Source organism: Chelmon rostratus, chromosome 10 (genome assembly GCF_017976325.1).
Source record: "Chelmon rostratus isolate fCheRos1 chromosome 10, fCheRos1.pri, whole genome shotgun sequence".
Lineage (NCBI taxonomy): Eukaryota > Metazoa > Chordata > Actinopteri > Chaetodontiformes > Chaetodontidae > Chelmon > Chelmon rostratus.
The window spans coordinates 26,886,613-27,127,366 of NC_055667.1; the positions used below are offsets into that span (position 1 = coordinate 26,886,613).

The window sequence follows — 240,754 nt, forward strand, 5'->3', positions numbered from 1 at the left end:
ATGTCTGCTATGTGGGATGTATCCTAGACTGTGTGAAGGAGGGAAAAGTCATTCAGTTGCTTAAGCAACAACAAGTTACCTTTCAGTGGGCCTAATAGTAGACATAAAGTACTCTTCCTGTGCTTAGCAAGGTTATAGAAAGCAGTATTCATGTTCAGATCCAAGACTACTTTAACAATAACAGCTTGATTACCACATATCAACATGCAAAGAGACGATAATTCAGGGTCAGCCTTCGTCTACCTGGACAGTAAAACTGTGAACAGGAAGCTCAGATCCTTTGATATCAGCAAGAAGCCCGTAGTCTGTGGAATGAACTGATCTGAAGTCAGTTTGTTGTTAACCTGTCAGTCAGTCTGGACTTCAGTTTGCTCTGTAATCTGATTATTCTGCAGTTTTTGTTTGTTTATTCTCAGAGTCTGTCCACGTGTTTCTACTGTTTCCATGGTTTCCATCGTTTGTACTGTTTGCATTGTTTGCAGTGATCAGTCTGCAGAGAGATGGAGAGAAGCGAGGATGAGGAGAGGAAGGCTACAGCTCAGAGAGAAGAGGAGGAGGAAGACGAGGAGGAGGAGGAGGAGGATGAAGACGAGGAGGAGGAGGAGGATGAAGACGAGGAGGAGGATGGAACTGCTGCAGTGAAAGGAAGTGATGATGAAGACGAAGAGCAGAAAAACAAAGATGGAGGTGATGATGATGAAGGAAACTTGTCCTTATATACAGACAAATAGAAGCACACAAATGTCCACAAGAGAATAATGTGACATAAACAGAACAAAGATCTGCGAGTTGTACAACAGAACACTCTCATATTGAACTTTGCTGTAGTTTGTTGACCATGTTAATCGGGATGAAGGAGCCGTCCTGGATGGTTTCTTTGCCGCGTTGCTCTGTAGCGTAATACGTAAACAACTTCTTCATACCAGATCAGGCATATCAGACCTAGACCAGACCTTTATCAATTTATTTATATAGCACCATTCATGCAGATGGAGCCAGGCAGGAAGTCAGACACTCGGAATCCACTCAATTTTCAAAATAAAACACCCATGACTTTGTAGCTCAGTAACCCACGAGCAGGCAAAACGATCCAGTTCTGAGACGCTCCAGGTGGGGTATGAAGCTGTGCAGAATGTGTTGCCACAATGTGACAAAGGTGGAGTCTGTAGTTTAAAGTCTCCCAGGATGAACCCTGGTTGGTCAGCTGATCATGCAAACACACTGTTACAGCAGTCTGATATACGTCAAGCTGCTTCTTTGTTAGTGGGTCCTGGTGCTTACAGCAGCATCATGTGAGCTGCCCAGATTCACGGCTTACATGAAAATGGCTGAATGATAACAGCAGGATCTCTTAGTTACATATGCTGCTCACTTTTTCTCAAGCAGGAGTGAAGAAGACCAAACAGAAAGGTGCCGGAGTGACTTCCTGTACGGACCGGAAGTGCGTTCCAGGTATCATCTACCTGGGTCACATTCCTCCGAGGCTCCGCCCCAAACACCTGAGGAACCTGTTGTCAGTGTTTGGAGAGATCGGACGTATCTTCCTGCAGCCTGAAGGTAGATTATATGCAACTATTGCACCCTTTATATCTGTGTAACATACCTTGTGCAATATTATGTATTTTTACTGCACAATATTACAAAGACACTATATTTTGTTACTCATATTTTACTTACATGCAATTCAGATTCACAAAAATTCTGAATTTATTTTGTATCTGTTTTATTGTCTATTTGTTCCTTTCTATTCTTGCTGTTACAAGTGATTTTTAATAAAGTTTTTTCATAAATATAAATCAGACCTGAGACCTCAGACAGAGAAGAAAACATGTGAAGACAAATTGCGATGAGTCAGATGCAAGCATTAAATATAGAGTCATATATTTAACATATACAACACTAGTGTTAATAAATTACTACGATGGACAAAATGTCTGAAATTAACAGACAACAGGGGAACAGTTGAGCAGCTGTTAGCTCAGTTTGTTGCTGCTATGATAGTGATTTCACACAGATATAGTTAAAATACCGTCAGAGTGAAACCATGTGAGCTCAGTCTGGAGGGTCAATTTTCATGGCAACTGAGGCCAGACTGATTTAAACCTCCTTTATGACTTAATTAAATAAACCAGACTTAATGAATTAAACCAGACTTAATGAATTAAACCAGACTTAATGAATTAAACCAGACTTGAAGAAATAAACCAGACTTAATGAATTAAACCAGACTTAATGAATTAAACCAGACTTGAAGAAATAAACCAGACTTAATGAATTAAACCAGACTTAATGAAATAAACCAGACTTAATGAATTAAACCAGACTTGAAGAAATAAACCCGACTCTCCTGGTGGTTACTGAAAAGTGAAGCTTTTCTGGATGATATAATCATCAGACGGGTTCATTTTCTCACCACCAGGCTGAAATATTTGCTGCTGTTGCTATGGAGATGAAGACAGAGGTGTGAAGGTTTTGGGGTTTTTTTTGGTTTGCTGTTTTTTTTCACTTTGTAACATGTCTGCTGTTTACCTGTCCTACTGTCCTTGTCTCCTCTATCCTCAGATCATCAGGTGAGGAGGAGGAAGAAACAGTCTGGGTTGAGGAGGTGTGATTTTACTGAAGGATGGGTGGAGTTCAGAGATAAACGAGTGGCGAAGAGAGTGGCAGCGTCTCTTAACAACACACCAATGGGAACCAGGAAACGCCAACGATTCTTCTCGGACCTCTGGTCCATCAAGGTACAGTCTGCCCGGTAACAGCTGACATCACGGGAACACATGACATCGCAGGCATTAGCGCATATTTATCTTTTCCTCAGAGGGGAGTAGTTAAGCTGGTTGTGACAGTAGTCGAGTACAGACAGACTGCAGTTAATCATCAGAAGGGTTTCATCATCTCACAGCATCACAAAGCAAGTTCTGGTTCTGACTCAGCTGACCGAGCTGAGCTGTGAACCAGACTCGTAAACATTGACTAATCTAACTCAGAAAGGTTGATTTCATGATCCAGGATCAGCGTCGCATCATTACAGCAGCCAGTTAGTATAACAACAGATTCCTCCACCGTTCATTCTGCTGGAAGGCTCTGTGTCCCGGCTCAGCCCCCGATTCCACCATCAGAGACCTGACAGTCTGTGTTTGAATCAGACTGAGACCTTCACAACAAACTGATCTCTGTCCTGGGGTTCACTTGTCTGTCCCTGTAGTACCTGCACAGGTTCCAGTGGACTCACCTGAGCGAGCGGCTTGCGTATGAACAGACGGTCCTGCAGCAGAGACTCAGGACTGAAGTCTCTCAGGCAAAGAGAGAAACAAACTTCTACCTGAACAACGTGGACAAAAGCGCTCACCTGAACAACCTGAGGAAGAAGAGACAGAGAGACGGGCAACAGGTGAAAGTTAAACCACACACTCACTCACCTGAATCTAGCTGCAGCCACAATCACTTTCAAGTTTGTTTGTTAAACTTTGTCTCCACATGTTCATCGCTGTCAGGTGGACGAGAGGACGTGGGACTTCACTCAGCGTCAGACAGAGGACGAGATCCAGATGAAGAAAAAGAAGAAACACTCTGTTTCCCAGAAGCACCTGGACAAGGCCCGCCTCATACAGCAGAAGAGCCAATCAAACGTCTCTCTGCTGGCCAAGATTTTCAACTCCAGCAAATCAGAGTGACAACAGAGAGACAGCTGATTGGCTGCTGGACAAGACTGTTTTCATGGAATTCTGTAACCACGTCAACAAGCTCGTTAATTCTTCTGGGAAAAAAAAGACGTGAACTCAATTTTTTTTATTTCACTTTTGTCTTTTGTAAACATTTCTAAGATGCTTTAATGAAGATCATTTAATGTTAAGAAGCTTGACCTTTTCACCTCTGTCTCTTCTCACTCAACGATCATCAGTCTCACAGTATTTAACGTTCTTATCACTACGAGTGGTTCTCCTGCCATGATGTCACCACTCATCATCTTCATCTCTCATCATAATATTGTAAATAAATCTACATTCATGGTGCAGAAGTTATAATGCCAAGTCTTGTTTTTATTGGTTTATGGTATGTGTTTTTTCAGTCCATCCCCCGCCTCTTCTCTACCTGTGTCTACCTCTGTCACACAGGTGTTTTCCATTCAGCTAATGTGGCTCTCTTATGACTCTGAAGCCTTGACCACATGTACACGGATATTTTCCTCTCGTTAACACAGAAATGGTGTCTTTGGTCACTAAAACTGAGGTTTTCTTTTGCAGATTTTTCAGAGCTCTGCTTTCTGTGTATCCATGTGCACATGTTAAAGGGAGCATCTGGGAACTTGTAGTTTTTGTTTGGTTCGCACTGCTAGACCATGTGCCAGAAAGGTGTTCAATAACTAACTACATAAATAATTAGCTAGTATTGTTTGTGTGATTGTAAGTTGCCACCTAAAATAAGCTCACACCACATGCTCACAGTGTTCTTCTCTGGTATTTGGTGTAAACTTTATCACAACCTAAAGGCTCGACAGGCTTGTCTGAGTGTTTTTGCGTTCGCGTGTTTAGAGATATTTTGTTCGCAGGTTTTTTGTTTGTTTGTTTGTTTTAAGGATGTGGAAAACATCCATTTTTAAAAATATCTGTCAAGGCCTGATTGGTGTCTCGGCTCCTCACTGGTGAAACAAGAACGTCTTCACTGCTCATGACTCACAGAATCTCACCTGTCACATGTGAGAAAATAACTCGGTAACAGTTTGAACACACTGCTGCTGCAGCGGTGAGCACAGACACATACTGAGTCATCGAGGTACGAGTGACTGACGGACAGAATCTGTTTATTCCTGGAGGGAGAAATAAAAACAACCGTGAATACTGTGAATAGAAGCTGTAGTTTGTGGATCTCTGCGTCCGGCTGACATGTCTCAGTTCATGTCTGTCCTTCCAGTGAAGTCGTCTCCCGTCCACGACGTCTGCATTGACCGTGACAATCAGTGGTGTCCTCAAAAAGACACGGCTGTCCTTCGCTGTCAACAGTGCTGCTCCTGCAGACTCAACAGGAGGATTTTTTTTGTTTTTTACTGAGCAGTAACCTGAGGACACTTTGTATATAATGTACACGGCCTTCTGTTGTTGATTTTATTTCGTGTATATTTGTTCTAATCTGTCTGATTTCTACCTCTCCTTTTTCTTCTGCAGTTCTAGCAAGTGAATTTCCCCGGCGTAGGATAAATAAAGTCTTATCTGTTACTTGCCAGATAATTAAGGACCAATGCTGACAGGTGTGTCTGTTGTAATCAGATTGAATTACAGGTAACAGGAAGTGTTTGTTTTAATATCAGAGTTACGGTTTTTTCAAATACATTCGATATATTTATATGCTGATGTTTACAACAACATGGTTAATGCCAACGGCCAGAACACCTACTTAAAGGATAACTTTGGTTTTTTACAACCTGGACCTTATTTGTAGCATTAAATACGACCATTTACTCACCCAGACAACTTTGGTGGCATTTAGAGTCGTTTTGAAGAAATTAGCCCCAGAGGAGCGGCGCGTATATCCGTATAATGCGAGTACTCGGGGCATCCATGCGCAGCCTCTATATAACGCATAATCTGCGGCGAAACTCGTTCATATTCCAATATTTAGTTCTGATATGCTGGTGCTATTCCCCTCTGAGCCCGTGGTGGCATGTTATCAACATCCGGCATCTCTAGACAACTACCTCTGACGTGGATGATGTCATTACCGAACGCCGGGCGCTGCGAGCAGCCAGCCACAACACGGCTGTCTCTGCGGCGGTCGGCTACGAATACGCAATAACAAACCATAGCTGTGCCAAACTACAGCTAAACTAGCCGACCGCCTGCTCAGAGGGGAATAGCACCAGCATATCAGAACTAAATATTGGAATATGAACGAGTTTCGCAGCAGATTATGCGTTATATAGAGGCTGCGCATGGATGCCCCGAGTACTCGCATTATACGGATAAACGCGCCGCTCCTCTGGGGCTAATTTCTTCAAAACGACTCCAAATGCCACCAAAGTTGTCTGGGTGAGTAAATGGTCGTATTTAATGCTAGAAATAAGGACCAGGTTGTAAAAAAACAAAGTTATCCTTTAAAATGTCGACGAGACCATGGTTAGGATACAAAAGGAAATCAAAGACTGTGAGGCTGTTTGTGTTCAGGAACCACAGGTGTTAATGTGACATCACGAGAGCAGCTCGATTGTTCCCACAGACCATGTTAATGACTCACAGCTGAAAGGCTGCCCCTGCCTCACACCCAGAGAATATGATCTGTAGGTCAGGGCTTCTCTGTGCCACCACGAGGCTTCATTTATAAAGGTACAGTATGGTGTGAGACACTTTAACTTTAGCAAACAATTACAGCGCCTGCATTTTGGATGTTGCACGAGGTCATATTGCAGTTTCAGCAACACTTTATTAGTTCCTGAGTTTAGTAACATTCAGGAGATCCACTGAAGAAAACAATTGAAATGTGAACACAGAATGGAGAAAAACACATCAGGAAGCAGCATCCTCTCACACTTCCATGACATTATAGTAATCAGAAGCTTTGGTCCAAACAGATACACAGAACATTCAGCCAGACTGCACACGACCAACAGGAGGACATCCTTCACAAACAGAGTTCAGACCTGCAGTGAAACAGTTTTCAGCTCTTTGTCTTAAAGGAAATGACACGTAAGTCTGTGTTAACATGGAGTCTAAGACCATCAGCATACAGACATCTGCCTGCAGCCTGATATAATCTAATGATGTCAACATCATACAGTCGTCTGCATGAGGGAACAATCTGCCGCCTTTGACATATTTAAGAGAAACGTTTGTTACCTCATCCAGCATTTTATAGATGATTCAGTCTGTCTGTCTGTCTGTCTGTCTGTCTGTCTGTCTGTCTGTCCCTCTGTCTCGCTACCTCTCAGTGTCCCTGGTACTCAGACCTCTCCAACCCGTCCAGGACTCTGGTGTACTCCAGGTGAGCCTGGTAGAACCTGCTGCTGTACTTCAGGTTGGATCTGACATAATTCAGGTAGTCTGGAGCTCCGGGGCAGACCACGTTATCAGCCAGGACCACCGAGCCCCGAGCCAGCAGACCACAATCCTGTGGGGAGGGTCAGAGATCAGAACATACCGCAGGTGCATAGATCGAGGGTTAAAGGTCAGGGCTCATTACCTCCAGCAGTTTGATGTCAGGCAGGTAGCGTTCCTTCCAGTGGTCGAGGAAAACAAAGTCAAACGACTGGATTCCGAACATGTCGGACATCTTGGGAATCAGGTCGGCCGACTCACCTACCAGCACGCACACCTGACAGAGTGACAGCGGCCATCAATGATCAGATCAATGACCATTCGATAACTATGTTAATCCTCACAGTAAAACCTAACTCAAACCCACATGTGTCTCTATTCGCTGTCTTTACCTGAACTCAGGTGTGACAGATGTTCTCTGTCCACCTGTCGGGTCTGCAGAGATGATGTACATGTACAGCTGAGCTTCACAGTGAGCTTCAAACCTCTCACCTGTAGGGACCACACTGCCAACACCTGGCTACATAAACACCACACATGCTGCCTATCACATTCTCTGACTGGCTTCCACAGCCAGTCAGACAGGTGTGTGTGTGTGTGTGTGTGTGTGTGTGTGTGTGTGTGTGTGTGTGTGTGTGTGTGTGTTTGCTTAATTAAAGTAAGATCTAGTGTCTTCAAAAAAGGGTCTTTTATAGATAATTTCTTGTCTAATTTACAAAAAAAACATCAGTCCATTCTAAGGTTTGCATGGCAGTGAGATTTGGGGGCTGACTTTGACGGCAGAGCTGTGGAGAAAAGCCCTGGAAGGGACGCACACAGCCTCAGTCTATGCCCGACATGGCCTCATTCAGTTCAAGGCTTCAAGGTGTTGCATCGCCCTCTACTCTCTACAGTTTAGGACAGTTGTAGCTGATCTTCAACATAGAGATAAAGGATCCTGCATGGACATGCATGTGATAGCATGACCTCTGACCTTGTCCTGCAGTCCTGCGTGTTGGATGACCTGTCGCGCCACATGAGCATACTCTGGGTTCATCTCCACAGTGATCAGCTTTGTTGCCGGGGGCAACAACCTGGTGATGCGGACAGTAGAGTACCCACAGTATGTCCCCAACTCCAGCACTGTGGAGGGAGAGGTTTCCATGACAACCATGTCCAAAATGGCTCCTGGGAGACGGACGAAGAGACAGATTAATGAGAACACCCCCATCAATATACACTTGTGTGTGTATATACTGTGTGTATCGGCATGTGTGTGTATTAGCATACATACCTTTCTCGTCCCCCACATTCATGGCCCATTCCGAGTGTTTACAGAAGTGATCGATGGCCTTGATGACGCTATCTGGGTCACCTCTGACTGCATTTATGCTGACGGCCTGAAGTAAGCGCTGAGAGACAGACAGGCAGTCAAACAGATGGACAGGTGGACAGACGGACAGGCAGTTAAAAAGACAGACAGGTAGTCAGAGGTCACCTGAGGTCGTGTTGTTCCAGTCAGGAGGTTGAGCATCATCTCCAGCACGACGTCATACCACAACAGGGCCAGAGTGGAGTTGGACTGAACCAACCAGGGAATCAAAGAACGACACAAAACACACAGAACAACCAGGACCACTGACACGATGAACAGAGACATACTAAGAGACAGACAGGAGAGAGAGACAGACAGAGAGAGACATCAGTACTATCAGGTGTGTCATCTAGTTTCAGTAGCAGCAGTATTACAGTATAAGTGGTGTCAGTACCAGCTGTTGTAGTGACGTAGTTTCCTCTGTAGCTTCCTTCTCTTGTCTTCGACTTCTTCTCCTTCAGTCCTCTGTCTCTCTGTCTACTCTTCTGTCTCTGTCAGTCTGTTGTATCTCACGATTTAAACTAATAGTAAATCTGAAGTAGAGGGAAGTGCTGATCAGCAGCTCGTTTTAATCCTGCCTCAGCCAATCAGCTTCTTAATCCTCCAACTGTCTCTCTGTTTGTGTCTCTCTCTCTGATTGTTTTTCAGAGCCAACACCCTGTAGGTCTTTCTCAATATAGAGATCCCCAAGTTCAAACTCGAGGACCTGGGAGTCCAAAGTCTGGAGGATGCAGCTTAGTTTCAACACACCTGTACCTGACTGTGCTGTAACATCACATTAACACACCTGTACCTGACTGTACTGTAACATCACATTAACACACCTGTACCTTACTGTGCTGTAACATCATCATTAACACACCTGTACCTGACTGTACTGTAACATCATCATTAACACACCTGTACCTGAATGTGCTGTAACATCATCATTAACACACCTGTACCTGACTGTGCTGTAACATCATTCACACACCTGTACCTGACTGTACTGTGAAACTGTCATCATCACAGAAATGCAATCAGAAGATCCATCTGTTATTTGATCGGTAATATTTATTAAATATTACCGTTATTGATAAGAATGTGAATGTGTATATTTATTGATTAGTGTGTAAATGTGTTCAGGTGTGTATATATTCAGTCCAGTCTCACAGCATTTTGGAGAATAATCAAGAACTTTAATATATATATATTTGTGCACATGGACACAAATGTTGATTGTTCAATGAAGTACCATAGAAACGAGATTTGAGCTCTCATAACTTTCACCCTCTGTTATGGCTTGTTCAGTCAGTTAGGTGATGCAAATGTGAAAGCTTTATAAATTCTCTGACTCCTGGAACCTTGTCCCAACAATCAGCTGCCATGTTCTCCTCTAAGCAGCTGCCTGCACTCTGAAAAATAAAATTATTGACAATCTGAGGTAGTTGTTTTATAATTAAGAAAGTTAACAGGAACAGTGGAGGTGAAGTTGAGGTCTGGAAGACCAAGAAAACTTTCAGAGAGAACTGCTCTTAGGATTGTTAGAAAGGAAATCAAACCCCTCATGAATATTCAGCAGACTCTGGAGAGGTGCTGCTCTGTTCTAACAACACCTGCACAAATATGACCCTCATGGAAGAGTCATTCGAGGAAAACCTTTCATCGTCCTCATCACAAAATTCTGAATTTTGCAAATTCAGAAGGCATTGCAAAGCCTGGGCCGGTTTGGAAACAAGTCCTGTGGACCGATGAGCAAAGTAATGTTTGGAGAAAAAAAGGGTGCGTAATTTCATGAAAAGAACACCAACTGTCCAGTCCTGCTGCAGCCAGTGGACGGGGAACATTTCACTGATAGAGGGAAGAATGGATTCAATTCAAACCAGCAAATTCTGCAATGAAGCATCACAGCGTCTGTAAAAAAAAAAAGCTGAAGATGAAAAGGGCATGACTTCTACAGCATGGACTACCTTAGGAGGACCATGCTGAAGGTTCTGCCGTGGCCCTCACAGTCCCCTGACTTAGACATGACTGAAAATCTGCAGATTTCTGTAACTTCATTGACTCTGAGGTCAGCTGCAGATCTGTATTTTGAAGTGGTTGCAGTTTTGGACCCAAACGGCGGTTATAATACGATACCTGGAAATGTGGAAGAAAAGGAGTGTGGCTGGCAGGTAGCTGCGAGGTGATCCTGAGGCACATAGAGAAAAACACGTTAGAACACACAAAACACAACAATGCTTAATCATTTTTCAATAACCTTTTTAACGAACATTATTGCTAATGAACAGGTATGAAAGACAAAAAATTAACACATAAACAACAACCAAAGCAGCACAGACTAAACAAAAGCCCAGAATTTCAGCACATCTGCAAAGTTCAAAACAACACAATAGGAGCACCTGCCTTCACCTGTACCTCTCCTTTCATAAAAAATTACTTTCCATCTCATCCATTTTATTATCAAGACTGACAGTTGTAAAGTAATATTGATGAAGCACCTTCTAATGTGTAAATGTTCTGCCTGAGTCCTAATCAGTGCTGAAATTAGAATACGCCCAACGCTGCCACAGCTGATGTATATCACATCAAAAGTTATAAAAGATTGAAGCTGATTGATTAGTTTTAGGTCATTTAGGACCGGGCTGCACCATATTATCTGCTGTGACGTCATTCTCGGTACGGTGAGTGTCTCCGCCAGCACGCACCGTCGGAGCGGAGCTGAGCTGAGCGGACCAGCAACATGGCTGCAGATTACTGGGAGCCAGAAAGATCCGAGACTCTGTCAGGGTGAACCGAGCCAAAGATAACCCGGGACAGACCGGGACAAACCCTCCCGGTGAGTAATATACACCGCCGAGCTTAATGTGAAACCGGGAAACCGTTTTATTTCAGTCTGACGGTGCTGTTAACGGAGCAGCAGCTTCAGAGATAAACCCGCTCCGCCTCCGCTGCTATTTATAACACACTGCAGGACATAGACGGGTCCCGTCTTCACCACACTAATACAGAAACATGTACCCTAAAGGGAAAGCACACAGTCAGTAGACAGTATCACAGACATGAGAACCACAGGGAGCCAGGACAACATAAACACTAGCTGCTAGCCGCTAAACACAGAAACACACGTATCTGCTAGTATTTACGCTCAGTGAAGCACAGTGACGTCACGGCATGTTAGCCGACAGGCAGAAACCTGTCAGTCAGTCAGGTGTTAGCCTGTTAGCTGTCAGGTAGATGACCTGTCAGTCAGGTGTTAGCATGTTAGCTGTCAGGTAGATAACCTGCCATCCAGGTGTTAGCATGTTAGCTGTCAGGTAGATAACCTGTCATTCAGGTGTTAGCATGTTAGCTGTCAGGTAGATAATGTGTCAGTCAGTCAGGTGTTGGCATTTTAGTTGTCAGGCAGATGGCATCAGTCAGGTGTTAGCATGTTAGCTGCTGTCAGGCAGACAACTTGACAGTCCGTAAGGTATTGGCATTTTAGTTTTGATTTAGATAATCTGTTATTCAGGTGTTAGCATGTTAGCTGTCAGGCACATAACATGTCAGTCAGTCAGTCAGGAGTTAAAATATCAACTTGTGGGCTGTCAGGTAGATAACCTGTCAGTTAGTCACACGTTAGCGTGTTAGCTCTCAGGTAGCTATCCTCTTGGTCAGGTCGTTGCAATTTAGCTGTCAGGCAGATAGCTTGTTAGTCAGTCAGTTGTGAAAATGTTAGGTATCAGGAACATAACCTCTCAGTCAGATGTTGGCATGCTAGCTGTCGGAAAGATAACATGTCATTCAGGTGTTAGCATGTTAGCTGTCAGGTAGATCATCTGTCAGTCAGGTGTTAGCATGTTAGCTGTTAGGTAGATCATCTGTCAGTCAGGTGTTAGCATGTTCGCTGTCAGGTAGATCATCTGTCAGTCAGGTGTTAGCATGTTGGCTGTCAGAAAGCTTAGCATTTTAACTGTCAGGAATGTAACTTGTCAGTGTGTCATCTGTTAAAATATTGGCTGTGAGGTAGATGTGTGTGTGATTAGTCGACGAGTCAATTAAATGTTGCTTCCCTTGCTAGTCAGCACCAGAAATACTAATTGGTTCAACCTGTTATTATTGCATTATTAATGTACACATTTAAATTACAGGATTCTCCAGGATTTCTGTTATCTGGTTATTACTGTTACTCCTTTTCCTGGGAAAACGATATATTTACATCTGTTTTGTCATTCTTAACTTTGTAACTTTTGCTGCCACTTGGCCAGGACGCCCTTGGAAAAGAGATTTTTAATCTCAATGGGTCAATTTTCCTGGTAAAATAAAGGTTTAATAAATAATGTCTGGTGAAAATAATTCCTGAGTTAGATGTGAAAATATTCCTGCTCTATGCACTGCTTTCCCTGCTGCTTCTCTGATTTCTGCCCTCTCATTTCTGTCCTGATTCAGTGAATTAAGAGTTTATTTAGACCAACAAGAGTTGGTAGTTAGTTTTGTTTTGTTTCTTTCTTAGGCTGAAGCGTTTCATGATGATAAAATTACTGTATCTGTGACTGGAGTCCGGTGGCTTTGGTGAGTGCGATATAGCAGCTAGTTCTGGTTAACCAGAAAGGCTCTTACTCAACAAAATGATCTAACTCCTGTGGGATCCTTCCCATACTGTTGTCAGACACTTATAACAATCGTGGACTTCAAAACATGGGAAAACAGGATCCATAAACACAGGTAATATTTGACCTGAATATCTCTATTTTGTCCAGGACATTGAAATCTTCCAGGGTGGCAGGGAAACCAGCATGTATAGCTGAAGTAATTTCACCGGACATTATGACCGGATAGATTTATGTACGTAGATTTGGTATGCAGGCCTCTGAGTCCAACGTGGTTGTCTGCAGCATGGGGGCACTGCAGGGAGCAGTCCGGACTCCCTTCATTTTCACCCTCTACACTCCAGACTTCACACACAAAACAGCCAACTGCCACTTGCAAAAGTTCTGTGATGCCTCTGATAGCGTTGGCCTCAAGATGAGGATGACGCGTAGTACAGACAAGGGATTTGTGCATTTGATCCCAGCGAAACCACCTCCAGATCAGTGGTGGACATGTGCAGGTGCAGACACTGTCCTGCTACATCAGTGAACATCCAGGGAAAGGACATTGAGATGGTGGAACCTTACAAGTACCTGGGTATTCACATGAATAATAAAGTGGACTGGACTGACAATTTGAATGCACTACATTAGTAAGGTCAGAGCAGACTGTTTCTGGCACCTTTTTTTACTCTGTGGTGGCACCATCCATCTTCTACGATGTAGTCTGCAGGGGCAGCAGCATCTCAACTCCTGACAGGAAGAGACTTAACAGACTGGTTAAAAAGACCACCACTGTCCTTGGGTGTCCCCTCAACCCAGTGGACTTGGGTAGTAGGAGATAGGAGGGTGATGGCTAAGCTGTCATCCCTGATGGAGAACATGTCCCACCCCATGTAGGACACTCTGACAGCACTGGGACTGGGTAGCTCCTTCAGGGACAGACTGTTTCCTGTGTTTGCTGCTGTCAGACTTCACAATCAACACTGCTCTCAGTAGACCACACAACCCCAAACTGACCCATTCACTCATGTGCACTATCACTGCAAACTAAACTGTGCAATGTCAATACCTTGTATGTGCAATAGTGCAAACTCAACCATTGACTTTTATTATATCTTGCTCTTTTTTGATTATATCTTGCTTGCGTTTGTACTGATGTGTCTTACTATTAAACTATTAATAATGAAGGATTATATCATCTTGCGTCTGAGTTTGATAGTTTGTTCCATAAGAGGGAAATGTTACCAATATCAAGACCAGCGTGATTACTTACCGGACACTGACCCTGTCAATAGAGAGCTGACCCTGGATCTGCCATTGATGATCAGCCTCTGGTGCCTCTCACAAACTCTTATAAACTGTTTGTTTGTGCTGAAATCGGTGTTTAGTTTATTTATCCTTAAGTTTATTTTGCTTTATTAGAAATCTTTACCGACCAGCTGTTGCTTCACCTGCTGGTCTGCTGAGTCCTGTAGACTACATAATACATACTACATAAACTAAATTTCTAAATTTGTTAGTTTCTGTTCAAATATGTCTTTGAAAGTCTGTACGATGGTTTGGTTTTCAGTGTCTAGTTATACTGACGATTATTGATAACTACAGATTTGTTTCTGTTCATTTCCAGCTGCTGATCTGTGAGCTCACAGTTCAGTTCTGTTAGTCTTCTGCTTTGAAAGTGGATTTGCAACCGTTGTCCTTCACAGTGAAATGTTTTTGGCGTTTTTACATTTTGGTATTCTTGCCTTCATTTTCTGTGCTTACCTGTCCAGGTGTGGTCTCCAGGCTGGCTGCTCCGCCCCCCTCAGCGTCACTGCCCCCCCGCCCCCCCCTCATGGAGAGGATGAGGAAGATCAAGCGGCAACTGTCACTCACTCTGGGGCGGGGAGGGGCCGGGGGAGGGGACAGGACGCTGAGTGACACAATCAACCAGGAAGTGACATCACACAGTGACTCAGGTAACACACACGCACGCATGCACGCACGCACGCACGCACGCACACACACACACACACACACACACACACACAGACACACAGACTCAGGTGTTATCGGCAGGTGGGTGATTGTGATTACTCCTCCAGAATGAGGCTTGTTGTTTAGAGGACCTGAACCTGGTCCTTGTCTCGTACTAAGATCAGACCCGCAGAGACCAGAGCTAATGATGTGTTCAGGTGATCCTCATGTCAGTCAGAAATCTGAACACTGCTCTTTGGCATGTATAGAGGCAGATTAGGGCTCCAAGGTTCTTCACTGCGAATTAATCCTCTTTTTGAGCACAAGTATCTTGTGTTTAAATTAACCCCTGCAGTCAGAATTAACTCTCAGTGTTCCAGTTTTAAACTATGATCAGTTCTACTGTTAAACTGGGACCAGATTATCATCAAATGTTTATAAAATACTGACTTATGTGTGAACGCCTGAACCCAATGGGAGATAAAACACTGAGGACTGAAGTACACATCAGGAGCCGAGTGCACCAACGTTGCATCTGACTTAGAACTGAAAGTTGTGACCAGCTTGATGATTAGTGCACCATTTTTCAGTTTTCTGTTCAGTTTTCTATAACCTGTTTTTTCTTCTTATTCTTTTTTCCCCCAATCAGAGGTGGTGTCTCTTCGTGGTTCTTCTGGAGGTTTGAAGGTTCGAGGTTCGTCCTCTTCAGTTCAGTCTCTCCTTCAGTCGTACAGCAGCTCACTGAGGAAACCTCGAGGCCTTGGACGCAGCCTGAGTTCCTACCTGAACCACACCGCACGACTGGGTATTAATACTGCAAATACATGTACAAATACTGCACTGCCTGAACCACACCGCACGACTGGGTATTAATACTGCAAATACATGTACAAATACTGCACTGCCTGAACCACACAGCACGACTGGGTATTAATACTGCAAATACATGTACAAATACTGCACTGCCTGAACCACACAGCACGACTGGGTATTAATACTGCAAATACATGTACAAATACTGAACTGCCTGAACCACACAGCACGACTGGGTATTAATACTGCAAATACATGTACAAATACTGCACTGCCTGAACCACACAGCACGACTGGGTATTAATACTGCAAATACATGTACAAATACTGCACTGCCTGAACCACACAGCACGACTGGGTATTAATACTGCAAATACATGTACAAATACTGCACTGCCTGAACCACACAGCACGACTGGGTATTAATACTGCAAATACATGTACAAATACTGCACTGCCTGAACCACACAGCACGACTGGGTACTAATACTGCAAATACGTATATGTGTGTGTAACTGTGTGTGTATGTGTGTGTATTACTGTGTGTGACTGTGTGTATGTGTTTGTGTATTTTCAGAGATAGTCCATGAGGATGTGAAGATGAGTTCAGATGGAGAAAGTGATCCGGCTTCTTCTTCAGACGGTGTTCAGAGTCCAGTTAGAGTGAGACTGAGAAACAAGAAGATCTCTACTGAGGTACACACACACACACACACACACACACACACACACACCTATACACAGAGGACTTTCTTTAGACGGCAGCTAATGTAACTTAAATAAAGCACGTGAGACTGGATGTTTTAGTAATCAGACTGACTGTAGTTCGTGTTGTTGTGCTTCGCCTCAGTCCTCAGACTCTCTCAGCAGCCTTGACTTGTTTTTAAATTTCAGCATTGAAACAGTTGTCTTGCACTCTGTGTTTTGTGTTGGTCTGTGCAGTATTTACCACTCCAGAACACCCGGTGGCGCTCTAATAGGCCGCGCCATCTTAGCTACAGTGCCCACAGTACTGATCTGTGGATCAGACTCCTGTCCCAACTTGTTGCTGCATCAAATTCAGAATAAGCAGATATTTACTAAAATCAATGAAGCTGAAGAACTCAAACATTAAATATATTGACTTTGTGCTGTTTTCAGGTGATATAAAAATGATGATCACATTCTGTTTTATTGATGTTTTACAGAGCTTCCAAATGTGTGAAAATGGGGTTGTATGATTATAAATGTAATTATAGTTGTCTCTCTCTCTCTGTTTTGTTTCAGGACATTAACAAACGACTCTCGTTACCGGCTGACATTCGTCTCCCAGATGGTTACCTGGAGAAGTTTAATGTTATTGGTCCAGCTCTGTTTGAGCAGCCAATCAGCAGGCGGCTCCGCAGAGTGTCTCTTGTAAGCATGCTCACACTCTTCCTGTTCCTGTTGTGTTTTGTTCTGTAGGAGCTTTGAAGTTTGTTCTATATTAAGCCTCTCCTTTCTGTCTGTCTGTCTGTCTCTCTGTCTGTCTGCAGTCAGAGATTGGTTTTGGAAAACTGGAGACGTACATCAAACTGGACAAACTGGGAGAGGTGAGGACACACCTGATGATGTAAGTGGTCTCCTCCTGTGGGCAGATCACTCTCAGTTAGACGGATGACCTGTGCTCTGTTGTTTGTTAAACACTGAAGGGTCTCAGTTACCTCAGGAACTACAGTCATGCTCTGTTCTCTCAGTTGTTTTGGCAGTCCACTGTCTCACCAGTTTAGCTACCACTATAAGTAGAGTCCACCAGTATGAGTTCAGTACAAGTCATGATGGAGGAGATCTTAGAACTTTTGCAGGTTGAAGTGAAGTCAGATGTTTGTGAATAGTAAAACTGGTCCATTTCCTGTGATGTGCCATCCAGCCGGACTCACTGCAGGTGACAGAGGAGGTCTGCGATCCAGGATCCAGATCCAGAGTGTCAGGGTCAGTTGTTTTTCCCGAACGTTCTAACCCAACAGGTGAAGCAAGGCAGGATGGTGTTGAAAGCTCTGGAAACAAACAACAGTCACATCAGTCCTTAGCTGTAGTCCTGGACCAGCAGGGCCTGGAGCTGAGTAAGAGACTGATGATTGATGTCTCTCTCACCTGTCTCCCTGCCTCTCACCTGTCTCACTCCCATCTGTTTCCCTCTCTACCTGTCTGACTGTAGGGGACCTATGCTACAGTGTATAAAGGTCGCAGTAAACTGACTGATAACCTCGTGGCTCTGAAGGAAATTCGACTGGAACATGAAGAAGGAGCTCCATGTACTGCCATTAGAGAAGGTACTACAGTACTTATACTGTACTACAGTAGTAATGCTACAATACTAATACAGTACAACAGTACTACTACTACAGTTTGTATGACTACAGTCTCAGTAGTACTTCAGTAGTCTGTATTACTGCAGTCTCAGTATTACTGTTGTATCAGTATTACCTCAGCATCAGTAGCATTGTGTGTACTGATGTGTTTGTATTAATGTGTGTGTATATGTGTGTTTTTTCCCTCAGTGTCTCTGTTGAAGGATCTCAAACACGCCAACATCGTCACACTTCATGACATCATCCACACGCAGAAATCCCTCACATTAGTGTTTGAGTATCTGGTGAGACACGCACACACTCACGCACACACTCACACACACACTCACACACACACTCATACTTCTTATTATTTATACACACACATCTTATACACACTGTTATTTTATTATTGATCCTCTGAAGATGTTTCTTGTATGTTTCAGGACAAAGATCTGAAGCAGTACCTGGACGACTGTGGAAACATCATCCATGTTCACAACGTCAAAGTGAGAAAACCGACCTGTCACCTGCTGTTCACCTGTCGCTCACCTGTTGTTCACCTGCTGATCACCTGTTCCTCACCTGTTGTTCACCTGTAGCTCACCTGTCGCTCACCTGTGGCTGGCCTGTTGCTCACCTGTTGTTCACCTGCTGTTCACCTGTCGCTCACCTGTAGCTGGCCTGTTGCTCACCTGTTGTTCACCTGCTGTTCATCTGTCGCTCACCTGTAGCTGGCCTGTCGCTCACCTGTTGTTCACCTGCTGTTCACCTGTTTCTCACCTGTTGTTCACCTGTAGCTCACCTGTCGCTCACCTGTAGCTGGCCTGTCGCTCACCTGCTGTTCACCTGTTCCTCACCTGTTGTTCACCTGCTGTTTACCTGTCGCTCCCCTGTAGCTGGCCTGTCGCTCACCTGTAGCTGGCCTGTTGCTCACCTGTTGTTCACCTGTAGCTCACCTGTCGCTCACCTGTGGCTGGCCTGTTGCTCACCTGTTGTTCACCTGCTGTTCACCTGTCGCTCCCCTGTAGCTGGCCTGTCACTCACCTGTTCCTCACCTGTTGTTCACCTGTTCCTCACCTGTTGTTCACCTGTTCCTCACCTGTCGCTCCCCTGCTGTTTACCTGTCACTCCCATGCTGCTCACCTGATGCACATCTGTCGCTACCTGCTGCTTAACTGTCATTCAAAAAATAAGGAAATAAAAATCAATGAATCATTAAGAAAGTGATATTCCACCTGCTGGAGTCAGATTTAACCTCGCCTGTGCAGGAGGCTCTGCCTGAGAAACCCTCCACTTTTTAACATACTTGTGAAGAAGCTGGTTTGTTTTGGACCTTCTCGTGACTGTACTGGTTCTTCTCTCCTCAGCTCTTTCTTTTCCAGTTGCTGCGAGGTTTGTCGTACTGTCATCGGAGGAAAGTTCTGCACCGAGACCTGAAACCCCAAAACCTGCTGATCAATGAGCGAGGAGAGCTGAAACTGGCAGACTTTGGTGAGCGCACTTCATCTGTTTCCTGCTGGTTTTAACAGGTTTCTCTGCAGAGTGAACGATCGTCTCAACACCATTATTGTCTTTATGTGGGTGATTTATGACTACTTTACCACAAGCTGCAGCAAACAACAGATCCTCCTTGTACAGTTATCTGTTGTGGTTCAGTCCAACAAGTAGGGCCAGAGAGTAAAATATACTGAAAGCCTTTGGTGGAATTCCTGTCAGATTTAAATCAGAAGTAACTGATTAGGACAAATTCTGTGTGTAAATGCACCAACTATTCAGATTGTCCTCCTGTTCAGCAACATCTGCAGCGAGTCCCCAGGCCTCTCTAACTCTATGTATTTATTGAATTTATTTAAAAGCCGCAGCATACAGCCCAAAACATACATATATAATTCACTGTAGTCCCTTTGCAGCTCTGAGCAAAAAACATCCTATCCAAGACAGCCTATACAAAGCGGCGCTCTGAAGCACATCACAAATGTATACTTGACTTCAAAGCAAGTCATGAAGAGCATGGGATCAGTGAGTTCAGAGCTGATCAGACGTCAGTTGGCTCTGAAAGCACAGACTGAGCTGCAGCTCCTCACGTTGTTCAGGCAGGGTGTTCTATTGATTTGTGGCTGTTACAGAAAAAGCCGATTGTCCAAATGCAGTGCGGTGATATTATATGTTACGATCTTGTGTGGAGGATATTCTGGCAGATCTAGTAGAATTTTCGGATCATGCACTTTTGCTGACATCTAATTTTGTTACCACGGAGGAGGAATTAATTTCTAAGTTCCTCTGGAAAAAGTGTGAAATGAACTTAAAGTAGTGATGTTACTCAGGTGTTGTGTGTGTTTCAGGTTTGGCTCGAGCAAAGTCGATCCCGACAAAAACATACTCCAACGAGGTGGTGACGCTGTGGTACCGACCGCCGGACATCCTGCTCGGCAGCACCGACTACTCCACTCATATCGACATGTGGTAACTAATGTAGCACTATGGTAGTATACTGTAGTAGTACTACTACAAAATGATAATAATAACGATAATAGTGTTGACTTTATTTGTAGATGCAGCCCGAATGGCTTAATAAAACAAGATCAGTTGAAAAATAAACAAACGTTATAAGTAAAAAATAAGCAATAATAGCAATAAGAGAAAGACAAACAGATTCATCACAATGCACCAAAATATAACAACGATACCAGCCAGGCGAGAACTGATCCTTTTTTAGTTTTTAACTTCTTTTTAGAAATTCCAAGCGAGTTAGCTTAGTTAGCTGTTCTGAGATCAAAGTGGAGGTTGTTCCACAACCTGATTTCTCTCAGACTCTGCAGAGACTTCTAAAAGAAAGGCAATGGAAGATCTGGGAGTCACTGATTTATGAAGGTGCTAGATTATGTAAGGCTTTGTAGATAAGTAAAAGGACTCCATAATCAATTGTACAAGACACAAGGAGCCAGTGCAGTGATGCAAGCAGAGGTCCAAATCCTGGCTGCGGTGTTCTGAAGTATCTGTAATTTGACTTTTTTAGGAGATTCAGTAGTTAAACATGTTCCCAACAAGAAACTAAGAATAACAGATCAGGTCTAGCCCCTGGTTCACCCCTGAATCATCAAATCTGGTCTTCTTAAGAGATAAAGCTTGAGCTCCAGCTAGACGTTCTGGGGACCCCTCCCACTGGCTTGCCTTCACACAAATTAGAAATAAATGCGCCTTTTCAATAAGAAAAGCTAAATCTTATTATTACTTAGCTTCCATCTCCAGCTCTGCGTCAGATCCATCCATCTGTGATGAACATAAACTGAGTCTTATATTTTATGAACAGCAGATTAACTGATCCAAACTAAACTGTCTGTCTGTCTCTCTGTCTGTCTGCCTGCCTGGGGTGTTTATCTCTCTACCTTTCTCTCTACCTGTGTGTTCAATTACCTGTCTGTCTGTCTGAAGGGGTGTTGGTTGTATCTTCTATGAGATGGCGACAGGTCGACCTCTGTTTCCTGGTTCCACAGTGGAGGAGGAGCTTCACTTCATCTTCAAACTGCTGGGTGAGAACCAGTCAGCTGGCATCTCATCAGTGAGAGCCAGTCTGCGTTATTCGTTTTTATTGACAGGAAATTGTGTATTTTGTGTATATCTAATGCATTTGATGCGTTTTGCGTGTATTTGATGTCTGCAGGTACTCCCACAGAGCAAAGCTGGCCTGGGATCAATTCTAATGATGAGTTTGTGGCATACAACTACCCTCAATACAGAGCAGAGAGACTGAGTAACCACACTCCCAGGTACACAACTTTACTACACAGACGTACAGAAGTGTTCTGCACTGGCCTACACAACTATACTCAGTACATGACTCTACTGCACTTATATACACTGGCCTCAGGTGTTGTTGAAGTTGAACCACCAACATGCTAAATGACTTCATCCAAAGTACTTTACAAGGTTTTGCTGCTCATTCATACGTTACCTCGAATACGGACGGCAGCAAGCCACCATGAAGGGTTCTGGCCAGACCATCAGGAGCAACTTGAGGTTCAGTTTCCAGCCCACTCCATCATCAGAACACACCCAAAACACAGCAAGATGTCAAGACAATGAAGGAAAGGGGGTCGCACTGACTGAAGAAACCATGTTGTCATCTCAAAAGTAGCTCGGGGGTCTGAAAAGTTCTGAAGTTTTCTCCAAGCACAACTTCTCTGTTCATGTTAAACGTAACAACAGACTGAGACAGCATTTGGTCCATCCAAAGGACCAGATTCCCAAATGTCTCAAGAGCGACACTGCATATGTGGTCAATGTCAGCGAGGAGTGTAAGGAGCTATACACACTAAACAGCTGCTCTATCAACGCCTGTCTCACACAGGTTAGCAGACTCCTCTGGACAGGACTCGGCAGGTTTCACACATTTAATGATCATGAGGTACATATCCCTGATGTAGAGGACAGAGTGTCATCTTATCCTTAATGTCACCAGAACACTTCCGAGAATTTGCAGCACATATTTCATAAGCATATTCTACACATAACCCCTCCTGTGAGGGTGTAAATCCTACAGAAGGAAATGAATTAGTACACCAGTGATCACAAAAAAATCAAGCTTTGTTGTGTATCGTATAAAATTATAGTCAAACTGTAAATCAATATATTTCCAAACAATAACAGATCAGATTAATGTTACTAATAATGATCTAAACCTGGACCTGGAAAACTCTCCTGTGGCCCCTCCCACGGGCGACCGTCCTCATGGACACGTTGTGAACCTTCAGCTTCATAAACGATGGAAAAACTGATTGTCTCATTGATGAATGCGCAGAGAAGCATGAGGCCTATTGATTATATTCAGAAATAACATTAATAAGTGACTGTAGAGAAACAATGAAAGTGTTTCTCTACAGTCACTGAAAGTGAGAAATTGGTTAGGAAAAATGGAGTGAATGAAATGTTTCTGTACAGAAGTGAGTTAGAAGAATGTCGAGTGAACAGTAGCGTGATTTCATTTCAGTGACAACGTTGGATAGACGCTTAACATTGACTGATGTAAACGCTCGCTAGCTAGGTTCAAAGAAGTAGGCTAACTGTGTGTGTGTGTGTGTGTGTGTGTGTGTGTGTGTGTGTGTGTGTGTGTGTGTGTGTGGTCAGGCTCAGCAGTGAAGGAGTGGAGCTGTTGTCAAAGTTCCTGCAGGTCAGTAAACGTCTCACTGTGTTTCTGTGTTTTCTGTCCAGTTCAGAATAAAACCCAGCGTACACATCTAGACTATTAAACCACAGTAACTCTCGATAAATAGCAATAACACTCATAATATCTTCACAGAAGGTGAGAGACATCATGAACTGTGATCACTTTTTCTTCGTTTGAATAAGGACAGGATGTGACGTCATGTCTGAAAAAATGAAACTGTTTGGTTTCCTCCGTACGATGACGTGATGAGAAAACTGGATGATAAAGATTCATGTAAAGTTTGTTTGAACTGTAGTTTGAGGGGAAGAAGAGGATCTCGGCGGATGAGTCGATGAATCATCGTTATTTCAGTAACCTTGGAAACAGAGTGAGGACACTTCCTGACAGTAAGTTTAAACATGACCTCTGACCCCCACGTTTGATCTGTGATGTCACTGAGCACGATGACGTCACCAAGTCACTCTGTTGTTGTTTCAGCGACATCGATCTTCAGCCTGCAAGAGATTCAACTGGAAAAAGAAACAATCAGACCGACAGTTACACCTGATCCAGGTAACACACACACACACACACACACACACACACACACACACACACACACACACACACACACACACAGTCCTGACACAGCCAGTCTAGATGCTTCCATGAGAAGTGACAAAACAAAACAAAAACAAAACCTGAGCTGGTTAAAGAGTTTCTTCACAAGGTCCATTTAGTACTGTGGAGGAAGATCATGTGATATGACTGAAAGCTCCAAAAGATCAGCTACGATGCGTACCTTGTGGTGAGACTGTTTTGTCGACTGTTGTTTCGGAGATCGAAGTTGAAGACGAGGCTGTTTGTCGAGTTGTTGGTTCATTTTTTTTTCTGTCCAGCGAACAGTCCGACCAGGAGGCGGAGCCTGCTCTTCTGACATCGTCAGGGAGGTGGAGTCTGCTATTTTGACAAATGGAGGTGGAGTCAGCTGCAGGACAAGCAAAGGGAAAATTAAAGAAAAAGGAAATGATTTTTTTTCTGTGAAACTGCTGCTGAGGAGCAGGAAGTGAAACAAAAGACAAACTATAGTCTGAAATTATTGTTTATCAAGAGAAGAAGATGGCAGACAGACAGACGCAATAATGAATCACAGCCGCCATCTGACCAATCAGTTAACAGCATGTTGTTACTAACGGCAACAGATTCACCTCAGTACACGAAGGGATGACTGAGTGAAAGATGTCGGAGTGAATTCTGTCTTCCACTTTCACTGCACAGTGTGAACGTGCAACATAACATTTTTAAAAGACTCCTCACAAGGTCCTGGAAAACCTGGAATTCTGTGATGCAGCTTTGTTGTCATGGAAGCACCTGGGAACAGTCAGGTATCACCTGTTTGACAGCAGCACTGATAATTAATTCGAACCCTGTTTCACATCGTAAACGTCAGTGATGACATCACAGAAACAGACAGAAGACTTCCTGTCTGTTTCAGTTACAGAGAGAACACAATGATAGAAACATCACGGAAATGGAAGATCTGTGGAAAAATTCTCATTTTTGGAAAATGATTGATGATTAAGTCTCAGTCTAGACTGCAGACTTTTACTTGAGTTAAAACTTTAGTTGTCAAACGTCAAACTAACAACTGAAAGTTCACACAGGAAGTGCTGCGGACAAACATTCTCACCTGTTTAACAGTCAGAACTGAGTATAAACCGAATGTGACTGAAGATGATGAAGAAGAGCGTTGTGTTTTCTGCAGCTCTTTCTAATCTGTGTTTCTGCTGCAGAACAGCATTACATTGACAGTACTGTGTTATTTATTAGACAGCAGCCTGCGGGAGAAGCCATTTGTGTTCAAACAGAAATCTGCAGAAAAGTGTCAGTTTTATTTTGAAAGTGTGTTCCTGCTGTTCTGCATGTGTGTGTCATACGCTCACACTGTACACTGTAATACTGGAATAATATATGTATATACTAGTACTGTAAAAGTTACAGTAACATTGTTAATATATGCATATATTATACTGTAAATCTGCAGTAAACAGCTGTGAGCTGTTTTCTTTTTGTTTCTTGCTGTTTGTCACAGTTAGTTATCAAGTAATTTATTGTTTGTGTTTTTATTGGAGGTCAATAAGTTGTTTTTGTCACTGAGTCAGGAACCACAAGAGGATGACGTGTTGCCGGCTGAGCCTCAGTCAGAGCGTCACAAACACAGCAAAACTTTATGTTTACATTGCCGAGTCAGTCAGGTGACCATCAGCTGACACTCAGCCAACTGTCAGCCAACAGGGAGAAGCCTGAAGAAGGGTTAACTCTCACCTGCTCAGAGTCCAGGTGTGTGTGGGTGGGGCTTCCACAGAGCCCCGGGGCAGGACTTACCTGGGGACGGGGTTTTGGATTGTGTCTGATGGCGGGCTCAGTCCAGCGTCGGGGTGAATCTTTGCCTGCGGTTTGTCAGTTTCAGGTAGTTTGAGATTCTCATTCCTTTAGACAAGGTTTGTGATTTCTTTCAAAGAGTTTTTGTAGGATTTTTTTTCAGGTTTAGGAGCGTTTATATTTTTAAAATGATGTTGCTGATGTGAATTTTTATTTTTTAGCTGTAAAATATGTAGAAATAGAGAAATATTGATCAGAAACAGTAATGATTGACCAGTGTTGATAAGAATGTGCTTGACTCAGAGGAATCTCAGTCTTTAATCTGCTGTGACATATGTACACATTTGTTTGTGAGAGCTTCTGAACACACAGCACTCATCAGGGGTTTCACAAAAGCATCGAGTCATTGAATATCAATATTAGCGGTGGACACTGTTTTAGACTGACTGTTCGTCTGTGCTTTCAGCACACTGTCATGATAAAGCAGTGGCGATGCATCTGCAGCAGTTATGCAGCTGTTGGGTGTTTGGCAGGTCATAGTTGTCAGGCTTGGATTTAACACTGCAGTGCGGGACACTAAAGAACAACAGAGTGGAAATACTTCACGCAGAGACCGATTTTCTGTATTATGCCTTGTTAAATAAAATCAATTTAAAGTATTCAGAGAAGGAAATACTCGAGCACTCTGATGTTTTTACTGCAGTCAAACAGCATCTCCAGCTCAGAGAAGCTGCTGCAGATTCAGTCCAATCAGATCAGAATCTGTCACTTTTCCCCGGATTAGTCCTGCTCACATTAGTTAACTCTACTGCTCCTATTTGAGACCTTGTTAGCAAGAACTGATCATTGTTATTGGATGAAGAAAATAAGATATATCTCCTGCGATTAACTGACTAGTCAACTACTATTTGGGACAAGTTGATGAATAAAATCCAGCAGTCGCCATAGAACCCATAACATGAAGGCACCTCTGTCATGTTTTATTGATTATCACTGGATTCATTTGTTGTTGATCAGCAGAAGTCTTTAATGTCAAACTAAAAGAAGCTAATTTCTACAAAGTAATCGATTCCAGAAGTGTCCAGAACATGTCCAAAGTGTTAAATGTTGGAGTACAGAAACAAGAAACTGTCAGAGCATGAAAAACCTGTGCAATGAAGGGTTGTGTGAAAATATTTTAATTCCATCCAGACTCAAAGTGAATAGGCAATAAAAACGTGAGGGGGTGAGTCCTCTTTAAAGGCAGTCAATCAGAGACGAACTGCAGCTTCCAGCTGTTTCTGTGAACGATGTTGGTGGAGGAAGTGATGTGATTGGGCAGAGTGGAAGTGAAACTTCAGTTAGCCATGTTAGATTTAATGATGAATGACTGTTGAATGTAACTACCAATTGTTAATTTGGTCAGTAGTTTACAGTAATAATGTGTACAGAGTTAGTATTACTGATCATTTTTAATCTGCAGTGTTGTGTTGTTCTTCAGCTGCTGCTCAACTGCTCAGAAAACAGCGTTTAGATCTGAAAGTGAAGATCGGACGTGTCTTCAAATGTCACTGATCTGTACAGACTTTTGTTTTCGGGAACATGAACTGATGTGAAACAATCCGGATCACTCAGTAAACCTGTTTCAGGAGCAGGCTGCTGGGATGTGGTGGATAAAAACAAATGTACGTGTAAACACCTCATAGGTCAACAGGTTTGACGCCTCGTTTCTAATCACCAGTTAAACTGCAGAGACAAGAAAGAGTTCGAACGAAAACGAGCCACTGGCCTCAGATCAGCACTGAGAAATATAAACAGCTCATTGTTACTGGTGATACTGGTTTTCAATTTGAAGATTGAATATGATGTGAAGTCAGATTTGAAAAAGACGTAGAATGTATTAATTAGTTTTTCAGTCTCTGGTTAGTTTACTCCTGTCAGATATTTACCTTGTTTGTTGACCACAGGGATCCAGAAGCTGTTTTCTCTGCTTTTGTAAATGAACTAACACGCTTTGTTTTGGTTGACACCATACCAAAGTTATCTGCAATATACTGCACTGCATGATGGGATTCTTCCAGATAACTTCTATGCTGTTTATTCTTTGAATATTCTTCCATCTGCCAAGAAAAGCACTGCGACGTATCTGATGCTATAACTGATCTGCATACTTGAAATATCAGCCCAAGTATGGAAAATGACGTATATCCTGTTATTGTGTACAATTATGTTTATTACATGTATTCTGGACATATTTACAGTATATAAATATACATTAAAATTCTTTATGTTGGTGTTGGTTGCTTATTTTCTATTTGTCAGATCACATTAAGTAGTTTTTACATGAAAACAGTTCACACTTGTACTCAGCCCCCTTTTTGGAATCAGGGTTGAACTGTATGTAGGAAAAAGTATACATATGCATAGGTTTTGTACTTAAATAAAAAAAGTAATATTGCACAAGGTATGAATATGATAGCAGGATGAGACAAGACATAACCTGCAGGGCAGCAGTAGTATGACACTGTGTCCTAACTGGCATATGTCCAAATCTGTCTCCTTTTACACAAAAACCCCGTCTGTTTGGAAGAATTTTCTTTCTTCAGGGATTGCTGTGTGTACATGGCACTACTTGAGATCAATGAGAGAGCAGGGAGGCAGTAATCAGCGCACGCAATACAGTCATTTGTGTTAGTGAAGCTATTGAAATATTTCCATTTCATGAAGCAAATCTGGATGCTTGCTAGTTAAATGATGACAGTCAGAGAAGAAAGGTGTGTAAATCAACACGCACTTAAAGGGAGACATTTACACTAAATCCAAATCAGAGTATGGATATTAAGTAAAGGAAGTACATGGAAAGAGATAGTATTAATTGTTAAAATTAATGTACACTGAGGAAGACTGGAAAACCTGAGGGTGGCAGTAATGCGAAATCGTGGACGCAAACTGCCGTCAAAGAAGAAGAAAAGGAAGCGGCGGACGGAGAAGAAGTATTACCGGAAGTGCTGTCACAGCGGCTAACGTGAAGTTTTGCCGTTATGTTTGACCTGCGTTGGTATAAGATACGATCGGAGTGAACCACCAGAAGCTGTATGTGAGGATGAACACTTTTTTTTTTTTACCTTGTGTAAATATTCGGGACGTTTCACCACAGAGTCATCACCTGTTAGCGAAGGAAGCTAATGGAGGAGAGCGTAGCCTGCTAGCTGGAAATACACGGAGACAGAACACGTAGGTGTTCTTATCCAAACTCTCGTTAATGTCCGGGACGTGTTGTCCCTGTAGGAGGTCCGCCTCGGAGCAGCTTTGATAGAGACAAACTGTATTTTTCAGGGACCAAAAATGTCCAGATAAAACTGCCTGGCTAGACTATTTACAAAGGTTTTACATCAGACGTATTTCCTGTTGTCGTACAAAGCTAACGAAGGTAGCAAAAATAATCTAATTTAGCAACACGGTGTGCGTCAGAGTGACCAGTCCGTGTGTCTGAAGGGAAAGTTAACCAGAATTTGTCACAATGTCCAAAGTCCAAACGCTGAAAGCTTTTGTCAACCAGCGACTAACTGCGGCAGCTGAAGAGATATTTGAGCGGTTTGAAAGAACGATAGCAGAGTACGAGGAGGAACTTTGTCGACAGCGCAAACTTCTAGATGCCAATTTGAACCCCGATGTCCGGTTACACAGAGCAGGTTTGTACACTCTCACTGTTGTGTTTTCTTTAAACTGCTGGAAACCAGCTGCCACCCAGTGACTGTAAATAAAGATGTGTCCCACTCCACAGAAATGTAGCCAAAATATAAGCGCTGCCAGCTTGTGCGATGCAAAACACATGCTATGCTTGTCTTTTTTAGTGTGAATGTCCTCTGAATATTATGCAGAATCAAGTGCAAAGTTTCGCCACACAGTTAACAAAGTAGTGGCATCAGTGGTTTAAATGTTAACAGGAAAAATAGACGTGTTCCTAAAACACATCTATATATTTGATTATTTTCAGACATCCAGCTGCTGTTGGTGAGTAACAAAAAGGCTCATCGTGAGCAGCAAGAGCGGAGCCCCAAACCGGCCCAGAGGGACCCACCCGAGCTGCCGCACATTAAAGAGGAACAGGAGGAACTCTGGACCAGTCAGGAGGGACAGCAGCTTCAAGGACTGGAGGAGGCCAGGACATTCACTCCTGTCCCTGTGAAGAGTGAAAAAGATGATGGAGAGAATCTTCAGTCCTCACAGCTTCATCGAAGCCAAACTGAAGAGAGCAGAGTTGCAGAGAATCTGAAAACAGAAGCTGAAGGAGAGGACTGTGGCGGATCAGAGTCAGCCAGGAACTTAAATCCAGATTGTCATTTACAACCAGCTACTCATGATAAGACGCCACACTCTGAACCTGAGACTGATGACAGTTGTGATTGGGTGGAGAACAGGGGATATAATACTAAAAAAACATCAGTTAGCTCCTCTGAGTGTACCACGAGCTCCGACCACAAGGGACATCTGCAGAAACCCGCTGGAATCCAAACAGGAGTGAAACCATTTAGTTGCTCAGTCTGTGGTAAAATACACCCCTGTGAGTGCACCTTAAGGACTCATATGAGACTTCATGTTGAAGGGAAACGTTTCAGCTGCTCACTTTGCGAAAAAACCTTTAAAAGTAAGGGAAATGTCGTGAGGCACATGAGAATCCACACAGGGGAGAAACCCTTCATTTGTCCTGTGTGTGACAGAGGTTTCTCACACAACTCAGCTTATTCCTCACACTTAAGAGGTCACACAGGAGAAAAACCTTTCACCTGCTTAGTTTGTAAAACAAGTTTCCGTGATAGAAGCACTTTGTCTAGACACGAGAGAATCCACACTGGGGAGAAACCATATTGTTGTTTAGTTTGTGGTAAAAGATTTGCACGACAAGGAACGCTGACGCAACACTTGAATGTCCACACGGGGGAGAAACCATTTAGTTGAGCGTTTGTGGGAAGAAATTCACTCAGCACACTCTTGTCAAAAAACACAAATGTGTGGGTAAGAGTAGCGTAAGTCAATGAAGCTGCAGAGAAGCTTGTTGAGTCAATTTCTTCCAGTAAGATTGAAGCACTGAGGGCAAAACTTGGCTCAGCACTGTTCAGTTCTGACCTCAGTTCTTTTCAGCTAGGATGAAGCTAGGTGATCATTTTAATTCTGCTTTTATTTGTAGGGCTGGCCATCGTTAAAAAATCAATAGCAGTACCAATACCTTGACTTCTACCGATGAGGCAGCTGTTCAAAGACCTGGGAGCAGCTGCAGAAACGGCTTTTACTCTGCATACTTTAATCAACCTGGATAACTAAACTGGACTACAATGAAGAAATGGATGCAATGTTTGTACAGTATTTGACTGTTTAAGATATAAATAACAGTCAAAAAGAGCATTAATAACTAACAGTAGAGGATAGCAACACACCATTGTAGCATCTCGTCTGCCTAATCTGAAGAAGAAGAAGGGAATAAACTGTGGGTGACATTTGTGGTACTGGAAAATAGTGACGTCTTACTTCCTCTGTGCTGAAGAGCAGCTAGCCTGGAACTGCCAACTTCAGGTGTATCTCTCCTTTTACCCGTCAGTCAGTGACATCAACACCACGTTTGCCTTCAGAAACACTCTCCAGGTTATCCCTCACCCTGACAGCGAGGAGAGGATGGCGATGTGGTGAACAGACTCACTGATGAGCAGATACAGGTTAGCAGCACTAGCTAGCTAACAAGCAGCATAACGATTACTTAGTTATCAGTGACGATGAGCAGCTGGTGGTTAAAAAGACAAAAACAAAAAAAACCTTTGAGCTGTGTCTCTGGGTGTAGCCGTGGTTTTCCTTCATGCTTCTTCTACGTGTAACATCAGACAGCCAATCACCAGCATTATTACATCTTGGTACAAGCATGCTGCATGCTTATTGACTCACTGAAAATGAGATATTCTTCTTATGTATTGAATGACGAGGCATTTTCAGTACTTCACTCCGGCAAGCATTTAATGATCAGTTAAAATATTTTAAGTTGTTTCAGGTATTTTCTGAAACGAACTGGTATTTTTCTTGATTTTAGCTTGTTTCAGGATTAAAATTTGTTGAAACAAGCGATTTTTTTTACTGGAATCTGGTTATAATATTATATCTGATAATAATATTCCCACTGTTAAACATATGCTTTCATTTGTTTTTAGTTTTCTGGTGATTTATGACATTAATCCATTTTAAACCTGTAAATACTGGAAGAAAGAAATATTTGTAGTGCATGATGTGAAGTAAAACATGTGCAAGTGTACTCGACAATGAACCTAAAACAAGCAGTTTCTGGCCTGATTCACGCTTTTTGATGATGATGAAAAAAGTGTTTTAGTCATAAATCATGAACTCATCTGTTTCTATAGTGACAAACAGGAATGAAAAATCTCATGTAGATCACGTCTGTGTGATGATACGAACACACTGATGTTCAGTAACTCAGGCTGGTTGTGGGCTGCTTGGAGTTTTTGTGGATCTTTTGTGGATTTGTTAAGGAAGAAGAAATAAAGAAAAAGACAATTACTGGTTCTGCTGCAGTGACTTTAACTGTCCATCGCGAGTCCAACAATGTTATAGTTGTTCTCTTTACCCTCTTATCTTTGGGGTCACTTTGACCCCATTCAGTGTTTCATATTTGATTTAATTTTTTGGGGAAAACTGGATGAAAATAGCATGCTATGTTTTTAATATCCTGTACACATTTTGCATGCATTGACATTCTTTGGGGTCAATCGAGCAGCAGACTGTCTCAGCTTAAGAAAACATAAGAAACAAACATTACTGTTTTACACAGATTTGTTTGTGGCTGTTTTGGCTGATATGTTGAGGTCACTATGCTTCAGGATCCTAACATAACATAACCATACCTGTAGTGATAGTTCATACAACATGATTCCTCTGAGAACTCTGTGGGGGAGGGGAACTTTGGTTCCCATGAGGACACTGATGGTTCACACAACACAGTGGAGGGCCAAACATGAAAGAGCTTTACCATTTTTCTTGGTTCTGTGTCTGCGCTCTCTTTTTGCTCTCAACTGAAAATGACCTCTAAGCAAAGGTTAGGGGCAACAGGTCAGCAGAGACACCGCCCCCTACAGGAAGTACACTGAACTGTATTTATTTATGAACAACTGCGTCCACAAACTCTGAGCTGTGTACTGTGTCTTTCAGCTGAGTAGTGTCTGTAGTCCTGGTCTGAGAAGGACAACAAACAAACTAACAAGTAACAAAAACCAGAATTCAAGACAACACGACAGACAGTAGAAATAAACTTCATTTCCATGATTTAATGATTATAGCTTCCATCTTTAAAGGACTGGAAGTGGACGAATTTTACAATGTAACCGAGGAATCTTTTCAATCACTTTGAATCATGTTGTGTAAGTTAATTGATTAATTTATTACAATAATCTAATAGATTAATGAGACTATGATCCTGCTCAGACTAAACTGATGTGTTCAGCAGTGAGTATGCTTCTCTAACAGGAGGCAACTGTCCCTCCTACAAAGAACACAGAGACACAGAGGAACCATAGGAACTAGACAAGGCTCCAAACCCAAACCCAGCATAAAGAGGTTCAGTGAATGTGGTGTTGAAGGTGTGGAGGTGGATCAGTGTGTCAGAGGAGACTCTGTAGAAGGACAGAGCACCAGAAGGCCAGTCCACATACACCGCTACTCTGTTCGAGACAGAGGAGGAGGAGATGGACGTTCTTCTGTTATTGTGCCAGACAAAGTAACCACCGCCGGAGCAGATCATGCTCCATGACTGATCATTCAATCCGAAGTCGCAGTCTTCACTGTTTCCTCTCCTTCTGATTCCTCTGTAAGTCACTGATATATCAACTCCTCCTCTCCACTCGACCTCCCAGTAACAGCGACCAGTCAGACCATTTCGACACAGCAGCTGCGGCTTGTAGTCAAACCTGTCTGGATGATCAGGATAAGACTGATCCTCCTCCACAAACGTCACCTTCCTGTTGCTGTCAGACAGTTTGAGGTGTCTGTGTACTGTGTTTGTGTCGAGTGTGAGTTCACAGGAATCTGATGGAGAGAACAAGACAGGATGCAGCTTCAGTTATTAATCCATCATGACATCAGAGATTTGAATGAGTGATGTCACACTTTGAAGGTGGTTGAATGCGTGCTACTTTGTTTTCATGACTCAAATTAAATAACACGCTTACACTTCCTCAGACCTGGTCTCAACCATCGGACTCCAGCAGGCTCCACCCTGAAAGAAGGAGGGGGGTCAGACCGGCACATCCTCTTTCAGCATGCAAACATGGATGTTACGGTACGCTCATACGCATACACACAATATGTGCACCCGTCCTGCTATTCCCCACTGCCCCAAAACCTCTTCACCTCTGCCACTCTCCTCATACACTGACACTGTGTGTGAAAGAGGAGGACAACATCCGATGACACACACAAACCTCTTTCTGGACAATCCCGCCTCCATTAAGAGGCCCACTTCCCAAAAACAGCCCTTGGTTCCGGACCTCTGCCATAAAACCAAGTGACAGAGACTCTAAGACTGCTCCAGGTCATTGACATGACCGACAGTTCCTTTAACATGCGGATATCTGTCTAAACCAGGCATGTCCAAACTATTCCACAAAGGGCCATGTGGCTGCAGGTTTTCGTTCCAACCAAGGAGGAGCACACCAGGCCAACCAATCAACATCTAGGAGTTATCAACTGAAGACTGAGCTCAGCTAATTAAGCTGGTGTGCTCCTCCTTGGTTCGAACGAAAACCTGCAGCCACACGGCCCTTTATGGAATAGTTTGGACATGCCTGGTCTAAACTGTTTCCTGTTTGCTCCTGAATATGTTCTCTTTTGAGACCTCCTACACAAATATCTCCTTTCCATGCTCAACCAGTGTTTCTCTTCTGTGAAAAGGAAAAAAAATGATATCCACCATTAACCAAAAAGACAGAGGATGTTTCCAGCTCTTCCTTCTCTATCAGACTGATTGTGGCTGCAGCAGGACTCTTCATACCTGAGAGTGTCCAGTCTCCAGTGTGGCGCCTCCAGTCCAGCAGACAGCAGCTTCACTCCTGCGTCTCCTGCATGATTGTATCTCAGGTCCAGTTTTCTCAGGTGGGAGGGGTTGGAGCTCAGAGCTGAGGCCAGAGAAGCACAGCCATCCTCTGTGATCAGACAGCCTGACAGCCTGCAAACACACAAAAGAACACACATTCATCTGAGGACACTGCTGCATCAGCCAAATACAACAATAATGAACACTGACCTGAGAGTTTCCAGTGTACAGTGAGGACTCTGCAGTCCAGCCGACAGCAGCTTGACTCCTGAATCCTGCAGGTTGTTGTTGCTCAGGTCCAGCTTTCTCAGAGTAGAGGACGGGGAGCTAAAAACAGAAGACAGAGCTTCACAGCTCCTCTGGGAGAGGTTACAGCCGCTCAACCTGGAGAGACAACAGGAAGGAATAAAGTAATGTTTTTTGTAATGTCCAGTTGAAAGATAGCACTGTATTTATTGATGAATAAATCTCACGCACAGAGCTTTCTTGGAGGCTTTGACCACTGGCAGCAGCCTCAGGAGAGCCTCCTCTGAAGCAGAGTATTTCTTCAGGTCAAACACGTCCAGATCTTTTTCTGATGACAGTAAGATGAAGACCAGAGCTGACCACTGAGCAGGAGACAGTTTATCTGTGGAGAATCTTTTTGAACTCAGGGACTGTTGGATCTGTTCCACTAGAGAACTATCATTCAGTTCATTCAGACAGTGGAACAGATTGATGCTTTCCTCTGCAGAGAGAGTCTCTTCGATCTTCTTCTTGATGTACTCAACTGTTTCTTGACTGGTTTTCGGGACACTTCCTGTCTGTGTCAGCAGGCCTTGTAGGAGAGTCTGATTGGTCTGCAGTGAAAGACCCAGGAGAAATCGAAGGAACAAGTCCAGGTGTCCATTTGGACTTAGTAAGGCCTTGTCCACAGCACTCTGGTAGAAGTGTATCTCTGCAGATTCATCTTTTCTCGTTTCAGCCTTTTGGGAGCTTGACTGTTCTTCTGACAGCAGATTGACACCAGAGTTGGTGAAGGTCAGATGGACATGAAGAGCAGCCAGAAACTCCTGAACACTCAGATGGACGAAGCAGAACACCTTGTCCTGGTACAGTCCTCGCTCCTCTTTAAAGATCTGTGTGAACACTCCTGAGTACACTGAGGCTGCTCTGATATCGATGCCACACTCTGTCAGGTCTGATTCGTAGAAGATCAGGTTTCCTTTCTGCAGCTGCTCAAAAGACAGTTTTCCCAGAGACTCAATCATCTTCCTGCTCTCTGGAGTCCAGTGTGGATCTGACTCAGCTCCTCCATCATACTTGATATTCTTAAGTTTCAACTGAACCACCAGAAAGTGGATGTACATCTCAGTCAGGGTCTTGGGCAACTCTCTTACCCCTCTGGTCTTTAATACATCCTCGAGAACTGTGGCAGTGATCCAGCAGAAGACCGGGATGTGGCACATGATGTGGAGGCTTCGTGATGTCTTGATGTGGGAGATGATTCTTTTGGCCTGCTCCTCATCTCTGAATCTCTTCCTGAAGTACTCCTCCTTCCGTGGGTCAGTGAAACCCCTGATCTCTGTCACCAAGTCAACACACTCAGGGGGGATCTGATTGGCTGCTGCAGGTCGTGTGGTTATCCAGAGGCGAGCAGAGGGAAGCAGTTTCCCCCTGATGAGGTTTGTCAGCAGCACATCCACTGATGTGGACTTTGTAGCATCAGTTAGGATCTCATTGTTATGGAAATCCAAAGGAAGTCGACACTCATCCAGACCGTCAAAGATGAACACAACCTGCAACTCTTCAAAGCTGCAGATTCCTGCTTCTTTGGTTCCAGTAAAGAAGTGATGAACAAGGTCCACCAAGCTGTACTTTTTCTCTTTCAACACATTCAGCTCTCTGAAAGCGAATGGAAATGTGAACTGTATGTCGTGGTTGGTTTTGTCTTCAGCCCAGTCCAGAGTGAACTTCTGTGTTAGGACTGTTTTCCCAATGCCAGCCACGCCCTTTGACATCACTGTTCTGATTGGTTCATCTCTTCCAGGTGAGGGTTTAAAGATGTCCTCTGGTCTGATTGTGCTTTCTGCACTTTTCCTGGACGCTGTTTCAATCTGTCTTACTTCATGTTCATTATTGGTCTTTCCAGTATCCCCCTCTGTGACATAGAGCTCTGTGTAGATCTGATTCAGAAGGGTTGGGTTTCCTGCTTTAGCAATACCCTCAAACAGACACTGGAACTTCGTCTTCAGGTTAGATTTTAGTTTACGCTGACAAACCCTGTCAGGACTTCCTTAAAGAACAGACACAAATAATAATCATTAAGTGATTTATAAAGCAAATATGACAAATTTATTCTCCTAAAGAATCGATATAGAAACATATTTCAAAATGGTAAAATGTTGCTGTCAACTACATCTACAACCATCTGACATTGCTGGCAATTAGGAATCAATTTCCAAACACTATTCTAAGTTTTTACAGAGAAGCTGCAGAGCCTTAGTTTGCTTTTGTGGCCGGACTTGCAGGCCATCCCTGACAACAAGTCTGCCACAAGACTGTGATGGCAATGCCTCACTCCCAGAGGCACTGAATGATTTTCATGCATGGTTTGAAGCTATGAATGACACAGCCACCAGGAAGCCTGCACCCACCCGAGATGACCAGGTACTCTGTCTGTCCTCGTCTGAGAAGAAGCAAACCCTAGGTAGGACCTGACAGTGTGCCTGGATGTGTGCTCAGGGAGTGTTCAGACCAGCTGGCAAATGTGCTCACATCTTCAACATCTCCCTGAGCCAGGCGGTAGTCCCTTCATGCTTCAAGAAAACCAACATCTGCTCAGTGCCAAAAAGTCAATGGTGTCCTGCGTCAATGACTATCATCACATTATTAATGTCCCATTTATCCAGCATGTTAAACCTTTAGAGAAATCCTCTTACTGCATTGCAGACAGTCAGCCAGCTCCTCATACTTCATTCGCCTCAGGAAGTGCAGTGTGATAATAAGAAATGCCTCTCTGCTGCTCCTCCTCTGCTCCTCATCCTCACCATCCAACACCTCCTTATCCTCTCTCTGACTGTCTGGGGGGTTAACTGGACTCAGAACCCTCTGGATCTTCTTCAGCTCATACTTCACAAAAGTGACAATGTTCTCCTGCAGCAGCTGGAACGGGATATTAAACGAATGACACGATCATCAACAATGACACTAAAATACTGGAAGCAAACATGAGATCCATGTTGGACTGACAATCCACCGGTCTGAAAAGTGCAGCATGGAGATTATTGTGAACAGAATACATGTAAAAGTAGTTGTTGTCCATGTACAGACCATAAATATGGAATCCAGGTGCGTTTGTTGCTGCTGGGCTGATTGACCACTGGGAACTTCTGAGCTCTCCTGGTCGACTCTGTGGAGGAATCATGAAGAATTAGCTCACAGTGTGTCCGTCCACACAAACAAACACAAGCTAAAGGTCCTTTAAGTTAAACTGGCAAATTACAGCACTGAATCAGATGGCTTCCTCTTACTTTAAATGTTCATACTGTTGATCCCAGCATGAATCAGCAGTCCAGTTTGCATTTCTGTGCAGCTTTAAGTTTATTGTGTTAGTACACAAGCTTATCTGGTTTAGTCCCTTCAGCTCTTATTGACCACTTTAATACTGTGGACAGAAACACACAACTTATAGTAGCTACTATTTGGATGCTACCTGTCCAGTTCAAATTGGTAGCAACAGAAAAGCTGAGATCACTGGAAGCTAAGGAAGATTTCTCACGGAACGTCATGTCAAATGAAAAGTAGAACATACTTCTCTGGGCTACATGCAAGCAAACAGACACAGCGTTGGTATGGCAGTATCTTTTATACACCACATGCATGCATGTTTTTTTTCTCCTGCTTGTTTGAATACACAATGCATTTTTGAGCTTTGGTAGTGATCTGTATTGTCTCCTCTTTTCTTTATAAAGAAAAGCTAGATGGCAGCTAGATGGAAGCTAAAAACACCTGCAGAGCTGAACGGGAAGCACGGTGAGCGGTGCCTGCTCGGGCCTGGGTGAGCTGACCAATCAGAGGAGATTGGATTTTTCAGGAGGGGGGCCTTGAGGAGGACTGGAGCTAAAATGAACATTAGAGCATGTAAACCTACACCTAAAATAAAAGAATGAACCTGAAAATGAACATAATATGGCCTACTTAATATCCAGGGACTGTAATAGGCTGAGCCAGAGCAATGAAAACGAACCCCGGGCAGGAACACCCGGAGTTGCAACAGATGCGAGGAACTGGGTCATATTTCATGGCAATGTGATGAACTGATGCCTACAGCAGAATCTTCTGGCAGCCAGCCCACACACATCTACGCTTCCTTGATGAGGACAGATCACCACGTTTTTACATGCCCTGTCGGGCTGAATAGCTGAGATGTGGAAGCTTTGCTGGACTCAAGGAGTGAATACACACAAGTTCACAAATCTTCCAGTTCCTGGACTGACTTCAGGAAGAGACACGGTTCAAGACAAGATAGACAAGTTTCCTGTATCCATGGTGACACTCATCGATATCCTAGAAGTAATTTGAAGCAAGTCACGACAAAAGGCATGCGTTAAGTCAGTGCAGGGTTTTTGGAAACCCTGTCTGCAGTCTCACTCTTCATAGAGAGATTGCCCCCTGTTAAACAGACTGTGGAGGGAAATACAAGAGATGTGGGTTCAGTGAGACATTGCAGCCCAGACGTAAAATTAAGCCAAAGAGAGGTGAACCAAAGTATGTGTCCAGGATACCTCTTCTCCAGTGAATGCTCTTCTCAGTTCTGCAGAATCATCCAGTGATGCTGACCCTGCCACTGAAGTGGAAGGGAGGAGCCCAAAGGTCAAGAAAACACCCATCACCAAGTGAGGATACTAACTACCACTAACCCCGTTATCAGCCAGCATGGTGCTGCTCAACTCAATGATCCTACATTAATAAAATGTTAGCGCAGTAGAGGGTGTGGACCAGGAGCAGGGAAGCAGTTTAATTCATCCTCATTTTTGGCTGTGAAGAACGGATGACTGTACCAGATGTTAAAAGTGCAAGATGAGGTAACAGAGAAGTTGTTGGCGGCCAAATCTTTCCCCCACAGTGTTTCAACTTGCCCACATACACCTGCTTGGCGCACATCTAGGTCTGGAAAAGGCAAAAGAGAATTTTACAGCAGGTCTTCAGGCCAGGCATCTACAAAGAAGTTGAAAAGTATTACTGAAGTGGTCCAGAATGCCACCTCACTGCCCCCTTGCCCTCATTTAGAAGTCCCCTGATCCCACTCCCATTATTGAGGCCCCCTTTGACAGGATTTGGTTAGATATTGTGGGTCCCTTACCCAAAAGTGCTGAGGGCCATCAGTATATTTTGGTCCTACCTGTTATCTTGAGGCAGTACCCCTCAGAAAGGCTTTGGTCCAGCGAAGAGATGGTCCTCCTGTGCATGGAAGAAGCAGCCTTATCCTCACTGCACTATTACTGAGCACGAGGAGGCCATGAAGGGTGTGGCGGCATATGTTCAAAAGTTCAAAAAGTACAGCAAGCATTCTACAACCACCCTGTGCAGCCCGGAGAGTTCAAGCCAGGGACCAGGTTCTGGTGCCCACTGTTGAGTGTACGCTTTTAGCCAGAATGCAGTAATGTCCAGACTGTGTTTACTGACAGCTGCTTTATGAGGTGTTACTGAGCCCGTGTAGTAATATCCTTCACACAAACACGTGTTTCACAAAGTGGTGAACCTCACCCCATCCTTGCCCCCTTCATACCCAATCATGACACTATCACCTATTACCAATGAACCTGTTTACCTTCGGAATGTTCCAAACAGGTGTTTTTGGAGCGTTCCACAACTTTCCCAGTTAAACAGTGTCCCAACAGGGTTGTTATAAACCATCAGAGAATGGCCCACATCATCATACGAGGGGCTTTTCCAGTACACCACATTACCATTGCATGCACAGAGTCCCTGACACCTTTCAGTCGCTGACGAAGCAGGTCCTGTAGCTCCACAAAGGGTGTACTATTTAGATGACATAGTCATACTTAACACAGATTGGGAAAGTCATGTGCACCATGCATGGAGGATGCTGGATGGTCTTTGTGCAGCCAGTCTCACAGCCAATCCCAGCAAGTGCAGTCTAGCCTATAATGAAACCAAGTACCTCAGAGACACAGGCCTGGTCAGACCTCAGGATGCTAAACGGACTGCCATCTTTGATTGGCCACGTGTTGTATCAGAGAGACAGCTGAAGCCTCTTGTGGGCCATGCAAACAACTGGAGGCACTGTGTTATCAACTTTTCAGATTATTCTTCTCCCCTTACAGACCTGACAATTAAGAGACGCCCCAGGCCTGCTAGCCTGAAAAAATGTCAACCTGTCCTCTAAAACTGATCTGATTTAAACTATGATCATTCTAAGAGAACATTATCAGGTGAACCAGTCAGACTGGATTTAATGAGGACAAACCTCAGACCTGAGCAGCATGAGGAGGGAAATATGAATATTTTACAGCCCAACAATATGTTAATACTGAGAACAACTTACCTTCTGTCAGATATATGTTGTTGTTTAAAATCAATGAAAAAATCCTTCGAGCTGTCACTCTTTAAAGACAAACAGCTGGGTTCAGGTGCAGGTTCAGGTTCAGGTTCAGGTCCAGGTTCAGGAGGGTCTGCTGTGTGCCGTTGCTGTTCTGGGCTTCAACACAACACACACAGAGCTTTGAGTGTGAATAATGACGGTGGAACAGTGTCCGTGAAGAGTCACGGACCGTTAGAGATCCTCATCTCACCTCTGAGCTTCGGTCTGTCCGTCATGTCCTCCACACAGAGCGGTTTTAGAGGGACGGACTTCCTGCTCTTTGTCCTCACACTGATTCATTGCTGCTGAACTCACATCCACATCAGCTCGCACACACTTTCATCTGTAGAGGAAACACAAATCGACATAAGCTGTTACAAGGCAGCAGTTGCCAACTGCAGGGGCTCATTACAGCTGAAGAAAGGAAACAAACATCAGCTGCTCATCATATAGTCTGATTCAGGTAAATCAACAACACGGACAGAAATCTTCAAACACAAGAGTTCTCCAAACTGTCTAACGACACAAGAACTGAACAACCGCGACAAACATTCAAACAGCACGAGACAAACCTCAATGTGACCAAAGACAAAGCTGCTGTTAAACTATCAAACCAGGCCAACTTACAGTTTCTTCACACAGTCCAAAGTGTCGAAGAGGAAGACTCTGCTCAGTGTCTGGAGAGAAAGGTGAGCTGATTCCTGGAGTGAGGCTCCACCTGTGATGGAAGCCGGCCATGTGGGGCGGGCTGGAACAGGAGCACATTTCCACAGGATGATGTTTCTCAGAGATTTATCATTGAGGGTTTCTCAGTGTTGAACTAATTTCATCCAAAGTCCAGTTACGATGTAAAATTATAGATTCAACTTCTCTGTAGTATAATGATTATATATAATATATTTAATTCTGCAAAAGTTTCTTTTTGGCACTTTAAGTATATACTTTGATGTGAGTACTTCTTCCACAGTTGCAAACAATAATAATAAAAATATTACAGTAGTTAAAGGCTCAATAAAACTGCAGTTTCAGATTGTGGGGTCAAATTATGATGTATTATTACAAGTTAAACTGCACAGCAAGTACATAAAGTAATTACAGTCGATTGAGTTCTCTGTGTTTAACCCTGAATCTAAGTGGGCCTAAGCCTCTGTGTCCCACTACAACCAGTCCTCTCTGCCTCTCTGTCCCATTATAACCAGTCCACCCTGGCTCTGTGTCCTTCTGATTCAACACCTTTCTTTTGTTCATTTCTTAGTTTTATTAGGACTTTCCATGTGGCTTCAGATGCAATTATAAAAAATATAAATTTTTACTTAAAAAGTTAAATTATTGATTTAAAAAAATAGTCAAAAGTAGAAGTACACACAAACCCGACTTTGTTACAGTAATGAGAGTAAATTGTGCTTCGTTACCTTCTTCCATCCCTGGTAAATAGTACTTACTTGTTGTGGTTGGTTCTATAATCGATCATTTGTTTTTTATTTAAAATATTGATCTGAAAAGTGAAGTAAAAAGTAAAATGCCTTTCAGATGTACTGCAGTAAATGTACTCGCCACACCAGGAAGTTACAATATCAGTTAAATCCTTCCAAAATAAAAGACTGATACTGATTAGTACATATTGATCATAATTGTAAGTGTGAATCCTGTGAGACACACATTAGTGTAATGTAGTGTTGCAGTCAGTCAGAGTGACCACTGGAGGGCAGTAAATACTCTCGTACCTGTTCAGACCTCTTTGTGTCTTTTCAGAACGTGAATGGAGTTAAGACCAATAAGTAATTAAAGAATTATTCCCACAGAAAAAACTGTGTGCAGTGATGTCCAGTGAAAACCATGTACCTCCAAATTTGCTTTTCTTTATTCCTATCATGTCACATCCAAGCAGCAATGCGAACGTGTTAAAAACTGCAGTTCCTCAAATAGATTGATGCTGGCTCCAAAAGTCAGTCATAGACCCCCACATTAAAATGACTGACTTTACAGCAGAAATGAACATGTTTACAGCCTGGTATAGCAATCAGTTTTGGTCTCTATTGCTAATTTCTCCGTTCATGATAACTGTACAATTGTACTTAAGGCTGAAATTTCTGCATAATTATGGTCATGGCCCGTCTGAGTGAGAGCTAGCTACCAGCTTTCAGCAACTAGGCTTCATTTGGCCCGCCTCAACTCCACCCATGCTCCACCTCTGCCAAGATGGCGATGGCCAGAGCCACTCTCTCTGAGCTTCATATGGCTCTTCAGAGACCTGTGGGTGAGGTCGCAGAGACGTCGTCCATGTTTTATACAGTCAACCTTCATATCATGTGATGTCAAACTCCAACACCTTGAAAATCACAATGCCACCTTAAGAACTCTTAAATCTGTACACCATCTTACATTGTCAGACCCCTTTAATAGCACCTTAAACATAATTACCACCATAAAAATCCCATTACCACCTTAAAACCACCTTTAAGCATTTCAAACAATGTGCCTTGCACCTTTAAACCACTCAAACCTTAAGCCACCTTAAACCTTAATCCCACCTTAAGCCCTTCAGACTTTCGGTAAAACAACTCTAGAACTCAACTTTACATGTTTTTTTATATCAGGGAACACGCTGTAAAAAATGACAACCAGAGGACAGACAGCTAAAAACTGATCCTGGCTGTGTGTGAAATCTCTCGAGGGACCGACAGCGATGCAGCAAAGGACAGGGGGAGGGAGAGAGCCCCCCTCTCCTCTGGGAAGTGTTTCATCCCTGCAGCTGGATGGGATTGATTTATGTCAGATTCTGCTGAAGGAGTATCGTGTTTTCATCTGCAAAAGTAAAATAGCATTTTATCTTTTGACTGGAGTGTCATTTATTATCATCATTGTTAATGATGCTGACAGATATGTTGTTTTCACAGTTACTGTTCTTTTTAGTATTTTTTTCTTTGCTGTATTTATTCATTTTAAAAGATAATAATGTGTGCAGGAGCTCAGGAGGCTCTGAATCGGGGGAGCCCACTGCTGGAACATGGAAGTGGTCTTGTCTCTCATGGATGAGGCAATGGGTGGCAGGCCATCTATTCAGCCTCCATGCCTCATTGCCTCAGCCTGGGGAGAGAAGCCTTCTCTTTCTGAATCAGCGTGGCCTGATTCAGCGCCATCTGAGCCACAGAGTCAGACTGCAGAGCCACGAGTGTGTCAGGGTCAGAGCAGCCGGGGCCACCAAAGAGGAAACAGCGTGACGCCATCCTGGAGGAGCAGCTGCGGCGAGGCCAGGGAGGAGAGGCTCTTAAAGTTATCACAAAAGATGAGGAAAAATTGATGAGCACTGACTGCTGAAAGCTAATAAACTCTCCAATGAGTTCTACAATGTTACAGTTACAGATCAAAGGCTGTATTTTGAATCACTATTAACACTTCTAGCTATAGCGAGTGAACCTTTTTGCATGGAATGAAACTTTTTACTTTAACAGGTTTCCTTAAGAGCGATCACGGTCATGAAGAGCCGGAGCAGCGTTGTGTGATGCTGAAGGAGGTACAGTGATACACCCACACTGCAAGTCTGACTGAAGCTGACAACCTCCGTCATGTGGCGCTGTATCTGGCCCCAGTGCCTCTTCCTCAGTCTCCATCTCTGAGGCAGAAGTTGGTTGACCTTTACTGCAAAAGCAGGGCCTTTAAAAATATTGATCGCCGCCTGGTCTTCATGCCCTCTCAATCATAGGACGGGTCTTTATTTACTGCCTGTTGAACCTCGCTGCAACTGCACTTCTCACTGGCTTCCTGTAAGGTGTCATGAGTGCGATGGGTCATGACATACAGGGATACCCACCATCCACCTACAATACAAGAGTCTTCAGGTGGGAACGGTCTATGAACATATAAAGGGCTCTTTTTCATAGCTCATGGACTGAGCCTGGGTAACTATGTCCAGAAACTGGTGGTCACACATGCGGCACTGAGCGTCTGCACTTGGGGGCTTGATTCTTGCATGATGCTTCCCACAGCGCTGACGAATGCTGCAGATCCAGCTCGACGTTCAAAGCCAGCGTCAGTTCTTTGAAGCTCATCAGGTGGTGGAAAGCAGATGAGCCTGAGATTGAGCCTGATTATTTTGTGTGCAATCCTTTAAATCATATAATTCATCGTGGAATGTGGAGATGACAGGAACACTAGAACCTCTATGTCATGAACCCCAGCACAGCAGGAAGTGGATGAGATGAGCTACTGTGGGTCTGGAGAGGTGGAGTTTTGGTCGCAGGCCATCAAAGTTTAAGACCAAGACGAGAAGTTGGCAGTTCAGTGCACAATACTGAGATGGTCGTTCATGATGAAATATGTGACTAAAAGCTGTGTGACCGTACTCTCACACTCTGCTGCAGCAGTTTACTGTATGTGACGTCAAGCAGAATTGTGCCATGTCTGCGTTTCTCCAGGAGGGGGGGTAGTCTGACACTGCATGAGAGTTAACTGTTCAAATGAGAGTTCAAAATGACGCATGTATGTATCTATTTTAGATAGAAATGTCATTTCTTTGCATCATCTTCATCTTTTCACAAACAAACTGATGACTCCTGCTTGTGTATCAGGAGCAGAACGACATTATTGCACGTTTTATTCACAAAAATTGATGTCAGTATTTATTGTTGATCTTCAACCAGCTCATGTTTTAATTGTCCCACAGAAATGACGCAATTAACAGTGCAGAGAAAATGACCTGTGTAGCGTCTGAAACACATAAATCACACTAACGTCTGCTGCGATGGCTGGAACGGCTTCTCTTTGGCGAGGCGTCCTATGTCAGATGGTGATGATGATGATGATGATGATGATGCTCACAGCTGGTTTTCCAGGTTTGGGTCAGTAGAGTCAGTCTACTTAGCAGAACCCAGTCCTTGCAGGAGTCAGCTGCTCTCAGTTAGGTTGTATGTGAATGTCAGTGTATGTCATGTGATCATTTCCTGTTGCCTCCACATTTCTGAGGAGTTTTCACACTCAGCAGATTCAGACGTCATGGCAGCTCTTGTTCTTGCGGAGCAGGAACATGCAGTGTTTCCTCTCTCCAGCTGCACGTGCCACACCTCGAATTTTGCTCCAGATGATTTCACATTGGAAAGCACAGAGCTGAGAAGCTGACGGCAGCCTGAGTTTCAGCTCTGAGAGGTAGATAAGATAAAATAATCCTTTATTAATCCCAAAGCGGGGAAATTTGCAGTATCACAGCAGCAAAGGAGATAAGATGAGAAGCATCAGTTAAAAAGAAAGATATGATAAATAATTAAACAATACAATAAGTAAAGTTTAATTTTTGGACATTTTGACATTATTGCACATAGGAAACATTGATATGCAGAGTTTGGTACGTACTGATGTAGCACATGAGTGAGTGAGTCAGTTTGTGTGTGTGTTGCAGTTTCTCTCCGTCACACACCGCGGGTCAAGCAGCCTGTCAGTGAAGGAGCTATTAGCTTGCTCACCATAAAACCTTCCTGTATAACAGCGTCTCTGTCTGAATGTGGTCTGTGAAAGCTGCTTGTCGAGCATCCAAACTCCACAGAAGAGCCTTAACTTTATCTGCAGCTCACATGTTTGTAGCTGGAATAACTCTTCAGATTTTTCATCACTGTAAGCTCATCCCCTAAAACCAACGTTTGTTGGTATTAGGGGTATTAGGGGATATATATATCTTAAATTGATGAATTGTCTTGCTGGACCAAACGGTCTCGTCAGCCGCATGCAGCCTGGAGGCTGAACTTTCCCCCACCCCTGCCCATGACAGTGAGTAGGAAGTAGTGAATGAATGAATGTTTTATGCACACAGTCCACGTGTGTCTCCATTTAGCCATAAACGAGTCGGTTTTGGGGTGTTTTCTTTCTTTCTTTATTTGTAGTATGAGACCGTCCAGCAGATGGCAGTAATGTGACATTTGTGGATGCCAGCCACCATAAAACTCAACAGAAGAAGTTGGGGCAAGGCTGGATGTACCTGTGTGGGCTGGAGGACGATGGCGGGTGAGGAGGTGTTTTTGTCTGGTGCTTGTAATTTATTTTATATTCAACAAGTTTTCAAGACAAATGTTTATTCGTGATGCACTAAATGTAAAAAAGTCACAGATTCAAATAGGCCTGGGCCTTGTGATTGGTTTGACTCGCTCCATGTGACAGCGTGTCACTCCCTTCATTCACAGCATTTCAGGTCTTAATGAGGGAAACTGCCGGAAGAGATTTCCCTGATCCCTGCTCTCGTTCACACAGGAAATGTTCCTGAACATTTCAGGGAGAGGCTGCATGTGTGGAAGGGGATTTGGTTGTCTGATACACTCCAGATCAGCTACAGGCTTGATAGCAAGCGTGTTAGTGATAGCATTAGCATAGCTTTGTTGGCACATGATGAGTTTATCCCTGTTAGTGGCATGGTAAGGCTTGCAAGAGCAAAAACTCACTACGTGGCCCACTTAGCAGTCACTTTTCCTGACAGCAAACTGGTTTTGGACCCTTGCCAGCCCTGTTGGTAGGCTTGTTGGCCTGCATGTCTCTCCTACCTTTGCTGACACGGTTACACTAACACTAAGGGATTTAATTACCTGTAATGTTAGATTCGCATCGCCAGCCTCTGTTTACTGTCCACGCAGGACCAGAGCTGAAGGAACCGAGGCGCAGAACACCACTAGCTTTAGCAACATCATGATCCAGGTCGGCCCCAACAGCGTGAAGATAAAGCAGTCCAAGATCACAAAAGAAAGGCCGGTTGGGACGGATGAGTTTGCCTGCATTGATTAATTGCTTCTGGTCCCTTACCTGTGGCAGGTGATGATGAGGTGTACAGCAGGCTTACTGGCTGACTCATTGTAGCAGCACTGACTTATAAAACTGCAGTTTGGAGTTTTGCTGGAGTATAATTGTGTTCTGAGCTGCTCTGAGCCGCAGAGGCAGCAGCTCGAATCGATCTGGAATGTGACAGTTCTAGCTGGTCAACTTCTGTGTCACAGACGTTACCTCACCGAGCTGCTGTGATGTCAGCCCCCCCCCCCCCCTCGCTCCGTCGTACTGTCGCCTTCCTCCCCTCCGTCTCTCATCTCGCCTCTCCCTCTCTTTCCTCTGTCGTCTTCATGTCTGTCTCCGTCCCCCAATGGTTACCGTGCAACAGCACACAGGCACATTTTAAGATGCGTGTTTGCAAGCCTGTGTGCAGCGTATTCATACGAATGCGGCACACATACAATTGGAAACTGACATTGAAAATGCACACGCACAAACATATCTCTTCTACAGAGCAGCTGCCTTAAATGTGCATTTAGAGTGAATATAACATGTATGAATGAGGCAGCGGGACGGTGTACATGGTCATTAAAACGATCCAAGTCCACTGCAGATACAGCCTGTAAACCCTGACGTGACGTGCTGAGCTGAACGGCGTGTTGAGAAACAAGCCTGATAGGGCGTCTGTGACTCTGATTGGCCTGCAGTAAGTTTAGTTCATCTTAAAACACGCTGACAGCAGATTATTCAATCTGTGAGTAAATGATAAATGTTTAACATCTACACGTGTCAGTGTGTTGCTGAGAATCTGTACTCCAGATAAATATATTATATATCTTTGTTGAACAAGAATAATGCAAATGTGCAGATGATAAATTCGATCTGAGTTCAGATAAACGCATCAGCCTGATCAGAATCAGTCCATCATGTTCACCAGAGTCATGATAATAGAAATTAATCTGCTCTCTGTTATTTCATCCTTATTTAGACAGTTTTCATGTTTTACTCCCCAGTGCTGTAGTAGATGGGCCCAGTGTCACTCCAAAGCATGCAACAGGCCAGTGATCCACTACAGGACAGTGTGTCAGTGCGACGGTTTCCCTCGTCGACGCGAGAAAAGTACAGACATGTGACGGTGCAGTGCCAGCAGGGGGCGATAATGGCAGGCACGAAGGACAAATGTAATCTCAACAGCACCAAAGTTTGCTTTGGGTTGGAGGGTTGGGGGTTTGGGTTGTGGATGGCACACAGGAACGTCATACCAGGACTTGACCCCCGTGTGAAACTAAAAGTCACTGTAGATTGTCAAAAGGAAGAAGTTATTTTAAGCGAAATCACCAAGTAGTTTCGGTGCCTAAATTTCCGACACCTGAAGCGAGCTTTATTCTGAAAGCCTCTTGAATGTTGAATGAGTGTTTATTGTTGCCAACATGACACGGTGGGCTGGGGGGTCTTTTACACACTGTGGCGTGGCTCTGGGTTTTGTGGTTGCACCGTGGCCCCACTGCATCCCTCCTCGCTGAGTCATTTTTCATATTTTACTCTCCAGTACAGAAGCAGATACACGTCATGTTACAGCTGCACCGTGGCTTCATCACTGATGTCCCCTGAAGAGTTTGTTCTTCAGCAGGATGTTTTATTAGCACAAACACTTGTGCTGTCTAATCTTTACAAGCATTGCAAATTGCATCGTTAAGCACTAATTTCATGTTGACGGTCAAATATAGATAACAAACATCACATCTGAATCAGAGTCGTCAGAGTTGAGAAGTGGTCTAAATGAAGTGAAGCAGAGAAAACAGACGCTCCTCTCATGCGTAAGTTTGCCTCACTGACAAGAAATCAATGGCAGAGTCAGTGGATCTACTCCAGCAGCTGCGACAGAACCAGAACATGAGACCGTCTCTTCCTGCGGACGCTGAAGCTAAAAGCACGTGAACGCTTCTGGTGACCGTCAGAGGAATCTTCATCTCCAAACAAGCAGCACAACCGGCTTGTTGCTGCTGTTGCTGGTGTCTTTTTCTTGAGTCTAATCAGGCAGAAAGGAGGAACCTGCCGTTGGGACCACAGATGCGTCTTTCAGCATCGTCTCCCTCTCACTGTCTGCTGCCTGTGAGCGTGTGTGTGTGGCTCAGTGTGTCTTTTCTGTCCGACTGGGACGCGCTCGCTTCAGACAGCTGGATGCAGTGTTCTACCTGGCGGTGCATTCAAATGTCGTCCCACCTGCGAGCTTCGTCTCTCTGCTTCATTATGTTTTATTAGGCTGTCGCATTGTGTGTTATAGAGGATTTTTCTGCGCCGTGACTCATGAATATGTTTCATTTAGTGTGAGTAATAAAAAAATATCGAGCACAAACCAGAACCTGCAAAGCTGCTTTATTCATCTGATTTGAATTTGTGAAATCATTTGAAGAACTGTGCATATCCTCAACTTAATGAATAGCACAATATAACAAGCATCCAAAGTTTACTGAGAGTAAATTAACTCAAAGCCTAACCATCAAAATGCAAATGAAAATCACTGTGCAGGAATGCCCCTTGTTATACTGTATTGTTATAATTATCATTATAATTATTAGATGCGTTATGATTTTAATGTTGTCGCTGATGGAGGTTGAGTTTTTGTTAACTAGTATTCTCCAGCAATGTGTTATATTTTATCAGCTGTATAAAAGCAGTTACAGTAACTGCAGCTGTCAGACACATAATGATGGGATTAAATGAAGGAAAAATTACCTCCCGATGAAAAGTAGTGATGTTGTTGTGGAAGTATAAACCCCTAAAACTTTACTCGACTACAGTAACTGAATAAATGTACAACAGATTACAACAGTTTAGGTTTTTTTCACTCATGAAAAGACCAAAACCAGCATTGAATACGTCCTGCTAACAAATATTCGGTGCTTCTGAACTCTGTTGATGTCTAAAAACTGTCTGAAGATATCAACAAATATATGAGTAAATGGAATAATATCTGCCTGATTCACATGTGCTTATCACATCCATTTTAGCTTCATATGTTAGTTTTTGCTTTACTTTCTGTGTCCTGCATTTCAGCTTCTGATGTTTTATTTTTGTTCTGGATCCTATGAAACTACATCCGAGTCCTTTGAGACGCTCTAGCAGAGAGCCGTGAAACCAGAAGCTGCATCCACATAAATTCCAAAAGACACGAGGAGTCGCCGCAGCGTTTGACTGACAAACGGTCCCCGAGGAGCTCCGAGCAGAAACAGCAGCGACCCGTCGCAGCAACGATGGAGACAAAATGAAAAATAACACTCGGCGCTGATATTACCACTTTAAATGCAAATAAAAGAAGGTGCAGACTTATGAAAGCAGGTGCGCTTCCTGCCAATCGTTTCTCCCGGCCAGACCCTTCCAAAGTTTAGAGTCCCCGACTGTAAATACTTAAGTCAGGAGAAAAAGCGCCTCTCCTCTTTATTGATTGTGGACTGGGCTTATGCTTTCCCTGAATCGCCCATTTCATTATGCTTTGCTCTCGGTTTATTGGTTTTAAGGCACGAGGCTCTGAGGAGAGACGTGTTTAGCTTATTGCTTTGGCGGGATGAGGCGGCGCTGGCTTATTGCTGGAGTCTGGAGGTCCGAGCTGTTTCAGCAGCAGAGGTACACAGACATCTGTATTGTTGTGGACACCAGTGAAACCAGTATGAACTACAGCAGGAAGCGCTGGCCGCACAGGAAACACTGTCTTTCCCTTAAAGCTGGCTGGCAGTGATGTGCACAGACTCTCTCAGGGTCTGCGAAGACAGTGAAGAAGGACCAGCTCCACTGAATGGGAGTGAATAAGGGCAAAATCACAGTTTCCCAAAGCTGATGGGGACATTTTTAAATGGTTTTGTGCGACCAGCGTTACCTTGTGAGGCAGCTGGATTCACGAGTGGTTTCAATGTGATGACAGCGAGAGAAAAACGATGGCGGCTCCTTCAGACCACAGAAACAACATGGATGTAGTCGTCATGTAGTCGCAGATCTCACATTATAGGACTTTTGGCCATAGTGACAAATCAGCATGCTGGAGGCGAACTAAGCGTTTCCATGGCTACGCTGAGTGTAGTTTCATCAGAAGCTGGCGGTATAAGCTACGTTACACATGGCGATAATAAACAAGTAGAAGAAGAAGAATGTGGAAAACCAGGAACAACAACAGTCGCCGTAAACACCACAGAGAAAAATAGAGAGTCTGCAGGACTTGTTGTTGTTCCTTCCTGTCAGCTGTTATTGGTGTTTCATGCTGTCCAGAGACGAAGACTATGAAGACGAAGAGCGTTATAGGAATATCCAGGAAGACAATAGCAGAAACAGCTTCTTCTTCTTCTTCTTCTTCTTCTTCTTCTTCTTCTTCTTCTTCTTCTTCTTCTTCTTCTTCTTCTTCTTCTTCTTCTTCTTCTTCAGGTTTTATAGCAGAAACAGCTGATCACTCATGTGAGTTTTGTTGGCTGTGTCAGAACTGATTTAGCAGAGATGGTTCCATCGATGGAAACTCGGCTAGTATCTGCTGTCTGTTCTCATAAAAACTTTGTAGTCGTGTTTAGATTGTTTGTTTTAAAGGTCCAGTGTGAAGGATTCACAAGGATCTATTGGCAGAAATGTTTTCACTGCCGTATAATCAATAAGAATTGTTGTGCTTCTTTAGAATGAGATGATCATGTCTTCAGAGGCAGCAGGTCTGAGTCCGCCATGTTTCTACAGTAGCCCAGAAGGAACAAACCAAATCCTGATTGTTACCTGAAGACCACCGTAGTTTCTCCTACAGGCTTTGTAAGGGAGTGATGACGTGAGGCCAGTTCACTTCACCACTAGATGGCACTAAATCCCACACACTGGTCCTTTAACATTAGCTTCGAATGAGTGTGTAATGTCACACGAGGTCTGTTGTCCAAACCCACAAAGAATTAAAGCCCGACCCTGCAGTCCCCCTCAGCTCGACAGAGCGTTTTAGCACCTCTTTTTTTTTTTGGTTGTACGGCACATTTACTGTGCGGTTCACTCTCAGTGCTCTCATTAACCTCGTTTCCAGCAGCAGCAGGCAGCTGCTTTCAGGATAAAACTGCAGACAGACGAACTCAGAGACCAGCCTGTGAAGAAAGTGGAACAACCAGAACCAGATTTCTTCTCTCAGGATGAGAGAAAATAAAAGCAAAGTGCTGCTTTGGATGACACATTCTATGCTCCACATGTAAAGACGCCATTTTTCCCACACTCGGCATGGCGGTCATTTCAAAGAGCTCGCGGCGTTTCGCGTGACGTGTATCAAGATGAATCATTACATGCAAATGACAGGAACATCTGAAGGAGAGAAAAATACAATCAAACATTAGCTTCATGTTATTCCAGCAGCTGCAGCATCTCAAAGCCAGCAGTATTTATGAGTTGATTATGATTATAACGACCATCATCCACTCACCATGTGATTACACTACACTTAAGGAGCCTTTTGATACCTCTTCATTTTCCTCTCCCATTCTGTTTATTTCTTCTCGTAGTAGAAATCTAATTATCTTTGCCCCCCCTCGTCCCTTGTACGTCTCTTCCCGTCGTTTCCTCCTCGTTCACCCAGATTTCACCTCTCGCTTTTATTCCGTCTCAATTCATCTCGCTCAAGTTTTTTTTTCTCACCTTTCATTTTCTCTCACTTCATCTCTCTCCTCTGTCTCCAGGCCCTCCATCAGTGATTACACACAACCCTGAAGTAATTAAGCTAAGAACACAGACGGGGATGCGGGTCATAAATAAACAACTGTAAGTGATATTAAACTATCAGGGCGAGCGTTGGCAGGGGGAAACACCTCGTCAGGAGTTTTTAAATGAACTCCGGCTGGGCAACACTTCTGACTCCCCACAAACTGTCTCTGCAGCACACGACTGAGATTCAGAGGCTCTTTCCTGTTTTGATGAGGATTATCAGGCCTTGTCGATGATGTGTTTGGATCACAAATATCCTCTCTAGGATTTATGTTTAATACCCGTCACAAAGAAAAGAAAAAAATGAACACACCTACCTTACATGACAACTTCAATCAGAGAAAATTAAGAGTTTTTAATGGAGCTTTTGTAAGAACGTCAGGACTTGACGTCAGTGACGACGTTTCCCTTCTTTTCCTTCTTTCCTGCGATGAAAGTAAAACGCCTCGGATTTGCGAAAGCAGAATTTGCTCGATGTTAGCAACAATCAGCAGAGGTGGGAGTGAATAGTTTGCTGAGCAATCGACAGCGGTGGCAGAAGATATTTTACGACAGTAAAAGTCGTAACACCACAGTTTTAGAACACTGCTGCTCACTATACAACCAAAATGAGCTCTGTTGTTTTTACGTTAGTATATATTGTGCTATATTATCATCATTATTGATGCAGTAATAAGTAAGATGCATTTTCATATCGTAGCTGGCTGCTGCAGAGCTGATCTTATCCATTTTGTACACTGGTGGGTGCTTTAATTTACTGTATAGCAATGCATTGTATGTTATATTCTCATTATTGGAATTTTAAATGACCATCTGCAAAATGGCTTGTAACTACAGGTAGCTAATGAATGCAATGGAGCAGCCAGCAGTTTATTTTATAAGGCGATCTGTCCTTAACGGTGCAGGCTTACCTTCACTGGTCCGACCACAGAGGAGGCAGAGCAGGAAACACTCATACTGGTCGTTTTGGAGGACACTGATTACCAGCAAACTTTGTCGCTAACGCACATAAAAACACCACTGAAACACTGTTTTTACTTCTTAAAGGTGCAGATTTCTGCAATTTCCCAGCTTGGGATAAATAAAGTATATCTATCTATCCATCTAGACATGAGACCTGTATGCGAACAGCGGCTTAGCTAATGCTGACAATGCTAACCATGGCTGCTAAATGCTCCAGGTTACACATTCACACCCTGAAAGCTGTGAAAAGATTTTTTTAATAAAATGCAACAAACGTGTTTAAATTATGCTAATTTTATAATAGCAAACTCTGCACACATTTGGACAAGGAATAAATCACTTCTTAGAAAATGGAGAAAAAAACAAAACAAAATGTTTAGCATACATGTTTAGTATTGTTTAAAAAAAAATCCAGTTTTCTCAGAGATGGATTAAAAAAATGTTCTTTTCTCTGTTTTCTTCTGTATCAGGTCAGCAGAAGATCTCCAGACTTCAGCAACTAAAGTCAAAGCTATCAGCATCGCAGTTGGTAAGTGGGAAATGTGATTTCTGTGAGTGTAGCGGTTGTACTCTTGCGTTGTGTTAATATGATCACCACAAACTCAGTTCAGTTGGCATCCAGACACGCCATTTATTGGTCCTGGTTTATGAAACACACATATATATACAGTCAGTCCCCGTCGCAGCGGCGCGCACACACACACACACACACACACATTCCGGTCCAGAGGACGGCAAGGTGCAACTGTTGCCATTTTTCTATATTTTGCTATCTGAACAAACAATTTGAATTAATGCATATTAATAACCGTACCTGGTTTATGAAACACACATATATATATACAGTCAGTCCCCGTCGCAGCGGCGCGCACACACACACACACACACACACATTCCGGTCTGAAATAAAAACGAGGGAAAACCAATTAACTAACACAAAAGAAAACAAAAGTAAATTACGTCAACTTTTTATAAAAAAAGGAACATGCTCAACCATTATGAGAGCAAACATAAATTAAAGTACACATTTAACAACAAAAACCAAGTTTAATATGGACAAACAGCGGAGCTCGTGGTGTTCATACATACCCAGAGGACGGCAAGGTGCAACTGTTGCTATCCTCCAGGTTGCACTACACCAGGTAGCAGGACTGCTGCCTTCATGACCCTTGGACAACCTAAAACTGTTGGTGTATGTGTGTATGCGTGTATATGTTTATTAAAATGGCAAGTGGAATCATACCACTACTTTAACTCTGTTACATGAGCAGACGCCTTCATTCATTGACTGACTGAGTTAAACGTCCGCCGGCGTCCTTTTAAACCTGCTCTGGTTTGACTGTGTGGTGTATTAGAGGAGTTTTCAAACTGTGGGTCTGAAACCAAACTGCTCTCCAAAGAAGTAAAAATATCCATCACCAAAAATAGCAAAGTATATGTGACAGTAAAAATAGCCTTCCACCCATCCAGTCCTCCATCATCTTCCTCCTCCGTCTCATCCTTCTTGTAGCAGGACCATTAAAATCCTAATGAGACTGTTTCCGTTTTTGGAGGCTGAGATTGGAAGCCATTCATCCTCATTGCTGAAGCTAAATAATTGAAAGGAAGGGGGGGTTTTGGGAAGGAGGCTGGGGTTTTACTGGGGCTTCAGATGGTACGAACAGTTTAGACTCTGAGTCACAGCAAACACAGGCTCACAAAGTTCAGACATCTACTCAAAAACAGATTATCCTCATGTTGTTTTGGGTTGTTTTTATGTTTAAAATGTGGTCAGAAACCATCAGGAGCATGTTTCAGCTTTTTAAAGAGACCGAAAGAAACAGAAAGAAAATACAAGCGAGAAGAAGGGATGCTTCATCGCACGTTTGGTCACCGAGCAGCGGCCTCGCTTGAGCTGATGAGAAAGTTCGACGATGGGATTCATCAGAGGAAGATTTTCCACAGACAGACTTTAAATAATGATGTGGAACCTCACTGCTTTAAGACTGAAGCTTCAACTGCAGCATGAAGACACGGTGATGAAGTGTTAGAGGTGGCTAAAGGTAGATCAGTGTGACACAGCGTGAGTGTTCGGACACTGAAGACGTTTTCGAGAAACTGAACTTGTTTTATGTTCTGGTTTAGGAAGAGTTTTAAAGGTTTGTCTTGTTTTGCATCGTGAGCAACGTGTTTCATGATCATTTCCTGACAGTGAACATGAAACGTGAAGAGAAAACCAACATGAAATCACATCATCTCTGTAAATACCTTCAGTACCTGTGAGACCCAACCACCGCCAAAAACCACAACCTAAACTAAAACCACATAATCTCTGTTGTGACGTTGTGTTTTGAGAAACACACCTAAAGGGCAACTTAAGTTAACTTAATTTTTCAACCTGGACCCTGTTTTAAAATGTTTTTCTGTCTAACTGACTGAAGGGGGCAGTTTTTGAAACTGGTCTGGTATGGAGTGAGAGCGCCGCAGCAGTGATCCACCTGGGAGAAAACTGAAAGAGAAGAACGTAAAACTGAAAGTAATCAGGTTAATCAGAAGAAGAACGTGTTTACATACACTGTAGTAACCTGTGAAATCCGCATCAGTTACTGAAACCAGGTTCCTTGTTGGGTCACTTTAGCTGCTGGAGGGAGTCACCTGTGACCCGGTTACTTACTCACCTGGTTTACTTCTGGCTGGGGTGTGTCTTTCTCCAGCTCTCAAATCTAAGGCAATATAAGAAGATTGTAAGAACTTCCATGCTGCTTAGCGAAAGCAGAATGACGATGCGTTTACTGACCTGAAAGCCCACTTATGTTAAGCGGACTCAAAAGGCCTATCTGCCTGTTTTTGATGGTTAGAATGCACATAAAGCAGTTTGTGTTTTACAGTGGACCCCCTTTGCTGGTTTCAGTGCCGCCTGATTGATTTGATGCGACTGTGAGGCTTCTGTTGTGTTTAGACGTGACAGTGTTGCATTCAGACTTGTCTCATCGTTCCCTCACATCTCATTTCATGTTAAGGAGTACATGAAGCGCCGCTGATAAAAGAGCAGGACTTGAATTATTTATAGTGCGGCACAACAAGTCCGCAGAGTTTAATATGGGATCAGCGCTGCGAGCCAGCGGTGGCTCTCAATCACAGAGTCCCCCGGTGGAAACATCCATCAGCCCTCAGACAGTGAGTGATGGATTTACTGAGAGCTTCGACTGTTTCGACAGACGAGCCAGGCCCAGATTTATTGAGCGCTATGACAAAAATTTTGGAGAGGGAATTTACTTCACAACCTTCTCCGACTTCGCTTCAGTTGAATTTGTGAGACATCTAGATGAGAGGACTGGTGATGGTGGACGGCTGAATGAGATCTGTAACAAAACAGGTGACAGCGGGACCTTTACCTCTCCTACGAATCACAGAAATAACCGTTTGTTGGGGTTTTAGCAGTGTTACAGTTTAGTTCAGTCTAGTTTTCTAATTTAATAGTTGTGTAATTTATTAGAACCAGAACTTGGAAACTGGGAAGGAAGGACTGACGGTAGATATCTGACTCACAGAAGAACCTCACCAACCACCACCTCAAAATCCAAGATGGCTGCTCCGTGTGTCAACAAGTTTCATCTGTTTATTAGCACTTCTGTCTTATTTATGACTCATTAAATCAGTCGTACACACTCTGCTGCCCAGCTTCTGCCTGTGGACGTGTTGCTGCAGTGCCTGTAGCTACAAAATCTCACGTAATGTGTTTCCTGGAGGCGTCGTTCTTGGTTTCATGACTTGTTGTGCTGGAACGACTCAGGTGTGACGTCATTCCCGGCTCTGACTCCTTGCTGATGTCATCCCTGATGTCATAGACCGTGTGTGTGAGGCGCAGGATGAAGATAGTATGATTATGCTTTGGATAATAAGCAGAGCTAATTGTTAGCATTAAGTTGCTCACATACACGTGACACAGAACAACTTTACCGTCCTAATATTCACACTCCTTTTATCTCCTGTTTGGTCTCCACCATCCTCTGAGAAAAATATGTCTGGTTAGCTGCTAGATGTTTCAGTTTTCTCAGCAGCTGGTTGTTAACTTTGCCCCCCCGCTGTTCGGTGGTGCACTGTGGCTTCAAACAGCTGCCTGCCGCTGCTGTTGGAAGCTGGACTGATCAGACAGCAAATCTGCGGTAAAACCAAAACCAGGAGCTAAAAGAGACGAAATAAATCTCCACAGAGCTGGTGGATGCTGACTGGAAAAATCCACTGATCCAGTGTTTTTTGTAGGGCATTAAAAAAGAAACAGCCATTTTCTTTTTAAAAAAGGATTGAAGTCACTGAAGAGTAATTCCAGGAGATATTTCCGCCGTCACTGACGTACATGATCCTGTTGCTTTTTGCCCCGGATCGCCTTTTTTAAGGCTTTTTCTGAACTCACAAATCAATGCGTTCCTTCCTCTTTTATCTAATATTGGTGTGTATCTACACCTCCTCACAAAAAGGTACCCACAGATATTTTGGCAAGACAGGCGCGATATCAAACAACCATTCAGCGCTGCGTGTGCATGTGTTAATATAAAACAAGGTGTCGCTGGAAATAAAAGCCTCGATGCTCCATCAGCTTTTCCTCGAGATTAAAACATTATGAGGAGAGGAAGTCGCTCTCACCTGGCGTTACCGTCTCTCTGCTGAATTAAAGCCTTCTCTTCCACATCTCGACCCTCTCATTCTCGCTCATGCCAAGAAGAAAGCTCCTCACTTCTGTATTTTACTGGAAGATTTACCAGAATTGCTGTGTGATTAATCACATTTGCTTCTGTCATCGTCTGGCGAGGCTCAACGGGCACATGTGATCAGCTCAGTCGTTATTTTCAAGTCATCAATAAATCAAAAATGTTCTAAAAACATCAAATTTATCCTAAAATATTCACCCAGTGGATAAACTTAAAGTGACATAACTGTGCTTGATTTGGTGTCTTTGGCATTTTGAGAGACATCGAGTCACATCATCGTCCTAACTCTTCCAACATCGATGTCCAAAGAACAGAGGAAGCGAGTCGCGGCCCGACGGCAGGAATAAACGTGTTGCTACAGTCATGACACTGGACCAGTGCCGGTCGTACGGCTGCTGGGGGAAGGTCTTCTGCAGTGGTGCTCGTTTGCAGGTATACGACACACCTGTCAGCAGGGAGATTACCTGTGTACTTACCTAAAAAGAGCCAGAGATACATCTGCCTGTCCATCCAGCAGAGCATATCTGTACCCGGCCTTGACAGTCATCTGGTCCAGACTGGAAGACAGAAAACAATGCAAAGAGGCTGCAGCGGTGGACGCGTGATGCGGACACAGTGAGGTGATGAAACCATCCAGGTGGTCCAGACTTAATATTAGACGACAACAACTCTGTAAAATGATCACAACCAATTAATCTTCTACTGCAGCGATCGGCAGGTAAAGAGAAGCAATGCAATGTTTCTTTGCTGGAGCCCTCTGCCTTTGAAAACACTTGTGACTCATCGTCAGGCGTCTTTGTGAGGAGTTTAAGCCGCCGTTCAGTGTTCTGGTGCCTAACGAGGCTTCGAACTCTCGGAGCTGTGTCTCAAACCAGCCTTTGTGGATCGTGTTGCATCATCTCTCCGCTACCTGAAGCAACAAGCGCAACACCTTTCATTTCTTAAGGACTTTCTTCTGATTGGCCTGGAAGTCAAATGTGGCCTGCAGGTCACAGTACAGGATCCAGTTTAACATCATATTCATCAGTTTAGTTTCAGATCTATTGATGCTCTTTACTCTTCTCCTTCCTGGGGAAGTGCGTTTCTTCATTCACAGGGTATATTATAGGCATTAGCGCCTTTGTTCGTCCGCAGACTCGACCTCAGGAACCGTGAGGGTGTGTAAACAGCCGCTGATGTGTCTGTGTGGACAGCTGCAGCGTCTCGGTGGCTCTGCTCTTTAGTCCTCGCAGCCCTGCAGCGAGTCTGAGGAAGAGCAAAATCCTAATGAAGGGTTGAGTAATTACTCCTCTTAATATAAACGTTATAATGGGATTAAAATGATCCCCCTGCCCTCCCCCATGCTTTCCCCTCTGGACTCTGGAGTCCTTCTCTCTCTCTCTCTCTCTCTCTTGTCCTCCTATGTCTCTCTACCTTGCTGTTTTCTCTGTGTTCATTGTTTATTTCAGGTTGTCTTTGTGGATCAGTTGTTGAGACAGTGAGCTCTGGAGGGCCAGTCAGCTGGACTGTGTGTGTGTGTGTGTGTGTGTGTGTGTGTGTGTGTGTGGTGTAGCAGACAGTGTGTGTATAGTTTGTACAGTAGGTGACTGTATTTGAATGTTTCTCTTTTTTCTCTCTGTTCGCTGTGATTGTGTTGCAGAGACTTGCTTTGTGTGTGTGTGTGTGTGTGTGTGTGTGTGTGTGTGCGTGCGTGCACTCAGAACAGCATGTGACTAAACAACAGAAAGTGAACATGGCAGCTGCCATGCTGCACAAACTCCCACTCCTTAGATGAACCATACACACAAACACACACACGTGGACCTCCATACTTGTGAGGACTCTCTTTGCCGTAATTCAGCCCCGGACTCCTCAGACTTCACATTAACCCAAAAACCAATCAGCAACTATTTTGGTAATTGATCGCTGGTTGAAGACGAGTGAAAGTGCAGAACAAATCAATAATTATCTGGTTCAAGCTTGTCAAATGTGAACATTTGCTGGTCCTCGTTGGTCGACCAACACGAGCAACTGAAATCTGTCCCATCCAAAAAAAAAAAAATCAACCATATTAATCAATAGTGAAAACAACAGCTGATTAATTACATTCCATCTTCTGATTTGATGCTTTTATTCATCTAATGTGACACCAAACTGAACATTTAGGAGTTTTTGTCTGGTCTCAGACGCCTTGACATCTTGTAGACCAAATGTTTCATTGCAAACTGGCCTCGCTGTCCAGAACTGAACTGAAACTAGAACCTGAATGTCCTCGCAACGATAGAAGAACGTGCACACTCACACGAGCATCCAGAGGCTTGTGTGTGCGCTCATACCGGCTTGTGAGGACACTGCTGTGATGCCTAAAACCAAACATTAACATTAACGCTGCGTTGCTGGGCTTTCTGCTCTCCTCTCATCTCCAGCAGACCATAATGAGCAGTGAAAGACTGCAGTTGTCACTTCGAGACAGAAAGAAGAGAAGAACAAAGAGCAGAAAGTGGAGAGAGCCGTCGCTGCTGCACACATCTTCCCTCGTTTACGGCCACTTTAATGAAAAATAACCTTCCGGAGAAATATCAGCGACACAAGTTGCTGCTTTCTTTCGTTTCATCTGATGTGAACAGGAATCGTTTATCATTATTAGTTATCAATTTATCTTAAATGCGGTGCTGGAAAATTAGATTTTTGCCATTTCTAGGTGTTAAAAAAACAATCACCAGCAAAAAATGCAGTTATTGTAGTGATGACACCTGAAGTTGACCTTCTAGTTCAGTCTAGTCATCCACATGAAGATACCACATTCGTCACTAGCTTAGCTTAGCTTTGGTTTAACATCCATCCATCCATTTACTGCTGCTTATCTGGGGGCCGGGTGGCAGTGGCAGCAGGCTAAGTCAGGTAGTCCAGATGTTGGTGGGATGATGCTTGGATGTGCCCAAAAAACCTCCAAAGGAGGACCAGGATGCATCCTGATCAGATGCTCAAAGCAGTTTTGGTCTAGTCTTAATACAGCTGCTGTGTCCTGTAGACCAGCTGAGATCAGCTAGATCAGCTGAATCTGAGGTTTTTTAATTAACACTTCACACTCCAGGCCTGTTTTAGCTGCGATTCCAGGCCAGAGAGTTCAATCATAGCTTGTAATGGACCCGCCGGTCCACTGTGTCAGCATCACATGTTGGCTCACCTCTGAGGTGAAGCTAGTAATGAAAGATGTCTGGTTAGACTTTCAAAATAAAACGTGCTGATTAACATTTCAGGTGACAGTTGTAGTTCAGGTTTAGGCTCCAAATAACTACTTGGTTAGTTTAGTAAAGATCATTAACTTGAAATTTGGTCTCACACGGGAACTGAACCCTCGTCTCCTGTGCGATCACGTTTTATGCAACGTTTGTACTTCACTCCTGTCATTATCGCCCCCTGCTGGTACTGCACCTGCATATACATGTAATATTCCACTTGTGCAAGACAAAAGCATTGCTGACATGCTGCCCTCTAGTGGATCGTTATGTCTATTGCACATTTCCAACACTTTTACCATTTTCCGCTAACAGTAATATCTCAAAAACCAACAATTTGATTTCCACCACAAACATTAATGTTTTATTTTCAGAATTTTTTTCATAAATCTCACTTAAACTGTTTATTCGTGTTGACTTTAAATGATCATGAATCCAGAATGATCACATCAGAAATACATTTGCATTCAGTAAACTGAATATTTTCTATCAACAAGTCAACAAACACCACAGCGGGACTAATCATTAAAAGCTACTTTTGCATTATAACAATGCAAGTCTTGAACAAAAGGCTCACTGAACGCTGAACCAGGTTTTATCTCGCTGACTTATTTACAATCGTTTGTTTATTTAACGGTGACAGCAGGAGGAGAACATCAATTCCTGTGGAGTGAACTGATTCCTGAAACCCATCTGTGCTCCCAGGACCGATTTCAGAGGAAACAATCACACATTTACACAGAGACGACCAGTGAGCAATTATTCCCATTAAACCGCCAGTTTTATCCTTTATTTCTATCTATCTGTCTATCTGTCTATCTATCTATCTGTCTTTCTGTCTGTCTGTCTGTCTGTCTTCAGTGCTGTTGTCCTCTCAGACAGCCTTCACACTCTGCTGTTTGCTGTGTTTTCCTGTGTTGTTTGATCCACCTACGGCCCTCTGCTGTGAGAAATCATATTTATAACTGTGTTAAATATTGAACATTATTGCCTCTATGACAGTGGAGTCAAGCGCTGCAGCGTTTATTACTGAAACCACTTTGAATGATTTGTTGACCAGCACCGATCTGAATACATGCATGTCGGCCCCGAGTCTTTTACAATGCAGTGTGTGCAGGCGTGTGTGTGTGTGTGTCTGTGTGTGTGTGTGTGCATTCTTTCAGTGCCAAAACAACAGCAAAAAGAGTTTTACTTTAGTTTGATTCAGGGATTTAAAGAGTCTCCACACAATTATTCTGCTACATCAGAGCAAAGGACGAGATTCGTAGATCTGTCAACGTTAGAAAAGACTTGAAAACATTTAAATGTGCAAAACTTTTACCAAACTGTAAAAAAAATAAAGGGAAACGGTGACATGTGACAAGCTGTCATGATACACTTTTACCCTATTTCTCAACATCAGTGCATGAAAGAAAAGCTTTATCACGTTCATGCTCTGGATCTGTCTGTACAACATGTTGGCTGTGGTCGGGGGCTGATCCATGATTTATCCTTTCTTGCATTCTGGTGACTTTTTGTGCTTAGAAATAACTTCAGAACCGACTTAACCGCAAATCACCTTGCAGCAGAATTCTCCTTTAAAAGACAAACAGCGACAGTGCTATGTGTTGTTGAAGATCCTGCCCTTTAAAATACATGTTCGCCTGATCGTTAGAAAACGACAAAAAAAACAAAGAATGCTTCGCTTTGCCAGGGAGTGCTAACCAGCTAACATTAGCTAGCATTGAAGTGCTCTGAGGTGAACAGGGGCACCTCAGGAGCCAGCTGGGGCCACTGTGTCCCCACCCCTGGACCCGCCAATGGCTGTGGTGGAGTATTCAGATTTCTTACTAAAGAAAAAGTACCAATAGCGCACTATAGAATACTCCATTACAAGTAAAAGTACTGCAATCCAAAGCACAAAATTTACCAACAAAATGTACTTTTAAGTATCAAAGTAAATGTACTTGTTGTGCATATTGACCCCTTACAGTGTTATATTATATTATTGGTATTATGTATAAGCAGTACTTTAATGTCATTTCTTAGTTGGCTGATGTCTCGAACTACCTCATATACTGTTGGGTATTTTAATCCATAATAATAATCATATTTAATAAATTGATCATATGTAGAATCTAAAACTGAAAAGTAACTAGTTACTATAGCTGTGAAATAAATGAAATGGAGCAAATAGTGCAATATTTCCGTCTGAAATGTAGTGGAATAGAAGTACAGCGTAGCCTAACATGGAAATACTCAAGAAGAGATACCTCAAATGTTTACTTCAGTACTTGAGTAAATGTACTTAGTTACTTTCCACCACTGCATACTCAGTGTGAGCTGTGGTTGTCCAGTGGCTCCACTAATGTGGACTTCACACCTTGGCAGAGGAGGTGGGGCAGCCACAAGCGTAGCCCGTGATTGGATAAGAAGTGCAGGCATCACTGAGGAGGAAAGAACCTTCCAGTCAGCTCTCAGGGCGTGAAAGCTGCAGAGACGACTGCTCGACACTTTCTGCTCTTCATCGCTGCTTTGGATTCTGTGGGAAACCTTAAAAGCAGTTTTTTAATTAACTACAGTTCAGAGAGACATTTGGCAAACAGGTAACTGAGTTTGACTTTATTTACTGGTAGTTTGCACAAAGACTCCAAATCCACACACACCTTTTAATTTAGTTTTTTGGGTGTTGGAAAAAAAAACCTCTCCCTGCTTGTGTTTGCTGGACTCAGACTAATCATATAAAAGCTCTAAGAAGAGTGAGACGAGGATGCTCAGACTCATGCTCTCTGATGAGGAGGCAGAACAGTCTGCTGGATGGATTTATGAGGGTGAAGGGGCAGTAAAGAGCTAAGCTAGCTGATGGGCCGAGCTAATGGACAGCGCTCCACTCAGCGCTTTATACTCCATCACACAGAGCTGTCAGCTGGAACCCACAGGACTCCCAAACTGGTGGCTGCTGCTGCTGCTGCTGTGCAATGACAAAACAAAGACTGTTTCTCCACTTTACAGAAGAATCCTGCAGGAATTGAGTAAATCAGAAAGTGAGCCACTGGATCCATCCGTCATCTGCGTCAGCTCATCCTGTGCAGGCTTGACATCACTGAATGCTTTTAGTGTTTACAGGAAACTGTTAAAGTCTGTCACGTTCTTGTACCACACAGAGGACATGGTGAAGCAGTCGGGTGGATGAGTGCGTGTGAGGCGAAGGGTTTTATCAGCTGATGCAGAAGGTTTGCATCCTGCATGTGGTTGAGTTCAGGCTGCAACAATAACACATTTACATTAAGATTTGGCCGCAGTTTGGTTAAAAGCTGAAAAAATAAACTCTTAGAACTGACAAAATACACCTTTGTGTATTTCTGTCACCTTCAAGAACACTTCAGTCTACCGAAGTCGTCTCCGAGTACCACTTGAGTAATACTTGAGTATAATTGGAGTGTGAATCGTCTCTAAATTGGCACAACTTTTTAGTGAACTGAAGTCCACCAGTGAAAATCAGGATTCATGAGCATCAAAACATCATCTGTAAGAGCCATTTCTGTGCATGTGTGCACTGTGCATCATTTTTATTTTTGCTGTGAGCTCCCTGCTGTGAAGTGTGAGAGGTCATATAATCGGCCAGGTGAGGCACTCAGGTGTGGCTGATGGAAGGGAAGCAGTTTTAGACCGTGTCATGTCGTGACATTTTGGTGTTTGTTTTATTCTGATTTGGTAATCTGCATCTGCAATGGTAAGCGGACAGTTATTGTTTTTGGAAACTATGGTATTGAAGAATGTGAACAATAAACAGCATCGTGATTATTTTGGATCAAAGCAGTGGAGTGGACATGTCATTTCCATGCGTCGAAACATCCTCGCCATCAGCAACCGGGTGCCCTTGATTGATTGGCTAAATACTTAAAATGAAGTAAAATTAAAGTAAAAAGTAAAAAGGACTTGAAAATAAGTAGACTTTATTACTATTAAAAGTATTAAATTATATTTAGTACAGCTTTTAAAAGTACATTTAAGCACAATTTATAATACACTTACAATCAAGTACACTTTGTACTTTGAAATACCACTTGAAGTACTGCAGAATTAGTATATTTCAAACATACTTTAAATCAAGTACAACAACTAAAAATGTACTTGTAATGACTTTTCATTACATTTCTGATTCACTGAAATAAATACTACTTCCTGACCTGCGGTCCTGTCTTCTGCTCCGAGTCACCTTTAACTTTTTTAATATTTACCTGAGACCGCCATCTTTCCCTCAGCGTTTATAATAACCGACAAACTTGCTTTAGATAGTGATGATGTTTGGTGCAGTTGGTGAGAGGCAGGGGTAGATGATGGTAGTGCGGCACTTGGCAGTTACATGTAGCATCTAGGCCTGTGGTAGCATTGTAGCAGCTAACAATAGCTAAAGCGGTGGTAGTATGATAGTATCTTAGCAGTTAGCATTGGCATCTAGCAGTTAACATTAACAGTATAGGTGAATCTAGCTGTATTGTCTTCTTCTGTTCTTCTTAGCAGTTAGCAGTTAGCATTAGCATTAGCATTAGCATTAGCTAAAGGGTTGCATCGGAACTGTATTGACTTCTTCTGTTCTTCTTAGTGGTTATCATTAGCATTAGCTAAATGGTAGCATCGGTACTGGCCACTACCTGGAGCATCTCTGGGTCAGTTGAACGTGGCAGTGCTGTTTGGATTGTGTAGGAGCAGTGTGAACTGGCACTAGGGGGGGTGACTCTGGGACGCCGGAAGGGAGGTATCCACCTGATGACCCCCAGAGACGTGTTAGGAATCACTGCTCTTTGTATAGAGGCAGATTAGGGCTCCAAGGTTCTTCACTGAGAATGAATCCTCTGTTTGAGCACAAGTAACTTTAGGAAAACAAATGAAACATGTTGTCAGTATGTTTGTTTAAACATTTTGCAGCTTTGCAGACGTTTCCTCGTTAAATTCATAACAAACCGTCGGTGCAGCATTTCATTTCTTTCACGTCTTTGTGCTGTGAATGGACAGTGTGGACCAGTTTCCAGGTGACGGGGCTGTGCAGCCGGGTCACCTGTCCATCACACAGCCATCTCATACAGACTACAACCACAACTCACACATGGGGCCATTCAAAAAGAAAACCCAATCCCAGCATCCACTGGGACGACGTCCATGCAGGACGTTCCGCACCTCCTGATTTACGTCCAGTGTCAAGAAGCAGAAGATTGTCAGTGCGAGGACGTGTGCATTAATTCAGCTTCCTTCACACTCAGTTAAGATGGGATAACAAGTGCGGCTGCAGCAGCATCACCATGGTTTTTAGAATTTGGATGTTAAAAAAAACGAACCACTTCCTTTACCAAGAGGCAGTCGATGCTGATCTCCTCCCATCACTCGCCATCTTTTATTTAACGAGCAACGGGGCCAAACACGAGACACATGAACGACTTCAGCGTGTATGTTAATGTGGAAAATCAAACAATCTAAAAAAAAAAAAAAAAAAAAAAGCTTCATGCGCCTCCAGACTATCGAGTTCTGTGTTTTTCTGTGTGTTGAGACCTGATTTGATCTGATTGGATCAGATTGAAATGGTTCCCACAGAGCCTGCGGGCATTTAAACACAGCAAAGCGAAGACGGGATTTCAGCCGTCCGCGGTGAGAAATACGGAATGAAGCGATTTTGTGAGAAAGCTGACATTTTGGGATTCTGCAGGGTCTCACAGATCAGTGGATGCTCAGCAGCCTCCATGTAATTCTCCATGTAATGAATCACTTTAAAGAAGCCAGCTTCAGGGACTTGCTTCCCTTTAATGACTCTGGGGGGGTTTCTGTTTCCTCCTAATCCTCTGACTGGTGTTGAAAGTGGAAGCTTCAGGCTCCTCATTCTGCTTATCTGACCACAGAAGCGTCACCGCTGGAGATTCAGCATGTGTTCGACGAACATGTGCAAAGTCAACTTTGTTTTTGTCTCGTTTCTGGCCGCTTTCTTTCGTTTTCCTCTTTTTTCACGCTTCTACACATTGTCTTAAATTTCATTTCAAGTTCCTTTCATTTGGCTTTGATTTCAGCCTTTTAATCTGTGTTCCTTCAGTTTTTTTCTGCCGTTTATTTTCAGCTTTTTGTTTTAAGCTTTTCGGCTCTCGAGGATTTATACAAGCTTTCTTTTGAGATTACTTTCTGGGGGTCTGGTATCCCTCTTTCTCGTCCTCTTGCGAGCTTTCTGTCAGTCTTTCATTCATACTTTCATTTCCAGCCTCATGTACTTCAGTGTTTTTGTCAACTTTCGACTTTCTGTCTGAATTTTGCTCTTTCTTGCAGCTTTCTGTTGAGCCGTGTTTGTTGCAGGATTTCTTCACGCTTTCTTTTCCATCAATATTTCTGTCAAGATCTTTTTCTTTTAAAGGCTCTCTCTTCTGAACTTCACTCTCATCTTTCTATTCTGTGTGTCCGAGGCGTCACATGTATATATGTTTTTTTTCAGAGTTTGTCATTTCTGTAACATCTCAGCATCAAACATGGTCCCAGTTGTCTTGTTCCTGTTTAATTCCAGGAATTAATCAATTAAATTCACTCACTCTGAGTTGCTTTGTCCAGAAGTTTCCACCAACTGAATGCAGTTTAGTTTAGAATATGCCTCCTTTATGTGGACGAATAAGCCGGAAACAACATTAATACATCTGCTATGATCAGAATTCTGTGGCTGCTGCACATCGAGGACGTTGGTCTGCAGCGTCCTGAGAGCTTCACAGACTCCAGCTGCATCGTGGATGCACCAAGTTGTTGCTTTGAATCCAGCACATCACCATCTTTTCTGCCACTCTCTGCTGAAAGTCACCAAGCAATTCAAAATCACTCTCACCCGCAGATGTTCTAAGTCCCTCTGAAGCTGCGAGTCTGCGTGTATTCACCAAAGTGTATCACGGCGGCGGCGGCACTGATCTGAGACCTCTAATTAGCTCCCTGCGCTCTCCAACTCATAATGACCCTCATTTGTCAGGGAACGTGCAGCTTGTGAGCGATACTACGACAGAATGTGAGTTCAGGTGAAGCAGAAGAAGAGAGCTGAGGTTCCCAGGAGGACATTTTGTCTGGTGAAATTACGCTTCCTGGCCTGATGAGGGCGCTATAACAGACGTGTCTGAACAGGTCTGATTGGGGAGTGATGATGCTTTTTCCCAGAGTTTTGATGTCTGAAAACATTACAGCAATTAGCCAGATGTGGACACTATAAAAAATATTATTCTTTGAATTTGGCTTTAAAAGTTTTTAATTTAAATTCACCTTGATGTGTGTTCAAATCACATTTCAAAGGTTTTGTTACCATTCAGCAGTTAAAGCTCCTTCGTAGCTATCAGAATAATCATTGTTTTATGTTCGTTAAAGTGCAGCAGTGTTCAAATTGCACTGCTCAGAAGCAGATGCTCGTTAAAGTTGGAATACGGACCAGAAACCCCAGAAGCATGTTTCAGCTTTTCAGAAAAAGCAGTGAAACGCGCCGTCAGACATATTAATGTATTCAGCAGCGCTTCAATTAGAGCGAAACTCACCAGCAGGAAGGACTGCTGGGAACCTTTATTCATCTGCACTCATCGTTTAGGTCGAGTTATCGTACGTTCTGAGCAGCATGGACCTGTTTCCTGCTCAAACATGTGCAGCATATATGCGGTGGAGCTGCTGGTAGGAGGTCAGTTTGTCGTCTGTCCATAAGCCTGAACAGCATTTTGATTAAGTTTAAGTAAATAAAGTAAAGTTTATTTACTTTATTGATGCCAAGACTGGGAAATTATTCTCTGCTTTTAACCCATCACTGGGGAAACACACACACATGCAAACATGCACCATGCAGTGAAACACACACAGGAGCAGTGGGCTGCAATCAAGCGCCTGGGGAGCATATTGGGGGGGGGGGGGGGGTTGAGTGCCTTGCTCAAGGGCACATCAGCCGGCTAATGGAGGGGAGGGAACACTCCACCACACCCACATTTTTCTGCCGGCAATCTTCCGACCACAAGCCGCTTCTCCAACCTCTGGGCCACGGCTGCTGTGCACAGAACTGTGAGTGTTTTTATTACGAGGCATTAATACACATGAGCGCTCAGTGATTCAAACCTGCATCTACTAGAGTTCTGTCACCAAGTCAAGTCGTTGTTTTCAGGGATTTCTGTTAAAACAGTTTGTTTAATGTCGGTGCTCAGAAAATGAATTATTAACAATTTCATTCAAAAAAAAACCAAAAAAAACAGGAAAAGTGTTTAAATTGTTGGATTAATTGATTGTATTGCCTCCCTCCCTTCATAATACGAAGGTAAACTATTGATGCTCACAGGACTTAAGTCTTTGCTCCTTCCATTACTGATTACAAACTTTTTAAACCTCCACAAACTTGTATATTTTATTTCAGGGTTATTTTGGCTTTGTGAGAAACTTTGCATAAAACTTTTAATTTCTAACTGTGGTGAGAACGTGACAGCTCTTTCTCTTCAGAGCAGAAACTCAGCTCTGTTTTTCTAAAGTGTGTCAGAGTCGGAGCCGTGATGATCTGGGATCTCTAATTAGTTCCCCTTAGCCTCAAACTCATAATGGGCATCATTTATAGAAAAAAATATTCAGACAAATCTGTGTTTTTTTAATATATGCTGTGAAACAAAGACCAAAATACTTCCAGCTTTGAATCATACAGCACCGAGCCGTTAAAAGCCACCTGGGAGAGTAATTTCAGTCTCTGTTGTTCAGATCATTTAAATGTTTGGGATATCTGGGTGTATAGATTTTATCAGCAGCTGCCGTCCAATGAGGAGCGTCTCTGTAAGGAACTGAGGCTTCACGCTGACCCGTTTTTAAAACATCAGGTTAGCCCCTGATTCCCGAACAACATCTCAACTCATGAGATAAAACTGAAGTTTGAAATTCATTGCATGGAGTCCATGTCTGTGTCTATCAGGACTCTTCATGCAGCCTCGCTCATTTGCCAAATCATGTTAGTCTCCACATCTGGGCCAAACGGGGCCTGGGCCCAGAAACGCTGCAGATGTGGCCTGCTGAGGTGGTTTGTTAGAGCAGCGATAGCTTCAGATTAGCAAACCGGGCTTTGTATCTTGTTCCACAGACATTTTGGATTGACCCCTGCTCAGATAAGCCCCGCTCAGCCCCGATGTGGAAACACGGTGGCTGATTAGTTTATCGAGGGCAGCGAAGCGCGGCGCCGTAATTCACCGAAGAGTTTTATTGGCCATTCTGCTCAGAGTTTATGGAATCTTTTCAATTAGTACAGTCACTGCTGTAAACAGGCCGCTTGCTCTGTGTCTTGTCAGCTTTATGCACCGCTGCCTCGTTACAATCAGACAAATACGCTTTAAAGAGCCTGACGCTTAAACAGAGGCAGCCTGTGGGGTTAGAGGGCTGCTGGTCCGGGATCAGCTGAGGAAGAGGGGAAAATGGTGAGAAATAAACTCCATTCGTTCTTTTCTTAATGGCAACAAATCCAATGAAAAGCGCAAACAGCACCGAACTGATCCTGTGAGCAGGTGTTGTGTTTGTATCTTTCTGATTCCTTCGTGCTGCTGAAGTCCTCCGTGGTCCAGAAACTGCTAAAAACGCACCAAGGTGCCCCCCTGTTGTACCTTCATCACCATGAACACACACCCTGTACTTAAGTCCCGCACACACCATCCTGCTGCCACAAAGAGCACCAAATGTGGATTAATCCGCCGCTGAAAATAGTCCCCAACAGATTCACTATTTCCTCCTGTTGGAGTGCTGTTTGCTAAAAACTGCAGTGCCTGGCTTATTTAAAAACAATAAATGAATAAATTATTAATTTGTCACCTACATAAGATTAATTATAGTCTGCCGCAGAGGCCCAGCCACAACGTCACCAGCTTGAATCGATCTGAAGACCTTTGTTGTGCCTCTCAGTCACCGCCTGTCAACTCTCCACTGTCTGTAGAAACTAGCATGTGTATCCACACCTGTTCAGACCACTAGAGTGTGTTTAGTTTTCTCATAATGAGCTATCGTATTCAACACCTTCAGAATTTTATAGAATCCATCACAAAACTTAGATGTAATTATTCTAATAAAATATATTTCCACACCTGGAAATAGTCCTGATTGTCCCGAAGAAGAAAACCTGAAATACATTCATGTTTGAAGCGAATACAAAGAAGCTTTCAGAGGCAGGTAAGCAGAGTGTGGAGGGTCTCCTCTCCCTTTTCCCTTTTGTGCTCCTGTTTTCACCTCTTCCTGTCTTCTGTCTGAGCGACATCACTGCAGGGCGTGGCCGACAGGTCGGTCCAGCCTCCTCTCTGATTGAGCGCAGGTGTGCATAGGTGTGCTCGATCAAACAATCACGACCGCATGGCTACACAGTTTATAAGTCCTGGAGAATCATCTGACTGCCGGTGTGGTAACAGCAAAGACGTCTTCATGCCCAGTTATCTGACCTGTTCCTGTGTTGTGTGCTCAGGTGATTCCAGTCATATCCCTTTAACCTTTCTGCTCCAGTGAGGCAGCAGACTGGTTTTACTGAGGAGCTCAGATGAATTCATCAGTCAGCCTCAGCAAACCTTCCTCTTAATAAAAGAAACCAGGAACTGTCACTGAGCTACTTTTGGAAAGCCTGCTGGACGCGTCGTCTCATCTCTCATCGATTAAAGCAGGGCCGTGAATTTGAGTCAGTGCACATTTGACATCGAGGGAGATTCACTGTGCACCGAACAGTGGAAACGGATTCACGGTGGAAACCCTGAATCTCCTCTCTGACCCTCAGCACGAGCAGCGGAAAAGCGTCTTAATGAGACTTCAATAACAGTCCTGTCATGTGCAGCAGATTCTGCTGCAGAGACGGGGACTGAGACTGGGACAGGTTTAATGAAAGGAGCGCAAAGTAAAAAGCCCGCAGGTCCGAACTGTCCGCAGAATCATGCGTCCGCTCGCTGAAAGGCGTGAAAACGTCGCGCTGGTGTCACGGTGTTAAAAGCGCTCTTAGTTATGATGCCTCACAGTTAATTGGCTGATGATGAGGCTGGTTATGATGTAATCTCTCTCTCTCCTGCACGCAGCCAGCCCCCTCCCCTCCGCTCGCTCTCTCTCCCGTATCCCCACCTCTTTCTCTGTCTTTCTCTCCTATCCTAACCAACATGGCCGCTAAGTCGGATGGAGCAGCGGTGTCTGTGGAAGATGACAACACGCCCAGGAGCCTCTCGGAGCCGGGGAACCCCGCCGCCCGGCCCCGCTGCAGCGCCGCCGGCGGGAAGCCCTACACCCTGCTGGACTGCTGCTGGGTGCTCTGCGCCCTGCTCGTCTTTTTCTCCGACGCCGCGACCGACCTGTGGCTGGCCGCCGACTACTACCTGAGAGGTGACTACTGGTGGTTCGGCTTGACTCTCGTCTTCGTCGTGGTGCCCTCCGCCGTCGTCCAGGTATTGAGTTTCAGGTGGTTCGTGTACGACTACTCGGATCTGAGCGGCGGGGACGGAGCAGCGAGCGGCAGCGGAACCGGCGCGGCGGCGGCAGGCGCGGCAGGCGGAGCGGCCACGGCGGGCGACAGCACTTTAAGCACCAAGGACAGCGACCAGCGCGGTGGGTGCGCGGTGGCGGGGAACGCCGCGAACGCTACCCCGGTTTACACATCCTCTGCCCCTCCTGCGACCGCAGGGAGAGTCGGGGCCCCCCGGAGGTGCTGCACCGTCTGCATGTGGGTCTTTCAAACCGTGCTTCACGTCCTGCAGCTGGGGCAAGTCTGGAGGTAAGACCGCTGGGGATGGTGTGGGGGAACAAGAGGGGTGTGCGTGCGTGCGTGAGCGCGTGTGTGCATGCGTGCTGGTGTGTGTTTAACATGCGCGGTGCACATGTGAGCATCGCATCCCCACCACGATCCTGCTCCGGAGATGTGTGTTTGTGTGTGTGTGTGTGTGTGTACGTGCTCGTTACGTGTGTCTGCGTGTGTGCGGGCGTCCATGCCCGTTCGTACGCATGTGTGTGCGCCGATCCCCCGAAATATTACCTTTCCTTCTCATCCGCTGGTGACAGAAATGTGCAGAAAGAGTGAGATTGTTTTTTCCACGCAGCTGAATTTGCAGCCTTCACTTTCACGCTTCCAGCAGTGAGAGTCAGAAACAGGGAAAACTCCCACGAGCCGCTTCGTCCGTCTGCCCCTCTTGTCCTGATTGTGACAGAATCTGGATGGTTGCATATGGTCGCCTGAGCTCTAACATTCCGTCCCTGGTTCCTCTGTCTGTCATGGTCCTGACATGTTGACAGGAATATAATCAAGGCTCTGTGCTTCAGATCCCGCTGCTCTGCTCCTCTGGCTGCTTGTCATGTTGCTGAATGTTGAAATCTTTTTTTTTTTCCTCTCCACACTCATGTAGTTTTTGGATGCGAGCATCAGTGAGACAGATAAAATGTGAAAACAGAGGATGCACGGGCCAAATCTTTAAAGGAGCATTCCACCCGCAGCACATCCAAACCGGTGTCCTGATGCTTCAATGTGAGACAACATGTTGAATATGAAAGTTTCACAACACCACAACTCTCTAGAAATGTGCATGTTTTAAACACAAGTAGCAGCTTCAGGTTCACGAGTCATGAATTTGTCAGTTCGTCACAGATGTGATGTGAAATCACAAGAAAATCCAGTAAGAAATAAGATAAGAACTTCAGCTTGATGTACGAACACGTTCGCTGTAATCACAAGCATGGAGTTTGAATGCAGCATCTCGGCTGTAGTTAAGTCCACCACAGTCCAGCGTGACTGGTTTCCAAATGAGGGTCCAGGTCGAGTCCAGGCGGAGCCCAAATGTTCATAGTGAGAGGAAATAATACATGTGCTTAAATGTTGTTTGCTAAAATCTTCATAACAACACTGAAAAACATATAAGTTTAGAGAAAACATGATTATATTGGAGGTCAAATGTACTTGTTTAATGGTACAAGATACTAATGTTGGAAAGTAACTAAATACATTTACTCAAGTGCTGTATTTAAGTAGAATTTTGAGTCTTTTCTTTTCATGACGCTTATTTCCAGGCACCTTTCAGAGGGACGTACTCTGCTTTTTGCTCCACTACATTTACCTGACAGCTGTAGTTACCGGTTCAAAATAAGAAGAGTTTACATCTTATATCTTAAAAATCAGTTACAGTAAAGTATGAAACTGGTGGTTTGCAGCGTTTGTGGTTTGTGACCCCACAAAAAACAGTGTTTTGTCAAGAGTTCCACCACAGAGACATTTCTCTTCTATACTCCTCAGATGTCACGACCCCCTCCACTTGTCTGGTAACACTTTGGAGGGGCCTGACCCCGAGGTTGGGCACACACTGATGCAACAGTCCAATAATGTCAAATAATTCAGTCATAGGGGTTAATTTTCTGCAGAATAAGTACTTATACCATGATCCATGGCTGATAATACCTCTGTACTCCTACTTAAGTATGTTTTTAAATGCAGGACTTTTACTTAAAGGAGTATTTTTACATTATGGTATTAATTATTTTACTTAGGTAAAGATTTTGAGCATTTTTTCCACAAATGCAAGCTACATGACCTCTGAAACATGTTGTCTTTCTGCACATTTTTGCATGAATCTAGACGTCTGGAATAGCCACGTTTACATTGCAGCGATGCACCAGGTTATAAGCATCAGCTGCACTTGTAATACTGAAGAGTTTTGGTGAGCCGACATGTGACTGACAGCAGGGCAGCTGGTCTCGTCTGCTGCGGGAGCAGCTACTGATGCCGGGCAGGAGAGCTGAAACTGACCAGCAGAAAGACAGAAAGACGTCAGCTGGACCTGGACTGGACGTCAGCAGTGGGACGACAGGAAATAGTTGAACGTCTGTGTTTTTCAGAATGGGATGGTTTCCAGGGGTCAGTTCAGCAGGAAGCTTGTTTCTCCTCGTTCTTGTCGTGTTAATGTGGAAACTTTTAGAAAAAAAAGATGATGATTTGATGATCTGACAGGAGTACTTCACTCTTTTAGCAGGAAGGTTAAAGGTCACCGGAGCGAGAAATAGACACGTGTCCTGCTCAAAGACACTAAAACAACAAAGGAAGGATTGATCGCGTGAACCTACCCTGGTGGTGATTGCAGTGATTTCTACCCCTCAGACAGGGTTTAAGTAAAAGCCCCTGAACCACCCGCTGCTGACCTCTGACCTCTGACCTCTGAGTCAGGATAGGAGAAGACAGAAAGACCCATTTTTTTTTTTTTTTAATGATGCTGCATCAGCTAACTCAGAAATAGAGCATTCACACGAGTATAATTGCATGCAGCCTCAGTAATGAACTGCATTAATGAACAACAATAAGATGCTGAGAGCTGGAGAATGAGAATGAGTTGGTTTTAATGTGATAGCTGCTGCCGGGAGTGTCGGACAGTGTTCAGCGGGACTCGGATTCGATTGGCTCAGTTTCACCAGATCCAGATCTGATCTGAACGGCTAGAAGATTCCTGCTTTCTCAGTTCACGTCTGGACAAACGTGATTTGTTCGACCAAATCGGATCTTGCTGTATGAAACCTGCACGTGAAATGCATTTCCATTCTCGAGGCTGGAAGCTCGTATCTCCAGCCAGTTCGCATCGTGGCAGCAGGAGGAGAAGATGCTGAGACGCAATGATGGAGAGGAAGACGAAGAGCTGAAAGAAAGTTCACTTTGAGGGAAATAGATCAGTTTCTTCTTGGTAATTAATCGGCTGTCAGGGGATTTGGATACCTTGTTGTGATTCTCACCTCTGTTCAGCTCATGATTTGGCCCTCTGTGCTGCTTGCTGGTCCGTCACTGACTACAATCCCATCATATTTCACTTTCCTCACCATAGAAACAGCAGCTTCAGTCACTGGTTCAGATACTTAAAACAGTTTGACACATCGTGAAGTCGTCATCGGGTGGAGGCTGATGGGTCATTGGATCTGTAAAGTGTCTGATGTGGACACCAGAGACCCCCCTGTCGACTTGACTACAACATCTCACTGACCTGAACAGACTTCTACATGATTTTGTAACCTGGCTGCAGGGATTCGCTCGCATTCAGCTTCCAGAGCACTGATGAGGTCCAGCACCGCTGCTGGGTGATCAGGTCTGGCTCACAGTCGGGGTTCCGGTTCATCCCAAAGGTGGTGCATGGAGATGAGCTTGGAAAAACCATCTCTTTATAAGAGTTATTTGTTGTCTTGGTGCCAGAGTCTCTGTGCTGTAAACGAGTTTTAGGAAAGCTGATAAACAGAAGTACCGGATGCATCTTTAATCTCCGTTTAACCTTTATTCATTTAGAGAAGATGAGCAACACCTTCTTTGCTGCATAGCCAGCTCCTTTAATATGAAGACTTCAAGTTCTTCATAGAAATCTTCGAGGGTTTTGGTGCATTTTCTGATTTAGAATCTGACTGAAAAATTAAAGCTCCACTGAAATGAAATTAGTTTCTGTGACAAGGCTTCGCCGAACATCCACTGAGCCCTTGTTTTTTTTTTTTTTTTTTTTTTTTTACAATTCAGATCATTGGATTAAGGAAAAATCCCTGTTTTTGCTGACTTTTATCTTTCTCCTTCTTTGTCCTGCATCTCCCTGTCAGTCATTAAAGGATAATCTGTGTAAACGCCGACAGAGAAACAGCAGCTTCTCCTGGTTACACTCAGTTTTACATCTTGTTTTCAGCAAAGGGTTTCTCTCAGTGATCTAAAACATCAAGGTCCGGTGTCAGTCTCATTTTCCCGTGATGTTCAGCAATCGCAGGCGAAAATCCACCTCAGAAGAGGTGCACAGACAGTATCACAGCATGCACAGGAGCAGGACAAAGCCCACAATGCACTGCAGTATGAAGCGAGGCTGAGGCTTGAATCAAGGTCAGCTCACCTTTTCCTGACCGGAGACTCTTCACGCTCCGCTGTTGGTATCACTTTCTCTATCTACGCTTAAAATCCACAGCTGAAAAGCAGCAAGGTCGCATCTCTTTATCTGGGGCTTGTTGAAAGGCATTCTGGGAATTGCAGGAAATGTGTAACTGAAGCAGATGAAGTACATTGAGAGAGCGACGGTTCACCCAAGAGGTGATTTCAGCTTGTGGAGCGGCATAAACTGCACGAGGATTAATTGAAGGTTTTCGACTGAACTCGGCTCTCGGTCAGTTACATTCACCAAGCGAGAGCTGACGTAGTCAAACACAACAGTCCTGCAGTGAATCCTGCCTTCATGAAGGTCGTGTTGTTCAAAGAGGAGTTGATTCAACTTTATGATCATTTTGGAGGATGCAGTTTGTGCTGCTGTTCAGTTGTAATGCATCATACAGAGAGCTTTTACCCTCATTGATTTAAATGGGGTGGACAAAATATCAGAGACACCTGTGAGTCTAACACAGTTCAGTTCATGGGTACCACAAACTGCGTCTTCCAAAATGAATCAGCACCTCTGGAGCAGTTTCCTGGACAACGGCAGAGGAAGGGAGGATTTATTGTAATGCATAAGACTGCTTTCACTACATGTAGCTAATAAACTGCTAATTGACTGTAGATTTAAAGTGACCTTTATTAACCTCTATTGTTAATCAATACAAATGAGTAAACCAGCTATCTGGCTCAAATGTACTCAGTTTAATTGCTGATGTTTAATGTTTTGGCTAATAACTCATTTTAAGCTCATCAGTATCACCAGCATTTAACCGCTCGTCCTCAGAAATGATGCAGTTTTCTTCAGCAGCCGTATCGTTTGATCTCCAGCCTGCAGGAGCGGCGCTGGGCTGTGACGCACACTCAGGATTACACTGTTGTATGTATCATACACAATCATTAGCAAAGGAAGAGATGTAAAAGGCTGAAAACATTTTTCTTTACTTTTCATCAGGTCAACATTTCAACATGTCCAGTTCTTTACTGCTGTATGACCATGTTTCTGTACCGCCATTACTTTGGGCAATAATTAGAAATGTGACTAATCACTTTTAATTAAATAACACAATTACAATTATTGGAATTTTAAAGGGCTTGTTAGTCATTCCTTTTGTCTTAAGTGATAATAGTGGACAGCAGACAAATGCAGCCTGTTCCAGTTTGTGTTATATTGTCCTCCGACCTCATGGTGGCGCAAGACAGTTCAGGCAGTGTGAGTTCGCTTTTCATCGTAGTGATTGTAATGTTTCTAATATAAATGAATGAAACTTGGGTTTGACAAATATAATCATGCAGTCCTCTGCTAACAAATCTTACTGTCTAACCAAGATGACCGGTTAGCTTAGAGGCAGGAACGCTGGTCGCTGCTGCCCCCTGGTGGTTGGGAGTGTTGGTAACTTCTATCGCTACAGTGAAAATGGTTCCAGGGAAGGACAAATTATGATGGTTGTCCCACACTGCGCAACAGCAACACTTGAATAGTATAGCAATGTGTGCATTAATAAGAGAATTGAAGTAGACATTTAAAAGTAATGCAGAAGTTATGCTCCCCAGTAACGAATTACTTGTACATGCAATCACTGATAAAGTAACTAAATTACTTTCGAGAATTTTTTTGCACCTTGCACAACAGTGCATATTAAAATTATTTTGACTCATTGCCATCATCTGTTCTTTGTGCTTAATGCTAATTAGCGAATGTTAGCATGCTAATATTATAAACTATGAGGATACATTTTGTTTTTATTTATCTCTGTATTTGAAAATAAAAAAAAAAGCAGTTCCTCTTTTCCTGATTGAAAAGGTTTTGGAAGAAATGTCTTCAAACAGTCAGGTAGACACACAGAAAGCCTGTGAGGGGGACAGAGCGTGGACAGATGGACAGACAGGTGCAGGGACCAATAAAGCATCATCTTCAGTCCTGCCGGCTCTTCAATGGTCGGCCAGCGTTGCAGTTTTTAGGACAATCCAATTGGTTCCTGTCCGTGCCAGACCAGATCAATCAATCCCAGAGAGAAGTAATTGAATCGGTTCCAAATGGTCACTCAGCTCAGGTGGTCTGACTGTTAGTCGTGTCCGTCCGGCCGTGGCTATTAATCAGCCCGAGTAGGTAACTGGCAGCCTCAGTGTCGCTCAATATGCTGAATCATGCAAATCTGTGTGTGTGTGTGTGTGTGTGTGTGTGTGTGTTCGAGGGGGTTGCTTCACTGTTCATTCATAAATGAAGTGACTCTCAGTGATTATTGCTCTTACTTTTCATTTTAATTTCGGGGGCTGTCACTCAGTGTCTCTTTAGGTGGTGGCTCCCCGGGGAAACGAGCAGTTGGCAGCCATGTTGGAAAAATGAAACTAAAAGGAAAAATGTCTGCAGGTCCTGCTGTCAAATCTTTTACCTTTGTACTATGTTGGCATCTATCGACGAGTAAAACATAACTTTTTCACCCCTGAGCTTCTTCCCCCCCTCTGTCAGGTGTTTTTTGGAGGCCAGAGCCAAACACAGACATGTGGTCCTCCTGATCCTTTATTCTTGTTCTTATCGCCCCCGTTTGTCTTTGCAGCCCCTTTCACTGAGCCCTGCACTGCTTTATCTGTGATCTACTGCAAAGGCTTCCATGATAAACTGAGTCTCATGTGAGAAAAGAGTCGGTTTGATGACGTTCTGCTGATGCTTCAGTTCGTCTGAACGGTTGAACTCTTGATTGACAGTCGGCAGATATTTATGATTACGATCCTTCTTGGACCGTGTCCCAGCTCCCCTCACGTTAACGCCGAGGAGGTTTAGAATAGAGGGAGCTGAGTTATATGTAGAGTAGGAATAATCTGCTTCGTTATGATCCTGCAAAGGAAACGCCTCGTTTTTCCTTTGTGAACAAAGCATTTTGCTGCTCGCAGCCACAAAAAAAAACCAAACATGGAACCGAAAGCAAGATAAAGAAGATAAAAATAAATTTCAAGTCTCTTTAAAACATTTCATTTCCTCTTTGTTCACTTTCAATGGCAGAAGCTGCCGTTTGATGTCTGTCTGTGCTCATGCTGCATCGTTACAGCTGCTGCACAATGAGAAAGTCTGCAGCAAAAGTGAGAAACTGCGTATTTTATTTAGCTAATTTTAGGGGGTTCAGAGATGACATCATAATGAGGGGGAGTTTCCTGACGGGTGATTAGCTGCAGGTGCGACACACCTGAGGAGAACAGGAGGGAGTTTGTACCATGTTGAAACAACAATGTCTAGGTCCTGAGCGGCTGTTTGGCTCGAACTCACCGTTTTTTCATCGTCTGCTGCCAAACGAAACATGAAGCGCCTGCAGTGAAGCGAAGATCCTGCTGGTCCAGAGTCAGGAGATACAACCAGCTGCAGCTCGCAGCAGCAGACTGTGGGAACATGAAGTGGGAGGTTGGTGTCTTTCAGTTTATGAGTTTAAATGCAGCCTTGTATCACATTCAAGTCACAACAGAACGCCGCTGCAGGAAATTAATAGAAGCAAAACCTTGACAAACCGGTCGGTTTATTCAATGAACCGCGTTGCTGCAGAGGCAGACATTCAGGTCTGAACGGGGACGTTTGCTGCCGTCACCCTGCTCCTCTTTCCCCTGCGCTGCGAAACAAAGGCCGACAGATCATCAGAACAATCATGAACTGCAAAGAGGATTTTTGTTCAGGATCATGAGACGTGAAACTTCCAGAGTCTAAATAACAGCTGATCTTTAAAAAAAAAAAAAAAAAAATCCTTCATGTCTTTAATTACTGAGGATTTCTCGGTAGAGTCGAGCTCCGACAGGGCCGACGAGGTTTCTTTGCGGTTTTTTTTTTTGCGCTCAAGGTCTGATCCTGCAGCATCCGACAGCCTGCAGGGAAATGACTGAGAGAGTCATGAAAGTCACAGACAGACAGATGGACAGAGTGATAGACCTGTAGAAAGACAAACGTAAGAACAAAATGTCCCTTTTGTCTCTGCGGTCAATATCTTCCCCGCGTTTTTCAGACACGTCGGAGCTACTTTCCAAATATTATTAAATGTGACGTAATCTTTAACAAATGAGCGACTGTGAAGTAAAATCGAAATGCTGGAATCAGACATCTGCCTGTGAGGATTTCAGCTTTTGAGGGTCCCTCAATGTGAATTTCCTCTTTTGTTACGGCGGCAAATCTAAATTCTGGCACTTCTAGGCGCCAGCAAACCAAAGTGAAACAGTATTTATACCAAGATATCTTTAAATGGATGGAATAATGGAAACATGATCTGAAGAATTATCTGGTTTGGAGCTGAAACAATTGATAGATTTATTGATTAGTCACCAAACAGAATTTAATCCTCAACTATTTGGAAAACTGAGTAATGGCTTCAGCCATTTTTAATCAACTTTGAACTGTTGTCTGAACAGCAATTCAAATACATGAAGTCTGAGAAACTGTGATAGACAGGATTTACTATGTTTTGTCATTTCATACGCTGAATTATAATCGATTAATGAAAGAAGAGCAGCAGATTAATTGATAATGACTGTCTGAGACGTGTTTTTAAGATGGATACAGACATTCATTTTTGTGAATTAAAAAACTTTTTTTTTTTTCCCCCTTTGGCATTTCTGTACTTCAGCACCAATTAGTTTAGTCTGGAAAGTAAAACACATCTTCCTGTTGGTGTGAAAAGTTGCTGTAATGTTTAAAAATGAAAATATAAGAAGAAGAAAGTATGAACATGGTGGTGTTTCTTTGTGATTCAAAAAACGAACGTAAAATAATAAAATTAACACTGGAAGGTAAAAATGAGCTCTGTCTGGGCTCCTGTGGTGAGTTCAGCGTGCCCTGCATTCAGTCTGTCAGGCAGTGTGCCGTATCCATCTGAGGCGCACTGTCACTGATAGCTGAAGGCTGATTGGCCGGCCTTTGTAACTGACTGTGATGTGTTAACCTACGAGCTGCTCCGCTGTCGATGTTTGCGTCTTTGAGCTCGTGTTGGCTACCAGCAGGTGAAGGAGCCCGCTGCATTTCAAAATTTAAAATTTCTGCACCGTGAATGCACATAGGTTTATGTAAAATTCAATAGGGTTATTGATTATGAACAAAAATATGCCTGGGGGGGAGTTTTGATGATCCACAGCCTTCTGCCTGCCTGCCTGTCTGCCTGGCTGCCTGCCTGTCTGTCTGTCTGTCTGTCTCTCTGCCTGTCTCACTGTCTGTCTCACTGTCCTTCTGTCTCCCCCTCAGTCTGTGTTTCTGACAGATGTTCTGTCTCTCTGTACGCTCTCCTGTCTGTCGGTCCGTCAGACTGTGCTGAATAATTCACTACAGCCCTTGAGGGAGCTGTCAATCAATGTGTGTGTGTGTGTGTGTGTGTGTGAAGGGATGTAGCATTTCCTGTATCTGTCTCTGTCACTTGCTCTCTCTCTCTCTTTCTCTGCTTACGCTATATGTCTCGCTGCTTTTGCTTTTAGTTGTTAGCCTAAAATCAACAGAGGTGGGGTGGGGGCGGCGTGGTGGGTGGAGGGAAGTTTGAGACGTCTGACACATGCCTCTCATCCCACCTTCATCATCCTCGCATCGTGTCTGTGTGTGTGTGTGTGTGTGTGCTGTATGTAGGGCATGCACTCAGTCAGTGCGTGTGCCGCAGCGATGCGTGTTATTAGCATGTTCCCTGCAGGTGGGCACATGCAGTAGGCGAAACGTTGCCGGCTAAAGGCATCAACACTTGTTAACCAGCCACCTCCATCCTCTGGAAGCACAGAGTGCTGGGCCGGAGGGCTTGTTCAGGTGAATATTTGAACCTGATCTGCCTGATTCATTGATCCTTTATCTGAGTGAGGTATGTTAGAATCTATGAGTCCGACCATGGCTCTGAAATATCAGCGGTCTAACTGCGCTGCGTATTGATAAATCCGTGCTGCTGTCCGTGGTGCTAAAGGAGTAGACGGATTTGTAATTGCGCCTTTTTCTCTCAGTTCCTTCGTCAGTTTCATCTTGGCTCCATAATATTCTCTACATTATAAATACTCAATTCTATACTATATTGTAGCCTGTATATTCTATAGAGTAAAGTAAAGCAGCACCATGTAGTTGCAGAGGAGCGAGAGGATCATAGAGACACACTGCTGCCTGTAGTATTCCTATAATATCTATATGAACATTCAGTAGCATCTGCTGATTATACACCCCCAGACCCAAATGTTTTAGTGGAGACATGACGACAGAGAGCAGTAGTTAGTGCAGGATTAGGGTTTGTATTAAGCTGGGTTTAGGTTTGGTCTATCTCCTCAGTTATAGATTAACAAATCTGTGCACACTCGCACAGAGTTTACACACATATTAAAGTATGCAACTGTGTTTAGATAATTTATTCACAGATACAAAGTGAAAGCATGCACACGTTAATGTGCACCAAAGCTTGTGTATAATTCTGGTTCTTCAGTCCCAAAACCAGACCTGTGGCCATTAAACCCTTTAAACCAGCAGATTGTGATGCTCTAGAAATAAATCAAATATAGATTAAATTCCAAACGGAAGCCTACGCACTAATTAATTCATTGTGAAATAAATGCCCATTTTGACTGTTGATTCTCATTTCATAACATATCAGCAGCTTTTTGTTTTGTACTCAACTCATGCGACTCCCCTGAAACCGCAGTCAGCAGCAGTGAGACCTAGCAGCCTGTTTCTGTGGTTGATTTATCAAACTAAAGACGTCACCCCGTTAACTCATGAAGACTGAGCAGCAGCAGTGTCAGACAGACGCGCTAACATTGTGCAATCAAACATTTTTAAGGATTTTCGATCGATCGATAGAATCCACAGAATCCGGACTGGACTGGCTGGACCGCAGAGTTCGGTGTATAAACATCCTCGGCAGAGGTTTCAGCCTCTTGAACAGTGAACCGCCTCGCGGCTTGCTCCCGGTCTCGGAGCTGCAGTAATGACCTAGTTTCTCCTCAGGGATCAGGAAAGTTGATCTTGTTTTACAGCCCTTTGCTCCAAATTAACTGCTCAGTCAGAATATCTCCAGTTTGCCATTTGAGTTAGATCATTATCAGCTGATGGATTGGGAAAAGCAGCCTGTATTTTAACATTTCTGCTGGTGAATGGAGGGTTTTATGGTTTGAGTCAGTAGCAGCCAGACGGAGGGAAAGTAGCTGCCCCCCCCCCCCCCCCCCCCCCCCCGACGCTGCCTACGTGCTTCTTTCACTCGTCTATTTGCTTTTGCATGTGCAGCTGCAAACCTTCGCAATTATTGTAGATAAGTGTGAATCCTCACTGATGATTGGCTGCCGGCCCGTGTGCCTGAACAGTTCAGTTGGTGGTCAGATATCTTAATATCACTTTATCGCCCTCTCAATGGGCTCCAATTTGAGCATCCATTTCAGAGCACGTCAAGTCAGATTCGTTTGTGTAGCTCAATATCACAAATTTGTCTCAAGGGGTTTTACACTCTGCGCAACACACGACACCCTTTATCATCAGATCCTCAGTTACAATAAGGAAAAACCCTTTAACAGGAAAAACCAAAGCCAGAAACCTGAGAAAGAGCTGCAGAGGAGGGAGACAGAAGACATGCAGCAGCAACAATCTGCAGGTTCACTCAGTTTAAATCAAACTGTCCTCTAATTAAACAAAGAAAACACATAATTTGTGCAGTGAATCCACAATAAAAAACCATCTTCTGATAACTTTAAGTTTAGGCACAAGAGCGACTTTGTTAGGTTCAGGAGAGGTTCATGGATTGGGGTAGAATTGCTGCTTGGTTAAGGTTATGGGACCTTTGTCATAGTTACAGCAATAACCAAGTCATGATGAGCTTAGCTTCGTACTGAGCTGAACCGAACAGTTTGGACTTGTAACAGACTGAATGTACGTCTGATGCGTTTACTTCCTGTTGTACGTTCGATGTATTTGAACTGTTGTGGCTTTCTCGTTGCCGTTTCCTGCTGATTTGTACAAACTAAAGCATGATAACAACTCACAACGCCGTGAGTGCAGCAGTATGTGGCTTATGGGAACAATCCTGTGCAATACATAAACCAGAAGTCAGTTAATCAGTAACATCTTATTGGTCTTATTGGTCGATCCAGACTCCACCAGCAGTATCAGCTTAAATGGCAGTGAAACACATCCTGTCAGTGAGTTACTGATGCATGAAGTTCAGTCGTGGCCGCAGGACGTTTTCCGTTCTTTCCGTGTCTGTGGAGTTGGTTTTGGGATGCAGCAGTTTTATGTTTAACCTCGACATTCTCCTCCCGGTTTCAGTGGAGATGAAGAACAGAAAACTGGCGATGGAGGGATGGATGTACATAGACGGATATATCTAGATACGTTAGATGTAGTATAATCTGGGACACTACATGGACTCGGGCCTGCGCAGGGTTTGTTAGTTTATCTCTGTGTGCGCTTCACTGATGCATGTTATTAGCATGTACCCTGCAGGTGTGCAAACACACACGCAGACACACTGATTTTTCTTCTCTTTTGGTCTTTGGTTCATACAAATACATTCAGACACGTTCTCCTCGAGTGTGTGAACTTTATGTTCCAAGCCCAGAGGAACAGTTGTATCGCTGTGGATTCTAGTTTTCTCTCTCTGAGCTCTCTGAACTCACACACTCTCTGATCTGTCTCTCTGGATTTTCCTTTATACGTGTGTGTGTGTGTGTGTGTGTGCGCGTGTGCATGCATGTGTGCGTTTGAGAAGAAAATCCTCCAAATGTGAGGACCAGGCTCCGGCACATGGGCCATTTTAGAGCTTGAGACTTAAATTTAAGGCTCCACTTTCATATTTCAGAAACGGTTTCTAGCATTTTATCCCAGTTTCCATGTTGCTTCTCATCTGATTGCTCTGATCACAGCTGTGGTTCATTTTGTTCGTACTTATAATAAACATTTACATGCAGGAAGTGATACATTTCATGCTCTTCAATCGATGTTTTCAGCTTGTTTTTGACATGGGATGTCGAGTACATGGCACATTTGGCATGCGAATGATTAAACATGTGGGAACACTGTTGCTATGCAACTAAAAACAAGTCATTAGACTTCCCTGTATTCATGCTTCAAACATTTTTTTCACCCATTCTTGTTTTGAGGAATAAGAGTAGATGATAAAGGTCCGTTTAATGCTCCTGCTGTCTCTTTAAATGAAAATTTACTTCCTGCAGCAGCACATCTTTGCCCATCAGCCTCTCTCACTCTGGAGACAGGGGGGTTGATGCACTGATCACCATAACTACGTGCAAAATGCCGTTTAATATCACACAACTCTTGATATTTCGCAAAGCTCTGATAAGTCTGACTGAGTAATATGATGTGATTATTGTTGCATGTGTGTTAGCAAAAACCTATATAGCAATAACCAATAGCATTCATTACGAGTCACTCACATTTTAGCTCATGTTTGGTCTCCACCATCTCCTGAGGAAAACATTTGCCTCTTTAGCTGCTAATTGTTTCTTTCTTTACCAACTGTTGCTGAGCGCGTTTGACTGGGTGTAATAGACGAGTTTTGATTAAAACAGCAGACTGCTGTTTGTCGGATGAGCTAAAAAAACAAACCTCCATAGCTGAACGACACAGCAGAGTTGATGGTTTTTCACTACATGCAGCATCTTTCACATCACACATTATCATTTGAGCCATTGTTAATGGGACAAATACTCATTACTGGATTTTTAATGTCATATTTTTAAACAATTTTCAAAGCTGCTGCCAGACTCAGATGAGAAAAAGTGAAATTGAGCACAAAATGTAGCACCAGAAGAAGAACAATACTGAGTTTACTTTCAACACTGGCTTGAAAACATCATGGTGGCTGCTAGTTCTCTAAAGTCTAATAATTATTGTGAGCACAGGTGGCCACCAAGGCTGAAGCATAAAAAAAAAAAACACATACAGGTACTAAAAGCACACAAACAGAAATATCAAGAGGACATTACTGTCCCGCCCACACTCTCTGATTGATAGGTGCTGTCTGTAAAATCCAGCGAGGAAACATCACAGCAGTGAGAGATGCAGCAGGCAACGTGGAGACTAATTTAGACCAGATGTCCTCGGGCGCATGTACGTATAGATTCATATACAACACAAACAGTTGCAGTTCGTTTCATTGCTGCTAATTCACTGTCTCGCTCAGACAGGTACCATCTGAACATCACAATGAGCCTCACAGCAGCTGCTCTGAATCACAGTTTGAACCGTTCGGCTGCATTTTCTGGCTAATTGCATATCGCTCTTGGCCTGCGGAGTCCTTCTTTTTAACAGCGTAGTAGACTGAGAAATAACTGAGTGTTCTGCAGCCTGTTAAACGTAACCTGTGGATCCCTGAACTATCTATTAGAACGCATAAGCTCACATTCCCCAAATGAAACATGAGAGGGATCTGATGTAACACTACCAGCTACATTCAGCAGCATTTCTCGACATGCAGCCTTTGGCCCCCAAGTCTTCAAGCATGTTCTTAACAGCCTGAACACCCTCAGACAGATGAATAAAGCGGTGATCTAATTTTGCATAACGACTGCGTAAGAGTTTAGAATAAAGAAAGCAGAATGCATCTGCCCCAAATGAAGCCTGAGGATATGAATCTTGTATCTCACTGTAGATGGAGGGTCCACAGAGATTCTTCAGTTTTTATTGAAAGTAACATGTTTGGATCTGAATGTAATAGACTGTGACTGTCAGATCCAGATAGGGGTAAAATATGGTGGGACAAAGCTTCTCTTAACAGACCTGTTTAAATCAATGAACACTGGCAATGACTCAGAAACATAAAAAATATATAAAACATAGTAATTGTTGGATAAGGTGCTAAAGGCTAGAAGAACATATTACAGTTTTAGAAAGGTTTTACTACTACAGGCACTAGTGTGTCTCTATGATCCTCTCACTCTTCTGCGACTGCATGTTGCTGCTTGTCACTTTGCTCATGAGGGCGTCACTACTCTACAGAGGCTATAAGCTAAAATGTAGCATAGAATTGAGTGTTTACAGTGACAAGGTGGATGCATTTTGATCATTTGCTAATCCCGCCTTAAATCTCCTGCTGCTCTTCCGTTAAAGACTTGATATAATATTGTAGGTGATGCATGGCCGAACTGAACTGCTCTGATTCTGAAGCACGTTTTTGTTATGGCACACTCGTATGGCTAAAAGTATGTGGACACACTGTGCATGCTCTAGACTTTTTGTCTGGGGCTGTTTTTCATGGTTTGAGCAAATTCCCAGTGAAGCTATATCTTGAACGCTATAACGCAGATGTCTGGGGAAGAGCCTCAACTCTTTCATGATGACGGTACCGAACTCGAACTGGTCTGCACAGAGGCCAAACACCTCCATCCATGACGTACATGCTGTTCACAAAGCTTCTCTTAACAGACCTGTTTGAATCACTGAACAAATCAGAAATGCTGGCAGCGACTCAGAAACGTAAAATATATAACATATTATGGCAAAAGTTGTATAAGGTGCTAGGGGCACCAAACTGAAGGTGAACAGACTTCCCGCAAGTCGAGTAGAGCCGTCTGAGCCTGCAGTCATGTGAACTGAGCGTCCTGGTGTTTGTGTTGGTGATTTACGCTCGCGTCTGATCGCTCTCTCCTGTTTGTAGTGAGGAATGAGGCTCTGAAGGAACAGGCCTGATAAATCAATCACAAACCTACCCACAGTTCAAAGCCTGGGCTCTGTTCTGCTGCTGTTTCCCTCCTCTCTGGACTCGACTCGCCGGGCCTTTGCCCGCTCTCTGTTCTCCTCCAGCACAGCTGCAAGGCTTTTTCTTCAGGAGGGGGAAAAATGAAATAAGATCACGTTTTATTCATTACAACTTTTGTTGTGTTTGAATTCATCCTGATGTTTTTGGATTAGAGTGAAGCTCCTCTTCTTCTCTCATTTCCTGTCTGATCAAATGGAAAAGTAATGAAAACGCTTAAAAGTCCATTTAAAGGAAAGCCGAGTTAAATTTTAAGCACTTTCTTTCGGTTCTGGGAAAAAACATGCAGCAGCTCGTTCATCATCCAGAGCCTCTGAAGTAAATGTGATGCAGTGTGTAAAGTCTGTCAGCTCACAGTTAACACGAGTTTTCTTGCTTTAATTTAAAAAGTACCTTCATTCGAATTGTCAATTAATAAGAAAGCTTTTCTTTGAGCTTTCATTGAGGAATCAGGCCTTTGAAAACCTCTTCAGAGGAAATTCTTGCCTCAGGTTTGACTCTTGAGCTGTTAGAAGTTTTGGGGGATATTTGCTCTGAACTTTTAAAGACTTCTGACTTCATGGTCTTACGGATTAAGAATTATTTATTTTGTTTCCAGATCAGTTGACTCAAGATGGTTTGCACATACACTCGTTCGGACACATTTGGTCCTGCAGATACCACACTTGACATGAACAGAGCAGATGATATGTTGCCTTTTCACCAATGAGGCCGTCTTTTTGGTCCTGTTTGTCTATTAGAACTCAACTGCTGTCACCTAAAGCTTTGCTACAAGTCAAATTAGGTCATTTTTGGCGCAGTTTGCGCTACATATAAAACAGCTTGTGTTCTTGCAGATAAGTCCAACGTATTTAAATTGCAGAATTTAGAAAAAAAGGCTTGGTTTTCATCTGGTTTTCCTCAGTCTGTGATTTGTTCTTTTTAATAGGGGAAGTTCCAGTTATGGTCGGCGAACTGTGACCTGGGGGTGTATTTTCAGCAGCACTTATGCTACTGAATGATCAAAGAAGTGTTATAGGAATACTACAGGCAGCAGTGTGTCTATATGATCCTCTCACTCTTGCACAACTACACGTTGCTACTTGTCATTTTTAATCATGAAGGTGACACTGCTTCATACATTTTTAATATAGTAGAGCACTGAGTGTTTATAGTATATAGTTTAGAGAATATTATAGATGAAACTGACAGAAGGGACTGAGATTCAAAATCTGGCTGCTACGTCATTCAGTGGATGGAATCCGCCCTCGTATCTCCAACGTTTCCTGTAAGGACTTGACACATTATTGTAGATGATGCATAATTAACATAAATAGCTGTACGTCTGAAACATGTCTACTGGTTTGCATCCAAACTTTGAGAAATCCTTCAGGCTTTATCTCATGTCATCCCACAGGAACATTAAACACTATATGGCTAAGAGTCCCCAGTGAGGAGAAATCTGAAGGCTATAACACACAATGATCTTTTAGTGTGTGGCCAAAGTTTGGGGAAGAGTCTTCACTATTTCATCATGACACACCCGCACAGAGCCCTCACCTGACCCCCATCCTCCGGGACAAACTGGAACAGCGACCGTGAGCAGGACCTTATTACCCAACATCAGTGCCGAGCCTCATTAATGATCTGAACGGGAGCGAATCCCTGCAGCCAGGTGCCGAAATATGATGGGAAGCCTGAAACCAGAAGAGTGGAGCTCACAGCAGCAGATTAACGCTTCTGGTTTCGGAATGAGATGCTGAACTGTCACATCTGGGTGGGATGTTCAGGTGTCCACACACTTTTAAATGCACCGTGTCTGACCTAAGTTAGTTTTTGCTGTGATATTCCACCACAGGACTTGTATGTGATTGCAGATTAACAGCATTTCTCTCATTCTAATAACCCGTTTAGAGGCTTGTGCAGCCTCAGTGGAGGTTGAGCTCTCATCTCTGCAGCTTCTATTGTTTTTGCTCTGTTCTGCCTTCCCCTTCTGTCAATCAAACCGGCTGTCGATTGGAAATCCTGACATGCAGACAATAACATCAAATCTGACATTTTCCTTCTCTCTCGTTGTCTCTCTCTCTCTCTCTCTCTACATGACCATCTGTCTCTCCCTCCCTTCACCTCTTCCTCCCTCTCATCTTTCTCTCTTTGTTCCCTCGTGTTTTGTACTTCGCTGGGTGAAGGAGAGAGAGGAGACGTGTCTGCAATTGACAGACAAAATGCTCGTGTCGAGATGTCCTCTTGAGAGAGCGTCCGTATGAGTGTGTGTGTGTGTGTGTGTGTGTGTGTGTGATTTCAGACATCCCTTCATTTAAAAGAGAGAGAGAGAAGTAAAAGAACGAGTGTTTGAATGTGTCGCTAACGAAGCCTCGTGTTGAGGGGGAAGAAACAGAGAAAACGCTCATAATCGTCAGCCGAAATGACGATGGGGTTGACGTGGAAGGATGAAAAGGATGAAGAGTACAATAAAGTAAGGAACAAAGACAGAAGGCAGAGGGAACATTTGAAAACAATGTTTCATTACTGGAGCGAAGAGAGAAACGGAGGAGGTAAAGAAGGAAAAGGCAAAAGAGTAATGAGACGGCAGCACAGAGGAGAATTTTCCTTTAAGTGAGAGCTTAACCTCTCTCTGACTTGTCCCTCTGCAAACTCATGTGTGTCTTTCTCCCTCTGGGGATTTGAGGGGGGACGGATGTGAGGCTGAAAAGAGGAGACGCTAAAGAGGAGAGAGTATCAGGTGGAGGATGAAAGGGCGAGATGAACATACAGACGAGTGGGTTAATGGTGCTGAAGTGAAGTCACTTCACCGAGCATCCGCGAAGTCGAGTCAGATCTGCAGCTTTCATGTCAGTCCAGGTCTCCTCCAGCCGGATGTGAGTATATACAAGAGCTTTGTTTGCCTTCAGAAGCACAATTTTCCTAGTTTCATCAATCTGGATGAGCTCCTGTCCTGGTTTAAGGAAACAAGATAACAGGCCCATTCATCCACACATCCTCACATCTAAACAACTGAGTCGGTCGAGTGCCACTGACTCCCAAAACCACATATTGGACTGTTGGAGAGGGCCAGCGAGAGACGTTCCTTGATATGTCGTTAACTTTAACATGAAACAGTCACAGTTAAGTTCGGTTTAGGCTCCAAAAAACTCGGTTAGGGTGAGGTAAAAATCCTGGTTTACGTTGCTTAAGTAAAAAAAAGAGTCCACACTGACCTCAGAACAGCGGCCTTCTGGGTGTTTGTTTGAACCATCCATCCACCTTCCTCCACTAGAGGTCGCTGCCTGGCAGTACAGGTAAATATGGGTCGTAATAATCCACCTGCACAGACGGCGACGACGTCTTTGCCTCGAAACCTCAGTTGTCAGCCAGAAATGGCGTTTAGATCCAGAGGCTTTTAGTTGCTGCCTGGATTATGATCGCAGGCACATTTTTAAAGTGAAGGAAGCACATTTTTGTCTGTGCTGGGAGTCGATGGCGGGCGTACAAACCAAACACAGTCTGGGTGGTTTAGGCAACACTCTAGCTACGATCAGGAGATGGTTGTTTCCGTTAAATGTTAGAAGACGTGTTGTGTCAGACCTGAACTCCCCCGCAAGCAACGACATTTTGAGTTTTGGAGGTCTTGAAAAACTGATGAATTCCATCAATTCTAATGCTGCAGTGAATGAAGATGCATGAATGTGTTGTCGTGAGCCCTGCTCATCGCCCCTGTCTTCATCTGCTCTCAGCGCTGTGTGCAACATGATTGATCTGGGCATGTGCAGGTTGTTTTACGTACCGTGGCTCACGGCTGCTTTCACGGCTCGTTTTGTGCGCCTACGTGTAGCTATTGTGTGCGGATTTGATGTCGGATCGGCAATTCTCAACGATGAGCTGCTGAAGTGCATCTGCTGCCGGCTCATTCAGCTCAGCAGCGTCTCACATCGTTTCTGTGCAGTAAAGCTGAGAATCCAGCGTCTGTCCATCAGCATGTAGTGAAGACTTCACACACCTTTCTGTTCATGTCAGACCTGAGTACAAAAAAGCTGGGACGCTGTGTAAAACATCAATAAAACAGAATGTGATCACCTGCTGATCCTTTCTGACAGAAACTGACCTGAAAACAGCACAAAGTCAAGATATTTACTGTTTGAGCTCATCAGCGTCATTGGTTTTTGTAAATATCTGCTGATTCTGAATCTGATGCAGCAACACGTTTCAAACACGTTGTGACAGGAGCAACTAAAGACTGGGAAAGATGTGGAACGCTCCAAAAACACCTGTTTGGATCATTCCACAGGTAAACAGGTTGATTGGTAACAGGTGATAGTGTCATGATTGAAAGGCTCAGTGGTTCACAGCGAGGATGGGGCGAGGTTCAACACTTTGAACACATGATTGGATGAAGAAGATTAATACCTGGACTCAGGAAGATGATCCATGTCTCTGATTATTGTCTCAACTCGAGTTCTTCGTTTGTCACCAAAACAAAAGGATATAATGATTAATGATGTAATGATGATGCAGGTCTCACATGTATGATGTGTTATCGTCTCCTCTTGGAGCTTCTGCTCAGACAGTTTGGATGTTTCTTGCCCTTTTTCCTTCCTTTCTCTTTTCTTTTTGTCATTTCTCTCCTTCCCCCTCGTCTCTCTTCAGGGACAAAAAACAATGAGAAATGGGCTGGAGCTTCCTTCGCTCTTCTCACCTCTCCTCCTCCCTCTCGTTGCATCAATATTTCATATCTGCTCTTTTTTTTTTAGCTTGATTTGTTTTGGTCTTGTTGTTCTCGTGTCTCCTCTTGTTTTTTTAACTCGTGTCTGCAGGGACGTTTGCTCAGGAACAAGGAAACATGTTTGAGTGGGGGGGCTTGTCCTGTGTGTGTGTGTGTGTGTGTGTGTGTGTGTGTGTGTGTGTGTGTGTGTGTGTGTGTGTGTGTGTGTGTGTGTGTGTGGTCAGTCCATTATTTACACACATACACTCAAAAAAAAGCCAATTATATTAAAGTACACCTGAATGCATACATGCCCGCTGATCCATGCAGTAATAGAGATCCAGACTGACACACTCACACCTCACACTCACACACACACACTCACACAGACTCAGGTAAATGTAAACCTGCTGACCTGTAACATTGAGAGTCTCATAAATACAGACCACAAGCACACAATCCAGTAATCCCCCAAATCCAATTATAACCCAAACAGAGGCAGGTGCTTAATGAATGAAAGGCTTTTTCATTCAAACTGCAAACAAACAAAAAAACAAACAAACAAACAGTCTCTGTGTGACAAACACATCAGAGTGCAACAGCAAGAAATGAGACGAAATACAGCAAATGCAAAGAAAACGATGAAATAAATGTTTGATGTAAGATTAAATTAGACTGAGAACAGAATTTTTTTCTGGACACTCTGCAAACAATTACGTCTAAAAATAGACAATAATCAATAAAAAGCGGAAAAACATGTGAAGCAACAAGTTCGTTACCAGCAGAGTTTAAACCAGATGAAAATCTGACGATTTATACTTGAACTTCGTCTCAGGATCTTTACCGACAAATCAAAACAGATGCCGAACATGAAAAATCTTTCTCAACCTGCTTCTGAGGATCCCGCTCGTTTTCACACCTGAGTCCATTGCTACACTTTGACCCCTTTATGCAGGGCTTTAAATTAGCACTCATTCACACACACACACAGTTAGTCCACACTGCACACATGATGCACGGTGCAGCAGCTTTGACTCACTGTGAAGAGGCGAGCGCAAGTGAAGGTGTAGCCTCGTGAGGTGGCCGCTCGTGATGCAAATGTCGCTGCGGCGTCAACAGAGGCGTGTCGTGACCCGGGAATGTGAGTCAGTCTGAGACGGACAACAGAGTGGACAAACAATGTGTTCCTCTTTTGGAAGAAATCTGCAGGTGCTGCAGGTCGGCTGCAGAAATGCATCAAACGCTGCATCAAATCTTCACACAGAGAGAGAACAGGTTTGTCCTGAAAGACTGTTTTTATTTTCTTAAAAACATGCACATTTGCATTTTCTGACATCCTTTGTCAAAAAATGTCATGATACGGTCTGCCTCATAATGAAAGTGTGACTAAATGCCCGCGACCGTGCGACACCTGCTGCTTTCGTGAATTGAATGTGTCAGATCTTTTAAACGGGAGCATCCAGGATTGGAGACATTATGCAAAGTTTCTTTTATTTCTTCTGTGCAGTAGCTGTTGGTGTAAGTGAGCCACACTGGGAGGGCTCGCTGAAAGGGAAACAAAGCCTCCACAATTTCTCCATTTTCCACGCTGCTCTGTTCTCTCTTCTTATATACGCCCCTTACAATGAAACTGGCGCTGACAATACAGCCGGCGGTTAGCCCGGCCTCGCTGTGTCCTCCTGTGGCCAGAGCAATTAAGATAGGAAGCGAGGGATGACGGTGAGGATGAGGAGGTGAGAGAGACAAATGAAGGGACGAGAGGGAAACAGAGAGAAAAGGAAATGCAAAATAATTAAGATAGCGAGTGAAGGATGGATGTGAGACCAGGAGAACGGCAAGAAAAAGCTGGGAGATGAGCGGGAACAAAGAGAAGAGCGGGGACAGGAGGGTGAGAATGGCGGACAGACAAAGAGATGATTGGAGCAGAAACAATAAATTGTCCCAATTTCCCATAATCCCGTGCAGTTGTGAGTAAGTGCCCACAGAATGATACGAGCCAATAAGACTTTGGTCTCTGCGCTGCGGGTCACGATGTTCCCATTTCTCCTCTTTCTGCGTTCGCTCAGAGCAGAGATAACAGAGCAGCAGGCGGCCCGAGCCTGCAGCCTGGAACTCAGGGCGACAGCGGCCCAAAGGTCAAGGTCACAGGTTCAAATCCTCCCGGGGACGCCGGGAAGGAGAATGAGTAACACTGGGTTACAGCTCCGGAGAGAGACAATTAAAGTGATGCTGAACTCTGGGTTGTACAGCTTTGTGGACGTGAGATCAGTCCAGATGTTGTCAGTTGTCTTCATCAGTCGCTCGAGTGCAGCATCAGTGAGAAATCTGCTCGATGTTCAGGGAAACTCTCACTTCATGAATGAGAGAAAAAGAAAAATGATCCTTTCTGAGACTTTCAGTGAAGTGAAGTGACCCGAATCGGCTGGAAATGATCCCCCAGATGCAGAAGAAGCAGACAGAACGGACCACAAGCTGCACACATCTGCATGAGCTGATGTTTGGTCACAGGAGGGTGAACTCAGCTTCAGGTTTTTGCATTTTTTTAAACTCATGTCGTGATAAGAGAGGCTACATGCTATGCTACATGTTGACAGGCGGCTGATGACCCACGCTGTGAGATCTCTTCCTGAACCGAATCAAACTGCAGCTGATTCCAGGGCGTGTTCACGCATCACATGTGTGCTGTCGGACTCTGTGTCCACCTCTTTGAAGCAGTAGCACACATGCAGGCTACAAGCTGCTAACAAGTTAACACGCTATGTAACATAATTAATGTTAGCATGTTGACATACCTGATTAACAGTTAGCTCAGAAGTCTCTTCTGATGATGAACGTTGAACCATGTCTGACGTCGCAGAGCTGAGCCTGACGAGCTGAGCCTGACGAGCTGAGCCTGAGATAAAATGACCGCCCACAGAGGATGAAACCTCTCGATGGGGTTTCCTACGGCGCCACCTTCAGGACAAACTTTACTTTCTTTACCTCACGACTGCTGAGGAACAACAGCAGAGGTGTCTTTTTATTTTTCATCCATCCAATAATGTTGCCGTCAGCCACGTAGTCAACATCACAGCCTCGCGGAGGCGCTAGCTGGGATGTAGTCTTTTAGTCCTCATTCATTCACACGGAGGGATGGTTGCCGTTAGCAACATCACAGTATTCCCATTGGAGCTTTCTCCACGGTGGGCTGTTTGCTGTTTAAGCACTTCATCTCTGACACACACACACACACACACACACACACACACACACACACAAATAAACACACACAGTTGTGTTTCCAAAGCTTTCAGGGACATTTCATTGACTTACATTCAAGTTACCATAAACCTAACCTAACTTTAACTCAAGTCTTCACCCTAAAACTTCATTTATGATCAATGAGAACTTGCACATTTATGTCAAACACACACACACACACACACACACACACACACAGGTGATTCCTGAAGCATCACTCAGTTATGAGATGTCAGAGGTTTCCTTCACACACTCTTTCTCTTTCTTTTTCATTGTCTCTCTCTCAGCCTTAAAGTTCTCTCTGTGTTTTATCTTTGTGAGTCTCTTTCTGAGCATTTGACTCTTTTTCTCTCTCCCTGCTCTGTAATCGTCGCCCTCCTGAGCTCACACACTGGTTCTGTATCAATCAGTGGACGGATCAATGCACCAACACCGCAGGAGGTCGTGGGTTCGATTTCCGGTTTGGACAGAAGCATCTCTTTTGGCTTTTTACTTAAAATAGCCAAACCAAGCTTAAATGTTAGCTCTTTAGCTTTACCAGCTACAGAGCTCCTCTCTGCCTCCTTTAGGACCTTAAAATCTGAATTATGTTAAAAATTAATTTTGTCGAGCCTCATTGAGTTTTTATCGAGTGTCGTGTCTGTTCTTTCCCTCTGGGATCTCACACACCATCCACCTCAAACATGAAGCCGTTTATTTTCATTTAAATCACCTCAACTGTCAGTTTAAAGCTGATCAATGATCAGAGTTTAGTAGTTTCAAGATGTGAGTCTGCCATTAATCTGGATTTAAAGAGACTAAACGCAGATTTTAAGAATGGTTTAGATTCTTTAAACAGGTTTAAAACGTGGTCCAATACAATCATAGACTAAAGGTTAGTCCAGGTTTACAGTTAGTCCTCGCTGGTGCGGCCCCTCCTGCAGCAGCACTGAGAACGAATGCGAGGCTCTAAATCACTTTTATAAGTTGGCTTTTATGGAAATTCTTCCTTTATTCGTTCGGTCTTTGGTGCAGATTTATGAAACTCCAGTGAAACTCGTAACATTAAATTTGAAATCACCACAGAGAAAATGTGCCACTAAAAGTCTCCACTGAAACCATTAATAATAGAACACAGACTGGATGGTTTCAGCTGAGAAATACTGACTCCAAAACATCATCACACAAAACAGAAATTAACCGTTTTATCCGTGAAAATTAAAGCTTATTTGGATTTAAGTGTTCTAAAATGATATTAAACTATCAGAGAACAAACTCAAACCATTTTAAAACCATCAAACCAACGTTTTTCTCCTGTTGTTGTAGCTGGAATTATTGATTGATTATTGGAATTATTTTATAATAAGTAAATATAGAGTGCTGTGTGCTATGTTTCCACCGAGTAGAAAGTGATGACAGTTCCATGGATTGATCTCACAGTGCTGTAATAATAATAAAAATGATAATAATAATAATAATAATAATAATAAACTTTATTTGTACAGCACCTTTCATGCAGGAGTTGCAGCTCAAAGTGCTTTACAAGAGAGAAATCACAGGCACCAAAAAGACAGAATGGACATAAAAAGAGATGACAAAATGAAAATAAATGGAGAATAAGCCCATGATAATAAGGATGAAAATAAAAATAAAGACAATGCTTCAAACTGCAGAATAAAATAGTGAAAACTAGGTAAAAAAAATAGGATGAAAATAAATCAAATCAAATCAAATAAAAATAAGGATAAAGCATAAAATCAAGTAAAACACAACATTTATAAAGAAGTGCTGCAGTGCATCAGCGTGAGGCAAACGCACGTACCGCCTGGCGTTTAATGCTTAGTCTCCTTTCGACTGTGTGTTTTTTAAATTCTTTTTACTTATTTTAATTCCTTTATTTATTTATGTGTTGATTTTATTCTTCTGTGTTAAGCGCCTTGTGCTCCTTTTGGATGTTAGAAGGCGCTAAAGAAATAAAGATTGATTGATTGAACGTTTCAGACCTGCGTCAGGATGTCAGAGCTTAGCTTTCTTCTAAACATGCTCAGCGAGCTGCTTCCTGATACTCGCAGGAAGTTTGCTCCAGAGCTTTGACGAAGGCTGCAGACCAGCAGACCAGCAGCCCAGCAGCCCAGCAGACCAGCAGCCCAGCGGACCAGCAGACCAGCAGCCCAGCGGACCAGCAGACCAGCAGCCCAGCGGACCAGCAGACCAGCAGACCAGCAGCCCAGCAGACCAGCAGCCCAGCGGACCAGCAGACCAGCAGCACGTGATCACAGTGCTCTTTAACCATGTCGCTTGATCCAAGTCCACCAAAGGCTTTGTGTACAATCAGTTCTACGTGTTACAGGAAGCCAGTGCAGAGCAGCTGAAACTGGACTAATGTGATCTCTCCTCTTGGTTCTGGATCGTAGCGGAGCTGCAGAGTTTTGAATGACATTTCATAGACGTGTGAATGCAAACAGGCCGCGTGCAGCAATCCAAGAACAGGGACTTTAACTTCCTGATTGGTTTCTTGACACTTTCAAGTGATTATTTAGTCAAAGAAGATTCATATGATGATTTTCTCTGTGGGTGGAAGCCCTGCAAGCAGCCCAGGGAAACCCCTTCAATTCTGACCTGAAGCTTTATTAAAGCCAGTATTGTCATGTTCGCTCTGCAGCCCGTCTCCCCCTGCAGAAACACGGCCTGACATTTACATCCCCCTCATCAAACCCAGCCGTCTGCTCGCCGATGAGAGGAAGAGAGAGTGGGAGAGGACCAGATGATGAAGATGAAGGATGAAAAATAACCATTAAAAAGAGAGGAGAGGAAGAAGAAGAAGAAGAAGAGGCTGAGAGAATATCGAGAAGGAGTGACAGACGGAGAGGGGAAAAAAAGAGAGACTGATGTAAGGAGATACATCCAGAATACAAAGCAGCAGATCAAACAGGACGATGAATAAAAAGACGGCGAGGAGCGGGACGGGAAACGAGTGTACGTGATTCACAGAATGACATAAAAAGAGGAAGTGAAGAGGGAAAAGAGAGAGATGAAGTGAAGAAGAGGAAATAGAGCAGGAAGATGGACTATAAAAAAGTGTGTGTGTGTGTGTGTGTGTGTGAGATGAAAGTGGGAAGGAGAATATAAAAACAACAGAGAGGTAAATAAAAGAAATGGTCGACAGTAGCACGATGGAGGGAGTGTGTGTCCATACACTACTATAGTATGAAGTGTGTGTGTGTGTGTGTGTGTGTGTGTGTGTGAGGGTCAAACAGTGACATTTTCAGTGAGGATGTGACTCCTGGCTGCAGATACTCGACTGTCAGCAGTATCACACTCTGTGACACACAAACACGACTCTCCCTAAAGAGACAACAGCGGCGCCACGTCTCCGTCTGTTGTTCTGGACTGTTCTCAGACTCTGTGAAGCGTCTCCAGTGTTTCGATATTTTACCACAAATGCCTGCACGCGGAGAGAAAACGCAATCCCGTAAAAATCCATTTCAAGGCGGCGTCTTTAATGAACACCTGAAGGTGAGCGAGTGTTGACTGTGATGGATTAACTCTCTGCAGCAGGTTTGAAGTCCCTGCAAGCTGATTTTCATAGAAATTAACTCAAAGGAAACTAAAAGAAGAGAAATGGATCCAAAACTGATGCCAACAGCGGCGTAAAGTGCAGGTGATTTATTGTGTGTAGACGAAACCGCACAGAATCGTCACTCTGCGGTTCACCTCGGCTCCGCCAACACTTTTAATCCGCTTTTGGATCGTTGCTTTAGTTTTCAGCTCCAGCAGCAGCGGCCGGCTTTACGCGGACTCCACCTGTCCAGCAGCAAACAGACGAAGTTAGCGCCGAGCTGGTGGAGAACGTGGAGCGTTTAGCAGCTGGATGGATGGAATTATTAGTGGTCTCGCTTTAGAATGACCGTCACCTTCACGCCACTCGCACCATCACACTCACTCGGTTTTAACACAGTTTGTGTAGATTTTGAACTCATCTCAGAAATAAACTTCAGGCTCTGGCTGTTAAAAACAACGAGATCCCTTCCAAGCACTTTGCTGGACAACAGACTGTGCATCAATTTGTGGAGCACTTCATATAAATATAAATGCATAAATGTCCTCTTTGTTGTCTTCTTTGAACTTCCAGGCGACTGAATGCATGAATGAAATCCATTCAGTGTCTCCTGCAAGAGCAAGTGCAAAATGATGCGTATGTAGCGGTCGTACTCTTGCGTTGTGTTCATATGATCACCACAAACTCAGTTCAGTTGGCATCCAGACACGCCATTTATTGGTCCTGGTTTATGAAACACACATATATATACAGTCAGTCCCCGTCGCAGCGGCGCGCACACACACACACACACACACACACATTCCGGTCTGAAATAAAAACGAGGGAAAACCAATCAACTAACACAAAAGTAAATTACGTCAGCTTTTTATAAAAAAAGGAACATGCTCAACCATTATGAGAGTGAACATAAATTAAAGTACACATTTAACAACAAAAACCAAGTTTAATATGGACAAACAGCGGAGCTCGTGGTGTTCATATATACCCAGAGGACGGCAAGGTGCAACTGTTGCTATCCTCCGGGTTGCACTACACCAGGTAGCAGGACTGCTGCCTTCAATGACCCTTGGACAACCTAAAACTGTTGGTGTATGTGTGTATGTGTCATTAAAATGGCAAGTGGAATCACACCACTACTTTAACACTGTTACACGTAGATGGTATCAAATCATGAGCGCTAATTAGCATCTTTTGTCCACAAACTGAGCTTCTGTTGTGTCGTCTGGGAATGCAGCGTTTTTCTCTTGCACTTGCCTTTCAGAGTTTGTTTTAGACTTTCTGCGTCATTTCTGCATTTGCAGTGTTTTTCATGTGTCCGTGTTCTGCAGCATGCTTATTTTGTTTGCAGTGTTTTTGAACTAGCGTCGTTTCTGAAGCTGCAGCACGTTTCTCCTGATGGAAATGTTTTAGGCTTTCGCAGCATGTTTGCTCTTGTTGGCTCTAGTATTCACTCTGTTTTTGGTCTCCACCAGCTGCTTTCGGTGCTAAACCCTCCACGATGTTCACCAGCTAGCTGCTAACTTTGTCTGCTGTCTGGTGCAGCTCAGTGTGTTACAGTAAATGTAAAGGCTAAAACCTGCAGAGGTTGTGATAATTCTCTGTGAGTTCTTCCCTAGAGAGACCTTGATGTTAATTGTTATTGATTCTTTGCTAAAATAAGTGTGGAGCTATGAAACACTGCGTTGTTTTGCGTGAGATCAACATTATTTCATGTCGCCACATTATAAACACGTTTATTCAGATTCAGCTGTAGCTTCAGTGAAGAGACGCAGCTCCTCACCCGCCCGTCAAACTGTCAGTCATCACAAAGAAATCAACCCACTTCACTGTGTTAGAGACGTCTGCAGAGAACAAACAGGACGCCTCAGATATACAGATGTACACACACACACACACACACACACACACACACACACACACACACACATCAGGGAGTTGATTCATAGGAGGGGAGGAGTAACTGTCAGAAAGATGGATGGATGAAACAATGAAAATCAATGAAGTGTGTGTGTGTGCGTGCAAAAGAGAGACATGTTGCATCCATACAAGTGTGCATGACAGATGAAGAATTGCAAAGTGTGTGTGTGTGTGTCAGTGTGAGAGAGAGAGAGAGATTGAAATGCAGTGGGCGTGTCTCGCTCTTAACGAGTTTTTCTTTTTAATTACCTTCATTTGACCACAGTTTGTTTCCCGGGAACGCAGCCAGAAAACCCCTCCACACACACACACACACACACACACACACACACACACACACACTCAGAGAGTGGCGTTGGTGGACGCTGCACTTCCTCTCATTTAAGCTGATGAGAAGTCGTTTTCGTTCGCTGATTTATGAAACTTCGGGTTTAAATCAGCAGCTTTTCTTTGTGTTCTTTCTCCCTGTTTGCATCATCCTGTTCGCAGCTCAGGTGTCAGCTTTCTCCCTGGGGTCTTGTAGGATTTTGTCAGCCAGGTGAAAGTCAAACCCCACATTAACACTGAGGGCAACCTGATAACCGAGACAGCAGGCGGCAGTTTCCTGAAGAGTCGAGCGATGAGGGGAAGTCTGCCGGCGGGAGGATGGAGGCTCAGAGACATAATTCACAGCTGAACTCCTCATGGTCATCAGCTGTCTGAAGGTCCTCCAGACTTCACAGAGATCCCTGCGTCTGTAAAGAACTCTTCAAGAGCATTAAATACTCAATAAAGTTCCAGGCAGAAGCCTTTAAAAACACGTTCAGAGTGTTTACAGATCAAAAGTGGAAATGTGGATCATGTTGCAGGACAGGCTCATTGACGAACTCTGGGTTGCCGTTGAAGTTCACTGTACCTGCTGCACCTGAATCCAAACAGGTGCTGAGCTGCAGTCGGCTCTGAGCCAGCTCAGAGGCGTCTCTCATGCCTGAAGGTGGAGAGCAGCTGGAGCAGGTGTGCATGTTCGGCCATGAGAAGTCAAGTGTTCGGCGTTAACTGGACGTTCCTCGTGTCGTCGCTGAACGGCCATCATGGGAAGCAGAAACTGGCTTCCAGCCTGATGAAACAGCTCCAGCGTGCGTGAAAGCTCGTATCTGTGAAGCTGCAAGGCAGTGAAAGATAAACCAAACAGTGGCTGTGGAAAGTCATCCAAGCAACTTATCCAACTTTGCAGCAGCTGCATGGACAAAGTAGCCAACCAGAGATGTGTGCTCACACCTTTCTGATTGTTCTTGATCTCTCAGACCTTCTTGTTTCAGTCTACATCTGTCACTTTCCTCGCGTTCGGCAGGGCGCAACGTTACGATGGAAAGACTCTTCAGATTGGTGCTCCATCACCTCTCACCCCTCACTGTGACGGCAGGCTGTGTCTGCTGGGTGGCCTTTGCCTTCTGACGTAGTTGACCACCACGCTGTCAGAGCTGCTTTGTTTCGAGCACACCTCCACCTTTAGATCAGATTTATTGGGATTTACATGAGCCTCAGGTTTATATTGACATCTGCAGCAGATTTTGGAAAATGGTTTAGAAGGGAGAACGGTTGGATGTCACAGATATGAGAGAAACCAGCAGTTATGAAGACCTTCTGCAGCGCTGGTGCGTCTTCATGGAGGCTGCTGTCGTGAGATAGAGGGCGGTAACTTAAGTTACAGAAGCTCGTGGATCAGCAGCTCGTGTCAGGACTTCAGCTCTCTGTTGGTCTTGAGTTTGGTGGAGAATTTGGATGAGAGGGTGGAGCTGGGGAGGAGAGGGGTGGTTACACCGCTATCCTGACTGGATAGGTAGCCACATGTTAAAGCATGCTGTATGGTCTATTTCAGTCTAAGTGGGAGCATCATGTATGAAATGAACATCACTAGTGATTGAGGCCAGGAACTCATTAGGAGTTCTCTTTGCAACCAGTGTCGTCGCCCCCTGCTGGCCATAGAAAGAATACAAAGCTTCAAACCCTGAAGCTCTGTCCAGTATTCATACCATCTGTGCTTTGTGCTAATGCCGGTCGGAAAGAACCCAAATTAACAGAAACTATGTTAATGAATGACAGTAAACGAGTTCATGAACTGAACTCTCCGGGTTTGGCTTTGAGGTGAAGCCTCTGTCAGATCAGAGGCGGGTGTCACACGACGGGTCGATGATGCTTCGTTTAGGTTTCGATACTGAACGTGTTGAAGGAACTAACTTTATCAAAAGAAAGAGTTGGCTTAATGAATCTTCTCGAATGAAATCAGGCTCACTTGTTCTCGGGTTTTGTTTGTGTTTGTTTTTCCGTCGTTCATCTTTGCATTCAGAGCTTTGATTGGCTCTCTTACGTAACGGGTCAATGAGTCGTTTTTCAATCAATAAGAGCTTTTGGGCTTTCTGTTCAGATGTAAAATGGGTTTCCTGTAAAGTTAAATTCAGCATCTCTTACTCTCTCTTCCTTTTAGTTTCTCTCTCTCTGATTACTTACTGTGTTTATGCGTACAGGAAAGCACACACACACACACACACACACACACACACACACACACAGTTACGCAGTAAAACACATCATGACACACTTGCATGCACATATGAACACATTTACAGCACCACTCCATCCTGGCCTATTTTTTTACTGCACTACTTTTTATACATACACACACACACACACACACACACACACACACACACACACAGGGTCTCATCCTGGTCTATTGATGGTGTGTATTCCTCATTAGCGTCATTCAGAGTTATTATAATGATATGAATGGACTGGCAGCTGCTGCAGCGATAAGGACTCTTTTAGGCTCATTCACTCGGCCGTGAGTGTGCGTTTTTGTGTGTGTGTGTGCTGAAGGGAGGACGGATGAGTCTGGGTGTGTTTTTTTTTTTTTATGTGCACCGGTGGGTGGAGGGAGAGAGCAGAAGAAGAGTGAAAAAAGGTGAGGAAAATGTGTGTGAACATGCAAAGGCAGCTTCGGGGTGTGAGGGAGAACAATGCAGACACTGTTCACACATATGGTTCATTATCACTCCTTCTCTCACATTCCTCCGCATCTGCCGGCTCGCTGTTCTCCCACCGAGTCGGCTCCTCATCTCGTTTTCTTCACCTGTTTCTCCGCATGATCTTTTCGTCGTGTTCATTTCGCCTCTCAAATCAGAACCCCCCTCCTCCTCCTCCTCCTCCAGTTCTTCCTCCACCTCCTCCTCGCTCGGCTCCTTCCGTCAGACACGCGGCCCATTTCCCATCTTCCCTCCCGCTCTTCCGCGCTGCCTCCATCCATCCTTTTATCTCTCCTTGTAAAAATGTGTATTTCTGCGGAGCGAGAGCGTTTACCTCCAGCTGCGATTTGGCCACATTTCGTCTGCGGCACAGACAGCCGGGCGGCGGTGAAGAAGCTGCAGCACCAAAACTTTAATCACAGAAGAGACGGAAAAACGCACAAGATTCACTTCAGCTGATGTTCTCGTCGGAGTTCGTCTTCGCTCCAGTTAAAGCAGAGTTCTGCTTTTCTACATATATTATCATTGGATTACAATCACTGATGCGTTCACTGTTAATCCTCTCTGAAATGCTGCAGATGCTAAAGCTGCAGCTAATGCTATACATTACATGTTACATGTGTATCTTAGCGTGTGCTGATACATCAGAATTGATTTATTTATGGTATTTCTTAATAATATTACAAGTCTGCAAATTAGCTAGTAACTAAAGCTGTCAGAAAAGTGGAGTAAAAAGTCTGATATTTGGATGTAGTGGGCTACTCAGGTGAAGTACCTCCAAACTGTACATAAATACAGTACTTGAGTAAAAACAATCAAGTTCTCTTTGATCAGTTTGCTGTCCTTGTTCTCCTCATCATCACTCCGTCATGCAGATTTTATGTTCTTCCTACATTTCTTTGCCTTTTCTGTGCAGGTTTCAGAAAAAAATGGCAGGCTAGCAACTAGCAGCACAACTTCAGTGGCAGTCCACCTGCCGTCCAGCATCGCAATAATCTCAAGGCGTGTTCGTGATCGTACGGAGCCTCAGGAACTAAACTTAGACTGCGTCTTCATCACACCTCAGGAAGATGAGGCAGACTACCTTTGCACGTGACCTTGAGATTGTTTGATGGTTGAGTCGGAGGTGAGAGGCAGAAAGAGCTCCACGTACCTGATGCGTTGATCTGCGGTGCCGGGATCAGGCTACATGAACAGTGATGGTGCTGTCATGGCCGCCGAGTTTACCGGCATCACGTCCGGGTATGAACAGGCGTCACTCAGGCGCGCAGCCACAGCAACACACAACACTTCCGTCGCCATGATTGACAGTTGCTTGTCCCGCCTCCCCAGTGACCCCTGAATTTGGGCGTGATCGTGAGATAAGACGTGAACAAACACTGAGAGTGAAGCAGAACAACAGAGGAGATGAGCAGAGATAATCAGCAGGCGGTTCATGCTTTAATGGCATCTTATTTCACTGGACTGTGTTTAGAGCTGGAGCGTGTGTGTGTGTGTGTGTGTGTGTGTGTGTGTGTGTGTGGAGGATTTAGCATCTGAGATATGTGTTTGTAAAGAAGTGGGTGTCACAGAGACATAAAACTGTGAGATCTAAAGATGTTTCACAGAAATGCAGTTTCTCATCTCGTCTCCGAGCGCCTTCAGTTGAAATATGAGAACTAATCTCACGCGTCCGTCGCCGTGGCTGCAGCTTCTTCCTCTTAACAACCGAATCAGTGTGTGAAGCCACCAGAACGCCTCCACTAATCCTGGCGGAACATTTCACGAGTTCGTTTCCAAAATGAAGTCGCCACAGTTTGAAAGAAGCAACACCTGCTGACAAACAAAAACTACAAAAACGGCTCATTGTCGTCACATGTAAAGGTGGAAAGTGCGAAACTGAACATTCGAGCCTCAAACCAGCTAAATACAACACAAACAAACTGATGCCTGAAGCTTTTATCCTGTTGCTTTACAGCATATACGTAGTTAAATCTTTTTCTGTTCATCAGTTTCAAAAAAGCCACATTAAACCTACTTTGATGTGATATTTTAACACAACAAAAGATGAAAACTCTTTTCACAGAAGCTGTGAATGAGCCCTGACCTGACATCTGCATGTTTAATGTTTTTTAAACAGACGCACGGAGAAAGGATTGAAATTATTTTAATATGGGAGCTGGAGGATGGATGAGGTGAAATAAAACAAACGAGTGGGTTTGGGGGGTGAAGATGTTCGTCGATCTGTCACTTACAGATCTCAGAAATGTTTGTGCGGTTCAGATGATGAATCTTAGCCTGATGGTAAAGTTTCAGCTTGTCCAACACTTTTCCCTCAGCTGTGCTAACGCGCATGCTAACATGCTAAACCAAGATGGTCGCCATTAAACCTGCTAAACATCAGCGTGTCAGCGCGCTGGCGTTAACATTTAGCTCGAAGCACCACTGAGCCGAGTGACAGAAGGCGCTTCAGGTACGTCCGACGCTCAGCTTTAATCTAATTTAATTAGAATTACTTAAAAAAAAACATCGGCGCGTTCGTCCCGTCTCGCAGTCCGAAACAGCGCCGGAGCGACCCGGTCTCTTCAGAAATCACCTGATCTGAAAGCAGCTCTCAGTGTCGTTTTCTCCTCCGAAGCCCAGACGCAGCAGGTTCAGGTTGGCTGATGGAGGTTTATTTGAGGTGAATGTAAATGAGGAGCAGATCTCCATGTTGGCTGCAATGTGGGTCAGTATCCATGGCGACTGTTTGACGGGTGGGGGGGGGGGGGGGGGGGGGTGACATTTTGGAATGCTTAAAGCACAATATGCTGAAGTGTGGGTGTGAGTGTGGTGTGTGTCAGTGCAGGATGCTGTAGGTGTGTGTGTGTCGTCAGGAAGAGTGACTGCTGCTGGAATACTACAGCCGTCCTGAGTGTACGCTCAGATATTTAACACATCTGCTTTCAAAGCGCGTCCCCCCGGTGCCGCTGAATTCACCGCTTCCTCGTCTGCGCTCTTGTATCTTTTATAACCTCAGTCAGGCCTCGTAGCGAGTCGTTTTTACTACGCGTCACTTAAAAAGTCGGCTCCGGGCCGCCCGTGTGATCGTTGCTGGCACCTGTTGATCAGGTTTGCATGTGTTCGCTTCTGAGGGCGGCCGCGGCGACTTATGGCGCCTGGCAGCCGAATTTTGGAAGTCCAGAGCTTCCTGTTATTAAAGTAAACACAGTCTGTCTCCCGCTGTTCTATGTTTATCCAAGATGACTTTTATTACCAAACCTTCGTGTTTGCAGAGACTCATCTCTCGTCTCTCTGTCCTGAATATGAACGTCAGTGAACTTTTGCATTCTGTTAAAAAACTGTGGCTCTCAATGTATTCGTTCTTGCTAATTAATGTGTGTGTGTGTGTGCGGGCATCATGTATCTTCTTCCTCCATTGCTCCATTGTTGTTTAAAAGCTATTAAACCCACATGAACGACACTGAGCTCGTCGTCCTGCTGCTGTTGATGCTCAGGAGAGCGTGACTGTGTATTAATCCACTGCAGAAAATAGTCCCTAACAACTGCTCCGTTTGCTGAAAATCACTGTAAATATAACTGTTGTGTATATTTACGACTTGTTTGTGAAGGTTTCTGCTGCTTTTTGCTTCGGGCTGAGAGCCACAGACAAGGTCGCGGAGCCAGAAGCTAAGAGAGACACAGAGTTGGTGTTTTCACAGGATCTGGTGACATCAAGAAAAACATGGTGTAGAATAATGGAAGCCTTATCGTTCAAAAGATTACCGTGGCTCAGAGAAAAGACCAGGGTGAGGCTGAATGTGGGAAACTGGACGTTCAGTCTTTCACATCTGCCAGACAGTGAACCGAACAGGACCCGTCAGACTTCACAGGAACAGATCTGTGTTGCTTTTTCCTCTCTTTCTTCAACATCTCCAGTATTTTCTCCTCGGTTTTAACTTCACTTCTCCAGGAAACGATTTGATCTTTTTCACATTCCAGCGTTCGTAAATATTCCACTGATTGTCCCGAGGCGGAGCCACAGTCGTCGGTTTAATTGCCATCTTGTCGAGCAGTTAATCTGAAACTTCAGAGCTTTTCTGCCTCGTTCTCACTTCCTTCTGGCTTTCCTAAAGCTGCTGTGGTTGGCCTGAGGGGGGCGCTGCGTTTGTTTACTCATTACTGATTGGCCGAAGGGTTGCCTGCATCGCTTGCAGGGGATGAAATGTTTATTCTGACACACACAAAACCATGCATCTCAAACACACAGGCACACGCACACACACACACGCACATGCACACGCACACACACACACGCACACGCACACGCACACACACACACTTCCTCTGACGCACACAGACACTCTCTCTTTCTTCTCCCTGGATTTCTAACCCTCGCTCTCTCGTTCAAACACACGGCTTAAAAATAACACTTTTCCTCTCTCTGTCTCTCTCTCTGTCTCTCTCTCTCTCTCTCTCTCTCACACACACACGCACACACAAACTGACACACACAGTTCAGTTGAGTGGCTATGTGGGACAGCAGCTTGGGGATAGACAACTGATTCACTTTGAGTGGCACATGGATATTTATAGCTGGTGTGTGTGTGTGTGTGTGTGTGTGTGTGTGTGTGTGTGTATCAGATAGCAGGTGATATGTGACTGACTTAATAGCAGCCACATATTCACTGTGTGTTATGTCTGTCTTTACATTTTTGCGTGCGTGACACATATGTATACAGTATGTGTGTGTGCATATGTGTGTGTGTGCGTGTGTGTGTGTGTGCCAGGTGATCAGCAGTGAGCATGCTGAAACGTCTCTCGGTTTGTTTCCGTGGCGGCTCATATCCCTGCGTAACCATGGTAGCGGCGTGTTGGGAAAAGCTATATTGGACTGCAAGTCCTAGACACCACACACACTCACCAATACGTGCACACACACACACACACACATATATATAAACACACAGATGACGGATTTTGATCGGTGAAGAACCCACTGTTTTTATTTCTTCTTCTTCTGTCTGAACTGCTTCTGTGAATCACCTTCAGCAGACAAACGGCTTCAACCTGCAGTCATGTCGTTTTAAACACGGCTGCTGAAGTGTCTTTGACTGCAGTTCCGTTAATGGCCACTAGATGCTGCTCCATGAAAGCAAAAGCAAGAGAAATGAACGTTTTTCATGTAGTTTGAGTCACGGTGAAAAGATGAAAAGCTTCACTGCGTTTTTCTCTGGGATCATTTTTCGAGGACAGTTGCGTTCATTGTGGGCTTCGTGACTGATCATCTAGACAAGCTATCAAGGCTACAAAAAAAACTAGCGCACTGGCTCTCCAGCTGTCTGCGTCCGTCATGTGACCCTCACCTGGCAGGTTGCAGCGTTACTTCTCTCCATAGATGTTAAATCACGTTTCAAAGAAGAAGACTTGTCCAAATCAGACATGTTTTTCAGGCTGTTGCTGGAACATATTCTCTGCAACTGTTACTTTTGTTGACATCAGATTCCTCATACAGATGCTAAAGCGTACCTTGTGCATCCGTATGAGACGAGTGATAAAAATGACGCTATTTGACGACCTGGCAATGAGAATAACTTGCTATGACACGCAACAAAACCTCCTGGCTTGAACTGACACAGTAGTGGTCATGTGGCATGCGCAGTAACCATTCAGCAACCAAGGTGGTTCAACCAATCAGAGCTTTGTAGGCAGGATTAAGAATGGCGTCATCGACTTAAACAGTAAGCTAACTACCAAGCTACTGTATGTCCAAGAAAAATATTGCTAATAAGCGTGTCTGACAGTGATGCAGCTGCACAGATTGTTGGTTGTAAACTGACAGAAATAATCAGATTTACTTGAACACGATGTCAGTTTCATTATCATCACATTCATCAGGACAGAACGATGAGTCTCACACAGCTCCGCCCACTTCAGACCAGTGATACGGAGCACAGACAGAATAATCGCTCATGTAAAATAACCAGAATGGCTAAAACTGGATGGATGCATCTGGTCTTTAAAGGCTTACAGAGTTCATTATTTATTAAAGCCATTCTCATCTTGTTTTAACAACATTTTCAGACAAAATTCTGGCAGAAATTGATCAATTTAAATGCTTAGTTTAAATTTCACCTGTTGCATCATGCTCCAAATTCACACATTGACCGTTGCTGTGTGATTATTAAGCTAAAACATCACAACATGAATCAAAGAAGACGACAAGCCAAAACCCTCGACCTTCAGAAGCTGCAGCTTAATGGAGGTCCCGTCCTAAGTGGCCGCGCTGCAGACTGTGTGTCTGTGCTGGACTGACAGGAAAAGTCGTCCATTTATCACTTGTGGAGAAACAGAAAATTAGACTCAACAACCTGAAAAGCTTTTTAATCATTTTGTCTCCCAGAATGCATCTCTCCAACGTCCAGACGAGATGCTTGAACTGTGTTTTCAGTTTTCTAAGCAGCTTTCACTCTTTTACTAAGAGACAAGGAGCTGTTACACACTGTAGCTGCTGGAAGCGTCTCAGCAACATGCAGCACAAAAACTGATTCCTGTACAGAGTTTGGGTGCTTTCTGGTGAAGCTTCTCCATGGAAGTTTACTGGTTATCAGTGTGTGTGTTTGTTTTGTTTTGGGGAAATTGGGCCACAGAAAAACTGGGATGGAGCCAAGAAAAATGCATCATAAGTGCGATTAGAGCACGTCTGGATTATATAATCGTACACAACAGTTTCAGCATTAACGCTTTGGTTGTGAAATCCAAACGAACATCAGGATTTAAAATCTGACGAACTTTTTTTTTTTTTTAAACGTCCTTTTCAGTAATTTCTTTCATGCTTTATTATTCCCCTACCTCCCAGTGTTTTATCTTTATAATTCTTTTGGGCCCTTGTGAGATTAATTTAATTTCTTTTGTTCCATTCCTGCTCTTTTCATGTGAAACAGTTTGTACAATCAGCATTTTGATAAATGCAATTAAAAAGGGAAAAGGGCCGTTCTGAACGAAGCTCGTGGAGCTGCAGCAGGAATTGAACCGTCGGCCTGAGCTCTGCTCGGCGAGCTGCAGAGGAAGGCCGGCGAGCGGAACGGGAGCTGCAGTTATTTCATCTCCTGCAAACTGGGAATGACTTCTGAAAAAATTTTCGGGCTGACCCTCAGCCACAGGAGGCCGAGCAGAAACTCAACTTCCCGCTGTGATTAAATGTTCTGAAAGTAACGACCTTCAAAATCTGTGGAGACGCAGCGAGGAGGAGGAGGAGGAGGAGGAGGAGAGAGGAGTGAAGGAGTGCCTTATTCCACACCGCTATGCTCAGAATTACCTTGAAAGGAAGATAGAAAGATGTCTGATGCTGAGATAAGTTATGACTTTATTGATCCCACACCGGATATGCACTTGTTCCAACAGCAAGAAGAAGAAGAAGAAGAAAAAAGAACAAGTAGACAATAAAAAAGATAAAAAGTAAAATAATAATAATAGTAACTGGAACAAGTGCTGTACAAGAATCATAAATGCAAACTATAAATAAATAAAATCTATACTTTTTAAATGAAAAAAGCTGTTCAGTGTTCAAAAATATTAACTAAAGAAAGCATAAATAGTAATAACCCACAGATTTGTGTTAGTGTAACATGTGATGTCTGTGGGGGGTCTCGGGCCTTGTTGGTGAGACCAGCTGCAGTCAGGAGGAAACTGTTCCGGTTGGTGCAGGTTGGAGGAGTCAGCCTCAGGAGGTGTTCACCTTCTCCGCCTCATCCTTGGCAGTCCAGGTGGACTGGTGGTGGTGGTGGTGGTGGTGGTTCGGCCTGACTTCTTCAGCTGCAGGAGAAAGCCTTCCTGGTGAGGCAACTGTTGGGTGATGATGGTGCACAGGAAGGGGTTGAACTCCACAAACGGTGATGGGGGTGGGTGGCTGTTTCCGAAATCCACAACCATCTCCACCATCTTTAGAGCACTGAGCTCCGAGTCGTCTGCATCAGGTCACCAGATGCTCGATGAGCCTGATGAGGGCGGTGTCATCCGCGCACTTCAGGGGCTTGACGGGCCGATGGCTGGGGGTGCAGCTGCTGGTGTGCAGGAATAAGTGCAGAAGGGAAAGGATGTAGCCTTGAACTGAGTGGGTGCTGATGGTCAGACAGGAAGTCAGGTGACACTCATACTCACACATCAACGTGTTTGCCTTCACACCTGCTGTCCACATGCGATCGGACCATTAGCTCCTGTTAATGCAGGTGTGAACCGGGCCCCTGCTGAAGGCGGGGCTGCCATCTAAAGCGGCTGAGCGGATTCGTTAGCCCAGAACTGGTGTTGAAGCTCCTCAGAGTAAAGCCACCTTGTTAAACCTGTAATTTGTCTTTTTAACCGTGTCCTTGTCCCCACGCTTCCTCCTCTTCCTCCCGCCGTAGCCGTGTGGGTTCAGCTGTGAACCAGAGTTTGACGTTGTTGTAACTCACCATTCACTAATGCAGGAATCAGGGGTGTCCCAGTGCAGCGTGGGGGACGGCATGATTTCTCGACTGACATGTTTGTTTAAGAGTGTCTGTTGGTGTCTGTCAACCTGCAGAGCGCCGTCAGTCACTTGTTATTTTTTACATTATTTCAATCCCAAAGCTGTGATTGGCTCGCTCGTTTTTCGGGGAAAAGGGCCGACATTTAACGCACCACCAGACCAATTTGAGTGGCGTTCGGAGGTCTGAAGAAAGACGGAACAGCCAAACAAACGAGAGGAATAAACGACGAGGGGTGAGAGAGGAGGAAGACGGAAAGAGACGAAGAAGAGAGTTGCAGAGACAAACGAAAAGAAAGACTTTGCCTCCCAGCATCCATCTCTCTCTTTCACTGCTCCATTATCATTTATTTCTCCCTCTGTGTAATAAATATCTTTTCCTCTCGTCCATCCTCCCTCCCTCGCTCTCTCTCTATGATTGTTCCATAAACAGTGATTGATCAGCGAAGGCAGCAGCTCACCGATCATCTCCTCCTCCATTCCTCTTTTCTCTCTCCCTCCATTACCTTTTCTTCTCTCCCTTCATTACCTTTTCTTCACGCCATAAATCTCCTCTTCCTCGTTCCTCTCCTTCTCCTCCTTCTGCTCATCTTCACCTCTCTTTATCACCTCCTCACCTCTTTCACCTTGCCATGCCTCTTCATCCTTTTCTCCTCCCTTCTCCACTTCCTTCCTCTGCCCGTCTTTTCTTTTTTGTCTCTCTTGTCCTCTTTCCAGGGTTTCTTCCTTCCTGATATCTTTTGTTTCCTATTGGTTTCCTTTGTTTCTTTTCCTTTCATCTTTCCTTTTTTCAGCCCCTTTTTCCTCTTCCTCTTGTTTCCTTTTCCTCTCCTTTCATTCACTCTGAAATCAATTACCTTTTCTCTTCCTTTCCTTTCACTGTACTTTCTTTTTCTTTTTGCTCTTTTTGTTAATTTTTTTTGTCCATTCACTCTTTTTCTCTCCTTCTTTCCCCACTCTTCTTCCTCCCTCCTCCTCCTCTGCTCTCCACGCTGGCTGGAGGCATCGTGTTTTTGGGATATCGTCCATCTCATGTCGTGAATGGGATATCTCAGGAACTCCTTGAGGGAATTTCTTCAAATTTGGTTCAAACGTTCACTGGATGATGAACTGATTAGCATTCGGTGGCCAAAGGTCAAAGGTCACTGTGGTCTCACAAAACACACTTTTCACCATCACTGAAGAATCCATGCGATAATTTTTAGAAAAATTCATGCAAAACGCTCAAAGGATAAAATGATGAAGTGATGACATTTTTTATGCAAAGGGTCAAAGGTCAGCTTCACTCTGACATCATAATGTTGTGCAGAAACTCTTTTCTGTTCATTATTCAGCAGCAGAACTCAGGAGCAGAAGGATTGTGACCATGTTTCACAGTTGGTCAGATACTGAACTGGTGACTCTGTGCTGATTGCAGCGGCGGCCATATTTGAAGCATGAGCTGATGGTTGTGCTGATATTGATCTTCAGGTGATTGTAGAGATGGGATTTATGGCTCTTTGAGGGGAGCCGGATCTTGGTGAGCCGTTCCTTTCAAAGAACCATTCAAAAAACTGGCTCATTTGGCTCATTTTTATATTTATTAAGTTAGGCATTCACGTGTTTCTGTGTTGTTGTTTTTTGTTTGTTTGTCTGTTTGTTTTGTTCCTAGTCTCTAAGTGAAGACAGCACGTTTCTCACTGCACATTTTTTACTGGAATCAAAAATACATCTAATATATTATAAGTAAATAAGTAAATTATAATACTATAACTGTATATCTCACTACATCTTTTATATCAGTCTGAACAGACATGGATGTAAACTGCAACTTGACTGGTTGGCGGAGGCGAGATTCTAGTTATTTCCTTCTTCTCCTTTTTTTCCTCCTCATTAACCTCTTGTGATTACTTTTACCCAAAACCTTTATATGTCCGTCTCCTCCTCTCTGCTCCTGTTCCCTCCTCGTTTTCTCCTTGAAGTCGTTACACAGCAGAACGATGCCTCTGAGAGAGAGAGAGAGACACAGAGAGAGAGTGAGAGAGAGACACAGAGAGAGAGAGCCCTTGAGTTAAGTGATAACATCATCCGCTTCACACACACACACACAATTCCCAATTAAACACTTCAGCGCTCGGCGTGATCTTATCTGATCAGCAGCTCGGCAGCTTTGGCAGCAACGATCAATGGTCGTTCACCTCTGTTGTGCACACTCACACACACACACACACACACATCTGCACACAGACAAGTGCACATATACATGCATGCACAACACACACACGTTCAAATACACACAAACATCATGTCCTTCCTCGCTGTCTCTTTCACTCTTTCTCATCTTCTCCGTCTTCTTTTTTTTTATCTTTCTGTCTTTCAGCCCTCGTCTCCTTTTCTTTTTTCCCTCCTCCTTTCATCATACTCACACATCATCTCACGGCCTCTTCATTTTATTTTCCGGCTTGATTCTTATTCTTCTCCTGTCTCTGTTTTTCTTTCGTTCTGCTTTTTCCTCCCATTTTCTTTCCCTCCTTCCCTCACACTCTCCCGTAATCTCCCCCATCCTCCTCTCTCTGTGCTGGGTTTCTCAGTGTGGCAGTCTAAGTAGGTCGGTGTTGACAGCTGAGCTCTACACAGACAGAGAGGAGACATTATTTCTGCTCTGTGTGGGCTTCCATACAAACACTCACTCACTGTTAGTGGCTCAACCTCACTGCACTCTGCAGACTCAGTGTACAGATCTAAATCCCTGAAAAACCAGAGGACCCTATGAACTGGATATCAGTTCATGTAGTCCTCCTTTGCTCAACATCAGTCTGAACTTTATACAAAATGTAGCTGAGACCCTCCAGGACCTGTCAAGTCCCACAAGGAGGTGAATTTATTAGTGTGCCATACATTCACCTACAAGTTTTATTGGGTTCCACAGGTCCCATCAGCAGTACTTTCTGACATCTGCATCTGCAGTCAGCATGTCTATTGCCCAACAGTGACCTCTGTGGCCACTAGTGGTAAATACAGGATAGCCACACATTGCATCCCTGGATGCTCTTGAAACACTTTTATTTTTCTTAAACAAGTAAAAGTGAGGCAGCAGAATCAGAGATATCACCTTTTTATTCCACACATTTTTCTTCCTTGTCATAATTTGGTGTCTACATTACCCACAATGCAACCGCCAACAAAATCAAAATCAACCGCCGACAACCCGCTCGGCGATTCGGGCGTGTTATGCTAGTAGCAGCTAATGTAGCCTTGAGTTGTCACATTACTTGATTTAATTTATCAGCCTTCACACAGCTCTCTTTCTCTCTGAGCCTTAAAGGATAACCTTCGTTTTTTACAACCTGGACTTTATTTGTAGCATTAAATACAACCATTTAGACACCCAGACAACTTTGGTGGCATTTGGAGTCGTTTTGAAGAAATTGTGTTGTGTGTTGTGGCTGGTTGCTCGAAAATGACGTCATCCGCCTCAGAGGTAGTTGTCTAGAGTCTAGCATGTTGATAACATGCCACCACGGGCTCAGAGGGGAATAGCACCAGCATATCATAACTAAATATTGGAATATGAACGAGTTTCTGCAGATTATGCGTTATATAGAGGCTGCGCATGGATGCCCCGAGTACTCGCATTATACGGATATACGCGCCGCTCCTCTGGGGCTAATTTCTTCAACACGACTCCAAATGCCACCAAAGTTGTCTGGGGGAGTAAATGGTCGTATTTAATGCTACAAATAAGGTCCAGGTTGTAAAAAAACAAAGTTATCCTTTAAAAAACTAATGTTAATGTGTAAAATTCTGTCGGATGAGAATTGATATTTCCCATCTCGGACTCAAATTACACAAATATTCTAATATTCCTACCGTATAACGAGCAGTAATGAGTGAGCAGTTATGAGTGAAATGGTTTCTTGGAATAAAACCATATGAAATGTTTATCTGTGAGCAATTTAAACACAGTTAGCTGCAGCACAGTCGAGGGGAAGTAACCCAGCAGCAGTATCAGTAGATAAGACGATACATGCATGATTTATAAATCAGTCCTGTATATTTAGGCATCATGTATTTGGAGAAATTAATGTAATTAATAATTAGACCACAATTTGAACTCCATTTCAATGATCTTTATTAAATGAGTTGATTCCAAGAATGTTTAATTACAGATCCTAATTTTGGTGATCCAGAAAATACAGTCTGTCAAGACTGAAAGCAAAATATTGATTGATTTGGGAACTAAAAGGAAGGATTCTAATGTGTTAAAGCACGTTTTTTAGGCTCTGTGTGCGTGTGTGTGTGTGCGTGTGTGTGTGTTGATCTCCTTCATGTGTAAATGTGCCTGTATCGGATTATAGTTGGCTGTGTGTGTGTCTGCCTGCATGTAAACAATCTGTGTTTTCTGCTTGTGTGTATGCAGTGTACATAGATGTCTGCCAGTGTGTGTGTGTGTGTGTGTGTGTGTGTGTGTGTGTGTGTGTGTGTGTGCATGCGCTGCAGAGCCCAGGGCTGTCCTGTGTGTATTCAATGTGTTTAATTTTGAGCTTTTTGACAGCTGCATTATTCACAGACTAGCAGGAGGTTGACTGTTCTAACCTCCATCCACCCACTGCAGGGTGCTTTTCATCTCTGCTGGGGGGGGGGCGGGGACTGCTCGTGCTCTGCCATGATGCTGACACAGTAGCGTATGCCTGCGTGGCTCCATATCACCACTGCATTTTAAAATATTCACCCATTCACTCGCTGCTCTGTCTGACAGTTTGTAGGTAATTAACGCGCTGTCTGTGTCGTCATGGTTACGGCGCTCGATGGGATCAGCGCACAGAGACGCACAGAGGTGACAAAGTGCAACTCAAATGAACAAAAACTGTTTGTGTTTCGTTTTGTTTGTTTTTTTACATTTTAGATATTCATGCATCCATGTAGATCATCAGCTGTGGTTGCCCGTGGCAACTGTTTAGCATTTGCGCTTCACCACGTTATACATGTAACACTTAAAAATATGTTCTATACAGGCAACATATGGGCAGAATTACAATTAAATGTCTTCATATGTATAATTACTGTTCAGTGTTTTTTAATTTGTATTTTGCTGAGTAGCAAAAAAAATTAATACAATACTTTAAGAGCTTGTGTGTAAAATTTTTAAATACATTATTTAATGGGTCATTTTATTGCCAGTAAGACACATTTTTATCCATTGGGCTCAAACTGTTGGAGGACTGAACTCACCGACCATGCATGAACCTGATGACAGGCTTTGCCTTTGATCGGTCTTTTTCTTCTATGGTTTTGAACCCACTCTGTTCTGATGCTGCTGTTTCCTGTCCGGCACTGTTTGCTTCTAAAGTTGGAGATCTGAGAAATTAACTGACTCTGCTTCTCTTATATTCATCACTCTTGAAAAAGACATCTGCTCAGTGCTCAGCCTTCTTGTCATGAAGCAAGTGTAGCGCCTCATCATGGCCTAACTCATTTCTACCACTTGTCAATAATGGCTTTGACTGACAGACACCACCCAGCATGCACCACTGAATCCTCCCACCTCCAAGCTGCATCCCGATTGGCCACTTTGGATCTGTGATTTGGGACATTGGCAAAACTCATCTTTTCAGTTTGGGGGGGTTAAATAGAGAGCTCGAGGTTGAAGTAAGGTTGTGTGAGGGACTCACCCACAGTCAGTGTATTACAGATGTAGGGAGGTACGCCACCAGACTCCTCTGACAAAAACACTAATTCTACACTAATTCTAAACGTCTACTGCTGCGTATATCTGCGTATTTAATACAAAGTACGTTTCTTCCTTTGGTGTCATAGTTCTTTCCTCAGTGAGATTTCACGTAGTAAAACTGATCTTTTCCACAGTTACGAAACTTTATCGTAGCTTCAGCTGAGCAGCTCAGGTGCAGAAGCCTGAACGTAGCGCGACACCACCTACAGCGAGCCGCTTCCAGTGTGACTCAGCCAATCAGAAGTGAGAACCAGCGCGGCATGTTTCATAAGAGACATTTGATCATGGCGTGTTTACATGTATGTACACACACACACACACACACACACACACACACACACACACACACACACAGGGAATAAATGTCACTGATTGCTGGCGTGATAATGGGCAAGTAGAGAGTCTCTTCAGACAAGTGATGAAGGTTAAAGAGCTCTCTGTCTGTCTGTCTCTCTGTCTGTCTCTCTCTCTGTCTCTCTCTCTGTCTCTGTCTGTCTCTCTCTGTCTCTGTCTCTCTCTCTGTCTCTCTGCCTGTCTCTCTCTGTCTCTGTCTCTCTCTCTCTCTGTGTCTCTCTGCCTGTCTCTCTCTGTCTCTGTCTCTCTCTCTCTGTGTGTCTCTCTGCCTGTCTCTCTCTGTCTCTCTCTCACTGTCTGTCTCTCTCTGTCTCTCTCTCACTGTCTGTCTCTCTCTCTGTCTCTCTTTCTGTGTCTCTCTGTCTGTCTCTCTGTCTCTCTCTCTCTCTGTGTCTCTCTGTCTGTGTCTCTCTCACTGTCTGTCTCTCTGCATCTCTCTCTCACTGTCTGTCTCTCTGTGTCTCTCTCACTGTCTGTCTCTCTGTGTCTCTCTCTCTCTGAGTCTCTGTCTGTCTCTCTGTGTCTCTCTCTCTCTCTGTCTCTGTCTGTCTCTCTGTGTCTCTCTCTCTGTGTGTCTCTGTCTGTCTCTCTGTGTCTCTCTTTCTGTGTCTCTCTGTCTGTGTTTCTCTCACTGTCTGTCTCTTTCTCTCTCTTTCTGTCTCTGTCTCTCTCTGTGTCTCTGTCTGTCTCTCTGTCTCAGCTGGAAGATTTGCAGGACATATCAAAATTTGCAGCGTGAGTGTGTGAGTCGAGCTAATGGCTCAGCGGCTTGTTAAAAGCCTGCTGCTGGTACCAATTTATCGCCGTGGAGACTGACGAGGGGGCGGGTCAGGACTCCAGTCGAGCCTTTGATCAACTGCAGGGTCGAGTTATTAATAAACACTTGTTTTGCCCTCTCCCCCCTCTCCATTTCCCTCCCCTGCTCTCTCCCTCTAACTCTCTCGTTGACGGAGGATTTACAATAATGGCCTGACATCACATCAGTGATGTCACATGCTGAGCTATGACATCAGAAAACATACAGAGACGTCATTGGTCTTGTGTGCAGGAGATCTAAAATGTGAGTGACTTACCTTGACAACATCGCGCTCGTGCCAACGATCGGCTTCTCTCATCGTCACAGTCATCATTAGTCTCATTTGTTCCTTCAGGTAAACAGATCATTAATTACTGCCGACTCTAATATCTGTTTCCTGACCTTTGTTCATCGCCTCTCACTGAGTCCTGAATGTGCGTCTGCTCATCTGCTTCAAGTCAATGAGCCGTAATGATGTGAAATTTGCGGCCTGTGAATTGATGCCACAGCAGTGACAACGATAATTAGAATGATCACAAGTATAAAAATGGAAGTGCTCACAAGTCGTCATTCTAATCTAAGCCTCGGCCAGTCTCGTCAGTCAGTCGTGTCCAGTTTCTGGATGCAGCCTCCACTAGCGCTGATGTTGGGATCAGGTCCGGCTCGCAGATGGTGTTCCAGTTCTTCCCAAAGCTGTGTTCTACAGTCAAGTTCTGCAAAACCAGACTGGGTTTCTTCATCAACTTGGTTTTGTCTTTGTTGTTGTTGTCATGTTAAAACAGCGAAGGATTTTCCTCTAAATGCTGCCGCAATGTTGGAAGCATGCTGCTGGTCTTACCCAGACCAGGAAAAAACGGACCAAATGTCCACATGACTAAGGGGTGTCCAGTGGCGTGCACGGGGGGGGGGGACGTGGTTTTTCTGTGGCCTCACACCCCCAGCTCGCTGTGGGTGGTGTCGCGCTACGTTCAGGCTTCTGCACCTGAGCTGCTCAGCTGAAGCTAAGATAAAGTTTCGTGGCCCAGTTTTTGAAAAATGTGCGCTAAAGTGCCCTCTTGGGAGCCAAAACGCGTGTTAAAGTGCCCCCTGGGAGCCAAAATGCACGCTAAAGTGCCCTCTTGGACACCAAAATGCTTGCTAAAGTGCCCTCTTCAGTGGCGAGGACACGCCCTTTTTTTCCTTTTTTCCGCCCCTGCCCTTCAAAAAGTCTGTGCACGCCACTGGGGGTGTCCACACATATTTAACCATCTAGTGTCTTTAGAAAGTCAGTTTGCTAACGTTCACATCCAGTGCTTAGTCTTCTTCTCTGGGGAAGCCTCGTCGTCATGGTTACCAGCAGCCAGTGTTGACTGTTGGTAGGAGAGAAAAAGTCCCTCGATAGAACACGAGGGACTCGTTTTTTAATGTGATCACCCTACAAACACAAGCACACAGCTTAATCCACCCCTGATGTTGTTCCTCTGATCTCAACCAGCTCTGCGTTATTCGCCAAAGTCCTCAAACTCCCCTTTCAACAAGCCTGTTTTTCCCTTCTCCTCGTCTTCTCAGCAAGCTTCTGTTTCAAGCTACACCGAGTCAAACCTCAGCTCACTGTTTGTAACCTAAGATAAACCATCTCAATGATCTGATTTCTAGAGCTTGTTGAAGGCTACAACAACAACGCCTGAGAGTGAACATTTCCTGACAGACGAATTTTAGGGCAAAAAAAAGTCCTTGAACAATGTTGACGTCACTTCACGGAGATCTTGTTCACTTAACAAACATTTAGAATATGAACTTGTGTATTATTCCTGTCACTGGAGCCCTTTCATTAATTAATGAAGTTTTTTTTATTATTACTGTAAAACAACACAAAAAGAACAATCACTCCATCTTTACTTTACTTCAGTGGTACAGTATTCAGGAGGTCAGATTATCTACTTCACTAAAAGTACTAATACCACAATGTAAAAATACTCTATTAAAACTAAAAGTCCTGCATTGAAAATGTTGTTAAAGTAAAGGTAAATAAGTATAATCGGGAAAATGTACTTAAAGTATTAAATGTGTTGTAATTTTAACACTTTAAGTACATTTTCCAGATATGTGATATGTGTCTGTTACACTTTATTAGAAGCAGGATTTTGCTCTTGTAGCTGGTCGAGGTGGAGCTCATTTTAAATAATTTTCTAAAAATAGTCCACCACTAATTATTTTTTTATTATGGATCAGTCTACTGATCTATTGATTGTTTGATTTATAAAAACATTCTGAAAATAGTGAGAAATGTTGTCACAGAGAGCCCAAAGTGACACCATCATAATGTTCGTTAAGTGCAACCAACAGTCTGAACTTCAGGATTAGTAGAAATAAATTAAAGTAAGAAAAATTAAAATCTGCAAATTGTCACATTTGTTAAACTGGAACCATGAAATATTTTTACCTTTTTACATCATGTGAGGTAACGAACGCTGTAGAGGAGTAAAAAGTACATTATTTCCCTCTGGGCTAGAAGCATGAAGTGGTATTTGTACTTAAGTACTTGAGTAAATGTACTCAGTTAAATTCCACCACTGCTTCTCTGGAATAACCCTGCAAATTGTTTCATTCTGGGGACGAGATAATCGCAGTTTCCTAATTGGTCCGCACTGACGTTGAACTCGCCGCTGCTGCTGGTCGCCGCGTCTCGTCCGCTGACCTGTAATATTCATTTAACAGAGGTTCAAATGAAGTGTGTGTAACAGTTTAATTTCTCTTTCTTTCTTAATTTCTGTGTGTGAGTCTCTCTCCTTGGGTTCACTGTTGGCTCACCGTCACACTTGGCAGCAATTCTCTGAGACTACACACACACACACACACACACACACACACACACACACAAGCTCTTTTCACAAATGCTCAGGGTCTCAGCGGTCCAAGTGTGGCCTTGTAGATAGTAGAGTTTTTGGCGGAGAGGAGGACCAGTGGGAAGAGAGAGGGAAGAGGATGAAGAGGAGCAGAAAGAATACAAGGGAGGAGAAAAGAGGAGCGATGGAGGTAGGAGGAGAGAGGAGGAGGAGAGGATTCATATAGATTTGATAGATTGGAAGCTCGAGGCAGAGAGAACGCCTGAGGGAAGAACAAAATAAATTGGATGGAGAGGGAGAAAGAGAGAAATGAGAGAGAGAGACAATAGCCGCATGAAATTGGATTGAGAGAGAAACAAAATGAGAGATAACAAGCGAAGCAAGGGAGGCAGAAAAAGAGAGAAAGAGACAAAAAGAGAGCGATGAAGATAAATTGATAGAAGAAAGGTAGAGGATGAAAGAGATAGTGGACAAGTAAGAAAAGTGAGAGAACTGAAAGAAAAAAGGATATGGAAAGGAGGGGGACGGAGTAACGCACAGATGTGACTGTTAAAGAACAAAAAGGAGAAAAGTCGATGAGGATGAGGAGGATGAGGATGATGAGGGAAAAAAACAGGAACCAGACTACAGCCATGCCAGCAGCTCTGTGAGGCTGCACAAAGTGATGCTTTGAGCTAAATGCTAACATCAGCACAATGACAGTGAATGCTAACGTGCTGATGTTGAGCAGGCGTCAGCATGCTAATATTTGCTAATTAGCATTAAACACAAAGGCTGACGGGAACGTCGCTAGTTCTGCAGCTATCTGGACGAGTCAGAATTTGACCAGATGGTGGTGCTACGTGTAAAATCAGGAGGGTATAATTCATGTTGAGGGTAACATGAACGTTTCCATCCCGAAAATAAAGAAAGATCAAGAGCGGAGAGAGAGAGAGAGAGAGGGAGAGAGAGAGAGACATAGGGACTGAGTGGAGGAGTGCCGGCACTGCTTGGACAGCAAATTATTTGCAGAGCTACAGATTTCCAGGCTGCCTCGTTGGCCTTCCTGCCTGTCTGTCACTGTGTGTGTGTTTGTGTGTGTGTGTGTGAGAGAGACAGAATGTGGGCGTGAGACAGTTTGTGTGTGTTTAGGTATGCAGAAATGTTGTTTGTTGAGTGCGCGCATCAACTCTATGCACATGTGTCTGCATTTTGCAGGCTTGAACATCGTCATATGTGCTGACGAGTGTGTGTGTGTGTGTGTGTGTGTGTGTGTTGTGGGTTATTTTTATTCCTCTATTTAAAATCTGCTTGGGGATGCAGAAGCGCAGGAAGTGAGTGTCATCTCACTTTTCCTCTAGCAAGCCTTATTTCTCCTCCCCAACCTGCCTGTCCTGCTGTACGACTGCAGCCGTCTGCCATCCTTTCCTCCCATGATGCATCTGTCCTCCCATACACACTAACAACCGCATTTTTAAGTCATCCGCCCGGGGTGTGGTCCCCTAAAATGAAGCCACTTGGCGACCCCTCGTCACTCTGTGGTTAGATGCAACTTTCTTTTCAGATTGTTTGATCTGAAGGATTTTTAGGATCCTGACTATTTATACACCATCACTGACACACACACAGAAAACAGGAAAATAAAAGCACATCACAACAAAATAAAAGCATGTCAGAGTTGAGCAGTGACAGGTGAGAGTGATGATGTTTCCCTGGAGAAACACTCAATGCTCTGCAGTGTTTCTTCCTCCGAGGAGAGCAGCGAGCATTTTCTCCTAGAAGATGTTATTTAGACTTTTGTACTGTTACACCTGTTTGTGTTCACACCACCTGACTTCCTGAAATGAAGACCACTGCTCTAAAACATACAAATAAAAGTGAGCATTTTTAACATTGTTGATGCACCTGCACTGACATCGTCATATCTGAAAACCTCAGTGTGAACAAAAAGCCTCCTAACTCGCCTCCTGTCTTTTTTACTTTTGAATAAATGCAATACAATACACTATATTTTTCATGAACGTGTGCACACGTAACATTTCTGGAAAATGAGATGAGATTTGGAAAAAAGAAATTTACAAAGAAAATTATATATTGTGCTGGAAAATTGTCACATTGATGCATTTCTCACTTGAAAAACTGTCTTTTCTTTATGGCTTAGCTCTAGATTTTATAGTTCTTTCAAAGGACCAGTTCAATCAAACTGCAGGCAGCTTCGGTTTGTTTCATCTGCTGATCTGAGATTCCTGCTGTGAATTATACAAAATAATGGGGACATTGTTGGTATATAGACACGATGCAAGACATCATTATACAAGCAAACCTCCGTCACATATGGGTGGTGCCAGAGATGTCTGACCGTTTATCATATTGTCTTGCACTCTAGTTGTTGACACCTGTGATCAGTGATCACCTGATGGTTTTCTGAACATATGGCTGCTACCTGTTGCAGGTCATTTTGAGATATGTGTGTGTGTATAATGTAATATTTGTTAGTGGTGCAGGTTTCTACTTTTTGCCCTCCCTGAACCTGTTTCTGTCTCTCGCCCTCAGGTACATCCACGCCCTCTACCTGGGCGCCCAGAGCCGTTGGCACGGCAACGGGCCCCGCCGCCACTTCCACTGGCGGCTGATGTTTGAGAGCGCTGACATCACCATGCTCCGCCTCCTGGAAGCCTTCCTGAAGTCGGCGCCGCAGCTCGTCCTCCAGCTGAGCATCATGATCCACGGAAACGCCGTCCTCCCTCTGCAGGGTGAGCCAGCTCCTGCTTCACTGCGCAGACTGTGACACATCGGTTTGATGCTCGCATTGCTGTTGATTGATAGGGTAAAACTGTATGCACCGAGGTCACTGATTGGCTTGTTTACCGCTCCTCTTGCTCAGCTTATTTAAACCACTTTATTCGGGGGTGCAGCTGAAAGTCGGTGCTGCTGAGATGTTACAGCTGCAGTAGACACAGCGGGTCAAAGGTGAAGCAGTCAGTCATCTCTTTTTAGTGATGTCACCCTGTTTGCACAACTGAACAGTAAACTTTTTAAGGACAATGTTGTCACAAATAATGAAACTTGAGAAAAATAAGACTAAAGTTGTGATATGACTGAATTATCCTTTAAGAAAACTTATGCTTATCTCTTTCATTGGATTTTGTTTTATTAGATTTTATCTGCTGTAAATTCTGACTGTTGAGAGAGAGAGTAAGGTTTAATGAAGTCTTTGTGTGTGTGTGTGTGTGAGTGAGTGTGTTTGTGTGTGTGTGTGTACATGTGTGTGTGTGGAGGGAAGGTATCAGTAGGAGACTCTATGCTTTATTCATGCACCTCTTAGAAGAAGCAGATTGGCCTTTGATGAATAAAACAAAACACACTTACTCTCTCTCTCTCTCACACACACACACACACACACACACACACACACACACACACACAGTCGTATTTCCATCACTTCAGAGGACATCACATTGGATTGGATTACAATACAGCAATAACCACTACCTGCCGAACCTGAACCTTAGTCCTTCAGTCTTCACCCTAAAATATAAAGATTTACTTTATTTGTGTTTCGTTCCCAACAGGAAGTCGAGTCCTCACACTGTGAGGGTGTAAACACATCAATGTGCCTGTGAGCCATGTTTCCTGAGGAGATTTAAAGTGGGATACTTTGATGGTTATGCAGGGTTTGCAGGTGCAGGCTACATTAACTGCCACTGAATGACCTGCTAACTACTATCGCTTTAACTACAAGATCATTTCTACACATTAATTTGATTGATTTATTGTACTGTGAAATGTAAAAACGCCCACCTGTTGCTCTGCTGTGTTGCATTATCTGCTGTGTTTATTGGAGGGCTCCAGCTTCCCTGCTCAGTGTATCTGCTTCAGTTGATTATAATGGACGCTCTCTGCAGTGGGCTACATTCATGCACCACGAATTTCAAGATTCAAGATTCAAGATTCAAGAGTCTTTATTGTCATTGAGCATGTCAATTAAATTTTCATTGCAACCCCCATGTTAGGAACAGATAGTAAGAAAGATGAGAAGATTAGAAAGAATAAATTAAGATAACTACAGTAAAATAAAATAAACCAACATGCAATAAAAATATTCGTAAAAGCAATTAAAAATATACCAGAATGAAAATATACTAAGGCAATAAAATATACTAAACAATAAACAATAAAATATGGAAGTGAAATATACAAGCAGAATAAAATATACACATTTCAGCCGATCCACCATCAGATCCTATGAGGGGAGACTGGCTGACCATAACAGCTCGGTGTAGCATGACCACTGCAGCGCCTGGACCTAAACATAATTCTAACATTAACACTAAAACCATGCCACGAATCTCAAACAGCCCTTTGAAGAACTGGGGACCAGGAACTGATCCCTGACTCCGTCTTTTCTCTCCTCACACAGATACAAGCATCAGAGCACACACACACATTTCTGTCTATTTTGGCAAGCTACTGTCCGTTAATAGGCGTTCATGTTTTTAAAGCTGAGCACTTACACAATACAGACTCTCCCACACAGCCTACATCACATTGATTAATCCATCAGCCAATCAATCAAATGAAACAACTGTCAGTGCTGCCAATTAATCATTCAAGTCATCTGTTAAGTACAAATCCCAGACATTAGCTGGTTCCAGTTTCTCCAAATGCTGGGATTTGCTGGGCTTGCCAAGCATAACAAACTGCATCTGTCTTTTTCTACCCATAATCCCCCTTGTTTTGGGTTCATTCCTTGTATCGCTGCTGTGGCTTATTTTCTTAAGCAGCATTCTGAGACGCTTCTGGTGTCATTGGTCTGACTTCTAAACCGTTTCTGAAAGGAAAATATATGTCACGTGAAGGATGTTGTTGGTATGAAAACATTCGGAGAAGCTGCTCAAACTGCTCCAACACCATAATCCACTTCCTCGCTCCTCGTCCATGTGCTCATCATGGACAAAAGCGGCTGAAATGTGGGGCTTCAATGATGTCGATGACGCAGCAGAAGTGAATTACACTGTTTGGCGAAGAGTTATTAATGTTTCTGAACATAACTGATCAGATGAATATTCTCATTGTTTTTCTTTTCTTTTGTAAAAATAATAAACTTTATTTTTGGGACGCTTTTCTAAACAGAAGTTACAAATGCAGCACAATAAAATACAAAATAAACGAGGCTGTTAACTTTTTGGAAATGTAGAGTAACGCGTAGAGTGATGCGTGGCCATGCAGTCTCATCAAAACATACTGAGAGCCGAGCCTAACCCTGAGCCTCCGAGACAGTTCTGTAATGAGTGTAGCATTACCGAGGTCAGTGGGCTTAATTACAAGGTATAGCTGTGTGTCATCAGCAAAAAATTAAATGAGATAACCTGGCAATAAATGATATCACCCAGATGCAGATGAAGAGAGAATCAAATAGGACCAAGAACTGACTCTTGAGGCACTCCAAACCTAATGTTGGCCAAACAAAAGAGACACGCTTGTCTCTAAACTGTCTGTTGTTTCTGGGCAGGAAGTGAATCACTTTAAAGTCACCCGGTATCTCAGCCTGTCAGTGAGAGAGCAGTGGTCCATCGTGTCAAATGATGCACATAAATCTGCATTATAAGACTGAAATAGAGCACAGGTATCTGAAGGGTCATTGGTTACTCTCAGGAGGACCACTAGAGTCAGTTACAACTGACTAAATTTAAAGTGACCATAGCCGCTGATTTCCATTTGTGAGACCACTACAAACTATTTGGAACTACCAATAAAAAGAAGTTACTTTCTGTAATGCGCCAAATTCTCTTCATGACATTAAGGCACGTCATGTTAAGCTCTTAAAAAGCTTTTTCAGCTCTTTCTCTGCTCAAATTTTAATGCCTTCGCAGCACGTCTCACGGCTAATTTGAGACAAGACTGCATGATTAACACACATGAATGTTTAATGTGTTTAACTGCTCTCAGGGCAGCTCGTGGCGGCTGATGATCATTTGACTTCAGTCAAAACTGGTTCAGGTCTATTTGAATGAGCAACAGGGGAAAAAAAACTGTTTTTTAGGACATGGTTGGCTTTGCTGGTACTGTGGTGATAACGAGCAGTGGTGCCTTATCACTAAGTCACTTAAAGATGCTGAATTAGCATTTTAGCTACGATTTATTAGTCATTAAATAATATTGAGACATTAGTCGTTGTCACATTGTGTGATTTTAACGGTTTGTTCTGATCCAGAACATCAAATATCTTACTATGACAATCTGGTCGTGGTCGTTCAGTTTGATTTTGAAATTCATCCACAGACAATGGTTCCTCATGTTTTTGGTGAACTCCACCCCTCCCTTCGTCACCACCATCAGGACAAATTTCTGCTTTGCACACAAGACAGTTCATAATAAAATAAAGAGATTGTCATGAAATTTCCTGATCGTCTATCTGCTCTCCAGAGGAGGAATCCATTTTGTTTCGATAACTGAGATAACGATAAATCAGCCAATCCAGATTTGTGATGATCAGTGAGTGCAACACACAGTTCAAAAGAAACATCAGCGTTGTTTGATGGCCAAAATGTGTAATGGCGTCACTGTTTCTAAACTACTTCAAACATTAAACTGACATTAAACTCAGTTATAATTCATCTGAAACACCACAGCCACAGCTGTTTTTGTTAAAGTGTGCCACACCGCTGGTCCATCTTCTGAATTTCTATCTGAATTCTCTGAGTTTTTATCAAGTTTAGTCCTTAAAACAGATGAAGTAATTATTATAACGTTGATGTGATAGCCTTAGTGCTGCGTTGATGTCATTATTAGACCCGGTCTGTCAGAGCGTACATGAACCCCCGCTCACTGTTTTAGACACGGCCTCGACCTTGTTCTGACGTATGCCGACGAAATTGAACATTTAATCATCTCTTCACAGAATCCTCTTTTATCAGACATCATTTGCAGTTTCAGTTCCTGTTAGCTGACGAGCCTCCATTCGACAAAAAATCCTGCACAACGTCTGTCTGATGGCGCCGTGGCTAAATTTACGGACGTGATTCTATTTGCATTTAATTTGACACCATGACTGAATGCAACAGAGACTCCCATGCTCACTTAGTTCCTCCTACGTTGATGTATTATTGTTTTTATTATCATTGTCGTTGTCGTTGTTGTTATATACCATGTACTATTTTCTCATGATGTCACGGTTCGCAGACAGAGGCCCAAGCGCAGACGAAGTTCACAGCACACAACTAAGTTTTCACCAGAGTTTATTTACAATATGTTTAAATACAAAAACCCACGAGTGTGATAATATGTACAGTGAAGGGCTACAACTAACCAGATACCCAGAGCAATTATTACACAAAATCAGAGTACTAGGCTAAATGGCAAAGTTATTGGACGGGAACCTAACTAACAGGAAACAAGACTGGCAACAAAACACTAAATGTAGAAAACACAACTAAACGTAGAGGACTTAGAACCAAGTTAAGCCAGGGACAAACTAAAGCTACGAAACTAATATTACAGGACCAACAAGAGACAAGGGTTACTGACGGAGACTGAGGGGAAGGCTGGAGGTGTGGCAGATGGTAGCGGACAGGTGTGGCAGTAGATGAGGCTTGGCTGGAGTTGGAGCAGAGGGTTTAGAGCAGCAGAGTCTTCGGAGACCAGAGGTGAATATAGCAGAAGGTAGCAGGGTGGTCCAAAACTGAGGCAGAGCAAAGACACAATTAGGTCAAGCACCGAAATGACAAAAAGCAGACTTACAGATCTTGAGCAGCTGGGAATAAACTAACTGGAGGTAGTTTACGGTCCGGCGTCGAGCCATGGACTGAAGCTGGTATTTATGGCAGCAAGGAGAACAATGGAGCTGAGTAGACCACACCCTGCTGCAGGTGAGTAGGGTTGACAATCAGCAGATCACCGCACCTGTCCGTGCCTCACACACCAGCCTGCACACGCCCACCTAAGGATGAGTGTGATAGAAAGAGGGAGAGAGAGGAGGGGAGGGGAAGAGGGATTGCCACTAGGAGAGGGCAGAAGTGGAGGGCGTGACACATTAGTCATATTTCTAGCATTGTCATTATCATCATTCTCTCTCTCTCTCTCCAAACCCCACCGGTCGAGGCAGATGGTCGCCCACCCAGATCCTGGTTCTGTTCAAGGTTTCTGTCTGTTAAAAAGCAGCTTTTCCTCGCTGCTCATTGGGCGGTTGTTGGGTCTGGACCTCCTCTATATGAAAAGTGTTATGAGATCACTTTTGTTGTGATAAATAAAACTTTGATTTATGCCAGTTATCTCCATTTCTTCCCTCCCCCCCCTCAGTGCCAAATTCTCTTTCTATTTTCGTTAATTCCTTCCCAACCTCTCTTTCTTCCCCCCTCTGTCTCTCTCTTCATCTGTTTCTCCAGGTCTCTCGGCCTCTGCCTCCCTGGTCTCTCTGGCCTGGATGATTGCCTCCTACCAGAAGGTTCTGCGGGACTCCCGCGACGACAAGCTGCCCATGTCCTACAAGGCCGTGATCACGCAGATGCTGTGGCACTTCTTCACCATCGGGGCGAGGACCGTGGCCTTCGCCCTCTTCGCCTCCGTCTTCCAGCTCTACTTCGGCATATTCATCGTCAGCCACTGGTGCGCCATATGTGACCGGATGCAAAGAGTCCGGGTTCACAGGGAGAAGCTCAGAATGTGGCAGTTTAGAAAGTTATGAATTATGAATAGCTATCAGGATGAAGCTCTGGGTCCTTCTCTCAATTCTAGCAACCAGGAAAAAAATCTTTTCTTTGGGTGTTTTGTAGTTTAGAATTATTATCCAGCCATTGACTGGCTGCATTAAGATTAAACAAATATTGAATCAGTCATCTTGTAGCTGAACAGCTGGTTCCCCAACAGAAACAGATGATAAATTATTCAGTTGTCTCTGAAATTACAGCCTTAAGAAAGTTACACAACAATGTATTTTCCTGCATAATACCATAAACAGCAATGCATTTCAGTAAACAGCTTCCTGTAGTAAATAGTAAATGAACATGGTAAATATCCTCTTTTACCATAAGCCTTTTAATTAGCTCATTAACTGCATTAAATCACAAAACCAGCTTTCTCTGCACTTTACAGGTTCTTTCCCTCAACACTTAGTAGTGGCTAATTTATACATTTCCTCCCCCATTCATTGTAATTATAGATTTATGAAATTGGTTGTCTTCTGTGAGCAGAGATTCAATATCAACGTCTCATCTTGTGCTAAGCATTATGAATTTAACTTTGATCCTTTTATAAGCAGATCATAGATTTAAATCACTAAATATGCGTTGTGTGAACTTACTAATGATATCTTGTCATGCTAATCTCATTGTAATTGTGGAGGTGATTTATGATGCGATACAGTTACAAGGACAAAACAACTTGTAATCAAAGACAACTTAGCATGGCGTCATGAACATTGTTCTCCGCTCCAAGAGGCTTCATAATTTCTAGTGACAGCTAATTAGGTCCCCAAGCAAACAGTTTATTTGACCTCTGTAGGTGTGATGATAAAGACCAGTCAGCAATTTATTTTAGATATTTTATGCTAGGGGATACACAGGTGTGTCCGAAAGTCCATGAGTGAAAAATTTTGGCATCATTATGAATTGACCTCTATGAAAGCCCGATCCTCTTCCCTTGAAGTCTGGACCAAAGACTGATAACTCCATTCGTATATAAAAATGCATCACCAGGACTCAAGGCCACACATGAAGCCCATTTGGCTCTGGTTGAAATAACTGTGACCTGGTTACGCCTTCCTCTGCCCCAACTACGCAATGACATAGTTGCCTGGTTGTCTTTTCTTGCCTTGACAAGGTGGCATCGTTGTCCAGTGCTGTTTTACTGCTTTTATCTACAGTGTAAAAATTTGCAGCTGTAGTAATGACTTGAATAACTAGAAATAACAAAACACATGTCAGTATTACTGCAAAGAATAGTTGTTCTCTTGTAGAAAACAGAAAATCAGTCATTCTTGACTTGTTAAAGTTGTCCATCTTATTCCACATTATCACAAGTCATCCCAAAATCCAGGTGTTCTACTGCTACTAACAGTATTTATTATTGTCTTTCAGGTGCGTCATGACCTTCTGGATCATCCAAGGTGAAACCGACTTCTGCATGTCCAAGTGGGAGGAAATCATCTACAACATGGTGGTGGGCATCATCTACATCTTCTGCTGGTTCAATGTCAAGGAGGGCCCCAGCCGCTTCCGTATGACGGTCTACTACTCTGTGACGCTGGCTGAGAATGTGGCACTGACCGCCGCCTGGTACACCTACCGAGGCCCGCACACCTCCGACTCCTACGCCCTGGTGGTGGTGTGTCTGGTAGCCTGCAGCTTCGCCCTGGGAACCTTCTTCATGTTGGTGTACTACTGCTGGCTGCACCCTGACGGGCCCGTTCTGGGGTCACAGTGGGGAGGTTGTGTGGACGAGGGTGTGGTGGGCGCAGGAGGGGTAGCAGGAGTGATTGATGCTTGTCTCACCCCATCCCAAGGGTCCCAAACAGACATGGTCATTACCAGCCCTCCGAGGACTCTCCCCAGGACTAAAGACACGGGAGAGCCGGTTCCTGGGGAGCGAGACAGAGACAGGGACAGTTGCCTGCCTGTCTTCCAGGTGCGTCCCTCCCCATCTTCCTCTCCTGCACTCCTTCACAGGACCTCCTCCTCGTCCCGTGCACAGGAGGGCCCCGTGATCCGGATCGACCTCCCAAGAAAGCGATACCCAGCCTGGGATGCGCACTTTATCGATCGGCGTCTCCGCAAGACCATTCTGCTTCTGGAGACCACATCAGCCGTCAGCCCCAGGATACAGTACAGGAGTAGCATGATGGGCAGCAAAGAGGTATTAGAATATGAGACAACTGTCTAAGCCAACAGGGGCTCTTAAACTTAAAAGTGCAGTCTGGGACCAAGGCTCAGCCTGAGATCAGTTCTCATCCCAGGACTACCTACGTCAGGAGAAGCATGGAAAGGAGACACAGAGTGTCAGACAACTCTTTAAAGAAATCAAGGTTGTCAAAACTTGATTGTAAAATGTAAAGCGCAATCTAGGACCAAGGCTCTCCCCTTAGGCCGCAGTCCGGGAGTAAGTAGCATGAATGAGCCCTGGGAAGTAAATGGAGTACCACTGAACTGGGATAATCTTCATCTTTTCTAAAAGCTTGGAGGTGAGAAATTTAATCTCTCATCCTGGGACCAAGGAGCGTTAGATTTAGTTTCATCCTGCACGGTTAGAACAAGAAGCAAAAGGATTTGAGAGCAATGACGTTGCAGAGTTTGAGATAATTGAGGAACAGTCTGCTGCATGAACTTGAGCCTCGGACCCCGGAGACTCAACAGAGACTTCCCAGGGAACTCTAACAGACTGGCTGCCAGAGTTTGCACAGGACATGCAATCAGTTTGGTTTGGTAGCAAATGAGATGCTGATAAAAAAAAAGGGGCTCGCCATCTAATAACTATTGCTTGAGTGATTTGCAGGTCAAAAGATGGACATCTGGGTTAAAATTTGGTTGAAAAGCGATGTCTCGTTCTGTTTAGAAATCTGTGTTACATATAACAATAGGTTAGACATGTTGTTTAAACAGCAGTTAAATTAATATATTTCATCTTTCAGAGAACCAGGACAAAACTACAGGATGAAATATACTGAAAATGTGAATTAAACAGTAATTTTAGCCACATTTAGTCCAGTTTTAACCAAGATGTCTATATTTCTTTTTGCCTCCAAATCACTAATACGTTAATTAGCTGAGTATGGTTCATATTGTAAGAAATGCAGTGATTTTGCAGAGTATACAGTATGAGGCAAATAGGAATGGATTTGTCTTAGCTGGGAAAGATTTGACATCAAAAAGGTTGCGTGTCGCTCCCAAACTTTGGTAACTGTCCTTTAAGCATTCTGTCTGTGGTGTCCAAAGAGAAAGCAGTCTCATATTTTGGGCTCCAGTCTCATGAGAACACAAGAACCCATGAAACGCAGGCTCACAGTTTAGGTCCAGATGGTCAATGACATGTAGGCCTGAGATACAAGTGATAACAGTCACCCATCCATGGGTGATACGAAAGCAGCCATAACAAAAGTCCCGCTGTTTCCATCCCTGCTGCACTGTCACCGCCAACCTGAGGAAGGAAGAAACAATCAGGACTGGATGTGAGGATGTAAGGTGGACGACTTCTGCAATGGCTACCACCATTAACCACGAACAGGCCTGTGATGTACAGTTGAATAAATACAGGAGTCAGATATAAGCTATTATAATAAGCTGTAGTTAGGTGATGAATGACTTTTGAGTGAAGAAGCCTCGTTTACTCGTAAGAGTCTAAATGTTGTCCACTTTCCTCGCAATGCACACCATGCAGGGGTATGAAGGGTATCATGAGCAGCCTCATTATCCCAAAACATTTTCCAGTGTTTGGTGTTTGGGGGAAACAGTAGCTGAGGAGAAAATTTTAATCTTTTAATCATGTCAGCAGACCTCAAAGCATCCTAGAATGGTTTGTCGGAATGTGAAAACGCCAGAAAACATCCAGTAAGAGGTTAAAACATGTAAGAATACATGCAAAGCAAAAGCAAACTGACAACAAATGCTCAAAGATGCAAAGCGCCATCGTGTTTGTGCAGACTAGCTATTTAGCAATAGCTGCAGTTTCACGCTACATATAGGATGTTGACGGTCATTTGAGGGTTTGGACTTTTTGAAAGGCGGCGTTGTTTACAAAATGAAACCATGTACAGGCCTTTGGTTCAAAGTAGATATTTGCATATTCAGCTTTGGACGGATAAATGACACCGTGAGTAGGAAAAATGAAACGGTACGAGCTGGTGAGAAATCCGCTTTGCTCCTTCAAACTGCTGTTGCGATGCCCCGAAGCGAAGAGCCACATCAGGAACAAATTCAGCGGAGCTGATCAGTAACCAGCTTCAGAGGTCGAAGTTTAAACGCAGCAGCTCCCAGGTGTGAATGAGTGTTACTATCAATTAGCAGCAGCTAGATTCTGAGAAAGTCAAGCATGGTCAGCAACAGCACCTGAAGGAAGAACAGTAAAAAAAAAAAAAAAAAAACACACTAGCATCAAAGCTAACTTCTGTCCTCTCTCATATCACACAACAGATTTCTCTTCAGCAGTTTGTCTTTGAAGTTCTTTTCAAAGACATTTTCCTTCTTTAAAAGCCTTTAGGGTTGGTCTGTGCATTTAAGGTGATCTGATTCGTTATGAAGTAGGACTTCTTTAAGTTGATCCCTGAAACATTTAAACCGGTGTTGTGATTGTTTTAGATAAAGGCAGCAGGTGTTAGCATTTTTAGCAAGCACTCAGCACTCAAAAGCATTTCTCTGAGAAAAAACATTGCATTCCCATGTGACCCCGAATCATCCCGAAACGCATGTTCATCAAAACACGTTTGAAGATGTATTTGAGATACTGTGCAGTGATAAGGCTCCAAGCTCGTGACATACCTAAACTGTTTGGGTTTTTTTTTTTTGTTTTTTTTTTTTAGATTATTTTTCAGGCTTTTTTGGCCTTTATTGGACAGTAACAGCTGAAGAGAGACAGCAAAGGGCCTGGGCTGAATCAGATCAAACCCAGGCTGCTGTAAGGACTCAGCCTTGGCACATGGTGCACACGCTCACGCTCTATGTGAGCGACCAGGACACCTGGTTTTGTTTTAACCGTAGTAGCTAAAGTAAGCAAGAATTTCACAACCCAACAAGCATTTAGAAGATGCCGATGTTCAGGGGGTCACCAATTCATGGCTGACTGACAGGAGCACAAAGAACTAAATACTATGGCACATTAAAAACTCTTATTAACCCCTTGACGCCTGAATTTATTTAGAATTATATTAAAATTAATTTTTTTGTTAATTTTTCTGTAGCACATACAATAGTGTGAGTTTAAATGTTAGCGACAACAGGCGTTAATGCTTAAATGCTATAAAAATTCATAAATGTGCATCATAAAAGCCATTTAAAATTCATTTATTTCATCAAAACAGCCACAAAATTGGCTTGCAACCATTACATCGTAACAACAACACAACGGATGTAGTTTTCACTTTGACCGGTCCGACGAGAAACCAGTGCTTGCAAAAGGTTCCTGGGTGTGTGTTGAAAATGCACAAACCGGCATTAGAGGAATGCATGCGCCATTCGGCTGCAATGTGGATTAAAGCGGTGTGATGTGAATTCGCAACAATCGGCGTTAAGGGGTTAACCTGCTCTGACCTTGTGTCAAAGATACAAACTTTACTTTACAAAGCGGAATAAGCAACATTCTTGATTTACCTTTGATTCTGGCTCTTCCCTTCCAGATCCTTTAAAGCAGGTATATCAGCATCAAAATTCAACATCAAAATGTTTATAGTGTAAAAACTGAGAATCTGCTTAACAACAAGTGTTTCACCCAGAGAAGAGCCGTTGATCATGAGTGAACCTGTTCACCGTCTCCACCCTCATGGACGACAGGAAGAAAACATTTACTGTCGATTGGAGCAGTGCGCCGTTTCCTGGCTAAGTCTTCAGAGTTCACACATTTCCCTCCCGCTGCCGTCAGGGGCCAACAGAAACATGTTTGTTGTCGCAGTATCCAGTTAATTATCATCTTTATGCTGATGATGCATGTGTATATTCTGACGTGTTGAAGGGAAGTTTTTCCAACCTTGTGCACTTTAGGTTGAGGAAAAAAGCAAGTGACAAAGAGCAGTTTATACTGTATACTTGCTTTTTAACATGTAGATAAGCACCTGAGATGCTTACCTACATATTTTGTGTCTACTGGGAGGATAAAAAAGTAGACGGTTAGATCGAGGCAAAATAATCTGGGTTGACAGCAGAATAGAGTCATGCTTTACTTCCCTTACTGTCATGTGTCCAATTACATCTTGCAAATGGGTTGCATTGTTTTCTGATGAACAGTCCACGCTCTGAAGGATCACTGGATGCACGGGGTGGCCATCATGTACACGCATGTATCGTGAAAAGCTACTGTATAATTACTCCGGCCTCACAAGGTTTGTGGTCGTGTTTCTAATGAAGACACCAAGGGCAAAAATATCCGTATAAGCTCACTTTGGACATATATGTGTGTCTCCTCTGCAGGGAAGCTATTGTGTCATTTTAACTCTGGTGGTTAGAAACGGAAAAATCAACAACCAGGAATTGAATTTTCAAATTAATATTGGCAAAAACTTTATTATCCTGACAGTGTTGTGTCCTACCTGATCGTGTGGATGTTGGTGACAGTCACTGCGATGTTAATGGTGCTGAAAAACGACTCTTATGTCAAAAATGATTACGTCATGTCGAACATGATAGGCTAATGTACAGATAATGCATCAACCACTGAGGGCGAGGCTTCGCGTTCTCTGATTGGGTAATGAACCAGTCCTTTGTCGTTGAGGTAAAATAACAGTTAAAAGTGGTGCGCTGAATATATATCAACTTGAACAAATCATGTTAAAAAGTAAACAGTGAGTTTAAAAACTCATATCATCTTTTATTAATTGATGCAAGTATTTATGTTTATTTTTGTATTTGTTTTATATCTATTTATCTATTGTTTACTCACTCGGTGGCCATGTCTTTGGTATGACTCTTATATTAAGATGTAAAAAGTGAAAATAGATTTTTTTTTACTCATTCTATATATCTGTATATACCAGCGTGGCGCTATACTAGGACGTGTGTGTGTGTGTGTGAGTATGTGTGCTTTGGTTTGTATGTATGTATTGTATGTACAGTACGTATGTAAGGATGTGCTCTAAGTTTTTTTGATAATGCTGCTTCAACATCCTCTGAGTGAACGAGCAGAAAAACAAACCAGTGGTGAAAATATCTATGACGCTGTTAAAAAAGAACTCAACAAGCTGTGCTGATAACTGTAGATGGGAACAATACTGTAGTAAACATGGCTGAACAGCCGTCGAAAATAAGCTGCTGTGCCTGTGTTTTCTTCTACTGCGACAGAGGGAGGAAGTTACTCTGCATTGTACTGTTTTGAGGGTACTTGTACTTTGATTGAGTGTTTCTAATTTGTGTAGCTTTATTCTTCTAGGTCACTCCGTGTGGGAGGGAAGTATTGTACTCTTTGCTTCCTTCCATGTATACATGACAGCTTACTTAACTTTCTACACACCAAACACACGACAAACTCAGATGGTGCAGTTCTGTACATTAAAAGTACCTGAGAGTAGTATCAGTAGTACAGTGGCATCTCTTTGACAGATGAGTGTTTTGATGATTTAAAAGACTCTGAACACAATGAGCACTTTTACTGTTGACACTTATGGATATTTGCTGCTAATACTGATGTAAAATTTGGGTTATTACAGCTTTTATTTACACACCGAATGAATGCTTCTGAACCTTTAAATGGTCAAACCTTGCTCCTACAAACTCGGCCATATATGCCCCTAATTTGCCAAATATGTTTAATTGAGTGGGAAGTGCTACTTTGAAGTGCCTCATGGAGTTTGTCGGGAGGTGGTCAGGAGAACCAAGTGCAGGACTTTGACGCTGCAGACTGACATTTGGATCTCGATTAAGGCAACAAAAGCACTTTGGTTAAGAGCAGAGAGAGAGTGTGTTTTTGGTTAAATGCCAGTTAAGTAAACAAGTCGTGTCTTATGCTTCAAGTCAGGATTCACTTTTTCAGTATTTTACCAGGACCAGGACCTTTCCCGAACCTTACCCACATGTTAGTGGTTGGGGTTCAGGAGAGAAAGTGCCTGAACGTACCATGAAATTGTTTAAAGATGCTGTAGTTGCCATGAGTGGGTTTTGCATTGCAAGGTTAGTACGACTCATATTTACATGTATTGTTAGGCTGCAGCCTCTAGTGGCCGTGCTCGCCGTGGACTTTCAACCAGGAGGCTGCTGTTCTGCTTTAAGCTAACCAAGTAGGTTTGCTGCCTATGCAAAATGTGACCATTTCACAGATATGAGGATGAAGCTCCAGTACGACCAAGGTCAGGTACACCTGGTTCTCTCATATATCTCTCGTATAGTCGTTGGCGGCCGACCTATTCAGTCATTCAGGTATGATGACGTGTTGAGTAAAATGTTACGAATATTTTGCCTCTTGCCAAATTAGCCACACGTCCCCATTGTGTTGATTGAAAATCTGATTTTATGATTTGGGCAGCATTGAAAATGTGTCTGCTGTTGTAAAATTAGAACTACATGCAACATTTTTGCTTTTTTTTATTTTACCAATTTCAACATCTCAGCTTTTAATAATGTAAACACAACGAAGAGTCAACATCAAGTTTAATGCATTTACTTGTTTTTGTTTCTCAAAAGATTTTGCTACCTTGATGAGTGATGTTTGATAATCAGGCTTGGAGTGTGATGTATTCAGGGGTCTGATGGCTTGACTGACAGGTGTGTCAGCCAATCACATTCAGCTGTAGTGACGAATCAAAAGTGATCCATCCTTCCCTCCTTTGTTTTGCTGAATGGCTCTAAATACTACAGTACCCATGAGCCTCCACGGCTGTGTTACAGCCACAAAACGCTGATTGAAGCTCAGTGTCTGTCCACCATTGGTTCTGGTGGAACAGAATCTAAAGCCCTCTGATTGGCTGTGTCTCTGCGGTTGCTCTGTATGTTTGGACTGTAGCGTCTTCAGGTGTGAAACAGACCCCCTCCCCTGAATCTTCACGCCCCGTTTCTCTCGCTTCCTCTCAGCTCTGCTCGGTCTTTCCTCTCGAGGCGACAACAGAATCTCTCCCTCAAACCGACTTCCTTTGATCTCTCCATCTCTCCCTCGCATCAGCATCCCTCCATCCTGAGGATTTGTTGTTTATTTGGTCGGCGTCTCTGGAGATCCAGCGACCAAACAACAATCGCTGCTGCTGCTCTCCTTCGCTTCAGGTCCAAGCTGCATCGTTTTTCCAGTCTGGCTCTTCCTTGTTTTCATTCATTTCACAGCAGACAGGAGGAAAAAGAAGAAGAGCATTCCTCCACTTCCTCCCTCTCTCCTCTTTTTCTTCCCTCCTTCCTTCCTTCCTTCCCTGATGTTTTCAGCATCAGCCTCTTACTCTTCTCCCTCCAAATGATCTCCTTTCTTTCATTTTCATTCTTCATTCCTCCTTCTCTCCTTCCTTCCTTCCTTCCTTCCTTCTTTTCATTGTTGATCTACTTGTCCTTTCTGTCTTTCCCTGTCCTCTTTTCCTTTTTCCTTTCCTTTTCTCCTTTACTTTCTTTCATACATCCTGTCTTTGATTTATTTATTTCCACTTCTTCTTCCATGCCACCTTTCTGATTTCCTACTTTGCTCCCTTCTTTCTCCTACTCCTCAACCATTCCTTTTAGCTGCATCTTCCGTCTCCTCCTCATCCTCATTTTTGTCCGTACCTCTTTCCATCGTCTTCCTTCCCTCCATCCTCTTCCAACAATCTTCTCCTTCATGCTTATTTTCCTCCTTTTTTTCCCCTCCTCTTGCATCAGACCTCCTTCCTCATGTGTGATTTTGAAGCGTGGGGTCTTTTAGGGATGCTGCCTCTTTGATATCGCTGATACACACACACACACACACACACACACACACACACAGATGTACATGCATAAATTCACACATAATTCACCCAATACACACTCTCACACACTTTCTGAGATACAGAGAAAATGCACCAAGGTTTGACATACTTTGAAGTTCACACAAGCATGACTGATGTGTGTGTGTGTGTGTGTGTGTGTGTGTGTGTGTGTGTGTGTGTGTGTTTGTGTGTGTGTGTCAAAGAGGAAGAACATCAAGAGCAGGTGAGTACATGTGACTTCTAAAGTATATGTGCATTTATTTAGTGTGAGTGTGAAATGTGTGTGTGTGTGTGTGTGAATGTGTGTCAAAGAGAAAGGTGAGTACATGTGATTCCTAAAGTATATGTGCATTTACAGTATGTAGTATGAGTTTGAAATGTCTGTGTGTGTGTGTGTGTAGCCTCAATAAACATCTGTAAATGCAGTAAGAAACACAAATTAACTTCATGTTCTGTGTCATTTGTTTTGCACTGATTAAAGACCACAGCCCTGAAAAGTAAGAGGTAACAAAAAGATGTTTCATTACATGAAAAACTGCATTTCAGTTTATCTTAAATGATTTGAATTGTTTTCAGTCCAGAGACTGATTGTCTGGAGAAAAGGACGTTCGAGTTTTGTTTGATCTCTCACTGATGTGTCAGAGTTGGTGAAAATGTTAGTTTGGTGCAGAAAGAATTTATCCGCTGTTCATTTTGACACGGTTAAGCCCCCGGCGAACTTTCTCAAGGTTTAGAGAGAGGGGGAAGGAGGGAGGGAGGGGGGGCAGAGAGATGACGACAGTGAGAGTGAGAGTGAGAGAGTGAGAGAGATCGGGACAAGAATAAGAGCACTTAGATAAATGCCCCATCTTTGTCTCCCGTTGCCTAGGTAACTGGGTGATCGTTAAGCCGTTAGCCCCCCGGTCACCATGGAGTGGTTACCCTGACGATAGGTGTGTATGTGATGTGCGTGTCTGTGTTCACATCACACACTCAACTACTTACCTGTCTGCATGTAACCATGTAACATGCTTACACAGTGTGTGTGTGTGTGTGTGTGTGTGTGTGTGCGTGTGTGTGTGTGAGAGAGAGAGAGAGACAGTGCGTGTGTGTGTGTGTATGTGTGTCAGAAAGGTCACAGGTTCGATGTCGTCTCCTCTGCCTCCATCAGTGTCCTGCTGAGAAAAAAATTGTCTTTCCATCCATCCTCTCCTCCTCCTTCCTCCTCCAGTCAGTCTTCATCGCAGCGTCGCCTCCCTGTGGTCAAACCTGCTCACTGCAGCTGAAGTTCACGTACGCCTGTGAATATTTAATCCTGTAAAGAGTAAATCACCTTTGAATCACAGGTATGTGTCAGATGATTCTTTTGTCTGTTCATCTTGGTCTTTGTCATTTTGAAAATCTTTGATATAAATCACCTGCAGTGATGTCACTGATTTGGTGTGACTTTAATTTAAATATGTCTACTGAAGAATGACACGTTCTGCTCATACTGCTCATTCAGCTGCACAACTGCTTTACACCTTTTAATTCACTTACCTGAAACCTGAAAACTGAGCGGATAACAAATTTCAGAACATCATTGTAAATTATTGACTTAATTTTCATCTTTAATTTTACCCGTAAGCATCTTTATTTTTTTTTTAATCAGCACTGAAGCAGATATGTGCACTGCAATGCTTGTTCCTGCTCTTCATTGAAGCTATAGGATATCTAAGATAAGATAAAATAAGATATAACTTTACTGATCTCACGCCAGGAAATTATGTTGTTACAGACAGCAAGAATAACGAACGAAGAAGGAGACGTAGAAAAAACAAAACAAAGACGGATGGAAGGACAGCTCAGTTTCTCAATGGAGAATTGACAGGGAAATATCAGGTATTTCTTTATAACATTTAATTGGTTACTAAATAAGCAATAATGTACATGAACAAAAAAAATTAAACACTTAAAAGCTCATGGTGCTTCGACTGTGTGGGTGTCGTTTGATCACATTTGATTGACAGATGTGTCTCCACGTAGGATCCCAGCACTGATTTGAAGAACCTTAATGAAAAAATATGTCTGCAGGACCTTTAAGGACCTTTTCTCATCACTTCAAATGTGATCGACGCTGAAGAAAGAAGCATTCAACGTGAATGTGTTGTGTGGAGTCACTGGAGTTAATTAAAGGCTTGCATTAACGGACTTGCAGCTAAATTTGAAAGTGCTGTGAAAGTTAACGCTGAGTCACACTTGGCAGGAGAAGCACGAAAGGCAGCAGAGGAGCAGCGAACGCCACAAACCATCTTTCATTGTTCTGATGAAAACTAGACTCTCATGAAGTGACTTCACCCTCTGTCACACTGAATAAACAAGCCTTAGATTTTGATCTTTGACTGGTAAATGAGAGCGACGACCAACACTCAACAGTGCATTAATCATCCCTGTCATAGACAATGAAGTCAAGCAGACTTTATTCATATAACATTTTTCAAATGTAGAAAAGGGTAAGACCATGAAAGACCATATTAAACAAGGAGAACTCATAAAAATCAAGTCAAAGCCAAAGATCCAGTGACTGAGGGAGGCTGTTCAGAGTTAAAGCTCCATCACCTTCACCCCTGATCCTGGAGCAGCTCAGTGTCCTGATGGCCTGAGGCACCTCCTGGTGGTCAGAGCGAGCAATGACTCCTTTTACAGCCCATTAAATGCTTCATATGTCAAGAATAAAGAGATAATATGAACCTGGGATCCAGTGGAGAGAAGTTCAAACTGGAGTCATACGTGGTCCAGATTTAGTTCTTCACTGCAGTGCTGTGGACCAGCTGGAGCTAAGTTAGATGCTAGATGTTACGGGTGTTTCATCACAAGAGCAAAGGCGACTTTTTCCAAACCTTCAGGCAGCTGAAGGAAGGTCTGAAGAGTGGCTGAAATCTCATGGAGCTATGACTGGAAGTCGTCCCACGAGTTCAAAGAGGGCTAAAAATACATGAAAAATGTGTCCGGACGTGTTTTACAACCTCAGTGTTTTTTCACAGGTCATCATAAACAATGTGAACGATAGATGCTGATTATTGACGAGCTCCACAAACTTTCTGTTAGTTCGTTCAGTCGGTGGAAGCTGTTCGAGGCTTCAAGTCCAAATATTCCAGGTTTGTTAGTAAACCGCAAAACTAAGGTGTAAAAAACCTAATTTGTCTTGTTTGCGTGTAAATCACTTAAACTAGTTTAATTAAAGGTTGTGTTTGTGTGTCTGTGTGTGTGTGTGTGTGTGTGTGTGTGTGTGTGTGTGTGTGTGTGTATAATCAGAGAGAATGGGCCTTATCAGCCTCTGGTGGAGTTTCCTCTCGGACAGGAAGTGGGCTTCCTCTGCTTCCTGCTCTCTTCTCGTGTGTGTGTGTGTGTGTGTGTGTGTGTGTGTGTGTGTGTGTGTGTGTGTGTGTGAGCGTGTGTGTCCAGGAGGGGTCTCAAAAGAACAATTAGCGTAGAAACAGAAAGAACAGGAATGAAGCAGCTGAGACAGAAGCTAAAATAACTCGATCAGAGGCGGACGAAGGAACGATGGAAAGAACAACTGAGAGACAGACACAAAGACAACAAAAGACAAACTGAAACAAAGAATACGTTCAGGACGAGTGTGACGGGGACCAGAACTCAGCTGACCCAGGACAGGACCAGGATCAGAGGAGGACTGAACCACAATGGACTACGAACCCAAGAAATCCAAGAAGGTGCAGTAGCTTCTGTTCCACGTTGCATTTTGCTCAAGCAAATCAAATGTTGTCATTATCTCATCATCCAGCTGGAAACCGGGACTTGATTATTTTTTATTCGAAGAGCATGGACACTGATGTTGTTTCAGTTTCTAAAGATAAACCACATGAACCTGGGTAAAGTCTTACTGTAGCTCCTTTTCAGTGTCCTCTGACAAGCCCACGGGCTTCACATCCCGTCACAACAGCTTTTAAAATCACATTTTGGAGCAAAATCAATGAGGAGCTGATGAGGTGGACTCTGTTGACCAATAGCAAACTGTCTCTTGACAGTTCTGACCTCTGTGGGGGCAGGAGACACCCAGTTGTATTGACCCTCCACAAAAGAGGACTGGTTTGAGGACAGTCTGAGGAGTGCTGTACTTTTTTTTTTGTTACTTTCATATAAACTACATGAATTTAGTGTTCGGCGAGTGATGATGCTAACAAGCTAACTACATAACAACCGACAATTAGCAATTTAGCTAGCTCTTAGACCTCTTAGACTCTGTGGTGTGACGAGGCCTTCAAACTGCAGCTCAACACCTGGTGATTGATGTGCTCTCAGCGATAAGAAGCATCTCCCAGACGGCTGCCTCCTGTTATCTAAAAGTAAAACAGCATAAGAAAAGAGGAAATATTCCTTAAAACGGGAGAGTTTGAAGAAAAATACAGACTCAAAAAGCAAAAAAAGTATTAATTAGCTCCATAGCACCTTGGTCCGACCTGTGCAGGTTGTTACATTAAAGCACATTCATTAAAAAATCCAATTATTTCACTCTTTGTCCCCTCAAAGGAGCACTGGAACAAGAGGAAGAACAAAACTCATTAAAACCATCCAGGCTTTCTCTTTACAATTAAATTCAGCTGACTGCAGAGATGTGCACCAGAAATCAGCCTCATTCTGATATACAGATCTGTCCTTGTTATTATTCAGAAAGACAAGACAGGTTTCTGATTCTTGACATGCTAATTTTACATTTCATTCTCTGTGTGTGTGTGTGTGTGTGTGTGTGTGTATGCCTTCAAGCCACAGTTTATCAGTGTGTTGGTGTGTGTGTCGCTGTGCTGTCAGTGAGTCTCAGCAGGAAGCTGTCAGAGATCACTCCTCACCTGTCAGTCACTGCTGGAACAGCCGAGGGGATGTATTGCATCGATTCACACACATGCTGAGGCACGGATGTAAACAGAAACTAACCGTCGTCGACGAAATTCTGGTTCGAATTCAAACCCAAAACATCCCGACCGGAGTTCAGAGACGTGATCAGAGGGAGCTGGGACGAAATAAACACACATTCTGATGATTTAGTCATTCTTAGAGACTTTCCAGCAGCGGAGGTTTAAATTTAAAGTTTGCCCCATAGTAGCGCTAGAGGGACGGCCATGCTGTCATTAAAGTCGACAGGGTTCATCCTCCGGGGAGCAGGAATGAAGAAGAATATTTACTTGCAGTGTTGACAGGTGAGACTTTTTTGTGTGCAACATTTGGCCTCACGGTGGCGCCAGAGCGAAGGTCGCTGCATCAGCAGGATCATTAGTCTTCGTCTTCTCGGGACCATGAATATACAGAGAAACTTCAGTGGTAATCACTGTGGACGAGCGTTGGATCATGTGATCATGTGATGGGATTCTTTTATTTCTCTTCTTCTCTCTCCAGGGTTTCGTCTCTCCCATCAAGCGGCTCGTCTGGTCAAAATCTGGTCGCAGGCAGGTGGATCGAGGCAGCGTCTACCGCCGCCCGCTGCACACCGTCCCTCTCTACCCCCCGGACTACCTCATCCACCCGGAGAGGCTCATCTTCGACTACGTAGAGAAGGAGGTCAAGGTAGAACCTGAAATCCAGAACAATAGAACAAAATCTTCACACCACTGACTTCATGACATAACCAGATGCTTGACCTTTGACCTCTCATCTTAGTTCCTTGGTCACCTGACCTGGGTGTCGGTTTCACTTAACCCCTCCAGCAGAGATGAGCTCCTACAGCTACTGGACACAGCCAGGGTTAGTAACCAATAAGAAATTATGAATAATCACTGCTGATGTATCAATAACAGTTAGTGATTAACAACAATCAATAACCAAATCTAAAAATAATCAAATCCACGGTTTGTATATAACTAGTAATCAATGACATGTCTAATCATGTCTTAATCACTGAGGATAATTATTACCAATCAATCTATAATCAGTCAATAACTTATTTAGTTACAATAACTAATTAATAACTAATTTATTAATCTTTAACTTTTATACTAATCAATACCCAGTCTCACTTACTGGATTCAATCACTTACAGGATTGATAATCAATCATCTTTAAGTAATTGATCACAGCCAAAGTTAGGAAACAGTAACGTATTATTGACTAAACTCTCTCAGGTTTAGTAATCAATAGGCAGTAACAGCGGCAAACACTTTTCTCTATATTACTACTTTATCTTTGATCAATAATCATTAAACCTCTAATGAGACGATGTCAGTGTTCATCGTCTTTCATGCGTCTGACTCATTAATCAATAACCTGAGATCACGCGTGTGTGTGTGTGTGTGTGTGTGTGTGTGTGTGTGTGTGTGTGTGTGTGTGTGTGACGCTCCGCAGCAGCTGAAGGTGCTGCCGCTGAAGACCAGCGTGGACCAGGACTGCATCCTGAGTCTGTCTGCTCGCTGTCTGCTGCTCACCTGGAGGGACAACGAGAAGCTGCTGGTGAGGATTCCCACGCATGAGATCGCTGCTGCCTCCTACCTGAGGGACGACGCACTGCACCTGCTGGTCCTCAAGACAGGTGAGGACTCACCTGTGGGTCAGACTTAGTGAACAATAGTGGTGTAGATGATTCAGTTCTCAGGTGGCAAAATAAAATTCATAAGTATTGAATAAATATTGAATAAAGCTTTTATAAATAATAACTCAGCTAGCTGTCATGCAAAGCAGCCATGCAGATAATTATCCAGAACTTTAAACCTTAATATAATTTAAACTAGTGAGTACAGTTGTCATGAACGAGTAAAGTAGATATAGAGACCAAAACCGTTTTTTGTACCAGGCTGTGAACACTTCTGCTGTAAAGTTGGTTAATATGGAGGAAACTGGCTTGCTTTTGGAGTCAGCCTCAAGTGGCCATTTGAGGAACTGCAGTGTTTGGCACTTCTTGCTGCTTGGTTCACAGCGCTCCATTTTTGTACCACGTTCAAGTCACTGGAAAGCAGTGATTGAGGGAACATTTGACACCATAGTCTGGACAATATTACTAAAATCTCCAAAAACCGTTGAAAATGTCTCTGATATATTAGTAAAATGTCAAAAAAATAGTCCCATTGAAGCATAAGCAACAAAAGCAGTTTGGTTACGGTAATGTTGTTGTTGCTTGTATATAACGGGTGCTTTTTCCATCGTCATTGTCAAAAACAATAAGATAAGAACAGTAATCTGAGATTGAAATCGGGTATTTTTGTGGGCCAAAAGGGGACATTATAATTATGGGTCAAAACAACCAACCGTTCTCATTGATTTTCTAAAAATGAGACTACCTGAAACAACTTAAATTGCCCGTTAGTTAAGCCCCAGCCTCCTTAGTTACAGTTGCTATGTCCCTCAAGCTTTCCACTCTAGAGCTACAGCTGGACAGTCGCTGTTCGGTGGTGTTTAGCTAACGATTGATGATCATTAACTGTTTTTTTTGTGTGTGTTTATCTGGTTTTGATTTCGTGGGAGTGAACTAAGGGACGATGGACCGTCTCCTCTTCTTCTACTACTTTCTAAAACCCATCCCACAGGTCTGAACGTGGATACAGTGGTTGCCGGGGACGACAGCCTGGACAGGAAAAAGCCAACAGGTATAGATGGCCGCCGTCAAACCATGAGCTGCAATGCCGACCCTCGGCCTGCAGGGGGCACAATGGAGCGACGGCACACCATCTGTGGAGTGGACTGGAGGCCCTCACTGTCGAGGAGTAACCACGACAAAAACCAGAATGTGGAGAGAGGAGGCGGAGGGGGTGGTGGAGGAGGGGGGGAGCGAGGAGGAGGAGGGAGCTTAGAGAGGAAGAGAGTGGGAGGGAGCTGGGAGAGGAGGCAGCAAACCCGCAAAACAGGAGGGAGCTGGGAGAACCGCAGAGCAAGACCCATGAGCGGGAGCTGGGGGGTGGGAGCAGGAGGAGGCGGCGGAGGGAGCTGGGAGAGGAGGCATGGGGGAGGTGGCGGTGGAGGAGGCGGAAGCTGGGAGAGGAGGGGAGGAGGCAGCGCGGGAGGAGGCGGCGGCGGCGGGGGGAGCTGGGAGCGGCGGCAGGCCTGCACAGGAAGCTGGGAGCGGGGGAAGAGCTACGGCAGCTGGGAGAGGAGGAACCACAACCCGCTGGAGCCGACACCCTGCCCCGATGCCTACTGCAACCTGGTCATCCTGGCTGTGGAGAACAGGGTGGGTCACCTGAACCGCATCACAAACTGATGCCACACTAGACTTCTTAACTCCAATTCAGGCTTTTGCAAACTTATGTGGTCCATGATTTAAAGCACACCGTATAGCAGTTTTAAATCTCCAGGAGAACGAGGAAAGGAAGAGACCACATTCACACGGCGGCCATTTTCTTCAGATGTTCATGGCGGGAAGCTCAAATGCTGTCAGTGCTGTGCTCCAGGTTACAAATTAAGCACAGCGATTAGCGAATCTGACAAACTGTTATCACTTTACCACTTCCTGATTGAAAAAACAATTGAGAGTGAAAACCTGCAGTGTCATTGTTCCATATTTCAAGGTAAAGGATTGTAATTGATAACCTATTAGCTACAAGACAGCAGCTAAGCTAACATTCAACCACTTCCTAGGAAAAGGTCTAAATTAATTCTGAAATATCAGCACACATCTTGGATAGATTTTTTTTTGCTTGGAAGGAAAATGCACTGGATGTAATCAAGCTAGGGTAACGTAATGTAGCTTTACGCAACCTAGCATAATGTAAGGTAACGATGAGCCTTTTAATGCCACACAAAACATTCACTGCTAAGGTGGCTGGAACACCACCTCTGTTAGATTAAGTGAACAATACACAGAAATATGTGTTCCAGTTAGCCTAGCTTAGCGGTGCACAATGCTAGCAATGCTAGCTGTGCAGCCACAGGTACTGAGGCTGCATGCTTACAACCTGGGGCTCTTTGCTGCCTGCCACCCCGCCTCCACCCTTTCTTGTCCGTCTTCAGCAGCGCTGTCCAATAGAGGCAAAAGGGCAAACAAAAGAAAGAAAGCCTAGCTTAGCATAAAGACTGAAAGCAGGGAGAAACAGCTAGCCTGACTCTGTCCAAAGCGTGAAAAGACTCCAAAAATGGTCATTTATAGATTTCCTTTTGTGCATGTATCAAACAAACAAGATGTGTTTGTTTGTAATGTTTTAACTGGTGAACTTCGTGGTGTGTGTTTTACTTTGGATAAAGACAACCTAGCTGATACCTCATGGTTTTCAGTCTGCTAAACTAGGCTAACCTCATCTGGACTCCGGCTCCAGACTGAACAGAAAAAAATGAGACAACTCATCTCACTCTCGGAGAGAAGGCAAATAAGCATATTGAAGTCACTTTTAAACCAAAGTGTAGATGTCAGGAATATTGTTTTTAGCTTTGGTGTTTTGACCTGTTGGTGGCGCTACATGGCAAGTCAACGATCACATCATCTCATCATTACGGCTCATCCAAACTGCATAAAAATGGATGCTGTAGTGGTTGAGCTAGTCTTTCACTGTGTACTAAAATGTTGGACCAAGCACAATCAGCGTCCCTGGATCTGTGTGTGTGTGTGTGTGTGTGTGTGTATGTGTGTGTGTGTGTGTGTGTGTGTGTGTGTGTGTGTGTGCGTGCTCAGAGTTGCTAACTTGTAAACATCAGTGTGGACATTCAGCTCAGTCAGATGTTCAGACTCCAGACAGAAAACAACAGTGAGGAGAGATGAGCCAGGGAGAAAGCTCTTTCTCTGGGTTCACTAATCGTTTGGATCTCGTGTCGGAGCTGTGGAAAGTAGGCCAATACTGATGATGCTCATTCATCCACACACACACACGCACACACGCTCATAAACACACACACACACACACACACACACACACACACACACACACACACACTCACACTCGTACTCAGACTCTGCATTGTTGCATAACCAGAAGCATTACATCACATTTACAGCAGAGTAGCTTTGTCATTTAATTTGCGTGTGCGTGCGTGTGTGTGCGTTTGTGTGTGTGTGTGATCCTCAGCCATTGTTATTCTCGTCCTTGGAGCGATAATTTGTTTGGATTGGCAGCGTTAGTGTGTCATTGTTTAACTGGCTCAGATGAAGCTCACAGACTCCGCTCGTGTTTCATCACGACAACAGACCGCTGGCTCGGCTTCAGGTGGTTCCTGGTTCAAACCTTCACACTTTTTACTGTTGCACCATGAACGAGACGCTAACAACTGCCGCAGTGAAGCCGCTCGCACTGTAGAAAGATTAAGAAAAAGTAATAAGAGCGTTTTCTCTCCGTGCTGGAAGTCGACGGGCCGTGATGTCAGAGCAGGTCACTGATGTCACTGATGTGGTAACTGATGTGTGTGTTCATGCAGGATGCTGCAGAGGAGTACTGTTCTCTGATCTGTCAGATGTTCCAGATCATTTACGGCCATCAGACCATCGAGTGTGTCGACAGAGCGGGCTTTCACCACTCCATGCCGGACCGCTATTGGCTGCAGAGGAGTGAGTGACACACCGGCTGTCTGCATGTCAAAAGTAGAGCAAAGAAAAGATTTGTAGGGATTTTAAACCATTTAAAATGAGCTCTTAATTTGAAATTTGTATGTACTTGTTAGACTAACCTGTGGGTGCTGTGAACAGTAAACTATACATTGAATGCTCTGTCTGTCTGTCTGTCTGTCTGTCTGCAGGTGACAGCTGTCTAACTGACATGTCCTACAGTTATGATCCAGAGTTTAGCTGCTGCAGCTCATAGTGAGTAGCATTTGTCCCTGATTGAGGTTTTAACCGTTAACATGAATACAGCCTGTCATCAGCTCACAAAACCTCTTGAACATTTGGACATTTCTTTTCTAACAGAGTTTCTCTGCATAAAATAATCTCATTACCAGCTGCCCTAGTTATGGGATTGGTTGTGATGTCCAAACACAAAATGCAGTTTGAGGTTCATTTTATTGTGGAAGATTGTATGAGCCACTTCAAAATAAAAGCCCAGAGGACCGGAATCCTGTACGATTGATCATTCAGTGACAATGACTTTTATAAACATTAAATACTGAGAAATATCGAGGAAAGATGAGAAAGAAGACTTACTTACATACTTTTTAGACGACTGTAGCTGCAGAGGAGATGAGAACTAATTGAGTGATTGACATTTGATCAGCAGCTGTTGGCTGGTAGCGACTATAAACCAAACACATCCATCCATCCGTCTATCCATTAGTCTGTCTGTGTTAGGTGATGGTAATGTTCTGTCTCTCTCTCTCACTGTCTCTCTCTCAGTGATGGCTCCCAGGATGCCTTTGAGCTCTACTACAGTGAGACATACAGTGAGAGTTCATCTGTCTCACTGCAGGACTCCCATCGCAGCCTGGCTTCAGTCAGCGACGGAGGAGACAGTAACCCCGCCCTGCTGCTGATGCAGGAGTACATGATCACTGTGAGTGTGTGTGTGTACGTGGACTATAAACATACGTCAGCCAGTAAGATTTGCCACCATGAACCTCCAGATACTGTATATTGAATTATGGATATTAGCTGCTGTAGCAATACGAACACAGTTTTACTCCCACAGGTCACAGAGAGCAAAAGGAAGAGCAATATCTCCTGTGACTGCTGCCTAAAACAGGAATATGCTACACTGATATTTGTATGCAAATTGTATTCCCACAAACTCGTTACTGAGTGAGTTATAAGCCGCTTTCCCATCAACATGTTTCTATGCGCATTTTGAAGTATCACATTAGAGAAGATCAATGGAAACGGCAACGGCATTAATTACTTTACCTTGATGCGCTCTATTCTTCTGCAGTGGTGTAATGGTTTTCCAATTGGCGCCACCTACTGCTCATCTCAATGAACCGACACCTAATAATCGCATAACAGTCGTGGATGGAAAGAAGCATTCGTTTCTTTTGCAGATTTCTTTGAAATTCGATTGAAATTGGCTTTTCATTTGGATGGAAACCCAGCTGATGCTAGCTAACGAGCAATTACTTTATGCAGTTAACAGCAACTAATAAATCTTTGCTCACAAGCTAGCAAATATTAATTATAGTAAATGAGAGTGTGTGAAACAGCTTTAAGTGAGCCACCAGAATTCAGTTGATTACCTTATTTACCTCCCAGCTAAGCTAACGTTAGCATGAACTGCCATCGTTACTGATAATACAAACACTGCAGGAAATTCATCCTCACATCGTTGCGAAACATGTTTTACTCGCAGTCTATTCTTTCTGGAATTTCGTTCTCACGTTTGTACATCATTTCATTTAATAATTAGTGATTAAAACAGGGAGAAAAAGCCAGCAAGCTAATTGTCCACGAGCAAAACTTTGACTTAAGGGTTTAGCGATCAGTTAGCAACCTTTTACTGACTGCATCAAAACAAATGAAGAAATATTATCTGTAGTTTTGTGTGCTCCTCTGAGTCTGTGTGTGTGCGTGTGTGTGTGTGTGCGTGCAGCTGCGTAACAAGCTGAGTCCGGTGGAGTTGCAGCACTTTGCGGTGCTGCTGAGGGAATATAGACTGGGGTCAAACATCGACTACTTCTGCTCCGAGCTGCTGCAGCTATACGGAGACAACCGCAAGTTCCTGCTGCTGGGTGAGAGACACAGAGACAGACAGGGAGAGAGAGTGAGACACACACACACACACACATATACATAGAGTTCATGAACTGACTGAAACTCTGCGGCAAACCAAAAGCTACTGTTCATACTGTGTGTGTGTGTATGAGTGCATGACTTTACTGTATGTGTGAGTTTCTCCATCACGTGTTTACCACAACAACTTCAGCTCTGACCCACTTCCACCGAGGAAACCATAACTTCCTGTTAGAGAGAGACAGACAGAGAGACAGACAGGCTGACAGAGAGGTTGGTGTTAATACTCAGCCTGCTCGTGTAGAATCATTGTTATTAAAGGTTTCGGAGGAAGAAAGCAGACAAACAGTGAACTGACTGAGACACTTTGAAGCACACAGGCTGAAGTTTAAGCGCAGAGTTCATGCAGGTTCATTTCCTTCTTTGTCTTCCCTCATTTTATACTGACACACAAAAGCACAACATCTGCACTTTTACAGTACATTCAAGCCTGTGTGTGTGTACTAAGTTGTGTGTGTACAGTGTGTGTCTGTTCAAAGCCCCACCTCCTTCATTTCTTCCTCTTCTTCTTCTCCTCTTTGGTAAATCAAAGTTTACCACGAGGTTTCTTTGTGCATCATTTATCCCACGTTGACTCATTAAGGCAGATAAAAGAATAACTGCAGAAGACAGCACTGCAGTGTGCACTGCACTGTAAAACTTGGTGGAAGAAGTATTCAAAATCTGTTACACAAGGAGAAGTAGAGACACCGTGTTAGGACACACTGTTCCAAGTAAAAGTACTGCATTCAAAATGTCACTGAAGTAAAAGTTTCAAAGAGTTTAAACCATTTAAATATGTTTAAATGTTGTGTCTGGAGTAAGAAGTACAGTGTTTACCTCTGAAGTGCAGTGTAAAAGCATAAAGTAGTAGTTAAAGTAAGTACCCTGAGTAAATGTACTTAGTTATTTTCCACCAATGTAACTTTGATCGTAAAATGTAAAATCATCACACACATAAACAGAACTCTGCCTGAATGTTGGCAAATCATAAAAGTGCTAAATGTATTGTTGTCAGTATTTATTTAATTATAATAAATTAAACAGACTCTTGATATCCCCATAATTAATCATCAGCCATCACATAATTAATTTTTACTTTTACAGTTATAATTATAGCTGTATTTCTAGAAGAACACATTGTTTTGAACCGTCAGGTGGTGCATCATATGAGCCTGTAATGAACGCTGCACCTATTCATTATATTCATTATTGATTAATCTGCTACCAGCCAACAGTCCAGACTTCATTTACTCTCAGAAATTACAAAGAAAAGCAGCAAATCCTCACATTTAAGAAGCTGGAACCAGAAAAAGTTAAATATTCTTACCTAAAAAACATCTGAAACAATTAATTAATAATTAAATAGATGGCAATTCATTTTCTTTCAATCAGTTAATTGATTAATTTGAACAAAAACTGAACAATAGTAGAAATCTTGTAATGATTTAACTTTCCGTCCTTCATCTGTTAATTCTTCTGTCTGATAGTGATAAACACCATGCAGAACAAGAACAGGTGTTTTTATCTATCATGAACACCCGACTCGTGACCTTTGTGTCCAGGCATGCGGCCGTTCATCCCAGACAAAGACGTTGGGGTGTTTGAGAGTTTCCTGGAGAGCATCGGGATCCGGGAGGGAGGGATTTTAACCGACAGCTTCGGACGCATCAAACGCAGCATGAGCAACATGTCGGCTACGGCCATGAGAGGGTATGTAGGTCAGGACACTCAGCTCTTACAGGCCTGTGTAGACATCACACCCACGTCTCACATTCCATCAGAGCTGACTGATGTGATGCGTTTAGTTTTTAATACCACTGAAGAGCACCAGCCTGTGGTTCAATGATATTACGCTGCATTCATATTTGGAGCAACAAAAAATGACAAAGTTCTACAGAAAAAATACAAAAAAACTAAAAGTTAAAGTTAAAAGTCCTTAAAGTAAAAGTCATCATGTATCAGTAAAATGTTCCTGTCGGTGTTTCTCATCATCTCTGATGTTTGTGGATTAATATTCCTGCTGCAGATGTTTCAGGTTGAGCTCGTTTGAACTACTTTATATCCTGTTGGCTGGTTTAATCTACAGCGATGCATCATATTCTATAAGATCATCATATGTTTGTCCTGTGAGAACCTTGTATCTCAGAAAAACAGCCTGTTTTCAGCTTTGTGACGATGCATCTTCAGCTGATCCAAGAGGCTTTTTAAACAGTTTATTTAGCTGAAGAAGACATGAAGGAAAACTTCATCCTTCAGTTCATCACAAACATTCAGCATCAACACATCTGGAGGTACGAGCTTTTCACTGGACAGCAAGGGTGTGACTATAGCCTGGAAAAGTTATCGTAGAGTTAAAGTAGCTGTCATGTTTCTTAGGTTTTGATGCAAATCCAGTCCAGGTTGAGTCCACGTGGTCCACTAGTTGTCCACAAAAATACATCTCAGTTGTCTTTTTCTTTTTCAGTTCTCTTCACCTGCACGTTGGAATACGCAGGAAGTCAGAGATGAAGCAGCATTTTGATCACCTGTTTTTCCCCCCAGCAGGTATGACAACGGCTCTCTGGCCTCAGGGTCTCAGGAATTCAACCGACGCATCAGCGACATCACCCACGACATCCAGGCGCTCGGCTTCCAGGACACACACGGAGACATCGAGGAGGAGGACTACTACCTGTGATGGAGGGGAACAGAGAGCGTCATTCCTCACTGTTTCAACTTTAAATCAGCTCACGTGCACCTGAGCGACACAGCACCTTCTCTGCTTTGCTGGACCAATAAACAGCAAAAGTAAACTGTCTGACAGAGGCAGCCTGGAAAGAAGGTTACTCTACAGGAAACCAAAACTGTTTAATTCATTCATGTAATTTCTTTTTCGTTGTATCGTACAGTACATGCACAGAAAAATAAAAAACTAGGATTTAACAATGCAAATTTTAATTTAATTAATAATTTACTGCCTGTGGTTTTTATTTAAAACAGAAATCTCAATCTGATCATTATAAAACACACACAAAAAAAGGAAAAGCAGACATTTCCAGACAGAGCAGGAGCGTTTTGTCCTTCAGGCTTCACCGTCCAAAGGCCATGATTAGAGTTTATATGCTGATTTGTGCCAAAATGAGCCGGAATAAATGAGGTCTCAGTCTGAATATCTCAACCTTATCAAAGATACAAAAAGAAAGCTCGGATATTTTCAGATTCATTACTGTCCTTCAATTTCTAAAACGTAATCACCAGCGGTGCTTCAACAGCACTGAATAAATGACTCTCTGTATACCAATTTGCAATTATATCTAATTTGTTTAAAAAAAAAAATACTTTTTCAAAATTTAATTTACAAAGCTGCTGTTTGATGGTGTTTTCTGTAGGGGTGTAATACCTGACAGTCACCACATGGAGGCAACTGAGGATAAAAGAGCTGATTTACGTCCCTTCAACTGAGTGAAGACTCCTTTATTATTATTATTATTATTATTATTATAGATAGATAGATAGATAGATAGATGGTTGTAAATAAATCACTAATTAAGTATCAAAGATGAGGTATGCAGGAGTTTGACAAAAAAATCTCTATCTATCTATCTATCTATCTATCTATCTATCTATCTCATTGCCGTATTGACCCGTTATCCTGGCAGCATTATGACCTTCCCATGATGCACTGCTTCTCTGCCCCACAGTCCTCTCCTCTGCCAGCCTCACTGAACATCAGAGAGGGAGAGTCAGCGCGGCCGTGGGCTTCACCCGAGTCATGTTCATCTCCTCGCTCTCGTTACATAACAGACCAACACTGTGTGCATGTATTTTATAGCAAGCAGACACAAACACATTTAACGGTACAGATAAAAACACGATGATTCAAACGGGATACCTGCATGGAGAGAGACAGAGGGAGGCAGAAAACTTCTCCGTCACCAGGATGAAACAGATTTACATGAACATCCCAAAAAATCAAAATACTTAAATCTGCTTTGTCGAAGCTTTCCGAGGCTTCACAACCCTGCAAAATGATGAAAAGTGCTCTTTTGTGTTGGAGGGAGGCATCATGTCGGGGCTCACTGCAGGCAAACAGCAATAATTTCACCACTTCTTGTTCTGCCTCTGAAGGTCAGAGGTCATGATTAGAGTTCGTATAAGTCAAAATGACACCAGGAACGCAGATAATGTTCAGTTCTGTTATCAGGACAGGAGATAAGCTCTGAGGTTGCTTTCGCCCGTTAAACTGTAGTTTTAGGGCCATGTTGCTGTGTGTGTGTGTGTGTATGTGTGTGTGTGCGTGTGTGTGTGTCAGCGGCAGCAGACACATTGTACAAACTTGATCCTCATCATCAGATTACAGCTCTGTAACCTCTGCAATCATCCATGTGGCTGCATTTACTGTCACATCATTACCATCATCCTACTGACACACACAAACACACACAGGCACACACACACACACAATCCCTTCCTCTATTCCTAACATGCAGCTTTGCATTATGATGGATCAATGTTAACTATTCCTGTCCAATCCAAATATTACTTTCTACAGTTTAATAGACTCAGCACATTTTTTATTTGTGTATAAATTTGATAAATAAGAAAAATATTATTAATATTTATATCTAGTTTCAGATGAACTACACAAGTATTATAGTAAAAATGTATTTTCTGTTAATGTTTTATGTTTGATCATTTAGAAAAGTTTATATTTTGAAAATATTACTCCTGCTTGATGAGCCCCGAACCAACTTCTTCACACAGGCATTAAACACATTATAATCTATAATAAGACGTGACATCATGCAAATAAAAAAAAAAGAATTCTGGACAGATCAAACAGAATTAAGTGATGTCACTGTTGGAATTCCATCCTGCTGTTGCACCAGCTGAGCTGGAGGGTCAGTTGTAGTTCATTTGTTGCTCTGCAGATGTAGGGGATTAGGGGGTGAGTGTACAATAACAGACTCCAAACCTGTAAGGATTACTGTGTGGTGTGTCCTACAGGTTAAATTTAGCAGGTTAACAGTCATACTACACAGTGCGGTCGTCCTGCTGAGCCGGCCGGGTGCCAGTCAGCCCGGTGTTGGTGTCACTGCAGGGATCGGAGCAGAAAATCCACTGAGGTTTCATAACAAAGTGCCAACAGCCAATCAAAGCCACTGTGACAGCTCAGCTAATGCCTCAGCAGCCCTGATATTCCACAGATGCACAGAGGGATTACACAGACCCTGCAGAAAATATTAAGAGAAAAGCAACACCACCTAAATGATATGAAAAGAAATATAATATACAGCTTGGAACCATAGTGTTCAGTTATTTTTAATTTCTCTATCTCTGTTGCTATTTTTCTTCCCACTGCTATTGCACGCTATTGTAATGCCCAAATTCCCTTGGCTGGGGTTAAATAAAGTTTTATCTTATCTTATCTTATAGTAATAGAACAGGAATCTTTTATTATTTACTTTCATGATTATTTAACAGTGAAAAAATCAAGACATTGATTTCACTAAATATGATTTAAAGCTAATTTTTATCTGCCCTTCGTGGCTGAACAATAGCAGAGAGTTACAGTGAATTAACACGATGCACAGGCAAAACAAGTACAGACACTAGTTCCCAACTGGCCACCATAACAACAAGTCTAAACCATAATTAAAACCAGACATTTCACCAGAACGGGAACTTCCAAACAGTCACTGATAAATACAATTTGTAGCAAATGACGAACAAGGAGTGTCGCTCTGTTAGACTTCTGAAAAGTATTGAAAAAAACATTTCAAATAAGTACAGTCTCTGATGCTAAGTGGTAAAAGAATACACTTCCTGACTTTCTTATATGAAAAAGACTACAGACTACTGCTTTATACTACTACCACTACTGCACATGCTTGTATTACTAATAATCACCATTTGTGGAGGCCTGCAAAGAGCCTACAGAGATGGAAAAAACGTGTACAGTTATTGTGAAAAAAAGAAAAGGAAAAAAATGCTTTTTATTAAAGTTTTTATAGCTTTAGGAAGAAGTTTGAGCTCATAGAGAAAAAACAGCCTTTTACGTCATTTAAATGCGCGGATTAATTTGTAATTTGAAACAAAGCTTTAAGATAAATAATACAAATATTAGTGAATGTCTCTATTCTACCATGTACGGCCAGTATATTTACATTTTTGTAACAGTATGTAGTTTGCAGCGAGGCCAACGCCTCCCTGACGGCTGTGACGCCATACGTCATTACGTATTGCCGTCTGAGCCAATGAGAGCTAAGGAAGGCGTAAAGCTGTCTCGCGCCGGGTAAAAGGGATTTGACAGTTGCAGGTCTCGAGCTGATCCTCCAGTTGACTTCCTCAGTGGGACGGAGACCATGGCGGCGGCGGCTGCCTGCGGCCAGCCCAGCGCCGCGATAACGGCCGCAGTTAGCGGCAAAAAACCGCACAGTAACCGGGAACACAGTCGGAGGAACCGGGAGAACTCTCGCCGGAGACAAGCTGCGCTTTTGTTTCTCAGTAACATCTCGCTGGACGGACGGCCAGTCCAGAGTAATTCAGCCGAAAATGTAGGAAGTCGCCAACACAAAGATACCGACTTGGAGGGAGCCGACTCCGGCTCTGCGGCGGCCGGGTTGTCCCCAGAGCTGGGTAACAATAGCAGCTACGGGACATTCTCCAGCTTGGCAGGGTCCCGGAGCTGCGGGAACGTCAATCCCCCCCTGGCACCGAGGACAGGACTCCTCACCGTACCGCCCATCCTCGTCCTGCCGTCGGACACGGGGTTCAACGACGTGGGGAGCGCGGAGGTGCTGCTGGAGTGTCGCAGAGGCTCGTTCCCCTCGCCGGGGAACAGTAACCTGCTCTCGCCGTCCCCCTCGAACACCAGCCTGCTGCCGTCGCCGCTGGGACCGCGGAAGTCTTCCACGCTGCTGTCAGTTCAGAGCTGCAACTCGGTGTCCTCGGAGCCGCGGCAGAGGTGAGACACGCACGGCTGTGTTTGTGTTCGTCCATCGGCCGAGCATGCCCCGGCATTCCCCGGTAAACATCCCGGTTAGCTTGAATGTCTCAACGTTACCTGAAAGTTTGTGGGAGGAGAATGTTGTCATTGGATCACACGTGTGAAAAGGTGTGCAGCAGCTGAACTGTGTGGTCCAGTTTAACTTTGGTTCAGAGCGTTCACACTGTGCACACAAGCTGACACCGGGTTTGATGCTGCAAGCAGCCCCCGGTTCCCCTTCGTGTTGGTGGCGTAGTTCTCGTGAATTTGAGTCATTTTGTCCCTGGTGTGTCACTGGTCGTGATGCAACGCTGCTCTGTCACTGTTTCCTCCCTGCCTGGAGGTAAGACTGAGCTCAGACTGTTTGCTGTAGGAATGTAAATGTACTGAGTCATGTCTTACAGCCCACACAGGCTCAGGTGACTGCTCCTCAGAAGATCTTATGAATTACATGACTAATGGCCCTTGACATTGGGAGGCGGTGGTGTGGATTATTTAAAGTTCAGGAGCACCTGTATTTCTTAGTAGCTGCAAGAAAATTTCAGGTGTTCATGTCGGCCTTTGTTAAAGGTGACTCTGTGGGCTTGGGGCCGGGGGCTGCTGTCCCACTATGTTGTGTTTATGGGTATTGAAAACTGTTGGCACTGAGAGTCTTTTGGTCTTGTAGGACTTTATTGTGTACTTAGTTAGACAGTTATTTCCATGTTTTGGTTAATCTAGTGAGTTTTTTATTAATCTTTTATTAGTCTATTAAAGGATAACTTTGGTTTTTTACAACCTGGACCTTGTTTGTAGCATTAAATACGACCATTTACTCCCCCAGACAACTTTGGTGGCATTTGGAGTCGTTTTGACGAAATTAGCCCCAGAGGAGCGGCGCGTATATCCGTATAATGCGAGTACTCGGGGCATCCATGCGCAGCCTCTATATAACGCATAATCTGCAGAAACTCGTTCATATTCCAATATTTAGTTCTGATGTGCTGGTGCTATTCCCCTCTGAGCCCGTGGTGGCATGTTATCAACATCCGGCGTCTCTAGAGAACTACCTCTGATGTGGATGATGTCATTACCGAACGCCGCGCGCTGCGAGCAGCCAGCCACAACACGGCTGACTCTACGGCGGTTGGCTACGAATACGCAATAACGAACCATAGCTGTGCCAAACTACAGCTAAACTAGCCGACCGCCGGCTCAGAGGGGAATAGCACCAACATATCATAACTAAATATTGGAATATGAACGAGTTTCTGCAGATTATGTGTTATATAGAGGCTGCGCATGGATGCCCCGAGTACTCGCATTATACGGATATACGCGCCGCTCCTCTGGGGCTAATTTCTTCAAAACGACTCCAAATGCCACCAAAGTTGTCTGGGGGAGTAAATGGTCGTATTTAATGCTACAAATAAGGTCCAGGTTGTAAAAAACCAAAGTTATCCTTTAAATCTCAGAAAATAAGAACATCTCATCTCCTAAAACGAAGTCTTCAAAGTGTTCATTTCTGACCAAGGGTCTGAAAATCAAGGAAAACCCGCTGACAATGATGTAAAACATCCTCATATTTGCGAATCGTGAAATGGAGAATGTGGCATTTCTTCATCATTAAAGCTATTGTTACATTCTGATGCTAATAAAAGCTTTTGTCAGATGCTTTGTTTATACTCTTCAAACACAATGTTAAAAAGTATTGTTTTAGTGTCAGTATCAATACTTCAGAAAAGATTCAAAGAATGCCTATCCACCGTGGTCATTTCAGGCTATGCTGATGAAGTGAAGTTTATTATGTCTAAAATAAAAATAGCATCAGTATTGATATTTACATGTACTATATTTGGCTGAACAGAATCTGCAGGTACAGAGTTTGAATCCCCCTTTAAAGCTCAAACACAAGCTCCTTTTTGAACTGTAGGATTGTTGGTATCTCTGACATTAAAAAGTGTATCATGAAAGAAATCCAAACATAGGTTTATTCTCAGGTTGCACTTGCAGTCGAACACCATTCAAAATGTTGTAGCTTGTGGCTTTGTCGAGGGGAAGCGAACCCGGGGACGGTTAAAAACCACAAACAGACGACATGAAGTCAAGCTGTTTTCTGTGGCACAGTAACCCAGAATCCTTTTCATTTGGGCTTTTACGACTGTTACTTAGGATTAGTTTGGATTGTCTGTGCTGAGAGAGGGAGACTTTCAGAAACAGACAGACACAGAAATGTTGAGGACAGAAAGATGCAGCAGGAAAAGAGTAAGAGATGAATTTCTCAATACTTAGTGTGTGCATGTGGTTTTATAAGGAAGTGTGTGTGTGTGTGTGTGTGTGTGTGTGTGTGTGTGTGTGTGTGTGTGTGTGTGTGTGTGTGTGTGTGTGAAGCTTACTCATGCTGTGCTTGTGTGAGTGCTGATGGATGGATCGGCTTCGTCACCGTGTTGGCAGCATATCAAACCCAGAGAATGTCAGCCCTGCAGCGATAAACACAGCTTAACCCATTTACACCTAACAACAGGCCGGGAAATTACCAGCGGATAAGAGCTCATCAGTCAGACTGCTGCACTAACCACCAGCCGTCATCCACAGCGCCCGCTGTGGACGGCTTGATTTGGTTTAGTTATTGTGATGCTGCACATACAGTATTTCGTTGTGTGTCATGCCAACATGGTTGTTGTCGGTGTTTGTACGACGGATTGTAATTTACACACTAGGTATTAGTTTGTGACAAGTAGACTTTGCAAACTCATTGTTTTCGTCATTGATTAATCTAGCAATGGATTTAAAAAAAGATAAACTGATGTTTTTATATTCCGTGTTTTGTCCAACAGTCCAACACCCAAATATATTCAGTATATTCAATGTACAGGGTTATAAAAGTGAGAAAAGCAGCAAATCGTCACACTTGAGAAACTAGAACCAGAGAATTTTCTGCATTTCTGCTCAATAAATAAGATAAATGTTGAACGCTAATTAATGAAAATAGTTATTTAGCTTTCTGTCCATTAACTAATCAATTAATGGCAAACATTTTCTGGTTGTAGCTTCTCAAATGTGAGGATTTGCTGCTTTTCTTTCTCATAAATAACAGGAAACCGAATATCTTTCGGTGTTGCCATTTTAATCCATCAACCCATGTGGTGGAAAGTTATAAAAGTAGTTTTTTTGCTATTTTCTGACAGTTTACAGACAAAACGGTCGATGAATTTGAGTTGAAAATAATGGCTACATTAATTGATTATGGACTTTTGTTGGTTGTGGCTTTAATTTTGTTTAATATCCTAAAAGACAAACAAACTTAAATTCCACTTTGAGAAGGTCGAGCTGATATATGTTGGCGTTTCTGCCAGTGAACAGTGACACTGTTTGCTACTGCAAGAACCCAGTTGCAGCTGGTTATAGGCTGAAAGTGATTCGGGACATGTTAAACACATTAATGTAGAGTTTCCTGCGCTCGCTGGGACCGAAGAGGCTGTGTAGGTGAGGCCTTCTCCTCACCTACACACTTCCTGGTGTGATGAAGTTGGCCGTCGTCAGATACGATCATCAGTCACGCTCTGTTTAGCCTCTCTGTCTGGCTCAGTGTGTGAAGTGCTGCCAGCCAACTAACCAGCCAGCCAACAGCTTCATTAGCCTGCTCATGAACACACACACACACACACACACACACACACTGACACATATCAACAGTTTAGCTGTTTAACAGACGCTTTTATATACAGTGAGTGAGGACACTTGGCTGGTGGCGTCCACGCTGCTGCAGGGATTGCACTTGTGATTGCAGTTGGTTACAGTTTCCTCACCTTCACCGTGTCCAAAGAGATGTTCTGCTTCTGCTTCTGCTTCTGCGCGAGCTTCAGCATCTCCACCTCAGTTGAGTGAATCTGCATGTTTTATTGTGACATGTCGGTGCATTTTAAAGTGAAAAAGAGCAGCAGAGGTAGCATCATTTCCCCTGATTCTTACTTTACAAGAAGCCTGACGGTGTTATGTAATGGTTTGATGTGTGAGAGAAGCGCTGGAGAAAGAAACTTCACAGTTCAGGAGGCCGACAGGATGTTTTCCACTGTTGTTCTGTGTCTGATTGTAGAATTTGGGACAATGAGATGTTTCTACTAAACTGAACATTAAACATTCAAGAGTTGTCTACACAGCCTCAAACACACACACACACATGTTTATACAGCACTCAGAGTGAGGATGCGGTGATGTAATGCATTTCCCAAACCTTAACAGTGATACAAACTCCATGCCTAAACTCAATCCTTACTCTAACTTTGGCCTAAACCTGAGTCATAGCTCTCAGACAGCTGGTGGAACAGGTGGGATGTGACTCTCCTCATTCTGAAGGTCTAAAACTCAGACTGGTCCTTACAAGTCCAGTAGCAGAAACACAGAGCAGGGCCACTGAATGGCTTTGAGAAGCTTGTGTGTGTTAGCCTACCCAGAATCCAGTGCTGGTAAGACAGCATTAGAAAAGAGATGATGGGGTGGGTGGGTGTTTGGAGCGAGCTGGTTGGCTGTCAGTTATATCATGTATGTGTGTGTGTGGATACAGATTCAGATACCTGAGCTCGGGCACCAGGTACTGACCCAGTGCTGTTTTTCCCAAATTGAAAATCTCTTTACTTCACATGTGTGGAACTTTTTGGAAGCATTTTTGTGTAATATAACATGAGACCATGCTGTGGCTCCAAATACTGAGTTAGCCCGTGGTGGCATGTTATCAACATCCGGCGTCTCTAGAGAACTACCTCTGACGTGGATGATGTCATTACCGAACGCTGCGCGCTGCGAGCAGCCAGCCGCAACACGGCTGACTCTGCGGCGGTCGGCTACTAATACGCAATAACAAACCATAGCTGTGCCAAACTACGGCTAAACTAGCCGACCGCCGGCTCAGAGGGGAATAGCACCAGCATATCAGAACTAAATATTGGAATATGAACAAGTTTCGCCGCAGATTATGCGTTTATAGAGGCTGCGCATGGATGCCCCGAGTACTCGCATTATACGGATATACGCGCCGCTCCTCTGGGGCTAATTTCTTCAAAACGACTCCAAATGCCACCAAAGTTGTCTGGGTGAGTAAATGGTCATATTTAATGCTAGAAATAAGGTCCAGGTTGTAAAAAACAAAAGTTATCCTTTAATGGACCTGATAGCAGAAACACTGCATTGTTTTCTGACATTGACACAAATTCAAGCTGAAGTAGTCAACTTGTAATGTCACGGCTGCTTGATCTAATGTTAGGTGAAGTTTGTCTTCTCTTCACCCAGAAGCATGTTTTTGTAATTCTAACATTGATTATAGTTTCTTAGCAGGTCGGGCTTAGAAGAGTATTTAGTACTGTTTGGTTGGAGATTTGGGTATGTCATGCTAGGAGTGGCTAATGGAGCTGCTAGCCTCAGCAGAGCTACAGAGGCCTGGCTAGTTCACTTCTTTCTAACTCTGCTAACTCAAGTGACATCACTTGAGGCAATCTATCAGACCTCACGCAGCTCCTTCTGGAGCCACGAAAGGCTTTATCACTTTTTTCACATGCATGCAGAGGTACTCCTCAACGCCCGTGAACAGACTTTGATGCGTGAAATCGACACACTTCCACGTTAAAGGTCCAGGGTGTGGGGTTTAGTGGTATCCAGCAGGGAGGTTCAAACTGAATACACCTGACGTGGCCCTGCCCTGCCCTGTGGTGGCTGTGCAGTTTGTCTGTTCTGGGCGACTGGTGGACTCTGTGGAAGAGGATCCTGTATGCTGGACCTTCAGTTTTTTCTGATTTTACCGGTTGTCAGTGGATTGTACATTATTAGTCTCATACTGCTGGCCGTGCAGTGCTGACTGTTTCTCCTGCTTCACTGTGTTTGCAGTATGTTCCTCTTCTCTGATCAGATTTGTTCCACTGATGGAGATGGTGAATCTCACTGCGCCTCTTTGTTGGTGACGCCAGAGCTCACAGACTTCTTCTCATAGTTTTCATAGTAATTATATTCTGTATTGGAAAAGAGTTCTTCTTCTCAGCTTCACTGCATTCACACTCTAATTAAGATGTCAGGTCAAGTCCTCAGTAATCAACCTGTGTTTGAACTTTGCAGAGTTAATGGCTCCTCTGATCAGTGTTGGCTGGATTTAGCTTTATTCAGCTGCAGTGTCAACGCAATCTGTGTGACAAAACCAGCCGTGACGCCGAGGATTCCCCACCATGACTTGGCTCGGTTTGTTTCCGCACCACGCAGCTATTCTGAGTCAGTTAACAGGATCTCATCTGTCCTCTCAGACTCAGATAAACCTTCCACTGCTACGCCTCTTTTGGAACTCATATATAATTAGATATAATAAGTATTTAAGATTGGAGCATATGCATTGTTAGCATTGATTGTCACATTAATTACAGGAGGCATTTAATTGTCATGCAAAGCTTGACTTGACCAATGTTAACGAACGTCAGCGTTTTGCACAGCGTTCGATTGCAGAAGTGGATCACCTCACTTTGCGAACATCAACAAGCAATTTTCTTCCATGAAATAAAGCTCAGCTCTTGGAGGAAATGAGGACGGGTCCTGTTTCACACGGCCGCCATGTGGATGGCGTGTAGGAAGCCATGTGCATTGTGCAGCTGTATTATTAGTTGTTGTGTCTTAATGAAAAAAACGAGGTCACACTGAAGGTTGTTTGTATCAGTCTAAGGCTAATCTGTGTCTTACACATCAGGTCAGTTGCAGTGCCAGCGGGAAACCTACCTGTCAGCCAGGTGAGGATACTCAGGTCAGTTTGGCTGGACCTCCTCCTGGAAGGGTCAGGTGTTTCCTGAATGACCTCATGGAGTGACGTAGACTGATTAATGAGGGTTGCCCTTGGTTTAGATTAGGATTTGGTATTTTTTCGGAAGACGTCAGCCCAAGAAGACTCCCTGAGCTAATTTTGTTTATTTGCAGCATCTGCTTGATATGTGTCAAAGGTTTTTTTTATTGCCAGACAGAATTGCAATCAGGGGTGAATATTGCATGAATATATTGTCAGTGAGCTGACGGTGCCCAGGTGGAATATTTTAACATCACCCAACTCTAGTCAGCATGACTGAGCTTCTCAGTAAATACCCACCGCATGAGAAACTGAAGCTGTGTGCTCTGGTGCTCTGATCCTGATTAGCTGACCAGACTAGCCTGCCTGCTGACCCTGTATTACTGTAGAGATATATGGAGCAGAGCAGAGGGCAGGACAGGTGAAGTGGAGTTAACGTTATTCAACTCGATGGCAACTCGTTACTCTACTGTAAGTGCATTAAAGCTTCCCATCGAGAGTAAATTACTGATGTAATGTAGTGTGTGTGTGTGTGTGTGTGTGTGTGTGTAGAATAAATACAGGTACGTCGGTGGATCTTTGTAAAAAGGGACAGATTGAAACAGTAGATTGTTCATTCCAGATGTGAAGCGATGTTTGTGGTTCCAGTTGGCTCTCTGTGTTCTTCGTTCTTGATGTGTGTGTTTTCTCATGATGTTCCTGCCTAAAAGTTAAAAACAAAACAAGACTTTTCGGGTTTGGTTGTTCAAACTTGACCTCGGTGTTAATCGGCCTTTCTTACGTTTTCCATCTGTCTGTCTCTCTCTCTGTCTTTGGTTTCCTTCTCACAGATACACCGTATGCTGAAGGTTGATGCTGATCATTTAGACGACTAAAGCTGCTGAAATGTTGTATTAATATTTGTTATCAAGGTTTTACCATTTTCATGCTAAAACAATGCTGAAATGTCCGAATGAGACCATCATGACCCAATCAAATTACCACTTGACTGTGACATAGGGATGCACGATAATTATTGGGCCGATAGTTATCGGGCCGATAACAGGAAATTATGACGTCATTCCGATAAGTCCGATATCATGACGAACAGCCCCGATAACATATGTGTTTTTGTCAGCATGGCAGTGCCTCGCTCCCACTATGAGACCCGAATGGCCTGCAGTGAATGCTGCGTTCAGGTGACGTTGGCATAATCCGAAAAACTCTTTCTCACTGGGAAAAATCAAGAATACCCCCTCATGCCAGAAAACAACTCGTTAACTCGGTCATAATTTTGCTAGTTGCTGACTTGAATTAACATTCAATTTTTCACATGTTACACACAAAAAATAGAGACATGAACTTAAATAGGCCGAAAGAACGACTGGCAAACGAGGGAACGGGGGAATGTACGTGACACCTTGAATGCAGCATGCAGCACAGCGTGCTTATGAAAACAGAGTTCAGACTTCTTCAGAGTTTCCGAAGAAGATTGTTCGCTGTTTATTCGTAACAAATGTTCCAAGCGAGTTCCACGCGGAGCGAGAAATGGCACGAGCTTTAATCCTTCAAACCTGGTCAGTCACCTGAAACGTAACAACCGCTTTGACGGAGTTTGGAAAGCGTATGAGGACGGCCGGCCTGCTAAAGACGCTAACGTTAGCAGGCCAGCTGCAAAGAAGCCACCGGGACTTACGCGTCGGCGAGGCTTTCGAAAAATCCAAGAAATTTGCCAAAGATGACCCACGGGCTGAGGTTATTGAAGATTTAATCATGGACATGATGGTGCTTGACTTCTTATGGACTGCCCTTCTTCAGTTTGTTTACATAGATCAGTCTGAGTAAGGGATCATGTATCTTCCTTCAGGATGACACAGAAGCCCGACGCGACGCTTCTCCGTAGGAAACTGCTCACTATACGTTATCCCGCTTAGAACACGGCTTATTACTAAAGCATTCAATAGTGTGACACAAAATAGTGATTAAAACATATTTTATTGATTTAATGAGTCTACTCTTGCCTGTCACCGCTCTCACTGTGCAGCGGCTCTGAAAGTAAACACGTAACTCTGCGGCGGTCGGCTAGTTTAGCTGTAGTTTGCGACTGTTATTCTTCACAAAATGGATGAATATTTTTCCGACTCTGAGGTGGTGGACGATGACTTTGTTTACGATGGACGTCCTCACCGCTTTGAGCCGGAGTACACGGACGAGGAGCTTGTTGAAAGGAGGATGCGGAGGCAGAGAGAGGAACAGCTGGCCAAACAACAACAAACGCGTATCTCCTGGCCGCAAGTCCCACTCTGAGCAACAGAGGCATTCCTCCTCTGTCGTCATCGATGAACATCGTCCACAAGAACACCACCAGTTACCGTTTACTCGTGGACGCGCAGCCGTTTGTTGTTGTTTTGGCCAGCTGTCAGAGTGTGACTTCAGTGTGTGATGTCAGTTTGTGATGTCACCGTGTGACGTCAGTTTGTGATGTCACCGTGTGATGTGACGTCAGCATGTCATGTCACAGCGTGACGTCAACGTGTCATGTCACAGTGTGATGTCACTGACATGGTGATGTCAGTGTGATGTCACTGTGTGATGTCACTGTGTTATCTCTGATGTCACTGTGATGTTAGTGTGTGATGTCACTGTGATGTCACAGTGTGTGATGTCACAGTGTGTGATGTCACAGTTTGATGTAAACACGTACGTTGCGTAGCAACCGCCTCTCACTGTGCGCAGGACGGCAGGCAGGAAAACTTATTTCTTTACAGATATTCAGCGAAATCATGTCAAATGTGGAGAAGTGATGGGATATCCCAGACCTGAGAGAGACGGAGCTGGAGTTTGGTTTACTGCTATTTTTTCGTATTGATGGATAAAAGTCCTGCATCAGCTGATTTCTGCTTTGCTCCATATTTTGCCTCTCAAATCAGCTGGCGATTTGTTGTTGAGCTTGGTACATTAAGGGATTCCCCCTTTAGTCTGACTGTTAGGAACACCGCTGAATTTTCGCGATTGACCAATCAGAATTGAGTATTTAAGAGTGCCGTCTTCTAATTCCTGTCAGTACGATATGCACTGTGCATTATCTTTGTTGTCATTGAGAAATGCACTTTTTCACTTTGTTTAAATAGAAATGTTTCAATCTAACTTGTGCCAGTGCATTAATTTTCTATGTATATTTATTTTTGTAAACTTCTGGAATGCACTTTTTCAGTTTGTAATCCTGATGCATGTATTTGTATCATTTCAAGGGGCCTTTATTTTTTATATCAGTCAGTAATGCATCTTATTTAAATTGATGTGAGATATCAAATAGGTTTGTTTGATAGCTTTAAGAACATGTTTGAGAGGCTTACCAATAGTTTTTCATTGGAAAAATAAATATCTCTTCATCTAAAGAGTCAAAACTGTTTTTGGTTTTGTTCGTGGTATTGATGTCATGATGTTAGGTATATGTGTGTGTTATCGGTTATCGGTATCGGTTTTAAAAAACAGTTATCGTGCATCCCTACTGTGACAGTACCTGTGTCCTACCTGTCTGATTAGGGCGAGGAACATATAAACTCATACTCATATATAAGCAGATACATTTAGTCTTGATTTTGCCCTTTTTTGCCTCTCACTCACTCACTCACTCACACACACACACACACACACACACACACACACACACACACACACACACACCAACCCCCTCGACTGAATGTAACTTGGAGCACTGAGCTGCCTTGTTCCCAAAACTTCATGCTGAATATGTTGCCTGAAGCAGAAAACTTATCAGATTCAGCAGCAGCACTGATTAGACACACCCCGTGGACTAACACACACACACACACACACACAAACACACAGAGCCCAAAAAGGAGGCGTAATCTGGTTGACATCGTGTGTGTGTGTGTGTGTGTGTGTGTGTGTGTGTGTGTGTGTGTGTGTGTCTAAACATGCATGCCTCTCCAGTGAAAACAGAGCTGAACCCCACACCCCTCCACACCCTGAACACACACACACGACTTCTCTCTTTGTTTCAGTCTGTTCAGTTCCTTCAGACTGTGTCCTCACTAATGTGGATAAATCAGAAAACACCCCCCACCTTCAACCTTTCCAGGTCGTTTTCTGAGCTCACTCTGTTCGCACTGCACAGTAAAAAACTAAAGCTGCTGTTTAATCTCTTCTTCGTTCTCATCTGTTGTTTGACAAATCACAAATCATTTCAAAGGAGCGCGAGTGGCTGGAAAGTGGTTCAGACAAATATGGCCGTGGACTCTGAGTGGGCCTGTTCTTATAGGCAGTCAAGCAATCCAGGTGTCTGCTGTCAGACTCCGTATGTTACTTTTCTCCTTCCACACACACACTCACACACACACACACACACATATGATCACAGGACTCGCATCATTATCATTATTTGAAAGACGTCAGCTGACCTATCACATCATTCTCCAAAGATGCTTCATATTCATACATTGTGTTTACATTAACTCTGGTAATTCCATTATAACCACATTAATTCATCTGGTCTGTCATATAAACACCTTAACCAGGTTACATCATATTAGGATTATAATCAGAGCGGGGGCAACCACATTAGCAGAGCTGGATTATGCACATGAATCCATCAAAGGTACTCTGGGCATGCACACGGCTTAGTTTGGCGTCAGTAACACACAGCAGCGCCAGTGAACTCACCAGAACGTGTCCAGCAAAAATACGGACGGAAACCAGTAACGTGGCGTGTTGGAGTGAACGAGGCCGTCGATATTTTGTCAAGTTCTGCGCCATTCTGTTCAAACGGCAGCATTCAAAAGCATTCAGGGATGATAGTGCCCCCTGAAATCTGTTTAACTTTTTCCAGATTACGTGTGTCTAATCATGTGGTGGGTGGAGAAAATTTCAACAATTCAACAAGAAAATCTTACGAATTAAATGAATGTCAGTGGATGTGATGTAACACAACGTTGCACTTGTGCAGGACAACCTCCATGTGTATCTCTGACACAGTGGATAAGTGGGTCTGATGGAGGCCACCCTCATGTTCCTCCAAAGCTCCTCCTTGTTTACAGAGCTTGACCAGAAACAGACGTAGCTTTTTCATATCTGAGTCTGTGCAGAAAGCTGATGTGGTTGCACTTCTGAGAGTCTGTCGAACGTCTGTCTGAGCTTCAACAAACTCTGATATGACTCTGTGTGTACATGTGTGCATGCGTGTGACACCAAAGCAAAGCAACACAGGTTTTGTCTATTCATCCATCTTAAGGGCTGTGAATAAACACATATAACTGTATGAAAAACCATGATTTATATAATTTTTGTCTGCATTTTGGCAGATTCCGTGATATTTTTTGCACAATAAAGCTGATTTTGCTTAAAAAATCCAATTCTTCAATTCCGCCCATGTTTTCTGCAGCGTGGAAATCACAGGTAGAACCTCCTCCGCGGCCGTCCGCTGTAAATGACTCTGGCTGTTTCAGGTTTTATGCAGTTGTTTGGTGAGGACGGAAAAAAGGGGGCATAAGAAATGAAGGATTTCTTTCAGTGCATCAGACAGAAGAAGAAGCAGGAGGAGTCTGTTAATCTGGTGATGTAAGATGCACAACAGGCCTGCTGTGTGTGCGTGTGTGTGCGTGTGTGTGCGTGTATGTGTGTGTGTGTGCGCGTGCATGTGCGTGTGTGTGTGCGTGTGCGTGTGTGTGTGTGTGTGTTGCTTAGTCAGAGGTTCATGTGGTATAATCTGTGGAATGTCCAGCAGCCGTCCGTCAATGTCAGAGGTGTGGACAGACTGTCCTTATACACTGTGGCCTTGTGTGTGTGTGTGTGTGTGTGTGTTTGTGTGTGTGTGTGTGTGTGAGGATTTAGACAACAGAACATTTAATCTATGGTTGGTGGTTGGTCACTGACAGTGTGTACGTGTGTGGCAGAGATTTAGTATGGTGGGAGGTATTTAAGTACAGCTGTGTGTGTGTGTGTGTGTGTTTGTGCGTGTGTGTGTGTGTGTGTGTGTGTGATTTGAAAGCCTCTGTGATCAGACAGAAAGAGAGGTACAGAGGCAGAGAAATGTACAATTTCAGGAGACTTAACTTCACTGTTCTTTTCCAACAACCATCTTGTCTTAGTACATTGTTCCTCTACGTTTCTGGCAGTGACGTTGTAATCCAAGAAGAAGAATGATGCTCAAATGTTTAAAATTTGGGATTCGAAGATTTGGTCAAAACTGACTGCAAACACACTTCAGATCAGGGAGGACTGAACTGGATTTGAACACGGTGGAGGGAAACAGTGTTTTTGATCGGTGTGTGAGTATGAGCACAAAGACAGAAATGTAAAACAGAAGACATGGACGACCTTAAGAATCAATACTGATTCTGTCCCAAGAGATCTGCTGAGACAGATTAGGAGTGTGTGTGTGTGTGTGTGTGTGTGTGTGTGTGTGTGTGTGTGTGTGTGTGTGTGTGTGTGTGTGTGTGTGTGTGTGTGTGTGTGTGTGTGTGTGTGTGTGTGCGTGCGTGCGTGCGTGCGTGCGTGCGTGCGTGCGTGCGTGCGTGCGTGCGTGCGTGCGTGCGTGCGTGCGTGCGTGTTGGCGTGTGTGTGCGTGTGTGTGCGCGCGTGTGTGTGTGTAGTCTATTTTGAGCTAAGCCACTCTGCCTCTGATCAGTGGAAGCTGTATGTGAGGAGGAAGCAGCTGTCAGCTCGTCCATCAGGATGCAACAAAAGCAAACATCATTGATCCTGGAGGGCGAATCAGGACGCAGCAGGGCAGAGACAGCCGTGTGGTCAGGACAGTTTTCAGTGCAACGCCACCGTCAGCCAGAGAGGAATCTGTCTTCATCTGCATCTTGAATTGATTTAAAGTTTTTCCCGGCTTAGAAAAAGACTTCGATGGCACTTTTACCCTTTTTGAGATAAAGGCTCAGTTACAGTTACAGGCCATCTTTGACCTTCCCTGCAGTTTCAAGTCAGGACATTCAGGCTGATGCTGTCAGCAAAGAAATTCAGTTTAATGATCTCCTTTTAAAAAGGCTGTGGTAAAAGTGACTATGACACCCCCTTATCCTGCACCTGCAGTGCTGTTCATCCTTTCCCGGGAGATTTAACACCCGTTCACACTTGGCCTCATTTGACAAACCCCAATGACTTTCGTTCACACTTGGCCTCAGGTGACTCCAGTGGCTCTAACGACAGCCGTTACACAGCCAGGAGCTCTGTTGACCCAAATAGTATCAGCGACCATGATAACGACCCCACAGCGGTTAAATACCTGGGACTCGCCACCATCAGTCAGGACTGAAAAAGCCCCTGGAAAGTCAGCCGCCTTTGATTCAGCCCTCCTGCGGTGGAAGAAGACAAGTTTTTCATGTTTAGAACGATGAAGAGGAAGCACAAAATGGAAAATTCTGTAGAACTGAGACTTTTTTTACTTTGGCAAGTGACCGTAATATAAGCAGAATAGTGCCCGTTAAGGTGTACATTATCAGGAAATAATGGACGATGGGGAGGCCAGAACCGCCCGACACTTACTCAAGGCACATTTTGGTTTTTAGAAATAGAATAGAATAGAACCTGAAATGGAAGCTAATAGCTAACAGCTAAATATTTGGCAAACAGTTTATGTGTGTGATCAGTCCTTTTTTTTCTGTGCAAATAAATAATAAAATGACAGAATCACAGTAGAGACAGAAGGAACGAAGAGACCGAGAACACGAACGAGCGAAATGAGGATTTATGTGAAGGAAGAAAATGGAAAATTCAGCACATGAACAGAGAAAAAGGGAACAAAATGTTTTAATAAAAAAGGACTGACTGAAAGCTGAGATCAAGCCAAAGAAGTACAGAATAAAAGACATCCAAGAGAAATCATTGTGGTACTATTTTAAGCATTTAGTGTTCTGACTGTGTTTGCACTGGCTTATTTTAAGCTAAAATGATAGCAGCTATTAATAGTGTGACTCTGGTGTTGTTCATGACTCAAACTGGACAAATGACTCTGCGTCCCAGACAAATCCATCATTACAGTCCCCAAAAACAGGCCCGCGACTGCTTCTCTGCCCCGACCTGCAGGATCACTGTTTCCTGTGTGAGCTGTGGCGTTTGAAGGTCATTTCAGTCTGAATGTCACGTCATGCTGCACTTCTGACACATACAGTAGAGCCGATTAAATATTCACTTTCTTTCTTAACTAAGTGAAGTTCTGCGTTCAGAATGTTGCTTTAGTAAAAGCACCAGCATCACAAATTACTCAAAACAAGTGTGGATGCATTAACGTGTACGCACCATTGTAATGTTGCTGCTAATTCTAACTACTTCATAGTCTGCTGGGTAGCTTAATCGATCATAATCCAGTTTAATTAATCTGTTGATTATATGTTGATTAATTTTGAGTGGCAAAGTAACTAAAGCTGTCAGATAAATGTAGCTGAGTAAAAAAATACAATATTTGCCTCAAAACTGCAGTGGAGAAGAGGCATAAAATAGCAAAACATGGAATTACTTTCATGAAGTGGACCTCAAACTTGTCCTCAAGTAGCAGTGGGGGGGTTTGTGGCTCAGCAGCGTCCTGCGTGATCGGCCACCACAAACTCTTCAGCAGGGCACTGAAGGCCTTCCGGCTCCGTCTCACTGCAGTGGTCAGATAAAGAAAACCTGCTGTTTTCACTCATTTATTCATATATTCATTCTTTCTTTCTCCTATTCGTTGTTACACAGCAACAGAAATATTTGCAGAGAGTCTGAAGCTCTTATCTGTTTCTGTGGTGAAGAGCATCAGCCAAACTTGATGTGACCGCGGTGCAGAAAAGCTTCGCCGTTCTGCTTTGGCTGTTCGGCCTTTAGTTTAATGTCACAGAGCTAAAAACATGTTCAGAATAATGTCACATTCTCAGACAATCCTCCCAGGCCGAAAAGTAGATCATGTGTACACATGTGAGTTTGTTTTTGGCTGAACGTCCAAACGTTCAGGATCATCTAGAAAATGATCTTTGCTGTAGCGATGGGAGGAGTGACGGATGGACTCATGCTGTAGCGTCACTGGTTCCGTCTCCTTCGTGTCTCATCATCGAGACAGCGAAGTTCACGCAGCTCACCCGAACCCTCGGGATATTTGTGAACATGCAGCCAGCATGTATCTTTGTCTAAACACTCATCGTCATCCTCAGCAGCGAGGGAAACTGGATTTTTCCGTTCCCATGAAGGGAAACTTTCCACGACATCCCAGAGAGATGTAGCCGGCTGGTTCCCATGGAAATGGGCCACTGGTCAGACTGTTGTGATAATGAGTCTGCAGATCCACGGCTCAGATACTGGGACAGATTTAGAAAGACTGGGAGAGAACTGGAGTCGGCTCTCGCACCGGTGCCCACATATTGTTGATGTTTATGACTGCAGCGTTTTCCACAGACGCCTCCGAGCTCAGGAAATATCGTAAAGATAACTAACAGGGAAGTTTATCGTGACAGTGAAGCGTTTGCTGTAATTAACATATCCTGTTAAATGTCAGTCACACGCCTGCGGAAGAACTTCATGATCATAATCATGTGCAGGGTTTGTTTGTGGTCCAGTCAAACAAGTTGTTAAGTCCTAATTGTTATTTATAGATGCCAATTATGAGATGAGTTGGCTCCAGAGTTAGTCACTGCTCATTATTCTGCCATGTCACCTCTTCAGTGAGGCTGCGGATCACACCGTTCAGACCTAAATGTGTCTGCAGCGTCCAGCGTTAAAAAACTGCCAAGTTCCTGAATTTGTCATTGAACGTCTCATTAGATTTGTTGTGTACTTTTGTCAGATAATTCCTGGTTTAAATCAGAATTTCCTCTGAGGTTATTATTGTGTCAAAGTCTTGTGTGGCTGCTGGTGTCCACACAACATTCAACGTATGCAAAGGTTCACGTCGATGCATAAAATCCAAGCTAAAGGCTTTACAAAGAAACAAATGATGAAAAATCCTATTTAACATTTATCAATGAACAATCTGCTGTTTGCGTGAGAATGTGTACGTTGGCTGGTTTCCCTTGGCAAAATTAAGTCTGTACATAAATTTTAATGTTTGCTTGTGTTGGTTTGTTTAATATGAACTGTGAGTTAGAATCTGCTCTCATACAGAGGATCAGTGTCCTGCTCAAAGGCACTTCAGCAGAGGCCGAGGTGCACTAATCGGCCTCTGATGACCCTAAATGCATCACTGTGTCGATGCTTGTAGCTATATTAGCCTTTATCTTAAACACCAGCCACTGTCATCATCATCATCATCATCATCATCATCATCATCATCATCATCATCATCATCATCATCATCATCATCATCATCATCATCATCTGGCATGGGTATCGGCCAATGGGCTCATTCCATTCCCACACAATAGTAACATTCCCAAACATTCCAGAACGATGGTTCCCGTGGAAATGTGATGCTGAGATGACTCCATCATGTGACCGTGGTTACAGTAGATACTAAAGTTAGAATTATTGGAAATAGACTCTCTGGTTTAATAATACTGGAGAAGTGACAGCTGAGACCGTTGTGCTCTGGATATTCTTACTTTTAATCTTTACTTTTATCCAGAGGAAGCTGACTGATCAGCGTCTTTAACATCTGCGCTTCAAATCCATTTCTGACTGCTGAGACACTGCTGACATCGTCTGTGTACTGTTCCTGGTGTTCAGTGTATGTCCAGATCTGACGGGTGTAGTGCAGGCATGTCAAACTGATTCCATAAAGGGCCGTGTGGCTGCAGGTTTTTGTTCCAACCAAGGAGGAGCACACCAGGCCAACCAATCAACATCAAGGGATCACTTAGTTATCAGCTGAAGACTGAGATCAGCTGATTAATTGAGTCCAGCCAGGTGTTCTCCTCCTTGGTTGGAACGAAAACCTGCAGCCACAAGGCCCTTTATGGAATGAGTTTGACATGCCTGGTGTAGTGTTTCAATGGATGCTGAGCTCTGTTTCCATACAGATGTCCCAGAAGGCTGACAGTGACCCACACAGAGTCAGGAAAAGAAAGAAAGAAATCTGATGTTCACATGGTGATGTTTCAGACTGCTGACTGTCAGTTGATGATTTTGGGGGTTACTGAGGCTCTGCTCTGTGCAGGAATTCAGTGCAGAGGCAGCACTCTAACAGAGTATTACCACCAAAGAACAACTCAGACTCACGTGCTCACTCAAAGTCATCACCGTCCGGCAGACCTCACCACATGCCGACGCTGTGCTCACACCTGTCCTGATCCAAACCCTGAGCATCACAGGTCGTCATAGTGATGGTGTGACTGGTGACATATCGGGTGCATAAACCATGTGCTGATCGCAGCCAATAAACAGCGACTGTACGCTTTCACTTCAGACTAATAAGATAAAGCTCGACACTTAGCATCACGTCCTCATGTATCCAAGCAAACGCCGCTCCCCACAACTGACGGGGTTCGTCAAAGAATCGACCCAGAGTGAAAATTCTCCGACCGAAAGTGCTGCAGGAGTCTGGTTCCAGGCTGCTGCTCAGGAATTTCCTAAGCAGGAAAAAAAGCCTGAAATGGAAAGCAGATTCTCAGTCACCCCGCTCTGTGGCTGCATCGAAAATGTATTGAGTCAGGACACCACCATAATGTAACATATCGTAACGTCAATATACTGAATTGTTACATTCATTCAAACAGCTAAATGGGCACTAAATCGAAAGTATATCATGCACGGCTGTTTAAAGGAGATTTCTATCATAAAAACTTAAAACAGTAGATTCAGTGAGAAATGTGTGAATTGTGTTTTTGGGTGGAATGTTAAAGGACCAGCAGAGGGCAAAACCTCCTGCTTAAGCCAGAAAATCAACGTGACTGAAGGAGGAGACTCGTAACTACCCAGATGTTACTACTGCATCACACACACACACACACACACACACACACACTCACACACACACACAAACTCTCAGCCCTCAAACATAGGCTTCACTACCTTGTTAAGAGTACTCAGGACAGACAGTAGAAGTGTGTGCTTTTGCGTGTGTGTGTGTGTGTGTGCGTGCGTGCGTGCGTGCGAGTGAGTGAGTGAGTGAGTGAGTGAGTGAGTGAGTGAGTGAGTGAGTGAGTGAGTGAGTGAGTGAGTGAGTGAGTGAGTGAGTGAGTGAGTGAGTGAGTGTGTGTGTGTGTGTGTCACTCAGATAGTGAGCACCAGTGATAACAGTGATTTAAACTCCATGTGTTGTGGAATCAGCAGGTCAGGCATAAAAAAACAGTGACAGATGCTCTGTGTGTGTGTGTGTGTGTGTGTGTGTGTGTGTGTGTGTCCATATTGTATGCATGTGTGTTCATTTATGTATGTGTAGTTGTGTAACAGTTCTGTTTCTCTGCAGAGGGTCTTACTGTTCCTGTTCCCTCTGGGGTTTGGGTTTGTGCGTGCGTGCGTGCGTGCGTGCGTGCGTGCGTGCGTGCGTGCGTGCGTGTGTGTGTGTGTGTGTGTACTTGTGAGGACCAGAGCAGGTTGTTAACTGCAGAGTGAGGACATTTGTGGAAAGTAAGTAAATGTAGGCTGTTTTTTTTATCCTTGTGCAGTGTAGAGTAGGCTTATGCTAATTGGTGATGGAATCATGTAAGATGATTGAAGGGATGATTGATGGTTTTTCCAGCGCTGAAGGCAGTTTTAACTGGCATGCTATCAGAACTGAGGTGTTATAAAAATAATCTGCGCCCTGCTGTGCGTTTAGAGCCGTTTCTAACGCCCGCTGAGCCTCATTAATCAGCAGCAAATGCTTTATTTCAAACCAGTTTGTTGTCTCTGTTCCATGGATCTGGCACTCTGCGTCACAGTTTTCTGTGCTCCGGGCTCCATAAGAGTAACTAGTTAACGTGTGGATATGATTTGGATTGTGATTTTAAAGATGAGACAATGATGTTAAACGGACACGATGCTGTGATATTTGTCGTGTTCGGTTCGTTCAGTAACACTGACAACTTCTGCAAGTATATTTTAAGACTTATTGAACGTCACTCGACAGCATTAGCATTATTTAACCATAAGTGTCTGTGATTGGACACTTGCATGTCACATGTAACTTATATCACACTACAAGCACTGACACACAGATTTTAAAAAGGTTTATTCAAAATGTTCAGTCCAAGTCATTACTGCTGGTATTTCACTGGCCTGATGTGGGCACCCTCCACCTCCTTTTACCGGCACCACCCCCAGCAATCGGGTTGGCCATCAGTGATCCCGAGTACCTGTGACTGGTTGATATGAAAATAGAAATTTCCCAACCGTAGTGTAGAGTTATAAAAATGAAAAATGCATAAATCAGTCAACACCTAACAGCAGCAGGTGCACTTTATGTGTTAGAAAATACATTTTTCTTTCTGTTAAAATATGGCTGAATGTGAAGCTTTGACTGGCTTTGTGTAAAACGTTGTATGACCTGGCTGGTACAGATACGCATGTGTGCACTGCATGCTTCTGCTTTGGATGAAAGGGGGTGTGGAGCTTCCTGCATGGTGCTGACAAAGTGACACCATCAAGACAAAAAAAACGTGGAAAAAATATGGAAAAAAAAAATGTTTTTGATTCTGGGCAAATCTCTTTGAGTGGCTCAAAGAAGGGGTTTCTTGTATACATCAAAGCAGCATATGAGAAACGTCTGTGGTGTTAGTGTATGTTTGCTCTCTGCTCGTGTGCCACGAGATTATGCCTGTGCCCTACATGGAAATGTGAGCGTGTGGATTAAATGCAGTAAATTCTCTCTGTGCAAAATATGCAATTTTACTTTGTGTGTGTGTGTGTGTGTGTGTGTGTGTGTGTGTGTGTGTGTGTGTGTGCTGGCACATGTGTAGGTGTCTCTGTGCTGTAATGTCAGTAATGTTATGTAACTGCTGTGATGTCAGTGAGTTGAGCTCCTTGGCCTGGTTTCACGTCGGGGCCTGTTTTAATCCACAAGGTCGACACGCCGACACAACCTGGCTCATAACCTGACCTTCAGCAGACAGCCGCAGGAAAACATGCGCGCACACACACACATGCACACCCACACACGCACACAAACACTCTAGGGGTGGGCAATATGACCTAAAATTTATATCACAGTATTTTTTCTGCTTTTCCCGTGGCAGTATTGTCTCACGGTATTACAAAAATAAAAGGGACTCTCCACTCAAAACATGATTCTACCTCTTTTCACTCTATTAGCAATGTAACAGAATATATCTTAGGAAAGAAAAGGCAAATATGTTAATTGGCGCTAAATAGGAATGAAAATGAGGTGTAAGCCCACATCCACGATTCACTAATGCACACTCAAACACAGATGGCACAGGTATCGGGAGTGATTTGGGGATCAGTATCTTGTCCAAGGATACTTTAACATGTAGACTACAAGGGCCAGGGATTGAACCACTGATCCTCTGAGTACAACAGACAGTGTACCACAGGACCTGTCTATCTAGTACATGTACATGCGGTAGCAACAGACACCCCTACTGACACAGCATGTAGCAGAGGAGGCTTCCCTGTAACAACAAAACCAGCTGAGCTTGTGTTGCAGTATGAACTGTGGAGATAACGTTCGCTCTGGCTATGAGAGACGACACGAAAAGCAACACGAACAACACTTTCCCACATCCAACCTGCTACTCTGGTTATTTAATTGGTTTCAAATGAGGCTAAACATTCACACAGCAGTGTCCCTTAATAGTAAATTTGTCAACAGTGCTCCAGCAAGCCACATTAGCTGCAGAACGTGCTAGTTCCAAATTGTATTAGCTAACCAGCAAAATAAACAGCAAAACAACATAAAATTTTTGTGTTTTGTGTTGGTTCTTGCAGCCAAATACAGAGAAATTAGCATACACTGCTCATAATGTTACTGTCACATCTTCAGTTACTGGATGTAACTCCAGTTCTATGAGTACATACACAGCCTTCTATGGTACAGCACTTTATTTTATATGCTGAAACATTCATCATGGTGATGACGTCCATGTCATGGCAGAAGGTGACAGTGATGAATAACACACACACACACACACACACACACACACACACACACAGAGTGTCACCTTAAATCAACAGGGTTTTCTGTGATTTGCTCAGTAATTTAATCTGTACCATTTTATTCCATTTGTGTGAGTGCATGTATGTTTTACTCAAATGGAGAATGTGTCCTCTGGCGTCCTTATTCATGAGTTACATCCGTTAATCTCTGTTTATGTCTGTCTGTCTCGCCCTGTAGGACTCGTAACCTCTCTGGTGGGTCTCCCAGACCTCGACACACCAAGAAGATCCACTTCATCAAAAACATGAAACAGTACGACACGAGAGGAAGCAGGTGGGTCACAAACACACACACAGCAGTGTGTTTTACGGAGAAGAAATATCAGTTTTATGTTAAACAGTAAAACCAGTAATATGAGTAAAATTGAAAGTAGCACACATCACATTGTTCCACTACATTGCACCACATTGTAGACTGTTGATCAGCATGTTGATCCCTGCTGTTCACAGCGTGTAGTTAGAGAGCAACATGTAAGCACAGCAAGGTCAGGACAGTGGGACTTTTTGTAAACTGACATTAAAAGAGACACAGCTATTTGAAAGAGTGGCAGCTTTTTGCAGCTCACCTGAGACCTGTGTTGTCAGGGGCATTAGCTCGTCCTCCTGTTCAGGCCCCCAGTGACAAGTGGAGGGTAGTGTGAAAACACAGGGAGCTGGAATCATTGCTATTTGCTGTCAGGTCCTGTTGTAGCTATTCTGAGAGCTATATCTTCTCCAAGTCAGTCCATTGTTGTCCCTACAATAGACTGACACTAACCGTCCCTGTGGAGTTATTATATGCTGAATACATCCAACTGAAAAATACTCTGAAATAGTGCATCCTCTGTTTCTAATCATGTCAATTAATGCTTTTCCTGGGTGTCAGAACTCTGATTTTTCTATTATTCCTCTGCAGCCTTTTCTCTGCAGCTGGATGAGAACTGAGCTGTTGAGTTTGTCTTCAGTTCTCCCTCTATTGTATCCTATTTTTGTCCTTCCTCGCAGGGTGTATTAATCAGACCTCCGGGTCAAAGGAGCACAGGACTAATCAGATAATAATAGACTGAGGGCAGATCCAGTTAAGAGGAGCAGAGCTGTTGTTTGTAGTTCAGTCAAGTCACCATGTCGTCACAGAGGAGAGGAGAGGAGAGCTGCTGCTGTTAAATCTCTGGGTCGTAACCCTCCGTTGGGTCGTGGGAGATTTTTAAACGGGTCACCAGTAAAAAGTATGAATCTGTATGTCAGTAAACGTGCTTAGAGTGAGCCCCTGCTTCCAGAAGTGTTTCAGTGTCACAGCAAAACTAGTCCAGTAGGAAAATGTGCTGATTGCTGTGTAGATGTCCATGAACAGAGGCAGTGCAGCAAAGGTTTCGTAGTGCAGTTTCACTTAGATGTAAATAACTTACATTTACAAAAAGCACTACAGAAAACTAGCTTCCTGTTTTTGACAACATCAGTACATATTTTAACAGAACTCAAACTGTCTCTTCAACGTCATCATCATCGTTTTTGACACTCTCCTCTATAAATATTTGCTGTGTATTGAAGAAAAACTGTGGATATACCCGTAAAACACTAAATCTAAAATCTCGTGTACAACTTTTTTAATTTAAAAACTATCCTAGAACATCTAAAGTACCACTTGCGTGTCAGTTGATGGTGCAGTACTTTCTGAGTAGGCTAATGGTTAAAAAAACACAGCTCCAGAGCACACATCCTGTGTGATAAGAAGAAAGCTAATCACCTAAAGTCACTGTCAGTCACTCTCATGGCTGAATTATCTCGCCTCTCTGAGCTTTCTGCATGGATGTAGAGTTTATTTTAAAAACATGGCAGAATTTTCCACAAACGTCTTAGGAGGCCTCACTTTTTACCCCCAGGTCTTTGCATAGCTCAGTATGTTACAGCCCCTGGTTCAAGAGTGCACTCCCCTGTGGGATTAGTCTGGTGTTTGTTTTTTAGGTGATCATGGAATAATGTGCCCCCAGCGTTGTGACATGTGTGGTAATAACTGGATGTGTGGACGGTACAGAGTCCCCCATCAGTCACGTTTCCCGCAGCCTGTTGTTGTGATGCTGTTTCCACTGAACTCCCCGGTGACATCCTGCTCTTCACTTTCCCATGCATCACAGGGAACGAGCTGTGTGTGCGTGTGTGTGTGTGTGCATGTGTGTGCGTGCGCGTGGGACAGTCAGTGTTTCACAGACAACTTATTTTAGGGATGTGTTCAAATTAAAGTAGTAATGATTTATTGACACTAAAATCCTGCAGTTATGATGAGAGTCCTGAGTCCTGATGAGATCCAGCCACAACATGAGATCATCAGTATAGTGAATCCTCGACTCAGGTGGATTCTCATTTAAAATGTGCTGTATGTTGGACCAGGATCAGGTCATGCCTGTAAAAATAACCACAAGTTCATCTCAATCAATAGTCTGAGGCATGTTTAGCAGGTACGGCTCTGATTCCAAAAAAGGATTTACCGTCAGCCAATCAAGGAGCAGATACTCGGCTTTATACTCGGTTTTATATCTTCATTGTAACATCTGCTGAGGCTGAAGTGCCGTGGCCCCTCTAGCTTGATGAGCAGGATCAGGTCCGCTCAGGACTCCGCCGTCATCCCTCCAGTGTTATCCTCAGGAGGAGAAGTTTTCACAAACCTTTCTAGAATTCCATCTCTTGACTCGTCTTTCCAAATTAAGCAACACGGATGTGACGAGTAGGAGTGCAGACAGCACACCGGGCGATCAGGTGGGCACACTCAACACAACCCTCCTCAGCAGGTTTTAACATGAGGGTTTGTTCCTTTAAAGTATTTGATTTGCTCATGTTGTTAAATCCAGGTTATGCAACACTAGATTTACGACTAACTCTGCCAGTATTTTGATGAACTGCAGAGCTGGGCTGCGTCTTAGTTTGATTTGGCTAAATTTGAAATTGGAGCATTTCATCCTGTTGCTGCTCTGACGGTCTCAGGATCGACTGGATGTTATTTTTGTGGTCGACCTCAGCTCTCTGTGGAGCTCAGTCTGTGGCTGTGATGTTTTAATGCTGTCAGAGAAACACACGGTCAATGATTCGAGGTCCCCGAGTGGCTGAATATAGGAGCAGTGTGTGTATATAAGAAAATGATTAATCAAGACACGATAAACTCAGAGATAAGTGTGTTTATGCTTTCGCACGCTGTGAATCGTCCTCCAGTCTCTTTGGTTCCTGAGGCAAAGTTAATGAGTGTAAACACAAACCGGTCTCTGGTCCACAGGGGTTTATACTCCAGAGGATCCTCAATGAAAAACACACAGTCTTTGTTCCACTGAGGCGCATTACAACGCGTCGGCATTAAGAAGTGTCTCTGCTAAAGTGTGTCTTCCAACGTGTTGCCAAAACATTCAAGTTCCTGCTGAGGAGGATATTATTCCTTCAATTATCTTTTCTAAAATGTGAAAAGTTTGATATTTTGACCTGTTCATCGAGTGGCTTCCTGGTTTTATTCCACCGGTTTTATTTGCGCCCAGTAAAGACATTGTGAGCTCACTGTGAGGTTCGACCACGTCTCAGATGTTTTCAGTAGTTTTATTGAGTGTGAATTTGAGGAAAACAGGATTTTCACAATAAACCTGACTTGCTATTAGCGATACTGCCTATTAGCTTAGTCATCAAGGCGCCTGTGTTCAGTGGAGGTTTTACGGCTGCAGTCTGGTATCAGAATTAAATCAGCTTAGTTCTGTTCTGATTTTAATTGTCCCGCAAGAGTAAAACCATAAAAGTGTAAATGTTATACATGCAATAAATATACAGTAAAGAGTCAAAGTGATAAATAACTGCGACAAATTAGATCAAGGATTTCAAGGTTAGCTACTGTCTGGGCTAACTCTGTCACTGCTGCAGGGTGAAGGCGTAGCTACCGTCAGGGCTAAATCCGTCACTGCTGCAGGATGAAGGCGTAGCCACCGTCAGGGCTAAATCCGTCACTGCTGCAGGGTGAAGGCGTAGCTACCGTCAGGGCTAACTCCGTCACTGCTGCAGGGTTAAGGTGTAGCCACCGTCAGGGCTAACTCTGTCACTGCTGCAGGGTGAAGGTGTAATTCAGTTTATAAGGGTGAAGGCGTAGCCACCGTCAGGGCTAAATCCGTCACTGCTGCAGGGTGAAGGCGTAGCTACCGTCAGGGCTAACTCCGTCACTGCTGCAGGGTGAAGGTGTAGCCACCGTCAGGGCTAACTCTGTCACTGCTGCAGGGTGAAGGTGTAATTCAGTTTATAAGGGTGAAGGCGTAGCTACCGTCAGGGCTAACTCCGTCACTGCTGCAGGGTGAAGGCGTAATTCAGTTTATAAGGGTGAAGGCGTAGCTACCGTCAGGGCTAACTCTGTCACTGCTGCAGGGTGAAGGTGTAATTCAGTTTATAAGGGTGAAGGCGTAGCTACCGTCAGGGCTAACTCCATCACTGTTGCAGGATGAAGGCGTAGCTACCGTCAGGGCTAACTCCGCCACTGCTGCAGGATGAAGGCGTGGCTACCGTCAGGGCTAACTCCGTCACTGCTGCAGGGTGAAGGTGTAGCTACCGTCAGGGCTAACTCAGTCCCTGCTGCAGGGTGAAGGCGTAGCTACCGTCAGGGCTAAATCCATCCCTGCTGCAGGGTGAAGGTGTAATTCAGTTTATAAGGGTGAAGGCGTAGCTACCGTCAGGGCTCTGCTGGTTCTCCAGAAGCTGCAGCATTTATTTCCTGATAACTGTGGCTGAACATTCACTGTTACATTCACCTGAGTCTGACAGCCAACACACCTGACTCACCTGAGCTCAGACGCCTCATCCTCTCACATTCCTGCACACACACACACACACACACTGTACCACCTCCAAACAAGCTGCACTGCTCCTGTTTTCTGGCAGCATTTAGCTGCCTCAACTGATCAAATGGACTGCAGAGTCAGATTTATTGCTGTGTTTAAGGTGTAGGTTGCAGCCTGTATGAAGGAATGAACTGATCAAACGGATCAATATGACTAAGATGAAGTCAGTTTGGTCATTTTTGATGGTTGTTTTGCCGGCTGTTGGGAAGGCTGCTGCTCAAAGCTGAGTTAACTGGACAGATGTTGTTACCACATGACCACTAATGTGTGTGTGTGTTTGTGTTTCAGGATCGTGCTGATCTGTGCTAAGAGATCTCTGTGTGCTGCCTTCTCTGTTCTGCCCTACGGAGAAAGCTTCTACCTCAGGTACACCTGCGCGCGCACACACACACACACACACACACACTCACACAGGATGAAAGAGTCTGAGAAGAGTTTAGGAGAAGATGTGGGGCTGGCGTTATAAAGAAGATGGGGGGCGGGGAAATTTCTCACGGAGAAAAAGGAGAGAGGAAGGAGCTGCTTATGGAAGAGGAGGAGAGGGAGTAAAGGAGGAAGAGCTGTTTGCCAGGACCACCTCCTGACAAACAACAAACAAGAAGGAGGAGAGGATAGGGATGATTTTCCCATGTGATCAGAGCCCCCTGATTTGACCTGAGGACCTATGGCTGGTGGTGCACACACACACACACACACACACACACACACACACACATATGCACACACAATCTGGTTTCTGTCATTTTTGGGGACATTACATAGACTTTCATTCATTTCCTGGAGACTTACCCCAACCATAACCACTACTTACCTAACTATAGTCATAACCTAAGCCTAACTTCAACCCAAGTCTTCATACTAAGATTTAATAATTTACATTATGGGGACCTGCATTTTGTCACACACGTGCACGTGCACACGCACACACACAGACTTAATCACACACAAACCTCCCCATAGATACACACTCAGGTCTTTATAGACACGTTTATAAATAAACATAGACCAGAATGTACACTTATCTTGTTCTCCTGTTCTCTCTGACTGAAACACACACACACACACACACACACACAGGATAAACACACAGATCAAAATGAGGAGTAACAGTTATGTAAATTTATCCTAATCTCTTTCTCTCTATCCCATTCACACACACATAGTTCCAGACGGTAATCTACAACAGCCCCCTTGTGCATGCTTATCATCACGTCACACTCACAACACACAACACACACACGGAGAAATTAATCTGTTATGTGCACACAGATTATTATAAACACAAACAAAATGTGCTCCATCTTTCTTTGTTTTGTTGTCTCACACACACACACACACACACGCTGACACACATAAAAAACACCATATTGTATGAATACACACACTTTTGAAACATTGGTCTTCTCGTCCCAAAGAGGAAGTGAGCTCACACAGCACACTTCCACTATGATCTCGTAAGTCACGCTGTGGTCTGACAGTGTGAGAGTTCAACAAGTGGCTGTGGCGAGAAGTGACCTTTGACCTGTCACTCACAGGAATGTCTCAGAATCACGTCACCTTATCATCACCTTAAAATGCTGCCGGCAGGAGGACGTGTCGGGGCAATAATGAATGGAAAATAGCCATTTTCTTCACAGTAGACTAGGAACCTAAAGCTCCTCTAGCAGCCCCTAGAGGCTGCAAAGTTCATTACAACACACAATTAGAAAGACTTGTTCAAGCACACGGGTCAAAAGTGTAAATTTTGTCTTGAAGGTCCTTGAGGAAAGGTCATGGGGGTATTGAAATCAGAGGGGTTTATCCTCTGGGGGGCAAGAATATAATCAATATATTTCATTACAGTCTGTAGTCAGATTTTGCTGTTCAGTTTTGGTACGATGGCATTCTAGAGGAAAATTCAGGCGGTCACTAAAATCATTAGGAGCTTTAAACTAATTTGTATAGTTTCATTTTGTTTGTATTATTTATTAATTGCTCTATTTACAATAATGTAAAAGATTTTAGTGTTGTGAAACTGCTTTTGAATTTTGGAGTCAGATTCATGTTGTGAAATTCCTGCTGATAAACCTGCTGCCTCTGTTCTCTACTCACCTTTACCTCTCTCTCTCTCTCTCTCTCTCCCCCCAGTGACCCCATGTTAAACCACCCCAGGAGGAGGCACTCGTCTGGTAACATCTCCACCACCCTGGAGATGCTGCCGGGGCTGGAGGGCTTTCATCTGGAGACCTACAGCAGGGTAGATAAACACTCAACTGCTAACACACATGCAGACAGTTTCATTTGTTCACATCGTATAAATTCATCTCTTCATCATCTCTCTCTCTCTCTGTCTGTCTCAGTCGGTGTCGTACGCCCAGTTCCTGTACCCCACTAACGCCCTGGTGAGGCAGAAGCCATCGTCGACCAGCGACCTGATGCTGCAGATTCCCGTATCCAGAAGCACACACAGCATGGCGGGCAGGAGCTGCCCACCCAGCAGACTGAACAGCACTGTGGGACTGGACCTGGGTAACACACACACACACACACACACACAAACACAGCATTTGTGCTATACCGCTAAACCTTGGATGACATCATGACCACATCATCTTGTGATTTCGTCACACGTCTGTGAAGTCAAAGTTAGGGCTGACAGCTGCGTTTCCCCACGTTGAGTCTGCGTGAGAGAACATTCAAACAGGAAGTAGAGGAAGAGGGGGGTGGTAGTGTCTGCAGAGAGAGAGAAAGAATGAAGAAGAAGAAGAGGAATGTGAGACAGGAAGAACAGGATGGAGTTGAGACGAGAGTTGTTGCAGCTGCGCTGGAGTGTCGTTCACTTTGTTTTAAACGTGTGTGTGTCCTGTGCACACACACACACACACGTGCATATACACACTGTCTCTTGCGTCTGTTATCTATAAACACACACACACCCACAGTGACAGAGCCTTGTATTAGCCTCTAAACCTCTCTCTCTAATCCTGAAGCTTTCATTAAGACAACACAGCTGTGTGTGTGCATGTGTGTATTTTAGTTACAGAACAGCTGTGCACGTGTGTGTGTGTGTGTGTGTGTGCACACTGATAGCAGGTTTATATTTTTAGTGCCTTTGTGACGTCTCTCTTCCTCTCAAAGCAGCTGTATTTACACATCATCACATGCTAGGTGGCTAACTCGTCACAAACACGTCCAGCCAATCGTGTGGCTTTGTTCAGAGTTAGAAGGTCGTCTTCTTCATCATCGTGAGGCAGGAGATGCAGCCTGCATCACTGCGGCTGCTGTGTGGCAGCAATATCTTCTTTATTTCATTCCTACATGTGTGAACTACACTAATACGACCTCAGATGAAGGGACAGATGGCGATGTTTGCCGCCGAGCCGGACGAACAGTTTTCATCTGCGTCTCATTCACACGTCACTGACACAACGCTGGTATCCGTCTTTGTGTCTGGCCCGATGTGAGAAAGCAGAAAGAGGTGTTTGAGTGTTCCTCCTGTAGACGTATCATAAGAACCAGGATGTATTCTCAACACGGACTGAACAGCTGAATTTGATCAGAAAAACAGAATCAACTGTGGAATATCGCAGTCATGTCAAAGAGTTTGTTGAAGCTCTTCATTTCAACAAGCTCTCAGACGTGCAGCCACATCTGCAGTAAGATCCGAGTTTGTTCGTGGCTGATATTCTGTTGGAAACATGAGAAATCCACGTCAGTCGTCGTAAACGAGGAGTCAGACTCACTCACACTGAGCTACAGGTGAGGCTGTCCTGCAGAGGACCTCCACCACATGATCATAAACTGGTTTAGAACTGCACTTTGTCAGACTATTGATGGACAGTTTAAAGAATAAATCAAAATCAGCGCAGTCAAACCAGGAATACAGATAATTATATTTACATATTATATTTTTTATTTCACGCATTGTTCTTCCTGGTTCCAACATTCACCCACTCACTTACAGCGAGGTCATTTCTGATTTTTGTATTTTCAGTTCCACTGAGTTGACTGTGTGTGTGTGTGTGTGTGTGTGTGTGTGTGTGTGTGTGTGGCCCAGGTCTGGACGATGTCACAGACTACGACCCTAACCTCCTCAGTGACCCCCAGTGGCCTTGTGGGAAACACAAGCGGGTGCTGATCTTCGCCTCCTACATGGTAAGACTTTATAACTTCAGGTGTGTATTAAAATGCACAGAAATCAGCAGTAAACCTCCAGCAGCTGTGTCTCCATGCAGAACTCTGCAGGCTGTTCGACACCTTCAGCTCTGTGTCAGATGGGTTTAAAGCACTCAAAGCACTTTATTGCTGCATGTTAGCATTCAGCCAGAGTGCAGACGTTCACACATCTTCTCTGTGCAAATTAAAAAGCAGTAATAAACTTTATTTGTACGGCACCTTTCATACAGGAGTTGCAGCTCAAAGTGCTCAAAGAGAGAAATCACAGGCATCCAGTGAGTGTTTTACAGAGAAAAGACAGAATGGACATAAAAACAGATGAATGGAGAATAAAACCCTTTTGGTAATGATAATAAAGATGAAAACAAATATAAAGACAATGCTTCAAACCACAGAATAAAATCGTAAGATATAGGTAAATATAGAGTAGAATAAGGGTATGAAAGTCAGGTAAAATACAACATTTGAAGAGAGGAGCAGCAGTGCATCAGCATGAGGCAAAGCTCTAAGTGTCAGACCTGCATCAGGAGGTCGGAGGTAGTTAAAGGCTGAAGTGAAGATCAGTTTTTAGCTTTCGTTTGAAGATGTTTAGCGAGCTGCCTCCTGATACCTGCAGGCAGTTTGACTGCTGCTGGAAACCTGCAGCAGAGCAGCAGCAGGTGATCACAGTGTTACTGAAGTCAAATACAAACGAGGGAGTATGGAATATAATAACACGAATCACACAGAAGCAGCTTGTTGTATTTGATCCATTTAATAAGATCAACATGTGATCAGATCAGCACATCACATGCCGTTTGGTAGGTTTGTTTCTGTCTCTCATTCGGTTTCAGTTCTGGATCTGGTTCATTTTTGTTGATCTTTATAAGATTAAACTGCACTTGTGTGAGATTAAGAGCAAAGTGACCCCATAATCTGAATTTCCTACAATCTGAGAGACAGGAATGAAAAACTGAAGGAGAGACGGAGAGAGAGAGAAATAAGAGAGACATATAGAGGAGAGAGATTATAGAGCTCGGAGAAGAGAATAATCACTACTGAGAAAAGACACACACACACACTTAATCAGTACTGTTTAATCCATCAGAAAAGATTACTGCTGAGGTGGGCTGCTCTGACCTCACTGTGTGTGTGCGTGCGTGTGTGCGTGTGTGTGACCACCTCCCGCAGCGTCGACTCTGACCTAAACTACAAACACTGAACTAACAGCAAGGATCACAATACAGTTTTAGAGTCATGGCTGGGATTTCAGGACAGACGTACAGCTGCACTGCAGGAGACATACTGTGAGATTATTAATCTGTGGCACTGCTGGATTTCTATCTGCTATTAGTCTGTATTTCTTTCACTGGTTCAGCCAAAAAGTCCTCACTGGTTATTTTTTCCATCAACAGTTTTTAAATAGACTTTCAGCTTCACCAGATTATCTTTTAGTGTTTTTGTTGTCAGCACAATAATGCCAGCAAATATTAATGATCTACTCCCACACTTTTCCCCATACGATCCATATATCTGGAGTCTACTACTACTACAAGATAAAATAGCACATTATTGATCCCACGCCGGGGAAAGAGGAACAAAGACAATAAAAAAGACACAAAATAAATAAAAGATAGAGGTTATGTACATTATAGACAAAAGTGTAAGAGTAGTGAGTAAGATAGAAATAATAAATGTCTTTGTACTATTGCCCACTAAGAATATATACAAATATGTGATGTTGTACAAGACAGCTGCAGAGATGTAAAGATAGATAGATACTTTATTCCGACCATTTATAAACCAGGAGGCAAAAATACAAAATAACAATATAAGAAAAAATAGTGCGATAAAAATGTAGAACTAAGTTGTATAAAATAAACATCTGGCGGTTAAATATGAGCACAGAAGGGCAGTTGTGCAAAATGACGGTGTGAAGGACGTAATGGATTTTAGTGCATGTTGACATAAATAGTGGAGAAGAGCAGAAAGGAGGTTTGCGATGTTGAGATGCGGAACAACATCAACACGGTGCGACATGAACTGATGCTGGAGTGAAACAGGCTGACAGCCGGGCTCCTCCTCCACAGCTGGAGGCTGTGAACTGCACGTACACAACCACTACAGTACCGATCAGCGCGTGAAGCATCGTGTTCTGACTGTAGTGTGTGTTCAGAGTGAAGCATTGTGGGATGTGTGTTTACTCTGATCTCATTTATCACACCTTCTTCTCGTCTTTTCTCCTCCAGACGACGGTAATAGAATACGTCAAACCGTCCGATCTGAAGAAAGATATGAACGAGACGTTTAAGGAGAAGTTTCCTCACATTAAACTCACTCTCAGCAAGATTCGCAGGTGAAGTAGTGGAATCGTACAAAACTCTGCAGTAACATGAAAACTCCACAGTGTAAATGTAAAGAAACTGTCTCTGTGCCTCACAGTCTGAAGAGAGAGATGAGGGTCGTCGGGGAGGATTGCGGCATGCAGCCCGTCACCATAGCGATGGCGTTCGTCTACTTTGAGAAGCTGGTGCTGCAGGGTCGACTCAACAAACAGAACAGGTACCGAAACACCTGAACCTCACACAACTGCTGCGTGCAGTCTCTGTGCGCTTTGAATGCTCAGGTGATGACAAAACTGAAGCAACTCTCACACCACAAGCCTCAGGCGTGTAATCTGATTGGTCAAAGACTCAGGAGTGCTTCCTGTGGTGCAGACCGGCCGACTCATGAACACTGACATCCAGAAAGAGTTCAGATAAAAAGTCCGTCGTCCTGGGAAATTCTTGACAAAATAAATATCTGATTGTTAAATGAGCATTAAAATGTGGATTTCCCAGCATGCTGCTGTGCTGGGACACCCAGTGTGACAGGATACCACCTGTGGTTTGTGGTTCTGAGGTGCTACAGACACTGAAGTTTAAATTTCACCTTTGACGAAGCAGATGTGAACAGTCAGCCAATAGAATGTCTTAGAAAATGGATCTGAAGTTACTGTTCTACACATGAGATCCAATATCACTGTGACCTGTGTGTGTGTGTGTGGGTGTGTGCAGGTGTGTGTAGTTTTACTCTGCAGAACGACGTCCTGTCACTTACACTGTTGTTGTTTTACAGGAAGCTGGTGTCAGCTGCTTGCATCCTATTGGCTGCTAAGATCAGCAGTGACCTCAAGAAGCAGGAGGTCAAACACCTCATTGATGTAAGAGACACACACACACACACACACACACACACAGTCGGATCATGGTGGTTACCTCTGCCTGTCTGTCACATCGTGTTGCTCTTGCTCAGGTGTTTGTGAAGCTGATCTACCTGAGCAGGTGCAAAACGAGCCGTGGGACAGCTTCTGTCCTTCACAGCTGACTCACGACTCCTCACACTCAGCAGAGAGCATCAGACCTCAGCAGTGTTGTCCTCATTAAATCCCAGCCGCCGCCGCTGCTGCCGGCGCGTCAGCGTCTCGCAGACGCGTCGGTCAGATGGTGACTGACGTGAGGTGTCAGCACAGAGATGTCAAAGATGTGTTTGAGGTCATTTAGAAGCAGAGAACGCTGACGAGTTTATTTTCAGACTGGAAAATGTTCCACTCAGTACATCTACAGGTACAACTTGAGTCTTGATGATCATTTCCATCAAATATTAAGCAAAAAATGTAGCCTGAAGACATTATTTGATTGGATTTTTTGCTATTTTGTAACATCTCAGACTGTATAAACAAAATATTTAATAAGTTAAACTAAAATTATTAATCTTAATTTTTAGTTGCATCTCAGAATTGATCTATTGTTCTGTGTAAAATACCAAAAACTAGTGAGAAGCCCCCTCTCAGATTAGCAGACCTTAAAGGATAACTTTGGTTTTTTACAACCTGGACCTTATTTGTAGCATTAAATACGACCATTTACTCACCCAGACAACTTTGGTGGCATTTGGAGTCGTTTTGAAGAAATTAGCCCCAGAGGAGCGGCACGTATATCCGTATAATGCGAGTACTCGGGGCATCCATGCGCAGCCTCTATATAACGCATAATCTGCAGAAACTCGTTCATATTCCAATATTTAGTTCTGATATGCTGGTGCTATTCCCCTCTGAGCAGGCGGTCGGCTAGTTTAGCTGTAGTTTGGCACAGCTATGGTTCGTTATTGCGTATTCGTAGCCGACCGCCGCAGAGTCAGCCGTGTTGTGGCTGGCTGCTCGCAGCGCGCGGCGTTCGGTAATGACATCATCCACGTCAGAGGTAGTTGCCTAGAGACGCCAGATGTTGATAACATGCCACCACGGGCTCAGAGGGGAATAGCACCAGCATATCATAACTAAATATTGGAATATGAACGAGTTTCTGCAGATTATGTGTTATATAGAGGCTGCGCATGGATGCCCCGAGTACTCGCATTATACGGATATACGCGCCGCTCCTCTGGGGCTAATTTCTTCAAAACGACTCCAAATGCCACCAAAGTTGTCTGGGGGAGTAAATGGTCGTATTTAATGCTAGAAATAAAGTCCAGGTTGTAAAAAACAAAAGTTATCCTTTAAACTAACGTCTATAAATAACATGGAACATAAAACCTGATCGATTTGAAATCTAAACATTAATAACTGACAGCAAACTATTAATCGGTACTTTTGAATCCGTTTCTCAGGATTTTGGCCTCGAGGTGCAAAAAAGGAGGAAGTTCAGATAGAAAATGAGAAACTGCTCAGAACGTGTTGTCTCTTGTCTCATGCTTTGGTTTCGCTGCGTCTCTGCAGAAGCTGGAGGAGCGTTTCAGGATCAGCAGGAGGGAGCTGATATCGTTTGAGTTCACCATCCTGGTCGCCCTGGAGATGGCGCTCTACCTCCCCGAGAGCAAAGTCATGCCACATTACAGACGGCTGGTGCAGCAGCAGCAGGTGTAGCAGCGATCACTCCTCCCTCCAGGGACTCCACACTGTGACGCCTGGCTCAGAGGCACCGAGGGCTCGTCCTCCCGTCAGACACCAAAGCTCGTCCACACCGTGACGGTGGCCCGGCGGCGCCCGGCTCAGCGGTACAGCAACACAGAGCGGTGTCGCCTTCTTTTCCTCCCGCAAACACCAAAGTGATGACACACTGTGATGGAGGGTTCAGCAGCACCGCGAGGATCACTGAGGTCAAATCCATCACTCAGTCCTTCGTCTTTCCTGTTTCCTCACCGGCTCCTGAAGAATCTCTTCAAACATTTGACAGATTTAGATCATTTTGGTTAAATTCGAGCTTTTGTAAAGCCATTTTAGCAGTTTCAGGTCCTTCTTTCTAAATTCTCTGCAGCCTTCACACGGTTTCCTTTCCGGTTTCACCACTTTCACCACAGCTGCACCCTGATCAGCTGACCTGTTTTTCCAGGTCTGTCTCTAACCGGGAGTCAGGTGTCCGCAGGAACATTTAGGAATATTTTGTTGTCATCCTTCCACTGCAGCTCCACAGGGAAGCACAGGGAGGAAGTTTTATTCTGAAAGGACTGTTGAACTCATCACTTGCTCTGCAGAATCAGGATCTCTTGACAGCCGGTGTGAACAGGAGGAATCATCACAGCAGGCGAAACCAGCTTCAGCGAACACGTGGGCATGTGAGACAGACGTAAAGACGGTAAACTTCTCCTTTAAGTCTGACGCGGCCCTGAACACACCAGCTCCAACACGACAGGAACACGCTGACGTGGCTGTAACCTGAGATTCTGACACGTTGAGGTCACGTGGTGCTACAGCGACCCTCGTCAGACTGGCGGGGAGTCGTGAGAAGCGACGTGTTTGCAGTCTGAACTTGTTTCATTCGACAGTTGCATTTAAAGGCTCACGTACCAAAAAAAAAAAACAAAAAACTGAGGCCTGATTCTGATTGTGCAATGTTGGTTTTAGTGTGTGTATAAAAACAACTTGCACAGTCTCAAGTTCATAGAAATTTAAGGTGGAGGAACTGAAAAAGTGAATCACAGCACAGCAACAAAGCTGCTGCCATAATGTTTCCGGAAGTTTCAGTTTTGTGACGATACTTTCTCCAGACGTCTGTGAGCTTTTAATTTTACGTTTAACCTAAATTTACCTGTTTCTTGTTCTGGAGTTCACGGCCCCTGAGGCTGAAACACTTCGTCTTAGTTTAATGTGCTGACACTAAACACAAAGTTCTGAGCATTTGACAATCGTTGCATTTAAAAGCTTCTTAAATCAGCAGTTCTCAGTGGAGCAAACATGTCGCCGACGTCTTCATGCTTTTCTACAAAACTTCAATTCTAAAATCCAATTTAAGGTTCAGGCGGCGAGGGGAAACCGCACGGCGGTGACGGCTGTTCTTCCTCGCATATCTCGTCCTCTCGCTGGTCTGGTTTCATGTTCGCACTGCTGTCATGAAGTGATGTCATGTGGTGATGTCACGTCCTCCGTTGTCGCTGATGCGTTTTCAAAGCTTCGGCTTGTTTTTCGGAGACGTTCACGCTCACTCGCTCGCTCGTACTTTAATTTACGGAGGGGAAGGCTGGCGGAGCTGCAGGCTGGAGCTCCGCTGCAGGACTGCGGGTGTCTAAGTGCCTTGTCCGAGGGCGCCGAGTGTAGCTGCTCCTACTCTGTGTCCCTGGATCCTGGGATTCAAACCAGCAACTTTAACCTCAGTTCTCTTCTCAAATCCTCGCCCTCACGTCGCCTCCCTCCTCCTCGCCGGTTGACGAGCGAATGAGCAGACGGCTGCTCGCTCTGTGCTCACAGAGGAGCAGTGACGCTGTGATGATGATGAGTAACAGACGTCATCATCGTCTCTGCTCTTCTTGCGATCGTGACTAAATTTGATGAAATGCAGCCGGAGTTTCTTTAAATGTCCCGGAGGTGGAAATCGTAGCGGTACTTTGTTGCGATGTGACGTCAGCATCTGTTCTGATAATTGATTAATCATTTCTGTCTCCTCATTGGCTGCTTTTCTTTGTCTGTGATACTAAACTAAACATCTTCCTGACTGCTGGTCGGACAAACGAGCAATCTGAATATGGCCCAAATGATTAAGCAATTAACGAAGTTCTCCGTCATCACTTTCATTTTTATTGATGGTCCTGAGCTGCAGAACAGCTCACACTCGGCACAGCGATGGTTTAAAACAGGCCGGTGTCACACTGAGGCTTCTTAAGGCCGACTACAAAGACTTTGTTCACGTTTCTATCTGTACTGTGAAGGAACATCAACTACCAAAAAGACCTTTCTGTTCATGAACTACCTTAGAAAAAGTACTTTTCACTCAAATCTTATTTATTCTGTTTTCACTGTATTATAAAGGGACAAATATCTGACGGGACAGACGCGTCTGACGGGACGTTTGCGCCTGTTTCTCCTCCAGGCTGCAGCATGTGGAGGACAGAGGACTGCACAAACACTCCCTGAAGGCCTCGTTGTTTTTGCACTTTGCCTTTTTGCTTCACAATCCTGAATCTTTATTTTATCAAGTAACGAGGGTAATAATATTTTTCTACATTAAATGTGTGAAATATGTTGTTGTATATTGAAAACTGACAGAGTCACTCAAATGTATTTATTACTAATAACCGTCCAGGTGAAGAGTCGTGTTTTAAACTGATGCAGAGCAGCTTCACACCAGATGAGTTCAAACCAGCTTCAGTTGATGCTTCGGATTTAAAACCCGATTCTTCACGTTGACGCTTCTCATCAATGTTCTTCCACTGATCTTATTTTCTCTTGTGTGTTAAAGGGAATTTGTTGTGTTCTGGACTCCAGCTTCACCTGAACGTTGGAGCAGGAGAGATGATGGTTCATGTCGGGTTTGGTTTTGGTTAATTCACTCAAAATACTAACTAAAAAAATATATACGTGTCACTCCGTGAGAAGAGGGACAGACCACAGTGGTCCATTAGCCCAGCGAGCTAATGGAACACAGTGGTCCATTAGCTCGCCGGGTTAACGGAACACAGTGGTCCATTAGCTCGCCGGGCTAACGGAAGACAGTGGTCCATTAGCTCGCCGGGCTAACGGAACACAGTGGTCCATTAGCTCGCCGGGCTACTGCACCACTGTCTTCTGTTAGCCCGGCGAGCTAATGGACCACTGTGTTCTGTTAGCCCGGCGAGCTAATGGACCACTGTGGCGAGCTAGCGGACTACAGTGTTCTGTTAGCTCGCGAAGGCTAAAATGTTGCCAGGTGTCCAGGCTTCAAATTTGGCAGCACCAGGTGGCTTCAAATTACTAATGAATTTATCCAGAAAATACTCTGCAGATTAATCATTCATAAAAATGATAATTAGTTGCAGACTCGATGTTCACTGTAACACATTATGATTGGTTTGGCTCTCAGCGTTCGTTTTGTTTTTCTCTCCTGCTCCGACGGATCCAGTGAAGAAGAGTTCCGGCTCCACAGTTTGCACTGAGACACTTCACTTTATTTTGCCGATAAGCAGCAAAGCTTCCTTTGCTGAACTGAAAAGAACAACGTGATGAATGAAGACTCTGAGAGCAGAACAGCACACGCTCTTCCTCAGCCATCTTCTCTACATTAGAGATTTGTCATATTGATTCTATGCAGCTTTGATTCGGTCAGCTGACCTTCATCCTCCTCTTCCTCCTCGTGTGTTTACCTGTGTCGTGCCACAGCATTTAATTTCACCTGACGCACCTTTATTGAAACCTCACATGTTGTATTTAGTTCACTGTAATTCGTCTTATTATTGATCACTGTAAGAGTGTAAAGGGAAATATTTACCAAGTGTTTTTCAAATATTGTTTCTTCATTTTAAGCTAAATTAGATTTTTGTATTGTGTTTTTGTCTGATGTGATTTTTTTTTTTTTATGGCCAACGTGGACGAGGAGCGCGGCAGTTTGAGGCTTCGCAGGAAGTTTCACCTGCAGAAATATTATTTATGTTGTTTTGGAACCAAACCACACGTAGTGACACAGATTAAAAAAAAAAAAAAAAAACGGACGGTCCGGTAATCAAACTGGAGGCTGAAAATATTTAGAAAAATATTTTATAAAAGATGACGACCGTAAACTGTTTCAACTGCCAATGTTCAATTCATGTCGAGTTTATTTTCATTAAAAATATGTTCTTCTAACAGATGCCGTTCATGTCTGATCATCAGTTTGGGGAATAAAGTGAAGAAGAGTTTTGTTATTCAGTTAAATATTTCTGTTTCTAAAATTAATAAATATTGAAATTGAACATTTTACAGGTCATTGATCACATGATGAGATTCACCGCCTAAACAAACAGAGAGAGTCCCAATAAACAGCTGCAGTAATACAATAAATACATCTGTGCAGATACACGAGAGCTCGTAGAAACATGAAGTGAATGTTTCATATTTGCTGTAACTGACAATGTTTGCATCAGGACGTCATTCGTTCTGTTTGTATCTGTGACGCTGAACAAACACTAAACTAACGCTTCAACCTTTCTTCTACACACAATGTTACTGTTTAATGTTTGTTTAATCTTTTAATGTAGCAAGTTACTTTTAAAGTAAAGTTACCTAACACTGCTAATATTTTTTTTTCAACCAAATAACTTAAATTTAATCGCATGTTAACATCCTCAACCACAATATTTAAAGGGACGATTCACCCCAAAATCAAAGATACACTTTTTTTCTCCTCTTAATTGTAGAACAGCTGCAGTGAGTGTGAGCTCTGGAGATGTTTGCCGGCTCTCAAGGATCGGCAGCATCGGCACTCAGCTTAAAAAAAAAAAAAAAAAGTCACCATCAGTGTGTTTCCAGGAATCATAACCCACAGACCTTAATGTGAGCAGTTTCATGTGGGAACTATTTTCTCTCCACCAAACTACAACTACCAACCGTATCCCTGCACGATTAACTTCCATTACATTCAAGAGCAGGCAGACATCTCCACAACTCAGCATCTCACACCAGAACAATGTGGATGGATTAATAGTTCAACAGGTTTCTGTGTGACGCGACTCACTCAGACCTTTCCGTGTTCACCTGTTGGCTGCCGACAGCACCGAAGCTACAGCTGATGGAAAGCAAGAGTGGAGTAGAGAGGCGGGGGAGCTTCTCCACCCCGAGGCGTAGAGCAGACGCCATTCTCTGCATCCCCACAGGGGGTGCTGTTGAGCGAGGCACCGCTGCGAAAAAACACCTGAGAGTAGGTGAGTTTACTGGACTCGTCTTCAGCCTGGAAGAAAACAAGCAGGTCAAAGGTCATCACTCACTGACTGTTTTAGTCTCCGAGCAACTTGAAGCTTTTATCGTACTTTGAGGTTTAGCAGATGATGAAGACTACAAATCTCATTGTTTTACGAAGTCCAGACAGATGCTGTTTTTCCATCTTATAATAAGATGATGACAATAACATCCTCCATATGTTTGAGGTTTCAGCAGTTTTGAAGGATAAAGGTCTACACCTGCAGTCTTTCTCCAACTTAACTGATTGTATGCATGTGTGTGTGTATATATATATATATATATGTGTGTGTGTGTGTGTATGTATAAATACACACACAAACACAAGTACGTGTAGAAAAACTTTGTTTTAATCTGAATCATTAACTGATGAGATCTGATGGAGATTTTTGTCCACAATCTTATTTCTGTCGTTCCACTGAAACAAATCACTTTCAAACGACTTTTGTGACGTGTAGAAATCAAAACTTTTTTTCAGTGGGTGGAGCCTAAAGGTGGCCTCCAGCCTAAAATCTGACCGCAGTGTTTACTCACTGTCTTGTGAGGACTGGCTGCGGCGGCACAGCCGTGCTCATCGGAGGCTGCAGCTGCGTTCGGTTTGGAGAATTTGGCGTAAGAGTAAACTGTAGATGTTTGATCGGGAGGAGGTCTGCGCTGTCTGCTCTCCTCTTGGACCTCCTCGTACACTCGGTTAGCCTGCAGGAGGAGAGCGGGGGTTTGGTTTGGATCATCACAAACACTAATGATGCTGAGATGTCCCAAACGCACTCAGACTCACCCCTGTGACGTCAGTGTGCTCGGTTTCCAGAGGACGCTCTGAAAGCCCTGCAGGTCAGAGGGTGGAGTCACTGTTAGAACGTCTGACTTAAAAGAGACGAAGCGTTTCCACGACGACCACAGGAGCGAAACTCACTAACGACAGGTGAACCAATCAGCAGCCAGACAGAGACATGAGTGATGCCCCTACAACCAATCACTGATCACCACTTCTCCTCCTGTCCATGGCCTAGAGATTGGAGAAGCGGCTTGTGATGTGCCCTTGAGCAAGGCACTTAACCCCCCCATATGCTCCCCGGGCGCCTGATGCGGCAGCCCACTGCTCCTGTGTGTCTCACTGCATGTTGCATGTGCATGTGTGTGTTTCAGTGAATCAGTGATGGGTGAAATGCAGAGAATAATTTCTAGGGATGCACGATAACTGTTTTTTAAAACCGATACCGATAACCGATAACACACACATATACCTAACATCATGACATCAATACCACGAACAAAACCAAAAACAGTTTTGACTCTTTAGATGAAGAGATATTTATTTTTCCAATGAAAAACTATTGGTAAGCCTCTCAAACATGTTCTTAAAGCTATCAAACAAACCTATTTGATATCTCACATCAATTTAAATAAGATGCATTACTGACTGATATAAAAAATAAAGGCCCCTTGAAATGATGCAAATACATGCATCAGGATTACAAACTGAAAAAGTGCATTCCAGAAGTTTACAAAAATAAATATACATAGAAAATTAATGCACTGGCACAAGATAGATTCAAACATTTCTATTTAAACAAACTGAAAAAGTGCATTTCTCAATGACAACAAAGATAATGCACAGTGCATATCGTACTGACAGAAGTTAGAAGACGACACTCTTAAATACTCAATTCTGATTGGTCAATCGCGAAAATTCAGCGGTGTTCCTAACAGTCAGACTAAAGGGGGAATCCCTTAATGTACCAAGATCAATAACAAATCGTCAGCTGATTTGAGAGGCAAAATATGGAGCATTTTCCGTACATTATTTTTAATTTGTTTGGAGAGGACCAAACACTTGGCTGGAGAATGATGTCCCCAGCAAAAAAGACGAGAAAAGTAAAGAACAACGCTGGACCGACAGGAGGAGCGATATTGAGACACAAAAGACTTGAGGATGCAGAGATTGACCAGATTGAAGCCGACAGACATGAAAAAAACACCAAGAGAAACACAGCATGGAGGATCGGTCTGCTAAAAGACTGCTGAGTGGAGACTAAACTGGAGACAGATTTTTTAATGTCTGACGCTGAAAGCAGAAATCAGCTGATGCAGGACTTTTATCCATCAATCCGAAAAAATAGCAGTAAACCAAACTCCAGCTCCGTCTCTCTCAGGTCTGGGATATCCCATCACTTCTCCACATTTGACATGATTTCGCTGAATATCTGTAAAGAAATAAGTTTTCCTGCCTGCCGTCCTGCGCACAGTGAGAGGCGGTTGCTACGCAACGTACGTGTTTACATCAAACCGTGACATCACACACTGTGACATCACACACTGTGACATCACAGTGACATCACACACTGACATCACAGTGACATCACACACTGACATCACAGTGACATCAGAGATAACACAGTGACATCACACAGTGACATCACACAGTGACATCACACTGACATCACCATGTCAGTGACATCACGCTGTGAAATGACGCGCTGTGACATGACACGCTGACGTCACACTGTGACGTCACATCACACGCTGACGTCACACCACACGCTGACGTCGCACGGTGACGTCACATCACACGGTGACGTCACAAACTGACATCACATGGTAACATCACACACTGACATCACACTGTGACAGCTGGCCAAAACAACAACAAACGGCTGCGCGTCCACGAGTAAACGGTAACTGGTGGTGTTCTTGTGGACGATGTTCATCGATGACGACAGAGGAGGAATGCCTCTGTTGCTCAGAGTGGGACTTGCGGCCAGGAGATACGCGTTTGTTGTTGTTTGGCCAGCTGTTCCTCTCTCTGCCTCCGCATCCTCCTTTCAACGAGCTCCTCGTCCGTGTACTCCGGCTCAAAGCGGTGAGGACGTCCATCGTAAACAAAGTCATCGTCCACCACCTCAGAGTCGGAAAAATATTCATCCATTTTGTGAAAAATAACAGTCGCAAACTACAGCTAAACTAGCCGACCGCCGCAGAGTTACGTGTTTACTTTCAGAGCCGCTGCGCAGTGAGAGCGGTGACAGGCAAGAGTAGACTCATTAAATCAATAAAATATGTTTTAATCACTATTTTGTGTCACACTATTGAATGATTTAGTAATAAGCTGTGTTCTAAGCGGGATAATGTATAGTGAGCAGTTTCCTACGGAGAAGCGTCGCGTCGGGCTTCTGTGTCATCCTGAAGGAAGATACATGATCCCTTACTCAGACTGATCTATGTAAACAAACTGAAGAAGGGCAGTCCATAAGAAGTCAAGCACCATCATGTCCATGATTAAATCTTCAATAACCTGAGCTCGTGGGTCATCTTTGGCAAATTTCTTGGATTTTTCGAAAGCCTCGCCGACGTGTGTCAGTCCCGGTGGCTTCTTTGCGGCTGGCTTGCTAACGTTAGCGTCTTTAGCAGGCCGGCCGTCCTCATACGCTTTCCAAACTCCGTCAAAGCGTCAGGTGACTGACCAGGTTTGAAGAAGCTCGTGCCATTTCTCGCTCCTCGTGGAACTCGCTTGGAACATTTGTTACGAATAAACAGCGAACTGTCTTCTTCGGAAACTCTGAAGAAGTCTGAACTCTGTTTTCATAAGCACGCTGTGCCGCATGCTGCATTCAAGGTGTCACGTACATTCCCCCGTTCCCTCGTTTGCCAGTCGTTCTTTCGGCCTATTTAAGTTCATGTTTCTATTTTTTGTGTGTAACATGTGAAAAATTGAATGTTAATTCAAGTCAGCAACTAACAAAATTATGACCGAGTTAACGAGTTGTTTTCTGGCATGAGGGGGTATTCTTGATTTTTCCCAATGAGAAAGAGTTTTTCGGATTATGCCAACGTCACCTGAACGCAGCATTCACTGCAGGCCATTCGGGTCTCATAGTGGGAGCGAGGCACTGCCGTGCTGACAAAAACACATATGTTATCGGGGCTGTTCGTCATGATATCGGACTTATCGGAATGACGTCATAATTTCCTGTTATCGGCCCGATAACTATCGTGCATCCCTAATAATTTCCCAGTTTGGGATCAATAAAGTGAATAAAATAAAAAATAATTAAAATTTAAATTAATAAAAAAAAATTAAAATTAAATAATTTAACCTGAATTATTTAGCTTCTTATAATTTAGTGTCTATTCTATTCAGGACTTTTCATTTCCACCGTCTACAACAGCCTTCATGAAGTTTTTCAAATTAGAGGTGGATTTAGATGCATATTAACGAGACAATATGAAAAATAATAATGTAAAATAATGAAGCTGATTAGAGTCTGAAGGACGGCGACGGTGCAGGTTTTTCTGCACATTCCTGTTCGTGTTCTCAGCACATCTGAAAAGAACCGTGACAATTAAAGCAAATCCTCCTGGTGTGTTTGTGGCTGATGTTGACTTGGATGAATTTAAAGGACGAAGTGGAGGAAAAAAACTGAATATTTAGTTCCTTGCAGAAACAGATGCAATCAGGTTTCAGGTTTAGTTTTTGAGCAGCGTTTCTGCTCAGACTCCACGCTGAGGGGACGACGGGCCGCTTTTAATGATCTGAGAAAGTTTTACTAATATAAAACTTCAAAAAAATATAAAAATTCACAATACAAAGAGCCGGAAGTGACCTGGTTTAGTTCAGTATCTGTCAGCATCTCTTTACGATGGTGGTCCAGAAGAAAACACTTTCTCCAGTGAATAAAGTTCACGCTTCAAAGGTGAGGTCACGTGACACATGATGTGAAAACACCAGTTTGTCACCTGTGAGAAGATTCATTTCACATGTGAAAGCTGCTTTCTTTTAAGATCTTCATGTAAGAAAAGTTTTAGATGTTCAGTTACCTTTGGTGTGTGTGTGTGTGTGTGTGTGTGTGTGTGTGTGTGTGTGTGTGTCACCTTTGGGTTTACTGGCCCTCTTCCTGCAGATGATCAGCACAGCTGCCGATAACACGCCGATCATGGCGAGCAGAGTCAGGCCCACATGCAGCAGCACACCTGTGGATGTTTGACATGTTGGTTTCTCTCTACTACATCATTACATCAATCAATCAATCAGATTATAAGAGAAGGATTAAGATTAGAAGACAAACACATTCATGTACTTGCAGAATGTGAACATGCATATGCACACTGTTCACAGACAGAACGTGATGTAAACGCACCTGAACCTGAAGCTGCGGCAGGCGTCTGCTGCTGCTCAGGCTGCTCGGAGGCTTCGGGGGAGGCTGATGAAGGTGTGGAGCTTCCTGAACTGGAGCTTAAACTCGGCGCTGTTGTCGGACCGGAGGCTGACGGGACCGACGGTGAAAGCGCTCCAGCAGTCGAGGTCGGTTTGGATTCGACCGGAGCTGCGAAACAAAACACAGCCAAACAGTTAGAGACTGGTTGTTCAGAGACAGAGAAGTCCCGATGACGAGACGCTCACCATCTTCAACTCTGATCTCAAAGTCCTCCTTTAAACTCTGAAGCCACTTCCTGTTCAAGCCACATCTGTACCGTCCCGCGTCAGACTTGGTCAGCTCCGTGATGCTCACATCCAGAACTGAAGCAAACGCTCCTGGTGTGTATTGAATGCTGTATCTGCCACGCCGAGCCGCGTCATCGGTCGTTTGAATCAGGACGTCTTCTTCCCGGCATGTGCTCCTGCAGAAGGTCTTCGTTTTACCAAAGAGAGGGAGGGAGAACTGGCAGCCATGTGTGAAGTTTCCTCCCTCCTTCGCTGTGAGGACGGAGGTTTCTGCGCTGAAGACGGTGTTCGCATCCCACAGCGCTGCTGAGAAGGTGAACAGGCAGGAGTTATTATCTGTGCTTCTGGGTCATACTGGGAGCCGCCCAGTTCAACCAGTTTTTCACGTTAGATTTTATATAAAAGGGTCATATTCATGAAGAAAAGAATGATAACGTTTTCTAAGAATTTCCCCCGACAGTTAAAATAATTATTCACAAAGCATCTGAGCCGTTTAGAGCTCGTAAGGTGAAAAGCTGCTGGGAGTAACGAGGAGTTTTGAGACGCTTCAGGGTTTCTTAAGCAGAGGAGAAGATGGCGGAAGGAGAAAGACCAATCTTCATCAGCAGAACGATCACACGCACGATTACAGCAGGAAACACACAGGAAAATGACACAAGGAACTGGACTTCCTGTTGAGATCTGAGCTGATCACGAATCCACACACACACACACACACACAATACACACTGCTGCTGCACACTGCTGCAACACACTGCTACACACTATTACACATGAGTGCACACAACTGCTAAAAATAAGCTACAGAAATAATCGTGATGGTTGACGATGTTTGAGTTTGAGTTGAGTTCATCAGTTCACTGCTGCTCTTCTTCCTCTGGAGCCGTTTTCAGCTTCAACAGCATCATGGAGCAGTAAGTCAGCCGAACTGAAGTTTGCACAGTTCAGTTGTGACTCGCAGGTTGTTTTTTTTTTCAAAATCTCTAAGAAGTTTCCTTTTTTGTGATTTTTTTTTAAATGCAAACTTAAACAGAAGTATCGGGAGGGGTTTCGGTGAGCTCCCTCCCTTCACAAGCCTCTGTCCATCCTTTCTTAAATGGAGTGTAGATATGTGATTTCCTGTGTGGTGAAGCTAAAATAACTCAGCAGAAGCAGAACATATTCCTGCTTTTACAGTCAAAATGCCACCGAAAACAAATGCGATGCATTTTTTTGCCTATAAAACAACAAGGGCAGAACAACACGCACAAAAACAAGGAAAGTTGTGATGAACCAAATACTAAAGTGGCTCCGCTCTTTATTTAAACCAGCAACATGAAAAGATGAAACGAAACAGAGACCACTGATGAAAACCAGGTTCACAGAAAACAAAGAGGAAAGATGCCGTGAAAAGAGAGACGGACAGAAGGAGAAGCGGAGTTGACTCACTGAAGAAGAGGAAGCCGATCAAAGCGTGACGGACTTTCATTCTGGACGTCTGGATGATTTAATGCCGCTTTTCTTCGGTCGTCACTGGCAAACCAGGAACTTCTCACTTCTGTAAATGATGGAGTCCGTCCTCCAAACACCCCGCCCGCAGAGCCCTTCTACATGTCAGAACATCTGACGTTTGACACTTTCTCTCAGTTTTGCAGAGGTGATGTTCCAGTGACGTCCGTTGCCGGAGCACAGAGGACGTGACGAAGCTCGTGGTCAAAGCCGTCGCTCACATCAGGTGGGACTGAGCGGCTCCTGTTTGAAAACTGTAACTTCTGGCACTGAAAGTGCTACAGAATGCGCTGCAGTTAGTTCACGACAAACCAAAATGACCGTAACTGTTGATCTTTGTTTCTCTCTTGATGTCTCATCAATGAAGAACCGCAGCTTTGCACAAAAATGGAAGGGGGAGAGTTCAGAATTGCATTTGACGTTCAGGTGCCGACAGGAAGCAGAAAATATCTCCGCAGGAACGACTGCCAGGAAGAAGACCACACCATCGAAGCACAGAGCCACGAGTGGAGGGTTCAGCATCAGATATGACGATAACGCCGGCTGACTCAGGGTGGCACGTTGACGTGAGCACCTCTTCCTCACTCGACTCATTCCAGATCCAGCGCCACGCAGCCCCCACCTCACTGACCATTTCACACAACAAGCCTTATAATCCAAAACCAGAGATCGACTCAAACGCTGCTGTCGCTAAAGGTTCGCATTTTTCTGCTCCAATTAAAGACCATTCTGCACATTTCTGTACTAATAATTATTTTTCTTAAAACTTTTTTCGAGGTGAAGAAAAAAGAAATTAACATCAAACCAAAAGGTCACGTAAAGATTCACACTCTCACCTCTACAAACTAACTCTGAGCTCATTGAGATGTCCATCCATCCATCCATTATCTTCCGCTTATCCGGGGCCGGGTCGCGGGGGCAGCAGTCTAAGCAGGGATGCCCAGACTTCCCTCTCCCCAGACACGTCCTCCAGCTCTTCCGGGGGCTCCCCCGAGGCGTTCCCAGGCCAGCCGAGTGACATAGTCCCTCCAGCGTGTCCTGGGTCTTCCCCGGGGCCTCTTCCCGGTGGGACATGCCCGGAACACCCTCCCAGGAAGGCGTCCAGGAGGCATCCGGTAAAGATGCCCGAGCCACCTCAGCTGGCTCCTCTCGACGTGGAGGAGCAGCGGCTCTACTCTGAGCTCCTCCCGAGTGACAGAGCTCCTCACCCTATCTCTAAGGGAGCGCCCTGCCACCCTGCGGAGGAAACTCATTTCAGCCGCTTCTATCCGAGATCTTGTTCTTTCGGTCATGACCCAAACCTCATGACCATAGGTGAGGGTGGGAACGTAGATTGACCGGTAAATAGAGAGCTTTGTCTTTCGGCTCAGCTCCTTCTTCACCACGACGGACCGATACAACGACCGCATTACTGCAGCTGCCGCACCGATCCACCTGTCAATCTCACGTTCCATCCTTCCCTCACTCGTGAACAAGACCCCAAGATACTTAAACTCCTCCACTTGAGGCAGGATCTCTCCTTCAACCCAGAGGGGGCAAGCCACCCTTTTCCGGTCGAGAACCATGGCCTCGGACTTGGAGGTGCTGATTCTCATCCCAGCCGCTTCGCACTCGGCCGCAAACTGCCCCAACACATGCTGGAGGTCTTGGTTCAAAGAAGCCAACAGGACAACATCATCCGCAAAAAGCAGAGATGAGATCCTGTGGTCCCCAAACCAGACTCCCTCCGGCCCTTGGCTGCGCCTAGAAATTCTGTCCATAAAAATATTGAGATGTGTCCCTCCAGAAAACGACGTAAATAAACGCAGCGTTATTGCTGCTGTTACTGAGACATACGAGCTGATACGGTTTTTACAATCGCTTACACAAAACGCAGAAATCTAACATGAGGTCACTTTCTCGCCGTTTCATAATGTCGAGGATCAAACACAAACACAGCTGCCAGGTGTACGGACACTTTGGTGCTTAATTTTAAACGCACCAACCAGGTGTAAGCACGATAAAGAGGTAACAGGTGAGTGCACCTTACATCGCAGTAAGAGGGAGAGACATCATTGGCCACGGAGCTATTTTGAATATTGCTGAAGCACAGTTTTGGAAACAGGACTCATTTCGGTCAAAACACTACAGACGATTCACACGAAGCAGAACACCTCAGAAACACCTCATTCAAAACTGCACATCCTCCATACGAGGCACGCACGGTTCAGATGATCTGATCTGTTTGCTGCTGCGCTCAAGATTAAACACTTTGAACATTTCTACTTCTCTCGTCATCCAGTCTGGGTTTGAGGGTTTTCAGAGATGCTGTCAGAGTAAAGTACGTCAATATATTGACCAAACACAACACACAGTCCAGCACTGCACACCGACGAAGACGTTTGTTTCTCTCCACATTGTTGCACTGAAAATCAGAACTGAACAGATGCTACATCCAGCAGAATATAGAACACAAACACAGAAAAAACATCTGTGGAGACCAAATGAAAAGAAAGATCTGACCACATCAGAGGCTTTGTCCTCCCTGACAGCGAGGGGTGGTGAATCCAGCCTCGCACAGACCAGCATCATTTTGGTCTCAGGCCTCCTCCATGGATTGAATCAGGGGGATCCTGACACTGATGGAGGACATAAACCTTCCGCTGCCGTGTTGAAAAAAAAACCCTCGGTGGGGGAAGGAGGGAGAGTGTGGTGGGGGGTACTGGAGTGAAAACTGGATGCAGATGAAACCAGTTTTGGACCAGATCAGATCAGTGGAAGGATGTATTGTTCAGGATGACAACTTATCTCACCCGCTCTGCATCCATTTGATCTCCTGCTGCGACAGTGTTGTGCAGTCTGTTAGTTAATGTGAGTAGGTGGGCCGGGTAGGTGGAGGACCCCATTCAGCGTCACTGCAGTGCACATTGTGATGTTACCACCACGTCGACCCTTTTTGTTGAAGACAGGTGCACTCACCTGTTACCTCTTTGTCGTGCTTACACCTGGCTGGTGCGTTTAAAATTAAGCACCAACGTGTCCGTACAGCTGGCAGCTGTGTTTGATCAGCTGGTTCACAGGTGTGGTATTTTGAAAGGCGATGCTTTGAAATGGCCGTGCAACACGCTGCGGACGCATCAACATGTTACACCAGTGACTTTACTCTGATAAGTGAAGGTCAGCAGCTGCTGGGGGTTTTAAGGGATATATGAGGTCATTCCAGCAAAATATAGTTTTTCAGAGGTTTGTTTCCTGGTAACACTGAGTCACTGCAAGGTTTCGCTGTAAATCTAATGATTAAGTGATGAACTGTGGCCACACGCCGCAGCTACTGTGAACAGAAATGAGTCATGTTTTGCTGCTGAGGAGAGGAAACAGCACAGGCGCTTGGACTTCCTTCGCTGTTTTGCTCAGGGAAAAGTTGCCCCTTCTACCCTTTTGCTGCTTCAGAATGCAGCGAGAAAAACATAAAAATAAAACCACACTTCCTGTTTCTGAAGCGCCGCAGAGCCGCAGTGGGGAGCTGATTTCAGGTCAGCAGGAACTGAAGCTGCTAAAAGAAATCATTTACTGTGTCCTTATGTTGACGCACCTGTTACGACTCTGCAGACCAGAGACGCTCTCTGACCCTGTGGAGATGTGATATGATTGCTATCATCCTGGCTCAGGTTAAACATGAACTTCCTTTAACGATCTAGTTTGACACTCGTTACTGCATTACAAAATGCTGGAAATGCAATGAAGGTTGAAATTAAAGCCGAAGACATTCAGATGATTTTCATCTTTCCAACAGATCTGCGTGATGGAGGCGTCGTCTGTGGAGAGCCGAGAGTGACATCAGGGTCACATGCTCCTTGTTTTCACATCCTCGAAACAGGAAGTTCCTCTGCAGGGAGGAATGCAACAACAAAACGCTAAATTCTCTTCGACACCAACGATTTGAGGGTTACGATGATCAGATACGGAGCGGTAACCTCTTTAATGTGACCCTCGGGACGATCTGGACCTCCCCGAACAGCTGGGCACTGCAGTGTTTAGCAAACGTTATCCAATCCAATCCAACTTTATTTATAAAGCACTTTAAAAAACCACCAAGGTGGACCAAAGTGCTGTACAGAAAAAATAAATAAAAACAGAATAAAAGAAATAAAATACAGTAACACAATAAAATAAATAACAATAAAACAATTAATAAAAAATGGAATAAAATAATAGATTCATTCAACATCTCAAAGTGTCAAAAGCCAGGGAGAAAAGATGGGTTTTCAGATGGGATTTAAAAACAGACAGAGAGGAGGCCTGTCTGATATGGAGAGGAAGATCGTTCCATAGTTTTGGAGCTGCTACAGCAAAGGCACGGTCACCTCTGAGCTTGCGCCTGGTTTTTGGTACACTTAGGAGCAGCTGATCAGCTGACCTGAGAGAGCGGGGGGGTGAATAAGGCTGCAGCAGCTCAGAGAGGTAGGGCGGGGCGAGGCCATTGAGGGATTTAAAAGTAAATAAAAGAATTTTAAAATGTATCCTAAAAGGTATTGGCAGCCAGTGTAGTGAGGCTAAAATGGGAGAAATGTGCTCACGTTTGCGTGTGCCAGTTAAAAGACGTGCAGCAGCGTTTTGCACCATCTGAAGACGGCCGATGGAGGAACCACTAACCCCCACATAAAGTGCGTTACAGTAATCCAGCCTAGTGGTCACAAAGGCGTGGATTACTGTCTCAAAGTGCTGCCTGGAAAGAACTGATTTAATTTTGGCCAGCTGCCTCAACTGGAAGAAGCTCGAATTAACGACAGAGCTAATCTGATCTGAACGTTAGTCCAAGAGGAGTAAATAGTGCATTTGTCAGGGACTATTTTCAGCCGTGGATTGATACACACCTGACATGCTGCTGAGTATTCACGGCAGCAGGACAGCGTATGTGGCCGTCACTCAAAATGAACAGCAGTGGCCACGTTCAGAAAGAAACGCAGACCCAGTGCAACAACCATATCGTCTGAGACGGCCGTTCTTTCTCTCAGAACCAAAAGGTTTAAACTGGCTTTGAGTCATAGCAACCACAAAGCAACTGTCCAGAACATCATGACAACCCCCAGCGACCACCCAGACCACCCTGCAAACAACCAGCAGACCGATTTAATTCTACTTCCTCTATGTCTCCTTCCAAAAGCATCAAATACCGTCTCACACAGATGCAGAAGTTGTGTTAGCATCTGTGTGAGACCGGGTTCCCGTCAACCATCTTTTAAACCTCATAAAACTGAGCGTTCATTAACGCGTCTGTATGATATATGAGCGGCATGAGAACAGGTGTTGAAATGTCTGGGCTGTTTCCATGGCTACCGCTGTATCTCAGTTGTCACTGTTTGTCACTTCGGTGAAGTTTTTGTTGTTACGGTTGTTTTTTTTTTTCAGATTCCCCTCTATGACGACTGCGCTGCAGCCTCCACACACGAAGGATCAGTCCACCAAGACCCGGACCCATCGAGCCGGGATCACGGCCGTACTGTTCACTGCAGATTAACTGAACACATCACTCAGATAACAGATGGTGTGCATGTTTTCATTCATCTCAAAGGCAGTCAGAACACACACACACACACACACACACACACACACACACACACACACACACAGGATAGAAATCATATAACCATACAATCTGTTCTCATAAACACCAGATTCAGACGTTTTCTTTGGGATCTAAAGTTGATTTTTGACTGGCTGGCTGCTCGTACTGTAAGCAAAGTCTGCGAAGTCAATCCTATTGAAACGATTTTCACCAGATTAGTTGTGAAGTTGCATAAAGCTTAATTCATTACACGTGTTATTTTTACCTTGTCTCATATTCAAGCCAGGCTGCCTGCGTGACTTCAGGGGAGACGGAAAAAAGTCAAGCAGAAGGCCCAAAGATGCATGAAGGCGGCCAGAGGTTTGGATTTTTTACTTCTTCAAACAAACAGTTTTGGCCAAAATATCACAGCCGTATATGGACAAAAAAAAGAAAACACAGTGAGAAACAACTGAGACTTAAAGAAAAGAAAGCAGGAAGTGGAGGATTCAATTTCAAAAGCTTTCAAAACTGTGATCGTAAAGTGTGAGTCTGTGAGAAAGAAGACCATCCTGGAAGCGACACTAAGCCTCGAGAAGAGTCCATGAGCGGCCGGCCGACGAGACAAGCGGACTAAAGAAATTGTAGCTGGATGTTTTATAACAGAATCAACAGCTCTGTCGCTTTAAGACACGGCACCTGCCCAACATTTGAGATTACGACGGGAATTCGTCAAGAATCAAAAACAATCGCATCGAGGGGTTAAATGTTACAGGTAGACAAATAATAATAAGTCAACTGATGGACAATACAAGTATTTACAACTAAGAATAAAAATTCAAATTCACCAAACTCTAAATCTATTAACCAAAGCCTTAATCTATTCAGGCTGACAGTTGAATTTAGATGATTATCATGATTATCCTCTGCAGCCGTTATATAATATAAAGCTCGAGGAGGAGGGGACGTATTTGGGGATTGTTATCTTCACAGTCTTTGGAAGAGTAAAATGGATAGTCTGTCCAGACTCACCTACTCAGCCTTCTGATGAAAGATCAAATCAATAAACTGCCAATTTTAACTTCATGTGGAGAAACAAATGTCAGTGAAAAAGGAAAACAGACGGTTAAAAATGATGAGGATGAGGGTTTGACTGTGATTGATTTTGATATTATGAACGGTGTACTAGACCTGAAATGGTTAAGACCTTTCATTTATATCATTTATAGATGACAATGGAAATCTGTTACAGCATGAGGAGTTCTGTGTGAAATACCAACTTCAATGTACTGCAAAACACTATGAGAGCGTGGTGAAAGCCATCCTGACTTCTCTGTGGTTAGAGGACACATAACATCCTCCAAGCTATCCTCTGGACTGAGGCGGCTCCGCAGCAAAGGAACTGACTTTTGCGATTATTAATCTTGTAATAACTTGTATTTTTCCAGTGTTAATCAGTATAATCCTTCTGGAGCGATATGCAGAGCTGGTTACAGTCCAGGGAAACCGTTCACCGTGAAGACAATCAAGTTTGGGGTTTTTATTGAAGACAAGAACTCTGACTTTATTCTCAACATAATGGTGTTAGTGAGGAAGTTCTTCATTCATAAATATAGATATTGTAAGACCCTGCTGAGTGAATCACTAAAACTTGTAAAAAAAAAAAAGATAAAAATAAATTACTAGAGATACTTAAAATAATAATCCGATGCTTCTTTCTTGTCTCTCTTCATTATTTTATTTTTATTTCAAGTCAACTACTTGATGTTCATGTTGTCATTGCTCAACCTGAGGCGCACAAGATCTGTGATGCACAAGGTGTGAAATGTGCCTTGTTTGTTTGCATTTGCAATCTGATCAATAAATAAATAAACAAACAAAACGCGGAATCAGCCCAGTGTGTGATTCAGGTCCAGCCGTATCAGAAAGCTTTCACAGCAAACACATCGATTAATCAGCGACGCATTGATTATGACTTCCGGCCTACAACCTGCTGCACCTCTCACTAAACCAGCCACAAACACGCAGGAACAGAGTGAGTAGCTTACCTTCAACCAGGTGTTTTTCCTCATCAGTTCATGGAGAATAAAAACTTGTAAACCCAGGACTGGAGGGATTAGAGAATGCTGTGGAAATGCTAACGGCTAACGCTGCTTCATTACGCTGAAAACAAAGTCAAGTTGCACCACCAACTTTTCGTCTTCTTCTTCTTCTTTTTCTTCTATAAATAGGTCTTCTTCTTCTTCTTCAAGATTTCCGGCAGGGTCCTAACGGATTTCCGGTAGACATTGCTGCCGCTTGTACATCTGTCAGCCGTCCCGTTTGTCGCGGGATACTCTCGTAGTTCACCCCTTTCTGACACTGTCTTTCCGTTTAAATATTGTTCCGCGAATATCCCGTATTTTTAACAACAACAAAAAAAAGAGTTTGGCTGTAACGTAGACGGGAGGCATAATGGCCTCTATTTAACATGTTTGCTGCGTTCCCCTTCCGGTACAGCAGGTGGCAGTATGTAGAACATTATGAGGAGTCATTTACTGAAGGCGCCGTCAATGGGAGAAAAAGAAAAGGAAGCAAGAGAGACAGAAGAAGAAGAATGAACATGTGGGGACATTTAATGTTTTACTCCATCACTGCCATTAGCCTCTCTTAAAATCGCAGCTAATAAAAAAAAAGTTAAGTCATACATAAATAAACAAAGTGCTTAATTCATACCCCTTTTCATGAAGGGATGTTTGGGATATTTTGTACAATCACTTAACTTCCGTGTTACACTCATGGCACCGATTGAGTTTGAAGTAACAGCCTTTAAATGCCACCAATGGAGACTCTGTTTTCAAAAATAGATCAATTTGTAGCTACAGCAGTGCTAGCTGTTGCTGGTGTGTTAAACCGAGCAGAATTTAGATACAACATGAAAAAGACACCACTTTATACAAACTAGACATCTCTTATAAGCTGATTGCTGCTCATTAATTTTGTACAGACTGAAGCCGTTGACTTTCGCTAAACATTAACTTTGCTCCCATTATTTGTGGTTTACAAGAATTTAAGATTTAAAGGTGATTTCAAGTCAAAATGTATTGCAATGTCAAGGGGACAGCTTTGTCATGAAACAACATAATAATAAACTTTATTTCTGAACACTTTTAAAAACAAAGTTACAGAGTAATTTACATAAAATCAAACTATTCATATGATAATAAGGGAATAAAATATGCATCAGTAATAATAAAACAGGTGTTCTATCATTAATACAAAGCCTGAATGTCCCTGAATACATTTGTTCTTATTGTAAGTGTTGATTGCAGCTGTTCTGTTGCTTCTTATTTTGATGTCTGCTGGTTTCTGACACGTCGTGTTGCTGCTGCAGCGTCTCAATCATTCCTCCTGGTCATGCACCAATAGGCCGTGAGAGATATATACATAATCCAAAGAGAGAGAACCTTATTATGGAGCTTCAGCAGTCTGAGTGAAGCAAATCAAGTGAGTTTCTTTCAAAGTCACTGTGTTTTAGCATGAAATTTCTTTGAAAGTTTTTGTTACTGTTGTTTTTGCACAGTTTTAGAGTGAACAGAAGGAAAAGTGGCACCAGACAAAAGTTTGGGCACCTCAAGAGATTTGAGCTCTCAGATAATTTTCACCAAGGTCTCAGACTTCAATCAGCCAATGGGAGCTATGGCTTGTTCTCAGGCCAGGTGATGCAAATTTCAAAGCTTTATAAATTGTGACCCCTTGAACCAAATCCCAACAACCAGCAGGTATGTTCTCCGCAGCAGCTGCCTGCACTCTGATAATGAAAATAACTGATGTCCACAAAGCAGGAGAAGGCTGTAAGATAGCAAATCGTTTTCAGGTGGCTGTTTCCTCAGCTCATGATGTAATTAAGAAATGGCAGTTAACAGGAGTGGTGGAGGTGAAGTTGAGGTCTGGAAGGCCAAGAAAACTTTGAGAGAACTGCTCGTAGGATTGTTAGGAAGGCAATCAAACCCCTGTCTGACTGCAAAAGCTCACTGAAACCGATTGCAGTGGCGGAATATATAAAAACCGGTGGATGCTACCGAGAGGCTGCACAACTCATCTGGACTCATCTTGTTTCATTTCCATTTTTTGGTGACTGTCTGCAGAAAGTTTCCACGGTTCACTGACAGCTGCCGATGTTTTGAATATCCTGACATGTCGACATTGACAGCCATTTTCAGAGCTGCACACTTTCACTTGTGTCAATGTTAGCAAATGCTTTATGGCCAAATTCATCCTATAAAACTAAAGTATTAATGTTTGTATGTGATTGTTGAATTAAAAACAGCTGGAGTCTTTGTGAAAGATAAATAAACACAGAATGCAATCATTTACAAATCAAACTGTGTTTCAAACAGTTCTCAGAAGTGTTCCTGAGTCCAGGTATTAATCTCTTTATCCAATCACGTGTTGACAAAGTGTTGACCCTCGCTCCATCCTCTCTGTGAGCCTTTCAATAATGATCCTCTCACCTGTTACCAATCAACCTGTTTACCTGTGGAATGATCCAAACAGGTGTTTTTGGAGCATTCCACATCTTTCCCAGTCTTTAGTTGCTCCTGTTTGAAACGAGTTGCTGCATCAGATTCAGAATCAGCAGATATTTACAGAAATCAATGAAGCTGATGAGCTCAAACATCATCATCAATATATTGTTTGTGCTGTTTTCAGTTGAGTAGGCGCGAAAAAGCATCTGCTACCTTCCCCCACTTCCTTCTGATAGCTTTTTTACTTGCTACAAACCACATTTTAAGCAAATATCTGTCGCTTTCCGTTCCACATTCTTCAGTGCAGATAAAATAAAACTTTGATATTTGTATGAGAGGTGATGAGGTCTGCTGTTGTCGCGTTGCTCCCTCTGGCTCTATCACTGTCAGTAAACAGTCATTCACATCCTGAGGCCAAGTGTTGTTTTTTGCTTTGTGCTGCACAGGAGTGAACACCAGAGGGCAGTCAGAGACAGAAACATGGAGGTCTGGATCCTCCAGGTCTGAAGGAGTGCAGAACTGATTAAAATGTACGACATGCACTGTTGTTTCTTGTCAGCCCTGCAAAGATACTTTCTTTTTCTTCAGTTCACCTTTGAGACGTTGGAAATGTGAAGACTACACCTCCTCAGCTGTGAAACCAGCAGCGATCAGGACAAGATCGACTGGAACCTCTAAACTTTTACTTCATTTCAAAACTTTTAACAAAACTTTTTCCAACGATGACGTCATGCCCCCTTCTGAAAACATGTGCTCTTAGCTTTCATAGTTACTTTTGCTTTTACTTCAATGTTCTCATGAGTGAAAGAAGGACTATATGTATTTATATGCTTTAAAAATACAAGTAAAGTAGCGATAGTGGAAGACATTTGAACTACTTTATGTACTGTTTTCTATATATATATATATATATATATATACACACATATATGGCTATGGCACAGTATCATATTGTATGAATTGATCATATGTTTTTGTGTTTGTTTTTATCTGTAAAGTAACTCTAGCTGTCAGATAAATGCAGTGAAATAAAAAGTATAACATTTTCCTCTGAAATGTCGTAGAGTAGAAGTTCAAAGTAAAAGTAGGTCAAAATTGTAGTACTTGAATAAATGTACTACTTTCCACTACTGAATGTACTGAATGCAAAAACGTGCTTCCAACTTATGTAGTTCAAAATCTCTTCATTATATTTTTTTAAATGACGGTAAATCAGCAGCATATGATTCAAGTGCCATGAGATATTGAAGGCTTTTTTAATTCATGCCTTAATTAATTACAATTTAGCAAAATGTCTTGAAAGTATGAGTGTGTTCTTAAGATGTCCCCACTTGTAGTGTTTTAAATGTGTTTTTTTTCCTTTGAAGAAATAGATTTACTTAAATCTTAAAGGGCTTTTTAAACAAATGCATTCTGTTTCAACCATTTATTTGTACTTCTCAGTGTATTACAGCCTTTACTTTCACTTCATGTTAAGTGTATGTTTGAAATGCTTGTGTAATAAAGATTTAAAGAGGAATCAAATCTTTGGGCAGACACCTTGCCCTGAATGCACGGCTGACAGAGGCGTGCATCAAGTTTATTGACAACTTTCATACCTTTTGGAATTATACAGACCTCTTTCAGCCTGGTGGGATACATCCAAACATCACTGGCTGCAGGCTGCTCTTGGCGCCAACCTGTGTCATTTATTGTTTGCCTTCAAGAGCACTGCGATCATCTGCTGCTGGTTTATGGGAACTTTCCGGAGACAGACCAAAGAAAGTCATGATGCAACCTTTGTCAGGCTCTGGAACAAACTACCAGACATCAGAGAAACCAGCTCAATGAAAGCTGCATATGTTTAAAGGAAAGCTGAAAAAGGAGAGCAGATTATGGAGGGCTTCTCTGAGTTGTCAGTCTTGGTGACACTGTGGTTGTATACGAAGTGTCCGGTTATTTAATTCATTAAATAATTAATTAAGGTGTTGCAGGAGGAACTGAGAAGCAGGTTAGCAGTACTCAGAAGGGCAGAACACCTTAGGGAGAAGAGAAAGAAGAAGGAACGTGCAAGGTCAGCATTTTTTAGGAACCCCTTTAATTTTGTGAAAGGCTTGTTTAATCAAGAAAAAGGAGGGCAACTTAAGGCAACGAAATCAGAGATTGAACAGTATTTGAAGTCGACGTATTCAGATTCAAAGGAGAATAGGAACATAGGTCTTCCACCTGACATGCCACCATTAGGGGAAGTGGAGCAGGAGATGGATGTGAGCCCACCTAGGTGGAGAGAAGTTGTGGAGGTGGTTAGGCGTGCAAAGGCTTCTTCGGCCCCGGGGCCTAATGGAGTCCCCTACCGTGTCTATAAGAGTGCACCTGGCATCTTAAGGACACTATGGAGATACCTGAGAATAGTTTGGGAGAAACAAAGTATTCCAAGAGCATGGCGCAGGGCAGGAGGTGTCTTCATCCCTAAGGAGAAGGAGTCATCGGACCTTAGCCAGTTTCGGATGATTTCTCTCCTAAATGTTGAGGGAAAGATTTTCTTTAGTATCGTAGCACAGAGGCTGGCTAAATACTTAGAAAGGAATGGTATGATAGATACGACAGTGCAAAAAGCAGGGATACCAGGATTTGCGGGATGCTTAGAGCATACTGGCATGATTTGGCATCAGATTCAGACAGCTAAGAGGGAGAAAAGAGACTTGAATGTTGTATTTTTAGATCTGGCTAATGCGTTTGGGTCAGTGCCACATAACCTTATTTGGAGTTCCTTTGACTACTTTAAAGTGCCAGAGATAGTTGTTAACTTGGTGAAAGCATATTTCCAAGACATCAGACTGTGTGCAAGTATCGCAGAGCTCACAACAGGCTGGCAAAGATTGGAGGTTGGTATTATGGCAGGATGTACAGTTTCCCCGCTAGCTTTCACAATGGCTATGGAGGTAATTATTAGGGCTTCCAAGTGGGTCGTAGGTGGGGAGAGACGGCAGAATGGAATGCGTCTTCCACCAATTAGGGCTTATATGGATGATATGACACTGCTAGTTTAAATTAACATGTGGCTGAATAATGTGTGTCTCTCCTTCTCTGGTGTCAGAGATTGCATCACACATCACACACACATGGTTTGGTATCAGAGCTCAGCGGCCTGATGTTCTTCCACTACTGAACACATTGACATTTAAGATATTATGCAGCCTATTTAAACGGTATGGTGAGACCACACATTGTGTGTTGAGGATTTCAAATGTGACTTTTAGTTTTCCATCTTTACTTTTTCATTTTCTCTCCACCTTGTTTGATGAAATGAACCATTTCCTGTCTACGACTGTTGGCTCTCAGCTGTTGCACGCTTTAAGTTTCGTTTTCAATCAGATATTTGCGCCACACACTATCTGTACTCCAACAGTTTAGCCGAGGGGCTGCAGCACATAACACCTTAAAACTGAGCAACCTCATCCGGGTGAGTAATCAAACCATGCAAGGTATTATCCAAACAGAAATATACGCCAGAGTTAATTTTGACAAAATTTAAAATTTAGTTTTAAAGGTATTGAAATTGTAGTTGGTCAAAAGTCACATTTTAATCTTTTTTTTTTGTGAAATTAATATTTTTACTGTAATTTTTTTTAAAATTTAGTCTAACTTCAAACAACATTTTAGTCATATTGTAATTTTGCTGAAGGATATTTCTCCTGAAATCCACTGAGATGTGTTCAGTGTTTACACACTAAACACACTGGGTTTGATATTTTGGTTGGGCAGAAGGCTGTTCTTTCAGTATTTGTCTATTTCTTTCATTTGTGGTTGGTAGTTTGTATTGTTTAGTTGCTGATTTGTATATAAGTTTTGGATATTTCTGTTCATTGAATTTTGTTGTGACTCCACTAATTAGGGACACGGGGCAACGTCCCGAGTCACTGGCTCCTACAGCTATTTCATAGCTGCAGGAGCCAGTGACTCGGGGCGTAGCCCCGAGTCACTTATTACTATCCCGCGCGTTTCTTCTTCTTCTTCTTCTTATTATTATTATTTTTCATCTTCCTCCAAGTTTTCGTCCTCAAACTCGTCCCACAGCTTTGAGAAAACCCTCGCAAATTATATATCAAAACGTGCGTATTGTTCGGGATCGGTGTGCTATTACTTTTCTCAAATTTATCGCAGTTTTTCGCGTCGTAAGACGCGAAAAACTGCGATAAATTTCCCATAAGAAATGAATGGGACGGGCGAAAAAAACAAGATTGAAATTGGAGTTTTTCAAACATCTGTAGCTCAGGCATACATTCACCGAGAGACTTCATTTCAACTTTAAAATGTAGACCCAAGTCTGGTCTATTGGTGTGTTCATCCACATTTTGATTGGTCCTATAGTTTTTGATCAATCACTGTTCAATGACAGTGATCGTTTGGCGGGAAATTTTGAGATTATAATGGGTGTGTATTGCGCGGAATGTTCGTGCTAGAGTGCGTGCTAGAGTGGCACAGAGTCTAAAAACGATCTGAAAATCTTCTCTTTTTCTCGTCGCTACGGCCACAAATTACACTCTACACGCATAATTTTGGGCTCATTTTGTAGACAAACTTGTCCTCTTTCGTGTGATGTCCTCGAAAAAGCCGAGAGACTTACTGAATTTAAATAGTGAGACGTTTTGTGCAGCCAGCGCCCTCCTGTTCTCCCATTAAGTCCCATGTTAAAATTCAGAGCTGTTTTGTGAGCAAAGCAGAAATGCCTCCTGTCTTTAGATCGCCATAAAACGAAAAGTTGTTGTGTCAGGAATAAAACGAGGAGATGGTCGGACTCAGGAAGTTCTCGGGAGTCCGATGATCTATAGTACACTCTGATACGAGGTACGGTTCTCTCACCAGAGGATTTAGTTCAGGAGGTTCGCCGAACCCAAATCTCACTGCATACAATACAAACTCCTGTTCTCTGAGTCGCAGAGTCTTTTTAAGTCGACCATTTTGTCATTTTTCTAAAGAATATCTGGACATAAAACACACGTACATCTGGCCCAGACTTGTCCGCATCTCACAGTGTAATCGGTTTTTTGATAGCAGCTACGGTTTTGACACAATCGCAAGTTGTTCGGAAGAAACCGACAGCGAAAAAGCCGCTTTTCAAGGGAAGAGTTTAACAGGTGCAACTGTCATTTACACACACACCGGTCAAGAACCCACGCACACACATCTGCAGGACAACCAGCCTGAGAATGATTATCTTAACGAGCTCAGTCAAAACAAGGGCATTGTTTGAAAACAATCTCCGTCCAACAAGCAGTTAAACTCAGCTTCAGAAAGCTCTTTGCCAAAGAGGTTGAGACAGTAGTCACACAAATGCACACACAAAAAGGACTAACCAACAGCTAAAAAGTGATTAAAAACAGCACGTCAAAACTGAACAGGAACAGGTAAACAGTGGGAGAGGTGCAGAGGTAATTATCAGCAGGTGGGGCAGAAGTTACACAGGCACACAGGCACGCACACACACACACACACACACACACACATTGAGACACACATATACCATACACATCTCCATGTTGGAGCAGGTTGGGCTGCTTGTGTAGTTCAAGCAGACACACACACACAAACAGACGAAGACACACACATACGCAGTCACACACAACGACAGATACATAAACACACACACACAGACAAATGCATAATGAAAACCCCATCCCCCCGCCCCCTTGTTAACGCCGCTAGCTCTATTAGCTCTGTTAGCACAGTTAGCTCTGTTAGCGTTAGAGCTGTTAGCTGTATTCGCGCTGTTAGCTCCGTTAGTGTTAGCTCTGTTAGCTCCGTTAGCATTAGCTCCATTCATGTTTATTGATTCAGTTCATTAATTCATGTTAACAGAGACATGAAGCAGAGGAGAGAAGCAGACACAGTCAGCTGAGGTGATCAACAGAGACAGACAAGCAGAAAGCCACAGAAACACAGCTGGGACCAGTTCATTAATCAGGGACTGACTACCTCTGACATCTGCCGTTTTCTCAAATTGCAGCCTTTTTCAATTGTCCGCTGCTTCGCCATAGTTTCTCCTAGAGACTTCATTCAAACTTTAAAACGTAGATAATTTTGTCGGCTCCAAATGACCCTCGGCACATTTTGATATCTCTTACGGTTTTCGAGCTATGACCATCGAAGGCCGACGTAAGACGCAAACAACTGCGATAAATTTCCCATAAGAAATGAATGGGGAAATTTCCTCAAATTTCAGCCTTTTTCAATTGTCCGCTGCTCGGCCATACTTTGTCCTAGAGACTTCATTCAAACTTTAAAACGTAGATAATTTTGTCGGCTCCAACACACCCCGTGTCCCTTTCAAAATTTCCCAGGGGGAATTTTCTAGTTTCCTTTTGTTTTCCTCTTTAGTTGCTGAGGTCCGGTGGAGGTGGTGGGAACCTGGTGGCGGGGTCCCCCCTTCTCGTGTGCTGTGCTTCCCTGGGTTCTGGGTCTCCTCACCGTGTGTGTGCTGTGTGTGACTGTCACGTGTGCCTGGGTGTTTATATTTTTGGTTGGGGATTCTCTGAATCAGTCAGTAGTCCGCGCACCCCGGCAAGCCTCAGCTTTAAATTAGTTCCCCCTGTTGATTTGTCCCCGTGTGAGTGGTGTTTTAAATTAATTTGTGAAAATAAAGCACATGTATGTTTGGAACGTGTCTACTGTTTTGAGTAAAACCAACTGTGTGCCTCAAAGGTGAGCTTTGTTGAAACTTACTTCCTGGGGTGAAATTCCCCAGGTGGCGTTGTCAGTTTAGTGTACAATCTGACCAGAAACTCTTATACTTCTACTCCAACCCACACCCGTCTCCCTCTCGCCACAAGTACATGAAGTACAAATGCAGCTTTCCTGTTAAAGCATCAGCAACACAAGTCAAATTCAAATATCATACACAGTATATGGTAAAAACTCTGTCTGACAAGTACTTATACTTTAATACTCTCAGTACTTTTTGCTGTTCATATTTTCGTACTTTATACGAGTATTTTTGTCAGTGAATTGTCAGACCTCCTCTTACAAACTGCTCCAGAATACTCTCATCCTGATCACTCACACAGTACAAACTATAAAAATCCAATCTGATGCTTTTGAGGTTTTTGTCACCGGATTCATTGTCGAGAATTTAACGTTTTATTCGACATGAACATTTTATATCTGAAGTAAATACTGAGGTTTGGTGAAGGACTCACATTTTCTTTTCAGGCAAAGAGCTGAGGGTTGAATGCGTAATCTGTTAGATCGTCAATGACAACAAGACGTTTGATACGCAGATATGCATGAGCTGAATGGAGCGTTTCCGACGTTCAGGCCAAAGGGCCCAACGGCAGCGCAGGGCCCGGAGCCTCTGTGACGTCTCTCAGCGCCGAAGCAGAAGTGGACGATGATTCAGACTCTGCCGGCCCGGTGGCGGCTGCAGTCCGTCTGGCAGCAGATACCGAGCGGCGTCAGGAGCAGAGGTCAACGTGAAGGTGTTGAAAATACGTTCGTCTGATGGTTGTAAAAACACAGCGAGGCTGTTACTGCTAAAGCATCGAGATTTAACGGACTGAATTTTCCTACACTTTGCTAAAATGAAATCAGGATGATTTGAAAGAAATTCTACACTTCGGGGTTTTAAGACAAAGAAAACCGTCATGGAGCCGATAATCAAACATTTCTGACGTTTATTAGAATCTGGATTAGTTTACAAAAGAACCAAAGTGAGTCCATAAAGTACTGCAATACTCTGACTGACGCACACACTTTCTCTCATTCTCACCAACAGTACAGTGAAGATTTACTGTGTGCAGCTTTCTACAACATAAATACACCAGCCACCAGCCCCCCCCCCGCACACACACACACACACACACACACACACAGTCAGAAATAAAAATGTTCTCTTCGTTGGATGATCAAGGCCTTTTGTCAACACGGCCACACACACACACACACACACGCCGTCTTCATCAGGCCTGCATGCGAATGGCCCCGTCCAGTCTGATGACCTCGCCGTTAACCATGGGGTTCTCAGCCAGTGATGTCACCATGTGGGCAAACTCAGCGGGGTCTCCCAGGCGTGAGGGGAAGGGCACCTGGCGGGCAAGAAAGGTGCGCACCTTCTCTGGGAGCCCGGCGAGGAGGGGCGTGGAGAACAGACCTGGAGGAAGACGGGAAGAACATTCAGGTTTTAGACCGTAAGGAAATGTCACCCGGCGATGGAACAATAACACAGATGCAGAGTCATATACCAGCAATAATATCTCAGCAACAGAAACAGAAACATGAAGCACATCCCGTGTTTCACTGCCGCCTCTCAGTGTCGACAGAATTATTATTAGCTCGACCCCTGAACTATCCAGACAGCAAATGTTCACTCACAGGAGGGTTCTGCCTGGTTCCACATGCTGTTTATTCCTGTTAACAAGTTCTGACAAAAGCTTTGAAGGCTACAGTCACAATATCAATTAAAAAACCCAAAACCAACAATGAATTATTAACAATACATTAACAGGTTTCGTCTGTTTATCCAAAGCCTGACGATGTTCTTCCTCTGTGCCACAGAGCTCCAGCACACACATCAGCGAGCCAGTCTTGCACTGGCTGACATGTTCCGTCATTAGCATCAACACACACGCTGTGGTTTATTTCAACTCAGTCCCACACACACACACACCGTCCTGCTGCCACAAATCCTGACTAAAGGACTGGTGTGACTCCAACCACCTGCTCCTCAACACCACCAAGACCAGGGAGATGGTGGTGGACTTTCCAGAACCGGTCATCATCAAAGGGGACTGCGTGGAGGTGGTTCACACCTACAAATACCTGGGAGTGCAGCTGGATGAGAAACTGGATTGGACTGCCAACACTGCGCTCTGTGCAGGAAAGGACAGAGCCGCCTGTACTTCCTCAGAAGGCTGGCGTCCTTCAACATCTGCAAAAAGCTGCTGCAGATCTTCTACCAGTCTGTGGTAGCGAGCGCCCTCCTGTACGCAGCAGTGTGCTGGGGGAGCAGCCTGAAGAAGAAGGACGCAGCACGCCTGGACAACCTAGTGAGGAAGTCAGGCTCCGTCGTTGGCACAGAGCTGGACAGTCTGACATCTGTGGCAGAGCGACGGTCACTGAACAAGCTCCTGTCCATCATAGACAACCCTGATCATCCGTTGCACAGCGCCACCTCCAGGCAGAGCAGCACCTTCAGTGACAGACTGCTGTCATTGTCCTGCTCTACGGACAGACTGAAAAGATCGTTCCTCCCCCACGCCGTACGGCTCTTCAACACCTCTCGGGGAGGGCAACAAAAACAATAACCAACACAACAACTCGGAACTCGCTGCACAGGTACACCACACATGGACACACGCACTTTATCACACACACATCCATATGCTGGACTCCATCACACACACATCCATATGCTGGACTCCATCACACACACATCCATATGCTGGACTCCATCACACACAAATCCATATGCTGGACTCACACACACATCCATATGGTGGACTCCATCACGCACAAATCCATATGCTGGACTTCATCACACACACATCCATATGCTGGACTCACACACACATCCATATGCTGGACTCACACACACATCCATATGCTGGACTCCATCACACACATCCATATGCTGGACTCCATCACACACACATCCATATGCTGGACTCACACACAAATCCATATGCTGGACTCCATCACACACAAATCCATATGCTGGACTCCATCACACACAAATCCATATGCTGGACTCCATCACACACACATCCATATGCTGGACTCACACACACATCTATATGCTGGACTCCATCACACACAAATCCATATGCTGGACTCCATCACACACACATCCATATGCTGGACTCACACACACATCCATATGCTGGACTCCATCACACACAAATCCATATGCTGGACTCCATCACACACACATCCATATGCTGGACTCACACACACATCCATATGCTGGACTCCATCACACACACATCCATATGCTGGACTCCATCACACACACATCCATATGCTGGACTCCATCACACACACATCCATATGCTGGACTCCATCACACACACATCCATATGCTGGACTCAAACCGACTATTGCACACTGCTACTTTGCACAACTGCACTACTGCACTACTGCACACATATTTAACTGCTCGAATGTTTAGTTCAGATGTTTATTCTGTGGTTCAGATGTTTATCCTGTATAGCTCTGATCTTTATTATTATTTCACTGTTTTTTTCTTTTATTGTTATTTTGTATTGGATTTTTGCCTCTTACTTAAAAGTTGTTCATCACTTGTAAGTTGCACATTACTTGAAAGTAGTTCTTGTTCTTATTTTGCATGCCCTTGTGTGTCCACCTGTTTGAGCTACTGGAACTAATTTCTCTTTGGAGATGAATAAAGTATCTATCTATCTATCTATCTGTCTATCTATCTATCTATCCCAGCAAAGACACTTCTTACTCCAGTTTGTGTAACGTTTTCTAAAAACTAAGGAAAAATACTGAGCTCCTTTCAAAAAAGTTTAAGCAAATATTTATACCTTATTTTTAAACACTTGGTTACATTTTGGGAAATATATAAAATTTAATATTCAACATTAAATTTTCAGCAGAAATTCAGATGAGGAGCCAGATACTGCCCTCATGTCTGCTATAAATATGAAGCTACAGCCAGGAGCCAGTTAGCCTAGCTTAGCATAAAGACGAAAAACAGGGGGGAAACAGCTAACCTGGCAAGATAAAAAAAAACAACCTACAAGCACCTAAAAGCTCACTAATAAACACGCTATATGTAATTAGTTTTAATCTGAGAAAACCACAGTATAAAAAAGGTTTTTTAAGTAGTTGCATCTCTTTTTTCTGTGCTTTTTATTGTGTATTTGTGCTTAGATATGTGTCTTGTTCCCTGTAGCTGCCTCGTCCTCGTCTTTTATGTATGTGCAGTGTCTTTTCACGGATGCAGCATGAGTGGACACCTGATCCAAATTTCCTTCAAAGCGAGACGATAAAGTGAATCTTGAATAACAAAAACACAGAATATTCCTACTCCTTTAACCTAGAACAGAAGAGCTAAAATGCATCATCTGTCGTTTCTGTACACTCCACAGAGGTAAAAGTGGGACACTGTGTGCTCCAGGTGCTGCTGCCTGCACCTGTTTATGTAGCGACACATCTACACATGGAAAGGGAAGGGTTCCCATAGTTACAAAGTTTATGTACACTAACCAGGTGCTATGGTGATGACCCTGATGCCAATGGGTGCCAGGTCTCGTGCTATGGGGAGGGTCATTCCAACGATGCCTCCTTTAGAAGCTGAATACGCTGCTTGGCCGACCTGCAGCAAAAACAGAGGAGGAAAAAAAAGAGTTCATAAACAGAGCGACCACTCCGTCTCTTTCATGTTTGTGTGTGTTTCAAATGACCTGTCCTTCAAAAGCTGCCACGCTGGCTGTGTTAATGATGCAGCCTCTGTGTCCGTCTGCATCGGGCTCGTTCTTCCTCATCTCGCCCACAGCGAGGCGAATCACATTAAAGGTTCCTGCGATGTTCACCTGCAGAAAACACGCATAGAGGAGGGTCACATGTTAATCTGACGAGCTGCTACTGGAGTTTCTTTTCCTCCTGCATGCGTCCCGCCGTCCGTCTCACATTAATGACACGCTGGAAGTCCTCCAGGCTGTGAGGGATGTCCTTCTTTACGTTGTAGGTTTTAAGAGCGACGGCGATGCCGGCACAGTTTACTGCCAGGTCCAGCTTCCCAAACTTCTCTCTGGCCAGAGACACGGCTGACTGCACGTCTGCCTCCGATGTCACCTAGAACGTGACAGGGACCATTTAGACATCATGTTAACTTGTGCCCTGGGTGATAAAATACATAGAACCAAGAACATGGATTCATAGATTTACCATAAATAATGAACAGTGGGAGAGAAGAAGGGTCATTTTACCATCTCCATTCAGTAGTGACACTGCTGGGTGATGTGACAGTGCCACCTACTGAGCGGAGAGTACATTACACCTCCAGTTACAGCTGCAGCCATGATCTGTCTCTTGAACCTGCTTTAACTAAGTCTTTGGCCACTTGTGGGCAGCAGAACAAGCTGCAAAGGCGAACTTGAGGGCAAACAGTTTCCACTGAACTGTGAAGGACATACCTGGCTCTTTTGCTGCTCAATTCTGCACCGTGTTCACCAGCTAACATTGTCTGTTTACTGTTTGGTGCTGAGCAGGGAGTTTGCAGTTTTAGAGCTTTTTACGTGGAAATCAGCTGCCTGGTACTGGAATCAACACGGAGAGCTGTGAGAGTGAATCCAAAACAATGACCCAGAAGATCTTTATTCTTATCTTTAAATGCAGCCATTTCATTAGAGCGGGGTGGAAAAAAAAGAGCATTTGAATTTAAGCGTAACATGAGGAAGACTACATCTTCGCTACATGAACGGTGTGCACTGGAGCACATGATGGTGTGCAGAAGTGTTGCATCTGCAAGCACTGAAATCTGCGAAGCGTGCAGATGCACCGACTCTGTAGGAATGAAACACCAATATCTGAAACGTAGTGATAATGACAAACCACAGTTCCAGTGCCTGAACAGACATGAACAAGACTGCGAACTCGACAGTCTGGTTTTACAGCAAGATGTGACACACGACAAAAAGAGTGAGGAGACTGTCAGCACGGGCTAATAATACAAGAAACCCTGTATTATCATCTTTTCACTTCACATGCATACAGGTCCAGGCTGGACACCAGGAGCACCGGGACAATCCCTGATTGGCCAGTGTTTAAAGAAAAATAACACAAGAGCTACAGCCACTCAGAACTGTCCAAACTGATGGTACGATCCCTGCCCTGGTCCAAATCTACTATGTCTGGTGGGTTTTGGACTCACATTTGCAGGAGCGAAGGCACAGCGGTCCCCCAGGCTGTGTGCCAGAGCCTCTCCATCAGAGGAGGGCAGGTCCAGGATCACAGCAGACGCTCCGTTCTGCACCAGACGCTCCACGGTGGCCCGGCCCAAACCAGACGCACCGCCTGTCACCAGGCCAACCATGCCCTGCTCAACATGCACGCACACGCATTAACACACACACAGGGACCGGGACAGACCAGGGGAGGAGGGTAGAGCAGGAAACAGAAAGAAAATGTAGAAACACAGGAAAAAACATGGGTCACTGAGAAAGATGGGTAAAAGGAGATATGAAGACAGCTCTGAGACAATACTTGTTAGATAATCAATACAAAAATAAGTTAATTACAGACTTAATTGTTTCAAAGATCTGGCTGCTGAGGTGAGGTCTGTGGATTATGTGCAGCAGCAGAGACTGTTTCGGGATGGCTTTAAACCTTCAGTGTGTGTCTACAGCATTAAATGTTCTCTGTGAAGTTTCAGATCTCTCGTGGTGCCGGACAGATTTCCCTGTTTCGTTAACTCAAGCACATGCACGAGAACATGCATGCGTCTTTGTGCACACGAGTGACACGATGCGCCGTCCTACCAAATATATGCCGCAGGCCGAGGGAGAAGAAGGCTGCTAGCTAGTCAACATGGATGCAAAGGATGGTGGATTTAAATGACTGAAATCAGCTTTACAAACGTTTAGTGAGGAAGGAAATGCTCTTGACACTTTTGTTAAGAGCTGAAAGAGAAACACTGACATTAATCTTTTGTTTGTTTACCATAAAACTCCACAGGGTAACTTTAAACATTCAATATACAAATAGAGTTAAAGTCTGTGGGAAATGGCTAAATTAACATATTAGGAGTTTAACAGTAAAAACTCAGCTAATTTCCTTCATCTGGACTGGATTTGTTGGCTCACATTTGATTGACAGTGCTGGGCAGCAAAGTAATAACAACTAGCATTACATTTGATTAAAATGCTGCTGAGCTCTGATTGGTGCAGAGAAATGTGACATCATAGTTTTCCAGCTGAGCCCCACCACTTCACGCCAGCGAGATCTAAAATAACATAACGAGTACAAAAATCCCTCATGTGAAACAACCTGAAATGTTGGCAGAAAATCTTGTGTTCATGTAGGAGGCCATCGCTCATTAGAAGCTGATTAAGAAAGGAGGTTTTCAGGGTCTTTAAAGCTGTGAGCACCATTGATCTCCACTGTAAAGAGGGATATCTCAGACCCGAAACTATCTACTAGGCCATATAGTGCTAAATGTACGAGAGAAACTACCTTATCTTAATGATTTAAGTGGACTAACCCTTTAAAATTTTAACTCCTGCTCTCAAGTTTCCAATGTCAGTGTAACCGACATGACAGAGGTTAGCAGAGACGCTGCTGAGGGCGCTGTGTGGGCTCACTGGTTCCCAGCATGTTAGCTACACAATGAAAACTTCTGAACTACAAGGCGAGCTAACAAACAGGAAGAGAGAAACACTAAAATGTCATACCAGACGCTTACTAAAAGTCTAAAGCGACATATTCTCTCAGAGTAAACAACGCAAATGATGCAGCGAGCAGCGCGAAGAGGTTTCTCATTTTCTTTCCTCACCTTGACACATCTTATGTTCGCCATGTTGGTTTAAATGCTCGGCCGGATGTCGCCCCAAAGATCGTGTATTTGCGCGAGGATGCTTTCCTTTTCTTCCGGTTTGTTTTGACAGTTAGAAAATAGCAAAATGGTGAATTGCTGCCACCAACTGGTATGGAGTGTGTATTAGGACTACATTTGTAAAGCGCTAACATTAATGATAATATATCCTCAGAGAGTGTAACATTCACCTCCTGAATTACATCTTTTTGACCTGTTTTTTACTTCCTGTATAAAGGTACAATGCATGCAGTTCCAGTTTAATTAATTTAATTATCTGAAGCACTCATGAGATTTAAATAAAACTGTAGTAGTGACCTCAGTTAAGGTCTGTTGTCTGTTAATTCAAAATAAACCATTGCACCTGAACATGATCCTACTTAGATGTATTTGCAACAAACGTCACAAAGCCCAAAGCAGCAGTCATAATCTAATACTATAAATCCTCAAAGCATTATTTTCTGCATTTCACTCAATTCTAACATTTCATTTGTGGATGTTTACAGCACGTCACCTTTTAATGAACCAAAACCCAGTTCTTGACTTGATAATTTTAGATGTAAATTTTCTTTCTTCTGAAGACCATTGTGTGTGTTTAATGCTTTGTGGAAAATCTTAAATCCCACTGACATGACCACTTCACATTTCCAATAGCTTCTTTTGACTTCTTTACAAGGGATTGCCAAATTGCCCCTCGACCTGAAAATCCCCTCCCATTCTCCTTATTACTAAATATATAATTTATCACAATAGAAAATAATAAAAGCTCCTTGAGGTGTTCCATTTTCAGCAACAAAATTTCCTGAATAGCTCTTCCTAATTCTTACTTGCGGTGACCTTCCTATATGTTATTATTATATTACCAATGTTTAAACACATAAACTGCATTTTAGTGTAACAGCTGGTAGAGGTGGAGCATGTTTGATCTACTTCATATACTTTTGTATAATTTAATCTATAGCACAGTATGATTTTATGAATTGATCAAATGTTTGTTTGTAAAATGTTTTTCTGTAATGAGCAGAAAACTAACTGCATTAACTACTTTTTTTGCACCCTCAGATGCCACTCTGAACTTTATTTTATGACTCCATTCGTGTCACTTGTGGAAAAAAAATAACCTAACCTTGTACAATACTGTAGTCTTGATATGCCCCACAGAAGGTGCGTGGCATTCGAAAAACAGTGAGAGCTCTTCCATTTTTAATCATCTTCGTCGCAGCATCCAAGCCCCGCCCGCTTCATTCGGATTTGACCAATCGGTGAGCGTTTCAGGGTCCGCCCCCTCCCGGTCTCGACTGATTTGCAGAACAGATATGAGGGGTGTTGTCCAATCAGAGCAGCTCTGCAGCTCACCAAGGTCAGCTCAGGCGACCAACTGATGCTTCAGGAGGCTTTCTGCGTCCAGTTTACGAGGCAAATTTAACTGACTTTAACAAGGTTAAGGCTGAAAGCCGTTCCAGTTTTGTACAGTTAAGAAAATGAATGACCTGTAGTTTGACACACTGATAGATTTTTGTAAACTTGTTTGACCCTTACAAGTCAAGAGTCCTTCATGTGACTCAGGCTAAAGATCAAAAAATAAATATCCTAATATATCAGCAAGGCACATAAACAACATTTACAATCATTAGAGACACGTCCTTTATTTTAAAGCGGATGCAAAAGCACAGCATATAAAATGTTTAAAGCCCAGAATTGCAAACAATTACTTAACAAATAAGACAATACAATTACCACAAGCTGTAGCCCTAATTTAGTTTAATAGCACCGAGGACAGTGCAGCTAATACTGGAGAAGCTGGAACAAGTAAATTTTGCCACAGTTAATCAACTAAAAATAACTGCAGATACATTTTCTGTCTATTCAAAAAAACATCTCTGGTCCAATTTAAAAAAAAAAAAAAACTGTCTCCAGAAAATCTAAACATCACTAGCTTACCCAACATCAACAACAAAGACTGAGAAAGGGAAAGGATGTGCAGTACATGCCTGCATACGCTGCAGCAGCTGGAACATAGTGCAATATGCTGCCACATTGTGGAAGGCAGTAAGTTGTATAGTTGTATCTCCAAAATAGGGGTTGCAACATCCCACACCCCACAACAACACAACTTACTACCTCACCACAGCACAGCTACACACACATCTGCCCTGGCACACACTAAACACTTAATACTGATGGAAATTTGTTCCATCTTAGACCAAGTTTGAATCTTAAATTCAAACATATGCAATTTAGCTGAAATTTTAATGTACAAAAAGAAAAAAAACTGGCACGACAGTAATAACACGATACTAGTCAGATCATTGGTGAGACAGGCGTCCACTTTGTCAACAGCCAGGGACACACCAGGATGGCAAGAAACAGAAGATAACAGCAAACATGAATCCAACGTTCATGATGTAATTTTGGAGGACTGTTGGTCACCAACGGCAACAGAAGCTTCAGTCACCGTGGCAACAGAACACAAGATGTAGATAGGCTGGCAGTCTCCTTCATGTAGGTGATGGTTTGGTCGCCGTGAGAAAGACAGTAGGCTGTATAGTTATCTCCCAGATCTGGTGTGATCCTAAAACTATACAAACTACTACCTCATCCCACAGCTCCCCGTCTTCTCTGGAGTCCAAATCTTTTGTATCTTTACTCTCCTAAATTTAAAACCTGACTGCACAAAAGAGGAGTGAATGGAAAAAAGGTGTGAGAGAGGACCAATCCTCAGAAAATAATGGAGCCTACTTCTCAAGAGGCTTCCTGTCCTTGAGGAGGGTGTCCAGTACCAAAAGAGCACTTAAGGAACTAGAAAAAAAAACTATAAAAGGAGCAGGGCATGACGAACTGGCTTCGCCACAAACGTTCGAACGAACAAACAGCAATAACTGAGGCACCGCTAATATTTTCTGCTGATCGCTTGTATCCTAAATCAGGTGAGGCTAACAGGCTAACCTGGGCACCATCTCAGCCTTTATAGCTAGTTACAATTAGCTGCTAGGTTGAGTCAAACAAGCCCCTGTTGACATTACGACGATGTCTTTATATGTGTAAGAATGAAAACTAGCCGCTGTTATTGCAAGGCAGTCAAATTAGCTTTTCGCAGCAGCATCAGCAGCCTGCCTTGGATGTCAGCTAGCCAGCTAGCCAACAGTGTTAACAAGCTAGCTGACAGCTAGCTGGAATTGGCGGTTCTCGACCTCTCAGTCCGACTGCTGTCACATCCGCCGTCCCGCACGTCCTCACAGGCCCGCTGCCGTCAGCGTCGTCTGGATCCGGAACGGTAGCGGTGTTACGGTCGAAGCAGACGGTCCGCACACACAGCATCGACCTTTCAAAGCAAAAGTATCGCAGCGAGATGTTTCGATGCCTCGCTTCACCACGCCAAAAATCACGTGACCACCCCCCCTAAACGAGGCCCTCGCTACGTCACGATCGTGTCACATTGGTGTCGCGCTGCTTTTGAATGCGGCGTATTGTTGATAATCTCTATTTTAAAATAGAGCCGTAGATTCTGTTTTAAAGTTATCTGTTTTAATACGCGCTTTATTAAACAAAATAACAACGATTAAAGCAGTAAAAGCACGGATACTCTCACTGTTCCATCATGGTCTCAGATTTACAAATACAGGACCAACGGTTTGGCCAGCAGATGTCGCCATTTTGACGGTAACATGCTTCGAAAACCATTTTCAACACACTTGCTTCACAGTGATTCAGTACTTCAGAAAGCCTCGTTTCCGCCATCACTATATGACTGCGCGCTTTCCCCCAAAACCGTCGTTTGTCTGAGTGCCGGAGCGGAGAAGCGGGGTTTACCTCAAGCCTTCACGTAGCTATCGCGTATCGTCCTCGCCATCCTTCCAGCTAGCGGAGCGGGTCTGTGGTCGAGGGCTGAGCGCTGATGTCACGCGTAAATATCTCGAGATTTACGAGTGTATGGCGCGCGCCCGCAACGAGACTTCAAATGCAGCCTGACAGCGAGCGTCAGTGTGAAGCGACAAACTTTAGACCTGATCCTGAAGCGAACTGTTCATTTTATAACGCCTGAAACGCTGCTACGTTTGCTTTAGATTTGTATTGGTTAATAACTAATTCTTATTATATTATAATAAGTAATAAAAACATTTTTTTCTCATCGAATCATTGATTTGCAAACCGTATTTTAGAGTTTATTAAAGAATTCAGACTTTAAGTTAAAACTAATTAATCCTGTGTTTTAAAAAAGTAAGTTCCTGTTACATTACTGTTTAAATGATTGCTCTGCCTTTATTTTTATTTCATTGTTTTTTTCCTTTGTAAGTGGTATATAAACATTTAACACAGTTTATGCCGCATATAATGTATAATGTAGTTGTAAGCAGATATAAGTGCTTTAATTAATGTATTTGTCAACAACAACTCCTGTGGCCACCCATAAGTGCAGGGGTTGGTGTATAAACAGATAATGAATGACAATCTACTAAACATAGCTGTAATAATGTTTTTATCGGAAAAGTCATACTTATTGACAAATACTGCACATTTTAACACTTATGTCCTAATATCTGAGTACAGTAGTATAATACAGTAGTTGTACTGAATGCTAGTACGTATAAAGGAGAATAATTAATTTCAGTAAGTGGCATCAACCTTTTAAGAGCTGAATATTATTATATTTAAGGAAAGTAAGTCTTGAAAGAAATTAATTTTGTTCATAGTGATCCTCTTGAATACAAACAGGTTATTATATAAGGAAGTACAAGAGACTGGAACGATTTTCAATTTTGTCAGCAACTGAAGACCTCACTGCAGTGGTGGAAAGTAACTCAGTAGTCTACAGTAACTCAAGTATCAAAGTACAATTTTGAGGTACTTCTATTTTCTTGAGTCTTTCCATGACACATACTGCTTGACTCCATGTGTCTGACAGAGGCTGTTCTGCTGCATGATGAGTTTGTACACTTTTAATACTTTATGTACATTTGGCTGATAATATTTTGTATGTTTACTGAAGTAAACTTTGAATCCAGGACTTGTAATGAAGTATTTTCCATTATTTTGTAGTACCATTTTAGTTTTATGCAAAGAGAACAAAACCCGCCTAATGCTTGCTAATTAGCATGTTATGTCTCGTTTGTTTAATTAATACAAAAAACTAAGAGAGGGAAAAAAAGACAAATCCCTGTTTCATGGAGCGTTTGGTTCCAGACTATTTCCTGGATGGGACTAGTTGCTTGGCAACCAGCAGAGACTGCAGGAAGTTATTGCTCCAGGTAAAGAAACAGTCCGGCACAAAACTTCCTGTCCGACAGTAAATTGTAGATTATACACAGTGTTTTTTGTTCAGATTAAACAGAGAAGACGTAACATGTTAACTAGTAGCTGTGAAGGGACTGGCAGCAGTGGTGGAAGCAGTAAAAGGATCAAAACCGCAGTGTAAAAATATTTTTACAAAATTTTACTTACTTGCTTACTACTACTAAAGCATAAGCCTCAAAGTATACTCAGAAAAAGTGCTCATTATGCTGAATGTAGTGCCTAAAATTGCGTTGATTAAATGTACTTCAGCCACAGGTGGATTGATACCTTTAGGCAGAGCCTGGCTAGCTGTTACCAATCTTTATGCTAAGCTAAGCTAATCAGCTGCTGGCAGTAGCTTCATATTCATCGTGCTCATCGGGAAGAAAGCTAATGAGCGTATTTCTCAAGATGTCTTTTAAATGTCCGCATCAGTAGTTATTAAAATTCACTTTCATGACTAT

At 43.6% G+C, this 240,754-nt stretch overlaps 10 protein-coding genes and 1 long non-coding RNA gene across 14 annotated transcripts; 7 read left to right on the forward strand and 4 right to left on the reverse strand.

The window, feature by feature from the left end:
• Nucleotides 1-204: 204 nt before the first annotated feature.
• Nucleotides 205-4,041, forward strand: abt1 (activator of basal transcription 1). Its single transcript, XM_041944988.1, has 6 exons — nt 205-300; nt 534-687; nt 1,387-1,557; nt 2,563-2,738; nt 3,206-3,391; nt 3,495-4,041. The coding sequence occupies exons 1-6, from the start codon at nt 205-207 to the stop codon at nt 3,672-3,674; spliced, it is 963 nt and encodes a 320-aa protein (XP_041800922.1). The 3' UTR covers nt 3,675-4,041.
• Nucleotides 4,042-6,503: 2,462 nt separating this feature from the next.
• comta (catechol-O-methyltransferase a) lies at nt 6,504-8,892 on the reverse strand. Its single transcript, XM_041946424.1, has 6 exons — nt 8,774-8,892; nt 8,503-8,665; nt 8,299-8,416; nt 7,999-8,192; nt 7,171-7,302; nt 6,504-7,098 (listed from the first exon to the last, which is right to left on the reverse strand). The coding sequence occupies exons 2-6, from the start codon at nt 8,662-8,664 to the stop codon at nt 6,916-6,918; spliced, it is 789 nt and encodes a 262-aa protein (XP_041802358.1). The 5' UTR covers nt 8,665; nt 8,774-8,892; the 3' UTR covers nt 6,504-6,915.
• On the forward strand, nt 6,543-9,384 carry LOC121613138. Its single transcript, XR_006007171.1, has 3 exons — nt 6,543-6,677; nt 6,920-6,972; nt 9,028-9,384. It is a non-coding gene; the product is annotated as an uncharacterized LOC121613138 (long non-coding RNA).
• A 1,683-nt stretch (nt 9,385-11,067) lies between these two features.
• cdk16 (cyclin-dependent kinase 16) lies at nt 11,068-27,811 on the forward strand. The gene is made up of 17 exons (XM_041945631.1): nt 11,068-11,197; nt 14,705-14,890; nt 15,538-15,693; nt 16,279-16,397; nt 16,968-17,096; nt 17,216-17,272; nt 17,878-17,992; nt 18,221-18,315; nt 18,457-18,519; nt 19,381-19,504; nt 20,356-20,476; nt 21,446-21,543; nt 21,675-21,780; nt 23,138-23,180; nt 23,473-23,563; nt 23,655-23,729; nt 24,056-27,811. Exons 2-17 carry the CDS (start codon nt 14,767-14,769, stop codon nt 24,091-24,093), a joined length of 1,554 nt encoding a protein of 517 aa, XP_041801565.1. The 5' UTR covers nt 11,068-11,197; nt 14,705-14,766; the 3' UTR covers nt 24,094-27,811.
• Nucleotides 27,812-28,624: 813 nt separating this feature from the next.
• On the forward strand, nt 28,625-32,073 carry LOC121612620 (zinc finger protein 454-like). Of its 2 annotated transcripts, XM_041945634.1 has the most exons (3): nt 28,625-29,209; nt 29,515-30,081; nt 30,706-32,073. In XM_041945634.1, the coding sequence occupies exons 1-3, from the start codon at nt 29,038-29,040 to the stop codon at nt 30,747-30,749; spliced, it is 783 nt and encodes a 260-aa protein (XP_041801568.1). In that variant the 5' UTR covers nt 28,625-29,037; the 3' UTR covers nt 30,750-32,073. The 2 variants fall into 2 exon arrangements, with proteins under 2 accessions (XP_041801568.1, XP_041801567.1); XM_041945633.1 differs by having other exon boundaries at nt 28,626-29,209; nt 29,515-32,073.
• A 981-nt stretch (nt 32,074-33,054) lies between these two features.
• On the reverse strand, nt 33,055-41,488 carry LOC121612243 (protein NLRC3-like). Its single transcript, XM_041944989.1, has 9 exons — nt 41,400-41,488; nt 41,153-41,305; nt 37,915-37,993; nt 37,524-37,746; nt 35,080-36,877; nt 34,813-34,986; nt 34,561-34,734; nt 33,740-33,786; nt 33,055-33,596 (listed from the first exon to the last, which is right to left on the reverse strand). Exons 1-9 carry the CDS (start codon nt 41,486-41,488, stop codon nt 33,055-33,057), a joined length of 3,279 nt encoding a protein of 1,092 aa, XP_041800923.1.
• A 32,115-nt stretch (nt 41,489-73,603) lies between these two features.
• On the forward strand, nt 73,604-135,410 carry LOC121613174 (XK-related protein 7-like). 2 transcript variants are annotated; one of them, XM_041946467.1, is made up of 5 exons: nt 73,604-74,211; nt 127,089-127,288; nt 132,920-133,139; nt 134,609-134,973; nt 135,046-135,410. In XM_041946467.1, exons 1-5 carry the CDS (start codon nt 73,604-73,606, stop codon nt 135,408-135,410), a joined length of 1,758 nt encoding a protein of 585 aa, XP_041802401.1. The 2 variants fall into 2 exon arrangements, with proteins under 2 accessions (XP_041802401.1, XP_041802400.1); XM_041946466.1 differs by having other exon boundaries at nt 134,609-135,410.
• An 11,124-nt stretch (nt 135,411-146,534) lies between these two features.
• On the forward strand, nt 146,535-158,578 carry ccm2l (CCM2 like scaffold protein). Its single transcript, XM_041945814.1, has 11 exons — nt 146,535-146,774; nt 148,453-148,620; nt 148,714-148,797; nt 149,395-149,578; nt 150,570-151,210; nt 153,382-153,511; nt 153,700-153,763; nt 154,292-154,448; nt 155,475-155,613; nt 157,219-157,366; nt 158,201-158,578. Exons 1-11 carry the CDS (start codon nt 146,745-146,747, stop codon nt 158,331-158,333), a joined length of 1,878 nt encoding a protein of 625 aa, XP_041801748.1. The 5' UTR covers nt 146,535-146,744; the 3' UTR covers nt 158,334-158,578.
• Nucleotides 158,579-161,982: 3,404 nt separating this feature from the next.
• cables2b (Cdk5 and Abl enzyme substrate 2b) lies at nt 161,983-201,373 on the forward strand. Its single transcript, XM_041946049.1, has 10 exons — nt 161,983-162,602; nt 184,589-184,684; nt 189,528-189,605; nt 191,367-191,475; nt 191,579-191,747; nt 193,276-193,373; nt 195,623-195,729; nt 195,816-195,935; nt 196,491-196,575; nt 198,130-201,373. The coding sequence occupies exons 1-10, from the start codon at nt 162,001-162,003 to the stop codon at nt 198,274-198,276; spliced, it is 1,611 nt and encodes a 536-aa protein (XP_041801983.1). The 5' UTR covers nt 161,983-162,000; the 3' UTR covers nt 198,277-201,373.
• A 1,662-nt stretch (nt 201,374-203,035) lies between these two features.
• LOC121612888 (CMRF35-like molecule 6) lies at nt 203,036-210,536 on the reverse strand. 2 transcript variants are annotated; one of them, XM_041946050.1, is made up of 7 exons: nt 210,398-210,536; nt 208,928-209,275; nt 208,665-208,850; nt 208,399-208,497; nt 204,308-204,354; nt 204,064-204,225; nt 203,036-203,521 (listed from the first exon to the last, which is right to left on the reverse strand). In XM_041946050.1, the coding sequence occupies exons 1-7, from the start codon at nt 210,435-210,437 to the stop codon at nt 203,354-203,356; spliced, it is 1,050 nt and encodes a 349-aa protein (XP_041801984.1). In that variant the 5' UTR covers nt 210,438-210,536; the 3' UTR covers nt 203,036-203,353. The 2 variants fall into 2 exon arrangements, with proteins under 2 accessions (XP_041801984.1, XP_041801985.1); XM_041946051.1 differs by having other exon boundaries at nt 208,928-209,272; nt 210,398-210,492.
• Nucleotides 210,537-228,121: 17,585 nt separating this feature from the next.
• On the reverse strand, nt 228,122-235,026 carry hsd17b10 (hydroxysteroid (17-beta) dehydrogenase 10). The gene is made up of 6 exons (XM_041946229.1): nt 234,981-235,026; nt 233,361-233,525; nt 232,118-232,282; nt 231,892-232,020; nt 231,695-231,803; nt 228,122-228,614 (listed from the first exon to the last, which is right to left on the reverse strand). The coding sequence occupies exons 1-6, from the start codon at nt 235,002-235,004 to the stop codon at nt 228,424-228,426; spliced, it is 783 nt and encodes a 260-aa protein (XP_041802163.1). The 5' UTR covers nt 235,005-235,026; the 3' UTR covers nt 228,122-228,423.
• Nucleotides 235,027-240,754: the final 5,728 nt, after the last annotated feature.

Bases quoted from the DNA above. Each gene is read 5' to 3' on its own strand.
- abt1 (XM_041944988.1), top strand. From the start codon at position 205: ATGCAAAGAGACGATAATTCAGGGTCAGCCTTCGTCTACCTGGACAGT. The intron at 301-533 runs GTAGTCTGTGGA...GAGAGGAAGGCT, and splicing joins TTGATATCAGCAAGAAGCCC to ACAGCTCAGAGAGAAGAGGA. The intron at 688-1,386 runs GTGATGATGATG...TTTCTCAAGCAG, and splicing joins GCAGAAAAACAAAGATGGAG to GAGTGAAGAAGACCAAACAG.
- comta (XM_041946424.1), bottom strand. From the start codon at position 8,664: ATGTCTCTGTTCATCGTGTCAGTGGTCCTGGTTGTTCTGTGTGTTTTG. The intron at 7,303-7,998 runs GTCAGAGGTCAT...TCACTCTGTCAG, and splicing joins ACGCAGGACTGCAGGACAAG to GTGTGCGTGCTGGTAGGTGA. The intron at 7,099-7,170 runs GTAATGAGCCCT...CCCTCCCCACAG, and splicing joins CTGACATCAAACTGCTGGAG to GATTGTGGTCTGCTGGCTCG.
- cdk16 (XM_041945631.1), top strand. From the start codon at position 14,767: ATGGAGAGGATGAGGAAGATCAAGCGGCAACTGTCACTCACTCTGGGG. The intron at 17,097-17,215 runs GTAAGCATGCTC...GTCTGTCTGCAG, and splicing joins GGCTCCGCAGAGTGTCTCTT to TCAGAGATTGGTTTTGGAAA. The intron at 21,544-21,674 runs GTGAGAACCAGT...TGATGTCTGCAG, and splicing joins CTTCATCTTCAAACTGCTGG to GTACTCCCACAGAGCAAAGC.
- LOC121612620 (XM_041945633.1), top strand. From the start codon at position 29,038: ATGTCCAAAGTCCAAACGCTGAAAGCTTTTGTCAACCAGCGACTAACT. The intron at 29,210-29,514 runs GTTTGTACACTC...GATTATTTTCAG, and splicing joins TGTCCGGTTACACAGAGCAG to ACATCCAGCTGCTGTTGGTG.
- LOC121612243 (XM_041944989.1), bottom strand. From the start codon at position 41,488: ATGAATCAGTGTGAGGACAAAGAGCAGGAAGTCCGTCCCTCTAAAACC. The intron at 41,306-41,399 runs GTGAGATGAGGA...GTTGTGTTGAAG, and splicing joins GGACAGACCGAAGCTCAGAG to CCCAGAACAGCAACGGCACA. The intron at 33,787-34,560 runs GTATGAAGAGTC...TCCTTCTTTCAG, and splicing joins TGGAGACTGGACACTCTCAG to GGTGGAGCCTGCTGGAGTCC.
- LOC121613174 (XM_041946466.1), top strand. From the start codon at position 73,604: ATGGCCGCTAAGTCGGATGGAGCAGCGGTGTCTGTGGAAGATGACAAC. The intron at 127,289-132,919 runs GTGAGCCAGCTC...CTGTTTCTCCAG, and splicing joins CGCCGTCCTCCCTCTGCAGG to GTCTCTCGGCCTCTGCCTCC. The intron at 133,140-134,608 runs GTGCGCCATATG...ATTGTCTTTCAG, and splicing joins ATATTCATCGTCAGCCACTG to GTGCGTCATGACCTTCTGGA.
- ccm2l (XM_041945814.1), top strand. From the start codon at position 146,745: ATGGACTACGAACCCAAGAAATCCAAGAAG. The intron at 149,579-150,569 runs GTGAGGACTCAC...CCCATCCCACAG, and splicing joins CCTGCTGGTCCTCAAGACAG to GTCTGAACGTGGATACAGTG. The intron at 153,764-154,291 runs GTGAGTAGCATT...TCTCTCTCTCAG, and splicing joins TTTAGCTGCTGCAGCTCATA to TGATGGCTCCCAGGATGCCT.
- cables2b (XM_041946049.1), top strand. From the start codon at position 162,001: ATGGCGGCGGCGGCTGCCTGCGGCCAGCCCAGCGCCGCGATAACGGCC. The intron at 191,476-191,578 runs GTAGATAAACAC...TGTCTGTCTCAG, and splicing joins ATCTGGAGACCTACAGCAGG to TCGGTGTCGTACGCCCAGTT. The intron at 193,374-195,622 runs GTAAGACTTTAT...TTTCTCCTCCAG, and splicing joins TGATCTTCGCCTCCTACATG to ACGACGGTAATAGAATACGT.
- LOC121612888 (XM_041946050.1), bottom strand. From the start codon at position 210,437: ATGAAAGTCCGTCACGCTTTGATCGGCTTCCTCTTCTTCA. The intron at 204,355-208,398 runs GTGACACACACA...TCTGACCTGCAG, and splicing joins GAGGGCCAGTAAACCCAAAG to GGCTTTCAGAGCGTCCTCTG. The intron at 203,522-204,063 runs GTGAGTAAACAC...GTTTTCTTCCAG, and splicing joins CAGCCAGTCCTCACAAGACA to GCTGAAGACGAGTCCAGTAA.
- hsd17b10 (XM_041946229.1), bottom strand. From the start codon at position 235,004: ATGGCGAACATAAGATGTGTCAAG. The intron at 233,526-234,980 runs GTGAGGAAAGAA...CATGTTGAGCAG, and splicing joins CGAACATAAGATGTGTCAAG to GGCATGGTTGGCCTGGTGAC. The intron at 228,615-231,694 runs GTTAGTGTACAT...GTCTTCCTCCAG, and splicing joins GGTCATCACCATAGCACCTG to GTCTGTTCTCCACGCCCCTC.